The sequence below is a fragment of the Oryza glaberrima genome, chromosome 1, assembly GCF_000147395.1.
Source record: "Oryza glaberrima chromosome 1, OglaRS2, whole genome shotgun sequence".
NCBI classification, from domain to species: domain Eukaryota; kingdom Viridiplantae; phylum Streptophyta; class Magnoliopsida; order Poales; family Poaceae; genus Oryza; species Oryza glaberrima.
The window spans coordinates 29,679,817-29,928,556 of NC_068326.1; the positions used below are offsets into that span (position 1 = coordinate 29,679,817).

Consider the following 248,740-nt stretch of genomic DNA (forward strand, 5'->3'; position numbering starts at 1 on the left):
ATTGCAACAAAAACAACAAATTAAATTGAAAATAGTTATTTGTAACTATATTTGTTATTTTTGTTACAACTTGTAGAAGTTGAATTTAAACTTGCATATATGTGAAGTGATATATTTCATAAATTTGCATAAATTTTACAACAGGCATCCTATTCCTTGGGTTAATTTGATTTGGACCTCTTATTACTCTGATAAATTACCACATGCTATTCGCCCAAGAGGTTCCTTTTGGTGGAAGGATGTGTTGCAATTTGTGGATATTTTCAGAAGTATGTCAAGTTGTAAAGTGGGTGATGGGAAAACTTGTTTGTTCTGGAGTGATTTTTGGAATGGTAAAGTCAGGTCAGCTGTTTACCCTAGAATTCACTCTTTTGCACTCTCTCACAAGGACTCTGTAAACATAACTTCTACTAAAAGCATATCACAGCTTTTTGCTCTGCCTTTATCTGAACAAGCTTTTCAGGAATATGAATCCATGAGTGAAGCAGACCCCTTAACTTATTATCTGGTGATAAAGATGTTTGGGCTTATGTCTGGGGGAATGGACTGTTCTCTTCACAGAAAATTTATGCAATAAATTTCATGCATGTTCAAGCCCCTGGGTACTTAAGTTGGATTTGGAAAAGCAAATGTTCTATGAAAGTTAAGGTGTTTGCTTGGCTTCTCCTAATTGACAGATTAAACACTTATGATATGCTGCAGAGAAGGCGCTACCCTCTTGAAAATTCTAATCTAGCATGTGTCCTTTGTCCAGCTCAAGCAAGGGAAACATCTTTCCACCTTTTCTTTCAATGTCAATTCAGCTCAGATTGTTGGGCGCAGCTGGGAATTGTCTGGAACCTTTCTCTCAATTTTGATGATATGCTGCTGCAGGCAAAGATCTCATATAGATCCACTCATTTTGTTGAAAAAATTCTCTATGCTGCATGGAACATTTGGAAGCAACGAAATGCTTTCATTTTTCAAAATGTACCACCTTCGGTTGTTTCCTGGAAAGCTCTCTTTAAGATTGGTCTTTCCCTTTTAGACTTTAGATTAAAAGTTTTTGAGAGATAAGCCTTATCTCAGTGGATAAACCTTTTGTAAATATTTTGTATTCCTTCTTTTAATTTAATTTATTAACTGTGGAGGCTTCCCCTACAGTGTTTCCCTTAAAAAAAGGTGATATATTTCATATTAATCTATGTTGCCAAATTTTTTTATATTTTTTTATGACTATTTAGGTGGCATGCTCGAAACGAGGGAATATCCCCTGAGCGGTGAAATCACTTTCCCGAGATATTGCCACTGAACTAACTCATAAGTCCAGTCCCAGTATTTATATTGCCACAGCCCACAGGTAAGTCACAGTAACGTTCCGGCCCAAAAGAAACGGACCATATGAACAGGTTTTTTTTTTTTTTTTGAGAGAGAGACCATGAACTAGACTTGAGTTCAGCTTGCTGAGTGGCTGATTCAACGCCAGATCTCACTGCAACAATCAAGCTTAGTAAGAGTACTACTAGTCCATTAATCCGAATTAGTTGGATAATCCCGAGAAAAAGAAACACGGTTGGATAAACATCAAACTCAGAGCTGAGAGGCCTATGGATTATGGAGCTCCATGTACAAATTATTTTGGTGATGGCTACATGGATCTACTATTCAGTATGCCAACAGCCGACCAAAATATCTGAAAGCATCCTTAGGAGTCTCGAGATATTTACTCCCTCTCTCCAATAAAAAAAATCAAAGTATTTGGTGATGTCTGGATTCATATCTAGAATTTATTTTTTTTTATGAAACAGAATAAGTATGTTCCAACATCATCTATAGTACTCATGTTTCAAACAAAATTTCCATCAAATGAAACTGAGTGTATAAATGCAAAATTGATATTACTGTTGGACCTTTGATATGCCCGAGAAAATAACCAACTTTTAGGGATGAATCTGAACTCATCCCTAGAAGTTGCTCTTTTTTTTTTTTTACAGAGCGAGTACAGGCTAGCAAAAAAAAGTACAGGTCAAATTGCTACTGTTTTATGGAACTACAAATGTCTAAATTATACTGCACAGATTCTGCACTCAATGGATCACCAGCTAAAAAACAAGGTAAAAAAAAGATAATCTTAGTTGATTTTTTTTTTGCATTATTGAATAGTACTGCAAGTTCGTTTTCTGATCGGGGAAGAATATTACAAGTTACATACATCGCCATTAAGGTACATCAAGTTTTATTACCATCTTGGTTTATCTCAGATCACCAAATGCAAAGCAAGGTAGATATTATGGTTATTTGGTGACTCGGATTAAACAAACTATGCTGAAACAGTAAGAAGTAAGTATTCAGATATTACTTCAAGAAATTACTTCAAGTTCATATAGTACTTGTATGGGATAAAATAAGGCCATGTGCACATAAAGAGAACAGAAAGTAGAAAATGTCCGGTACAATATTTTAAATTCAGAAACAAATTCCAAGTGCTGATTTCAGATACAACCAATGATGTATTGATGTATATGCACAATCAAGAAGCCATATATGACACAAATAATGCAAGATATTATCCTTGCGACAGCCACAGGACAAGGTTGGAATGCAAATGCATTATGAAAAGATAACAAGGATTCAAACTTCACTTAAAAACTACAAACAAGACTTGCAACTGCACAAGTAATATATCGAGAAGCACGACAACATTATCAGCTACCACTCATTATCAGCTACCACTCATTATCACAGAATCCTACTAGTAACTACTGAAGCATCATCTTTGTACTATCTCTCCACACTGATCAACCCGTGGGAGCTACTACCTAATATTGACACAATAAAACCGTTTCATACAGGCTCATCACCGAGGATTGGCCATAGCTAACTGCACACATCTAAAACACAATCAAGCTGGCAATCACAAGAACACCAACCAGCACAAGCAATACCTTCAAGAACACATCAACATGCTGGCCCTGCGGTGCCTGGTGCGGGAAACCATGGCCCTGCCAGCCATGGAACGAATGTCCATACCCGTAAGGAAACCCAGCGGCAGGTCCATACGCCGCCGCCTGCGGGAACCCATGAACCTGGAAGCTCAGCAATGGGAAAAGCCCCCCAATGGCCGCCGAGAAAGTGTAGTTCCCCCAGCGACCGCCGGCCACAGGGGCGCCGGCGCCGCCCATGAACCACGGGTCGTGGTGCGGCAAATGGTCGTGGTGATGATCAGGCTGGGGAGCCGTCGCCGGCCGCTGCCCGGCCGGCCGGCTGGGGATCTGGACGCCGGCCACCGACCTGGAGCGGGGATCGGTGGAGGCCTTGCCGCGGCCGTAGAGGGGGACGAGCTTCTCCTCCTCGAGGCCGGCCTTGCAGACGGGGCACTCGCGGGAGTGCGCGTGGACGTGGAGCCACTCGTAGAGGCACGGCCAGCAGAAGAGGTGGCCGCAGAGGGTGACGACGGGGTCCTGGGCTAGCTCCAGGCAGATGTTGCACTCGAAGCTGCCCGAGTCCTTGGCGCCGCCGCCGCCATCGACGGCGGTCGCCGACGACTCACCGACGCGGTTCTCCATGAGTCCGAGGTCCGATCTACAAAACGCGGGAACGTACCAACCAACTCATGAGCTCAAGCCATGAGAATAGGCGCTCGATCGATCGTCCACTAGTATCCCCAAATTTAGGAAATCTCTTTTCTACGCACGCAGCAAAATCTACCATGCCAGACGATTTAATTAATTAATTCTCGGTTGCGTGAAACAACATCACTCTCTTTTTGTCTCTTCTACAAGCAATCCCGAACAGGTAGGATCGATTCGTTCAGAAAACACTCACCCGTAGATTGAGGAACAGCCACGCACCGTGTAAACGACGCGGATCTGGACCGGTCGATCAACAGCAAGCGACGACCGCGATCGAGCACAGCACAAGTCACCCTGTCGAAACGAGCCACTATTCACCCAAATCCACGCGGAGTACTCCGGAGATAGCGTCGACCAAGCGCCCGCGCGCGGTGCACTCGCCGGCCGGCGCGCGGCGAGCCGGGGAGCAGACGCTGGCAGCTACCGGCGGCGAATCGGAGGAGGAAGGGTTGGGGATCGTGGGGGAACTCGAGTGGTGGTGGTGGTGGTGGACGCCTCGGTCTTCGAGTGGAGCGAGCCTTCGAGTGAAACACACAAACGCGTGCGCGTGGCGTGGCGTGGATGCTGCGACTGCGACTGCGACGGTTGGGAAGCGGACGGCTACGAACCCGTCTCCGTTCTTCCTACTGCGAGGACGAAACAGACGGACGGACGGGCGTGGTCGTCCCGTCCCGCGTGGGAGCGTGTGAGCCCCTCGGCCCCTCGGGGCAATGGCAAGTGGCTTGATAAGTTGATAGCTGCCGTCCGATGTCCCGAAGCTTCGGCCAAAGAGCATTGATGAGATACGTGCCATTGCAGAAAAGGGAAGACGACTATGGCCGTGTTAGTTCCTTTTCAATTTTTTTAATTATACGGTTACATATTTGAATTATCAAACGTAGACTAATAATAAAATAAATTATAGATTCCGCCCGTAAACTGCGAGACGAATATATTAAGACTAATTAATTCGTTATTAGTAAATGTTTACTGTAGCACCATATTGTCAAATCATGGTATAATTAGGCTCAAAAGATTCGTCTCGCAATTTACATGCAAACTGTACAATTTCATGTTCGTTTCCACTACAAGAAGTGGATTAAATTTTGGATTTTCGTGGCACGTTTTTCAAACGGCTAAACGGTGTGTTTTGTGCAAAAACTTTTTATATGAAAGTTGTTCTAAAATATCAGATTAATTCATTTTTCAAGTTTATAACAATTAAAACTCAATTAATCACACGTTATTACCATCTCATTTTGCATGAAACACTTAATCTTCATCTTCATCTTCAGGAGATTCAAACACCACCTTAATGCTCTATGCATATGTGTAGACATTTGATGTGATGGAATTTTTGGAAGTTTGAATGGAACTAAACACAACCTATTTACGAGAAGAGTTTAGAAAGTATATGTTCCTTTCGATTTCATAATTCTGAATAGCCAACACTGTCCCTACTCCCTAAAGTTCTACTTCGGGCTCAGTTTAGTTATTGAGATTTCAAAAACAAGTCCTCCAAATTAATCATTTGGGTTAATATAGTCCTTAGACCCACAAAATATGCCTTATTAGCATGCCAAGTCATTCTCGAATGCAACTATATAAATGAAATGACCATTCTACCCTTATAAACCATATAGAAAGAAAGAAAAGAAAAAAATAGAGGAAAAAAGAAAACAACCAAAATGAACAAGCAACCTGTTAGTTCAAGTCAGTCTCCGCACATGCTCTTACGTACTACCAGAAATACCATTACAATAATCCGTAAGAATCATTTTTACTTTCGAAAAGAACATGCCAATCGAAATAAAGGAGGATCGAAGTTGTTGATTCCGTCCGTCATCGGTCCATGCCCGACTTGAGATAAAACTGGATGACAAATCAAGCTCGTATTTGAAGGCCTCATTATTTGGCTTATGCTTATTCTTATAAGCTAAATTTAAACTTTAGAACTTAATTTTGGATTCATTTTTTGGTTTTTTATTGTACTTTATTTTACCATAATAGTTTTTAGTCACTAAGAACGTATATATAAAATATTTGCAGACATATATTATTTTATTTAGTAATAAATGATTCGGATAAGCACATGAATAAAACGAAACAATGGGTTGTGATTATTTATCCACCGACATATATGTACAAATTAAATTGGCTTTACCGTTGCAACGCGCGTACATCTTTTCTAGTTATATTAGAAAATCAAGGTTAAATATATATTTTGTAGACTGTGTCATTGTCCAAAACATCAACAATTATATATGGAACCGGGCGGAATATGATTTTGTAAATCTACATGATTACGGACCCGTTTTAACATGCCGAAAGCAAATTAAGTGCGGGTACATAAAACAAAAGTTATTAGCATATAGGGAGTGAATTTTAAACTTTCGAGGGACGTCCGTCATTGATTGCAATGTCACTCAAATAGTTATGAAAAAAAGAAGATGTATTAACGTGTGATATATCACTCTATAAACATGCAACTTAAAATTCAACTTGTACATGTCGCAAAAAAATTGATTGTGAATATACGTTAACTAGCTATAATTTAATTTGTTTTTTTTGTTGTGATATGTAGAAGTTGAATGTTTGTGAAGTGATATATCACATATAATACATCTTCTCAATTTTTTTCATAAACTATTTGAGTGTATGCAAACAACGAGGGGTCATACGAGGACCCCTCGTATGAATAATTGAGTCTTAGTTATTTCAAACTTGAAAAATGAATTTATATGATACTTTAAAGCCACTTCTATATGTAAAGTTTTGTTATGAAATACATTCTTTAGCAGTTTGCAAAAATCGTAATCATGTTTAAACGGGTCTAAGTGTTGTAATATGGAGTTTAGAGGTTGTCCAGATTTATCGTCTTAGATTATCTAATTCTTTTTTAGATTGGTTTATTCTGAGTCGAGAGGAGTTGTTGCTAGCTTAACTGTGAAGACCGAGATTTAGGCCTTGTTGGGAGCTTGTGTCAGCCTAAAAGCTACTTCTGCTAGAAGCTGCCCCAAACAGTCCACAGCTTCTGAGAATCTGTAGTTACATATACTGAAAAATAAACTAAGAAGTCAGAAGCTGGAGAAGCCAGGTTTCAGAGCTTTTTCAGATTCTCAGAAGCTAGTTACCAAACAGAAGTTTCTTAAAATCATAAGCTCATCAGACCCTTAATGGAAATGTTCGGTTGATCTTCCAAGCGGGAAGTCCAGCACTCATTTTTCTGCTTCGTTCACGCGACGGTACGACGCCATTTGACAATTAGAAGGTGCAGTACATTGTCTTTGCCTTCTCTACATATGACCAGACAAAATGAAAAGAAACATACTTTCTAGATTGGCAAATATTCATGTAGTATATGTCACGTAATTAATCTCAGACTAGTCTAGGTACAACGACAGCAAGACAAACGGCGGCCAATGGCTCAGAGGCGCATGTCGCCGACAGTGACGCCAATTGATTCATTGCTTCGGGTGAGGCATCAGCGAGCGTACATCGATCGATAGTGAACTTAGTGATGACTAAACGCTACAAATCGCTGCACATATATATCAATCATGGACAAATGCAGATTAATTGTCACGGACAATGACGAGCACTTGAAAAAAACGGCTCATATATTGTACCATGTCAGCTGAAAAATATTCAAAATAACCGTGGGCGGTACGCAGCGGCGAGAAATGTCTACCATGCGCGAAGAAAAATGGAGCAGATAAGATAGCTACGTGCTGTTCATTTTACGGAAGCAAAATAGTTTACCTTTGGTTGAGTGATTCATATCCTGCATACTATATTCAAAATTAAATAACCGTTTGTCCGTTTTCACCATAAAATCGTTTGTTCCATATCCGTCGCTTCCAGAATTATGGTTGCATAGTGTTAGTGTATGGCTGTGTTTAGATATAAAGTTTGGATCCAAAGTTCAGTCCTTTTCCATCACATCAACATGTCATACACATACAACTTTTCAGTCACATCATCTCCAATTTCAACTAAAATCCAAACTTTACACTGAACTAAAAGATAGCCTATTACTAGTAGTCAGTAGAGTACAAAGCTTCACGTCAATTTTTTTGCTTTTTTTAAAAAACAAGTCATCTCCAAGTCGTCACGCCATCACCGCAATGATCGGCTAAGGTGGTGTTTGGATCTAGGGACTTAATTTTAGTCCATGTATTTAGACACTAATTTAGAGTATTAAATATAGACTACTTACAAAACTAATTATACAAATGAAAGCTAATTCACGAGACAATTTTTTAAGCCTAATTAATCTATAATTAGAGAATGTTTACTGTAGCATCACATAGGCTAATCATGGATTAATTAGACTCAATAGATTCGTCTCACGAATTAGTCTAAGATTATAGATGGTTTTTATTAATAGTCTAAGTTTAATATTTATAATTAGTGTCCAAACATCCGATGTGATAGTGACTTAAAAGTTTTAGTCCCACCTAAACATGGTATAAAGCTAGCATTTCGCGGAACGCGTCGTCTAAGGAAATCTATGACAGCCAATTGAATTCCTCGTAGTACATGTCCATGCTCATCTTATGCTCATGCATCACAGACAAGTGATAAATTGGCATTTTACTATTCGTACTTTGACCGATAATGACATACAGTAGTAAAATTGAGCAGCAAAGGTTAGTGTCCTTGTAACACTCTGCACCTGGTTTAGTGATATGTCTTCCAGATAACACCAGGAATATGAGTTAAGATAACAAAAACTCTGCCCTAGTCAGGAATATGATGATGTGGATATTGAGCGTAAGGCAGGGTCCATACCGAACATGCATAATTCTTCAAAAATTCACGGGAATTTCAATCGGTTTGTTGCTTACAGTATCACATATTGCAGAATTTGAATTAAGATTACTGAATTGTTAGTACAAGAGCATGCATGACGCCATTCCCCTGGACTCCTAGTTCCATTAGTACAAGGACTGGGCTTACGAGATACAGTAAGAAACTACAAGGACGGCGCTCACGACAAGCACTTGAATTAGTAGAATCCAAGAGCATGACACCGTTTCCCTTGTACCGTTAATACCGCTGCTTCAACTTGCTTCCTTTTTTCTTCCCTTCTAAAGTCAGCGAGTACTTTTCCGGTTGCAATGAACATGAACTTCTACATCACAATTCACAGCCTCCAAGCAGCTTCCAGCTAAGCAAGCAGCTACAGTAAACTTAAGTCGAAGGTGCTAGTGTCTAGTAGGCTACTTGCTGGCCGACTGTTATGCGGATAATAAATCGTATGATGTATCAGTATAAAAGGGTGAAAAGGGATATAGTCTATTGGTTATGGTGACCTGAATAACATCCTAATGTTTTGAGTTTAAATCTTCATATGAGTGAATTTTAGATTGATATATCCTAAAGTCTTTAGTTCAAATCTCCTTAGCAGTGAATTTCAGACTGAATTGTTTGCGGGACTAAGGCCGCATTTGTTTCTCTAGCTTGGGAACTCATTCCCTCCGGAAAAAAACGGAGCAGTCCATTAGCGCATAATTAATTAAATATGAGTTTTTTTTAAAAATGGGTCAATATGATTTTTAAGCAACTTTCATATATAATTTTTTTTTTAAAAAAACACCATTTAGCAGTTTGAAAAGCGTATGCGCGGAACACGAGGGAAATGGTTGGGAACAAAGAGCAACGAACATAGCCTAAGTTACCAATTTGAATGACCTCGTATATCTGATTGGATGCGGATGCCAGACAAAAATCCCCTTATCTAAAATAAATAAATAAATTTGTATAAAAAGTATTTATGGATACATTTTATATACATATGTTATTAGTGTCAGTGTCAGGGCTATGGATACCATATACTTAATAATAGTTGACTAAATCTCGGCAGGACCAACCACATACCATGTCCTATACGGAAACAACCTGCGGATATATGAGGACTTCTTGATAAGGAAAGACAACCTGAGTTCTACATGAAAACGACAAGGACTACTAGAATTGTATCCATATTGGTTTCCTTAGTTCTACTTGGATAAGAGGACACCTATGGGTATAAATACAAGGCCCCATAGGAAAAGAGGGGACGATCAACACCCGACACGATCAACACCCGAGACAATCAACACCCACCACAATCTATGGAACAATCGATCAAGACAGAAGCCACAACATACAAGCCAACACACGCTAAGACAAGACGCCAGATATCGACTTCAGAGATAGGCACGGCTAGTCCCCTACGGTGTTTCTAGGTACTGTCAGGAGAGACGAAAGTGCTATCTCTGATCTCGCCGGGCACGAACTTAAGGAGGAAGGCTACCCTGTTGTCGACTACGAGTCAGACCTTCAGACCGCCACGTCGACAACAGTTAGATACGCTACCCCAAATATTGTACTAGTGTGATTATGGTGAATAAGAGCAATACTGGCTTCGACCAACAGGATGTAAGGTTATTACCTGACAATTCAGGGGCCCAAACCTGTATAAAAATCCTCGTCTCCGTCTCTTTTATCTCAGTCTCACGTATATCTTAGTACCAACGATCCCTATACCATGCAAATACCGGAATCACGACATCAAACGTCGACAATTAGTGATTAGAAGATAATGCTGAAAACTAATAAGAGGGCTTAGAGAATGCACAAAATGGATGAATCAACCAGCAATGGGGTGTACCGTGTACCGTCAGAAACCGTGGTTGCCGCCTTGCCGGCCGCCATATCGCCTTGCATCCGCTTGCCACTTGCCAATTCGCATGGGTGGCCGTCTGTGTGTGAGGCGTCCACATGGTTGTTTCCTGGCTCCCTGCCTGAGCATGTTTAAATGATGGTCATGATCTGACCTGACACGTGGGCTAATCCACGTCATCCACGTGCGCGGAAGATCAAACTAAAAATTGACACTCCCTCCCTCCCTAAACCAATATTACAAGCACTTTCAAACTTTGACATGGTTTCTAATATACCATTTTCACCAAATTATTTCCAATAAAAAGAGTCTCATGTTATAATAGTTTGTTTAAAGATAAGACTATTAACACCATTTTCACGATATCAATATTTATGATCTTTTGTTGATCGTTAAAGTTAAAAAGTGTTTATATTTGTTTAACGGAGAGAGTAGAATATTCAATATATTGGTTACCAGATGGAACTTCACTTGTTGCCACGGAAATATAGGTTCATAGAAGAGAGAATTTAGAACATAGATTGATCATTTAAAAAACCTAAAAATTAGTTGTTGTGGCATCATGGGAAAAGAGAAATAGTAAAGATAATGTAGAACATAAATTAATTCTCGGAGTGCTAGAAACAATTAATATAATATAACTTAAGGAGAGAAGAGAGATGACAATGATTTGTAAAGAAGAAATCACTAAACCTTACGCATAGTGTTAAAATGTCATAAACTAACGAAATGCTTTAACTTAGGAATAATAAAATGAGTGAACAACACTTTAAACCACCATTTATTATCCAATTTTTATTTTGGACAACTAATCCTTTAACGTTTTTTTATCTTGAACTAGGAATTCTTATAATTTTCTCATTTTTATTTTGGATCACCCAAACTCTCTTTGCAAGTACATCAATAGTCTCAAGGAGACGGTACGGTCGGTACCCTCATGCGGATGTTCTCTTCTACTTCATCCCCCCTAAAAAAAGCCAATCTAGGAGAAGATGTGACCCCTCCTAATACAATCCTAATTCGTTGTGCTAGGAGTGGTCACATCCTCTTCTAGATTAGCTTTTTTTTTTTGACGGAGGAACCTGTACATGAGGAAAAGTTGGATACTTGGATTGGATATACTAGCCAGACAAAAATGAAAAAAAAATGTATAAAATGTGATCTAAAATAAACTTTGGGTAATAAAACGTGGCAAACCATCTCATGCCGAAAACTAAAAACAGACACTGTTAAATCTCTCGAGCATCATGCTATCACAACGGTGTATAATTTTAAGCATTCGTCAGTGATATATCACAGGATAGCGCATGTACTGTGCTTCAAAGCCGAGTTGCTTCAAGCTAACTTCTAGAGAGTTTTGACTTCAGTTTTATGAGTTCCAGTTTACGCTTTGTTCCTTTTTTTTTTCACTGTACAAATACATATCCATTTACATTCATCACCGTTACATCAAGATGAAAATAGAGAGAAATTTCAGATTCTATGGACGTTCAAATGCTGATTATACTCCAGCCAAAAATAATAATAAAAAAAAGCTGATTATACTCTCGCAAAAAAAAAAAAACTGATTATACACTGGCAGTAGCAGTACATGTATTATACACTTCGCTTAGCGCGCGAAGGCCTCGGTCCCCACCTTAATGGCGCCAAACCCGCCGGCGCGCGCCGCTAGGCCGTCTGCCGAGGCGCCCCGCCTCATCGGCGGCGTGGCCTTCAGCGTGGTGTCCGCGACGAACTCGCACGGCGCGTCCTCGGCGATGGTCCCCATCGCCGCGCCCTTCTTCCTCGGCGCCGGGACGGCGGCCGCCGCCGCCTCGAAGGGCCCCTTCTTCCCCGCCGGCGCCTCGCGATAATGCCCAACCTTCTTGGCTGCCCCCGCCGCCGGCTCGGCCGCGACGCGCCGCTGCCTCGACGCGGCGCGGACGAGGTCGTCGACGTCGCGGGAGCTCAGCCCCCGCAGGCGCATCGTCGCCGTCGCGGTCGCCGGCCTGCCGAACCCGCGGCCGACCGCGACGGCCTCCATCGCCGCCGGCACGCGGCCCGCGCACCCGGACATGCCGCGCACGTAGAGGTCGCAGGCCGAGTCGCACGCCCGCGACAGCGCCCGGAACGGCGCCCCCAGGCACCCGCCGCCGCCGCTCCCGCCCTTCTTCTTCATCTCTCTCCGCTCCGGCCGCTCCGCGCGCGCTGCGTCGAATTGGCTTCTCGCGCTGGCACGAGGAAGAGTGGCTCGCTGTCCTACTACTACTAGTAGTACTAGCTTTGATTGCTTTGGTCGGCTTCGGGATTTCGTCTACGAGGCTCGAGGCTTCCCGTTTTATAGAGCAATGTCAACGGGTGGCGGTGACGTCGGCGAGGAGACGAAGGCGGCATCTCGTTCCATCGCGTCTCCACCTGGTTGCAAAGTCTTGAATTGGCAATCTGCTCCGCTCATCGGTGGGGCCGATCGAGGCGGTTTTCAGGCGCGGGTTTAACTCATGGAAATGGTCAGGTTTCGCGTGTATTTTTGCTCGATTTCGTCCACGGTTTTGGGATAGGATCGATTGATCGAGATGGCAAGGTTGAGCAGAGCTGTGTCGGGAGAATTTAGGATATTCCTCGGTAAATTCAATAAATTTTAGTTGAATTTGACTGTTTCAAACTTAAATTCCTGAGAGAGAAATCCCCTAATCTTAAATTATTGAGAACAATTCGGAAATTTTACTTGGAGTCTACTTTCATCCCATAATGGAACCTTAAAATTTTATGGTTTTCGATTGGTTTTCGTCGAAAACGTAAAGATCGGTGAGCGGTGAGGTGCACCTTGTCTGAGTCAGTTCAAGTTAACAGTGTGTGTGGAAATGTGATTAAGTTATTACGTTCAGCTAAGCCGTCGCAGTTGCTTGTTTCAGCGCTGCAACTGCAAAGTGGAAAGGGTAAAAAGGAGTCATCAAATCTGTTGGAAGAAATGCGATGTTATTAGTTCTTTATGATGCTATATGCTAATCTTTCTTGCCCGTGAGAGAAGTTACCGTAAGCTGGCTGTTGATGTTGGAATTGCGAAGACCTAAGGCGAAAAATGGCAGAAAAACACACCGCCGTCACATCATGTTAAAAGCGAAGAAATGTTGAGCGCGTTAAGGAATGGACTAGGAGCAAGTGATGAAGTGAAACACTGATGAGAAGCTTTGCTTTACCAGGACATTTTCATTTTTGTGCGTTTCTGTAAAGCCATTTCGTTTCGATGACACAGAGAATTTTTCATTTTGAGACTTGAAGAAGAGTACCTGTCCTCGAGAATCCAGAGCTTGACATTTCGCACCAAGACAATCACTCAAAATGCGCGTGTTAAATTTTCCCAGAGATAAGAGACTGTTCAGTTCTCAGAAAGAAATAAAACGTCTGAACTCTTGTCCAAAGCCAAACCGTCTGCTCAATCTTATTTTTCCGGGCTGGCGAAAAGATGCCAACCGATTTTTATTAAGCAAAGCACTCCATCTTAAAATATAACAACTGATAGCTTTCATAATTTATTTAAAATATAACAACTTCTTCACAAATATTCTTTTCTCAACCAATTATAATCCTTCACCATTCAAAATTTTCCATTTACCTTCCCTTCTCCGCCAATCAATATTCTCATTAACTATATATAAATCTAAAACTTCTTATATTCTGATACAGATGTAATACATTACAAGAGATACAATGAGGAAGACCATATATAATGCATTAAAGGGGTTCAATGAGACAAATCCTCCACTCAGCCTGCCCAACGACACCCACTCTAGCTGCAACGATGTTCCTATCATCGCGCCCTTCTTTTTCGCGGTGCGTCTTAAGACGGTCACCTTGCAATAAATAACCTTCTTGGTTGTCCCTATAGTAAGCTTCGGTTCGGTCTTGATTTAGCACAGCGGACGAGGCTGTTGTCATCGAGAGGAGGTGAGGGAACAAGTTTCATAATATAGTCAAATGCCAGCTTTAAAAAATTGACGCATCATTTACATCCACTCTAATGGTCTACCCATATAATTATTTTATTAAATATATATCACACAATTAATACTTGACCCACCTCTCATACAAACGTAATATATTGAATTCCGTACTGCTCATTTTTGTTCTATCTTCTTTTCTCACTCCTCCACATGTATTTATACTCCTCCACATGTATTTATTTCTCACTCCTCCATATGTATTTATAGGTGTACTTGGTCTAAGAGAGAGTACAGAATAAGAAGCTAGTGCGCAGGCCAAGGAGGAGGTAGACAAGGCTAGTGGATGATTGATTCGTGCGATTAGATCAAACTCATTCCTTATTAGGGTGTGTTTAGGTCATACTAAAATTGTAATTAAATTTGATTAAAATTGAAACGATGTGATAAAAAAGTTAGAAGTTTTTGTGTGTAAGAAAGTTTTGATGTGATGGAAAAGTTGGAAGTTTGAAGAAAAAGTTGAGAACTAAACTAGACCTTAGGTTGTCACCGTGTTTAGTTGCAAACTTTTTTTTCAAACTTCCAACTTTTCCATCACATCAAAACTTTTCTACACACACGAACTTCCAACTTTTTCGTCACATCGTTCCAATTTCAACTAAACTTCCAGTTTTACTGTGAGTTCACACTAAAACTGGAAGTTTGGTTAAAATTGGAACGATGTGTTCAAAAAGTTGGAAGTTTATGTGTGTAGGAAAGTTTTGTTGTGATGAAAAAGTTGGAAGTTTGAAGAATTATTTTGGAACTAAACACGGCCATAATCCCGGTAGTTTTCGGCTTTTACATTTTTATTCTTTGAATTCCTACATGGGTTCATGATCATCTCGTTTTTCCTTTTTCAGCAGACCAAAACAGTTCAGTTTACACGGTCTAAATTCGGTCCCCTTTGGTAGGCTGTTTTTTAAAACAGCTTGTATAGTTGTATGTATATTTTGCCTTATCTTTTATAATTGTTTTAATTCGTGCCAAGTTTGTAAGTATAAAAGTTATATATACATAATTTTTTTTCACTGGCTAACAGTACGTGGACCATAATTCAAGGGGTAATTTTACCATTCTTGAAAAGTTACTAAAAGTTATTACACTTTCTACTGTGAAATTTGGTATCTCTAGATAAATACCTCAATGTAAAAAATTTATGTAAAATTTAGATATCTCAAGATATTTTTTAAGAACCATAAAATTTTCATAATTGAAAAGGAAACAGCCCGAAAAAGAAATGTAGGCGGGCCTACCACTACCAGTACACATTCGTGAGTATCGTCGATCCTGCGTTTTACAGAGAAAATAAACTATTTTGGACAACATTACAGACAGGAAAATTTACTGATAGTCCTAAAATTTCCAACAATACCTTGGACGTGTTAGGGGAACTTAAAATTCTAAAAAACAGTTGGTCAGTAGCCAGTTTCTGAGAATCTGAAAAAGTTGAATTTCACAGCTTCTGGCTTCTAATTCATTTTCTGGATTCTACAAGTACAATTTCTTAGAATCTAAATAACTGTACTTGTAGAATCCAGAAAACTAAACTGTTCGGAAGAGCTTCTGATTTTGGAAGAAGTTGCAGTAGCTAGAAGCTCCCCCAAACAGACCCTTAGGGTGTGTTTGAGAAGAAGAGGATTGAGGAGATTGGGAAGATACGCAAAACGAGGTAAGCCATTCGCACATGATTAATTGAGTATTAATTATTTTAAACTTCAAAAATAGATTAATATGATTTTTTAAAGCAACTTTCCTATAGAAATTTTTTTGCAAAAAACACACCGTTTAGTAGTTTGAGAAGCGTGCGCGCGGAAAACAAAACTATCTTTCTCTCTTTCTCCTGCTCTCGAACGCAGTCTAAGGCTACGTTCGTTTGGGTGATAAGGAGTGAGAATGCACATCGTTTTCCGCGCGCACGCTTCCCAAACTACTAAATGGTATGTTTTTTGCAAAAAATTTCTATATGAAAGTTGCTTTAAAAAATCATATTAATCCATTTTTAAAATTTAAAATAGTTAATACTCAATTAATCATGAGTTAATGGCTCACCTCGTTTAACATATCTTACCAATTTTCTCAATCCCCTTCTCCTCAAACACAACCTTACGGAGAAGTTGCAACTGAAGCTCCCACAAACATTTCGGCATGCTATTTCTGCTGCGCTGCTAACCCCGTTCGGTGGTGGGCCCCTTATGTCAGTCACCTTCCAATTCCCCTTGGGCACTTCCCCAGTGGCTGTTACGCTATTCATTTTTTTTCCTCTTCCCGGTCACAACTCCAATTTTGAACTCCACCGCCGCCATCGAGGTCGTCCGCGGTCCGCACCGAGCTCCGTGGATTCCTCCGCCGTCGCCGAGCCTATCTGAGCGCGCGATGGCCACGGATCCGAGAGGTCGGCGGCCGCGGCACCACGCGGCGGTGAACGAAGTGCTCTCGACGCTCGCCGCCGCCAACAGCACCCTCGCCGACGTGCAGCGCCGCCTCGACGCCGACTTCCGCGCCGCCTACCCGGATCACGTCAGTAAGCTAGCCCCTCCTCCTTGCTGGATTCTCCCCCACCCCCCCGCGCGGCGAGGCTGATGCGTTTCGCGGTCTCTCCGCGTGCTGCGTTTTTTTTTTTCAGGCGAATCCGGTGAAGCTGGTGGCGCGGCTGAAGCGGATCCAGGAAGAGGTAGCGGCGGTCAAGGGACTCTGCCGCGATCTGCTCACCCAGAAGCAGGTTACCCAAAACTTCGAATCGACCACCAAATGCGCGGGCTCCGCCCTTCTTTTTATTTTTTCCGCGACTGACGCCTATAGTGTTCGTTGCGTGCACAGGAGTTGATCGACGCAATGCGGACAAGCCTCGCGGTGCAGCGCAGCGCCGTGCAGCGGCTGCTCGCCTCCTCCGGGCTGCCCCCCATGTCCGAAGAGGACGCCGCCACCGACGCCAATCTCAACCAGGTGAATTCACCCCCACCGTCCCCTCCTCCAGTCATTCGTCAAGACAAATCTAACATAATTTTACCAACCTGTGTGCGCGCTTGCAGATCATCGATGAGTGGACGGCGCATGTTGGGCCAGACACAGGTCATCTTCTACCTTGCTCTGCTGTTCGTTGCAGCGATTGTTACTGATTCGTGATTGGAAACTGACCGCAACCGTTAGTTGCAAATGCTTTGTTACTGATTCGTGACTGGAATTTGACTGTAACGGGTCCCTTTTACAGGAGATGACAAGGATGAGGATACCAACCAAATCTTCTTCGCCGCTGTCGTTTAGAGCGAGTGAGAGCGGCCACAACCTAGAGCAGAATTCTATGCAAAGTCAGGAGGTCTCATGCTCTGCTGCTCATGTCATTGTTTTGTGTGTTTTGGCGAGAAGAGCTGCCCGTGCTGCAGCATGCGGTCTCAATTTGCAGATCCATTTCTACAATGAAGACCAGCGTACTGGAGCTGGCCGCGATGGAGATTCTACTTCACACATCTGTTGCTGTTGTGGAGAGAATTGATTAGAAAATCGTAGACTTTGATTGATTGCGGTGTGGTTAGCAGGAGAGTATAAAACTGAGAGCCTGTTAGCTCCTCTCTCGCTTTTCTTTTTGTGTGTGTTATTTTACTTTTCTCATACTCAACCTTTGTAGAATATGCTGTTGAATAGTACAAAGTGAGGGAGAAATTTTGCTTCGTATAAGCAGGTTGATGCAGATTGTGATATGCTTTTTTCCCTCTTTTTTGAGGAACAGTTGATGATGAGTTTGTCAACAAGGAATTGTGTTGTTGAGTGCACACGAAAACTGAGGATTTCTTGGTTTGGGAAAGTTATTCTGTGCTTGCAATCTCCTTTCAATTCTGGACAAGAACACTTGCTCTGAGCAAGAGCCCAGCAAAAAAAATCGCTGGGAACTTCCCTGAACAAAAGATACATCTCAGATAGTCATGTACTGGTTTTGAAAAACTATACTACAATTTCTCTCTTGCCATCATATAGAGCACAGATAGACAATAACCTAAGCTACTAATCTGCGCACTATAAACAGGTACCTGAACACAAACATCAATATGAAAATAAATACATAACCCAACATGTAATATAAATTAGGGGCAATTGCTTATTTGACCTTGTTTTGAACTGTAATTGCCGATTTGACCCTACTTTTTAAACTTTACTTATTTGACCCTCCTTTTCGAGTACGAAGCTTCCGTCTGACCCTATTTCGCTGACTCCGTTAGGGTTCAATTTAAAAAAAAAAAAAGAAAATGTTTTCAGAGTTCCTAATGGCAAAAATGCCCTCCAAAGCCAAACCCTATTCTGACTCTCTCTCTCTCTCACTCGTGCGTACCTATCTCTCACTTGCGAGCTGAGGGGGCGGCGGCGGCGGTGAGTACGCGTGCGGCGGGGGCTAGCTAAGGGAGCGGCGAGCTGAGGGGGCGGCGGCGGCGTCAAGCACAGCCCCGCCGGCGCCCGCTCGTTGTGGTGGAGGGCGGCGGTAGCGGCGCGTCCGGTCCGGGTCGGCGCCGATCTGTGGGGGGAGGCGGCGGCGGCGACGTGATGTACAGCGGCGGCGGCGACGTGATGTACAGCCATGCCGGCGCCCGCTCGTGGAGGTGGAGGCCAGCGGCGGCGGCGGTTTGATGGGGCGCGGGGCGGCGCCGATCTGAGGGGGCGAGGGCGGCGAGTTGTGGGGGCTGCGGCGGCGGCGGGTGCTACACGCGGCGACGGTGGGAGGGCGGCGGCGGCGGCGAGCTGTGGGGGCGGCGAGGTCGATGGCGTCGACGAGCCACCGCGCGCGGCCGGCGTCGTAGCGCGCCGAGCGGACCTCGCGGAGGAGGCGGGTGCGGGGGAGGTCTGGGAGGGAGCAGCCCGCCTCTCCGCCGTCGCTCGCCTCGCCCGCCTCGTTCGCCTCTTCGCCGCCGCCCGCCTCGCCCACCTCTCCACCGCTGCTCGCCTCGCCCGCCTCTCCGCCGCCGCCCGCTTGCCTCTCCGCCTCGTTCGCCACCGCCCGCCCCCGCTCACCGTCGACCGCACCGCCGTGCGCACCGTCTGCCACTGTCATGCCGACTGCCGAGAGAGTGAGGTCGATGGCGTCGATGCTGTCCAATTTTTTTTTAACAAAATCTATCATAATTGCCTCAAATTTGACAATTTTTAGTAAAATCTTTCAAAATGAATTAAATTTCTCAAATTTATGCCAAATCTGTCATAATTGGGGCACATTTTATTTAATTTATTTTCACAAAATTCTGTCAAATTTAAGTCAAATTTCACAAAATGATTCGAATCTGTCAAATTAATGCCAAATCTGTTACTTGAGCAAAAATTATTACAAATATTTCAACATTGTTGAATATATACAGTCAAACAAGCAAACAAAAGGGATATAACAGGGTCAAATAAGCAAGGGCAAAATGGACTATTTACCCCAAAATTAACACCGTCACCTCACCCAAACGGAATAAGGTCAGACCGGAGCTTCGTACTCGAAAAGGAGGGTCAAATAAGCAAAGTTCATAAAGTAGGGCCAATTCGGCAATTACAGTTCAAAACAAGGTCAAATAAGCAATTGCCCCTATAAATTAGCAAACGATAGCACATTCAAACATTCAGAGAAATTATGAATATGAGTTTCGTTCAATCTTTGAATTTGATATGGACAGAAAAACTTGATAATTACCCCTCATCTGTTATCTTTGTGCAATGGCACATGATATGTTTGCGTCAACCTTATGGGATGTAGAAGAGACTAAATATCAGACTATCTCCTTTCCTGCATCATCAGTGCCTCTCTACAAAAGGCTGTCAACAGAGCTCTCAAGCTGAACAACACAAAATTCAGAGGAAAATTTCTTACAGAATAAGTTCATTAAAAATTATCTTTGTTAAAACTAACCCTTGTAAAATCGACTGAGAATGTCCCATCAGAAAGCAAGACAAAAGCCCCTTTCTCATACATCAAGTTACAACAAATCTTTCTCGTTTTTGCTTCATCATAATTCATTCAAATAGTACATAAATGCTATGAGAACTGAGAAATATCCATGCACTCTTTTCATCAAAAATCGTAATTCAGTTCCCTAATAGGGAAAATAATGCTTTATTAGTACACTAAAATCATAATCTACTCCCATTTGTTCAAAGTTTGTTACATTTTAGGACGGAGATAGTACTTTACTTCATTCAAATAATAACACTAGTTCAATTCCCAAGTATAAATGGGTAAGACAGATAATACTTTGTCACACACACACACACACACACATATATATATATATATATATATATATATATATATATATATATATTTGCACACAATTTATATCAAAAATCAAATGGCCACAATTGCCCTGCTTCTGACAAATACAATAATACTAGGTTTCTTAGCAATTAAAGAATACTATTTTTCTTTAGCGTTTCTATAAAACTAAAAAAAAAAATACAAACGTCGTGAAGAAAGTACAAGTTTCAGAATTAAATTTTCGTATAATCAGTATTCAGTAGGCTCCAGTACATCAATCAGCCCCTTGTTACCACCACCATTTACATTAGATATTTAGAGACTGTGTAAGGGAGCGTTGCAGCATAGAATGCAGATCAGTACAACTGTAGAAGGCAACCACTCTGTCTACGAATGAGTTGAAATGCATGGAGCAGAAAAAGGGTTGGATCTTGGATGGGAATGGGATCAACAAGACCAAGCTAGTTTACAGCTCGCAGCATCCAGCTGAGGTACGATCCTTGTGTCCTGATAATACGACTCCTCGTGCCATCCCAGGACCTCCTCGTCGTCGTCAATGGCAAGAGGGCCGGAACGACGGGGATGTACGCGACTACGCGGCCGCAGACGCGCCCGGTGTGCGGCCGTGCGGCAAGCCGGCAAGTCGGTGGTGAGAGCAAGGTGTTGCATCGGCTGTGGCGGAGAGACAGCGGCCGGCGTCAAGAAGAGGCAAATGCACCTGTGAAGCTTCTGGCGCGGGAGAGCAGAGGAGGGGCGGCGGCGGTAGGAGAGTAGGAGAGACTAGAGAGGAGACTGCGGCGACCGGCCGGCCCGTGCTCTGATGGACCGTTCGGGCTAGATCCAACGGTAGAAATCGCTCCAGCCTCCAGTCCCACCACGGATGGTAACAGTTTTGCATAAAGCCCCCTTCTGATCTACGATCGCGCTACCACTGGAACACTGGAAGTGGACCTATTTGTTTTCATAAAACCCCCTATTTTGCCCTAAGTTGTGCATAACCCCCCCCCCCCCCCCCACCTGTTTTGGACCGCTACAGTATTTCGCTACCAATGAGTACAGTACAGAATTGGGCTATTTCAAAAAGATCCCTGGTAGTGATATTTTATGCGATGTGTATCCTTCCCGAGCACGCACACTCGCCGCCGCACCCCACTTCCCCAACACGCCGCCGCCGCCGCCGCCGCCGCCCGAGCTCGCCGCGATGTCATGGCTCGCGCGCTCAATCGCGGGTACCCTCTCTTCTTCCCACTCTGATGAAGATGGCGATGACCTCGAGGCGAGCAGCGGCGACGACCATAGGGACGAGCAGCCGGACACCCCGAGCGGCGGCGGCGGCGGAGTCAAGGGCGACTTGTCGGAGCTGACCGACTCCCTCACCCGCGGCCTCTGGGGCGTCGCTTCCTTCCTCGCTCCGCCGCCTGCGCCCGCCGCCGAAGCCGCGGAGACGGCTACGGGGGCGGTGGGGGAGGGGGAGGGGGAGGATGGGGCTCGGTCGCCGCGGATCGCCGGGATCCGGAGCGACCTGGCGGAGATCGGGGGCAGGGTGAGGAGCGGAATCTCGTTGCTCTCGAACGCCAACGCCGTGGCGGAGATCTCCAAGATCGCCTCGTCGCTCCTGCCGTTCGGGCCCGGAGAGGACGACGACGACGACGACGATGCCGAGGCTGTGGGCGTGACCGAGGAGGTGGTGGAGTTCGTGAGGCACATCTCGACCCATCCCGAGACGTGGCTCGACTTCCCCTTGTTTGTCAACGACCGGCACGCGGATGGTAAGAGGCAGTAGTATGAAACTTCTCTTCCTGGATCTCTTCAGCGTTTGTAGTGCTTTGGTTTGCTTGCATAGAATGCTGGATTGGTTATTTTGGTCTATTATACATTCATTTAGGAGACCATTGGTTCCAGTTGCTTCAGTGCTTAGGCTTCTTGCTCTGTTCGCTCTGATACTAAGATTGTGGGATCTTCTGTCATAATTTTAGCAGCTTGGCTCCAGTCATGTTTATTTACTAAGGTTTAATGTGGGAAGGGTAGTTACTTACAATTAAGAGTGGCACTCAATTCTTAAGATCATGTTATTTTGAAATTGAGTTCATTTGTTTACATGTATGAAGGTTTGCCAGGAAATTGTAATTCATGTTAATAGAAACTTTTATTACTTCATGTGGTTGCATTTGCTGATGTTAGTTAGACAGAGTAGGTACATGAACTGAGGTGGGTTAATCGTTTGTTTTACTCTAGTATCGCTAGGGCTGTAGTTCAAAATTTCACATTTGGATTGTATTAATTCAAAGGGATAATTAGTAAATAGAAAGTTCGTTTGCCAAAATGAAAAAAAGAGAGTAGGAATGGCTTGTAATTAAGGAAGGTTTAAAAGTATCGAACACAAACCTTAATGTCGCATTCCAGTAATCTTGCTTTTTGTAAAAATGTCTAATGAGACTTAGATCACTTGACATGTAAGAACTGTATGAAACCATCATTTCTGCTGATACATCAGTATTAACTATGCATTTATCAGAGGCTGTATGCTATAATCGACTTCACCGGAGACATTGAGAAACAATAAATTAAACGAGGGACAAACTATTACACAAACTTGTAACACACATACAACACTGCAATCTGATGAATCACCTAACCAACAAGGCAACATCAGAATAGGGGTTTTGTCACAAATTAATTCAACTGTCGAATCATCACTTTAACCTTTAGTGTTACTATTTCGGTCAAATAGCTCCAAGACTTGAATGCTCCCTACACTTTGTGGAAGTCTAGCTATATCCAAGGATTCAACGTCGCTAATGATGTGATTACATGTGCAAAATCTAATGGGATCAAAGTATATTTCATCCAACAAATTTATTATACATTAGCTTTTTTACATGGGTTTAATATATCAATTTCTAATGTTCTGTTATTTATAGCATGATCACTACTTGCCCCTGTCTCTCAGAAATGCTGACCATGGTTTCCTATTTTTATTTGCTTTTATACCTTTTGGTTCTAACTTGCCATAGTACTAGGTAACAACTGTGTTCTGGAAATTGGAATGGCTAGAACTCGTTAACCTGTTACATATGCATATGGCCATCTTCAATATGTAGGGAATTACTGTTAAATGGAGGCCATGCATGTATATTGTTCCATCATGTCAGTCATGCCTTACTTGTCGTGCCTGACTGGTTTCCTCAATTCCTTTGCTTACTGCAATGCTTCTTGCGTACAGATTTTGAACTGTCAGACACACAATATGGACATGCATTGGCTATAGAGCGTGTTGTTCCAAGCTTGTCATATCTTAGGACCGAGCTTTGCTCTACCAATATGAGTGAAGCATGCTTTTGGAAGATCTATTTTGTGCTTCTTCACTCAAAACTCAGCAAGCAAGATGCTGAACTTCTTTCAACGCCACAGGTATATTCCCTGCTCTTCAGCATATTCTGTCTTTATGGCAAACATTCTTAAGTAATTACGGATTATCATGTCAACTTGTTACAATGCATGCTTTCCTACACATAGCCCCATAACCTTTTTTTTTTAACAAACCATCTATGCATATATATTACCAAATGGTATATCTTGTTTCCAAGTTACAAACTATGATAAGTCAGGTGTGTAAGGAGAATGTAACTATGTATGAACTTAAGAATGTAAGCTACCGAAGCCCAAAAGTTGCATTAGATTGTGGCTGCCAGTGTGGGAGCATAAACATAGAGGATTACTTTTATGCTTGTGTAAGCGTACAATCAATATTTGGGCTCCACTTCTCATTATAGCATCAAAATTGGGCATTCTTCACTTCTCATTGTAGCATCAAGAATTTGTTGCAAGTTCCAACCGACAAAACAAAGCTAAACTACAGGCATATATTTAGTTAATTATCATGTTGAATATATCCAGTCTTGTCAATTCTTTTGGTGGAAACACTTGGCAGTGCTGAAAAATCATAGCCTTCCAAAGGGAAATATCAGTGACGTTGTAGAACTCTAAACCAGTATCCAGAACAGCAGGAGGATATGCTTGAGACCTTCGTATTTGTGATTTTGAACTGATTTTATATTATATGTTCGGAATTATGCATCTAAGCATGTAGATCTGCATTCCCAATTTAATTATGTATGCTATCAGCACATGTGAAGGCTGTGTAACGTTTGATTACTAATCATATAGTCCATGTATGCATGCCCCTATAGCTCACGTTGAGAACATGTAACAGATGTATAGATTGTCGATCATACTGTATATTTTGTTGTTAAATTACTATCAGTATATATGCAGTAGCAATTTTCTTGTAATTAGTACCCTATCTCGCACCCCCCCCCCCCCCCCCAAAAAATTTTTTTTTCCCAGGATTTGATTTTTTTTGTGGGATACAGGGAGTACATTGTAACAGAAAATCCTTATTGCATTGTTTTTACTCCACTAGAAGGTCCATTGCGCATACACTTTTGCTGCATTTCACCTTCTTTATCTTTTATTTCATTCAGATCCTAAAAGCAAGAGAAGTATTATTGCAAAGTTCACCGACAAAGAAAAGGCTGGGACCTGATGATGGTTCATCACAAAACTGGAATGTTGCATCTACCAAAGGTGACAACAGTGGAATGTCTGAAGCACCTTCATTGGAAGAAGCAACTTCTGTACCGATGAATGTGGTTGAGGCTGACAAGCATCCGATTTCAGTCGCTGAGGTGGAAATAATAGACAAGTCCGTGGTTGAAGAAGAGCTGGTGGTGAAAAATGAGACCAAGAGTATACCTTCTGACTCTGAGAAGGCTAATCTGCATATCACCTCGGACGATGATGATAAAGAGGTGGAGGACTGGCTGAAGGATGTGGCTCCTGTGTCCAGCAAAACAGGCAACGTCAATTCAGCAGGGCAGGAGGAAGACATATCCTTCAGTGATCTGGAGGATGAAGAGGATGATTGAGAGACGGCTAGCTTAAGCAGCGCAGCCAGTACTAGTTCCCTCGGTTCAATGTCGCAAACACAAGACAACGGCTAGCTTCATGAAGAACATCAACTGTTACTGAATGATCGAAACTCTGCAGCTACAGCAAAGGGAACCGTGTTGTTGCTGAGTGACGGATTCATCCTAATTGCATGTTGATGTAATGATGTATTTATGTTCGCTCTCTTTTTGTACATAGATATATACACTATGTCACCTGCGTGTGCACTGTATATCCACGATAGCGTGCAGCACTCATACTTGCTGGATTCTGAATGCAAGATATCCTCTCATTTGCTGTCAAATGTCTTAGAATATCTTATGACGCATTTAAGCTGGCACTACGCAAAACTCGACACACTTCCCCTCTTACTCTAGTGCTATACGAAATTCGAAGCTGACATACTTATCTACACGGTATTCCCTCGTCTCTAATGATAACATTCGTGATTTATATGTCGTCGTCATCAGCAGTTTCCAATGTCGACATACATCTGCACCCCCAAAACAGTCTCTGTACCGCTAACTCCAGCAGAGCGGACCATAAACCGCTCGACGCCTCGACGGAGCGGAGCGGAGGCGGACGACACCACGCCAACGGCTCACGTTTCTCGCTCTCGCTGCCTCGACATGCAATGCAAACGCGCGTGCCGCGCGGCTATCAACCGCCGAAACGCCTAACGCCGGCGCCGACCCTCCCCGTCCCCTCCCCTACCTGGCCCCTGCAGGGTGTGGTCCCCACTCCGCGCCTTGCTTCTGCTGCGGGCTCCACCTGTCAGCCATCCCCAGGCTGCTTCTGCTGCGGGCGTCGCGTGTGCTGCGTGACGACAAGCGCCATCTCTCCTCGCCTGATTACAAAAGCACACGCGCTCCGCGTTCGCGTTGCCTCGATCGCGCTTCCACCATTCGGCCGCATCAGTTTCTGGTCACCACGCTCTCGCTCGCTAGCTTCGTCGGAGAGACCGAGAGATCGATCATGGAGGCGGAGGCGGAGACGACGGTGGCCGTGACGACGGGCGGCGAGGGGAAGATCGTGAGGGGGAGGAAGCTGCTGAGCCACGGCAAGGTGTTCGTGGGAGGGGTGCCGCTGGGGACGAGCGAGTCCGAGCTCCGCGCCCACTTCTCGCGGTTCGGCACGGTGGCCTTCGTCGGCGCGCCCAAGAACAAGCAGACGGGCGCCGCGCGCGGCTTCGCGTTCGTGCAGTTCGTCAACCCCGACGACGCCGCCGCCGCCATCGCCGCGGGGCCCGACCGCAACGTCATCCGCGGCACCACGGTATACACACGCACACCCCAGGCCAGATCCGGTCCTGATCGATCTCATGCATCAATCACACACGCTATCTTCTCATCTCTTCGATCTCCGTCGGGTGATCTCACTCGATCTGTCCTTGATTTACATGTTCTCGTCCTCTTGCATCATGCATGCTTTGCTTCCGCGGCCCGGGTGCAAGTGAAAGAGCGTGGGATCATCGATTTTTTGCTTTGCTGCGACGAGGTTGGCTTCTTGCGTTGTTGCATGGTGGGCTTAGCTCGTAGCATCGTGTTGCTCGGCGGCGCGGTGGGTTAGTTTCTGTTCAGTACTCGTCGTCGACCTGTGACCAGTTGACCGCAGTATTAGTTAACTCTTAAGTCTTAACTAAGTGATGGTTAGAGCTTGATTAGAAATGGTATGCTTTTGGTGATATGTTAATTCTGTCTATATGCGTCCTTGGTATCATAAATTTACGTGTAGCTGGCGAATTACAGCTGACCTGTGTTTGAATCATAATTTAGATGTAATTATTATAGATTAGTGGTAAGAGTATGATTCGTTCTGCTCATATACAATTGATTGTATTTAAGGCATTGTAAAGTTATTTTTAGCTCTGACGAAAACTTTAGTTCTTACTGTTAATTTCTCTCTTTGTGACTTACTTTGCTAATGTGGTTCGTCGTCCACAGGAGTAAAAGGTGTCCCTTATTATTAGCTAACTGGGATTGTTTGATTTTCACGTGTTGTGCCCAAGTGTTACGAATGAATTACATTATACTTTTATATTAAACTAGCATGGTGGCCCACAGAAATTGCGCTGCGAGCATCCTTATATTTTCTCTTATATAATAGCATATATTTTTTCTTATTTTATTCTTAAAATATATTAAAATAATAACATAATTTTAATTTTGTACTAACTTTACCAAACTACCAATGTATAATATTTATATTGTATTGTATATACATGATAGTTATTAATTATTTAGTATCGGAGTTTGGTTATTTCTAAATTGTATTTCTATATGGAGTTTAGATTCATCTTCCAATATTCTTTATTTTTTAATTCTAAATTTCTATTACTTATAAAATTTATTCCTATATTTCTCATTTTAAAATTTAGAATTTCAGTTATTTCTAAATTATACTCATGTGTGGACTCTAAACTCCTCTTTCAATATTTCTTTTTTTAATTAGGAATTTTCTTTATTTGTAAATTGTATTTTTATATGAACTCTAGGCTTTTATCCCAATATTTCTTATTTTTCAATTATGAATTTTCATTATTTCTAATTGTATTTCTATGTGGACTCTAAACTCATCTTTCAATATTCTTTATTTTTTTATTTTTGATTTTCAGCTACTTCTAAATTATATTCCTATATGGACTTTGTACTGTTCTTCCAGTATATATTTTATAATTTCAAATCTTAGTTATTTGTAAATTGTATTTCTATATGGACTCTAAACTCTACTTTTAATTTTATTATTTTTATTTCAAATTTTAATTAATTCTAAATTCCTATATGGACTTTATACTCTTCTTCTAATATTCCTTACTTTCTTATTCCGAATTTCAATTATTTCTTTCTTGTAATCCTATATGAACTCTATACTCTTCGTCTAATATTCTTTATTTTTTCATTCCGAATTTCAGTTATTTCCAAATTGTATTTCCATATTGACTCTATACTCTTCTTTCAATATTCGTTTTTATTTTGAATTTCAATTATTACTAAATTTTATTTCTATATTGACTCTATACACCACAAATGGACCTTTAATTTGATATGTAGCTAGCCTGCTTGCGTGTAGTTGTAGTTTACGATCGATTTGCCACTCACACGGATTCACTTCATGTAGGACCATCAGGCCTCGCGCGCGCGCGTGTGGGTGCGCGCGGGTGTGTTTGTGTGTGTGACAATATATCTTTCATACTTACTAATTATATTCGAACACATGAGCTGTTCTCTAGTACATACAATGTTGATCAACTCTACTGGTTTTTTTCCCCAGATGGATGTCAAGTTAGCCCAACCAAAGCCATCAGCCGGCGGCCCACAACTCAGTCCAGTTGACCAGAAGAGGAAGATTTTCGTTGGCGGCTTGCCGGTGTCCGCCACCGAAAAGAAGCTCAAAGAATACTTCAACACATTCGGCGAGGTCAATCGGGCAATCGTGGTCACCGACCTTAACATGAAGATGCCCAGGGGGTTCGGCTTCATCCAGTTCGCATCGGAGGAGTCCACAGCGAGGGCGCTCAAGAAGGACAGACACTTCCTCTGTGGCCAGTGGGTGGAGGTGAGCCTTGCAATGCCCAAGCAGCAGAATGCAGCTTCTGGCACTAGCAAATTGTCAGTTCAGGCTCGCCCGTTTTATCCGACGACATCATCAAACTTCGCAACCGCCGCTAATTATCCTGACGTCGTTAATATTGTCCCTGTGGTGACACCTATGAACTGCGTCGTCAGCAATGCTTTTAACCTCATATCGGCTTTGAGGTACCCGGGATGATACTTAGTGATGGTGTGAGCAATTCTGTCGGCGCTAATTACTCCTACCAGAACCCCTACCTGGGAGGTGGTGGTGTTCAGCCTCAAGGCTCGGCGGTGTATCTTCAAGCAGCACATTATTATAGTGGTGTGATGATGTGAAGCTCAGAAGCTGTTCCAATCTATGCCTAATTATCAAGTCATAGTGTCACACAATATATGTGGTTTATTTACTTCATTTAATTTTCTTCAATCTTGCTTGTTCGTTTAAAGAACTCATGGTATTTAGTTTCAACTATTTGCTCCGGCGAAGTTCGATGTACTCACTTCCCTGAATTTTTCGATGTGTGTAATAGTGAGCTAGGTAGGGAAGAATTATGATTTCTTAACTAACTATCTAAATGGGTAGATATATATAATCTCTATACACAGACTTTCAAGTTAAGTTTTTAATAGTATTGGGTGTCAAGTGTTTTCCCAAGGTTTATGCACCTTTGTTTCTTAAACATCATGTCCAGCTCATTTTTGTAAGAACATAATTTTGAAAACATGCATATGCTTTTTATTTATGTCATTCTTAAGTACTCATTTTCAGATCTTTTACATATGCATATGTTTAGTATTCGGTACTTAAGAGTGATTTATGGTCCTTGATAGAGGTAAGATACATGTTCACTTCAGCAAACATAAAAAGTGGACATTTTATGTTGTCTATGGACTATATGCATGGTAATTGATTGTATTTATACAAGGTTTCTAAATAAGCAAGAACAATGCATGCATACCATAGTGAAATGCAGATCAACGTGTGTGCTAAATTAATAAGTCCAGATAGATTAACGTGTTCAATTAATATTCAGATTAGTACATATATATCTCCATTAATATTCCTGCTGTTGCTACATAAAAAAAATATAAATTGACTACATATGGATAAATATATTGTTCTAAAGCATTGTTCACAATTTTATTTTAACTTTTTTTATGTAATGGAAGTAATTAACTTCTCGCTACAGCAGATTAAACTATGTATATGTGCATGGATCACATTGCCATTCACAAGTTTTTACCAATTAAGATATATGTTATGCGCTACCAATGCCCATTTATCTACTAGTCAACTGTGTGTCATCACATTAAATTCCAGAGATTACTGTTATTGGTCAAAATTGACAAATATATATAGTCAAATGAGACGCTTTCGTGCCTTTTTAATTTATGATCACTCGTTAACATTTCGTTATAGTTGATTAACAAAAACAATGCGATTGACTATATTCTTTTGTTGAGCAGATAACAAAATTCTCTGATCGATGATTGTGGGAATGTGGGTTCACTCTTCAATTCTCTCTATTATTGATTGGCTGTGAAGACTGTTCTTCCAAGCGATTGATACGGTCATCTGGCTAGCTGTTTGAAGACTAGCTAAGTTGATCATATTGTTGAATGAAGCCAAAATATTTTCCCTTTTCGTTAATTACATCATCATCATCATCATTTATCTAGAATTCCTGATTATGTTGGCTACTCGTGCTTCATGCATGGTCTAGGATCATAAGAAACTTTTTTCTTTTTCTGAAGAAAAGAACCTGCTAATATGTTAATCTGGTGTTGTCTGGCGTGTATATGCAGCCGGATATATATACTTGTACATGCAGGAACTGTCAACATGGGTTAATCAGCGGTAACATTTGCATTTCTCATGACACATTTTGAAGCCTTTTCTTCTTGAGCTATCGTTATGGTTACCCAGGAGGCAGCCAGCTAGCAGGTATTGCTTCTGAAGAAATAATGATGATACATGATCCATATTGCATCTAATTACTAGTTATAACTACCATTGCTATATCCTGGTCCTGACGTATCTGCAGGTGACGAACTGACAATGCACCATCAGGCATCGATCAGATCGATGCTTGATGAACACCAGCAAGTTTAATTATATCGGTAGCTCCTTTAATTTGATTTAATTCTATGCACTATATCATCGGCGTGTATACTGTATAACCACGATAGCGTGCAACACTCATACGTACTACTGATTCTGAATGTAAGATATCTCCCCATTTGCTGTAAATGTCTTAGAATATCTTATGACGACTTAGAGCCGGCACAGCGCGAAACTCGACACACTCCCCCTCCACTCTAGAGCTACAAAATTTGAAGCTGATATACTCAATTATCCACAGTTCCACACGGTATTCCCTTCGTCGCCTCTATCGATAGTAACATTCATGATTTATATATCAGCAGCAGCAGCAACAGTTATAAATATTCAATGATACTAATATTCTTGATTTATATGTCGACATCTGCACCCCAAAACAGTCTCTATACCGCTAACTCCAGCAGAGTGTTGACGCTTTTTCGTGGCCAACACAAGATCACCTAACGATTTGCGGTGTAAACAATAGAGTCGTGAAAATCGATAGATCAAAATCGGCTAGTGAAACCGATTTCGAGATTAATTCACTTTCACGGAATCACACGACTAATTTACAAGCAAATTAGCAAAGATGATAAATATCGTATTTACGTGACAACGAACAACTAGTTTCCGAGCAAATTAATAAAGGATAACCTCCTCGCTTTCGTGGAGAAGCACGGCCGTTTTTCAGCGCAAAACGGCAAAGATTAACCAAATTTTAGGGTTGCCAGAACTCAGCCATGAAAACAAAATAGAAAATAACAAGAATGCAAAGAAGAGGAAAATAGTAGATTGAAATTGTTCGCTGTTCTCTTGCCGACGTCTGGGATGCAAATTTATAGGCGGCGCACACCGCATCAAAAGTCTCTCTTCATGGGCTCATCCTTCCTTCCTATCCAAATCGGCACTGCGCGCATGCAATCAGGCCGTTGATCTTGCATAATCTTCTCAACGCATCCATCTCCATTCACCGTTGTAGTCTCATCCGGATTTCCTAATCATTCGGCTGCACCTGCATGATCCGTATACATATATATCTCCAAATCATGTGAAATTCAACAGCCACCCAACAAACTACTCACATATTTAACCGGCTCTTAGGCTAAACATTCCATAAATAATGAAAGCTAAACTAAATAATTTGGCCTACCAAGATTAAATAAATAGAAGCCAAATTACACCACAAACACAGAGCTGACCATAAACCGCTCGACAGAGCGGAGCGGAGGCGGACGACTCCACACTTCCACACCACCACCCCACGAACGGCTCACGTTTCTCGCTCTCGCTGCCTTGACATGCAATGCAAACGCGCGGCTATCAACCGCCGAAACGCCTAACGCCGGCGCTGAGCCGCTGACCCTCCTCCCTCCCCTCCCCTAGCTACCTGGTCCTGAGGGTGTGGTCCCCACTCCGCGTCTTGCTTTCCCCGTGAGGCGGAGACGCCGGCCCCACCTGTCAGTCATCCTCAGGCGGCTTGCTTTGGCTGCGTGCGTCGCGTGTGCTGCGTGACGACCGCACCATATATATCTCTGCTCGCCTGATTACAAAAACACACGCTCCGCGCGCGTTCGCTGTTTTTCTCGATAGCGCTTCCACAATTCTAAATTTCTATATAGACTCTATACTCTTTTTCTAATATTCTTTACTTTTCTATTTCGAATTTCAATTATTTTTTACTTGTAATTCTATATGCACTCTATACTCTTCTTCTAATATTCTTTATTTTTTCATTCCGAATTTCAGTTATTTATAAATTGTATTTCTATATTGACTCTATATTCTTCTTTCAATATTATTTTTTTATTTGGAATTTTAGTTATTTCTAAATTGTATTTCTATGTTGACTCTATACACCACACATGGACCATTAATTTGATATGTAGCTATCATGCTTGCGTGTTGTTGTAGTTTACGATCGATTTGCCACTCAAACGGATTGACTTCATGTAGGACCATCAGTCCTCATGTGTGTGTGTGCGCGCGCGCGCGTGTATGTGTGTTTGTGTGTGTGCTTCTGTGTGTGTGACACAATATATATATTTTTCATACTTACTAATTATATTCGGACACATGAACTGTTCTCTAGTACATACAATGTTGATCAACTCTACTTTTTTTCCCCAGATGGATGTCAAGTTAGCCCAACAAAGGCCTTCAGCCGGCAGCCCACAACTCAGTCCAAGTGACCAGAAGAGGAAGATTTTCGTCGGCGGCTTGCCAGTGTCCGTCACCGAACATCAGCTCAAAGAATACTTCAGCAAATTCGGCGAGGTCAACCACGCAATCATGGTCACTGACCTTAACACGAAGATGCCCAGGGGGTTTGGCTTCATCCAGTTCGCGTCAGAGGAGTCTGCAGCGAGGGCGCTCAAGAAGGATAGGCACTTCCTTTGCGGCCAGTGGGTGGAGGTGAGCCTTGCAATGCCCAAGCAGCAGAATTCTGCTTCTGGCACTAGCAAATTGTCACTTCAGGCTCGCCCGTTTTATCCAGCGACATAATCAAACTTCACCATTGTCGCTAATTATCCCGATGTCATTAATATTGTCCCTGTGGTGACACCTATGAACTGCGTCGTCAGCAATACTTTTAACCCTCATATCGGCTTTGAGGCTCCCGGGATGATACTGAGTGTTGGTGGGAGCAATGATGTCAGTGCTAACTACTCCTACTAGAACCCCTACATGGGAGGTGGTGGCGTTCTGCCTCAAGGCTCGGCAATGTATCTTCAAGCAGCACATTATTATAGTGGTGCGATGATGTGAAGCTCAGAAGCTGTTCCAATCTATGCCTAACTATCAAGTCATAGTGTCACACAATGTATGTGGTTTAGTTTGCTTCATTTAATTTTCTTCAATCATGCTTCTTTGTTTAAAGAACTCACGGTATTTAGTTTCAACTATTTGCTCTGGTGAAGTTCGATGTACTCACTTCCCTGAATTTTTCGATGTGTGTAATCGTGAGGTAGGGAAGAATTATGATTTCTTAATTAACTATCTAAAACGCTAGATATATATAATCTCTATACAGAGACTTTCAAGTTAAGCTTTTAATAGTTTTGGGTGTCAAGTGTTTTCCCAAGGTCTATGCACCTTTATTTGCTAAACATCATGTCCAGCTCATTTTTTTATGAACATAATTTTGAAAACATGCATATGCTTTTTATTTATGTCATTCTTAAGTACTCATTTTCAGATCTTTTTCATATGCATATGTTTAGTATTCGGTACTTGAGTGATTTTATGATCCTTGAGAGGAATGAATAACTCCCTTTTTTTTCATGGAGGGATGTAAATCACTTCAGCAAACATAAAAGTGGACGTTTTATGTTGTCTATGGACTAAATGCATGGCAATTGATGTATTTATGCAAGGTTTCTAAAGTACCAAGAACAATGCATGCATACCATAGTGAAATGCAGATTAATGTGTGTGTTCTAAATTAATAAGTTCAGATAGATTAACGTGTTCAATTAATATTCAATTTGGTACAAATATATCTCTGGTCCCCATCGTTTCGCTTATTCATGGAATAAGAGAAACGGCATATTTGCAAATGAAAAATAAGTTGTGAATAAGACTTTTATATATGTGTTCTTAGCGATCTAAAAGCAAAGGCTGAAAAATAAACTTTGATTAAAAAAAACCCCAAAATCAACTTTAAATTTAAGATTGAAAATTCAAATTTTGGCTGATAAGCATAAGCATTAGCGAAAAGATGGGGCCGTCCATTAATATTTCTGTTGTTGCTACATAAAAACATAAATTGACTACATATTGATAAATATATTGTTCTTAAGCATTGTTCACAACTTTATTTTAACTTTTTTATGTAATGGAAGTAATTAACTTCTCGCTACAGCAAATTAAACTATGTATATGTGCATGGATCACATTGCCATTCATAAGTTTTTACCAATTAAGATATATATTATGCGCTACCAATGCCCATTTATCTACTAGTCAACTGTGTGTCATCACATTAAATTTCAGAAATTACTGTTATTGGTCAAAATTGACAAATATATATAGTCAAATGAGACGCTTTCGTGCCTTTTTAATTTATGATCACTCGTTAACATTTCGTTATAGTTGATTAACAAAAACAATGCGATTGACTATATTCTTTTGTTGAGCAGATAACAAAACTCCTGATCGATATTGTGGGAATGTGGGTTCGCTCTTCAATTCTCTCTATTATTGATTGGCTGTGAAGACTGTTTCCCAAGCGATTGATATGGTCATCTGGCTAGCTGTTTGAAGACTAGCTAGCTAAGTTGATCATACTGTTGAATGAAGCCAAAATATTTTCCCTTTTTTGTTAATTACATCATCATCATTTATCTAGAATTCCTGATTATGTTGGCTACTCGTACCTGCTGCATGCATGGTCTAGGATCATATAAACTTTTTTTCTTTTTCTGAACGTTGAGAAAAGAACCTGCTAATATGTTAATCTGGTGTTGTCTGGCGTGTATATATATGCAGCCGGATATATATACATGTATATGAAGGAACTGCCAACATGGGTTAATCGGTAACATTTGCATTTCTCATGACACATTTTGAAGCTTTTTCTTCTTGAGCTATCGTTATGGTTACCCAGGAGGCAGCCAGCTAGCAGGTATTGCTTCTGAAGAAATAATGATGATACATGATCCATATTGCATCTAACTAGTTATAACTACCATTGCTATCTTCTGGTCCTGACGTATCTGCAGGTAACGAACGAACTGACAATGCACCATCAGGCATCGATCAGATCACACCACAAGCCACCGTGGCTCAGACCTTGGGTCAACACGGCCCGACCCACGTGCATCCCTACCGCTGACCCTCTCCTCCCTCCCCTCCCCTAGCTACCTGGCCTGCAGGGTGTGGTCCCCACTCCGCGTCTTGCTTTCCCTGAGAGGCGGAGACGCCGGGCCCACCTGTCAGTCATCCTCAGGCGGCTTTGGGCTTTGGCTGCGTGCGTCGCGTGTGCTGCGTGACGACCGCACCATGTCTCTCCTCGCCTGATTACAAAAACACACGCTCCGCGCGCGTTCGCGTTGCCTCGATCGCGCTTCCACAATTCGGCCGCATCAGTTTCTGGTCATCACGCTCGCTCGCTCTCTCGCTCGCTAGCTTCGTCGGAGAGATCCCGAGAGATCATGGAGGCGGAGGCGGAGACGTCGACGGTGACCGTGACAACGGGCGGCGAGGGGGAGGAAGCTGCTGAGCCACGGCAAGGTGTTCGTGGGAGGGGTGCCGCTGGGGACAAGCGAGTCCGAGCTCCGCGCCCACTTCTCGCAGTTCGGCACGGTGGCCTTCGTCGGCGCGCCCAAGAACAAGCGCTTCGTGCATGCAGTTCGTGAACCCCGACGACGCCGCCGCCGCCATCGCCGCGGGACCCAACCGCAACGTCCGTCCTTCGCGGCACCACGGTATACACACACATACCCTGTTAGGAAACGATAGGCGAACAAATGATAAAAAACAATAGATCAATCATAAAAGACACGAGATTTAACGTGGAAAATCCTCCCAAAACAGGAGAGAAAAAACCACGGGTGCCAGCCAGCAAAATATCTTCACTATATCTGAGGTGAGTTTACATCGCCGCACGGCGGCTTATAAGAGGTATATATATAGTAGAACCCTAAAAGGGATGATGATCGGCAGAAGTTGTACTTTATTAAGTGCAAATGAATTTGGATCACAACTCAACATACCCCAGATCATCCGGTCCTCCCATCGATCACACGCTCTCGTCTCATCTCTTTTTCTCCGTCGGGTGATCGATCTCACTCGATGTGTCCTTGATTTACATGTTCTTGTCCTCTTGCATCATGCATGCTTTGCTTCCGCGGCCCGGGTGCAAGTGAAAGAGCGTGGGATCATCGATTTTTTGCTTTGCTGCGACGAGGTTGGCTTCTTGCTTTGTTGCATGGTGGGCTTAGCTCGTAGCATCGTGTTGCTCGCGGCGCGGTGGGTTGGTGATTCTGTTCAGTACTGTCGTCGTCGTTGCAATCCGTGACCAGGTGACCGCAGTATTAGTTAACTCTTAAGTCTTAACTAAGTGATGGTTAGAGCTTGATTAGAAATGGTATGCTTTTGGTGCTCTGTTAATTCTGTCTATATACGAGTCCTTGGTATCATAAATTTACGTGTAGCTGGCGAGTTGTAGCTGAGCTGTGTTTAATTGCATCATAATTTAGATGTAATGATTATAGATTAATGGTAAAAGTAAGATTCGTTCTGCTCATACAATTGATTAATATTTAAGGCATTGTAAGGTTTTTTAATATTCCGACGAAAACTTTAGTTCTTGCTGCTAATTTCTCTCTTTGTTTTTTTTAAAGAAGACAAAAGCTTTGCCTTGTATATATTAATAAAGTAGGAGAAAATTAGTGAGATATATACAGGGTTAGCCGAAAGAGAGCAAGAACCCGCAAAAAAGAAGAAAAAAAACAGGTATTAAGTGATATCTCCCAAAATTCCAAACTCCTGCAGGATTGAAGCCCCCTGCTTTGACCCATGCTCTTCCTTCCTCCTTGATCATTGCCAAAATTGAGGACAGCGCCGATGCATTGTTGCGGAATATTCTTGCGTTTCGTTCGCACCAGATTTTCCACGAGATTAAAATCACCAAGGTCCTGAGGGGCCTGCGCGGGGTGCTTGGGGACTCCGCTATGAGGGTCCAACATTGATCAACTGAGTGACAATTTTCCCAATTGTCCATCTGAAGGTCAGTCCTGGTCCATCTCTGAATTTCTGCCCATATCCTCTTTGTAAGTCTGCATTTGGCCAGGAGGTGTAATGCCGATTCGTCAACAGTGTAGCAAAGTGGGCAAATCTTTTGGTTTTGCCATCCTCTTTTTTTCAGCCTGTCTGTCGTCCATACTCTGTTTTGCGTGACCAGCCAATAGAAGAATTTGCACTTCGGCAGCGCCTAGGCCTTCTAGATTGACTGATAGAAGACGGATTTGGCAGCCCCAAAGAATTGAAGTCGATAGGCCGATTTGCCGAGTACTGCCCATTTGCTGTGAGGTTCCATCCAATGCTGCCGTGGCTCTCGCTAATTTCTCTCTTTGTGACTTATTTTGCTAATGTGGTTCGTCGTCAACAAGAGTACATGTAGCTAGCTGGGATTGTTTGATTTCACGTGTTGTGCCCAAGTGTTACGGATGAATTGCATTCTGTTTTAATTTTATATTAAATTATGGAAGATCATGCCATGATAGGGTTTCGGACTAAGGCTGGGTGCATATATAGAACACCTCCTAGTCTCCAACTTCTTGTGCTTGCTAGGGCCTAGGGCACTCAAGGTCAGACGTGTGAGGATGGCATTTTTGCATGTGTGCACCCAAATCTTCATTTTAGCGTGGGACTGAGCAAATTCAATATACATGTAGCTTAGGATATGTGTTCATATGTAGCTAGCCCGCAAATTCAATATATATCTCCAAAATTAAATAACACATTTTGCATGTGTACACCCAAACCCAAAGTTTTAATTTACACCACAAATGTACCTTTAATTGATACGTAGCTAGCCTGCTTGCGTGTAGTTGTAGTTTAGGATCGATTTGCCACTCACACAAATTTTACTTCATGTAGGACCATCAGGTCTCATATGCATGTGTGTGTGTGTGTGACACATTTGTGTGTCTCTCTGTGTGTGTGACATAATATATTTTTCATACTTACAAATTATATTTGGACACATGAGCTATATAGCTGTTCTCTAGTACATACAATGTTGATCAACTCTACTGATTTTTTCCCTAGATGAATGTCAAGTTAGCCCAACCAAAGCCATCAGCCGGTGGCCCACAACTCAGTCCAGGTGACCAGAAGAGGAAGATTTTTGTCGACAGCTTGTCGACATCCGTCACCGAATAGCAGCTCAAAGAATATTTCAGCAACTTCGGCGAGGTCAACCAGGCAATCGTGGTCACCGACCTTAACACGAAGATGCCCAGGTGGTTCGGCTTCATCTAGTTCGCGTCGGAGGAGTCCACAGCGAGGGCGCTCAAGAAGGACAGACACTTCCTCTGTGGCCAGTGGGTGGAGGTGAGCCTTGCAATGCCCAAGCAGCAAAATGCAGCTTCTGGCACTAGCAAATTGTCAGTTCAGGCTCGCCCATTTTATCCGGCGACATCATCAAACTTTACCGCCGCCCCAACCACGTCTCACGTTTAGCCCATTTAGCCTGATATAACTGTTTGAGAAGCTAACCACTAAATGTCTTACCCACTATTTAAAATATTGCACTCCACACCACCACCCCAACCACAGCTCACGTTTCTCGCTCTCGCCTCTCGTTGCATCTACATGCAATTCAAACACTCATGCGCCACGTGGCTATCAACCGCCGAAACGGCTAACGCCAGCGCTGACCCTCACATCCCCTCTGCCCTACCTGGCTCTGCAGGTTGTGGTCCCCACTAGCGTCTTGCTTTCCCCGAGAGGCAAAGACATTGGCCCCAAGCCCCCAACTGTAAGTCATCCTCAGGCTGCTTTGCCTGCGTGACGACCACACCATATCTCTCCTCGCCTTGTTACAAAAACACAAGCTCTGCGTTCACGTTGCCTCGCACTTACACAACTGGACTGCATCAGTTTCTGATCACCGTGTTCGCTCGATCATTTGCTTCATCCGAGAGATCATGGAGGCGGAGGCGGATACGACGGTGACCGTGACAATGGAGAAGCAGCAGCGGGAGGCGACGGACAGCGAGGGGGAGGAAGCTGGTGAGCCACAGGAAGGTGTTCGTGGGAGGGGTGCCGCTAGGGACAAGCGAGTCTGAGCTTCATGCCCACTTTTTGCAGTCCGGCGCAGTGGCCTTCGTCGACATGCCCAAGAACAAGTAGACGGGCGCCGTGCGTGGCTTCGCGTTTGTGCAGTTCGTGAACCCCGACGCCGCCATCGCCGCGGAGTCCGACCGCAACGTCCTCCGCTAGCACCACGGTATACACACACCCCAGATCTGGTCCTGTCATGCACACACATGCTCTCATCTTCTCTTCTCTTCTTCGTCGGGTGATCGATCTCACTCGATGTGTGTGTGTGTGTGTGTGTGTGTGTTGTGTGTGTGTGTTTGTGTGCGCGACACTTTTTCATACTTACTAATTATATTTGGACACATGAGCTGTTTTCTAGTACATACAATGTTGATCAACTCTATTGTTTTTTCTCCTAGATGGATGTCAAGTTAGCCCAACCAAATCCTCCCGCTGGCGGCCCACAACTCAGTCTAGGTGACCAGAAGAGGAAGACCTTCCTCGGCAGCTTGCCGACATCCGTCACCGAATAGCAGCTCAAAGAATACTTTAGCAAATTCAATGAGGTCGACCGTGCAATCTTGGTCACCGACCTTAACATGAAGATGCCTAGGTGGGTTCGGCTTCATCCAGTTCGCATCGGAGGAGTCCGCAGCGAGGGCGCTCAAGAAGGACAGGCACTTCCTCTATGGCCAGTGGGTGGAGGTGAGCCTTGCAATGCCCAAGCAGCAGAATGCAACTTCTGGCACTAGCAAATTGCTAGTTCAGGCTCACCCGTTTTATCCAGTGACATCATCAAACTTTACCGCCGCCGCTAATTACCCCAGCGTCGTTAATATTGTCCATGTGGTGACACCTATGAATTGTGTCGTTGGCAATACTTTTAACCCTCATATTGGCTTCGAGGTACCTGGGATGAAACTGAGTGATGGTGTGACCAATGTTGTCACTGCTAATTACTCCTACCAGTACCCCTACCATGGAGGTGGTGAGGTTCCGCCTCAAAACTCAGCGATGTATCTTCAAGCAGCACATTATTATAGTGGTGCGATGATGTGAAGCTATTCTAATCTGTGCCTAATTATCAAGTCACAGTGTCACAGAAAGGGTGTGTGTGGGGGGGGTGTCATTGAGATATATAAGTTGGCAAATCCTAGGAGCAAAATATATTTTTCATACTTAATAATTATAGTGGTGCGATGATGTGAAGCCATTCCAATCTATGCCTAATTATCAGGTCACAGTTCTGTCACACAAGGTATGTAGTTTAGTTAATTTCCTTCAATTAATTTTCTTCGATCTTGCTTGTTTGTTTAAAAGAACTCATGGTATTTAGTTTCAACTATTTGCTCTGGCAAAGTTCGATGTACTCACTTCCCTGAATTTTTGGGTGTGTGTAATAGTGAGGTAGGGAAGAATTATGATTTCTTAATTAACTATCTAAATGGCTAGATATATATAATCTCTATAGAGAGACTTTCAAGTTAAGTTTCTAATGGTTTTGGGTGTCAGGTGTTTTCCCAAGGTTTATGCACCTTTGTTTGTTAAACTTCATGCATGTCGATCCAGCTCATTTTTGTAAGAACATAATTTTGAAAACATGCATATGCTTTTTATTTATGTCATTCTTAAGTATTCATTTTCAGATCTACATATGCATATGTTTAGTATTCGGCACTTAAGAGTGATTATATGGTCCTTAAGAGGTACGAATAACTCCTTTTTTCTCAATAAGGGATGTAAATCACTTCAGCAAACATAAAAGTGGACATTTTATGTTGTCTATGGACATATGCATGGCAATTGATTGTATTTATGCAAGGTTTCTAAATAAACAAGAACAATGCATGCATACTATAGTGAAATGCAGATCAACGTATGTGCTAAATTAATAGGTCCAGATAGATTAACGTGTTCAATTAATATTCAGATTGGTACATATATATCTCCATTAATATTTCTGTTGTTTAAAATATAAAGGCAAAATTTGACTACATATTGATAAATATATTGTTCTTAAGCATTGTTCACAACTTTATTTTAACTCTTTTTATGTAATGGAAGTAATGAACTTCCACTCGTCGCTACAGCAAATTAAACTATGTATATGCATGGATCACCTTGCCATTCATAAGTTTTTACCAGTTAAGATACATATTATGCGCTACCAATGCCCATTTATCTACTAGTCAAGTGTATCATCACATTAAATTTCAGATATTACAGTTATTGCTCAAAATTGACAAATAGTCAAATGAGACACTTTCGTGTTTTTTTTATGATCACTTGTTAACATTTCGTTATACTTGATTAACAAAAACAATGCGATTGACTATATTCTTTTGTTGAACAGATAATGATTGTGGGAATGTGGCCGGGTTCGCTCTTCAGTTCTCTCTATTATTGACTGGCTGTGAAGACTGTTCTTCCAAGCGATCGATATGGGCATCTGGCTAGCTGTTTGAAGACTAGCCAAGTTGATCATACTGTTGACTGAAGCCAAAATATTTCCTCTTTTTGTTAATTACATCATTTATCTAGAATTCCTTATTATGTTGGCTACTCGTGCTGCATGGTCTAGGATCATAAGGAACTTTTTTCTTTTTCTGAACATTGAGAAAAGAACATGCTAATATATATGTTAATCTGGAGTTGTCTGGCGTGTATGCAGCTGGATATATAAATGTACATGCAAGAACTGTCAACATGGATTAATTAGCAATAACATTTGCATTTCTCATGACACATTTTGAAGCCTTTTCTTCTTGAGCTATTGTTATGGTTACCTAGGAGGCAGCCAGCTAGCAGGTATTGCTTCTAAAGAAATAATGATGATACATGATCCATATTTCATCTTATAACTAATTAGCTACCATTGCTATCTCCTGGTCCTGCAACGACCCATCTGCAGGTATAACTAATTGTCAATGCAGCTTGATGAACACCAGTAAGTTCAATCATATCGGTAGCTCCTTCAATTTGATTTAATTCACTGCAGCATCTTAATTCGTGGATATGATCGTATGATTGATCGATCAAGCCTTTCCTTTCATCTGTGCTAGCTAGAATTGTAGCTCTGACATGCATGCTTCATGTCATTTTCCCTCTTTATTTTGTGCTTCACAGACAGTTAACATGCATTGTTCGATCTGTCATCCGGTGGCGCGCATGTCTCGATCGGTGTTTGCTAGATGCCATGCACACGGGAGAACGGGGAGATCGATTGATCGATCGTGCATGTGCTCGGCTAAACCATCGACGAGCTTATCTGAATCCATCCGATCCATGTGAGCTCTGGCAAAAAAGCTAGTGTCAAATCTCACTTTGCATATGGCAAGGCTGCTTCGATCTCTAGGATCGCCGTTGTTTCATCAGCAGCAGTACGTTCGTTCCAGGCTATCGATAGGCTGTCAAGTGTCAACATGAATGGTTGCTATGTTCTGTTTGGAACGCAGCAATTTCACAACAAAAAGAAAAACAAATTAATTCGATGCAGTACGAATGATCAAAGCTTCATCACTCAGTAGTACTCCCTATGTGTACTGTCTAATCTGGTTATAGATTATTACGGAGGATATCTTAGGACGGAGAGAGTGCTTGTGTAAAAAATCATAGGAAGGATGAAACTAAATAGATGACGACGACGGCTGTTACTGTATAGCACGATTCTTCCAGCCACTTTTGATGGTTCCATGGTTTATATTCTTCAGTTTATCAGCCATAGCAAATTAAAACGCTATTTTTAGCATTGATCTTGATCATTTTATATTACTAGAAAAAATATCCGTGCGTTGCATCCTGAAATAAAAGTTACAATAAATATTAGAAGTTTGGGTTTAATTTTTATGATATATATCCCTTAAAAAATCATATTTTTACGTGGACATGGTAACTTGTTGAAAATAGTATATTCCTTGACTACCACCTTCAATATCAACACATAATTTCTGTGATAGATATCCCTCTTCCCAACTTCTACTCTCATTTTCCGCACACACGCTTCTCAAACTGCTAAACTTGTGCTTTTTTAAAAAAAATCTATATGAAAGTTTTAAAAAATCATATTAATCTATTTTTTAGCTAATATATAATTAATCTTGCCTTAATCCATGGCTTTGTTTTACGTGACAGTGAAGGGTTCACAAACCAACAAAACACAGCCTAAGATTTTATGGAAAAAAACCTTCTCGTAAAATAAAATGGTTCTAGTAGTATATCATATACTCCTATTGCCTATATGTTTTCACTCGCTCCTAGTTTTAACGTGTTAGAGTTGTTAACCACGACCATTTTCTGTTGAATTAAATCGAGAAAGGAAGAAAATGTTGCAAAGTTAATGAAATAGAGAATGTTGAATAAGGCAGCAATGTGGAAACTGGAAAAAAGGAGGTGCTTGTTTGACAACACACCAAACTATAGTCGGGGAGAGAGAGAGGTAAGTAAGGATAGGATTGAGGAACATATATAATCAAAAGCAGACCCTTACATGGAATGCAAATATGGTCATGTATGTTTCAGGTTGCAATCTAGTTCTAGAAATAGATCCTACGCTAACATGAATTGCGCATTCTGCGATATCATCCGGACCCTCAAATCCAATCCACTTATATAGAAAAGAAAACCACTACAGCTTTAACCTAATCACTTCAACAATGGCACCTGTAGGACTGGACCAGAAGCAAGAACAAAATCTGATTTATTCAACTTAAAAAATAAAAGCTTACCATGTATTTGTATGCCGGTTTTAAAATCTGCTCAACAATTACTACAAATAAATTATGGAAGGAAAATATGTTGGGGTGCTTGTATATGTGTATCTTGTTTCCAGTTTCCACATGTGATCAGCTTTAACGGAAAGAAAGTAGCGTTAGAATTGGAAACGATATGATGCAACGGAAAGGAAACAATAGGGAAAGGAAGCGGAGTTCGTCTGGCTCTCGCGTCTACCTGCGCATTGAGTTATAGGAAGATGGAAAGAACGAAAATAACGGATGAAGAAAACAATATGTGCGGTGAAAAATTGTAATGACGGACTAAAAAAGATGTGGCGAACTAAGAGATGCAGACTTTTAAATAGGTTAGATTAGATTTTTTTTCAGTGTTAACTTTGTAGACCACGTGTATTTATATAAATGTTAATTACTCCATCCATTTTAAGTTATTAGGCGTTTTGACTTTGTTCAAAGTCAAACTACTTTAAGTTTGATTAAGTTTATAGAAAAAAGTAGTAACATTTTTAACCAAGACAAATTTATTATGAAAATATATTCAATTATTGATTTGATGAAACTAATTTAGTATTATAAATTCTACTATATTTGTTAAACTTAAAATAGTTTGACTTTAACCAAAGTCAAAACGTCTCGTACCATGAAACGGAGGGAGTACTTTGTAATCAAATCTAGGCGAAACGATGACATCCAAGTACGAGAACGAGAGCGATGGTGCAAACAAAAACCAAGACAGACGTACGTACGGCACGCAGGCAGGCAGCAGAGCAACCAAGCAAGCAGATGAGACGTCCTTGTCCAGTTGTACTACTACTCTATCGGGACGATACGCAGTGGAGTACGACGCAGGCCAAGGGCATGAATGAATCCATGACGTGTGATTTCTCCCGGGGAAACAAACAGGGGTCCCTTGATTTGTGACAGATCAACTAAAGCGATACATGAGGCATGAGCTCGATCTCTCGAGCTGGATCACTTGGATCAACAAGTGAACTACGTTTGTGGTTAGTACCATATACTTATTCCGTCTCATGATAGTTGTTACTCTAAATTATTTAGCAAAAATGACTATAGTGCCCCCTATTAAATGGTATAGGGTTAGGAGTAGAATGAAAAAAAATTGAATTGGAGGTTATTGATGTGACAAGAGTTACTGTAAAGTGACAAACTTTTTGGGACAAAATTTGAATCCTAAAACGACAACTTTTTTAGTACGGAGGGAGTATCTCAAAGGATTTTCAGAAAAAAACAATTTTGAGGAATTTTTAAGGATTAGGGGTGAAATATCAGCAGGCAGATAAATCCCATTTCGGAATTATTGATTAATAGAGGTATAATAGCGTACTGCAAGTGGAAGACATGTAAATTAGCATTAGTATAATAACATGCTGCAAGTGGCCACAAACATATCTGCGTCAAGATGCAGGACAATAATCGTACACTAAATACCCTCTCTATTTGCATCCACATGGGACTGTTGCTAATGCAAGAGACAAATCCCCGGTACTTAAGCCTAGCTGTCCTTGCCAAGATAGCGACACAGCACATCTCAAACAGATCTTTCTCTGAAAATGTGAATGTATATTACAAAGGCTAGAACTAGAAGTACTGAAGTAGTATAACCCAGCCATACAGCTTTCATGTACAATTGTACATCATGATATTCCTCTCATGCATAATTCATACTACATAATTGCAATCTTGCATTCACAAAATACATGCATAGAGTGATCCATTGCTGGGTTTCTCATTACTATCTTTCATCAAAAGGTGTACTATTGAGTACCACAGTATGCATCCATAGTGATCGGCCAAAGTACATTTAAAATAACAGTATCTCCATTTGAAGGTAAACTGTCAAGTAAGTAGAAACAACCCATTCTAACCACTGAGAATTCTTACAAAAGAATTGAGACATCAAAGACCATCATTGCAGGCCGACTCCAAAAGCCATATATCTACACCCCCAACAATTCAGAGTCTCCGATGAATTGTAACCCCCCCTATCAATGGGACCAGAGCTTCTTGTCTTTGCATCAATATTGTATCGTTTTCCCTTTACCAGAACTTCTCTTTGATTGCATATCCCCCTCCAAAGAAAAAAAGAAACCGATTATACCACATGTATTCTATCACTCGACTTGCTCGCCGATCAAGTCGAGGCCGACAACCAAGAATGAGACCCCTTGGAACAGAAGGAAGTAGAAATGTATGCCTTGCACCGAGAGCAGGCTTCGAGCTGCTGCTGTTAATAGAAGGAAGGAGAGTGCCAGCTCCTTCTGGTATATCCTATTGTGTTTTTTCTTTTTCGAATCCTTTTTCGGATGGGACTCCTTCGCTAGGGAATCAAGGTTGGGTGCAGACCCAACTCTCTGTTGCTTAGGCTGCTTCTCAACAAGAGAAACGAGATCGCCCTCAGAAGAACGGCCCGATTTCTTGGTCACAACCCACTCGTAGGCGCTCCCGAGCTGGAACAAGCCAGAAATCATGGCATTGAATTTTGTCACTGACATGGTATTCTCAAACAGAAGGTAGGGAACAATAAATGGGAAGGATTTGGGTGCTGGGAGAATATTCAGCAAGGACATGGTTGCTGGAATGTAGCACACCACCCATGCAGGGAGCTCAGCTTCAGGGACAAACATTGTCATGGGAAGGATGATGCAGAAAAGTGTGAAGGAATAGAAGGGCAATATGAGTTTGCGAAGGAGAAAGAAAAGGAAGATGAGGTTGAACTTCTTCCATACTCCAATCTGCAGTTGAGGTAAGTAAAAATAGTTCTGATCAGTTTCAACGACTAAATATGTATAAAACATTGACAAATGCTGTTAGTGTAAAATTTTGAATTCCATCGTAGCTGTGTTTTGATAGAAGTGAAGTTATCTACAGCATCAACAATTTGCCGGTTAGCAATTTATTTGCAGAGTAATTCTATTTACGCCCAGTCTTTTTTTCCAGATGAAGCTCAGGTTAGCAATTTATTTGCAGAGTAATTCTATTTACACCCAGTCCTTTTTTCCAGATGAAGCTGTTTAGTCTGTGTTTGACGTCATGAAACATTTGACTAAATGAGCTGCAGGTCCATTTTACTAGTGAAGAAATCAGTCTATGAAACTTATGCTCTGTAACTAACTTGAAGCGAAACAAGGTTCATGTAACTATCAGTCTGATGTTGCTCTTGTAATGTACTGGTAGACAGTAAAACAATCCCTTGCAACTATGCATCCTGCAGATGTTTATTGGCAAAACAACTGATTGTGCTAGATTATCCTACTGAATGCAGCCAAAATCTTCTCAACAGAAAGAATAAGGGATGAACCTAACCATGTAGTGGCATGCTTTATATGATGTTGTCAAAAATAGCTTTTGGAGTATGCCTACGAGAGAAGGTCCATACCTTTGATTTGATGATGTCGACAAAACAGAGTCGAAACAACTGCATGGGACCAGAATGCCATCGATGTTGCTGCTTTCTGTATGCTTCATATGACTCTGGCAGCTCACACTGGCACTGAAAGGATAATTGTGTGCAACAATTTGAATTGTCATCACAAGTTTGAATACAACACAGAACGCACATAAAACACAAGGAAATGTATGCAGGTACCTCGACATCATTAATGTACAGAAACTTCCACCCCTTGAGATGTGCTCGGACAGCAATATCCATATCCTCCACTGTTGTCCTCTCCATCCATCCTCCAGAGTCCTCAAGTGCCTTAATTCTCCATACTCCTGCGGTTCCATTGAACCCAAAGAAATTGAGGAATACTCCATTAACCTGCTGTTCCACCTCAAAGTGGAAGCACAGATTAATGTTTTGCAGTCTAGTCAGCAAGTTCTCGTCTTTGTTTACAAAAGACCATCTTGCTTGAACCAATCCAACATCTTCATTGCCCTGGAGGTCCAACACACAATTAGTCAGTAAATATAATTTTCATTGCCTTGGACACATATAAGAATGTAACACAAGTCCACAACATCAGAAATATTTCAGCTATACCTTGAAATGGGGCACAGTTCGCTTCAGGAAGTCTGCTTGTGGTTGGAAATCAGCATCAAAGATAACAACAAACTCATAATCTTTAACATAACTGCAGTTCATGGCTGACTTGAGATTTCCAGCCTTGTAGCCATCACGGATCACCCGGTGTCGGTACAATATGCGGACACCCTCTCGCTGCCATTTCTCCACTTCCTCCTTAATAAGTGCAGAGGTGGCAGCATCATCAGAGTCATCCAGTACTTGTACTAAGAAGTTTGACCTTGGCCAATCCAGGTTGCAGACAGCACCAATGGATTGCTGGTACACCTGCAAAGATAGAAATTAAAAGGAATAAGCTAAATTTAATTGTAGTTCTAACATGGGTGTTCTTTTAGCCTTTTTTGAATGTCATGAACATAGAACACATCACAAAGGAAACAAAAGTAATGCTACTCCCGACTCCCGAGCTTAGATCAGTATAACATCTTATATCTATAATTGTTTTTCTAAATTATTCTTTATACATTTTGTTGACGAGAATTAAATGAATTTTGTAAAGATACAAAACTTTGAAACATAAAACAGTGCCTTTAAAGCCCCCATCCCCCCCCCCCCCCCCAAAAAAAAAAAAAAAAAAAAAAAACACTGAACATGTTCTTAACTTCTTATTCACATATTCAAATCCCCAAATTAAATCTACAACCCACCAAACGCTTCATATCAGGAATACCCATAGGCCAGAATGTAGATTATGTAGTGATCGTCTACTTTGAGTCGTGGACAAAAATCGAAACCGTTTCATCCCAGCATGTAACCATCACTCCAATCCCAATATTGAAGTATGCAAGTAGCAGCCAAATTTTGCCTCAGTGGCACTACGACCAAGATACCCCAATCTAAATCTGCCGAATTATTCCTATCCACTTGTTGAGTTCCCCCCCAATTGCAGTTCAAAGACCGAATCTTTCGGTCTCTGCAAACCACAGATGCGGCCATGGCACTCAACGCCCAATCCTAAAAATGCAACCTTGCGCAAATGCCGAAGCAACAAACAATTGGAATTAGTTATGTTTGTTCTCGCAGCTCACCTCCTTCTCGTTGCACATTGGAATCTGCACGAGGACCATGGGGAACTCGTCGGCGCCGGCCTCGACGTCGTCCGACCCTTTGCCGCCGCCGCCGCCGCCGCTAGCCTTGGGCACAGGCTTGATTCCCTTGAGCTTGATCCATAAGCAGCCGAGGCAGAGGATGAGGCGGTCGGCGCTCTGGATCAAGAAGAGGACGACGCAGGCGTTGGCGAGGAACTGGAGCCCCGGCGCGAGGTACTCGAGGCGGACGCGCAGCCAGGACGCGTACGCGGCGGCGAAGAGGCCCTCGACGGCGAGCAGGTCGGGGACGACGGCGTGCCAGCCCTGGGCGTGCGCCGCGACGTCGACGGCGAGGAGGAGCACGGACAGGAGGAGGAAGGCGCGGAGGAAGCCGTGGAACCTCGCGCGCAGCGCGGGGCTCTCCCCCGGCGGCGCCGCGGCGGCGTCGTCGGAGTCGGTCCGCCCCGCCGCCACCCGCCTCCGCGCGGCCGCCGCCACGGACAGCGCCGCGGACGCCGCGCCCGTCAGCTTCCCCGCCGCCCGGTGCGCCTTGAGCAGCAGCACCCACGTGATCTGCCGCGCGTTCTTCCCCCTCCCCGCCTTCCCCCCCGCCGCCGGCGACCCCGGCGCCGCCGCCCCCGCCTCCACCTCAGATATCGCCCACTCCGGGCTCTCCATCTTCACCACCACCGGCGTCCCGCTCCCTCCCCTCCCCTCCCCTCCCCACCACCTCGCCATTGCCGCCGCTTCTTCTCCTTCCGTCTCCCCCCACTACCTCACCTCCTCATCAAACACCCCCACACGCACGCGGCTGCGGCGGCGGCGGCGGCGAGCAGAAGAGGAAACAAACAGCTCACCACGTCGTCGCGATCCAATCCAATCCCAACTCTCCTCAGCTCCAGACAAGCCCGGTCTTTATACACTCCCCTATGATTACCACCACCTCACCCAAAAAAAAAAAATTAAAAAATTAAAATTCCAACCTTTCCTTTTCCTCCTCTCCTCCAGCTGGAGAGCAAGTACAGGACGACGGCCTTTACGCTGCTGCTCGAAGCTTAATTAACTAATCCGCCGGAGCATTCCAATTAAATTAAGCCAAGAACACAGTCCCTCTCTCGCTCTCGGGATCGGGGGCCAATTGGCGACTCGATATGCTTCGGCTTCTTGGCGGGTAACTACGACTACGGCTCCATTTAAGCAAGCTGATAAACGCGGCTTAATCAAAGATTCAAGGAGAGCAGGGAAGCAGGCAGCGAGTGCAACGGGACACGTGAGGTGCGGGCTAGCACGTCGGGGAGAGGCTGATTGATTCGTTGCGTGGAGCCGAGCCGGCCGGGCGCTGTCGGTGGCGACCGGATTGGTTGGGGTCCCCGCGGGGGTTGGTCTCGTTACTGCTCTGCCACCACGTTGCCCCGCCCCCTTGCTGCTGCTCACCACCATTGCTCATCCTACCACAGGCTACCACTTCATCATCAAGATTTTAGCACAGCTACTGCTACTCATTTGATTTACTAGTTTAGTACTGTAGTTTGTTTTCGTTGATCCAAATCAACTCTGTTTCTTTCAGCAATGCAAATCAGTGTTCAGTGAATGGATTGGATGATCACCGAATTTTACAGCGCATCATCGGTCATAATTGATGCAAGCAGAGTGATTCTAACAGATAGAGAGCAAAATTGCAGGCAAATTAAAGCCAGTGAACCAGTGACTTCTGAGAATGTTCTTCAGGTTTTGTTTTTTTCTGTTGCAAACCGGACAGTGGTTGATACTGTAGTATGTTCTCCCCTACATAACGATACTAACAAACGTTAAAAAAAATGTTGGAAACCAACTTGGGAAATCTGACGTGCCCACCACACACACTGCTCCAACCGTTTACTAGCCAGCACTTATACCGACACCAAAACACGTAGTAGGAGGCACAGTACAAGTGGATTATTACTCGCATCATCAGTGGTGCGTGCAGCAATGTGACGTTTTTAGAATGTGATTTCTTCCAGCTGCCATCTGTCTGAATCTATAGGGTTGTACTACTCAGTACATAAGCATTTTCTCTGTTCTAAAACGAAACGACCTAATATTATAAATCCGAATACAATATAGCAGTTTAGTATTGTATTAGAAACAACGTAGCACTACGAATCTAGACATAATATAGCAACGTACCATATTAGACACCCCATAATACTATGATATATGTCCAGATTCAAAGTACTACGTTGTGTTCTAGTATAATGAATATAGACACAATATAGCTAGCTAGTACTCGATTAGACATAATATGTCCAAATTCGTAGTAGGCTACATCTAATTCATTATTAAGTTGCTATATTTTAAAACGGATAGAATATGTTTCAAGGCCCCAGAAATAATTGGCATAATAATTAATGAGGTAGAGATAGAAGGTAACAAAATAAGGAAAGGAAATGCCAAACTTACATAAAAATATCATGAAATGAAATGCCAAGCTTTTGACAGGAAAGGCAAAATAATTAATAAATGTAGAAATATATGTAATGTAGAATAATTCAGGAAAGGAAATGCCAAGCTTTTGACAGGAAAGGCAAAAAAAATTAATAAATGTATAAATATATGTAATGTAGAATAACTCAGGAAAGGAAATGCCAAGCTTTTGATAGGAAAGGCAAAACAATTAATAAATGTAAAAATATATGTAAGGTAAAATTTTCAGAAAAGGAAATGCCTAACTTTTTACAGAAAGGCAAACAAAACAGGACAGAAAGCTGAAGCTGGTAAGACAACAGAAAACTCCCCAAATTAACTTTTCATAATATATATAGACAGAGATGGAAGTATAAAAAAAATTATGTGAGGTCTGGTCCGAGCAGAAGAGGAATAACAATCTGAAGAGATCCAGTCAGAAGAAAACAAGATCAAACAAAGGATCCGCCCCGTACTTGTTTTTCAGCGAAATTATTTGAGAGAGAAGAAGCACCGGAGGGGAGATTAGATCTAGCTATGCTGGCCAGTGGCCACTTGGGTTTGCTTGGAGATTGCATGATTATATATGATCAAAATGGTTAAGGAATTTATAGAAGATATATAGTGGGATCATGTTTGGTAGGATATATGTGCAAAAAACATCGCCTTTTTTAGTCAAACTTGGATTGCACATTGCTGGATTCATGTGGCACGGTTACTGAATGTTTGAGGCCTTCCATATATTGTATACTACAGCTTACAGACTGCATGTAGACTTCATATTCCCTATGCAAATTAAGCAGATAAGTTTTTTTTTTCACCTTTTTCAGAACAATCCATTGTCTGCTCCTTCAGAGCTGTTGCTAGACACCTGCAGTTACGTAGAAGTCAAAAGATTAATACTGTCCAAAAAAGAAATGTTTTCAATACAGAAAGCTATGCTCTTCTGGTTGCCAAAGTCATATTCTTATAGTATTATGTTTGTAGTATTATTTTTTTAAAAAAAAAAAACTGACCCTGCAAAACTCAAAATAACTTTCAAGAAACACATTCTGCTGTCTTGCTGAGAAGCAGTGGACACACATTCTATTCTTGCTATCAAACTCGTATGGCTGCATCATTCTCTCTCTCTCTCTCTTCTGAAGAAAGCATTGTCAGGACGGAACATCTGAAGAAAGGAGGAAGCAGAGACCACCCATGAAAGACAGAACACATGATCAGAACCCAAAGCCAATATAGAAACAAACCAAGATCAGATCTGAAACTGCTCAACTTGCCTCAGGTAGGGACAAGTTTCGTTTGCATGCCCCATTTACGACATCCATCCATGATAACTGATGAAAGAGAAAAAAAATAAGAAAAGAAAAGGGCAATTGGCAATGCCAATCGAATCTCTACGCAGGCTACAGAACCTGGCAAGCTTGCGCTGTTAGTTACTCCTTCCTAAGCTGCACTTGCTAATTACTGATACTAGTAAGCAATTTGCTTCTACTGAAGTGGTGTGATGGCCCCCCTCTCTTTTCAGTATTTCTGTTTGTTGATGCATCAAGTTGGCCGTTGTGACATGTACTGCACTGACATGGCTGAAATGGAATACGATGGCAAGAGGCAATTTCCTACCCCGCGTTGCATCTGAGTAACTGGGGCGAATGTTTGTTGTGTTTCTCATATGGAGTGCTATTAATAAAGATTCAGTAAATCCCCATTTACTACCATCATGTCACCATTGGGTCAGTAAATCCTGAGAAATAATGCTGATCGTACCATGCTACCGCATCATCGGTTGTACTAGAGTATATGCCCACGCGATTCACATGAAGATTAAAAATAACCTCATTGATTAACCCTTCTCATTTCTCAAGATATCCAGGTGTGGTCTCCCCTCTTCTTTAGCTATTTCTTCAGAGTTCAGAGTTCAGGTTGTAGGGTAGATCTTTTTTCCCCACTCTCTATCTATCACATGGTGATTAAAGATAACCTTGATTAACCCTTCTCATTTCTCAAGATATTAACTTCTTTGATGGCTTGGTTTGCTCACTTCACTGACAGATCCAGCGTTGAGCATCTCAGAGATGGCAAGAACACACGCATCGCATCGAATCACACAGGAGGGCAGCGTCGTCAGATTCAGATGTGCTCACGTTCAATGCTGCTGCCTGCTGTACCTTAGCTTGGATGCAGCGATGCAGGCAGCGAGGGTCCAGCCATTATTAACTCCTATTGCTACAATACTACTGGTAGTACCACGCACGAGTAGGAGAATCATAAGCTACTACGATGCTGCTTGTTATTTAATTTAATCCGTTCTTGTGCTGCCATTGCCGGGGAGGACGTAAGGAATCATTCCAATCTGCATCTCGATCGATCCATCACCCATGCCGCCTTGCTCTGATTGATTCCTCCTTTTCAATCCGTGCAATGCAATAGTAGCATTACTTACACGCTGCACAAGCATGAAAAGGCTGTAGTTTTTCGTGTGGAAATTTACCGGGAGTAGTTCAGTTCCTACGAAAATACTCTAAAATTCCTCCAAAAGGGAGTCTTAAATTTCAGGTTATCAGATCTCGATGGTTTTAGATGTGCCGTATAAGTAAGTCTGTCGCTGCCAACCTGATGATATATTACAGGCTGCCTGACAGCCGACATTGTCATTCAGTCTGTCAACCAGCAAAATAATTCGCTGCACAACCGGGCAACGGAAACTTCACTGCAATAGGAGTCCTAAATTAGTATACTAGCCACAGTGTGTTCATCCCAAGAATCGGGGAGTGTTGTTGCTGCGCCACGAATGACTAACAGCTGATTGTTTATGTGTTAATCGTGGCGATTTGTAAGTTGGTCGCAGACTTGCGTATCGTGATGAGAGGCGAGCATGGGAAAAAGGATGGAATTAACAAATCGATCGCATCGTTGTAACGGCAAACCCAGCAGGAGCTCCAGCATGATCAGCGTACGTGCTTTTGAGTTCAGGCGCACATCTTTATGTAAATAATTTGCATTAGGTCGCTCATCAATGTCATTCGTGCTAGTAGTATTTGTTTGAGTTTGACTAAACTTCAGGTTTTGTTTTAGACGCAGACGACCACTAATGATTTTCCGTCGTGGGGTGCACTAATAGAACGTCTGAACGTTTTCTGCGTGCTTAGACGAGTTCACATTGACCATCAATTTAGTACTAAAAAATTAGCAGAATATTTAGCAGGGTTTGTACTACTTAACTACTTATTGAAATAGAGTTTTATTTGCTATAAATCTTTCGTATTGATCTGTAAAGACAAAATAACATAGTTGTAACAGCGTCCTAATAAATACTTCCTAATCAATTTACCCAAAGTAGGTGGGAATGAAATGGGAAGCTTGGCAAAGGGTAATCAATTTCATGAACAATCATTTTCTGATATAATGAAACAGACATCCTCATTAATCCTCAGTTGAAACAGACATCCTGAAACATGGACCCGACACTGAGAAATTTGGCACGGCCTTACTTATAACATAACGGTATTTAAGCCAATAAGACGAATCAAATGAATATCAAACCATCTACGTTAACTTTGCTTCCACTTCGCACAACAGCAAGAGGTTACCAGGGCGCCCCCATCATTTTTTACACAACCACTTTACAAGTCGAAGAAGCAACAGAGGCAAGAAGATGGAAAACACAGTGGAGGATTCAGCTCAGCAGCGGCTTCCAAAACTGCCGCTGCTCACAATACCACATGCACACACAACTAGACACAAAGGCTTCCCCTTTCAATCCGAGAGGGGGGCAATGCCGAAAGCAATACAGCTAAAGTGATTATCTTTATAAGAGAGGTAACTGTCAGCCTACAGTTAGCTCTGTATTATCTATCAGAGGTGAAACTAATCTCCATCAAGTTATGAGGAAACGCCACAGCTTCTTCGCTGAAGATGTTTTCTCTTCCTCTTCCTCTTCATCTTCCTCGTCAGAGTCATTGTTGTCCTCAGGTCCATCTACATTAGATGTTTCAGTTGCAGACTGCAAATTGAAAACAGAATATAGTAAGTTCAATGGACCAAGGCACATACTAAAAGCATATGATGAGAATAGTGCAGCTGCAGCTGAAAGAGGAATTACCACTGTAGCCTCCACCGAAGGTTCCTCTTGGACAGAATCTGAATTATCCACTATTCCGTTCACGTAAGGCACATCAACAGATGAAGCTGGTTCTCCTGGTTTTGTAAGGTTCTCTGGCCCTTTATCGCCGTATTCATGTTCCTTGCAGGTGTTGGATAAACCAAGTGGGGCTTCATCATGTTCATTCTTGGAGCATTTCTCTTCTAGAGCTGACGGGCTGGCAATATCAGATTGTTAGTGAAGGGCATGAAGAAACATTAAATTAAAATAGTCACGCTGCTTTCAAAAGTTCAGATAGTAGTGTAAAAACAAATCATACCAGTTGGAAGTGATTTCCCCTCCATTAACTTTCTGAATAGTACTCCTTCTGTGCTTTCGTTTTGGCTCTAAAACTTCAGTTTGGTCACAAGAAACCAAATGATTAAGCCTCTTTTGACCAACTTTTGCAAAGTCCAAATTCACATCTTCAACATCCACAGAGTCTCCAACTTTCTTTGGCACACCATTCTGGACAAATTGATCATGGCTAGTGCTCTTCTCTGGAGACCGTTTGAATATCACCTGAGCACATTTTCGAACCCAAGAAATCGGTGTTGAGACTGGAGAAAGGTCTAGTTTCCTTCCAAAACGTTGCTTTGGTGAAGAATGGGAGTTATCATGATGATTGTCTTTCACATTTATTTCACTTCCAAGCTTTGACTTATCATGTTGTAACAAAGACAGTTGCTTATTTTCAGAATCAATTTTCAGTTCTTCCAACACATTAAGTTGTTGAATTTGCACTGTAATTGCTTCTCGGTCTGAATGTAATAGTTTTCTTTGCTCTTGCAGCTTCTCCCGTTGATTATTCAAGGCTTCAATAGTGCCTTTTATCTCAGACAACTCTTGCTCTCTCCTCTCACGTTCCAAAGTAGCTTCTTTTCTCTCATCCTCAAGTTTCTGCAATTCAACTGCAACATGTTCTAATTTTGTGTTGATCATCTCCTTCTGAGAATTGATGTGTTCGAGTTCCTTGGCCTTTTTCTGCTCAAACTCTTCCTCCCTTTCCCTCAAATAAGAATCTATTTCCATCTGCCTTGACTTAGCAGAATTTAGCAATTCCACCCTCTGGATATCAATGTCTCTCTTCAGATCTTGCCTTTCTTGTTGAATCTTACTCAGCCAACTTGCATGTTCTTGCTGCATCTTACTCATGAACTCTTTGTGTTCACGAGAGAGTGTTTCTGAATTACTTTTGAACTGAACACGGAGATTATCCTTCTCCTGTTTGATGATATCAGATTCATTCTTCAGATACTCAGTTATTGCTCTTCGTTCTTCAGCAATTCTGATCGCTTCCTTTTGTAGCTCCTCTTTCTTTTCATCAATCAGCTCCCATTCAATCTCAAACCTTTCCTTTTCGGCTTGCAGCCTATCTGCATCAGCCATGAGTTCCCTTTTTTGGGCTCTGAGGCTGTCAATTTCTTCTTTAAGTTTCATCTGCAGAGTAAGCAACTCATCTCTATCTGCTTGTGTTATTGCTAGATCTTGTTGGGCTTGAATTGCTTCCCGTTTCTCCTCTTCAAAGAAAGCCTTTTCCTTCTCCAAATCCGATTTAATCCTTTGTATTTCTTCCCTTTCTTTTTGAAGTTCATTGTGTATGGCTTCTCTGTGTAACAAGAGCTTTTCCTCCTCCTCTTTCAACTCATCTGATCTCCCTGCCAACGCCTTTTCCTTGCTTGCTAATTCAGCTAGCTGAAGGTCAAGATTCTGGGATCTTTGCACAACCACAGATTCCTGCTCACTGAGAGCACATTCTCTCTGATGCAGCGCATTTCTTGTCGCCTCCATTGCTGCATCAAAAGACATTTGTTTGTTTGCCATCTCAGATTCAAAATCATGTTTTCTCCTCTCCAAGGCTATAGCTTGTTCCTGATTCAACCTTTCAATCTCGGCCTGCAGCAGAAATTCAAGATGATTTACAAGAGGTTAAGTCACAACACACATTGTCAATAGTGAAATTGGAGAATCTTACCTGTTCTTTACTTGCGATTGTCTCTTGCAAAATTAGTAATTCACTCTCCCTTTTGTCAAGCAGGGATTCCTTCTGAATCAGAGCCTGCAAAAGAGATCAATTTTGTTAGACAGAACTTTCGCAATGATATATAGGTGGTAATAAAAGGAGAAAAATATACATACTTCCTCTCTTGAAGCTATTGCCTCCATTTTCAGCTCCAACTTATATTTTTCCTCTAACAAAACCTTCCGTTCAGCTTCAAGAATATTCTTTTCTTCTTCCACTCTTTTCTCTGAGTGAGTAACATAAGCTAATCTCTCAAGGATGTTCTCATCCCTCTGATTGAGTAGAGCTTGTTCCTTTAGTAATACTTCCTCCTTTTCATGCAAAATTTTCTTCATATCGTTCAACGATTTCCTCTGGAGGCTAATTTCCTTCTCTTTGGCCTCATTCCTGCATTAGCATGCCTGATTTAGGGAAAAGGAATAAAAGATGCCCACTAAACTATGCAAGAATATCTTACAAAGTACACAGTTGACTAAAAAAATTAAAAGCATTTTGACAGTGATTTACTGAACTGATTAAGCTATACTATATAAGAAAGACGATTTAATTGAAAAGGTGGAACATAGAACACTCACTCGAGCTCACAAGAAATTCGGTCTCTTCTAAGCTGATCTTCGCGATCATCGATGTCATGTAAACTTCTCAGTGCTGCATTATGAGTCCGTATGGACTCTGCCTCCAAAGATTTTGCTAGAAGAAGCTTCTCTTCTGCCTCATCAAATTTCTTGTGTGCAGCCTCCATCAATTGAAGAGCTTCAGCCAATTTCGATTCATATGAAACCTTTGTTTCAGCTGTTTCCCCACGCATATCATGCAATGCTTTTTCAAGCTACCAGAAAAAATTGAATAAGGGCCACATTATCATTATATATGAATTGGATAAAAAAATTAAATCTCAGAATGTCTCATGTACAGTGAATTTTTCTTTTGTTCTCATAGACATAAATAATAAATTTTGCTTCTGAGCTATTATTTGGGATAAAAACTTACATTAGCAACACACTCCTTTTGGATGCCTAAACTCTTTTTCAGGTTTTCTTCCTTCTTCCTTGCTTCAGCTAAAGCAGACTGCTGGGCTGCACGTTCACGCTTGTGCATAATCTCAGCAGATTCCGAAGCAGCTCTAAGTTGCTCATGCTTGGATGTTAACTCCTTCCGCTCCATCAAAACAAGACCAAGATTGTGTTGGTATTGATAAATCTACAACAAAACAAGCAAAGAATAAGATAAAGCAGATATTTTATTTACCATTCTTCTGCAGAGCAAAACGTGTAAATTTGCCTTTAGTTACAACATGTGCAATAGGTCCTAAACATGATAGCTTATGACAATGTAGGTATTTAACATTTGGGCATACATCCGATGGTGAATAGGAAAGAAGTAAATAATAGACTAACTGGTTTACTGATGTGCAGACTTTACTATTGATACAAATTGCATACAGATCAATGAATGGTTTCGGCAAATACCAATGTAATAATAGCCATGGCATCTTCCAACATTAATCGTATGCTACCGCAATGCATAAAGCAATCTACTATTTCAATCCAGACAAGCTAACCCAGAATACATCTGTATAGTTGCAACAGTAGAAACCCCAAAGCGAAAGAAATAGATAAATAAGTTGAATGTTAAAATGTAAAAAAAAATAAAAGAAGCAAACTTATACAATTACAGTTCAGCCACTAACTAATCCAAGCAAGCTAAACTAAATGACAAACATTCCAAGATAACGATTCTAAACACCAACGCAAAAAAAATAGCTTCTTGAATCATTAATAAACCCATCCAGCATGTCAGCTGTACCTAAGAAACAAAGAACTGAGCAACCACCAAAATCCCAAAATGATTTTTCTTCTTTCCCGATAACTCATAGCGCACCAAACTCGACATTAGTCACACAAGAACCCACGCATCGAATGATTCCAAGAGGAAGACTTCATCGACGTTCCGCCGATTCTTCTCGGCCATCAATCTTTCTCCTCTCCTAGGAGGAAACCCTCCACCAAGAACTAGCTACTGAGGGAGTCAAACCATCAAATCAAGAAATCCAAGAACCTTGCCATCCAGCACGCACAAGGAGGGGAGGAGGGGGGAGAGAGAGAGTGAGGTGGGTACCTCGGACTCGAGCCGCGAGATGTACGCAATGAGCGCCGCCTTGTCGCGGCGCTTGAGGGACTCCTCGTCGAAGCCGGCCTCCCGGAGCTTACTCCAGATCGCGTCGTCCCCCGCGGCTGCGCCACCACTTCCTCCTCCTCCTCCGCCTCCTCCTCCCACCCCACCTGCCGACCGCGGGCTCGCCATGGCTCCTGCCCGCCGGGAACCCTAGATCTCGACGGCGCGATGCGGCGGCGGCGGCGGCGACCACCCGTCGTCACGCGCCCCTCGCGCGCAGCAGTGCTTTCTTCCCGTGCGAGTAGTGGAGGTCTCCCTCCTCGCCTCCTCTCTCTCTCTCCCTTCTCTCGCACACCTCTCCTTTTCCCCTCGAGCTTTTTTTCTCTCTCTTCCTTTGGGCGGCTGCTCGTGTGTGCTGCGCGAGACGGAGGTTTTTTTATTATTATTATTTTTTACTCGGCTTGGGATTCGGTGGAGGGAGAAGGGTTTGGTTTGATGGGTGGACGAGGGACTGGGTGAGGTGTGGGACCGTGGAGTTCAGGGTGGACCGGGTTTATGGAGGTGGTGCTCTACCGTATTAGAGACTGATGATTATTGGCAAGATTCTTTCTTTCTTTGCTTTCGCTTTCCATTTGTACTCTAATTTTTAATTTGGAGATCGGGTTTGTTTTAGGCCGATTTGGCTGAGCTTCACCTTCAGCTCTACTCTACTTTTTATTAAGCTGAAACCAAACTAAACAATTTTAAATGCATCTGAAAAAAATAAAAGAATGGACTGAAGTGCTCTCACAGAATAAATTTAAAAGGTATAGCAAATGTTCGGTTTGTTCTACAACTTCACTCCAAACTTAGGTTTTGGAGTTAAATTTAGACATTGGAGTCCCATCAAACGTGTCGTTTATTTGAAACAGAGACTTTAGCTTGCCATACATATTGCTTAAAAAAAACATTTGAATGACTTTTTTCACAAACAACCTTGAAATGTCAACTATTTGGCCTGCTGAACTATACAGACCTTTTCCTCTTAAAACTATATAGATAAAATAGTATAGTAAAAAAACATATATGGAGTACTACTTTTGACAAAAAAAAATTAAGGGTGTGTTTAGTTGGGGAAAAGAAAATTTTTTGGTGTCACATCAGACATTTAACTGGATGTCGGAAGGGGTTTTCGGACACGAATGAAAAAACTAATTTCAGAACCCGCCGGGAAACCGCTAGACGAATCTTTTGAGCCTAATTAAGCCGTCATTAGCACATGTGGGTACTGTAGCACTTATGGCTAAGCACGGACTAATTAGGCTCAAAAGATTCGTCTCGCTATTTCCCCCATAACTGTGCAATTAGTTTTTCTTTTTATTTATATTTAATACTTTATACATGTGTCCAAAGATTCGATGTGATGTTTTTGGGAAAAACTTTTTGGTAACTAAACGGGCCCTAAGCAAGATGACAGCATGCTTTCCGTTGGCATAAGCCCGGGGCACACTGTAGGCTTGGTCCACGGAAGCATCCGAGGATTCGGAGATCTTTTCGGCAGTAAATAAAAAACAATTAACCAACCTCACCAGGTGTAACGAATACTAAGCATGACACGTAGGTCCAAATCCCTCGTGGCCCACACGTCAGTCTCCCCAGCTACTAATCGACACCGGCGGCCGGCGGCCTTTTGCGGCTGCCGCTGAAAAGCCGTAGCGACGCGACGAGCACCCCCGCACACGGAGACCATCGCCCATGACAGGTGGGGACAGGGGATTCGGGGGGCCCACATGGAAGCGGCACGGGAAAGGGGAGCGATCGTGACTCGTGAGGATCGGGGTTCAGTTGGGTGGGTTTCCGGCGTGGCGCCCAGCTCGTTTGAGCTGGTGATCGCGATGGCGGAAAAAGTGGATACGTTTGGATGAGGGGGATGAGGTCAGGTCTCTCAGCTCGGGAGTGGCGCCAGTGAGAACGCATCCGAGGTGGGTGGTGGGGTGGTCTGGTTTTTTATGTGGGCCCCACCAAACTTGTGCCTTGACTTTGACGGCCACAGTGATAGCCACAGCTGTGGAAACTGGGAAACGGAGGGGTTTACAGTCACACTTACCACTAATGAATTTTTTAGCTTCCCAGTCTGTTGGCAGCAACAGTCCATGAACAACTGGTGAAAGCTTCTGCTCCTACCTTACCAACGGTGTACTAGTACTACTACTACTGCGACATCATGGCCAGCTTGGAGAACTCCAGCCGTCCAGCGAGCGAGGCACCAGCACTGGGTACATTATTGGTTAGACACGGGAAATGCAGCTGCGAAAATCAGCGTCTGGTTGGGAGTTGCAGCGCACGGCCGATCATCGTCACGAATGGTGCAGAAGAGTCCATGGGATGGGAGCGGCGCGCTGGAGGAGCGCCCCTCTTCTTGCACCGTAGTAATCCGAGAGCCAGCCCGATATGATGCCCAGTTCTGATTCTCTCAGCCTAACAAGCCAATCCGGGTCGTCCTTGCTCGCGGGGCGCAGATCGATGTGATGAGCTCCTGCAAAGGCAAATCACAAAGCGGATTTACGATTCAATAACTCAAGATGATGCAAACCAGAGACTCAATGTGCTTGCTTACAAACTGCACCACATCAACGTGATTTAGTCAAGTACTTCTTCCGTTTCACAATGTAAGTCATTCTAGCATTTTTCACATTCATATTGATGTTAATGACTTACATTGTGAAACAGAGGGAGTAGTATACTCAAGTATATTATTGATTCCATTATATCCCAGTATCCCACACACTTGAGTCTAGTACAGATTAACACCACCATTGATGAATGGAAGTGTAGGAAAACAACATACCTAATGGAGCGATGATGGCCACAACACTCTCAGATATATTCTTCAGGACACTGTAATGTTCATTGTTCAGATAACGGCAAGATCATAACACGAAAATGGCTCGTGTAGGTGAGATCGTCATCAGAGGAAATAAAGCTCAAAAGGCAAGTGAAGTTTGTTTACCCTCCGCCACTCCAAGGATCCAGAAGCCCATTGAAGAATATGATATTACTACCAAATCTCTCCAGAACTAGACTAATATTCTGAACAAGAAAAAAAAAACAAGAAGTCATTAAACTCTCTCACATGTATATTTTGGCTGAAAAAAATATGAAGAATCAGTTGTATTGCAAGCAGAATAGTTTATGGAGTAGAACAGAATTTGAGCATTCCATAACATATCTAATAATAATACTTTTTTTTCTTAGTTAAGAAAGTTTCCTATCGATGACAAATCATCTAGCAGAGCAAGTCGTTAAAAACAAATGTATATGCTTTATGAAAACCTTGAGATTTTGATATTATAACTCACATGCCCACCAAACTCTGTAGTAATCCATTGAGGCCTTGGTTCAACACCAAAGCTGTTGATGCAATCCTTCTCATATGAAGTGTAGTTGAATTTATCTGCTGGAAACATACTATCTTCACTGTATGACATTGGCATAACCATCTCGGTACAAGCCTGTTTTAAGCAATAATGGCAGATACGTCATATCAGATAACTCAAGTACCTTAACATATACTCCCTCTGTCCCAAAATATAAATGTTTTTTTGCCCATTTAGAGGGAGTATCAAATATATCCAATGGATAGAAACAGCATAAAGTTTTAGTTGCAAGACCTGCCAGTCCCATCCATCCATTCCATGCGGATCATCATTTAGATCAAAGCAGTCAACAGTACCAGTGTAGTTGTAGTATACATTTACTCCTGCATATATGCGCTCCAGAATACTGGTTCCATCAGGTTGATTGTCAATTTTTGTACACAACTGAAAGAGAAACCAGATAACCTAGTAAGTAGGGAGTAGTGATGACATGCAGAAAATAGAACATGGTAAGCAGGTAAGGCTTCAGAATGTTGCAGCACACTAAATTATCATTCTGATATAGTGATACTCTAGATTATCTTCTTTGTTGGGTCTTGAGAACACAAACTAAATAATGGTTGATGAATGTTAGCAAATTAAATTTTATCACAAAAAGGAACTAACTTCCTTTATTGGATTGCCAGGCAAAGGCATCATAAAATCTGCTGGCATTGGGTAATCCACCATGGCCAGGTAACTGTACGCCGAGCTCAACCAATCTGAAAGTTCCCCAGTGTTTTTTATAGTCCTGCAAAACATTTTTTATACATATATGATTACCGATTAGTAAAGCTCAATGTAAAAAAGATGTAGTGAATAGAAAAATTACTCACTTGCATAGATGGAAAGTTTTGCTCAGTTTCAGCAGACCATCTTGCCCATTTCCTTGAGCATCCAGTGCTTTCCAAGAGTCCTTTATTGTTTGAAAGCAGCTTAAACTTTCCCTCTAAAACACAGTGAATAAGTGTCATCTGTCATGTCACTCACGTATATTGAGAATAATAAGGAAACAGGAAATGTTGCAAAATAAACACCTTGAAATCATTTGACACGAGATCGTAGAATATGGTAGAAGGGACAACGTCTTCAAATTGAAGGATTGGAGCTGATGACGCGAGAGCCCCAACAGCAATATGTGGGTATTTAAGTCTCATCCAAGCAGCGAGCACTGCAGCAATCATACATTCAATGGTGTCAGTACAGAAATACAGATTGAAGCTGGAGCCCAACAGACCACCAAGCCACATTCAAGAAGACCCTACGGAATACAGATTTTGCACAGGCAAGGCTATCCAGTTAAAGAGAAGCCTTACTTCCACCGTATGAGCCCCCGAAGAGCACGACAGGGCTGCCTTCTGATGACAAGTTCTTCTTGAGGTCAGTGAGCAGTACAGCATAATCAGCAAGCGCTTGCTCGGCTGTGAGATACGCCAAGGACTTGGGATTGTTGTAAGCTTTATCCTTGCTGCCGAATGGCATCGACTCCCCGTAGTACCGATGCTGCAGAGAACAAGTAACGGGATCGGATCTCGCACGATCAGCGCACACCCAAGGAAGAACACACTGACTGGTGCAAGGTGAGAGGATAAATTTGCCTCGGCGAAGACGACGAGAGCGGCGAAGCGCGTGGCGGCCTCCCACACGAGGCCCGAGTTGGCGGCGAACCAGGCGATGTCCCCCTCGTTGCCGCAGTAGAAGAAGATGGGCCCGCCGGCGCCAGCCCACCCGCCGCCGCGGCCGACCAGGTACCGCTGCTGGAAGAACCCATCCCCCTCCTCCCCCTCCTCCTCCAGGAAGCTGAAGTGGTCCAGCCGCTGCCGGAAGTAGCGCGTCTCGTAGTCGTACCCTCTCACCGCTTCCTCGGCCCCCACCACCCCACGCCGCGGCCGCGCGTGCGGCACCGGGAAGCGGGGCGGCGCCCTCGCCAGGGCCGACGCGGCGGCGGCGAGGATTAGGAGGAGGAGAGGGAGCGGACGCATGGCCGCTTTGCCGCCGGCGTGGTGGGGAGGAGCAGTGGACAGCGGTTAGCTCGTTCTCGTCGGAGGTGGCGGCGTGCGTGCCGGCGCGGACGGAAGGGGAGCTTTATGACGTGATCGTGACGTGGGGGCGGCTCACGCAGTCCACTTGTCCACTCACTAGATGGCGCGGGTGACACGTGATCTTTCAAGGTGGGCCCCGTTGATTTTGTGTATGGGCTCGTTGAGGCCGGCCCATCAAGAACTTGTTCCTGGACCGTGTCCGTCCTGGCCTCCTGTGCTCCGTGTACATATATGCCAACAATACGGGAAACGACCGGGTTTTTCCTGCAGAGATAGATAGATCGATCGATCGATCATGGCCAGAGAGGGAGGACGAGACGACGGTGATGACACCGGCGCCGCCTCTACCTCGCCCAACAGCGTCGCAAATCAGTCGTCGTCGTCGGAGCCGGAGCCGGTGCCTTTCCCGGTTCACCGCTTGGCGCGCTACTCCAAGTCGATCGACAAGGCGATCAGGGAGTCGGTCCTCATCAACCTGCTGTCCTGGAGCCTCGAGCAGCGGATGCTGTCGCCCGAGGCGGCGGCGCACGCCACCGCCGACGGGCTCGTGGGCGTGGTCCGGTGCCACGCCGTGGACTCCGGCGTCACCTTCTACGGGATGGAGGGGATCGGCAGGAGCTTCGAGGAGGAGCTCCTCAAGCCCTTCGACAGGCAGCTCATCGCCTTCCGCGGCGGCCTCCCCAGCAGGGGGGAGAAGGTGCCCGTCTCCGCGGGCGAGGCGGCGCGGATCCGCGCGCTCCACGCCGCGTTCGTGGAACGGGACGCGGAGCTGTGGACCCTGGCCCACGTCACCCTGGCCGAGGACCTCGCGGCGTCGCGCGGCGGGGACGCGTCGGCCGCCTCCATCTCGCGCATGGTGGAGCGCCTCCGCCAGGTGCGGCGCCTCTTCGAGGCGGTGCTCGTCCCGTTGAGATCGCTCAAGTCTATTTTCGATGACCTCGTCAGTAGTAGCAGATCACCACCAGCAGATGCTGACGTGCTGGGCGGCGCCACCTGTGACACGCCTGTTTCTAACGCAGGTTCTTGTGTGCCCAATGTCTGATGCGTCTGTTCATATGCCAAAGTTAAGCATATGAGGCTTTCAGTTGAACCTGAGCATGTAAGTTTGCTATTTAAAGCTAAACTTTAGTTATAGTTTTTGTCTTTGAGGTGAATTGGACCTCAAGTTTAGTTCTAATTTTCAATTCTAGGAAATTTTAGTTCTAATTTTCAGTTAAGCCAAGAGCTTTCGTAGCTCAGTTGGTTAGAGCACCCGTTTAGTAAGCGGGAGGTCTTGAGTTCGACTCTCAACGAAAGCAATTTGAGTTTGTTTTATGAGTAAATTTCATAAAACTACATATTTTGTGTTCTAAGTTGTAAAAAACCACGTACACTTTGACACTTGGCATTTAACTACATATATTTTGGTCGTGTAGTTTCACATAAAACTACATGTTTTGTGGTCTAAGTTGCAAAAAACCACATACACTTTGACACTTGGCATTTAATTACATATATTTTGGTCGTGTAGTTTCACAAAACCACACTATCGATGGATGGATTCACTCGCGAGATGATGTGGTTGTTTCACATAGGACGAGGACATGGCATCTTATTACCAGCCATCACATAAAATTAACAGGATGCCACGTCCACATCCTAGATGGAACAACCACGTCATCTCACGGATGAATCCATTAATCAATAGTATGGTTTTGTGAAACTAAACTACCAAAATATATGTACTTAAGTGCCAAGTGTCAAAATGTATGTGGTTTTCTGCAACTTGAACCATAAACCATGTAGTTTTGTGAAATTTACTAGTGTTTTATTTTATCTTTGTGGGCTTAGGTAGAATCTCAAGAAATAACTAATTTAAAGGATGAAAGTCACGCTATGTCACAAATGGTCCCATGGTCTAGCGGTTAGGACATTGGACTCTGAATCCAGTAACCCGAGTTCAAATCTCGGTGGGACCTTTTTTTTCTCGTAAATTTTTGCTTGCTGCTGTAGTCTTTGCGTGTGCCACCGAATTAAAGAAGTACGAATTCCAAAAATATCAAAACATGTTACGATATAAAACGGATGGAGCAGTAATTGTGTTCTTTTATGTTTGGAATTCCAAACTTACTGCATAAACATGAGCCCATTTCATAGAAGCGTTGTACTACTAACTAGGCTGCGTTCGGCAGACCAGGTTCCCAACTCTTCCTCCTCGTTTTCCACGTGCACGTTTTTCAAATTACTAAACGGTAATTTTTTTTGCAAAAATTTTCTATACAAAAGTTGCTTAAAAATCAAATTAATCCATTTTTATAAAAAAAATTAATAAATAATTAATTAAATCACACGCTAATCGCTGCTCCGTTTTGCGTGCCGGGGAGTGAGGGCTCCCAAACCTCACTCCCGAACGCAGCCTAAACTGTGAAAGGTGAAGCACTGAGTATTTGATGTCAAATCTCAATCATATAGAAATATAATTCTAATTATTTTAAAAAGGAAAAAAATCCATTTTAAGTCACTGAACTTTCATAAAATCTGCTCCTACTCTTCATATCAGACGATGTTCATACTACAATATTTCAAATCATTTACCTTACACCCCTCATCCATAACTAGAACTAGATTGTTTAAAGCTTACAGGGTGCTTATCTAGCATTATAGTAAAAAAAAAGTGTGAAGTGCACGGGCGGTACTTAAATTTGAACGGATGTGTCATCTATATCCTAAACTCTCGAAATGTAATTTTAGATCCCCGATCTTGTCATGTGTATGACATAGGTCCAAACATACTCCAACCCGTTCCTTAAGATGACATGGCATGCCACGGTGACTCCTACGTATCAATAGAACCCATACGTCAATCGCGTATAGAAAAATTAAGAACATATATTTTCTCCTCTCTTTTTCATTTTACTTTTTAAATTAAAAACATCATTTTCTCCTCTCTCTCTCTCTCTCTCTCATCCCTTTTAAATTTTTTTTTCTGTGTGAGTGACATGTGGATCCCAACGGCTCGTAGGAGTAACCGTGGCATGCCACGTCAGCACACGGAGCGGGTTGGAACCCGTTTAGATATATATGACACCCGAGACAAGTTAAGGGATCCAAAAAGCATTTTGAGAATTCAGGGATTTAGGTAACACACCCGCACAAGTTTAGAGACTTTCCGTGCACTTTACTAAAAAAATGGAAGTAAGATCCACATTGATTCTTTCCTTCCTTACCTTTCGTCCTCATCATTCTCTGCTTGGCAAATGTTTCATATAGCTTGATGCCCCCTCCCTGTATGATCTCAATAAGGGCACTCATAGTGCAAGCACCTATTATGAGGTACCACAAGGTGACACCTAGGGTGGAGAGCTTCAAAGACACTTTTTCCACAATACAAGCACCGCTAGTGGGACACACATATACTACTTTACCAAATCCCCAACTCCCTCAGTCATTACGCCTGCCTCCTCCTCCCTCACTCACCACGTCGGCTCTCCCTTGCTCCCTCCACCAGCGCCGGCTCCCCTCTTCCTCCGCCGGCGCTGGCTCTCCTCTCCTCCGGTCCAAGCCGAGCTCTTCCCTCCTCCCTCCCCTTCCCCACTCCCGCACCGGTGGCGAGCTCTACCACCGCCTCGGATCCAGCTCGCCGGGGCCGTCCCTGCTTCGAGCGGGGGAGGGCGACGACGACACCACGGATCCAACTCGCCGGGGGTCCTCATCTCCCGACCGATGGATGTGTATCTTGAGCGACGAGATTGATGCCACCCTCGACAGGGCTGTTAGATTTGGCCTGGCGCTAGGAGGAGAGGGCGGAGGTGGATCTCGGCGGCCGAGCGACGACGGTATCGTCGGGGCCGAGCGACGGCGACGTCGTCGGGGCCGAGCGACGACGACGGCCTCGGGGCGAGCGGCGGAGGCAGCGGCGCTCTTGAAGGTGCCGCGATTGCTGGTGGGGCTGGCGGCGGCGGCGAGGCCTTGCCGGCTCCCCTCTCACCTCACCTCTCCCGACGAGCGGCGGCAAAGACGGAGAAAGAGGAGGCGAGGTCACGCCGAATCGAAGCAATGACCTCCACAGTGCAAGATTCCTTCCCCCACACGCCCTCATTTCGGCGAGAAAACGTGTCTCCCACCTAGGGTCTCAGTGCTACGTACGCTAGAATCCAAGCTGGCGCGGTAGGAAACTCCTCCACGTACGAACATTGTGAAGGGCCTAAGCTGTCTCTATGTGGCTTGCCTTGCGCGAGCCTAGTCATCCAAGCACTTATTCTGCCATTGCCTTAACCTCATTTTTTATGGTCTCGCATGGAGATCACCTGTTGCACCTCTGTTCAACGGTCTAACCACTTGAAGCACGAGCTCAGACATCGCACGGGCCTTGCCTTCTATTGCTCCATGCAATGGGCGACCCTCACATGTGAGAGCTTGCTTGGTTGTCATCGCTCAACTAGTTCCACCCAAAGATGTACTTCCTCCGTTTCACAATGTAAGTTATTCTAGCATTTTCCGTATTCATATTGATGTTAATGAATCTAGATAAATATATATGTTTAGATTTATTAACATCAATATGAATGTAGGAAATGCTAGAATGACTTACATTGTGAAACGAAGGGAGTATCTCTCTATTGAAGTAACCATACTTCATGAAATCTTGACAAGGCAATTATTTACGTGAGTTTCACTGTGAGATGTAATTGCTTGTATGTGGAACAGGTGCGGAGACAAGCCTAGAACAGCTTAGGCTTGAGTTCTAGGATTGCCTCAATATTCATGTTTAAATCCCTTTTAAATCACCATTTAAGAAAACCAAATATCTTATCAGCTAAGTCCTACTTGAGCCATAGGCTTAGAAATTTTCTAACTTCGTCATAGTGTGGAACGACACATCATGGAGATTAGAGATACAATATTTGATTCAATTACTTTTTGTTACATACGCGTATGGCTGAATAAAAAAAATAGTATGAGAAAACGCAAGCAAGTTGATTTTGCAACACGATTATGCTGTCTTCTTTTCCCTATATTTACATTTTCATGTAGTGCCTTATTAATGTGTATCAAGTTATGTTGTTGGCTTGGCACGACTATTCTTGTCGTGGCCACACCTTCGTGAGCTCGTTGTTGGCTTGGCACGACTATCCTTATCGTGGCCACACCTTTGTGAGCTCTGTCTTTATTAGTTTCGATATATCGATTGATGGTTTGATGTTTGTTTAATTCTGTAAAGTTATCTAAATTATTGGAAAGTTTGGTTCGAAAAGTTTAGTGACGAGTTTTAAACTTTTATGATTTCTTTTGGACGTAAAAAAAGAATTTTCTGAATTCTAAGAAATCCTTCAAGCGGCCGGCTTATCGCTTTATCGGGTCGTTTTTTTGGCGGTTAAATTATCTGGGTCTGTTCGCAAACTGACGGAGAAGCCGCTGCTGCAACCGCCCGGGCCCCGCGTCCACGCAATCGTTTGCTCGCCCTTGATTGGTCCGATACACGTTTTCCCCTCGTTTACTCGAAACGAACCCACGTGGCCGCGCTCTAGAGAGTTCCACGTAGCTCTAGGTGGGGCCCACCGACACGGGGGCCCACGGGTCATCCTCTCAAGAAAAACTTTATTTGGATCAATAAAATGAATTTCCCTCTTTTTCAATCTCTCCGCTTCAGCCGCGTTGTTCTTCCTCCTCTCGCAGGAGAAAAATTCGCTGGTTGAATCGGAGGGAGGCAGCAATGGCCGCTCGAGCTCGGTGGCGAATCCTCGCGCTGCCGCTCGCTCTTCTCCTAGCGGTCGGGTCGTCGCCTGGCCTCGTGAGGCAGGCGTCGTCGTCGGCGGCGGCCAAGCCTCCCGTCCCCAAGGCCATCTCGGTGAGTTACACGAAGAAATTTCTCCTCTTCCAACGCTCGATTGGCCGATTCGTCCTTGTCGCGGAACGATTCTGATATGTTAATGTAACGATGCGCGCGTGTGGCGGATCGATCGGTGCAGGACCTGAGGGAGGCGATCGTGAAGGGGCTGGGGTTCCAGTCGGAGGAGCTCAAGGTGTCCGGGTTCGACGTGCGCGACGCGCTCGTGGGGCAGGCGGTGGCGTACGAGTTCGACATCGAGGTCGGGAGGAAGGTGGTGCCGGTGCGCCTGCTCGAGGACGTCAACCGATGGGACTTCGTCGACCTGCCCATCTTCCGGTCCCAGGCCGACGCCGACGACACGGCGCTCGCCGAGATCCGGCGTGGCAAGAGCGGGAAGCGAGCCTTCGACCCGACCCTGCCACCGTTCCAGCTCGCCGGGCCCATGGAGCTCTGGATCCAGGACGGCGACGACGTTAGGCTCGCCTTGCCGGTAAGAGAATTTTTTTTTTCTTCTCGTGCTTATGGTTAAAAGGATATTTTCATCGGAACAAGCATGGTGGCCCGCGGTGGCCCGCGCAGATTGCGCGGCTAGCATCATTATATTTTCTCTCATATAATAGTATATATGTTTTCTCATTATATTATTAAAATATATTACAATGACAACATAATTTTAAATTTTGCAATAACTTTACGAAACTACTAATGTGTAATAACTACTCTAGTCTCCTCTTCTAATATTCCTTATTTTTTAATTCCGAATTTCAGCTATTTCTAAATTGTATTTCTATATGGACTCTGCTTTTTCTTTTTATCCGATTAATATGAGAATTTCTAGGCCAGGAGAGCGAACGTGGAGGCCACTTTTTTTTTCCGAATTTTAGTTAGTTTTAAATTCCTATATGGACTCTATTCTCTACTTCTAATATTCCTTATTTTTTTAATTCTGAATTTCTATTATTTTCTTAATTGTATTTCTATATGGACTCTATACTCTACTTCTAATATTCATTATTTTTAATTCCGAATTTCTATTATTTCCTAATTGTACTTCTATACGGACTCTATACTCTACTTCTAATATTCCTTATTTTTAATTCCGAATTTCTATTATTTCCTAGTTATATTTCTATATGGACTCTATACTCTACTTCTTCTAATGTTCCTTATTTTTAATTCCAAATTTCAGTTATTTCCTAATCGTATTTCTGTATGGAATCTATACTCTACTTTTAATATTCTTTATTTTTAATTCCGAATTTCAGTTATTTCCTAATTGTATTTCTATATGGACTCTAGTCTCCTCTTCTAATATTCCTTATTTTTCAATTCCGAATTTCAACTATTTATAAATTGTATTTCTATATAGACTCTAGTCTCCTCTTCTAATATTCCTTATTTTTAATTCCAAATTTCAACTATTTCCAAATTGTATTTCTATATGGACTTTGCCTTTTCTTTTTCTCCGATTAATAAGAGAATTTCTAGAACATGAAAGCGAACGTGGATGCTCCTTTTTCTATTCCTTTAATTATATAATAGATGATTTTGTTGTTATTAAGTTGCATGCACCAACCAGTTCAACCCAAAAACTAATATTAGGGAAGATGGGCAATTCAGTTTATATTTCAAAGTATTGTTTGTGTTTAAAAACGATGAATTTTCCTTCAGCAATTTTTTTAAAAAAACATACAAAGTAGAATTAGGTATCAAAGCTAACAATACATCGTTCTACACCTCAAATGTGAAATGTGTCAACAGTTGGGAAAATAGAGATTGTAGAGCATAACTTCAGGTTTCTGATGTCATCTTGATAACAAGGCAAAGTTTCAGTTGCTGCTATAATTAAGCTACCTGACGTCTCATCTGATTGCAATTCAATTTAGTTCTATGAAATTATGGAAGTGAATTTTTGGATTACGTTGATAATTCGTCATCGTCATTTCGTCTGGCGTAATAGGCTCTGAAGTCTGAACTATTTGTGTGCTTGCAGACTTTGAATAACGAACACCAACTTTGTTCACGTATACAAAAGAATGATTTGAATTGAGCTTATGTGTTCATGTATTGTAAGATTTCATTCAGCAATGAATATGATGATTTTTGTCCTGGTGAGTTCAAGAGTCAGTGTTCTGCAAATCTGCGTTAGTATTCTTCTTCATTGTGGATTCTACACCAGAATGGTTTTTCATTACAACATTAGTAGCTTCTTCATTGCACGTTCTGCTCTGAAGTAATGTTGAGCAAATCTGTATGGAATATCCTACTCCTTTCACAGCAATGGAATGTCTCACATCTGGAGGTTCTGTGATTCCTAGTTAGCTGTAAATACTGTTTTGTGCTAGGCTTAAACTCTGAATATTTACAATATGTGTTTTTTTTAAGATTGGTCACCGGGGGGGGGGGGGGGGGAGCTTTTCCACCTGAATTTTGATTTAAAGAGAGATCGAGTACATTAAGTCAGGGTACATTTGAACGGAGGGGAGAAGATAGAATTTGTTTCCAGGATTCTACTACTATCCTGTCGGCACAGTTCAATCTTTCCACCCAGAGAGTAGCATCCTCTATGCACTTTGTTGCTAAACGATTTAGAGGAGGAGATTCTCCTCTGAAAACTACATCACCGCGATGATTCCAGAGCCCCCAGAGACAGGGCAGGAAGAAGACCTTGAAGTGTGTACAATATGTGTTGTTTTATAATTCCTATCTCTTTAGAAACTTGACATTATTTTGCAAGGCATAGTTATTTCTAATAGTTGCCTCATAAGTTGGTGGTATAGACTTTTACGCATTTGCCATAATGCTAACACCATCTGCGGCCTGGGTTTCATTTAAGATTGGTCATTTGGTTGCCATTGCTGTATTTAACCATGGGAAGGTTCATCTAACCATTATGTTACACACATGCCTAACATTGCTTTACTGGGTGAATTACTTTATCTACTATGTATTTTAAATACAAAATGCTAATACTGTTCTCTTACTATGTATTTTAAATACAATATGCTAATACTGTTTTCTTTACAGCATGATGTGGAAGCAGGGACGCTGAAGAAAGTAGTGCTATCAGATGGTGCCGTGGTAACAGTGAAGGGTGCCAAGGCTGTGAGCCTCCGGTTGCCACTTGAATTACCGCTCCCTCTCAACCGCACCACTTACAAGGGCCGGTTGTCAAGCTTGATATCCATTGCGCAAACGCTACGGGGCGCCGCCCGGTCGAACCAGAAGCCGCTGCTCTCCCTCCGCATCGAAGGTCCGACGTCGTTGTCCTCGACTCCTTCCATGTCTCCCAATGACAGGCTCAAGCTCAAACGGTTGGCCCCAGGCCAAGTGGAGCTCTCCTCGCGTGCAATCCCTGCTGTTACAGACGATGATGGTGATGGATCACACGCAGCTGGATTGTGGCCCCTTCTGTCACTGAATGGGTCAGATGGCAGCCTGCAGGGGTTTGAGGAGTTGCTGGCCTCGGTTCTTGGAAAGAAGGCAGGTGAGAAGGGGACGTTCAAGCTGTTGAAGGCGCGAGCTTCTGCCCAAACGTACGTCAAGATGGGGTTTGCGGTGGAGAAGAGGATTGCTGACGGAGAGGTGAACTGGTCCAACTTCCCGGAGTGGAAGACGAAGCCCAAGAAGTTGAGGGCGCACTACGAGGTTCTTGCTCGTGTGGAGGGTGGCCAGGCGATCCCTGAAAGGATCGCGCAGGTGCAGCCTTTTGAGGCCGACGAGGCCATGTCCGAGAGCGTGCTCACCGGGAATGTGTCGATGTCGAAGACGGAGGTGGTTCATCCGCCGCCGGTTTACTTCACTCTTTGAGAGCAGTTGAAGCTCCGGTTTTAAGTGAGCTGATCACGGTAGATGACAAGCGGCGAAAGTTTCTTGGCGGCGAGTATTATTAACTGCATTAGCATGAAAAATTGTTGTACGGGGTATGTTATACTGGCCAGCTTTGTAAATTACCAAACTGAATGAATAATGAATGAACGAACCATTACAGGAAAAGGATTCATCCATAGGCAATTGTATATCTTTTTGAAACCAAGAGTGCCAACTTTTCAGTTACTGCATCTTTTGTTTCATTTCAGTTAAACCGATGACGTCCTTGTCGCCGCTTTTGAAGTTCGCCGCCGGTGGCATATGTAGCGTATGCGGTGCGAATATTCTCCCAGGCTCCTGGAGGATTTGATTGGATAAGCCGCTCGTAAGGACACCGCACCTCCAATTGTTTTAGGCTGCTATTTGTTGGGCGGTGCACCGTGCACGCGAGTACGGCGTCGCATGGTCGCGGCCCTAGTCGCGCGCTCGCACGTGGGCACGTGGCTAGGCTTGGCTTCGCTTCTACTACGGCCTCCCCTCCTCACCGACAGGCATGGCCCACACGTCAGGCGTGGCCGCCCGTCTGAACCTGGTTTTCATGGGCCGCCCGCTCGCACGCAGCGTGCAGCCACCGCCATCTGGGCCTAGGTTTTCCGGGAGAGCGCAGCGGCGGCGCGGAAGCAACGAAGCGACCGCTTGCGGGAAGGGCCGGAGCCGAGCCGGCCGCGCCGCCTCGCCCGACGTCGTAGCAACCAAGCCACCCCCGCTCCACGACGAGGAGGAGGAGGAGGGAGGAAGGATGGTGAGGAGAGGGCGGAAGGGCAAGGACGCGGCGGCTGGCGCCGGCGGCACCGGTGGCAGAGGCGGCGGTGCTGGCAGAGGAGGCGGCAGAGGAGGAAGCGGCGGCGGGGGCGGGGGCGGGGGCGGGGGAGGGGGTGTTCGGGAGGCGACGCTGGTGCGCGTCTCGAAAGTGCTCGAGGACTTCCAAGCCTCCGACGCCCAGGGTTCGCTCTCATTCGTTTGCCCAATTTCTCCATTCCATTCAATGGTGTCTGGTGTGATCTGTCATCGCGGTGTTCGAGCGAGTTGGGGATAGTGGCACGAATACGATACTTTGGGAGCTTGGTTTTGGTGAATTTGAGGCGATGGTTTGGGCCATGCGCGCGGCCATGCCCATTTTGTGTTCTCTCTTCTCTGTTGCATTTTTTATTAGTCCTCCTAATGTATGATTGACTAACTTTACTGGCCTTCTAGTGTACTGATCACTAACGTCACCAATGTTTGTAGCTTCACAGTTGATTCTGAGTTTGGTAACAAGGGAAGAGGAATACCGTCTACTTTATGTTTGACCATTGTATCTCACAATATGTGACATGGTATTTGCATGATTGTCAGTTTGTCGCTAGATAAGTTGGTGTGTTGACTGACTAGAAAGTATTTCTTAGGTTTTACTACAATGGCATCTAACCTGACAATTGCACTTGAATTGATTTGCAACAGTAATCCTAGGTGGCCACTAGACTGTTGTGTAAATATGCATGAGAATCAACTCTTTGGGCTGATATTAGTGGGTGCAATTAAGCTCCTGCATAAACCCCAACGAGGAGTCTCAAGCAAAACACTATTAGGATTCTGTTAGTTCAAAGTAGCACCCTTTTATTAGTTCTCTTCTCATAACAACCCTCCTCCCTCCTCCCAACAACAATGAAAAGACCACCCGCACACATGCTTGCACACTCTGATGGTGGCAATGTTTTCTTGTATATCTTCTTTTCACATTTTTTGTGCATCCCTTGCAGAGCCATTGCTTGCTACTCCTTCCATCCCAAAATATATCTACCTTTCTAATTCAAATTTAAACTAGAAAGGTAGCTATATTCTGGGACGGAGGGAGTAGGTCATAGCATGTGCTGTGCTGTGGTGTTTTTTCTTCCCTTGCGTTGTTTGCCTCGACTGAGTTTTAGCACATTACTGCCCCATTATGGTCCTGCATGGTAGATGGCATGTTTAGGTTTCTTTTGGTATGTGGGGAACTTTTCCTGTTATTCTTGTGAAATTCCTGGATTCCAAACAGGCTCCTATATCAATTCCTCCACTACTTGTCTCTTTCTTTACTTTTTAATGAAACACACATGTTTTCTCTGTTATGCTGTCAGCTGAAAAAGTCACGTATCTACAAAATTTTACTTTGCAGTGTACAAATTTGAACCTGGCATATCGAAACAAGAGCGAGCGGCGATACATGAGATGTGTAGAAAAATGGGCATGATATCCAAAAGTTCTGGGTGAGTGATAGTCTAATTGACCTCTGGAATGATGCATTCCGTACACTGGTTCTAGTAAAGAGTAATAAGCATCTTTTAAACTTCATTCATCATAGCAACTGTTATCTTAGTAGGATTAAACTATGTGTATCTGATGTTTTCTGAAATCTATTAATTAACTATAGGAATGGGGAACGACGATGCCTATCTGTTTACAAAAGAAAACAGAACCAGGGCCTTGAAACAGAAGAAGGACCTAGCCATCTTGGATTTTCTGTGGAAGCGAGAAATGTTTTGCAAGATCTATTTATGCATTATCCCCCAGATGATGCTGAGCTAAATGGGCATACTGTCAGGAATTCTAGTGATAAGGCTGTAAAGATTCAGTGGAAGCCAGATGGTGCATTTTGTAGGCCAGCATTGCGCAAACAGGATATATTGAAGAAGGTGGAGATGCTTGCATCGAAAGTAAATAAATCCGAACAGTTGAGGAAGGTTGTATATTCTGGCAATCTGGCTTGATATGGTGTCCTTTTTGCCATTCAGTTTAGCCAATTCCTACTTTTATATATGTTATATTGGATAGTTTTATCTAATTGAACTTAGTGTTGTACATTTATACAGATTGTCCAAGATAGATCTAAACTTCCAATTTCCTCATACAAGGATGCAATTTCTTCGACTTTAGAGAATCACCAGGTATTGTTCTTTGTGTTTTTATGGAAATAAAGTTGCTTCACTCGAGCTTCATCCTGATGCATACATCAAAGGTGGTGCTGGTTGTCTGTTCTGTTGGTGGCGGGGCTAATAGCAAGACATTCTATATATTACCTTGTAATACTTCAAGACAAATCAAGAAATTACTATTATTTTCTTGTTTAGTAGTTTCAATTCTTGGTAGGCTTGACTGCTTTCCAATAATGGGTGGATGCCTCTTCAGGAAAATGCTTATCACTTTCCTGAACCTAGCTATTTATTTTGATCCATGCTTATCTTTGACATTTGCCAACTTCCAGAATGAACATTTCCTTTAACATGACCTGATAACAATTTGACCTTCATCCCTGTCAGGTGGTTCTTATTTCTGGAGAAACAGGATGTGGTAAAACAACACAGGTGCCAGTTCTTTTGACTTTTGTTTTGCACTGTTTTGACCATGAAACAACTATTGTATGTAATTAACTTCACTGTGACATTTCCTGCAATAAATTCAGATGTATCTTCTCATTCTGTTACTCTGTGTTGATTAATTGATCCAATCTATGCCTATTTTCTGCTATTTTGATATTTTACTTTGTGTTTGTTGTTATCGTGTTATATGTATTAAAACATCCTGATTTGTGAGAAATTTCACAAAATCGATAGTCAAATGTACTTCTTGTTTTAGTGCCCATGGAATGATGTGGACACCTTTCTTTTTCTTAAATTATGATTTCCTTGGAATGATATTCTGCTTATCTGGCTCACTCATCGTACCATTCTTTTTTTAGGTTCCTCAATATATCTTGGATCATATGTGGGGTAAGGGTGAATCATGTAAGATTGTATGCACTCAACCAAGGCGAATATCAGCTATCTCAGGTAATTCTGTCAAATGACTTCTCTTTCATTGCTATTGTTTTTGTTTAAGCAGCTGAGAGTCAAATGACTCATGTACACAGTTGCTGAGAGAATCTCTGCGGAAAGAGGAGAGTCTGTGGGTGACACAGTTGGGTATAAGGTATGCCAAATTTTAGAATTTTCTATTATGCATTTCTGGACTGAAATTGTACTTATTATTCATCTGTTTGAAAATGACACCCAAAAAATGTTATCTTTTTTTTTTGAAAAAGAATGTTTTTTTACGAAACTTTGCCCGTTAATTTATTGTGTAGTTTATCCGTACAGTGACATGTCTATGATAACACTAAAATACTTGTAGATATGAATTTGCCTTGGTTATTTTGTGCAAACAAACTTTGCATTGTTTGAGAATTTCTTGGTAGAAATTGACAAAGTTTACTCAAGAAACAGTATCAGTATCTTGTATTTTGAAACGAGTAAACACCAGTTTTGTTATTTCGCTTGACAAAGTTGAGAAAGTTTGTAATTTGGACTATGTTCTTAACTTCAATTTTCGTCCTTAATGTTCATATATTTGTCATCTATGACATGTTTGCACTTGTGCACATAATGTGGATATGTACCTCTGTCTTATTCCGCTGTTTATTTCAATTGCAGATACGCTTGGAGTCAAAAGGAGGGAAGAACTCATCAATCATGTTCTGCACAAATGGTGTTCTTTTGAGGCTATTGATAGGCAGGGTAACTAATATTTCAAAAGAACAAAATCAGAAACGCTCATTTGATGATGCAGTTACTGGGATAACACATATTATTGTGGTAATGTTTAATCTTAGAACTTTCAAATAGCTTGATTGCAAATTATTGTATTCTGAACTGCACATACTTTACACTTCTTATTTTGCACCAACACTGCATCCATGCTATTAGTACCAACAAGTAGTTAAATATGATGCTTTTTGTACAAGGGGGGAAGGAGATATTTAATCAACCACTGGGTTTGTATGACACTAGACTTGTTGCAGAAACTTAACTCTAATGCTCTAAGTAGATCTATGACAACCAGAAATTATTTTCCCGTCTAGTGTGAAATTATTTCTTTAATATTATAACTGTACTTGCATTTCTTTTGTAGTTTGATACAGCGTATTGCACAAAACATTTACCAACTGTTCCTTTGTAATTCTGAGAGGGCAGAGCATTTGGTGAGCATTAATTGCAAAATGGTTATGTCAGTGCTTACCTATTCAAATCTTGTTATTTGTTTAGTACTATCTTAGCACCCCTTAGCATTGTCCATTGAATATTGTTGTCATTGTTGAACTGGGGCAAGTCATGCATCAATTAGATGTAAGAGGTATTGTGCAACTTAGTTTATAACTCTATTGCAAAAATAACTGGAATGGAAATTTATGATTATTTGTTATTGAGCTTCTAATAGCATACTGTCTTTTGGTGAAATACAATGTTTTTTTTAATCTTGGAAAGCTTCATATATTATTGTGCTTCAGAACTGGAGCCTTATTTATACAAGGCACTTCCTTACTGAATTGATTTTCAATGGCATATACTGCCAGTATATATTTTATTGGTAATATGAGTTGGCACTCTCCTTTTCTCTTTAGGATGAAATCCATGAAAGGGACAGGTTTTCAGATTTCATGTTGGCTATTCTAAGGTATTATGCTAAAAGCTGTTTCGTCCACATGTTGCTTAGATTGTGTTTTTAGTGCTTTAACGATCTTTTGCCAAACAATTATGTAGAGATTTGCTGCCGTTGTATCCTCATCTGCGTTTGGTAAGAAGATTTTTCCTTCTAGTTTAAGGCTCTATAGTAATAACTATACACAATCATGCATCCTCTATCATGTATCCAAAAGATTAGGGTACGGCTTTACAAAATCCTCTACCAGATAACTGTGCAAAAGACAAAAGTTGGTCCACATCTTTTGTTAGTTTGTCTCTGTTGTTATTTTTGCACAGTACACATATGATCATGATTTTGCACAAATTTTGCAATTGCACTCGTGGCATGGTGCTTTACATCTATGAACATTTTGTTCCTTTTTCAAGTTCACAAGACAAAATAGGTTCATATACCCCAAGGAACACAGAATCCATATTTCCATTCCATATTTGAAGCACAGAATTTCTTCTGAGCGTATCCGCTTTCCGTTACATGAGTATTAACTAGTTTAATGAGCAGGTACTCATGAGTGCAACGATTGATGCTGAGCGGTTCTCAAATTATTTCAGTGGATGCCCATTTATTCAAGTCCCAGGGTTTACCCATCCTGTTAGTAACACACTAATTTACATTTTGTTAAGAAAGATATTGAAGTAATTGATGGCAACATTGGCTCTTTTTTCTCAGGTCAAAACTTTCTATTTGGAGGATGTGCTTTCTATTTTGCAATCTGTAGGCGATAATCATCTTGATCCTACAACAGATGATCTGAAACAGAGCAGTTTGTTAACAGATGATTACAAAAGCTCAATGGATGAAGCCATTAACCTAGCTTTGGATAATGATGAATTTGATCCTCTTCTTGAGCTTATTTCTGGTGAGCAGAACCAAGAAATTTTCAATTACCAGCACTCAGAAACTGGCGTGACACCTTTGATGGTTCTTGCTGGAAAAGGTCAGGTTGGGGACATTTGCATGCTTCTATCATTTGGGGTGGATTGTTCTACACGGGATCATGATGGAAAATCTGCATTAGATTGGGCAGAACAAGGGAATCAGCAAGAGGTTTGCGAAGTTATTAAGAAACATATGGAATGTGGTTCAGCAAAGTTAACTGAAGAGAATGAGCTGCTCAATAAATACTTGGCAACCATCAATCCTGAGCACATCGATACTGTGCTAATAGAACGGTTGCTCAGAAAAATTTGTGTTGATTCCAATGAAGGAGCTATCTTGGTGTTTCTTCCTGGGTGGGAAGATATAAATCAAACACGGGAAAGGTTGCTTGCTTCTCCCTTCTTTCAGGATTCGTCAAAGTTTCTTGTGTTGTCACTCCATTCCATGATCCCATCTTCGGAGCAGAAAAAAGTTTTCAAGCGTCCACCAGCAGGATCTCGTAAAATAATTCTCTCAACCAACATAGCAGAGACTGCTGTGACAATTGATGACGTCGTATTTGTCATAGATAGTGGGAGAATGAAAGAGAAAAGTTATGATCCATATAATAATGTCTCAACACTTCATTCTTCCTGGGTTTCAAAAGCTAATGCCAGACAACGTCAAGGGCGTGCGGGTCGTTGTCAGCCAGGAACGTGCTACCATCTCTACTCTAGATTTCGAGCAGCCTCATTACTGGAATACCAAATCCCTGAAATAAAGAGGATGCCTATTGAGGAACTATGTTTACAGGTATATTCCTAGCTAACCTTTGTAGGTTTGTTTCTCCAATAACTCTTGAAATCAATACTTCTGCAATATTATGGTTCGCTGCAATAAGAATGACATTTATTTACTGATAGCTGTTAAATGTTTCAATCTGTATTATGCAGGTCAAACTGCTTGATCCGAACTGCAGAATTGCAGACTTTTTAAGGAAAACTTTGGACCCTCCAGTTCCAGAAACTGTAAGAAATGCTATCACCGTACTTCAGGATCTTGGTGCTTTGACTCAAGATGAACAACTGACAGAGTTAGGGGAAAAGTTGGGCTCCCTTCCGGTCCATCCATCTACAAGCAAGATGCTCTTGTTTGGTATATTAATGAATTGCCTAGATCCGGCGTTGACATTGGCATGTGCAGCAGATTATAGAGATCCTTTCCTCCTTCCAATGGCTCCAGATGAGAGGAAAAGGGCTGCTGCAGCCAAAGTTGAGCTTGCTTCATTGTATGGTGGATACAGTGATCAGCTTGCAGTTGTAGCAGCAATGGACTGTTGGAGACGTGCCAAAGATAGGGGCCAAGAAGCTCAATTTTGTTCCAAGTATTTTGTGTCTTCTAACACCATGAATATGCTTTCAAACATGAGGAAACAGCTTCAGAATGAACTAGCCCAAAGAGGATTTGTTCCTGTAGATGCATCTGCATGCAGCTTAAATGCTAGAGATCCAGGTACTTTTCTAGAAAAAATTGAGTTCTGAAACATATTCTTTGTTCATGTGATTTCTTTTGTTTGTTTCCACTTTGCTTTGCTTAACTATAGTATATGCATGGTTGAGGGATACATGGTATTATGTAAGCAGCAAGTAAGTTGATTAGTTAAGTCCCTAGTATATAATATACTCAGTGAGAAGGGTGTTCCTTTTCAGGATAGCTAACTAGAGTTTTCCATGGTTAGTTACAAAGAAAAACCTTGTGTTTCTATGAATTAGTCTTGCAATATGTTCACGCCTATATTACTAGTTCCCATTTGGATATATTGTAGGGGATAGTCCATCCCCTGATTAGTTGTATTGTAGATTAGCAGTTCCTTAAGCCTATGCACAGCAGGGTTTATTAGTTGTATTGTGGATTAGCAGTTCCTTAAGCCTATACACAGCAGGGTTTACAACATACAAGGTCATAGTGCACAGAGTGTATATGAATAAGAGAACCAATCTAAAGTTAGTACAAGTAGCTACTAAGTTACATATATCACTCTAAAGTTAGTAGCTACTAAGTTACATATATCATTCACTGTATTGTAGAGTTTTCCATCCTTTCCCCGTTCAATCTTTTTAATTTTCTTCTTACTTCTAATTCACGAGCAAATCGTCCTTGCCTTTTCTTTGTAGTAAAATTATTTTTAGAGTATTTGCTGGATTCTATTTTTATTCTTAGTAAAATTATGTAGTAAAATCAGTTGTCACCCGAACTTCATCAATCTTCCTTAGTTCCTAACAAATTATGCTTTATTGCATCAAAGTTTTAATTGTTCTATTGTACTTTACTGACTTCTAAATTCTGTAGGTATCATTCGTGCTGTCCTTATGGCCGGTGCTTATCCAATGGTAGGGAGATTGCTTCCCCCTCGCAAAAATACTAGAAGAGCTGTCATTGAAACAGCAAGTGGTGCCAAAGTTCGACTGCATCCACATTCTTGCAACTTTAACTTGTCTTTCCGTAAGACTTCTGGGAACCCATTAGTGATATATGATGAGATCACTCGAGGCGATGGTGGAATGTACATAAAAAACTCTTCGGTTGTTGGGTCCTATCCTTTAATTATTCTTGCTACGGAAATGGTTGTTGCTCCACCTGAGGACGATGATAGTGATGAAGAGGATGGGGATTCTAGTGAGGATGAAACTGAGAAAGTCACTTTGGGACAACATAAAGAGATAATGTCTTCTCCTGATAACTCTGTTTCAGTTGTTATTGATCGATGGCTTCGGTTTGATGCTACAGCTCTTGATGTTGCTCAAATATACTGCCTTAGGGAGCGCCTAGCATCAGCTATTCTTTTCAAAGTAAGATTTTTATATCTTGCATCATCTAATTTAAGCTTGATTAATGCAATACAACTTGTTCCTTTTGTATTCTCTCTTTCATCCAATGTTTTCTAAGATGCCATGCATGGTTGCCAGCATATTAGCAAACTTTTGTTTTACATTTCAGTCTGCACACTCCCACTGTCCCACTCTGACCCCCGAGTTTTCCTTTAAATATATTGTGTTGATTTTTCTCCAGTGCAGAAATCTGGATAATAAGCATACATGAAAAATCTATAAGGCATGTAGATAGACTGCATTTCCTTCCGTTGTTCATTCTGAGTTGTCTCAATCAGATAATGGATCTGGATCAATAGATCATCATACTGCTTTCTGCATCATTCTTAGTACCTTTATAGTCCAATTATTTCTGAAAAAAAATGGAATTATTTTTCTCAGGTCAAACATCCACAGGATGTCCTCCCACCTGATCTTGGAGCAACTATGTATGCTATTGCGTGCATCCTATCATACGATGGCTTGCCTGCTATGATTACATCTGATGATGTTGCTACAAGTCAGGGTTCAAACCAAAGTTCAGCTGAATCAAGCAGATTCTCTCAGGGTCGTAGAGTCGGTTATATTCCACCTGGCGGTTTCCTCATGTCTTTGTTATCGGATAAACCTCTTAATGCGCCTCATTTTCAGAAGTCCTTTAATCATCCAGATGGAGCTTCAGGGCATATTCGGTCATCGAGGACCTCCGTCGGTAGATTTGATCAGTCTCGCCATCCTCAACGTAATAATTCTGGACCTGGGAGTTCAGCAGCACGGACTTTCAAAAGACAGCGCAACGGTGCACAGTGACTATGGACTAGCGGCCGCGTTTTGCAGATCCTTCGGCTATGCTGGAATATTGGATGAAAGGCTTTTGTGGCAGAAATAAAGGATTGCTGTCTTGGCCGGGAGTTAAATAGGACTTGCAGCCTTCCTGTGTTGAAGGGCCATACGATGGCAACGTGATGCCTTGAGCTGAAATCATAATCCAGAAACGCTGTTTTGCTGGTGACTTGCAGCCTTCCTTTGTTCGGTGCACGTTGCTATTCTGTTCAGCTCTGCTTCCCAACTTGAGCGTGCCTTGTAATCTGATGGCAAGGCGACGCCATGCCATGCCACAGTCCACTGGTGTCTAACCACCAAATTGTACTCGTTGGAAGAGTGACCCATACAGGCTCAATGGGAGTCTGAATTCTGATGTCCCACATACAGCCATACAGGAGTAGTAGGTTGGTAGTCTGAAACTTTTGTTTTGCTTTGATGATGTACGTGAAGAAGTGGTGTGTTTCCCTTCTTCGACCTATGGTTCTTTTATAGTACTGGAGTAGTACAGTAGTACTAGTAGTACATGCGCCTAAATTCTCCATGCCATGTGTAACCACAGTGATGTTATGCCGTGCGCCTAAATTTTCCCGTTCTGGTTTGAGATAGCAGTCGCACCCAACTATCAGGAGACGCTGCGGGCCTGTTGGGAAGCTGGATAAGCAGCTGAGCTCCTGATAATCTGGAAAAGTTGGGTTTCACAACTTCTGGTTTCTAGTTTCTAGGTTATTTTCTGGATTTTACAAATATAGCTTCTTAGAATCATTAAAAGCTAGACTATTTAGGGAGCTTCTGATTATGAGAGTAACTGCAGCAATTCCGAGAGAAACTGCAGCTAGAAGCTCCTCCAGGACCGGCCTCTCTTCTCTTCGTGAAGAAGAGAAATTGAGTGAAATATAATTGCTCTTGTACCAATGGGGCACTACTAGCACCCAAAAAATAATAACACTGTAGCAACCTTGTAGTACTCCGTAATGCACGTGTCTCTCAGGACCACCTGACCTGAGATTGAATGTCTAGCAGGTGCCAACATCCGCCCGTTTGGAACACGGATTTGCCACGCCCATCACGTTGCATAGCTGGCGGATGTCGACGTGTTTTAATGGCCCAATGGCAGGTTTAATACTCGTACGTGAAAAAAGGCTTTGCTCTTGTACGGGCATCGACCAGTGGGCAGTGGCGCCATCATGTTTTCGCCGTACTACCTCGTTCTCGACGACTCGTGCCATACTGTCATGCGAAACTATTTTGTGATATGATCATCGCAGTATACAGCATCTGACCAGTACTACTACTGACTAGACCAATAATTGCCTCCTATTGTCAGCAGATTATTGTTTTATGGAGGATATATTTGTAGAATATAATTGGAATGGTTCACAACTTCACATCTCCTGCCTCTCCAATGACATAGTACAAAGCCAGAATACGATATAGAGTGGATTGAGATCGGTGCCGTCGTAATTGCGACTACACCTTAGGACTGCATCCATTTTCAGCTATTTATTTTTGTGATCAACAATACAGATCAACTGCTACAGTACTCGTGCTATAGTACCTGAACAATATTTTATGTCGTGGTACTTTTGCTACAGCAACCGGCCTAATCCTTACCGTTGGATTTAGATCCAACGTAGCAGCTACAACTGCTTAATTTACAGTCCATACTACTACTACATTTGATCCGGATCCAAATAGAGTCATCCGAAGTGAAATAAAGGACTATTGCTACAATAGCAAAACGCAGACCCTTTAGCAATTATACTCCCTCCGTCTCAAAAAAAGACAAACTCTAGGCTTCCGTGTCTAACATTTGACCGTCCGTCTTATTTAAAAAAATTATGAAAAAAATTAAAAAGACAAGTCACGCAAAAAGTATTAATCATGTTTTATCATCTAACAACAATGAAAATACTAATTATAAAAAAATTTCATATAAGACGGACAGTCAAACGTTGGACACGGAAACCCAGAGTTTATCTTCTTTTTTTAGACGGAGGGAGTAATTTTGTAGATAAGAAGTGAAAAATAAAGGACTATTGCTACCTTTCGTTTAATGTTATCAATCATTTTAGCAAATTTCACATTAAACATGTAGATGTCTCTAATAACAAGGTTACCCTCATTAACTATATCCCAAATGTTTCCTAAAGTAGCAGTAGTTGCCTGCATTGACAAACAGAGTAGAGATGGAATGCCACCTCTAAAACTCATTTGAAATGTGAGAGTGAAGCATTTCGATACAAAATATGAATATTAGAATGACAAGTAATCTACAATAAGAGTAGTACTGATTTTAACAGAGTAGTACAATTGTGTATAATATCTTAGGACTCTTAAATTCGTTGTAATATAGAACTAATGCAACAAAATTAAATTTTATGGCAACCATTGCGATAAACATCGTGGTACTAATAGGCTATGCAATAAATTAGTAGTCCTTACGTTAATTAGGAGCAACCTAGGAGCCCTTAGGTTTATTAGGGACAATGAAGGGAACAAGCCCGGGTGCTCAAGTGAAAACGTCATAGACCAATAGATTACTTCCTTACATTGTGATTCAGGTTTCGATATAGCTCATTGCTGACATCGGCCGTGATAAATTTATGAGCATGCTGAGCTGGGATCATGGCGTTAGCAAAGTGATATTCACACCACGTATAGCCGAGTCAACAATCAATCAATCAAATAAAATAGTACAGTACATCGTGTTTCCGTTACTACGTTCTAAAATAGCTGCTGCTTTTTTTAATTGCAAAGAAGTTCTCTCTCTTTTGAGGACGCAAAGAAAGGTTGATGCTTTCGCCATTCGCAAGCGTAAGCATATTTTGCTAAAAATGCTCCGGTGGGGGAGAGCTGTCGATCCCATCTCAGGAGTGTTTTATATTAGTCCCCAAGTCTTAACGACTTTAAAGGTCGGGGAGTCCTGGTCAACTTTGCCATGACCGCATTAGTTTATTAACACCCCACGACTAAACTACGTATTCCTGCAATTTTCACAAGATCTAACCATCACCCGTAGTTACTACTTTCTCCGTCCTATATAATATATAATATAAGAGATTTTAAAATTTTACTTGCACTATTTGACCACTCGTCTTATTAAAAAATTTTAAAATTATTATTTATCTTTTCTTAACTTACTTTATTATTTAAAGTATTTTAAGTACAACTTCTCGTTTTTTATATTTACACAAATTTTTTAAATAGATAAGTAGTTAAACAATATAAACAAAAATTAAAAATCTCTTATTTTATGAAACGGGGGAGTAGTAGGCCGTAGCGTCTCCAAACTCTCATCAGGTATGGACACGATCGCGCGCAACGGCGGCGCACGGCGCCCGCACCCCCGTGCCTTTTAATTAACTCTCCTTTTGACCGTGCCAGGTTAACCTCACCTCGCGAAGCGAACAGGTCTACCACACCACACGACCACACGACACGATCGAGGCTCGCATGGATTTTCGCATTTTCGGTGCACAGAGTAGGGTAGGGGCGTGGAGAGGGGAGGTGAGCGGTGGTGAGCCACACGAGCAGGGCAGCGCAGAGGATCGCGGGGTGCATGATTGAGCGGAGGGGGGAAGGGGTGTGGTGGGGTCAGTAGTACGGGGGGTGAGCGGTCGGTGACGCGGGGTGAGTCCACGTCAGCGATGCCTACCTCCGCGCGCCTCACGTCACCCGCGCGACCTCACCCGTTCACGCGGGCCCCACCACCACCACCGCCCCCTCGCTGACGCCCTCGTTTCGTACGACTAGAAAGAATACTCCTCCGTCCCATAATATAAGGTATTTTAAGTTTTTTTACACTATTTGACCACTCGTCTTATTTAAATTTATTTTAAAATTATTATTTATTTTTTTACTTACTTTATTATCTAAAGCACTTTAAGCACAACTTTTTGTTTTTTATATTTACAAAACTTTTTAAATAAGACGAGTGGTCAAACAATACAAATAACAACTCAAAATCTCTTATATTATTATATTATGGGATAGAGGGAGTACAATACAGTACTCCTACGTACTAAAAAAACCCGGCCGATGCCATCTTTCCGCTAAAAAAACAGTCGCGCGCAGCGCAGCAGCAGCAGCTGCGGCCGGCCAGGCAACAAGATGCACCGAGTTGCCGAGCAAAAGAAAAATACCTTGGGGAGATCGCGGCGCATCGCGGTTGCGTCTCCGCGTCCCGCGACCACGGATTTTCCTTTTTGCTTGCGCCGTTTGCGTTGCACGCGGTGTGTGTGTTACGGCAACTTCTGTATCGTGTACCTACGGGACATATCGGCTCGGCATGCGCAAAGACGGGGAAGCCGACCGAGCGAGCTGGAGCCTGGGAGGAGGAGAGGAGGAGGTGGTGATTTCGACGGCCTATCCACAGTGTACACACACGCCTGCGGCCTCTGCCCTGCGCTGCCCCGCCACCTGTGCTTTGGAGACCTCCGTCCCATATTACTTGTCTTTTTAAGTTTTTGTTTGTCAATATTTGATCATTCGTCTTATTTAAAAAAATTTAAAATTATTATTTATTTTGTTTATCATTTGCTTTATTATCAAAAGTATTTTACATATGACTTATTATTTTATATATTTGCATTAATTTTTTAAATAAACGAATGGTTAAATAAAAAATCAAAAACGACCTATTATGAGACGGAGGGAGAAGTAGGTTAGGATAACGCTGGGGGTTTGCCTCTCTTGGCCAGGGCACGACGTGATGGCGTGAGCCTCTCACCGTACATGTCACGTCGCGATAACCATCTGTCCGGCCGCTTTCTATGAGGATAACCACAAGGAACAGTAAAACTAATCCTGACAATCCATGCTATTACACCGATTCTAAAATATAGTAATTTTAACTACAAATATGAAGGAGCATAATTCTTTTATTTTTTAAGCTGCTATATTTTAAAATTTTTACTTTTGTTCAAATTGATGGCTATAAATTATTATATTTTAGAATAGATGGAGTACCGTTATTTTCTTCGAGCACAAGATCAACATGACAACATTAACGTTTGGATTGAACTACTTTCTTATTCAACCTAAACACGCTACCAAATTGTTGAACGGTTATTTTTTCAAAAAAACTATTTATTCAAAAAATTCTTTTAAAATGATAACATTATTATTTAAATTTGTAATAGTTAATAGATAAGTAGTCGTTCAATAATGATTTATCTTACGGATAAGTATAAGCTAACCCCTCATTTAAACGCAACCTTGTTACCGCTCTTCTGGCAGGATAGACTCAAATCTAGACCAATAAATTTCTCACTTGTTTGGTCTAATAGAAATTAGGGAAGTCCCAACCCTCTATTTAGGATAGTGCCTATGGCATTAACTACATTGTCATGTAGGACTTTTAGCTTATGTGGTACCATATTAATTAAGAGAGAGAGTGAAGAGATGAAGAAACTGGGTCTCATGCAAAACACAGCTTCAACACGAGAACCTATACACTAGACACTATCAAGTTTTGCATTGGGAGATAATAGTGTCTTCATAATAGATGAAGAATAAATATGATTGGTAGAGAAGAGAGATGGTGTATTTATTAATGGCCCACTTTAACAAATCATGGGTTGTGAAGTGTAGTTTCTATTGTAATGTCTTATTGACATGGCACCATAGACACTGCTTATAGACACTATGAATTGGGACTGCCCTTATGCTATCATACTTATCACGAAGAAAATGATTTTACTGGTCTAAAAGTATGACCAAAAGTTACTATACCTTTTATTTTGGAGTAAAGTGTATTGGCAGTTCTTAATCTTGTAAGGTTGTGTCATATAGGTCTCTAAACTCTGAAAATGGTCTCAGAACTTGTCCAAATGTATCATCTAAGTCTCAAATTGACACATCCCCTTTAGATCCTACATGGCGCTGATGTGGTGTGCCACATGGACGTGACGTGTCCTTTTATTTTTTTTCCTTCTTTTATTTTTCTTTTTCTTTTCCGTTTTCTTCTCATTCTTCTTTTTTTCCTTTCTTCTGCTCGGGTCACAGAGAAAGGAGAATAAAGGGGAAAAAGAGAAGAAAAAAAGAAAAAGAAAAAAAAATAAATGTGTCCCATTTGTCAGTCAAAATAACACCACGTCATGTTCGTGTGGCATGCCACATCAACGCCACGTAGGATCCTGAAGGGGTTGTGGCGATTTGAGATCTAGATGACACACTATAACAAATTCTGTAACTTGAATATATATCTTGAGAGTTTAAGAACCTAGATGACACATCTTACAAGAACCGTCCGTACACTTTACTTTTTTTTTATTATAACGGATGTGGTAATTTGTTAGGGTCACCTCATGTTCGTGATCTTTCAACAAGATCGTGTTTAATTCGACGAAAATGACCGGTAATGCCGAGACAAGGTGGTGCAGGCTAGTAGCGGTGAATGCCTTAGATCTCTAGTCAGTTTTGTGGTGTTCGATCAATGGATCAGCCCAACATCATTAGCTCCCAGAAGTATGGTGGAACGCCACAGGAAAGGCGTGTGAAGAGAGGCGATGCCACGGCATAGCGGCGAGACGAGAGAGAGATAGAGAGAGAGAGAGAGAGAGAGAGAGATGTGGACGGCCGCAGTGCACGGCAAGGAAGGGTACAGACTCCCGGTGGGGTGACCGGGGGGTGAGGTGATGTGTATGGCAAAAAGAAATGAAGGAGATGTGTTGGATGCTGACTGATCTGAACAGTAGTGCTACTGGAAAAATTTAAGCTATTTTCGCTCAATAAAATATCTAATACTAGGTGCATAGGAATATCTGAACTTGCACATTTTGAGGGCTTTTTACAGCACGTTTAAATTACTTGATGCTATGAGTGTACAGCACATGAATGGAATTTTTGTAGACTCTCTATTGTACCACATACTCATAGAAAAGAGTCTAATACTGGTTGACAAATAACCCTACTATTGAATCTAGATTGACTAAAATCACAAGCACTAAATAGAAATAGACTTGTCGATTGTGTAGCGATGTATGTACTCTCTCCGCACCTAAAAGATTTGTTTCACAGAGACTATTTTCTAAGTAGATGTCCATTAGATCTTTAATAGTATTTTTTTTCGTTTTAACCTTCAAACCAGTTGTACTCCCTTCTCTTCCTCATCTTTGATTATCTTAAACAATATCAATATTCTTTTATGAATAGTGTGAGTTTAAAATAAAGTATAACTTTTCCTTTAAAAATTGCTAGTTTTTAAGTTTTTTACTTACAGTATATATTTTTTATTAAGGTACATATTTTACCTATGTTTTTTTAACATGTTTTTAAAACAGCTTAACGATGTGTTTCTTAAAAACATTTTATGTATAAAAATTGCTTTAAAATATAAACTAAAAATACTTTCAAGTTTATAATAATATAAACTCATATGTTAATAGTTTTTATATTTTACGTGTGTGCTGACATCATCTTCGTAGCCTCAAACACACTCTAATTTATATTTCACATGTATTTTACTCATACTATTTCCCAAAGGCACGAGAGAGGACGGCAACAACAAAAAGATCCTCGCCTCCCCACACCTGACCCTACCCATCAAAATCCTCCTAGACAACTCACTAAATTATATACCACCAGTATGAAAAAGAAACTAAAAAACCATTTTTAAAAGGTCCCAGATGAAGAATTCTTTTCCAACTCGATCCCAACAGAAGAAAAGGAAAAAGAAATGAATAGCACCGAGGAGAGGACAGACAGAACAAATCCATCGGTCTCCTCCTCCCTCCGATTTCCCCCCTTCGTCCTCGTCGTCTTCCTCCCATTTTTTTTTCCTCCTCCTCTCATCCCTCGCCGCGAGCCAAAGCCCCTGGTTTCCTCGCAACTGCCTCCCCGCGATTCCGTTTGACCCCCACTGTTCTTCTCCCCTAGCACCACCAGGTCGCCGTCGCTTCCAATTTCCAAATAATTCCCTCCACTCCGGCCGCTCGCGAGGAAAGAAAAGGATTTCTTTTTCTCTCTCTCTCTCTCTCCCTCTCTCCGAGATCCGTTTCCCAAACAGGCGGGGGGTCGAAAGTGTTTGGTACTTTGGTTTGGGGAGCTTGTTTGCCGACGCGGATCTGCGTGGAGACGAGCAGAGGGGGGAGCGCCGGAATTGGGTGGTTTGGCCCGGGAGGCGCCGGAAAGTGGGGGAGCCTTTGGATTCCCCGAACCCGCCATGGTGATCCGGCACGAGTAGTAGTGGTGGTGGTGGTATTAGTAGCAGTGAGATGCCGGCGCGTAGCGCGGTGGTGGTAGTAGCCATGGAGCCCTCGTCGTCCATCACCATCGCGTCGTCGTCCTCGTACCTCTCGAACGGGTCTAGCCCGTGCTCGGTCTCTCTTGCGCCGCCGGGGGCAGGGGCGGTGGCGGCGCAGGCGGCGCCGGTTGCCGCCGGGGAGGGCGGCGGCGGCGGCGGCGGCGGAGGAGGAGGAGGAGGAGGAGGAGGAGGGAGTAGTAGCGTGGAGGTGGTGAGCCTGAATCGGCTTAGCGCTAACCTCGAGCGGCTCCTCCTCGATTCCGACCTCGACTGCAGCGACGCCGACGTCGACGTGGCCGACGGTGGCCCGCCCGTGCCAGTCCACCGCTGCATCCTCGCCGCCCGCAGCACCTTCTTTTACAACCTCTTCGCGGCGCGCGGCCGCGGCGGCGATGGGGCTGCCGGCGGCGGCGGCGGCGGTGGTGGGGGAGGGGAGAGGACTGGGGGGAGGCCGCGGTACAAGATGGAGGAGCTCGTGCCGGGAGGCCGCGTGGGGCGCGACGCCTTCCTGTCGCTGCTGGGTTACCTGTACACGGGCAAGCTCCGGCCGGCGCCGGATGACGTGGTGTCTTGCGCCGACCCCATGTGCCCGCACGACTCGTGCCCGCCGGCGATCAGGTTCAACGTCGAGCAAATGTACGCGGCGTGGGCGTTCAAGATCACCGAGCTCATCTCGCTGTTCCAGGTGAGATACAAATGGATGCTCTTCTTGTGCTTGTTAGGATACCAAAAACGGTAGCTGCAGAACTAGAAACTGTTCTGTCACCGATTATATTTTTATGCAATCTGTATTTGATGGTGTAAACATATTTTCAACCAATTTTTGCATGCGAATAACTTCAAGCTGCACGATGTCTTGAGTCTGGATTCTGGAAGTCGTTCAAGCACATAGGCTGTGTTACATAAGCTTGATAGCTTGTAAACATTGCTCTCAAGTCCCCACTTCAGATCTTCTAACTAGATTGTGTTATACCTTTTTTAAGTTGAAAGAAACTTGCTAAATCTATATTGGGTTTGATTAGAGGAGCTAGGATGCAGTCCTGGTCCTGGTGATGTGTATCAGTGTGCTCCAGATTGGTTAGTGGACTAGTTAGCTTGGTTGTCTGAGCTTATATAGTTCAACGGTTTATGAATCCACTACATGTCCAATAACCCAAAGTCTTTTAGCTTATATTTTTATGACCTGTTGTTTAATCTGGGTTAATACGGTCTTCTTCTACCACAGCGACGGCTTCTTAACTTCGTCGATAAGACTCTAGTAGAAGATGTTCTTCCAATTCTGCAAGTTGCTTTTCATTCAGAGCTGACTCCAGTGCTTGAAAAATGTATTCGGAGAATTGCAAGATCAAATCTTGATAATGTATCGTTGGATAAGGAACTTCCTCCAGAAGTTGCTGTTCAGATAAAAGAGATTCGCCAAAAATCTCAGCCAAATGAGGGTGACACTGTCATTTCAGACCCTGTACATGAGAAAAGGGTCAGAAGAATCCACAGGGCACTGGATTCTGATGATGTTGAGCTTGTGAAGTTGCTTCTTAACGAGTCTGAGATCACCTTGGATGATGCCAATGCATTGCACTATGCTGCTGCTTACTGTGATTCGAAAGTTGTTTCGGAGTTGTTAGACTTGAGACTTGCCAACTTGAATTTGAAGAATTCGCGTGGATACACGGCACTCCATCTGGCTGCTATGAGGAGAGAGCCAGCTATTATCATGTGTCTCCTAAACAAAGGAGCAGCTGTATCACAATTGACTGCTGATGGCCAGAGTGCAATGAGTATCTGCCGGAGGTTAACAAGGTTGAAAGACTACAATACAAAGATGGAGCAAGGCCAAGAGTCAAACAAAGACAGGTTATGTATTGATATATTAGATAGGGAGATGATAAGGAAACCTATGGCAGTGGAAGATTCTGTCACCTCGCCTTTGTTGGCTGACGATCTTCACATGAAGCTTCTCTACCTTGAAAACAGAGGTGAAGTCTCTTTTCATGCTCGGTAGAATAGCACTTCGTGGTGCAGCTTGTTTCAGACCTTTCTCGAACAGAAACAGGATGGAGAAAAATTATACATTTATGCTACATAAACAAGTGATCCTAGCATTTACCACGTTTGCTTTCAAACATACTACATTCACCTGGAGAATCCATGCTGACACATTGCATTTTCTCTTGCAGTTGCATTTGCAAGATTATTTTTTCCTGCAGAAGCAAAGGTTGCAATGCAAATTGCACAAGCAGACACCACACCAGAATTTGGCATTGTTCCTGCAGCTAGCACTTCTGGAAAATTGAAGGAAGTCGATCTGAACGAGACACCAGTAACACAAAACAAAAGGCTCCGTTCAAGGGTGGATGCACTCATGAAAACAGGTCGGAACTGATGACACATTCTTTATATGCAAACTATTATAGCTTATGAGTAGATGTCACTGATTACCATCAGAAATTCTCACATGTTGCTAATACCTTCATCTTCGTACTTTAAATGTTTGAGTTGGTGGTGTTGATACCGTGGTAGTTCAAAATCCCCATTTCTTCCACCATCTCTCACTAAAAAAATCACCCCAGCACGCACGTTGCTAGTTCCCGGCTAAAATTTTAACTGCTAATGGAACATGGAAAATAATTATTTAGTTGTCAAATGTTATGTGAGGATGTTGTAGTCATGTTAAAAACATTCCTATCTCTTGTAAAACTGGCGTGATTTCCACATTTTGCATACTTTGAACCTAATGAGCACAAATAGTTGGGGTTTTTATTAACTCAAATGTTGATTGGTAATTTGTTTTACTCTCAGCACCCTTTCCTCAGAACTTGATCATTCTTATGATATTTTTTTTCTTCTGTTTTCAGTTGAGCTGGGACGTCGCTACTTCCCTAACTGCTCGCAGGTGCTCGACAAATTTCTGGAGGATGATTTGCCCGATAGTCCTGATGCACTCGACCTCCAAAATGGCACTTCTGATGAGCAAAATGTTAAAAGGATGCGGTTCTGCGAGTTAAAGGAGGATGTGCGCAAGGCATTCAGCAAAGACAGAGCTGATAATAGCATGTTTTCTATCTTGTCATCTTCATCGTCATCTTCGCCACCACCCAAGGTTGCAAAGAAATGACAGAAGTTTTGTAACAAATTTCCGCTCGTGATGTTACTGGGACAAGAGATATCGATCAATAGACCTGTATAGTCTTACAGTGGTATAACAATTAGATATCGAAGCTTCTTCGAATATTAGAAAGTGCTGTTCTGGGCTGCACTCAGCTGGTTTATGGGACCCATGCGGTGAAACTGGCAAAAGAAAACCAGCTGATTAGAGGCTCCAAAGCAATGTCTCTCGTGAATATGTTTGTAGCATTCTGTTTTGTTCAGGATGGCTGTAATGATAAAATCTTTTCAATAGATATATAGCTAATTGTCTCGTAAGCATACTGCCATTATTGAGATTGTAGAAGCTGCAAGTTTTGTAAGAAAAAGACGGCGTTGCTTATCGCCAACGCTATGTATCGGAGAACAAGTGTTTTTTTTGGCTGTGAGAGACAGGTAATGGATATGCAAAAATGAAAAATCTTGTGTAATTGCAGCTGTGCATATCAACTAATTATCTATATATCTACGGAATCTTGCACAAGGGCACCCAGATTTGACAGTGAAACACAAGATAAAATGGAATAGAAACAAAAATGAAACCAACACAGCAGTATCTACAATTCTGAAGCTGCAAACTACTGTAGACCATAACTTGTCACCCTTCGAACAGCTCTGCCAGCATCTCCTCCAGGTCAGCAGGAGTGTTGCTGTTTCCGCGGCTAACCAGTCTCTTCAGCTCAGGATGCTCCAACAAGTACTCGCGATAACCTGAAACAACTCTCTCGGTGATAGTTTTTCGCAGCCTTCCTCTAAGCTCAGGGCTTGGGACCTTCCACAGCTTCTGAGCCTTGTACGTCTCATGGAACGCCAACTCGAATTTCCTCAATGGCGAGGACTTGTTGCTCCAGGGAGAGAGGCCAGACTTCGACGATAGGCAGGACAGCACGGGCGCCCAAGAAGCGCTGAAATAGCCGTCGATGTAGCCGCCACTGGCAACGAATCCACCGTAGGTTGGAGAACGGCTCGAGCTGCTGCGCCACGAAATGCGAGTTGTTGAGCAGGAAAATGTACCTCAGGCCCGTGCCCTGGCACAGCTTGGATTTCCTCCTGATGAGACGCCTCAGGTAGCCGATGGCGTCGTACGTCGATCATGGCGTACAGGTATCCCCTGTACGTTCCCAGCGTACACGACGCAGTCCACCATGACGCGAGCGCTCGTGTGCACGTCGTCTCCGCTACCTCGCGCGATCTCCGTCGAGTCGTCGTCGGCGGCGGCCTCGACGAGCGCCTTGGTCTCCTCCATGGTGCTCGATATGGCGCCGTGCAGCTCGGTCGCCTTCCTGAACAGGGCGTTCGATCTCCATGGCGTCGAACGTGATGGCCTGGGTGGTTTGGTGGGTGATCAGCACGCGGCGGCACTGTGACCAGAGGAGAGACGAGGCGTCCATGGCGTGCCCGTACATGCTGACCAGGGCGTGTAGTTTCTCCGGCGGCGGAGCGTGGACAAGCTTGAGAGCGGCGAGGACGGCGTCGACGAAACCGACCATCTTGGCGACGCAAGCTTCCCCGAACCGCGCGAGCGACGGCGTCGGCTCGTTGTTAGCAAAAGGAACAGGTTTTGGGGCTAGTTTAATTTCTATTCTCCACTCAATCAACTATGGCTGGTTGAATACATATATATATATATATATATATATATATAGGCTAGTGGCTTACACCATAAGGTATAGGCCAGTGGCTTACATCCTAAGAAACTAGGAGTGACTTACATCCTAAGGAAAACTACTAGTGGTTTACATCCTAAGGCAGCCAACTATTATTCCAAAAATAGATGTTAAAAGCATATAGTAAAAACAAGACTTAATCTGTCATTCTCCCCCTAAGTCTTGTGTGGCGCCTTTTGGGGAATTTAAACCATTCCAATCCTGGCGCGAAACTCCTGGAACTTGACCCGCCCGAGGGACTTGGTGAGAAGATCGGCGAGCTGATCCTGGGTGTTAATGTAGCTGGCCTTGATGCTCCCCTCCTCCAAGCAGCTCCGAATGAAATGATACTTGATGCGGATGTGCTTGCTGCGCTCATGGAAGACGGGATTCTTTGCCAAGGCCAAAGCGGACTTGCTGTCCACCCTGAGCTCCACTGCTTCAGCGTTTCTGCCCAAGAGATCACCCAGCAGCCGAGCCAACCAAAGAGCTTGAGTTGAGGCGGTTGTGGTAGCGATGTACTCCGCCTCGCAACTGGACAGGGCCACCACTTGTTGCTTGACCGACTGCCAGCTGATCAGGCACTTGCCGAGGAAGAACAGCGTGCCACTAGTGCTCTTGCTCGTGTCGCTGTCGCCGGCGAGGTCGTTGTCGCTGTACCCGATGAAGTGCTGCGCACCGGGACACCTCGGGTAGTGCAAGCTGTAGTCGGTGGTGCCCTCGACGTAACGGAGGATCCTCTTGACAGCCTGCTGGTGCTCTGTCGTCGGTCGCTGCATGAACCGGCTAACATAGCCAACAGCAAATGCCAAGTCTGGCCGCATGTGGACGAGGTAGCGAAGGCTGCCCACAATACGCTGGTACTGCGTGGCATCGACCTCTTCAGCCGTGCTGTTGCGGCTCAGCTTCAACCTTTCCTCCATGGGAGTGTAGGCTGGGTTGCAGCCGGTGAGCCCGTCCAACTCGACGATGCGCTTGGCGTAGGCGGTTTGGCGAAGGGAGATGCCAGAGCTGTCCTGGTGGACCTCGATCCCCAGGTAGAAAGAGAGAAGGCCCAAATCGCTCATCTGGAAAGTCGCCTTCATCTCCCCCTTAAACGCCTCCACCTCAGCCTTCTTGGTGCCGGTGATCACCAAGTCGTCGACGTAGATGCCTACCAATAGGGCATTGCCGTCCTTGCCCCGCCGGTAGACAGCAGCTTCGTGAGAGCTCTGCTGGAACCCCATTTGCTTGAGAGTGGAGTCCAGCTTGGCGTTCCAAGCTCGGGGTGCCTGCCGCAAGCCGTAGAGGGCCTTGCGCAGGCGGAGAACCTTGTTCTCCTTGCTGGGGATGACGAATCCCGGCGGCTGGTGGACGTAGACCTCCTCCTTCAGGTCTCCGTTGAGGAAGGCGGACTTGACATCCATGTGGTGCACACGCCATCCTTCCTGGACTGCCAGCACGAGGAGGAGACGAACAGACTCCATTCGCGCAACGGGCGTGAAGGCGTCGTCAAAGTCGACTCCCTCCTGCTGAACGAAGCCGCGCGCCACTAGACGCGCCTTGTGCTTGATCACCGCCCCGGCCTCATCCTTCTTGAGCTTGTAGACCCACTTAAGGGTGATGGCGCGGTGGCCGGCAGGAAGATCTGCCAACACCCACGTCCGGTTCCGCTCGACCGCGTCCATCTCGTGCTGCATCGCAGTGCGCCATGCCACATCTCCATTCGCCTCTGTGAAGGAGCAGGGCTCACCGTCCTCATGCGCCAGGTGCAGCTCGGCCTCGAAGTCGCGCGTCTCTAGTCCAGGGACGGGCTGATCACCGAAGATGTTGTCCACGGTGCGGTAGCGCAGAGGCTCATCGTCGTGGTACGCATCAACACGATCCTCGTCGTTGGACAACGGAGTGGCGAACTCCACCAGTGGTGTGGGCGCCGGTGTAGTAGAGCGGGGCGTAGCCGGTGATGGAGGAGTTGCTGGTGGTGTAGGTGGTGGAGGACTCGCCGGAGCTGATGGCGAGCCGGGTGCCAAGGTGGACGAGCTCGGTGAAGATGAGCTGCTAGCTCCCCCGGCTCCCCCAAAGTGGACATAGTCGACGACGAAGTTTCTGAGAGTCGAAGTCGAGCCGTCGTCCACCGCCTTGTCCCAAGCCCAACCTCGCCCCTTCGTCGAATACGACGTCCCGAGAAATGCGGACGCGCTGCGTCGAAGGGTCGAGGATGCGGTAGGCCTTGACGCCCTCCGCATAGCCGATGAAGACTCCCGGCGAGCTCCGGTTGTTGAGCTTGCCGACGTGGTTGAGCTCCTTGGCGAAGGCGAGACAGCCAAAGACGCAGAGGTGGCTCACCACCGGCTTGCGCCCGTGCCAGGCCTCGTACGGCGTCTTGCCGTCAAGGGCCTTGGTGGGCGAGCGGTTGAGGAGATGGATGGCAGTCATCACCGCCTCCCCCCAGTAGATTGCCGGCGTCCCTCTTTGCTTGAGGAGGGCGCGGGCAGTGGCCACCACTGTCTGGTTGCGGCGCTCCACAACGCCGTTCTGCTGCGGGGTGTATGGCGCGGAGAAGTGGCGTTGGATCCCCTCGTCGGTGCAGTACGCCGTGAACTCAGCCGTCGTGAACTCGCCACCGTTGTCGGTGTGTAGCACCCGAAGCTTGCGGCCGCACTCCTTCTCCGCAGCAACTTGATGACGCTTGATGGCGTCTAGAGCCACTGCCTTGGAGTCGAGCAGGACCACCCACATGTAGCGGGACACGTCATCGACGAGCAGCAGGAAGAAGCGCCGGCCTCCAGGTATGGCCGGAGTCACGGGGCCACAGAGGTCGCCGTGCACAAGCTCCAGCTTCTCCTTGGCGCGGAAACTTGCTTGGAGGGGAAAGGGGAGTCGTCGCTGCTTGGTGAGGACGCAGTTGTCGCAAAACTGCTCCACGTGCTTGACTCGCGGCATGCCCTGCACCATCTCCTTGTTGCCGAGCTGCTTCAGGGCCTCAAAGTTGAGGTGCCCAAAGCGCTCGTGCCACCGCCATGCATCATCGTCATGGCGGGCTGCAAGGCACACGGGCTGCACCACCTGTACATGGAGAACATAGAGGCGGTTGGCACCCCTGTTCACCTTGACGAGAAGGCGACGATGTTGATCCCAAACCGGCAAGACCCCATCCTCTATCTCCACGCGCAAGTTGTTCTCATCCAGTTGTCCCAAACTGATGATGGAGTTCCTCAGCGCGGGGATGTAGTAGACACCGGTGAGCAGCCGGTGCTCGTCGGTCTTGGCGGTGAAGAGGATGGAGCCGACGCCCTTGATCTCCACGGCGGAGGCGTCCCCAAACTTGACAGAGCCTTGAACGCTGGAGTCAAGCTCGAAGAAGAATTCCCGCCGCCCGGTCATGTGGTGAGTGGCACCAGTGTCGAGGCACCACCCGTCGATCTTGTCGCCGCAGGATCCATTGTTGAGGAAGACGTGGGCCCGCGCTCGTCGAGGTGGAGGGGCGCGGTAGAGTCCGGTGCGGGAGTGAAGTGCGGCTCGATGCTTCCGTGTACGAAAAACAGAGCCACCTCGTCACCCTCCTGCGCTTGAGCGACGTGTGCTTGACCTCCGTGCTTCGCCTGCCGGCAGTCCTTGGCCCAGTGGCCTGTCTTCCCGCAGTTGTGGCAGGTGTCGTCGCGGCTGCCCTTGCGCTCGCCATCGGCGCCGCCGAGAGCGCCACTACGCGCCTTCTCCCACTTGCGTGGTCGACGCTTGCGGCTGCTCGACGATCCCGAAGCCGAAGAGCTTGTGGCCTCCCCCTTCTTACGCTCCTGTTGGCGGGCGAGCCATTTCTCCTTGGTGAAGAAAAGCTTGCCACCAATGGTGATCGGCTCTGAGGGAGGTAGCTGCTTGCGGTTGTCGACGGCCTTGAGGCGACCCGTCACCTCTTCGTTCGTGAGCTCGGTGAAGTCCAGCAGCGTCCCGATCGACAGAGCCAACTGCGTGTACTTCTCGGGGACGACGCGAAGGAGCTTCTCCACGGCTCTCTCCTCATCGATGGTGGTGTCGCCGAGCTGCGCCAACCGCTGCTGCAAGGAGTTGAGGCGGAGAACGAAGTCGTCGATGTCCTCACCCGGCTTGAAGGCCAGGTTCTCCCAATCCTAACGCAGCTTCTGAAGCGTGGACCTGCGGGCACGGTCGCTGCCAATGCGTACCGAAGCGATGGCGTCCTAGGCGTCCTTGGCGGTCCGCTTGCTCGCGATGGAGGACTGCATCTCCGTCGGAACAGCAGCAAGGAGCACCTCCAACGCCCGCCGATCTTCCCAGTAGTCGACGTCGCCGTACCGAACCGCGTCCCACATGTGGCGCGCCTGCAACTTCACCTTCATCACCATCGCCCACTCGGCGTAGTTAGTCTTGGTGAGCATGGGCCATGCGCTGCCAACATCCTTGACGACGGTCTGCACAACGGGAGGAGAGCCGGAGCGTCCACGGCGCCGGTCCGGGGAAGGGGAGGCACGCTGCTGCGAGGGCTGCGTGCACCAACGTCCCGTCCACCCTGTTCCTGGTCGAAGTCCAGTTGTGCCTCAATCGACGTTGCCTGCTCCCGGAGTCGCTGGGTCTCCAGAGCGCGGTCGATCCGAGGATCGCGCCATGGATCGCGCCGCTCCTCCTCACCGCGGTGGAGATCTGATCCTCCGCGATGGGGGCTGAAGTCGCAATCACGTCGGCCTGCGTGTCGATCCTGGTCCGCGTCGCGTCACACGCGGGCCACGTCTGTCAGCTCCAGGTCACGCCGCTCCTCCTCCTCCTCAGCTCGCAAAGTAGCAGCAGCAGCTGCAGCCTGCCTGGTCGCCTCCGTGGTGCGTGCTGCTTCAGCTTCTGCCGCCACGAGACGTGCCGCCCTCGTGGCTACCTGCAGCCACGCCTCTGCTTCCTCACGCGCCGCGCGCGCTTCCCGCGCAGCCGTTCGCGCCTCCTGCGCAACCCGCGCAACAGCAGTCGGAAAAGGAGATTAGATCAAGGTGGAGTCGAAGGCGGAGATTGATCCAAGAACAGAGCAAGAATCGGCTGAAGTCCAAATTGGCTACGATTAGGATCGGCTAGGTCTGAGTCGGACTAGGTGAGCCGATGCAGCCGATTCTGACCGTATAATTTGGTGTATGACATTGAGTTGAATTGAGGTGCTTCAAGATGATTGCCGCACATGGATAGAGTTCTGAGAAGGCAATTGTATCTATTAATTAGGATGTTTTATGTAACTTCCTTAGAGATATGTTTGGGCAAAAGTCTGCTGCAAAGACTTATGGTATCTTAGAGTTTGTTAGAGATAGCGGTCATGTCCGGTATGGACATATCTTGTAATTCTCAGGTATAAATAGACCCAGAGCCCTATGTAATTTTTAACACACACGTTTAATACAATTTCGGCGCATCGCCACCTTTTTTGCTTTAGTTTTGTTTCGACGAGTTCTTGCTTTCGGGTTGAGCTGCATCGGTTTCGATCTTCAACAAGAGGTAAAACTTGTTATGACGACTTGTGTTCTCGAGATTAGTGCTTCCATCATTATGACACTCTAATTTTGTCTATATAATTCGTCAAGTTATCATATATCTTACATAATCTTTGGCAATATCGTCATCTAACCTACAATCGGCTAACATCTGTTAATAGAAGGCAGCCGATTAGGTTAAATAGCGACGTTGTTCTAGATTATATAAGATATCTACCACTTTATGAAACACCCAACGGCTTGATTATCTAGATATTGTTCTTCTTTTCATACTTAATGCTGCATCAGTTGAGTTTGATCTATTAAGTCGTGCTTAGAATATCAATCTCTAGCCTGTCCTCTGGTTGCCGATTAGGGTAATATCGGAGTTTCAGCCAATCTTATCTGATTTAACCATATTCGATCTATATGCTTCAATGACATGTTAAATCCGCCCTTTATGTCAAGATCTTATTGCATTTACGTATATTAAGCTTTTGTTTGGTAAATTATATTTGTTTTGATATCTTTATATAAAGTAGTATCGAAGTATTAGCCGATACATGCTAGATCTATCTGATCGGCTATGCTATAAACATATATAATCATGTTATTAATATATATTTCGATCTAAGTGATTTATACTGTCTCGGCATGGTGACCGATCTATCCCAATCACTTGATTTAAGTATAAGAACTATATATCGTTAATATCTACAGCCGATCGAATAGATTTAGTTCCTTACTATCTATTTATAACCGCCGATCGATTCATATATGACATCGGCTCAAAGATAAATGATATGTCATCGGCACCTAGCTGATCGGCTATCATTTATAGATTTAACCACGAATTCTTTGTCTCTATTTCTTGTTGATTACAGGATCAAATCAACTGGCACGCTCATACATTCGAATGCGAGATTTGGACCTGCACTGGAGTTAAGCAGATCTCCCAGGCCTCGTATTTTCTATCAACACAGCTGCAGCCTGCCTGGCTGCCTCCGCGATGCGTGCTGCTTCAGCTTCTGTCGCCGCGAGACGTGCCGCCCTCGTGGCTGCCTGCAGCCACGCCTCCGCTTCCTCACGCGTCGTGCGCGCTTCCCGCGCAGCCGCTCGCGCCTCCTACGCAACCTGCACAATAGTAGTCGCATCGCCGTCGCCCTCAGCGTCGGCCGCCGACCGCCTGCTGCCTCGTCCGCTGGAAGTGCTTGAGGCATGGGACGAGAGAGAGGGGGAACGAATGGAGTGGAGAGACATTTTTGGATGGGGAGTCGATGGAAGTCAGATAAACCTTGCTCTGATACCAATTGTTAGCAAAAGGAACACAGGTTTTGGGGCTAGTTTAATTTCTATTCTCCACTCAATCAACTATGGCTGGTTGGATACATATATATAGGCCAGTGGCTTACACCATAAGGTATAGGCTAGTGGCTTACATCCTAAGAAACTAGAAGTAGCTTACATCCTAAGAAAAACTAGGAGTGGCTTATATCCTAAGAAAAACTACTAGTGGCTTATATCCTAAGACAGCTAACTATTATTCCAAAAATAGATGTTAAAAACATATAGTAAAAACAAGACTTAATCTGTCACTCTCTACCAGATCTTGCAGCGGCGACGATGACGAAGAGGAGGCGGCCGACTTCTCCAGCTGCCGTAACCCCTGCCCCTCGCGGATTCGGAGGACCCAGTCGACGTCGAGCTCGAAGAACCACCTCCCCCTCGAGGACCTCGACCGTCGCCGCGTCGTCGAACGCTTGGACCATGCGCTGGGCGTAGCCGTCGGCGACCATGCGACGCGCGACCTCCCTGAGCTCGTGCGCCGTGAGTGCCCTGAAGCCAGCGGCCGCGGCGGCGGAGACGCCGGAGGAGTGGCCGGAGCAGTCGGACGCGTAGGAGGTAGATGACCAGGTGGAGGCGGAATCGACGGACTGGAAGAGAGGCCCTCGGCCGCCGGAGACGACGGCGGCGACGCTCCGGATCGAGTCGCGGTAGGAGATGCACGGCAGGGTATTGGCGGCGGCGCTCAGGTCGGCGGCGGCGCTCTCTGGTACGGCAGCGAGGCGCAGCGCCATTCTATCGCTCGCGCGCAGTCGTTTGGGGCTTTGGGCTGCTCGATGAGTCTGCCTCGAGCAAGAGCCAAGAGACTCGAGTGAAGCGAGAGAATTTCACAGGTCAACGCCAAGTCAGCACCCGCGCGCGTTCGAACCGCGTGCTCGTGACAGTCGCAACTCACGATCTTTCCTTCGTAATTACCCAAAGTGTGGCAATGAATCTTCTTCTGTGCTTCTCGTATTTAGAGAAGTTTAATGGTACAACCAGCTACTAGCTCTAAATCACATATAATCAACTTAAAATATCTAATTCAGATAATAGTTATGTATAAATATATACTACTCCACTATTGTTTCTGCTTTAGAGGTTTCTGTAACTGTAAGAGGTACAGATACAACGGCATCAACCATACCATCTACGACAGATACAATGGCATCGACCGCATCATCTACGACAGCAATGTACCATCTACGACAGATACGGTGGCATCGACCGCACCATCTACTACAACAGTGACGACGGCATCTACCACTTAGAAGGCCAATTAAGGCGACGCTGGACTAGACAGAAATACGATATTTGAAGAACGGAAATGATGAGTGTTACCAGCTCCCTTGAAATGACGGGAATGAACCACAAATCTGGAGTTAGAATCGAGCTACAAAAACGATCATAGTGAGAGCAATACGAATTGCACATTCAAGTTGTATCTAGAATCATGGAGTTCTCTATATGTCTATGAGATGGCCACTATGGCAGTATCTCCAGTTGTTGAAAATTGAAACTATGAATCATTAGTGCACAGATAAAAGCATCCTCAGCCATAACTAGACGTGCATATATATATGTACAATGTAGAACCGTACAGGGACAAATTTTCGGCAATGTTGAGGAGATTTTTCCAACATTGCTTGCGCTGAGTTGCACTATAAAGCTTAACGTAGAAAATATATGTAGTTGTATGTGACTGTACGAAAGGATGGTTGTAGATGCGCCTATGAGCAATTCACCACTCTTCACTGCCTCTTGGCTAGCGTCTTCTTGAGACCTCTCAAGATTTTGACAAACCACACTGTGTTCATCACTAATAGTATTGTGGGCACAGCGAATATCAGAATGCAGCTAAAGGTGCGCATCTGCTTAACCTGTCAATAAACAAGAACAGTTTAGTTTCAGTGATTTTTGTCATGTAGACATGTACCCATATATCAAATCAGAAGGATATAGCACCTGATCAATGTGAAAGTATATGTGGTAAAACAAGTAGATGAACAAAATTATCCTTGCCACCTGTAGTAAGCAAATGGTGGTCCACATTTGAGATATATAAGAACTTCCTAAACAGCACCAGAGACAGCGTCTAACTGATTAGGCAACTATTATTGATTAAGCACGATTCCAAATCTCCCTCCCTCTCATACTTACGTACACACAACAAATAACAAGGTTGAATCTCGCTATATACAGATTCAATTATAATTCGTGCATGCATGTAGTACATCTAATAATAGTACATAACTATCCGATCACCTGCAGTCAATGCATGATTTTTAACTTCTAACCTCCAATTACAGTGTAGCAACTTTCACTTACCAGCCATGCAACAAACATTGTAACACCATTGACAAGATAGGCTTTCGATCTTTTCATTCCAACAGTATCAAGAAACCTTTGATGAAGAAGGTACATAACAGGTCAGATAGATTGAAGTAAAATAAGTATAAAGAAAAGGTGCATGATCTTTTTCATGAAGCATACCATCGGAGGTTGATTCCAGGTGTGGTTGTTTCAGAGATGAGAACCATGTATGTGTACAACTGTCCTTCTTCAGAATAAATAGCATAGACTAAAGAAATAATTGACAGCAAGTGGTGAAGAACCTGACAATGGTCAATCCAAGTGATGAATAATATGAACAGCAGAGCACACAGTAATTGAATAAACACTGAATAGCAGTAACCTAGAAAGTAAACAAATGGTGAAATAAAATAAATGGTAATGATCAACTATGCTCACTTACATACTCCATTCCGCCAAGGGAAGGATAAGCCCAGGATAACATAGCAAGGTCAGCGATGAAGTACCCCAGAGAAACCTAAACAGATTTAATTCAGCTAACATGTGGCAAAAGGAGAAAATGTATATATCAGCATAACCTATTATTCAATGCGGATAAACAGTGACATATGTTACCCCCAGTGTAAAATTGGAGAGGTTTGAACTCCGAACTGTTACTGGGCCATCCAGCTCATCAGAGAATAGGTTGGAGAAGAATACTAGGTAAACTGACATTAATGTGATGAACATTGCATGGACAGTGGACATGCCCCTAAAACAGTTAGAAGGTGGAAGTTAAAAGACAAATATAGCGTGAAATAGGACATAAATTCTACAAACACACTGCTTCACCTGTTGTTCCACTCAAGCTTTTGGATTTTCGTAAGAGAACCATAACCCTTGTAGTACAATGAACTGATTAAGTGTGTGATGTCATAGACCTGAGATACAAGTGATAAATTGTAGTCAAGACCAAGAAGAAATATTTCAAAAGAGGTGGTACATAGATATTAGTCATAGCAAGTCCCATGCAACTACTTAATGTTTACATAATACGTAAATAAACAAAACGGCACAGTTTATGATCATTTATGAATATTACATAGCATTGCAGCATACTTACTACTAACATGCTGTGGTCACTATTGACCAATGTTGTTTTTTTTAAAGGAAAAGCGGAAATATGTCAGGTCGAATTAACACAACTCTAGGTACTGAATAATTCAAGCAGCTAATAGGGCATTAAGCGTAAAGATATGCTAACCCACCCCCCACCCTCCCTCTGCTGTTTTGTTTCCATATAGGATGCTAAACCTGATCCATCATATTACAGCACAGATATAAATCTTATGATGGAAACTGTATTTTCTGTGAGGAGCTCACACTGAGGTTAGTTTGTGTTAGACTAACCATAAGATGATTGGTTCTATAAGGCATTATTGAGATCAAATTACTGTAGATTGAGTTGAATAATCTCTAAAAGATCCTAATAAGATTAAACGCTACAAAGTTATAATTCAAAGAAACAGTTAGACTTGTTTCATAATTTTAATTTGAAAATTTATTTAAATGTGCAAGCATACAGGCAAGTCAAAAGTCATAAATAATCTGAAAACAATCGCACATATATCTGCACTTACACAGCTTATCTCAATTACTTTTATCTATATGTCCATATCTCAAGATTGATGTGGCAAGTAGCCAAGTTACACTGAGAATATGGCTATATTAATTCGATCCCAGAAAAACCTGCTTATAATAATAGTCATCTCATATAAAGGGGCCCTACCTGCTCCACAGTCCTCGCTTATAACATAGAAAATATATATCAAACCTACACTGATTTTTCCATTCAGCTAAATATAACTATCAAAGTGACAATTCACATGTAGACTTATAGTAAACATCAACGGATAAGAGGGACAAATAATACCATTTTGCACATCAGGATCCCACCAAGCACAGCAGTGTATGAAACATAACAATCTGCAAGAAGGTAGTCCTTAACAAGTGATTCTGCTCTGTACTTGTAGGCCTTAGCAGCCACTACTGAAGTCGTGGACAGATCCATCATCTGATATACCTTGACTCCTGACCTGATGAAAAGGGATGAGTCAAGTAGGACATTGTAGATTCAGCCATGGAAATTAGAGAGTCAAGAACAATAAATGGCCAGTACTACAGAAAACTAAGAATAATTTAGAGACATCCAGCTACCCACATGCTCAGAAAAGCAACCAAGAGAGAGATCAAAAAAAGAAAAGCAACCAAGAGATGGGTAAATATAACATCCAACTGACCATTAAATGTATATTAGGAAACAATGAAAGCCCAAAAATATAATTTGGCAGATTATTAAACAAGTTACTAGATGTTTTAATTTGTACTTTGAAGCTAAATAAATTCTCGACCACTTTCATATTTAATGCTCAATAGTTGAAAAACAGCAGGTAGTACCATGTAGCAGATATTGAATGCAAACTACAATGTTGAAGGTTGTAAACACGCAACAGCACATTGCAGAAGGGGAATGAAGTAGTCCTATAGTTTGGTAGGTACTAGAGACATAATTTGAGACAAGCAGATAAGGCCGTGTTTAGTTCACCCCCAAATTCCCAACTTTCCATTACATCACATCACATCCAAAACTTTCCTACACACATAAACTCCAAACTTTTTTTCCAAACTACTAACTTTCCTCAAACTTTCAACTTTTTTCAGGAACTGAACACAGCCTAAGATATCCTTCATCGCGAGATGACTCTGAATCTGAAAAGTTTGGAGCTGATCATATGTTTGGTTATCGTTGCTATAATTCAGACAAAGTAACATGGGTCATAATGGAGCATAGATCCAATGCAGAACAACCCATGAAAAGCAACTGTACCTGCATGTGCATGAACTTTAATCCAAGAAACGAACTGTAAACACACCGTGTGGCACCAGGCGGTGTGGGTATGCATTTGACAATCAACTACTCATATGTGATTGCATATTCGATAAAGCATTCAACAAAACAAAACGAAAAAAAAAATAAACATGAGGAACATCTCCGACAACGGGAGACGCTCCGGCTTGCTGCAAAAGTTTTAGCCACACAAGAAAAAAATGTATACAAGGAATCAAGAACACCAATATATGTGTGCAATACGATCAAACATTCATCCAAGTCGTCAGCGCGGCAGGGGACGACGACCTAACGTGTCGCACGGGGGGCAGGTTCACGCATCAACGAAATCCTGAAGAAGCTGTATTCGCTTATTTCAACCTCCTATATCTACGAGAGGAAGAACGAATACCTTCAGTTCGATTCCGGCCGAGGTGGAGGTCGGCGGTGGAAGGATGCCTCCTGCATAGCCCCCCTCCGAACCTGACCTCTCGCTGGCCCTGCGCCGCTCGAGTAGGCCGCGCCAACCGAGGATGCTAGGTCGGGCTCGGCGACGCGCCTCTGGGCTTGCTCGCCGGCCGCGCGTGCGGGGTCGCGGACTCGCGGGGAGAGAAGGCCGGCCGCCCGTTCCTCCGGCTTACACGGGAAAGCGAGAGCGAAGATGAAGGTGCGTGTGAGAAGGAGAGAAAGAGATGGAGGGGGGTGATTTTGTCATTTTCCTCAGCTTTTTTTAAATCTTTTTTTTAAACATGTGTAATTAAAATTCCTAACCCTTGCGGTCCATTTTCAACCGAGAAATTTGATGGTTTGATTTTATTTTTTTCGTTGTCATTTTGCTTTAATTGATACTACCTCTGAGTACAACCATCCGAGTTGATGAAAATATACCAAAATGTCAAATAATCAAACCCCATTTTATAAAGTGTCAAATTATCAAATCTCTATTTCTAGCTAAGCCGTGGTAGATAGGAGCAATTTCAGTATCAAATCTGTGGTCTATCCAATTTTGGGAACTTTATCTGAGAATGCTCAATTTTCGTATGCCGTTTTGCTTGTTGATTTTGTTTTAGCAAGTCTTGATGACTGTTGATTTGTTGTGGCGCAGTTAATGATAATCTCATTTTTAGTGAGATTTCGACTTGGATGGTCTAGTAGAGGCGTAGAGCGCTCATTTGATCGTGACGCCTCTTGTGGCTTGACCCGCTCAAGCTCCCTCTACTCTCTAATCTCTAATTTAACGACTAAATGGCTGGTATTCAAGTCTATCGCGGTGTTTGTTTTTTTGTTCGATTTTTTAACATTTAGCATGCGACGCGACGTAAGTTCAATCAAATAGTAAAACAAAACCAATAAAAGCAATAACCTATCTGTAGCATTTCTTGGCATGATCAAACTGTTATTAGTCTCTGTACAGGCGAACACTGCTGTACCATCCGTTATCTGACGCTCATGATCCAACTGTAAAACAGCGTGCAGCGTCCAGATCAACAGCGCTACGAGACGAACCTACGACAGGCTACGGCTAAGCAAGCTCTGGAACGACATGAAGAGATCCTTGTTCTCTGAACCGAAGATCTCGTCAGCTTTCTGGAGTGTCTCCTGCAACACAGCAATAAGAAACGGTGTCAGAGATTAAAGAACTCATGTTCTGAAATCTGAACGGATTAACGGGCCGGTTGGGACTCAGTTGAAAACTGAGGCTTGGTGTCGCAAATGCCAACCTCTCTGGATTGCCTGTGAGCGTTTAGCTCCTTGATATTGGCAAGAAAAGCTGCGAATTGTTCATAGGAGAGACGATTCCTGGGGAGAAACACCAAAAAGAAATATGCATAATTCATGCTGTGCGTGCACTGTGCAGGTCAGGAACTCAGGATGAAATGAAGAAACATGTTTAATTGATACAGTCGATTTGAGAATGTTGGACTAGCTTTACCTTGCCTGACGAAAGAACTCCTTGCCATCTACTCTCGTCGTGCGCCCTGAAACAGAGTTCGAAACCAATTTTCAATGGTTTATTGCATACGGATTCAGTGTAAGGCAATTGATATCGCTGTCACTGGATTAGTGATGGATGCTGATGAACTTGGAAGTTGGAACAAGAGGGACCTGAGATCGAGTGGGCGCGAGGCGGCGAGTTGGCAGCAGAGGACATCTTGCTGGAGGGCAGCCATGGCTGCATCGCCATGTGGCCTTCTAACCGAGGCGAAGTGGCGCTGGCTGCCAGCTTAGGCGACACGGCGGTGGAGTATCTTCTCGGGGAAGTGGCAGCAGTTCTCGTCTTCGCCGCGGGATCAGACGTGAGCCGCGGAGAGATGTGGGTGACGGAGAGCTTCTGCTCGAACGGTCTCGCCACTGTTTTGTTTGGAGCAGGAACACGAGCAAGAAGAATCAGCTGCTCACATTACATTGCTCTCGAACTTGGAGGTACATGCTATATATTTTTTTTTCTGATCATACCTTCCTGGTTTACGCTTTCAATTTCGGTGGATCCATCAGCAAGAGAGGAGACAGGATGATGATGACGACTATGTGCCACTCCATCTTCAGAAATGTTGCAGAGGTGCATTCGTATGAACAGATGAACAGTGTGTATGTGTGTGCAATAGCAGTGCAGCTCTAGAGCAATAATATGAAACAACATTTTTCAAGAGAAAATACCTTTCCAAGAACTTGCTTTCGCTACCGATTGCTCGCAGGTTCTTATGTCCACTGTCTCCTGAATCTGTTCATGAGTTCATCGAGACCAAAAATGGATTATTTATTTACACTACCCATAATATATAATAAGTTCATGGGACAGAAAATTTGGTTAAGGAATGAAGAGAGAACTAAAGGGCCTCACCGGGGGATTATCATCACCCAATGACTGCATTAGATGCCTCTTGAAGGTTTCCAACTGAATCAAGATAACCATAAAAAGAAGAAATTCGTTATCTCAGTGTAAAGGAAATTTGTGCAAATGTGCAGCTGCAGCTCAGCAACTGTGTGATCATCTCAGGCTCTCAGCTCAGCTCTCACCTTGGCGAGATCCCTGGCCAGTTTCTTGGACGTGTGCGCGAGCGAGTCTCTCTCCTTGGCAAGCTTAGCCTTCACAAAAAACCACGCAAGAAGAATTAAGCAGAGCTCAGAGAAGAGATCGATGATCGAGCAACAGAAGAAATTACACCCCAAACTCTGCACACGATCGAGCCGAGCCGAGCTCAACGTACATTGTCGTCGAGGGCGGCGCGGAGGCGGGCGTCGGAGTCACGGAGCGCCTGCTCGAGCGACGCGGCCCTGTCGGCGAGCTCCGCGGCGAGGCGGTCCTTGTCGGCCAGCTTCTGGCGGAGCCGCGCGGCCTCCAGCTCGAGGCGCGACGCCCGGGCCGCCACGGCCACCGCCGTGATCTTGCGCGCCACCTCCAGCTGCTCGTACGGGTCCGGCGGCAGCGCGGCCGCGATGGCGTCGGGCAGCCCCGCCTCCGACACCGCCACCGCCGGCGCCGGCGCGGCCGCAGCGGGGGTGGGAGTCTGCGTCATCGATCTCGGCCTCGGGCCGGGCTACCGCGCGCGGCGGAGGCTGGTGGCGAGATCCGAAGCGGGGAGCAGAAGGCTCTCGGGGCTCGCACGGGGAAGGAAGGAAGGAATGTGGAAGGAAGGAATGTGGATTGTGGAGTGGAGTGGGCTTTGCTTTGCTGAGCATGTGGCATGCAGGTAGAATTCAGTTCCAAGCGGACAAGGATTTTCTACCCCTAAGTATCGTAGCAACTATTATTTGTATGCGACTCAAATAGTTATAGAAAAAATTGAAAAAATTTAGTAACATCATTTGGGATGATACAAGTCTATACACAAACATGCAGGACTAAATTTGATCTACAACTAGAGAAACAAAAATAATAAAATCAGACAGTGAATAGTACCCATACAGTACAGATAAAATTTGTTATTTTTGTTTCTTCATATATCGATCAAATTTAGACTTGCATGTTTGCATAGTGTCTTGTATTATCATGTACTATCTTATCAAATTTTATGAAATATTTATATAACTATTTAAATTGCATGCATACACCTAGGTGTACCTAGGTGTAAAAAATACTTTCTGAGTTCGAAGCTTCTTCCGATGCGTGAGGTGTTGGGAACGGGGCAGCTGCACGTGTGGTGAATGGATTCTGATCATCTTCTTGATTTTTTTTATGTAAATTTGATGTTCCTTTTATTATGGCAGAGTCATGAACTAGCACACAATATATCAGTCGTTTTGTGCATGTCATTTAAAAAGTTATCAAAAATTTAAATTTTTTTTTGTCAAGATAGATCAATGTATGACATATCTTTTTTAAACATGCGAGTTAAAATTCGACTTATACAATTCGAAACAAAAATAATAAATTTGACCGTGAATTATGCGTTCTATTCATAGTCAAATTTGTTATTTTTGTTTCTACTTGTATAAGTTGAATTTGAATTTTCATGTTTGTGAAGTGACATATCACATATTGATCTATCATACTAAATTCTTTAAAAAATTTTGATGACTTTTTATGTAACATGCATAATGAGAAGATATCTCCTTAAGAGATTATTTGAGTTTCACCAAATTGAGCGCTTTTTTTCAAGTGAAAGAACCAATTTGAGCTTTCAAGGGATCTCGAGAGTCAAGAGCATGAGTCCATTCACCCTAACTGACAAAGAATACCATGTCCGCCTTTGCCAGAGAACAATGCCCACCGTTTATTATCAGTTTAAGATTTCGGAGAACTAGTCATGCACCAAACTCAATATAAAATGTTGTTTTACCAGGTCGTAGGCTCAGGTACGCAATGACAATGTGGACGCAGTTCGCTTGTTTTGCCCTTTCGTCAACTCAGCTCAGCTCGACAGTCGGCAATACCACTGCCCAATCATTTTCACTCGCAGATAATAATCTCAACCTAAGCACTGTTCGATCCCCCGAAAATACTCTCCACGTTAAACACGCTCACCGGAAGTCAAAGACCAGCCGCTCTGCCCCCCGGGTCCCACGCCGCGGCGACTGACTCCATGTCGCGACTAATCACACGTCAGGGCCGAGCTCACTCACAGTCACAGGAAGTGTCAAAGTCCATGGTAGGAACGTGATTAAATTTCTCACCCTCACTTCGGTCAGTTGGTCACGGTGCGCGTAGGCGTCGTACGTGCTCGTTGCAAATCTTCAAGCTAAAGCTCTCCCCCTCGATCCCTTCCCTCCCTTTTCCTTGTCGCGGGAGCAATTCAACGAGAGAAATCGTATTACAGCTGGGTGAGCCAGTGAGACTCACTACCGGGTCGCCAGCCGCAGCGAGTTCACGCGGCTCGGGCGGCTGGTTAAATGGCTAGCGCCTCCTCTCAATTCTCATCACCGAAGCACACCTTGCCTGGCAGCATCACGAGAGCGGCGGCGGGGCATTCATCTGGGGTAGTAGCTGAGATGAAGGCCGGGTACGTGCCGGTGCTGGTCGGGAAGAGCGGCGGCGGCGGCGAGGCGGCGACGAGGTTTCTTGTGCCGGTGGGGCTACTGAACGACCCGTGCATGGAGGCGCTGCTGGAGCTCGCCGCCGACGAGATGGGGTACGGGCAGGAGGGCGTCCTCAGCATCCCCTGCGACGCCGACTTCTTCCGCAGGGTCGTCACGGCCATCCCGTCGGCCAACAAGGCGAACCTCATCTGTAGCCCAAACAGCCAAACTGACTGCTAGTGCCTATTCGATTATGAATTTACGATCATGGTTTCTGATTCCATTTCTGCCCGGTCATTTTGCTCTGTAAATATTTCTTCGTTACAGTGAAGTGGTACAGATTAAGATTATGTTTAATCTCGCAAACGACTATTTTTGTAATGTTTGTGACAGAAGTAGGGGAGAAAAAAGGTACATCAACCCTATCTGATCAAGATAAACCAAAACCGTATTGTTCCATTTGCTCCTCACCTGAAGCAACATCTGTAAAGACTGTACGGGCGTGCACGTAGTGGCGTAGCTATAATAAAATGAAGGGGATTCCACTCGCTTGCCACTCTGGTTTGAATTAAACTTAGCTTGATACGGGTGCCTAAGTTTAAATTGATGGGGTATATATATGGTAAAAATAGATAAACTATAGGTAATTTTTTTGAACCGGGTTTTTGGGCACCCCTAGCTATACTAGCTCCGCCCCCTGCGCGCGCGTCATCGTTCGAACAGACCTATCAAGTGCCACACATTTTCTCCAAATTCTAAGGTCTGCCGGTTATATTGTTGACAGATTGGACGCGAATATTAGGGAATGACCTAATATCAAATAATTAGAATTCTCCAGATTCTGAGGTCCGCAGGTTGCATTGCTGACAGATTGTAAACCGGACGCGAATATTAGGGAACGACCTAATATCAAATAATTAGAAGGGGTGAGGCTTCGAACCCAGGTTATCTAGCCCATCATCTTATGGAGCTAGCCGGAAGACCCCTGTGTGTTTCTCGACAGATTGTTAACCGGATTATTATTACCACGGATCATGCCTACTCCCTCCGCTTCAGGTTATAAGATTTTGACTATAGTCAAAGTCAAATTGCTTTAAGTTTGACAAAGTTTATAGAAAAAAGTGGTAACATTTTTAATCCAAGATAAGTTTATTATGAAAATATATTCAATTATTGATTTGATAGAACTAATTTAGTATTAGTACTATATTTGTATGTAAACTTAGTTAAACTTTAAATAGTTTAACTATAACCAAAGTCAAAACGTCTTGTAACCTGAAATAAATGGAGTACTTGATTATATAAAATAAACCAATTATTTTTTTAAAATACCATTAACAAATAGTTTAAGAACAAAATGTTATAAGGATGAAATACAGTAGAGTAAAGCATTTTGAGAAAATATATTTTTAAAGAGTGGAACAAATATCCACAATGATAATCTGGTGAATTAGCTAGAAAAGAATGGAGCCAAACAGTGTACGATGTTTCATCAACCAAACAACCCAAAGACCTTGCAGGTTCTTGTACATGTTGTAGGCTTGGAGGAAGACACGAAGATCTCATACAAATCAACATCCTATTTGGTGTTTGGTATAGCTGTGGAGTTTGTAAGTGAAATTATAGTGGTTTAAAAAATATATATATTACAATCGCATAAGAATAAAATGATTCAACAAAATGACAGTGTTATAAATATATATTTTCGAAGGTAGAAATATTCGGTTTTTTTAAGAAGGGTATAACTCAGGACGCACACTCACACCACACGCTAGGAATGAGATTGGAGACCATCAGATCTCAGTGCACGGGAAATGTACAGTCCCACTGAACACGCACGCGTGTGTACCCGAGACTCCCGAAGAAAGATGGGAAAATCCCGTCGAGGTGAGGTCCCGCGACCGGCCGTTCGCTCCACTGCGAACGTGCCAACCGGGCTACGCTCGATCCTCGTAGAAATATTCGGCTAGAAGAAATCTTTGGATGCGAAGATGCATGTGATGGCCTAAAATTTCGTATAGCTTCGAGCACGGCCTATACAAACTGCAAAGGGAAAGCTCCAACCAGTTGGGCCCGATGTCCACAACCTTCGGCCCACTACTATTTCTGTCCCTCATGCCCTCACGAATTTTTTTTATTTTTAGATTTTTTTAAATATTTACAGAAATAATCTATCAGCGAAAAAAATTACAAAAATAGACCCTGCCGCCCACCACTTGGGCGGCAAGCTGACGTGGCAAACGGGGGAGGGACGGGCGGTGACGGAGGGAGGGTTTTTTCAGGAAAACCCTTGCCGCCCTCTATTGGGGCGGCAAGGGGCCCCAATGCAAAAAAGCCAGCCGGTTGCCGCCCTCTGGCCGGGCGGCAGGCCTCGCTGCCTATAAAAGGCCTACCGCCCAGCCCCCAGCCCTTATTCCTCCCCCCCACAAATCCAGTAAAAAAAAGAAGAAAGGGGAGGAGAAAAGAAGAAGGGGCGAAGCCCTGCCGGATTCACACGCCGATTTTAGGTAATATTCATAGATCCTATATGTGACTATTGAGTTAAATACTGTGTATTTTTTAAAACTTTGTTTGAATAAATGCATTATATTTTTAGGGTTTTAATTGTACTAATCTAGAAGTGCATATCGTAGATATCGGTAACTACGTAGATCTGCTAGTTTGGAATCAGTACTTTATCGTTGCATTGGCATACACAAGAAGATATTACGTTGTAGGTGTTTATTGCATGAAATAATAATATGATCTAGTTATTTCGTTGATAGATATGTCGAACAAACAAATATTCCAAGTTTACCATGGCCCAGGAAACGTCCGTTACGGGCCAACTGGGGTAGATCTGTCAGAATTTATTATATCAGAAAGGGGAATTGATAGACCGGCTGAGAGGAGTGTACCTTCTATAAAAGGATGGTTAATGAGGGGCTTGAGAGTTGATCCACAGATAAGTGACATAACAATCAATGTTATAGTAAGTCGGGCAACTGAGGGTTTTTATTGGGAACTAATGCCAGTTCAAAACTCTCGAGTGTGGAGATGGTATGTGGAAAATGCATTGCAACGCGGGTGGCTTCTAGCTATGGTTCCGTTTGTTCACCCGAAGGATCCAGGTGTGCAGATGAACATGGATGATGGCGAGGGACCAAGTGCTGAAGTAAATGAGACTTCTGTGGAAGAGGTCAACGCACGAGAGGACGGGGACATAGTAGCTCCAGTGGGCATTCAACCAGGTGGAGTGGCCGACGAGGTGGAGACTGTCGGTGCCATTGTGGATGAAATGGAGAGGGAGGATTCTGACAATGAGCGTGTAGAGGAAGGTGATTCATCAGATGATGAGTCGGATATTAATCCAGCAGAATGGGCTAGTGAGGATTTTTCTGGTTTGGTTGTCTCTGAAGAGGATAGTGTGAGATGGGAGTACAAAGAAAATGAGGTTATTCAGGGAGCGATTTATACTAGAGCAGAAGATATGAAGGAGACGGTAAAACATTTTGCAGTGTCACTTCATAGAGAGTTTTGGGTTGCCAAGTCCAACCGGTCGCAATATGAAGTTCGGTGTGTTAAGGAAAAAGATGGTTGTCCCTGGAGAGTGCACGCTTATAAGGGAAAATGGAAGGATTATTGGACAGTGTCAGTCGTTACCAAGCATACATGTTTTCTACCTGGTGTTCAGAAATACCACAGGAACATTACATGTGCATTTGTTGCATCTGAGATGTATGCGCATGTCATCGATAATCTCACATATGAACCAAGGTCAATAATCCGACACATCGAAGAGACATACAAGTATACTATTAGCTATGCCAAGGCGTGGAGGGCCAAACAGAAAATAATAGAGATGAGATTTGGAACTTACGAAGCCTCGTATGACAATTTGCCACGCCTGCTTGGTGTTATCGAAGAAAGAAACCCTAGGAGCTCTTACGCAGTGAAGAAATTCCCCTCAACTGAACATCCTGGCAAGAGTGTGCTGCAAAGGGCGTTCTTAGCTCTACATGCATGCAAGATGGCATTCGTGAACTGTCATCCTGTTCTCTGCATTGATGGGACATTCTTGACTGGAAAGTATCGGGTCTAGATATTAACAGCAATAGAGGTAGATGGGAACAATCAGGTATTGCCCTTGGCATTTGCTTTTGTTGAAAGTGAGAATACCGACAGCTGGTACTGGTTCCTGAAATTGGTTAAAACAAAAGTTGTTGGTATGAGGCCAAATGTGTGCCTGATACATGACAGACACGCTGCCATTCTGCGAGCGATAGAAGAGTTGCAGTTTGGGAGTATGGAACGAGGATACCCTGGTGAGTGGGAAGATGTACAGAGTAGGTGGTGCATGCGTCATATGGGAGCTAATTTCTTCAAGCAATTCAAGAACAAGGAGCTCATGAACATGTTCAAGAGGCTATGCAATCAGAACCAGGAGAAAAAATTCAATGAGCTTTGGAAGAGATTAGATGAGTTGACAGCCAAATGCAGTGATCAGCATGCAGCGGCTCCATCGACCGCCGTTGCTGACCCTCCTCAAGCTCTTGGACCTCTCCCAACGGATAGTCCAACATTGGTTAGAAGAACTGGAGTGGAGATTCGGAAATTTTCTCAGTGGATTCTGCATGAACCAAAAGATAAATGGGCCAAGGCGTATGACACAGGTGGTGCTAGATATGGAATAATGACAACAAATTTGGCAGAAGTTTACAACTGGGTGATGCGCGGTATCCGTGGACTCCCACTAGTTGGCATAGTGGAGTTCATTTTACATGGGACATGCAGGTATTTTAGGGATCGGTTCCAGGCAGTTCTTCCCTCTATGCCGAACAACAGCATTTTATTCGGAACTTTCATGCAGAAAAAGCTAGAGGAGTTGCGTAAAAAGGCCATGAAACATCGAGCTCTAGTGCAAGGTACCCAACAACACAGGTTTGAGATACTATGTTAAGATAAGGCAGGCAGGGGTATCTACCGCAAGAGAGTGAAGCAGAAATGTGTTCTCAAAGCCGACGGCACATGTCATTGCTCTTGTGCAAAGCCGAAGCTGCTCCACAGGCCATGCACCCATGTCATTGCTGCCGCAACGGAGTGTGGCATACCAGATGCAGTATATGTGTCACAGTACTTCAGTAAGCAAGCAATATATCATACATGGAGTGGCGAGATTATGGGTTCGGCATAGCTGGGGAGTTCACAGAGACTAACGATGAAGTACTCAATATTCCTAACCCATCGAAGCTCCGAGGCAAGACTGGAAGGAGGAAGACTCGTCGCATCCGCAACGATATGGACGAGTCGGAGGCTGGCAGGGTGAAGCGTTGCAGCAAATGCGATGAACATGGGCACACCTACAAGCATTGTCCTAAAGACAAGGAGAAACCAAGTGCGGCGGAGACAGGACTATCAGGATAAGCAGCAGATGGAGCTCGCCCTACGGGTGAAGGCACTACCTCAACTCGACCACGTCCTAGGCGTCGTCGTGCCACGTCTGGCTACATGGTGTAGTTCTTGTGTTCTATGTTGGCATGTGGCTTTGTTTGTAATTTGTTTCGAACTTATCGATGTGTTTATGTTTCGTCGTGTAATGTCAGACTTCGGCATGTCATGTCTTTAGGTCTCGTGATGTAACGTCAGACTTAGGCACCTAATGTCTTTAGGTATGCTGATGTAATGTCGGACTTCGGCATGTTATGTTATGTTATGTTATGTTATGTTATATTATTGAACTCTACATATATGTTAAATTGCACGTCATCGTTATGTACCCTTAGTAACGTTTGCTATATTTAAATAGCATGTACTCTTGTTGTACATAATAATTCTTATGATTTTATTACTTTTTCATAATTTTACAAGTTATCTTTTGTTTTACATTACTACTTTTTGAATTGTTCTAACATGAAACACTATATTTTTCAGAGATGGCACGTTAGGATACACCTGAGTTGTTGGACCCGGCGATAGATCACCGACACCGGTCTCACCTTACTGTGGTGCAGGGGGCTCAGCTTGGGACATTCCGGGCACGGACGTGCGGTGAGCTACTTACGGTTCACGACTCCTTTGTCGAGAGGTACGAACAGTGTATTACTATAAATTAGTTGCGCTGTAATAATTTTTATAATGACATATTAATTTGTTCTTGTAGGTTGCGTGAGGCCGGCCTCCTACCAATGTGTCGGTTGGTGGAGGTTGCCGCCGGCCACGCGGACCCGGCCAGACGCTGGAATGTGGACCGGTCCCTCCTAGCAGCTTTGGTCGACCGATGGAGGCCAGAGACGCACACTTTTCACTTGCCGTGCGGTGAGGTAGCCCCTACCCTACAGGACGTATCGTACTTGTTGGGGCTACCGCTCGCGGGAGACGCTGTTGGGCCAGTGACCACGGGTGTGGACTGGAAGGACGATCTAACGGCACGTTTCGCACCAGTACAGCGCGCACCACATCTCCCGCTCCAGCCGTTGGCACACCACCGCAACACCGGACCTACGAAGAGGTGGCTGCTTCAGTTCACCGTGAGTGTTTTTGTACCGAGATGACAAGTGTACTACATATTTAGTCGTAAGGTAAGGTGCCTAACATTTTATCGAACGCTTGCAAGTCGAGCAGTACACCGGGACTTCGTCATAGGCAGCCGGCACGTCGAGTCAGGGTCCACCACTGGACCATGCTGGGACCTCGTCGGACCACTTGGTGGCTTCCGCCTTACTCTTCGACATCACTGACTTCGACTTCGCTTCAGGCTCGACAGAGGACGTTATCGGCCCCTCACAGCTGGGAGGCGTACCGCCGGTGCAGACGCAGGACCAGGCGCAGGCCACTCCACCGCCAGAAACTCGTGCTACCCGTGCTGTGCCACTGGATCGTTTCACCTACTCCTAGTACCACGTGTGAGCACAGGCCCGGAGGACCAAGCGTGGTCGCGGCGCGGGGCAGGGCCAGTAGAGCAGACTTCTCTTTGTTTATTTGCTTCACATGCTAGTACTGTATGCTTGTGTAATGAATATGTTGTTGTTATATGTGCACGACACCTTTCGGCGCATGCACGATACCTTTCGGCGCATGCACGACTACTTTCTGCCGCACCGATGCAGCCTCCTTTATTCGCGTACGATACGAGTATTTGCCCGCCATTTGCCGCATACGACCAATGTAACTTTCGGCGCCAATCAGGCGTACCCACCATGCCCCGCCACATTCACATGTCAGGGATATCACTCGATTTTTGGTGCCTATATAAGTCGCCTTAATGAGTGAGGCCTCACAATCTTTCAGAACTCAGTCACATTCAGTACTCTCTTCCCCACTTGCTTCATTACAAATCCTACCGGCTTTCGTCAATGTCTAGACGCCTGGGCGTTGAGGATCCGAACTAGCGTAGCGATCCTTGTGTATACCTACTACCACCTTGGTGCCAGCGTCCTCTCTGCCTATGCGGTGATCAATGCCAACTAATGGCTTCGAGGAATCCTGATATTCGAGGAAGGCGCTTTTTTAGGTGCCCTAACTATGACCGTGAGGTATTTTATTATCTGCATATGCTTATTCATTCCGTATGGGCAATCGTTTTATTCTTCGTAACACTACTCTATTCGGCAGACCCGCACCACGGCTTGCGCATACATCGAGTGGGTCGATACAGAAAATCCCGTTCTCAACCTAACCACTTGTTTACAAGAAGGTCGATGGTATTTCGCATCCGAAAGTACTGTGCAATACTTGCAGAGAAAAACGGCTTACGAACGACAATGTCGTGAACAACAATGCGACTGGCGGGTGCTAACTACGGCACTCCCTCCATGGGAAGCCCGTCCAAGATGCAAGTGTGGTGATCGTTGTCAAGTTCTTCGTTCCATAAAGCCTACAACATTGGGTCGAAGGTTCTTTGTTTGTCCAAATATTCTTGACGACGATTTCATGGTAAGAATATTTTGATTACATGAATCCTTATTTTCTCACAACATTTACTAACTTTGCTCGCTTCACATCTATTCTTTCCTCCTAGGAACCACCAAGGAGATGTCAATACAGAGAATGGATAGACACCAGAAGGGTTCTAACTCCACCTAGCCTTGTTGTGCAGCTTGAACTACCAAAGCAATACAGGGTTACTAAAGCGCGGTTTGAGAGAGGAGAGGGATCCTCACGTAGGGGTTAGCTTTTATCGGACAACTTGGCATATTGAAATTTCTACTGTCATGCTTCCTTGTCCAATTACTACATCGTCGTTGTGTTCAACTATTGCACTACCTCCCTCCTAGTTTGAATCTAATATCATCTATGTAACCGCAATGGAAATAGTTGTATCATGTTCAAATTGTACTATTATTTCTTCATGTTACATAATTCTCCTTGTTTAAGTACATATAATGTTTCTACGACCGAGACTGCGATAGGCCTATATCAATTCTCCGAGTACTAATACGTCAAATAAGTTACAAAATAATACCTTACTTAACATATGAAATTACGAAACAACCAACTTCAATACATTTTTATAACAATATTAACAAGTTTTACTAATAAATACTTCTTTAATTATTATTAACATAACATAGAAAAATCATTTGGCGGTACTTTTTGGATCTGGGTCCCTTGCCACCCTCTAGTGGGGCGGCAAGGGGCCCAAATGCAAAAAGTACGAGCCCCAAGCTCTTTATGGACTGCCAAAATTGCATTTAGCCCCTTGCCAAAATTACGGCAAGGGGCTAAATACAATTTTGGCCGACGGCGGTTGACGGCGCGGTCGACCCGCCGTCTGCCACGTCAGCTTGCGGCCCACCACTGGGGCGGCGGAGTCTTTTTTTTTTAATTTTTTTTGGCCGATAGATTATTTCTGTAAATATTTTTAAAAAAATCTAAAAATGAAAAAGATTCAGCCCCCCCCCCCCCCCCCCCCCCCCGGTGGCCACGTGCCGCGCACGAGCCAAAGCAGCTGCTCGCTTCCTCCCTCCTCTCACCCACCAGTCACCACCACCGCACCGCCTTCCCCCACTCCGGAAACTGGCAGGCGGAGCCCACCCCATCACACCGCACCACACAAACCCTAAACCCCTCCTCCCCTCCCCCTCCCCCTCCCCCTCCGAGATCTCGCCGCCATGGCGGCCGAGCCGTCGGAGCCCGACGCCTCGCAGGAGCCCGCGCCCGCTGCAGCCCCGGCCGCCGCCATAGGTGGCCCCAACCCGTGCTGCGCCAAGGTAACCCGGTCCCTCCTGCTCGAGCCCCTCGAATTCGTTGTAATCTCTCTACTGTTTCCTTTTTGGCGGGACGGCATCTGACGTGCGCATTTGGATTGCCTTTTCTTTTCCCCGCAGCTCTGGAGGAAGTACCAGAAGTCGGAGGCGAGCCGCGCGGCGCTGCGCGAGGGTTTGAAGCTCCTGCAGGGCGAGAATGACAAGCTGCTGAAGGAGCGCTCCGAGCTCAGCAGAGGTACCTAATCTCCCATCTAGAGAGTTCCCCTACCTGTTTCTACCACACTGCTTTTGTTGGTTTCTCCTGCATTTTGAAATCGTGATTCTAATTGGAACAAAAAAAAAATCACCTGGAGTGGTCTGCGACCAAATGGGCAGCGCAAATATTGAAACACAGTTTTGCATATTTAAGCCGGGATGAATTCAGCAGTATGAATATTTTGGCCACAGCATAATATGGTATGCTTATTCAGGATTGTAGATTTGCCTTATTAAAAAAAATACTTTTCTCTGAAGTATCTAATGCTCTGAATTCTAATTTAATAGCATGTTAGTAGCATGCTAGCAGGAATTTAACAGAAGGTGCCTAACGCAGAGAGGATGATCCTTTGAAAGTATGTTTATTTTCTCTGTAGCACTTCTTATGCATATTATCGTGACATTTCATGCATGACTAAAAGAACTTGAAGACTGCCGCAAGCCTGTCACTATTGAAGCATATGGAATTTTGGTCATGATTTTACATCTGCGTCTTGAAACTTCTGGTATGTTTATCATGCATTAATAAGTTTTCTTATCTCTACCTTGTTGATGAACAGTGTGCAATGAGGAGCGTCTCCGAGGTGATTCGGCAGAAGCAGCTAGGATCTCTGAGTCTGATGCCAGAGATATGCTAGAGAAAGAGATAATTGAATTGAAGGCACAGAACTCTGCTTTGCAACAATCACAAAGTGTTTGCAAAGATGGTAATGAACTTATACGCATCACTGAGTTGGAGGAAGAAATTAGAAGACTCAAACAGGTTTTAGTAGAAGAAAAGAAGAAGAGTAATTCCGAGAAGAAAAATGCCGAAGAAGAAAAGGGCAAGGTTTTAGAACTGCAAAGGTTACTGAATATGGAAACACACAAGTCTGAAGAGTATAAATGGCTTTCTGATACAGAGAGAAAAGCAGCCAATGGTCTGAGGGCATCGTGTGAAAAATTGAGGAGTGAAACAAGTGAAGCCAGAGAAAGGCTGGTTGCTCAGGTGAAGAAAACAGAGGAAGCAAATAAAAGGGCTGAAGAAGAGAAGCAGAAAGCTGCCAGAGAAAAGAAATGTGCCAACTCAGAGAAGTCGTTAGCGGAAAAGAACAAAAATCTGATTGAAACCGAGAGGAAAAAGTTGACAGAAGAGAAGAGTCGTGCTGAGCGTTTATTTGCAAAGTTAGAGGAGCAGAAGAAGTTGAATGAAGATTTACGAGTTAGAATTGAGGTTGAAAGAAAGAATGCAGTGGATCAGAAAAACCATATAGACCATCTATCCCAGAAGCTGGAAGAAGAGAAAGAACGAAGTGAAAATTTGCAGAGGAAGCTTGAAAAATTATGTGCAGTTAAAGATACAACTTCTTTTGGCAAACATGGACAGCAACGCATTGATGTGGTTACGGAAGGTGCAAATATAAGGCTTCTCAAAGAGAAACTTAAGCTGAAGAAACAACAATTAAAGCATGCGAAAAATGTGTCAAAGCTAGATAAAGCAAAAAATGCGCTGGTAAGAAGAGAGCTTCAGCGCCTTAAACAGGATTGGATCCAGCTGCTGAGCCGATTTAACATGCTTGACGAACATCTTGCTGCTGATGGTGTTGAAGGTATTCATGTCTTAACCGAGGTCTGTATCTGCTACTTATACTATCATCAACTGTACTTATGAAGGTAACTTTAGTAGGAACTAGAATGTGCTAGAAACTATCTTGGTCAATAATCTTAGCATATTAGTAGAGGCAAATCATTTATCTTAAGCCACCTGTGTATATCTTGCAAATCTGAATGCATCACAGAGTTTGTTTGGTTAGGATGCGCAGAAAAATGTAAAATTAAGAAATTCCTTTCTCAATCTTCATTTATTCGAAGTGGAGCGGCAAGAAGTGGGACTTTTTAGTGCTGAGAGTAAATGCATTACCCTCTGTCTACAAACTTCAGTCATTTAGACACTGCACAATCTACAAGTTTAATTTGCCATTCTATATTGACATTTTAACGCATTATATGTTTTCATTTTATGCTAGTGATTATGACATCGAGTCCATCAAGTATTATGTCATTTTCTTTTGTACCATTCACTAGTTTGGCAATTTAACAGTCATAGTGAAGTTTAGAAAATATAAAGCATTCGGCAGACACTTTTGTTAGACAAGAGGATTCACTGACTCACTCCTAACTCCTTACCATATGCTTCAGTTTAGTTACCCCAGGCAACTATCTAGCACAGTGCTGGGGTGGTCCATTGGTTTTCAAATATATTATAGCCTAAAAATAACAATATAATTATTTTCAGATCTGCAACTAAAAAAAAGAATGTCAATTTGAGATATTGACATGTTACACAATACATTTACTTTTTCTTTAAAAAAATCCCAGAAATGACGCACCCATGTCTACATAGATTCATCCACAGATGATGAGCATCAAACATACCATCATCATTACCAGCTCCTCTTAAGTAGTAGAGAATTGTGCACGAATTGATGTGTCCAGAACAATATTAAGTAATGTGTAAATCTAATTGCTATACTACACATGCTTTAGATGTGTTAATTTAGGCCTGTTATTCTACTATATATGCATCTTAATATTAATGTGTTTCAATGTTATCATCTTGGCAGTTGAAGCGACATCCGGAGATACATAACTTTGAACAAAATCTGCTTCCACATAATTCAGCCCCATATTTTGGGTTGCCGTCTGGAATAGTTCCTTTCAGTTCATCTGTACCAAGAGACTACACTTCATATCAGTTACCCAGAGAAAGCTGCACAAGACCAATCTCAGGTACTAGTTCTGAACTAGAGCCTCCTTTTGGTAGCTCTCTCAGAACGAAGTCAAAAAGTCCACACAGATCTTCATGTCCCACATCCATATCTGATAAAAAGTTAATGGACTCACAGGGTAAGGATAGGTTGTTAGTCCCTGCATCAACAGATATCAGAAGAAAACAAAGCTCAATGGTTCCCGAGTTAACCAGTAAAGATGGTAATGATACAAGGAAACCCAGTGATAGAGCTTTGCCTGTAGTTTCTGGTGATCCCTTTCAACAGAAGGCACTGCAATCATCCATGTTTGGTGCTACAGAAGTTACAGATAAAATGCCCAAAGGAGATAAGAAGAGAAAAAGGACCAAAATGTCTCTAAAGTCAACTGATTGTCTTTCATCTAAACATAAGCGGTTGCATCTGGAAATGAAGGCCCATGATTCCACTTCAAATGGCATTTTATGCAGTGATGATCGTTCTCGTGTGCAGCAAGGAAGCAGCATCATGCCCGTTGTGAATGAAGATGACGTGCAAACTCGTAGGAGGAAATGCTATGTTATTGCTGGTAAAACTCCTTTCTTGAGTGTTCCAGCTAAAGTTCCTTTTGCTGAAGCAGGAAATGCTTATGCAGTTAGCAAATTTCCTTCGCTACTCTCTTTTGAGGAAATGATCAAGGGGGACTGCTTGAAATTACTCGATTTGGACAATGATGCAGATGAGGAAAGATACAGAAGGGCAATGCAGAGAACTCTTTCACCAGATCTGCCCATAATTCTACCACAGGCAACTAAAGCGCCTACCCATGAAAAATCCCACCATTTGTCTGATATGATGCCCAATGCTTTTGAATATGAGAGAGATTGTCCTTCCTCTGGAGCCAATGCCACAGATTTGGAGATGAGGCCCAATATGTTGGGAGTCGAGGGGCCTGCAGTTCAGAAGTTGATTCAGAGCACTGGCAAGCTTGGACATAATAGAATAGATTGTCATGATAATGTTAAGCAACTGCGTGCAAATGATAATGATAAATCTAATTCAGTAGTCAATATTTCTTGTAGCACCAAGTTGGATAATGTGCCAACTAAGCGCTCTTTGAGCTGCATTTTGCATGAGGATCAGGCCCAAAATGTTGTAGCTTCTCCTACTGATGTGCCTAGCAATACTAGTAATAGCCATCCAAATTCTACTTTGGATTTACAGCATTCGCACAAGGAGGCATCTAATGAAAACAGCTCAAATCAGATACATAGCTCATCCATATCGGATTCTGGACAGCAGAATATTGTTGGTGGATGTAAAACAAAAGCAGCCGAGTCAACCGATTTGAACTTAAATAGTATTATTGGGCTTCGTCATGGAGACAAAAGATCTCCTATGTGTTTTGTTGGTCTTGTAAGCATGAAAAAAAGGAACATAATAAGAATGTTTCGATATTGGGAGACCCTGATTGCTGAAGCCAGAGAAACTTCTGAGGAAGCTTTTGTTGATACTCCATTATTTGAAAGAATATCATCTGAACCATTGCTACTTTTAGAGTAAGTTTGTTCCCATTTCATTTAACTCCTGTTCTCTATTAGCAGTTTCCAGCATTTTGTTCATATTAGCACTTGTGATCGTATCTAATTGTTTTTGTTTTGCAGGGAGAAGGTAGCACTCATCATCTCCTTACTGTTGTGGGATATTTGTAGAGTCATCACTGCAGATCCTGTTTTAGATGGAAATTTCGCTTCATCAGTTTTCGCCTTGACTGGTAAGACAACTGACGGACTTTTTCCCATATATTCATGGCTCATTTCTTGTCTCCTTTTTCTTTTACTAGAAAAAATGCCCGTGCGTTGCAACGGGTGAAGTCTATTTAAATCTTATTATTGTTATATGATTTAGTTAAGATGAAATTCACTGTGGGAGTTCGCTTGGATATATATATTTTTAGAAAATCATGAGCTGCAGTTAGGAGTCCGATCGGCTCAAGTTAGCATGCGAGTTATTTTTAAACAGATTTCTTATATGATTCCTTCTGTATTACCAAAAGTGAACGATCTTAAAAACTGACTCAAATACGGATATGTATTTCTAAAAGCAAACGAACTTAAAAACCGACTCATACACGGATGACGTACCAAAATACCGGCAAAAACATCTTCAATTTTTATAATAGTAGAGATTGGCTGACAAACGAATTCAGGTTTACACTTTTAAATTGTTCTATTGGGAAAAACTTATGCTGTAGCTGCTTCCTTTTGTTGTACAATTGATATTCCCCTACGATTGCAAGTAGAAAATTATGCAATCAAAACATGACAACAATCTTTAGTCCCAAGGAAGTTGGGATAGGCTAGAGAGTCTAGTGATGAAACTCAAATCGAGCCAGCTAACCAAAATAATGTCTATACCTCATGGTTATGGCATGCATGTTCATCAGTCATCATCGATGTTCACACACCCCTGGCCAAAGCCAAATCTGTGGATACATTCTATTCCTTCAAATCTCTTGAACTTGCTTTAGAAAAAGTTAGCTAGCCAAACACCAAAGCATCAGAAAATAGTTATACCAAACATAATTACCATAATATACAAGAGTGCCAAATGGACTTTGGAGGACCTTGCCATTTCTCATTTTAAACATCAAATCTACTTGTATGCTTCACTCATTTTACTGATAAGTTCTCAGTTGTGCAATCTTTGTTGAACTGGGATACTCATTTGTCAATCATATTCTTATATAGTTTTTTTAGGAATATATTCTTATATAGTTGCGCTCCTCATTTATAATTACAAGGCATTATCTTCCTTGCAGTGAAATCTTACATGGAAACAAGATGGGCGTTTCTGAAAAGCAATCAGCTGGATGTTCCTGTCTCTTTAATTGAGGATTTTCTTGTGAAAAGAGAAGTTGTGGTCTGTAATAAAACGGGGCATGTGATTTCTGACGTGGACAGATACAGTCTCTTGGATGATGAGACTGGTATACAAGTGTCTACTGAACCTGCCACCATAGATCAATTCATCTCTGCTTGCGCTTTGTTGGCTTCGATATGTGTTAAAGTGGAGAGAATGGACATTGTTTTAGAGGTTTCATACAAAGTTCTTCTGATGGGTAAAAGTAATCTTTCATGGACTCTGCTGGCTATTCATATCATTGGTTCCATGTGTGGTGACAAGTTTCTCTCAAAGAGTAGCAACTTTCTCATGACAACTATACGGTTGGTTGTCCTGCTTCTTGAGGCAAAAAACAATTCTTTGTGCCTTTTGTCATCATATGTTCAGTCAAACAGGCCAGCCGTTTTTCCAACTTGTGCACATTGCCTATTTGATGTGGTGGATTCAGTTTCAGTTGACGGTTTTATCTCTTTTCTGTTGGATGAGCTGCATTTGTGTTCTCAGCAATGGAACAGTTGTTCTAACACAAATAAAATAATTGCAAGATGCAGTCCACATTTGGGATCAAGTGGATTGGAGGTCAACTGTGGTGAACCTTGCTATATCTCCAAGCAAGTAAAACTTTCTGAGGATGGTCATAACCATACTGCAGGAAGGGACTTATGCTATTTTGCGGAGATAACTTCATTGTTGGAGTTGTTCGGGAATTACATGGTATGTGCATTTTTGTGATACTTATATTGGTTTAGCTTGCCTTGATATTTCTTTTCAAATTATCAAAATATGTTAGCCATATTGATCAGCAGGCATAATTTGATGTACACAAGACATTTTCAGGGTTTATATTTACAGTTATTAAGCCCTTAGTTTTAACTTTTAACAGATTTGAAATGTTGGAATAGAAAGTTAGCATAATTCTTGCCTCTGTTCTATTGTCAATCCAGAATCAGAAAAGAACTTAATATTGTTCCTTCTGGCCATGAAATTTTCTTATTTGACATTACTTACCTAAAATGTAGTCATGTTATTAACATTGTCTGCTATTCCCATTCAAGAATTTATTGTTCAATTTTAAGCATGCTCTATTCCAGTGTTGGCTGATTCTGTTGTGTTCATTTTCAGAGCTGCGAATGGACATACAATAATGTTGTTGTCCGCCTCCTGAAGATTTTGGAGTCATGCACATGTGAGGAGTATTCAGCTGCTCTCTTAATACTTCTCAGCCAACTTGGAAGGTTTGCCCGACTTGTCACACATTTCTTCAATATACTTTCAAGGAACAATTATTAATGTATTACATTTTTATATTGAAGCATTTCTTCCTTTCTCTTTTTTCATTGTTCTTCTGCTATGGTTTACCGCACAATTCTCCATTCTAGAATTCTCCAGGTGCCTATGTTATACCCTGTTTGGGTTGTTGTGTGCACAAGGATTTTTAATAGAAAAACATATTCTGAGAACTCACAAGAGCTAAGCTGGTAATTTGGTAGTTAGCATTACCAGTATTATTCCTGTCTATTGCGTCTCTTCTACCCGCTCTGTTCTCAATAATCTCTTTTACTAGCACAGGAGCGTGCGGTTCTAATGTGATGTTCTAATTTGATATATGTATCCTGTCCCCTAGTATAACTATTATACTTTCTATTGGTCAATTTGCTCCTAATACACATGATCTAAACTTTGTTGACAACTCATTTGTCTTTTATAGGTTCTTTGTTGACGATGTTGGTTATGAGCAAAGAGCAGTTAGTGACCTGAGGAATCACTTATCAGTGCTAATGAGAACAAAAGTTTCAAACTCAAGGAACATGCCTGTTCAGCTTTCTGCTATTGGGGCATTGCTTAGCCTCCTCCCATTGGCATTCGATAAAATAGTTGCACATTCTGGGCAATTACCAGATCTATATGTTTTGCAAGGAAGACAGATCTCTGAATGGTTTTGTCAGTTAAGCAAGGAGCATCAATCTATAGCTTGTTCGTTCTTTAGTTGACTTCATATATATTGGTGAATTCAGGCAGTCAGTTTTAACCACTGTGTTGGAGTTACCTCTTGATTTGGCCTTTTATGGACTGGCGAAGAAATTCCTAGTGGTTTTCTGGGTGTTCCTTGCTGGTATGATCCTGATATAACAAGACACACTTAAGATAACCCATATAGAGGAGAATGCTCATTCGCTTTGAATGCTCACCTGCTTTGAAGACTGGATTGTTCTGCAGACTAGATGTCCTGTTGCTGGAATGTTTCTGCAGAAGAGGCCAATGTTCTTGATTTGATGTGTGAAGATTCAAATGCAGAACCGTGAAATGCTGGAAAGAATTGTGTTCCTTGCACAACCATTTCAGCTGATATACAAGCAGAACTGGGCAGCTGGAAAGATCATGTTTACACAGCTGGATTTCAAATTGCTGAGTAACATCAGAGTGTGTCGAAGCAAGGAGTTCAAGTATTGTCAGTCATTCAGTTAACCGGACTTATTTGGTCTTCACGTGAACTAACATTGCCATGAGTGTCTGATATGCCCTGGTATTATAGTCGAGTATTCTTATTTGGTCTTCACGTGAACTAAGATTGCCACGAGTGTCTGATATGCCCTGGTATTATAGTTGAGTATTCTTTCAAGTAGCCCCAATCAAGTGAAACTTGGTTGTACCAAGATCAATGTGCTTGGTGAACCAAGAGCATGCATGCATGGCGTACTGTTTTTTGAGAAGTGTACACTGACTCGGGGGTTTACTTCACACCTGTGGACCTGTGGTCGCTGGGTTGGGCGAGGTTTTCTGTGCAAATGATTTTTGCAGGAAGGTGGTTCAAATTTTTGTGACATCACCTTCGTACGTTCTCATTTTGTTTCCGACTGTAGAGGTAGATTTACCAAAGAATCAAGAGAAGTGTTTGCCCAGTGCGCTGGGCGTGTAACTTGTCATGTAACTCACAATTTATAGGCTAAAAAAACTCCCAAGTTATGAAGGCAAGTGATTTTAACGGCAACATCTTTACAAATTTGAGTCTCAACAGCCCATATTACTATAACAACAATCCGTTGCTTTGTATTGTGGCCGGATCTCGATCAATGATTCATAAAACAATATATTTGCATCGATTTCTTTAGGATAAGATAATTTGAAGGTGCTCCCATCATTTCTCGAACTGTGTGATACTTTGATCGGTTCACCTACACTCCTACAGCCAAATGAGCGTCTTACTTTCCTTTTTCCTTTGGCGAGGAGATTTACAAAGTAGTAGTACAAAATACTCTATCGATGTGACGTTTTCTAGTACACATGTTTAGATTTATTGTAATAGAAAACGTTACATTCTGAGTTGTTTTTTAAGAACGGAGTAAGTATAAGCCATCCTTTTGTAGACAATACACAAAGGAACTTGTCAAGTTGAGTAATGAGCTTGTTTTTTTTTTAACTAAACCGGCAGGAGAACTGCCAATTATATTTCAATTAGGTAGGATGGTTGTTTTTTTTCTTTTTCTGTAACGAGCTTGTTTCAGTAGTGTCCTGCGAGAGACCTCGATCGCCGACGGCGGCGTCACTCCTTGGAAAGCTGTATAATTGCGTGGTTCGGGGCGAACCGCGACATTCAAGAGATCGACAGACTAGCCTAATGGGTTACATGACGCGAGGTTACTACTGCTACCGATATCACCGGTCATCCACGCATCCTACGACGACTCGTCCATGCCGGCCCACCCTGAACCGAACATACCGCGCAGGCCAGGGTGGCCCATGTCGTCGTGCCGCTCTCACCACCAACCTACCTACCCACCGAATCAGTCACCGTTGTTGCCGATCGAAAAACCGCCCAGAGGCCGAGCAGGAGTAGAGAAACACCGGTCAGCGACCGTCCCACCCCCGCCCACGTGCTCGCGCCCGAACGGTGTGGCGGCCGCGTACTACCCGTGGTGGGCACGGTGCGCGAGTTCCGTTTCGGCCAGTGCCCACGCGTGCAGCCTACTACGTGCCCACGCCCCCGGCGCCTCGCCTCCGCGCGCGGGCGGGGCCAGCGCGCACGCGTCCCCCCCTGTGAGATCGTCTTGCCGTCCGTCTCCCCCGCGCCGAGCTCGCACGCCTCACGTGCGCTGGCCAGGGGACGCGCCGCCCCGCGCGCACGGCGCGCGCTTCGCCGACGGCACGTCCCGCTCGATCCGATCCAGCACCTGGCTGGCTGGACGTCAAACACCAGCACGTCCCGCGGAGCAGCGCATGGCATGGGGGGGCCGCACGCCGTGCCGTGCGTGACGCGACGAGCGCTACTGCTACTACTACGCGGAGTACGTTAATTAGGCCGCCGCTAGCCTAACCGAAGAGGGCCGGTCTCCTTTTCCGCCGCGTTTGCTTATGTGTCAAGCGACACCTGGTGGGACGGTGGATTAGTATAATAGGCCGCGTGTGCCGTGCACCGCGGGAGATCCAACTAACCCCAACGATTATACCGACTATAATGAGCAGTTAGCACCGGTCTTTGGCCGGCTTTAGCCGCCCAATCACACATGTCCTACTCTGCTCCAGTTAATTCGCGTGTGATCACAGCCACTTCGCACGTAACCGTCAGGTTAGCTGGCCATCTAAGTAGCCCTGGTACAGGCGGTACTCCTGTGGAGTACTATCTTCTCGTCATAGAGAATTTTCTCGGTTGTGTCACCCGTGCGTTGACTCAGGTAATTTTTACTCTGAGTTCAATTCGACCGTCTTTTTCGTGCTTACTTTCACCGTTGATCCACCGGCTTCGTCCAGTTATTCCTAATCACAGCTGGACCATGAAACTGACATATAGACACCGAAAACGCGATGGCCTGACCGCCGGATCATCGTCGGTGGCTCGGTGCTACAGAGCAGAGCCACCGACGAGAGAGAGACGGGGTATCGTCTACTAACTGCCTGCCTGGCTGCCTGCCATCGAGCTCGTGCGGCACCGTGTTGTCCAAAATGAGAAGGAAACGCAACCATGAGAGCCGAGCCTTGTCGAAAACGACACGGCTGAACCGCCGGATATCGTACTAGTACGTCCTCTCGCCGCCGAGACAGCGGAGAGACAGGACCGACGAGGCGGGGGGGATGGAGTGTTGATCCAAAACGAGAAGGAACCGCAACCACCACCCGCGCGTGCGCTCGTCAGCCGCGTTCGTCTCGGCGTTTTTTTTGCCGGCCACGCCCGCGGATAAGCACGCGGGGAGATCAGATCACCCTGCAGCAGAAGCAGATCGTCCTGCACTGCACGCGGACGCGGTAGGGAGCTAGCGGCGTCGCTAGCGCAGCGCTACGTGTCCACCGGCTTTTGACTGTACGTGGAGCGGTGTCGTCGTTGGTGCGTGAGTAGTGACCCGTCCAAAAGCGAAAGCGGCGATTAAAAAAAAATCTTTGGAGAGTCGCACACAAAAATGGTGTCCTGCTTGTGTGTTTCTACGTTGACGTATCCGGGTTTAGAATTGATCTTCCGATCCGGTCGGTGTCAAGCCCGATAAGAATATGGTTACATCCGCTGATATTTTGTCTGAAGCTGGCACTGAATAATTGGTTGGTGTATGTATCGGGTAGCAAAAGATTTACAGAATTCTGCGTAAATCGTTGCGATACTTGTAGAAAAGGTATCGCGCCATTATTATTTTGGGGGAGATTTTTCGGGGGTTTAACTAAACTTTTTTTTTCTCTTGGAGTCAAATATTAATTAAATTTATGAAGAAGGGATTTCAGATTAGCACTTCAAAGGGAATTGTCACGTGTAGCACGATCCTTACTAGCTATCTTCTAATAGTACATTACATGTTGCTATAAATCTTAAGACAAACTAGCGAAAGTAGTAATCCTCTTGGCGTATTACAGTAAGGCCGAGTTTAGTTTCAAACTGTTTTTTCAAACTTTCAGCTTTTCCATCACATCCAAACTTTTCTACACACATAAATTTTTAACTTTTCCATTATACTGTTCCAATTTCAATTAAACTTCTAATTTTAACGTGAACTAAACACACTCTAAACATCATCTTCTCCGATGATTGATGTAACTTCAAGATTAACAGTACCATGCACTTTTACCATCACTTTGTAATCCTACTTGTGTAGCTAGAGAAAGGCAACATTAATAGTGTACTGCTAGAAGGCAACTGTTGACTCGTTAGTAGCTCAAGCTCACATCACACTCGCTTATTGATCCCACAGATTCCTGGCCAGCCCGAGGTTTCATGTAGGAGTATTCTACTAAAATCCAGAGCCTCTGATGATTAACCAAGCTCCTTGGAACATATTCCTCCCAACCATCTCCATGAAAAAGAATATTCCGCTCACCAATAACTCTATCATCTCCCATGGAAGCTGAAAAAGAAACGTAACAAAAAACAAAAGTGCTCTTGCAAAGTGCCGTCCAAAACGAAAGCACCAGGAGCGAATACTTCTATCCGCACATCTTAGCTTTGATCCTTTATTAAAAAAAGAAAATGCGTGCTCCTTTTGAAGGATCATGTTTGGTACCGGCTCTTCACTTGGCGACAGCTTCTTCTAGTTGTCGTTTTAGCTGGAAGCTTTTGAGGTTAACAAAAAGAAGACGAAGAAGAGAAGGCTAAACAATTGGAAGGCCAGTGGCATGTTTATTTTAAGTGGAAACGAAAAGGGGGGAAAAAAGCAGTGAACAAGTGAAATGGTCACTGTGCTTGGCTGCTTGCTCGACTGGTTTGCTGGTAGCGTATGATGTTTGGTGCGAGATGCTCACGACTACACAACGTCAAACCCACACGGGACCATGGAGCCCAGATCGGTTGCAAGTTGCGAAAGTGTACTGATGAAACAGTGAACGAAGCGCGCCAATTGCGTCCTCTGTGGAAAACGATGTTCTGCTCTGTTGTTGTAGCTGCATTTTGACACTATATACGCGGACGAATACATTGCATGAAATCATGCATTTGCTACAATTTTAACTACACATTTTATAAATCTGCAAAAATATCCTTTGGGCTTGGCCAATTTTTTTTAAGTATACGGACGTACATTTGAAGTATTAAACATAAACTAATAATAAAACAAATTATAGATTTCGCCTGTAAACTACGAGACGAAATTATTAAGCTTAATTAATCTATCATTAGCAAATATTTATTATAGCATCACATTGTCAAATTATGGCGCAATTTAGGCTCAACAGATTCGTCTCGCAATTTACATGCAAACTGTGCAGTTGGTATCAAACTGATATTGTATCTTCACCTCTTTTATTTATAAAATTCAGGTGAGAAAGCTCTCCACTAGTCAAAAAAAAATCTGCAACAATATTAAACAATTTTATTAATATACATATAATTTTAACTGATCTCTCAGTTTTAAAATAAATTAATTTCTGGGGACGAATGTGGACAAGCATATGTCCAAATTCATCTCTGAAAGTTAATTTTGCCAGGAACGGAGCATGTATTGTTCATCTCCGACACATAATTCTAAACTTATGCAAGTGATGTATGCTACCTGACAGGCCAGCCTAGACCTGTCACATAAATATTTTTTTAGTTTTTAATAAAATGATATGCTAAAATTTTAGCAGACATATAGCTTTAACAATAGCTATAGTTTCCTAAGATTTATTAATTCTATTGAAACGATACGATACATTATTTCTAAAACAGACTATACTAAAGATCGTTGAATTTTACACATGCTATCTACATGTGTTAAAATTTAAATGTATTAGAGGTTTATATGCTTGATGCTTCATGTTTTATCTATGTAAATATTTGAAACTTAGTTACAACAGATTACATACATATGGTCCTCCTCTCAAATTTCCTAGAGTACCTGAAACCTACCACCACTGGCAGTTAATAATTCCCCTATTGATCACAACCAATTGCTAACTGAGTGCCAAATCCACCCTAAACCATCATCATTGTGACAGATAATCATAGAAGAGAGAGAAACAAGGTAAGGATTAATTGTAACACCAGAACAAATTTTAAAATCATCAGGCCTAAAAAAGCAACATAGAAAGAGAGAAAGGAGATAAAAAGGCAAACACAAAGGAAATAAATATTGGTAGAGTAACAAACAAGCCAAGCTAAAGTCTTCTCCTCTCGTCCTTAAGACCCTTGTTTAGATGGGACTAAAACTTTTAAGTCACTATCACATCGGATGTTTAGACATTAATTATAAATATTAAACGTAGACTATTAATAAAACCCATTCATAATCTTGGACTAATTCGTGAGACGAATCTATTGAGCCTAATTAATCCATAATTAGCATATGTGATGCTACAGTAAACATTCTCTAATTATGGATTAATTAGACTTAAAAAATTTGTCTCGCGAATTAGCTTTCATTTACGTAATTAGTTTTGTAAGTAGTTTATATTTAATACTCTAAATTAGTGTCTAAATAAAGGGACAATTAAGTCCCTAGATCCAAACACCACTAACTCTTTAGCATCTCTCATCTACCACTTCTAATCCCCTCTATTTCCTCTCATCTTCCTCCTCTTACCTTGCCCTTGCTGGATTAATATTTGTGTGCCTTCCAAGGGAAACCCTAGTATTTTCTACTGCAAGTCTCCTGCTTTAAGAAAGAGAAAAAAAAAGACCAGTTTTTTTCTTTAATCTTATTCTTATTTTTTGGGATTCATAAATTCTCCTCTGGTTGCATATCCCAAATCATTTTTATTTAAGGCAGGAGAGAGAAAAGAGGGAAGAAGTAGTAAGCCGCAGTGAGGCCGAGCTATCCTTCCTCTCCTTTTCCTCCTCGCACACAGCTCTCTCAGATCCAAAGCCGTGGAGAAATCGCGCGAATCCCTCGCCTAGATGCGCGACGCCGCTTGCTGCTACAGCTGCCGCCGCCGCCGCTGCTGCTAGGGTTCTTGCGGAGATGCGGGGTGTCGAGTCGGGTGGCGGAGGCGGCGGCGCGTCTTCTTCCTCCCCCGCCGCCGCAGGTGAGGCTTCTCGCGGCTGAATTTGGCAATTCGGTAACCCACCTTCCGGTGGGTTTCACGCGCTGTTTGATCTGGTCTCCGCTCCGGCTTTTGCCGCTGAGCTGGTTGTTTCCAGTAGTTGCTGTTGTTTTGGTCTGATTTGGTGCAGAAGTCGGCGCCTTACTGTTAATCTGTTGCGTCTCTGATGCGAATCTTTGGGGGTATCGATGGAGAATTGTTCGAATTCGGGCTCTTTGAGTTCTCAACTAGAAAAAAAAAATGATGTTCTTTTGTTGGCCTGTTTGGCGTCTCGTGTGGTTCTTGCCGTTGTTGTCGGTTCTCGCTTGTAATTTGGTTAGAAGTTATGGTTTTTTTACGCCGATTAATATTAATCCGTGCCATCTGACGCTTCTCGATGCAGGTAATTTTGATGCTGGGCAGTACGCCTTCTTCGGGAAGGAGCCACTGGAGGGACTCGAGCTCAGTTGCTTGGAGGATGGCGGCGGTGATGGCAATGGCGGTGGATTCAGCGGGCCAGAAGATGGGCTGTACCGGCTCTCTTCTGTTGGAGAAGAGGTGCGGATCCCGGAACCTTCATTTGATCATGTCCACAGCTGCCATGCTTGTTGTGAACTATCGTCCTCTTGATATTGATTTGTGTTCTTGGTTCGGATGCCGTCATTTTATCTCCTTTTCCGATAGCACGTTTAGTGCTAGGAGGAATTAAGAATAAATCCTTGTGGGCCTATATGGTCTTATCAGTGGAGTTGAGGTTCACATCATTAGCGTTGGAGGGCGGGAAGTTTTATGCTCAACCATAGGCAGATCCTTTACCTTGATGCATGTTGAATGGTCATTGTTTTTATCAGTTGTTTGATAGCTAAAAGGTTCCATTGCAAGGGTGGAATTCCATGAGACGGGGATAGAAGACGAATCTTGCTGCTAAATGTATTAAGTTGAGAATTACAAGAACAAATGATGTTTTGTTTCGGATAAATGTTCAAGGTAGCCTTTTTGGCTGTTTTGTCACAACCCTATTATTGGCTTGTTTCAGTCCAGTCATAATTCTTTTTGGTAGCCTTTCAGGCTATAGCTGTATAGCTTGTGGCCACGGTATGATTTTTTGATTTGGTTAGTTTTCTGGCACACTTTTCCTAGTGTTACTTGGCCCAACGCTCACTTGCTCTGGAGCTAGAAGAGAACTATCTCTGCATTTTGAGATCAATAGCAGAATGGGACAAAAAACATATAACCTATTTTGATACAGAATGCTAGAGTTCACTGTTTCTACTGTTGGCTGTATGCCATTTCTTGAATGTTCAAGTTGCTTTTGCATTCTCCAATCTTCACTGCATTATTGATAGATCGTATTGACAGGGCTTACTATTGAGCATGCTTGAAATGTTATGAGGTAATTTGGATCTTCTATGGATCAAATGGTGGTTTTTATTATCAATATCATGTAATCCTAAGCTTGTGCTGGTTAACACAACTAGTTTTCAGCAATTGTAATGTATAACAACTTTATACTTATGCTGGTTGGATGAAACAACTTTAGGGGGGTTGAATTTAATTAGTTAATGTGCATTTCTAAATAGCCACTTGGAGTTTATTGTGATGGGCAAAAAATCGTCTAATATTTCATTACAATTGGCCAATATTACATTACAATTGCCATCAATATTTGGAACTGTATCATGTGGAAGGTAAGACTCTACAAGGAGTTAGGGATGTCTGCATGTTTGAACAGCCTTGCACCCCATACATGAATTTTACTTTTGTAGCGCTTTCCCTTTCTTCTTCTCATCATAAATTATGGATTTACTATCGTCTTTAGTGTTGTGGAGTTATTCTGATTCAATTTACTATGTTCTGCAGATTGATAATCTGAGTAACTTGTCAGAAATTGATGATCTTGCGAGCACTTTTGCAAAGGTTTGTTTCACAAACTCCAGTGTTATAAATTGATGTTTCATTATTAAAAAAAAAAGTGACTTCGCTTGGATGGATTCACTTTGCAGTAGCCGTTTAAGTATTAGATATGTTAAGGCCCTGTTATGCCTTACCAGTGTTGGCCAAGTGGTTACTCTGACTCTTCCATACTTCATTCTTGTATTGAGAAATAATTATATTTCCCCAGAAAATTGCACCCCCAGGCCACATGTCAACGATACATGCAGGTGCAAATCCTAAAGGTGCAATCTTTGTGGGGCATATAACTTATACCCCTCCCCCCAAAAGCTGAAATAATCTAAACATTAAGTGCCCATTTTATTCATTTGTAGTTCTGGCTATCTGATTATTTCCACTACAATTGGGCTGCCTGCTACCCCAAGCATGTACTGGATAAATGATACATATTAGTGGTCTTTAGGCTGAATGTAGCTTCTTCTTGCGTTAGCCTGTTTTGCATCTGTAAGTATTTTGCCCCATCTAAGGCCCATTTGCACATATAAGATCTAGGAGTAGGTACCAACTACCAAATCTGTAATGTCTGAAATTGTTTCGGAGTGATCAACTAGGCTGCTGCTCTTTTTCTAAGGATACGTTATATATCCCATCCCTTAGTCCCAAGAGGATTGGGATAATCACTAATGAGTAATGAGGCCTCAACTTTTATCTACACCTGACATATTGCTTGCATATGGATCCGTAATTGCATGATATTTTGTTTTAACCTTGGCTTCTGTTCTTGTTTCTTTTATGCGCTTGTTCTGCTGTTGCACATTGATTTATTTACATTTTTTTATCATCAGTTGAACCGAAGCATTAGTGGAACACGGAATCCTGGTGTTATTGGTGACAGAAGATCCATCTCAAGAGGAAGTAAGTCAGCATTATGTTCTGATGGAAAATGACTAATGATGTTTTGTTTTTAAAGATGTTGACTACAATATTGACAATATGCATGTCTTTTGTGCATGATTGTTCATTTTTAAAATATGTTGAAGTCAACCATTTTGCATTTCATTTCTAACTCATTCTTGGTATAATTTTGACTTGCTGTACACAGTTGTGGATTTGTTTATCATGTCAACAGTCTGTTGTAGAAAAGAAAAGAAAACATTATGAATTATAATTGTTTTCATTAAGAGAGTTCTATAGTGTAGCTTTTGTATGCAACATTGTTGAAAGCTCTATGTAATCTCATTTATGAAATGCTTCCATTCTGCATTACTACACATGTTTTCAAAATTTTAATGCCGTCAATGTCGGCTGGAAGAAAGGTTATCTTGTGTCTATTACACCTTTATTTGTTGAAAAGCAACCATGCTATTGAAACTCTATGGTGTAGTCAAAGTCAAATGAACACTGGAAGGCTGAACTTGTTACTGAACTATGCAAATGACCTTTTCAGGTTCTCTAACTGTTGATTGGGCTGAAGATGCTGAGTTTCCCAACTGGGTAGATCAAGACATATTAGAGGGTGAGGAACTTCAGGAAAGTAAAAGATGGTGGTCACAGTCACGTTCTCTTGGGCAGCAAGGGGATGCCAAACCATTGAGCCGAACATCTTCATATCCTCAACAACCATTGCAGCACCGCGCAAGTGAACCTATCGTTGCACCACAATCTCCTCCATTTACATCCTTTCCACCTCCAGGTGCTAGATCACCTTATACTGCTCAAGGCCTTACACGTCATGGGAGCATTCCATCAGTTGGTGCTGGTCTACAAATGGGTTCTCCAAGCATGTCACTTCCAAGTTCTTCATATCATATGGCTGGACTATCTCATGGACTACCATATGGAGGGAGCGTGTCCTTTGGTTCTCCAAATCTTCCTGGAAGCAATCCAATACAAAATGATTGGCCAAACCAAGCCAACCCGTATGCTGTGGATCAATTTAATCTACTTCCGAACATGTTACAGAAACAAATATCACTTCCAAATAGCCCAATGTCATCACTGCTATTTTCTCAACAGCAGCAGAGATTGGCACAAGTTCAAGTCCAGCCATCCCATCAGAATTACCTAAATTTACCACCTCACCTATTTTACCAACATCACTCCCCAGAGTTAACAGGAAGGTTTGATTCTATCAGCAATGTTCCTTCATTGAGAGACAAGAGGTCAAGGTCAGGAAGGGGAAAACACAGCACACGTTTTTCTCAACCATTGACTGATACTGGTAGTCAAAATGGTGATAGTGGTGGACTAAAATTCAGGTCTAAGTACATGTCATCTGAAGAGATCGAATCTATCTTAAGAATGCAGCATTCAGCAAGTCACAGCAGTGATCCTTATGTAGTTGATTATTACCATCAAGCTTGCATAGCAAAAAAGGGTGCCAGTTCCAGGCAAAAGGCCAATTTTGCCCCAACATCAATGAAAGACTTACCTTCCAAGTCCAGATCTAGCAGTGACCATCATGCATATCTTCAGGTTGATGCTCTAGGGAGGGTTTCTTTCTCTTCCATACGTAGGCCTCGGTCTCTTCTTGAAGTTGACCTTCCTTCATCTGGTGATGGTTCTCATGATCAGAAGTCTTCTCTGAGGCCCCTGGAGAAAGAACCAATGCTGGCAGCTAGAGTCACTGTTGAAGATGCCATCTGCCTACTTCTTGAGGTGGATGATATTGACCGTCTATTGCAGTCTAGCCAGGCACAAGATAACAGTTTCCAACTGAGGCGAAGACGGCAGGTCCTCCTTGAAGGTCTAGCTACATCACTTCAGCTTGTTGACCCTCTTGGTCCGAGCAAATCAAGCCATTCATCTGGATTGGCCCCTAAGGATGATCTTGTTTTTCTTCGGATTGTTTCTCTTCCTAAAGGACGCAAACTTTTGTCACGGTACCTTCGACTTCTTACCCCTGGAAGCGAGTTGACCCGTATAATATGCATGGCTATTTTTCGACATCTGAGGTACTTGTTTGGGGGTTTACCATCAGATTCTAGTGCAGCAGAAACAACAGTTGCTCTTGCAAAGACTGTTTCATCTTGTGTGCTCCATATGGAACTAGGTGCTCTTAGTGCTTGCCTTGCTGCTGTCGTATGTTCATCTGAGCAGCCACCTCTGCGTCCTCTTGCTAGCTCTGCTGGTGATGGGGCTTCTCTTATTATTAAATCAGTACTGGACCGAGCAACCGAGTTGCTGACTGACCACCATGCTGCAGCCAGCTATACAGTGTCAAACCGAACTCTCTGGCAGGCATCATTTGATGCTTTCTTTGGACTCCTGACAAAATACTGCCTCAGTAAGTATGAAAGTATTAAGCAGATGTTTGTCATGCAGTCACCATGCTCTGTAACTGGATCTGAAGTCTCGAAAGCAACCAGCAGGGAGATGCCAGTTGAGTTGCTACGTGCAAGCCTTCCTCATACAAACGATCAGCAACGCCAGCTGCTGCTTGATTTTGCTCAGCGAACAATGCCAGTGACCGGTATTAATCCCACTGGGGCAAATGGTGGGTACATCACCTCTGAGTCTGTTCCTGGTTGATATAGCTGAAGATGCCAAAGGGTCGATCGCAAATGCTTAAAAGGACTCGATGCACTTGTCTTGCAGATGTCAATTCATATATATCTGGAGACATGCATGCCCTTCATAAGATGTGAGCTTGGAAGAAAGTTCCATTTGCTCAGGGAAAACTAGCCTTCTTCAGATTGTGACTTTAGGTTTCAGATTAATCTCGTAGACCAACGATCTCCCCTTTCTGTGGGTCATTTATATAGCACCCACCTGATATGCATATGTACGTACACTGTTGTAACACTATGCTGTGATGAACTAGCCAACTCGTTGGGGGCAAAATTTAGTTTTTAACATTCATATTCCCCAGCGAAGAAGACGTCCAAGATTAGTGGGTTTAGCAGCAGTGGTTGTACAGGTACTAGGGCCTTCCTGTCTGTCGTTTTACTGGTGTGGAAGGTGCCTAGCGTCAAGTAAACACTAGTCTGGTCTTAATCTATTTTAGTTAGGACCAAAGTGTGTTGGAATAATGAAGTTCTGTTTATTAGGTTTCTTGGAAGGATACTTAAAATGTCATGGAGATGCCTGTATTTCCAGGTGCCTACTGACACTATATGGTGGGGTACTGGAAACTGGGGGTATATCTCTTAATTGTAAATCGTTACAGTTTGTTGTCATTTCATTTCTTCACTTGTTCAGGTTGGCACAAGATTTCGGCTTTTAGCCTTGTGCGAACATAAATGTTTGGTTTGTTCATTACTCTGCCTGCATTTTGTTTAAAGGGAACTCCGGTTGCACTATATACTTCCTGCCAGGATTGAGGCTGCATGCCTTTATTTGTAAATTTGTGTAGTAGTTATTACAGCCATATAAACTGGAGCATTTGAATGCTTTTGTCTTTTTGATGGTGTCAATATGCTGGTCTTGTACTTGCTGCTATTGGTTACAGCTAGCCTCAAGTAACGGTTTGATGTACACTATCTCAGTATGAAATTCCAACATCTGTGAGGGCCTCTTTTGGAAAGGAGGAATTTTCAGTATGAAATCTTCAGCAATTGTTAGGCCTTGAAATGGAGGAATTTTACAAGAACTAAACTAATTTATGTGAAATTCCTGCCTATTTTGACGTTTCAATATCAATATGACAACAAATCAAAACTCTGGTAGCAAACAACTGGCAGCGGGTGTCAAACTGGTTGAGCCGCACCCTTGGTATCATCGCCGGCTAATTCTATAATTCCTATTTTACCCCTAACCCATCCAACCATCCAGTGGATTTGCGGCCAGAGCAGAGGGGTAAAATAGGCAGAAACAAAATCTTTAAGTCTCGCTTCGAACCCATCGCCCCGCACGACGACGGCGGCGGGCGCCACGGCTACACGACTCCGCGCGGGTGCGAGCGGCGGCGCCGGATTCGTCGGCCATGATGCAGAGCTCGCTCGCGCGGCCGTTGCCGCGGCCCCCGATCCGGCCGGCCTGCGGGAACCCTGTCTGCCGGAGCCGGCCCGGCTCGGTCTCCGTGGCCCGGTGCCGCGCGGAGGCTGCGCCGCCGGCTCCGGCGCCGGCGGCGCGTAGGGCGGCGGGGCCGTACACCGGGAGGGACCCGGAGGTGAAGAAGCCGGCGTGGCTGCGGCAGCGTGCGGCGCAAGGGGAGAAGTACGCGCGGCTGCGGGAGTCGATCGGCGAGCTCAAGCTCAACACCGTCTGCGTCGAGGCCCAGTGCCCCAACATCGGCGAGGTACGCGATTCAGTCGTATCGTATGGGACTAGAGCAAGGTGATCCTCGCGAGCAATTTCTGCGAGAACAGCTAAATCCTTTGCTCCTGGGGCGCAGTGCTGGAACGGTGGGGGAGGGGCGGGCGGGGAAGGCGACGGCATCGCCACGGCGACCATCATGGTGCTCGGTGATACCTGTACGCGCGGCTGCCGTTTCTGTGCCGTGAAGACTAGCAACAAGCCTCCACCACCGGATCCCCTGGAGCCTCTGAACACGGCCTTGGCAGTTGCAAGCTGGGGGTATGGTAACTTTGCCTGTTCGCTCCATCTCCAGATTAGCCATTTATGCCTTCCGAATTGTCTGAGTTACTGATCGATGGAATGATAGTTGTAGGAAGGAACAGAGATAACAGTGCATTTTGTTAAGTCTGGAAGTAAAGAAAATCAATGCACATGCACTTGTTTGTGTGGCAAAATTAGTACAGATTGTCTGACAAATGTTGCTCTTTTCAGAGTGGACTATGTTGTACTGACCAGTGTTGACAGAGATGACTTGCCTGATGGTGGTAGCAGCCATTTTGCGCAGACAGTGAGAGCTTTAAAGGTTTACTACCTTATGCCTTGTGTTGACAGAAGTTGGGCATTTATTTGTAGAAGTTTCATGCTGAAGTTTTCTGAATTTCCTATTCAGGAGCTCAAACCTGGGATACTGGTGGAGTGCTTGACCTCAGATTTTCGAGGTGACCTGGAGGCTGTTTCAGCTTTGGCCAACTCTGGTCTGGATGTATTTGCGCACAACATCGAGACTGTGAGGAGCCTGCAAAGAATTGTTAGGGATCCTCGAGCAGGGTAATGTGATTCACTGATTTTACTGGCACACTATTATATCCTGCTTAGGACTATTTGTACATTTATAATTTAGAGAATCAATAACCAATTCACCCAAGGCATTACCCTAATGAAATTACTTCCTACTGGAAAGGAACATCTAAACTGTACCTAGTTCCAGATTTTCATTTACACTACAGGTACATGAAATCTACATAATCCAAACTTTGAATAATATCCACATGCACATGTTGCATGCGCTTTTCTGTTAAAAGTTAAAACTAATTCCATGTGGTTTACTCTATTCAATGGAGTACCATTCTATTCAGGTTATTGTTTTTTACAAGACTGATGTGCCCAGTCATGTCTTAAACTGACCTAAAAAGACAAATTAACACTGCGTTCGAGTATTCTGTCCCTGGCATCAATTTTACAGCTTGACTATATGATCATTCTCAGGCTATTGGTGTGTCTTAGTTTAAGTGATTCATCTTAAATTCGCCCCGAGTAAAAATGAATCTAATTATTATTGAGCTATGCATACTTTACAGTGTAATAGTGCTTATATATAGGTTGCAAATTGTTGTCTCTGAAGTGTAAACTATATTGTAGACTGTAACATTGCAAAATAAAAACAGCCATAGATATTTTCTATCTGATGACCTGCATATTCCTTGCTGTATTTATTGTATGAGACATAACAATAGTTTTGCAAATATCAAAGCTTTGCAATCTGTTTGATTGGTGAGTTGCGGTACTCTTATTTATTTCTGAACGTTTCTCGCATCATAATCTTGGGAGATGATTTATTTTGCCTGATCAACTACCTTTCCCTTAGAATCTGTTCGAAGGAAGTATAGTGGTAGGATATAGTTTATCCGGTTTATCCTCGATTTTGCGCATACACTATATTTCTAGTATCTCGTGGCAATGTGCAGTTAATAACTTGTACTATGCACAGTTCTTTTCCTCATATCCTCTGGCATTGTAAGAATTTTTCTTACCTCATTCTTACAGATATGATCAGAGCTTAGCTGTTCTGAAGCATGCAAAAAGTTGCAAAGAGGGTATGATAACTAAGTCCTCTATCATGCTTGGTCTTGGAGAGACTGACGAGGAGGTGAAACAAGCCATGATTGACTTAAGGGCCATTGGTGTTGATATCTTGACACTGGGCCAGTATTTGCAGGTTAGCCCAGTACCCACACTTTATCATTAGTCAAGAATAACTGGTCAGTCTTTGATGCAAACCATCTGCTTGATCTTACAGCCCACTGAAAGACATTTGACAGTAAGGGAGTATGTAACTCCTGAGAAGTTCCAATTTTGGAAGGAGTATGGAGAATCGGTGGGTTTCCGCTATGTTGCTAGTGGACCCCTGGTAAGTGCTACATCTAATTAGTGGGACTCTTCAGTTGTCACCCTTAAAATTGTAAATACAAATAGGAAATTGTAGTACTGTATAATTTGCTCTGACAAATATCAGTATGATGCATGAGTAAAGTTCTGGAAATTTAGTGAAGAACACAGCTACCAGTGCTATTATTATTTGTTGTACGATTCTGTAATCGACTAATATGTAGGAATGTTGGATAACCAAGTCAGTGTCTTACATGAGCTTATTCTCTATTTTGTGATTTTTTTTTTCAGGTTCGGTCTTCATATCGTGCAGGAGAGCTCTTTGTCCAAAATTTGGTCAGGAATAACAAACCTAAGCTACCTGCTTCATCTTAGGCAAGTAACCTTCGTACAAAGACCATCGGATTCTTTCTGTGCCTATATTTGTAGCAGCAGAACAAAAAGGAGGGCAACATAATCATTCTATTCTTCAGAAAGTCGATCCCTGCCTTTTTCTTTTGGATATGCATACACTGATATACACTTTCGATTTTTGCTGTAGTTACCCTCTTGAATAGAGAACTTGAGAGGGCAATTTTCATTGTTGTATCATTTCTTTTGATGCCATACACGGAAGCAATTGTAAGAATAGGTGTCAGAATGAAGCTATATATCCCCTTATCGTTGATTACGCGATGCTTTATTCATCATTTGGCAAAAGTAAAAGAGAGCAGAAAAACAAAGGAAAAAGGCTGGAGGAAACAAAAGATGCAAGTACTTTATTCCCATATCCATAGCTAGGATGATTTTGATTCATGACAAGCAGACAGTACGCATCTCATGATAAGCTCGCCAAGAAGTAAGAACCCAAGGTGGTAGAGAACATGAAATCATCTTTGCATTTCGCATTGCCGGCTATAGGCTACAAAGCACCTGGGTTCTGAAGCATGCGAGCACAGGAACCGTGATAGTCACTACTCACTGCACGGCATGCGACAAGCGTGCGAATAAGAAGAAAAATATATTCTTCCGTTTTGCCTCGGTGTCGTTCGGACATAGGGTGTATTTTGATAATGGGAAATGAGGGGTGGGATTGAGATTGGGAAATGAATGAATGGTTAGGATTAAATGGAAGGGGGAAAATGAATGGTTAGGATTTAAAGATGTCTTATGGTGGGTGGGAAATCATTTCCCTATCCCATTTGCCAAACATGGCCCTACATTTTTTTAAACGACTTATACCATTGAGAAGTTTCATATTAATATAGCTGTGGGAAAAAAAAAGATTACAATCCTGAAATATTATAACCGGGAAAACCCTGTTCTTGGTAAGTTGGTATATGTATTATCCATTCATCCCACATTTCCACATAGTGCAATTACTGGCTTACTGCAGTAACGGCACTACACTTCATTCCAGCAAACAGCTACAGAAGTGGGGAACAAAAGTGTAACACTGTAATTGTTGGTTAGCAATGTGCGGACTGCCAGGGTCATGCGTTTGTGGGCTTAGAGAAGTTTAATAGTATAGCCCACTACTAGCTCCAATTCATTTATAGTCAATATAATTAATTTATACAATAGTTACTTATTATGCTATTAATATATGGTCTCATCTGTTATACACACTGTGACTTGGAGTCCGTGCTGTAGCTAGCTATAAATTTGTAGCCCGCTACTTCTCTCTCTCATCTCTTATCTTATTAAAATATGTTTATATAACTGGCTAATAGTATGCTATTGTACCCTATAGCTGGACCAGTCGCCAGTGTGCATAAAAGGCTAAAACTCGAGTAGTACAAAGTGGTTAATGAAATGACCTGTGCAGGACATGAAGTTCTCATGAACGATGAATCCCATCTTGCCATCTTGCCAATGAATGCATTGACATTGCAAGTGTGTGTGTGTGTGTGAGAGAGAGAGAGAGAGAGAGAGAGAGATTGTGTATCTCAACTGGGCTAAATAAAGTCACAGCTGACAAGAGGCGGCTAGTTAGTCAATCGTACGAGAGTGCGATTTACAACGTGGCCGGCCACTACACGACCGTACGGTGAACGACGCCAAAAGTTGTTGCTGCTTCCTTTCCTTTCATATCCCCTCATATATATACAGTGTTACTAGTAAAAATCTTCACACTGCTTCAGCATCTTCGTGTACAGGTTCCCTATGATTCACGCTTGAAGCCGTGAACGATTCACATCTTGTCGTCTTCGTTTCACTCCTGTCTGGTATGGCCGTATGGTACGCCAGCCCACCCAACCGGTCCAATGACAGCGAGGATCTCCATCTAAAACCGATATATCACATCAGTAAAAAGCTCGTGACATTGGCATTAAAACGTTGCTCTTTTCCAGCCAGAGGTGAGAGGCCCAGAGAACATCTGAAGCCACCACCTACTATTGACCTACCTTCCCTTCTCACTTGCGACTTCACTGACTTGCCACTTCGCCAGCGCAGCAAAGAGGACGGACGGACGGACCACTGCGCTGCAGGGTGTGAGATCCATTTGTCCACCGTCCACGGAGAATTCAGCCAAACCGGCCCGTGATAATCGAGTGACAGGCGAGTCCGCGAGAGTGTACCGCATACCTAACCCCCATAGCCGGCGGAAACCCCGCCGGCCGCGTCTCCTGGAAAGCTGCAGCCCGGCGTCGCGTGGGGATGCGCGTGAGCCGAGGACGTAAAAAAAGGCCAAGATTTGCCAGCGTGCGTGCGCGCGCCCGCCCACCCACTTCCCGCTCCCGTCGGCTGCCCGCGCAGCACAGCCGAGCGGCGCGGCGGCGCAACGAGGATTTTGGCTCACGCACGCACGAATACCGTGTCACGTCACGTACAGGCACGCAGACTGGTACGTACTCTCGCCGATGGCCAACCGGTTGTACCGCTGTAGTACTGCGACGGAGACATGCCGTTGGTGGTGTCTTAATCCGGACCGTTTTGGTGGGTATAGACTAGTACTGTACTGTTATTAGCTGCTTTTTAAGCCTTTTAGCCGGTCCGTGTCAGTGTTATCCAACGGTTACCTCTCGCAACGTCTCCCACGCGGGCACGCACACCTGTCGCCACACATGCCCGCACTGTTCGACGGCCTCTACATTACAGCCGACGCAGACTAGGCGTTTGGTTTGGTTTGTGGCCTATATTGGCCTTACCAATATTTAGCAATTTCAATAGTATTTATTGTCTATTTAGTTTGGAGCCAAATTTTAGCATGACTAAGAAAATAGGCTATTTTAACAGTTAATTTAGGCTATTTTGGCTTCAATCCAAACACAATTTTACCTTTATCAAAATTAGCCATGCCAAAAGTTACCAAAATTTGACATTGATAAAAATTGGTAAGGTCAATTTAGACCACAAACCAAACCAGCCCTAGATTAGCAGCAGATACCACCACTAAAGTGGAATTGAGAGACATTCTCTCCCGTGATCGAATCACCAGCAGCATCCCCTAATTCCGAATCTTTAGCCGCGCCGAGGCCCCACCGCACCGCCCGGAACCGAGGAGAAAACAAGGCGGCGAACCTGCAAATTATAAGCGGTTGGATGCATGCGGCCGCGGCGTGAACCGGACTGACCGGATAATGCTCGCCCTGCAGCGAAGTGCAGCTTCGGCTTAGAAAAATCGTACTGCTAGTACGCATGCAGTAGTGTATAATCTGCATCCGAGTGAGTGCGTGCTATGATGAAGTAGGAACAGATTATACTACATACTACAGAAATTTGCAAAGTCGGTAGCCCGCGGATATGAAGGAATCTTGGCCGATGGGGCGATCATGTCGAGCGTGCAAGCCAGCTTTATTATGTTTGCATGCTCGTGTTGGTGCAGCTACGATGGTCTTTCCATTTTGTATGATAAACTTTGGCTTGAAAACTACCAAGTATATAATTAACTAATTAAAGTGGTGTTTATGATCTGTAAACATTGTTTCTCCGCCGGTGTACGTGCTCTCGAATAATTCATGCCATGAACAATTGCCGGACATGATTGGCCAAGCTTTAGCCCGCCGACTCACTATGCGCAATAATTCCAGCCCCTTTAACCCCTTTCCGTCCCTTTTCTCCTCGTCTGCTTCTGCACACAGCTTAGCTAGTAGCTAGCTGCCCTCTTCGTCAGAAACACCTCACATTTCGATCGATCGATCGATCGAGCCGGTCAGGATACGAGAATGGACCAGCTCGTAGCGCTGCACTACGCTTCTCTGCAGCCGAGTGGTGGTGGCCGGCCGGGCAAGCAGAAAGCAGAGGAGACAGCAGTAAAAAAAAAAAAAAAGGTGACCTTGGCGCCTACCGGCTACCATAGTTCAGTGCTACCATCATCTACCTCCCAATGGAGGCCATGAAATGAAGTGTTTGCACTTTTCAAGTTGTTAATTAGGACCACAGTAAAGATGCAGCAAGCTAGCTAGCAGCTGCTGCAATGCCATTGTCACCTACTCTAACAGTGTTGGTGAGTCGCTTTTCCCAGTTTTTTTTTTAAAAAAAAAAATCTGGTTGACTGGTTGCTGGGAGCCGAGAGCAATGCTGGCCCCAGGTGACCAGGAGTGCTTGCGTAGTTTGCTCATTGATCTACTACTACTCATCACGTGATCACGTACTCCAATTTCTTGTGGCCTGTGTTCTGTCGCCATCGGTTAGTATCTTTGGTTGCATGTTAACATGCCTCACACTCTCCCTCAGATCTCTTTCTTTAGGACAAAAAGAGAGAGAGAGAGAGAGATGGACAAAGGTTCTTGGATTGTCTCGTGGTAGTACATGATCAAAGTCATTTTGGTTTGGGGAGGCTCAAACTTCGTTTTTTTTTTCTGCTAATGCCTTTGCTATGTCTTATCCCCATTTTCAGAGGTGGATTAGCAACAGGGGTGGGACGGCCTTGAATTTAGGGTCTCTCGGTTTTGTGCTTTGGATCCATGAAACTTTTGGTGATGATTATTGGAGATGTGCACCATTGGAATAGATGATCAACGAAATCATGAGCTGCCGGCGACTACTGAAGCACACCACGGTTTTTATAATCGGTCATCGACAAAGTGCAGTCAAAGTGCACACCGAGCAGCATTATCAATTGGACATGCCTGGTATTGGGCTTCAAAGCTCAAAGTGCTGGGTTATAAAAGATAAACTGGGACCGGCGCTGAACGTGGCCAAGATCCTTTGCGGTTGGAGAATTCCAACTGGAAATTCAGGCTTTGCATGTTTCAGTTGAAACTCTTAAGAGTTTTGTGTTAAACATGTATATAAAAACGATTACAGTTTAAAATTTAAAGTTATATTAGATGTTCAAATAGAATTAGAGTCGCCAATATGGTCAATCAAGGGTCATGATATCTAAATACATTGTAATATGTTAAATCAAGAAGTGGTGTTCGTAATAAGTTTTCCGGTAATTCAGTTTTCAGCTTAAACCTTATTAGTAACAAATATTGTGTCTTGAGATCGTCATCAGTTTGGACTTTTCTATGATATTTTTTCTATTCAGCTTATTAAGGTCGGTGCCAGTTTTTATAACAGAGACAATATTAGATTAGTAGGTAGGAGTACATGTTAATAAGAGCATATTAAGGTCAGTTAGCTTTCCACCTCAGCTGCTGATAATTGAGTAGCACTAGACTAATAGAACATGTTAATAAGAGCTTGAATGGTAAGAACAGTGTTTCACATAGTGGAAAGACAAGATTCTGAAAAACCTGCAGTTAGAATCTGGAAAACAGTTTTTTCGGGTAGACAATGCAGCATTACGTTAAGATCAGTACTCCAGAGCGATTAAAAAACTGTTAGAAAATTCTAATGAGCCCAGAGAATTGACCGTTGGATGATGTGCACGGATGATGCGTCGCTCTGGGCCAACCCATTTAATAATCCATTGAAATCATGGGGTATGGATTTTTTTTCCGTTTGTGACATAGCAGTACAGCAGTACAAATCAATAAAAACGGAAGAGAAAAATCCATAGCGCCTAGCACTGTTCTACAGCCTGTTCACTCTAGCTGCAACAGTGCAAATGCAACGCTTGCACATACAATTCCGTTACAGCACGCCCGTTCTGACCAGGTGCATGAGTAAAACAATGGTCACGGACTTCATGATCATATACTGAATTAGTACTACTCCCTCCAACCTGATAATATTACTTAATATTTTGGATAGAAACATGATCTTCAAAGCCAATTTTGATCACTATTTTTTATTACAATACATATAGAAATATCAATAAGTATATGATTTTATCAAGCACTTTTTAAAATCTCATATGGTCACCATATTTATAAGACATATTTCAAAAGTTATTTATATAGTAAGACATTTAGAGTTTGATAATAACCTTGTTCAAAATGATACGAGTAAGTATTATTAGGCCGTGTTTAGTTTCAAAGTTTTTCTTCGAACTTTCAATTTTTCCATCACATTGAAACTTTTCTACACACACAAACTTTCAATTTTTCCATCACATCGTTCCAATTTTAACCAAATTTCTAATTTTAGCGTGAACTAGACACAACCCTTAGTCCAAAAAGGAGCAGTAGCAGCAGTTGTTGTTGACAGTAGTACTCCACTACTGATCTTGCAACGCGAGGTACACAGAAGCAGTACACCGGCAATTTCTGTTGTCTGAAACATCGGGATATTAGCATAGCACTGCACTGTGAACTCTGGTGTCATGTGCCGCAAGCAGCGATTCGATCAATCTCCGTTTTACCACAGGAAGGAGCGATCTTTTCCACCACCTTTCTTCATCGTACTCTGGCAGTAAAAATGGACTGTAAAATGGCTTCTTCCAAGAGAAGGCCGGAGTACCACACAGTTCACGAGGTAGTGGAAAACCGAGGCCTCGCCTCGTCTGCCTCACTCTCTCTGCAACGCTGAGCTGTGTGTTTTGCTCTTTAGCTGAGAGGAGAGACGCAGCAGCTGTGTCAATTCATGTTTGGACTCCATAAGTTTCACTTAAAGTTTTTAGCATTTTCAAACAGTATAGATTATTATTTAGACTTTTAGAATAACTAATAATTATTACTTCCTTCATTTATATTATAAGTTGTTCTTTTTCTAAAACAAACCTCTTTAGCAGTTTGATTTTATGAAAAAAAATATAACAACATTTATAACATTAAATTAATTCTATTACATCTAACATTACATATACTTTAATAGTTTCTTTGTTTTGTGTTATTTATAAACTTGATCAAACTTAAAAAAATAATTTTAAAAAAATCAAAACGACTTATAATACAAAACATAAGTAGTACTACATGATAAAAAAACAAATTAGAATTTAGCAGTTGCTTCCATCTCTGCTAATAAACAAATCTAATATAAAATACTATGACGATGGATCGTAATTTCGTATTACATGTTTATTTTTGACACGAACCGAAGTTTTAAAATCAAATCAAAGTAGGCATAAAAGGGGAGGACCGGAGGAGTGCGCTTTTCTGGCTTTCTGCCTCGCTCTTTATCGGGTGTGCTCGCTGCTCGTCTTTGTGCCGCAGCTCAGCCTCAGTGCAACCCACTCGCTCTCTCTCACTCTCGCCGCGGCTTAAAGCGCACACGGCACGGCGGGGGCGGCGGCCACTTCCACATCGCCATTAATGAGCCTGGAGCAAGCCCCGTAGGCCGTAGTAGTAGTGCTACTAGCTTCATCAGCTCCACCTCGCTCGGAAGAGATCGTCTCGTCGAGCGAGGCCCTTTTTGCTCCCCGAATGGATTCTTGCCGCAGCTAGTGTTTCTTGGCGATTCTTGCGGCGCTTTGGGAGCTGACCGGTGAAGAGCTCTCTTTGAGGCGATGGGTTGGGCGTGGCGGAGGGAGCAGTGGGCGGTTGCATGGCTGTCCGTGGCGGTTCTTGGGGCGGCGCTGGTGGGCGCCGCCGGCGCGTTCGAGGAGGGCACGGCGGTGTACATTGTGACCATGAAGCAGGCGCCGGTGTTCCACAAGCGCCTCGACCTGGAGAGGTTTGGGAGCAGCAGAGTCGCCGGCGGCGGCGGCGGCGGCGGGGGGGACACCCCGTCCACTAGCATCCTCATGAAGCCAAGGTTTTTGATGGTTTATTACTCCTCTATGATTTGGTTTTGCTCTATCTTTACAGTTTATGCGAAATATGTATGTACGATTCAGTTTGGGTGAGAATCTCTCCTTTTGGGGGAGGAGTTTTTGGGTGATTTTGATTGGTCTATAGTGAAATGTTAGAGATGCTACGTCATTATCTGCCGACAGCTCGGTTCATTGGTGTAGTTGCTGCTAATATTGGGAAGGCTAACCCACTATTGCAGTAGAAATGTTTGGTTTTTTTAACACACAAAAGATATGGAATTTAATACCAACATGAACAATGTGTGTGCGGCTGTGCTGCTAGCGTGCTATTGATGATTCTGTACTTTACTGTTTATCTGACAAGTTTTTAGCAAGTATTTTCCCTTGCTTGTCACAAATTAAGTTTTCGTTTTTTTGCTCACCAGTGTTGTAATGCAGGCATGGTCCAGCCCAACCTATGAATTATGGCTTGTACTTAGTTCGTCTTCAAAATTCACTCTTGAAGAGAACACTGAGAGGAGAGCGCTATATAAAGCTCTACAGCTACCGCTATCTGATTAATGGTTTTGCTGTTGTCATCACTCCTCAGCAGGTATCATTTTTTTCTTTGATTCCACCACTTTTGCACCTTTGTTCTGTAACGTCACATTACAAGTTTTTTTAAGTTGCATTTCAAAAAGAAGTTCTGAAATCTTCAGACTATTAGATGCTGCATCAATGTTCTCGAAAGAAAAGTCCATGGCAATATGAATTATGGCGTGTTGATATCTGCTAGGTTACATACACTGAACACTTATGATTTTGCTTCTACTGCTATCTCTCTCTAAAATTTGCTATGTTTTAGCATGTTAAAATGTTGTACCTTGTATACCCTTGGTTGTTTTATCATCGTTCTCAAGAACCTGTCAGGTTTATTGCATGATTGTTTAGATTTGGTCACTTCTCTAAATCTCAACTGATTTTTATAGCACTAAAAAATATCGAAGCTATTTGGATTGACAATAAGGTTTTAACTGGTTTTCCTTGCATTAAAATTTAAAAGGCAGAGAGGCTATCTATGACGAAAGAAGTGGCAAATGTAATGTTGGACTTCTCAGTTAGGACGGCAACAACTCATACCCCTGAATTCCTTGGTTTGCCACAAGGAGCATGGGTTCAAGAGGGTGGCCCACAATGTGCTGGTCAGGGTGTTGTTGTTGGCCTCATCGACACAGGAATCGATCCAACTCATCCCAGCTTCGCAGACGACTTGATAACTGACAGTTATCCTGTTCCTGCTCATTACTCTGGCATTTGCGAGGTTACAAATGATTTTCCATCTGGATCCTGCAACAGAAAACTTGTGGGAGCTAGGCATTTTGCAGCCTCTGCAATAACCAGGGGAGTGTTCAATGCCTCTCAAGATCATGCTTCACCTTCTGATAGTGATGGTCATGGGACGTAAGTACTATCTGCTGATTCACCCTTTAAAATTATTTGAAGGAACAAGAATACGAAGCCATTACCAATCTACTACTGGTTTTGTTACATTGTCCAATCACGCTTGCAAATTTTAAGTAAAATAGTAGCATTCTTGAGAATTCATAGTGCTACAGTAGAGTTTTCTTATTTTTCTTGTTTGACTATCCAGTTCTGCAGCTTCTGCCTAAATTATTCATAGATATTTCATTTACATTTTTCACTCCATATGTCATTGTGGCTCTTTTTTTTTGTCAGCATATCTGTTTTCTGATATATTTTTTTTGTACATCGTACAGCCATACAGCATCCATAGCAGCTGGTAATCATGGAATTCCTGTTGTTGTGGCTGGGCATCATTTTGGGAATGCAAGTGGAATGGCTCCTCGTGCACAGTAAGTCCATTACCTTTTTCTGCGGAGACATATAAGATCCACTTTATTCCCAAATGTTAATGACAAATTAATTTCCAGCATTGCTGTCTATAAAGCTCTGTACAAAAGCTTTGGAGGGTTTGCTGCTGATGTAGTAGCTGCAATAGATCAGGTAATGGTTTACCTGCAAGCTAACTATCTTCTTTTGATTTAGCACAAATTAATACCACATTTTAGAATGCTACAATGCATATGGGCACATTGTGACATTTTATTGATGACAAGTCATTCATCATATTGCAGGCAGCTGAAGATAATGTTGATATAATCAGCTTATCCATTACCCCAAATAGAAGGCCTCCTGGACTAGCCACCTTCTTTAATCCAATTGACATGGCTCTTCTTTCAGCTGTAAAAGCTGGCATATTTGTCGTGCAAGCTGCAGGAAATACAGGTCCTTCCCCCAAGAGCATGTCATCATACAGTCCATGGATTTTTACTGTAGGAGCATCTGCCCATGACAGGGAATACAACAACTATGTTGTACTTGGCAACAATCTGACCATTACAGGAGTTGGCCTTGCTCGTAAGTTCCTAGTAGTATTTTCCATTGTGCGCAACTGCACATGGCTGGTGTTGTTTGATTCTAACTTTGTGTTACTCCACAAATACAGCTGGAACAGATGGTGATTCCATGTTCACTCTAGTTGCTGCACCTCATGCACTGAAAAACAATGTAGCCAGTCCTACTGAAATGTCCCTAGGGGAGTGCCAAGATTCAAGCCACCTTGATGAAGATCTGATAAGGGGAAAGATACTGGTCTGCAGCTATTCCATACGATTTGTACTTGGCCTGTCGTCTGTGAAGCAAGCTTTAGATACTGCAAAGAATGTCAGTGCTGCAGGAGTTATATTCTATCTGGATCCATTTGTCATTGGATTCCAGCTGAATCCAACTCCAATGGATATGCCTGGACTTATAATACCATCATCTGATGACTCTAAGGTATGACAGCCAAAGCAAGAGTCTTGTTATTACTCATCCTTGCTGATATGAAGAAAATTAACAAATGTGATGCAACATTCTCAGGTATTTCTAAATTATTACAATGAGTCCCTTGTGAGAGATGAGACCTCAAACAAAATCGTCAGCTTTGGTGCAATTGCAAAAATACTAGGAGGCCAAAATCCAAATTATGGTATTTCTGCCCCAAAAGTAATGTTTTATTCTGCCAGGGGTCCTGATCCTGAGGACAACTCACTGGCCAATGCTGATATCCTGAAGCCAAATCTGATAGCACCTGGCAGTTCCATTTGGGGTGCTTGGAGTTCTCTTGGATTGGACTCTGCTGAATTTGCTGGTAACTTGACAATTTACCTACTTTCTAATCTTGTTTAGAACATAAGTTTTATTCTTTGAATCATCAGGCATATAAAATAGCAATAAAACAAAACAGTGGCATGCATTTTCTGTTTTTTTATCAGTTCTATTAGGTGCTAAAATACCTGTTAATGAGAGAGCTTATGTCTGAATTGAAGATTCAGCCTAATTTTTTCCCCTTCAATAGTACCATGAATCATTTGTAGATTACGGTTGGCATTGATTTGTGCCAACAGTTGTTCTGCATTTTTGTTAGTCCATTCCCTTTACCTCGCTGATAGAGTGATAGAGCAAAATTTTATGTAGAAGTAATCACAGAAAGCGCTACATGATTTCACTCTTTAATTGTGCATTTTAACACCTAAGTTTAGGTCATGCTCTAGACATAATGCTTTACAGAAAAGGTTGTATAAAAACTGTTCTAGTTATTGTGGAAGCCCTTAATAAGATGTTCGTTTAGCATTAGAATCCAACCTATAACATCTTCTATTAATAAATTTGCTTATATAATAATTTTTTTCTTACATAGATTAATTGAATAATTATGTTGTTTTTGACTTACTGTCTAGGTGAAAGTTTTGCAATAATTTCCGGTACAAGTATGGCTGCACCACACGTTGCTGGGCTTGCTGCTCTAGTCAAGCAGAAGTTCCCTTATTTTAGCCCTGCAGCTATAGGTTCTGCATTATCGACTACTACAAGTCTCAGTGACAGGGAGGGGAATCCAATCATGGCACAGAGAACATACGGCAATCCAAATTCAACTCAATCTCCAGCTACACCTTTTGACATGGGAAATGGATTTGTCAATGCTACTGCTGCTTTGGATCCTGGGCTCATATTTGATTCCAGTAAGTTCAACTGCCATTTCTTCTGTTTATTTTACTATTATCAGTACCTCTACCTTTGGTAGAGTTCACTGGGGCCTATGTTATACAAACTCCGTTCCAAAATATAAGCATTTTTTCTATGCATTTTTCAAAATGTATCTGATGCTTCTATCTGGAACGGAGGGAGTACCTGATAGTATGAATACAAACTAGCAAGTAGCAACAGCAATATAGCTTGAATGTCATACATGCAATGCAACATTTTTTCTCACTATAAAGTCAGACTGAAATTCTCAGTGTAGTTTAGTAATTATTCAATCCTGACAGCGGCATGACTTTACAGGTTACGACGATTTCTTCTCCTTTCTATGTGGCATAAACGGCTCTGCTCCAGTAGTGATGAATTACACCGGCAACAGCTGCAGCTCCTCCGCCATGACAGGGGCTGATCTGAACCTCCCCTCCATCACCATTGCAGTGCTCAACCAGTCAAGAACGATAACAAGAACTGTAACCAACGTGGCGAGCGACGAGCGCTACACGGTCAGTTACAGCGCCCCTTACGGGGTCGCCGTCTCCGCGTCGCCGGCCCAGTTCTTCATCCCCAGCGGGCAGAGGCAGCAGGTGACCTTCGTCGTCAACGCCACCATGAACGGCACCTCCGCGAGCTTCGGCAGCGTCGGCTTCTACGGCGACAAGGGCCACCGGGTGATGATCCCGTTCTCAGTTATCTCCAAGGTTGTGCACGGTTCATGATTTGACTGATGGAAGAACGCTGTAATATGGCAAAGGATCTGCCTGATCCGGCGTATGCAGCGGGGGTAACTTTGACTGCCTGGGGCTTAACCTGACCGGAGATTTTTTTGTTGATCTTGATGTACATTTTGATGCATGTCGGTGTAAGTAAGATCAAGATGAGTGAGTGGCTAATATCTGTAACTGTAAAGAGAATGGTGTACCGGACTCCGTCCTTTCACGAATGAGAAATCATGCTTTTTCTCAATTTTCTTGTCACCATGTTAAGTAGAAGAATGCACTTTGCATATGAGAATAATTAACTTCTTTTTGCCACTCATACCACTGGTGATAAATGATTTGCCCCTAGACTCACATATTATAGGTATATGAGAGCCCACGTATCATAAACACAAATCCTTAATTATCAAAAAAAAAAGTTAAATGTCACATACTCCCCCCGTCCCATAATATAAGGGATTTTGAGTTTTTACTTGTACTATTTGACCACTCGTCTTATTCAAAAAATTTGTGCAAATATAAAAAACGAAAAGTTGTGCTTAAAGTATTTTGGATAACAAAGTAAGTCAAAAAAAAAATCCAAATTTTTTTTGAATAAGACGAGTGGTCAAACAGTGTAAATAAAAACTTAAAATCTTTTATATTATGGGTGGAGGTAGTATGATATATGGCGCCTGCTAGCTCGCAAACTAGAACAGGAGGAATATATTATGTTAATGAATTATTGTACTCTCTCCGTTCCATAATATTTGCAATCTAGGATAAGATGAGACTATCCTATCTTATTTTAGGACTACGAATCTTAGGTTAAAACATTATGGTATGGAGGGAGTAATTGGTTTCAACAACGGGATGGTGGCGCAGTTGGCTAGCGCGTAGGTCTCATAGCTATTGAGTGATCCTGAGGTCGAGAGTTCGAGCCTCTCTCACCCCAAAAATCCGAGAGAGGATGAAAAAGTTCTCGTGACTACTTTGGGTCCGTCACACGTCTGCCCATAGCAGATGATAGAGCAAAACTGAGCTTGGTTCTTCATTTTTACAATATTATTTTAAAAAGTTCTCGTGACTACTTTGGGTCCGTCACACGTCTGCCCATAGCAGATGATAGAGCAAAACTGAGCTTGGTTCTTCATTTTTACAATATTATTTTAACAATGTATTTTGCCATGCCATGCATTTAGGATTCTCAAAACGTACTAGGAGTAGAAAAGGAAACATGATTAGTTCTTTTTCACAATTTAATTTTAACAATGTATTTTGGCCATGCCATGCATTTAGGATCCCATAGCAGATGATAGAGCAAAACTGAGCTTGATTTTTCTTTTTTACAATATTATTTTAACAATGTATTTTGCCATGCCATGCATTTAGGATTCTCAAAACGTACTAGGAGTAGAAATGGAAACATGATTAGTTCTTTTTCACAATTTTTTTTTAACAATGTATTTTGGCCATGCCATGCATTTAGGATTCTCAAAACGTACTAGGAGTAGAAAAGGAAACATGATTAGTTTTTTTTCCACAATTTTATTTTAACAATGTATTTTTGCCATGCCATGCATTTAGGATTCTCAAAACGTACGTACGAGTAGAAAAGGAAACATGATTAGAAAGTCCTAGGTCCTAAAACACGACCGTTCCCGACACGCAGCATGTATTACTATCTCCCCATGGTGCGGAGAGGTCTTTTTGTCTTTTTTGCAAATTGCAAACGCCTGGCGCTGGCCACGCAAGAACTCATTTACGCCCTCCGGTGCGTGCTCTCTTCGGCCTTCACTACCACCAGGAACATCCTGTTGAGCTCGTCGGCCGCCCTGTCGCCGCCAGCGAGTACCCGCGCGCAACGGCCGGTGCTCGCGTTGCATTGGGAGATTCGAGAAACGATTGCCCCAACGTTTCGCCCGTGCAGATGTAGTGCAGGCCCTCGCTCGCGTGGCAGCGGAGCACGAACCAAACCAGCGATGCAGCGAGTGGAGCACACGTTCGTATTAGCGCGCTGTTGGCCTACCATGATAATATGATTTTAGCGTGCTGGCCGCCACCTCGAACACAAGGGGGTGGTGGCGCAGTTGGCTAGCGCGTAGGTCTCATAGCTATTGAGTTATCCTGAGGTCGAGAGTTCGAGCCTCTCTCACCCCATATGAAACCCAAGTGATGATGAAAAGCTCTCGTGACTACTTACTTTGGGTCGTCACACATCTGCCCATTTCAGATTATAAAGCAAAACTGAGCTTGGTTTCCCTTTTTTTTCCACAAACTAAGCAACAATGATTTTTTGTTACCCCGATTGTAGTGCAGTTATTTGCACGTATATTTTTTTTTAAAAAAAATGGCAGGTGAGCTCCAGGGTAACAAAAAAACATCGAGACGGCACTTCATCGTCGTCCTCATGAGCGCATTCCTCCTGCTCTTTGTTGCAGGCGCTGACGATGCTCGGGGGCACATCCGCACATGCGCACAGCCATCGCCAGTTCGCCACCTACCCGTGTGCACACCACCACCATCGTCGTCGTTGAAGACTTGAAGAAGTCGATGTGTAAGCAATTGCACGCGTTATCAGTCCAAGCCGCCGACGAAGCTCGATGGCCTGCCAGCATGGCTGTGATCCATGTGAAGTTCGGGCGCCAGCAGCGGACCGGCGGACCCCCGCCATGGCCCATGGGGGAGCTCCATCACTCGGTAACAGTACGAGATCCAACTCGAGAAAGGTACAGACAGTAAACTGTGTTAATGCCGTGTGTTCCGTTGAGAAAGAGCCTCAGTCCTCAGGTACGGCAGAGTCTTGATCGGACGGTGTATCCCGCGTACTTCCTCCGTTGTATCCCGCTTACTCGCTCCGTTCAGACAACGAATCTAAACAGCTCTCTATCCAGATTTGTTGTACTAGAATCTCCTCTTAAGTTGTTTTTTTTAGTAAATTTCATCTTGAACCACTTATATTAACCAATGTGGCATAATGGGCTAGGGCTAAGTTTCTCTTTTCACTTAACGGTTAGCACCACCTAATTTTACCACCTTTTTCAGGTTGGACCAGGTTTACGGCATGGGAGGGATGCGTTTCGGCTTAATCCACGCGAGTAGCTGGTGTTTGCTCATGGTGGCAGTGGTGCGCAATACCAGTAGCGTGCGCGACACGTCGGGGTGGTCATCGGCGAGGGCGAGCATGTCGTCGTCCAGTGGACGCGGACTCTAGGGTAATCACGCTCGGCCCTGTCGCGCTCAAAACAATACTACGGCACATTTGATTACGTTGACAGGATATGAGACCACACCAGAACTATCCCATTCCGATCATGCATGTGAAAAAGAAAACAAAGGCCAACTATTCTATTTAGCATTAATCAAGATCCGATCTTCTCTTTTCTTGTGAAAATTTGACATGTTTCCGGTTACCAACCGAGGAACACAGATTAATTACTCTAGTTTTTTCGAAGAGCAGAAGAGGAATATTGATTATCCTCACAAAACCCAAATCTCATAGGAATTACTGAATACATTGCTTTGTTTCACTCTCCCAAGTCCAAGGGTCAAAACTTTCCTCCATGGATTGCTCCATGATCGAATAGCAGATGCATATACCTGTCTACCTTGTAAACCCAACAAGCATCCTATCAACGAGGCAGCCAACGACCCCAGTGATTCCATCCTCGGGAAGCCATCGATCGAGGTGGCATAGGCGTCCACCAGGCAGAGGCCCTTCGCCCCGGCCGGATGACGAGACTTGCTCCACCTTGGCGCCAGTGGTCGGTGGACCTAGACGGTGGCGTTTGTGTGTCGATTGTTGAGTTCACGCCGCTGCACAACAGCCGCGTGTGAACAAAGACTTTTTTGGGTTGGGAGGGAAGTACTCGTACCAGAGAAGGGAGGCGGAACTGTTGTCGAGGGAGCCCTCGCCGGAGCCCGTAGACGGGGATTGCCGGCTGCTAGTAAACGCACCTACTTGCGTGGCCGAAGCCCAGCCTAGTGGCCCAATCAGTAAACCTGGTCCAACTTGCAAAGGATGGTAAAAAATAGGTGGTATAAAGTGAAAAAAGTGACCCACCCCTAGCCCAATGTGCAACTGAGGTCAATATAAGTGACCCAAAATGAAATTTACTCCTTTTTTTGGATGGAGGAGTATGGCCGTATGCAAATTAAACAGTAACAGTAAATGCTGTATGGGACTTATCGCGGGGTCTATAGTGAGAAAAGGCCCTGCGCCACTAGCTTCTGGCCTTCTACTTGTCTACTTGATGTGGTCGGCAAAATTCTGATCAAACGACCCATAGATGTCCAATTCGATCCAAATAAGGAGGCCCAAGTAAGATAGTGCTGCTGCAGCAACTACAACGTCTAGTACTCGCTAGCAACGGTTGAGATGCATAACCGATAGCCGAACAGCTATGTTGTTCAATGCAATCCTAATAGCTGTAAAACAGACTACCGAATAGTCTCATCGCGCCGCCACTCATGGTAACGGAGAATTTAGCTCTTTACCACTTTTAGGTTCGTCACTTATCTAAATGCCCCTCTTAGATTTGCGCTTAGTAATTTACCACTAGAGAGAAGTGATTCCTTAACTATTTCCTACTTTTGCCTACGTGGAAAGCGACGTGGTCCCCACCCGTGAACCCCTCCCCTCTCCTTCTTCTCCACCTTCAGCCTTCGCACCCCCCTTCATCTTCGCCCTGAGCTGGCCCAGCTCAACTGCGAGTGCCGCCACCATCGTGGTCTCCTCTGGCGCCACGTCCCCGAGCCTCACGTCCTGCGCCACCGCTGTCCTGGTGATGAGCGTGAGCAGCAGCAGCAGCGCCGTCAGTGCGCGTGCGCCTCTCGGCCTGAGGAAGCAGCCGTGGCCCCATCGGCGTCATGGTCGTCGTCCTCCTCCTTGACGGCGTCCTCTGCCTCCTTCTCAGGAAGCTTGCGCAAGTGAAGCAGCTTTGACGGCGGCAAGAACCCGCGGCCGCCTCCGCCCACCCCGCCGCGGTGGTCGCCGGTTGCTGCCGCAAGAGGAGGTCGGCGTATAAGCAGCTATATGCGGCAAGGCGAGCCGAGGTGGAGGAGATACGGCGGCCGGAGGTAGAGAAGAAGGAGAGGGGAGGGGTTGACGGGTGGGGACCACGTCGCTTTCCACGTGGGCACGCCCCGATGGCTCGTTACGTAGACAAAAGAGGCAAATTGTTAAGAAATCACCTATCTCCAGTGGTAAATTACTAAATACAAATCAAAGAGGGGCATTTAGATAAGTAACAAATAGTTAAATACCCCGTGGTAACGGGCTAATCGCCGCCGAATCTCTCTTCTTCTCCTCCTTCCCTTTTTTTTCTTTAGTTATTTTCCTCCTTCTCCATTCCCGGCCATGTTCTTCAATTCCTGTCCGGCTCAGTACTTTGTGACACGGAAATCTGCTCTTGTAAAAGTTTAGGACTGTTTATCAGAATCTGGAGCTCTGGACACAAGGGGTGGTTGTGCAGTTGGCTAGCGCGTAGGTCTCATAGCTATTGAGTGATCCTGAGGTCTAGAGTTCGAGCCCCTCTCACCCCACAAACCTTGCCCTTGCGATGACGAAAAGCTCTTCGGTGGCAACTTGGGTCGCCACCATCGTCTGAACTCAGATGATCCGAGCGCACAATCCGAGCTTCGTTTTTTTTTTCTTTATTTTTTTTGAGTTTTTCTTTCCAGGTTTCTCGATCTAACAACCATCTGCCACCTGGCCATGATCAGTCGCGTCCGCGTCCGCGTCCGCCGCTCGCCGGTGGGCCCGTCTCCCGCACATGGGCACGATTCCCTTCCCCTCCCAACCGCGTCGCCGAAGGAAAGCAACAGAAAAATCCCGCGCAACCCGACCCCGAACAGGCTGCCACGACGGTGCGAGCTGTCCTCCATAACTCCAGCCATCTCCACGCTGTGCGCTCCCGTCCTCCCGCCCCCGTCCCCACCCGTCAGCCAAACCCATCCCACCACGAGGAGTGAACCAAAAACGCGAGCAACCGAGCAGAGCGAGGAGCTCGCTTGCTTTGCCGTTGCCGACGTCGCCCCCAATCTCCCGCATAACGCCGCGGCCGTAGTAGTCCCGAAACCTCCCTCCCCCACATTGCTTGTCTCCTCCACCTTGAACCCGAGTTTCTCACCCACATCCACCAGATCTGCGAGGAGGTAGGAAAGCTCGATGCCCGATCTGTGAAGCGGAAGCAGTTAGCTAGTTGTAGTTGAGAGCGGGGGTGGCCACAATGGGAAGCTCCAGATTCGTGCTCTTGCTCCTCCTCCTCCTCGCCGTGGCGGCTTGCGTCGCGCGGGGGCAAGGCGGCGGAAACTCGAGCAGCGCGGCGGCGCCGGCGCCGGCTGCGGGGGCGGGGCCGTTCGTGCCGCGGGACGACATCCTGCTCGACTGCGGCGCGACGGGGAAGGGGAACGACACGGACGGGCGGGTGTGGAGCGGGGACGCCGGGTCCAAGTACGCGCCGGCGAGCCTCGGCTCGGCGTCCGCCGCGGGGCAGGACCCCTCGGTGCCGCAGGTGCCCTACCTCACCGCGAGGGTCTCCGCGGCGCCCTTCACCTACTCCTTCCCGCTCGGCGCCGGCCGCAAGTTCCTCAGGCTCCACTTCTACCCGGCCAACTACTCCAGCCGCGACGCCGCCGACGCGCGCTTCTCCGTCTCCGTCCCCGCCGCCAACGTCACACTCCTCTCCAACTTCAGCGCCTACCAGACCGCCACCGCCCTCAACTTCGCCTACATCGTCCGCGAGTTCTCCGTCAACGTCACGACCCCGACGATGGAGCTCACCTTCACGCCGGAGAAGGGCCACCCCAACGCCTACGCGTTCGTCAACGGCATCGAGGTTGTCTCCTCCCCCGATCTCTTCGACATCTCCACCCCGAACCTGGTCACCGGGGATGGCAACAATCAGCCATTCCCGATCGACGCTGGCACTGCTCTGCAGACAATGTACCGACTTAATGTCGGCGGCCAGGCGATCTCCCCCTCCAAGGACACGGGAGGTTACCGTTCGTGGGACGATGACTCGCCATACGTTTTTGGTGCGGCGTTCGGGGTGTCCTACCCAAAAGATGACAATGTCACCATTGCCTACCCTAGCAATCTGCCGGAGTATGTGGCGCCGGTGGATGTCTATGCTACGGCAAGGTCGATGGGGCCGGACAAGAACGTGAACTTGGCATACAACCTCACTTGGATAATGCAGGTGGATGCTGGGTTCACATACCTTGTGAGGCTTCATTTCTGTGAGATACAATATCCAATCACTATGATCAATCAGCGGGTGTTCAACATTTACATCAACAACCAGACTGCTTTTCAGGGCGCCGATGTGATTGCGTGGACTAATAACAATGGGATCGGCAGTCCAGTGTATCAAGACTTTGTAGTGACAACAGTTGGTTCAGGGGCTATGGATTTGTGGGTAGCTCTCTATCCAGATGTCCAGGCTAAACCACAGTACTATGATGCTATCCTCAATGGACTGGAGGTGTTCAAGTTGCCGCTTAGTAATGGGAGCCTTGCTGGGCTCAACCCTGTTCCAACTGTTGAGCCATCGTTGGATGGTGGAGCAGTGAAGAAGTCAAGTGTTGGGCCTATTGTTGGTGGAGTGATTGGAGGTCTGGTGGTTCTTGCACTTGGATATTGCTGCTTTATGATCTGCAAGCGTCGGAGCAGAGTGGGGAAGGACACAGGCATGAGTGATGGGCATTCTGGATGGTTGCCACTTTCACTCTATGGCAACTCACACTCATCTGGCTCAGCCAAATCACATACTACTGGGAGCTATGCTTCATCGCTGCCATCCAACCTGTGCCGCCATTTCTCATTTGCGGAGATCAAGGCTGCAACAAACAACTTCGATGAATCCCTCCTCCTTGGTGTGGGTGGTTTCGGTAAAGTGTATCGTGGGGAGATTGATGGTGGAGTGACCAAGGTGGCTATCAAGCGTGGGAATCCACTGTCTGAGCAGGGTGTGCATGAGTTCCAAACTGAGATTGAGATGCTGTCGAAGCTCCGCCACCGTCATCTTGTGTCACTGATTGGTTACTGTGAGGAGAAGAATGAGATGATCCTGGTCTATGACTACATGGCTCATGGAACTCTTCGTGAGCACCTGTACAAGACCAAGAATGCACCACTTACATGGAGGCAGCGCTTGGAGATCTGCATTGGTGCTGCCCGTGGGCTTCACTACCTTCACACTGGTGCGAAGCACACAATCATCCACCGTGATGTGAAGACAACAAATATCCTCCTGGATGAGAAGTGGGTCGCGAAGGTTTCAGATTTTGGTCTGTCAAAGACTGGGCCATCGATGGATCACACACATGTGAGCACAGTTGTCAAGGGAAGTTTTGGCTACCTTGACCCTGAATACTTCCGCAGGCAGCAGCTCACTGAGAAATCTGATGTCTACTCCTTTGGTGTTGTGCTATTTGAGGTCCTCTGTGCTCGCCCTGCCTTGAACCCCACTCTTGCTAAGGAAGAAGTTAGCTTGGCAGAGTGGGCCCTGCACTGCCAGAAGAAGGGTATTCTTGATCAGATTGTTGATCCCCACCTGAAGGGAAAGATCGCTCCACAGTGCTTCAAGAAGTTTGCCGAGACTGCTGAGAAATGTGTTTCAGATGAAGGCATCGATCGTCCTTCAATGGGAGATGTGCTGTGGAACTTGGAATTTGCCCTTCAAATGCAGGAAAGTGCAGAGGATAGTGGAAGCATTGGTTGTGGGATGTCAGATGAGGGCACTCCCCTTGTGATGCCTGGAAAGAAGGATCCCAATGATCCATCGATCGAGTCAAGCACCACTACAACCACAACCACGTCCATAAGCATGGGCGACCAAAGTGTTGCTAGCATAGACTCCGACGGGCTTACTCCTAGCGCTGTCTTCTCACAGATCATGAACCCCAAGGGACGGTGAGCTAACAGTCTTTGCTTGTCACCTGCAGGCATTATTTATTCTTTAAACGTATTCGCATGAGTTTGTGACGTTGATTTTCTGTCAATTTATGGACCTGGAAGTCAGAGAGTTGTTCCATATTAGATATTTTTGTTTTGTGCTGTATATTGTCCATGCTGTGGTGACTTGGATACTTATTGGCTTTGTATTGTACTCTACCGCTGGTATTAACCACCAGTTGATCTCTATTACTGTATACGTAAGCTATGCGCAAGACCATCTTCATTTTCATTGCCTTTCTGATGTGTTTGGTCAGAGCCCAGCGTTAGTTAGCAGAGAGCCTGGTAGTATCACTTTTTTCCGAAAAAAATTCTCGTGTACAGGTATCATTGATTTGGTGTGCTATGTAGATGGTGTTTGTTGCATAAGCCATTTTCATGCATATACTGAAATACTGGACTATGATGTTTTTCTGATGTCATGTTGTTTTACAAGTATAAATCTAGTATAACACCAATCTTGAACTTTTATTCTATGTAGTACCGTTTTTTTTTATGCTGGTTTACTTCAAGCTGTATAGACGTTCAGGGTTATGGATTGTTGTCCACTCCGTGTTATCTTGATCTGGCGAACAATTTTTTCTTACTGATGCTTCTCTTCCGTTTGGTAGTTGATTAATTTTCTTTGCAACTGTGTTAATGAGAATTGAGAGGAACAAAGAATCAAACAATTATTCTCAGTATCCACCTACTTTTGAGCAAAAGGTTGAGCAAAAGGACTTCGGCTAAATGTTCACATCTGTCGGAAAAGAGAAAAACTCTGGTGTGATCTGTTTGGCTGTGGTGACAGCCATATCCAGCTAAATATCGTCACAATTCGCAACCGCTAAGCTTTGACACTTTGTACCAGTTTTTCTTTTTGTGTGGGAATGGGACGTCCTGAAAATTCATCGCCAACCTGTCGTACCATACGTGCTCTCCATGCATCCAGCTATATCTCATCCTGCAGGAAATTGTGCTTAGAAAAAGAATTGGGCGATGTCAGAAAAATAAATACACCGAATACCTTTTGGTCGTTTCTTCATCATTCGATTGTTTGCCAACCGCCAGAGCTTAGAGATTGCACTGGAAACACAAGGGAATATATCACGGTTTCTTGACAAACGAATATCACGGAGAGGGTTTACCTTTTCGTTTTAAAAGTAAGAACCGTATTTCATCAGTTTATGAAAAACCGACTGAAAATCAATAAAAAATGAAAATCAATAAAACCGATGACTTTTAGTAAACGTCGTACATAAACCGAGTAATACAGGTCGGCTTCCACAAACGGAATATCATTGGTTTTCATGCAAACCGATCGGTTTAGTGAACCTGATCACGGTTAGGACTTGAGAATTACTAGTGTATCCCTATCCTAGACTCCATTTCGTCTGTTCCACTTTCGTCCAGAACGAGCCGGTTTAGGCCATTTCTAACCCAATAATTAGGATGGTGTCTATAATATTAAATAAACTGCCACCTAGAATGAAAAATGATATAGCAAGTGAATAAATGAGGAAAGAGAAGGAAAAGGTCTTGCATGCAACATGGTTTCTACACAACATTCAAGACATCATGTGAGATAAGTAGCATTAAATTTAAGTATGGAATAGTAGTGTTTGCATTGGGAGAGTAGTGTCTAGTACTAGTTTCTTGATGATGTGGAGTGTATGGAAACTATGTCTAGTGTCTTGGGTTGTGACTGGTCTTAGAGGGCTTGATTAGCATATGCCGAATCCTGTCCCGGCCCATCACAGGTAAAGCCCATAAATTGGCCCATGCTAAACGAGGCATTTGGAGGAGCGTGGAGACCGGCAGCCTGAATTTGAAGTCCACCGGATAAACCCCGTGTTCCTCTTCGAAAACCTCTCCTTGTTATCCTGTCCCCTTCCGAAGACCAAACCGGCTACCTGAACTTCGGTGCGCGTCCATGGAGCTCAACCCATCCGCTTCCCTCCCCTAGCTCTCTCTCGTCCACCTCGGGTTCCAACCGCAGCATCGGAGGCGGAGCCATGGCGTCGTGCTCCCGCACTTGGCTCCTCCCAGGTGACCTCTCGCCCCTCATTTCCAACCGCCAATTCGCACGGCTTAAGCGAACTCACCTCCCTCCAATACTCCGCAGGCATGGCGCCGCAGGCCACCGCCCAGACTGTTCCTCGCCTCCTCCAGTCCTTGGTAACTCCTCCCCCATCGGAATGCCCGAGAAAATTGCTGAAATTTTACCGCGTTCCCGTGCTCCCAGTTGTCATGGGTGCTGGGTATTTTTTTATTTTGGTTTGTGTTTGGTGCGTGCGCAGAAGGTGTTTGCTGGATTGCCTCACCGGAGAAGGGTGCTGTTTTCTGGTGTGTCGAGCAGAACGCGAAGAGGCAGGATCAGGAGCGTCAAGGACGACTCGCTCCATTTTGATCCATCTAAGATCGAGGCGCCACCGTACTCCAGTTACTTCGACTCCACGTCGGGCCAGCTCGAGCCGGCGTCGGGTGCTCGGGCAAGCATACCTGGGCAGGAGTACTGGCCGGAGGGCACTGCATCCCGCGTACGCGCTGCCCGTGCACCTGCACCGGTCGGGGAATCAGCTGGGACACCGTCGTTTGGTAAGAAGCCCGGGAGTAGAAGGAAAGGGTACAAGGAGCAGGTAGCATCAGCGACGGCAGGGAGAGGCACGGAGACCAGTGGAGATGAGGGAGAGTCGGTTGTGGCCATTGAGGCCTCATCAGATGAGACACTGGAGGAGACAAAGGATTCATTGGATGAGTACGTCGTTTATGAGATGCCCAAGGAAGAAAATTTGAGTGAATATGAGATGGACAAGATGATGGGACGGCCACACCCGTTCGTTGATCCGCAGAAGGCAATGTCTGTAGGGGAACCAAAATCTAGTGAAGAGCTGTGGTGGAACTGGAGGAGGAAGTCTGAGGAAAATGAAATGTGGTCAAGATGGCAGAGGAGGCGTCCAGATGTTGACACGGTTAGTTCTTGATTGGTTTGAACTTAATAAATGACTTATAAGTCTTTTTTACTAAAGTTTTTCTGCCTATTGTCACTTGTTAACATAATCTAGTAGCGAATATGATGTACACAGTATGGTTCTTATTCTCCACTCCTCCTGCTGCATGTCCACACCACAATTTTGAGGGTTTCAATTGTTTGTATGCTAGTCTTTGTATACCCTATTTTGATAGCACAAGGCACAAACACTAAGGTAGTACTCCCTTTGTCCCAAAATATAAGAACCTAGTATTGGATGGGACGCAGGATACTATATACTTTGGTTGGACACGTCCCATTCGGTACTAGGTTCTTATATTTTTGGGACGGAGGGAGTACATGTAGTTTTGTGTGTGCCAAAATATCCAACCAAAGTATAGTGTTTGTAGTGCTAATATTTCCAGAAGCCACAAAATGTCGTCATGATCATCGTATGCATCTTCTAGTGTATAAAAGATGCAAGCAGAGTAGTGTACACAGTGATGAGCTGGTATTTTTATTCTGGGAGTTCAAAATGAGATGAAATACTTAACCATATATCTTGGGTTCAGACAGAATTAGGTTCTTCATTAGCCTAGACTGGTAACATTTATAAGGATCTTCTGGGGTCATCTCTATTCCACGAATCCTAAAAGCTGTGTGGCTCAGTTGAACGCCTATTCCCCCATACTAAATCCACCACCTGGTAGATACACGTGCACAGCTTGCAGATGTGGCATTTCCTATACATGGCTTATCAATTTAATCTATATTGTTGGTTGATGTTTTTAACCTTTTTCATTATTCAGATTAGTGTTTCTTCTAACTTACAGCTCTGTGTCTTGTCAGTTATAATTTAAATTGTAACACTCATTTCATTATTGTAGGTCTTTGCAAAAGCAATGGCAGAAACTGGGCAGATCAAAATATTTGGGGACCACCCTACCAGAACAGAAGCTGCTCTTGCCAAGGCAAGAAGACATTTATTCAAAGAGGAAAGGTTGGCTGAATACTAGAAATTATTTTCTCAAAATTTAGTGATTTTGCTTTTCGTGGGTCTTCACCATATGTGAAAACCGTGCTTTTAATTTTAATATCTTCACCATATGTGCAATGATACTCTTTAAGCTTATGTAGACTCTTTAACTGACCTTTGGTATCCCCTCTTTGATTTATAACAAATATTTGATGGATGTTATTATGTCTAGTTGCCTACCTGCTGGTTTGTACTTCAATGTTACTTGTTATGACATCAGAAAAAAATATTGACACAACGTCCTTTCAACATGATATTTTACAGTATTCTTAAGGTATATAGTTCTATCTTGCCTTCCGTCCATTCTTATATTGGATATACAATGAAAACACAGGTTAGAAGCAGAACAAAGGAGACTAGAAGAAATAGGGCCAATAGCATACTATTCGGAATGGGTTGAAGCGTATAAAAACAAAGACACTTCACGAGAAGCTGTACAGAAACACTTTGAGGAGACTGGCGAAGATGAGAATACTCAACTTATAACAATGTTTCAACACCAAACTGCTGGGGAATTCCGTATCATGATGGGCACTGATGTTCGTATACAACGAGATCCTTTGGCAATGAGGATGCGGGAAGACCAGATCAAACAGAGTATATCTTCTTTTCTCAATCCTGATCATTTTATATTATTGACATCTACACGCCGCTTTTGCTGAATTTATACATGGTCCATCCTACAATAGCTTCTTTCTTTAATCGTATTTATTCTGTTAAAATATATTGTATGATAAATCCTGGAAATTGAGCACATATTATGATCTTAACTTAGCACAGAAGTAGTGTTGGCATTTACCTGAGAATATATTTGGAACATCCAAACTACTTGTTAACTTCTATGGTTTGTTTTTGAAATAAATACGACAAACCAAACTTTGTTTCCTGTCCTGCTTATAGACTGGCATGATCCTGGAACGGAAGTCACTGGGTTTGAACACAACATGACATGTTTTCTCCAGTTTCACGTGGCACTGTTGTGACTGTTTGTATTTTTATGATATCTACATTGTTTCTGTATAAATGCACCTAAAATGGTCTATTAGAAATGTTTACAACTAGTATATTCAAACAAGTATTTCAGGTATACCCTGGTGCAGTTTACATGGGAATAATCTTTCCATATTAAAATATGCAGTTTGGGGTGGTGATCCTGTTTACCCAACCATTAACTACGTTCATGATCCTGACGAAGTAGCGGACTACAGGGGTCCAGAATTTCATGAGCCTACACCTGAAGTTGTACCTTACTTGATGGAGGTATGTCGTAGTGCTTCCACACAACTTATAGTATTTCACAATGTGCTGCCTAAAATTTACTGGATTCATGACGATGTATGGTTATTGATTTGGAAAGCCATGGCTGCATAAGTATATGTTACCTGTTGTTATTTATAACAGTACAATAGTATAGCACAGTACTAACAATGCCAGTCATGCGACAACTGGCGCTAAGCTGCTAATAGGACTGATGAAGCTCTAACATGATATATCGCCTTTCCCCTTTTAAGCATGGTATAATGATAACAAAGGAAGAGCTATATGCCCGTTTAAATGAAGAGATGGAAGACATCAATCAGGACATTACGGTATACGTTTAACTGTACCTCTGGTTTGGTATTAATTGAATGCTGAGCATAGGCATCACAAATACCTCTTTTACTTATCCTGTCTTACCTTCTTGACAGTATCTTCCTGAAGTCAGAGATCCCATGGCTACTGCTGTTGATATTGGGGAGCATTCTGTGAGTATCCATCCTAAATGCTTCTATTTTTTACCAAAACCTCTCAGTACAGGAGAAATAAAAAATATGTAAATTCTGTTTCTTTGGGTTCATAACTGCAAAGTAATGCTAGATTATATAAAAGCTTCTCCATACAAACTTACGCGCATTTCACTGTGATGTTCTCTACTTTTCAAATAGTACAACGAAGATAGTGATGACGATGAGGAGGATGCTGACAAAGTTGTTGCGCAGCCTGAGTCACTAGAGGTATAATACTGTACTGTTTGCTTAATGGAAATGCATGCAATCTGCGACTCTCAATGTAGCCTTGCGAATTTCTTCTTATTACTGGCAATGGCAACAGATCTTTCAGTTCATATACATGCTTATTGGAAGCTGAATGCCTCTCTTGCTGTACATGGAAATAGTTGATTTATTGATGAGATAGTTATCGATACTTGTCCTACTTGAAAGCTTGTCATTCCTTTGTATTATACTGCTTTACCAATAGGATGATGAAGATGATGGTGATGATGCTGAGGATGCTGAAGGGAAGGTCAGTCGTAATTGGAGTGTTCTAAAAACTACCGGACAGGCTGAAAATCCAAAGGTACCTTTTCATTATTATCAGTTCTGTTCTAATGGAAAAAGTTCAGCCTTTTGGCACTAATAAATGCTGAGCGAGTAGCATTCTTGCCAGTCCAGCAGTCCTATTCACTATCTTGCCTAATTATGTGCATATGGTTTAATTTTGTGTAAATTCATGGAAGTAGTTTGTAACTGTATCAACTCCCACTCCAAGCACGTAACGTACCCTGTTGTAATGGATACATTCGTCAGTGATCACAACTCAGTAACTCACGGATGACTGCTTATTTCTTTCCATTTTTCTAGGAAAAGTCGAAGAAAGATCAACTGTCGCTAAAAGAAGCTATTGCAGATTCTGAGAACTTGACTGATTTTCTTATGGACTTCGAAGAAGATGAGTAATATCTGGGCATTTACTTTACTATGCTGCACGTTACACATGGTAAGCAAAGTAAAGCATAGCAGACTACCATTTATTCTTAATTTTTCAGAGAATATTTAACCAAAAGCCAGAGCTTGTTCTCTGGAAACTTCTGATCATAAAGCATCTGATGGTTTTTATCTAGTCATTTGACTTTAGGTTTAGTTGCTACAGTGCATACAAATAGATACCACTTGCCAGTAGTATTTGATATTTGGATGGTACAGTCATTCTTACCAATACATGCATGTGTGCAATGATTAAATAGTGCCTTAAGCCTTCGTGTGATGCTTTCCTAGGCTCAAAGCTGCATCCTTTATCTGCCTGAGGGATTCGGAAAAATCATCCAAAAGCTCATGACAATCTGGAAATTGTGCCTCGTCCACGGCAAGATTTACCATCATGGTGTTAACGTAACTTTGAAAATTCACGGTTAAGGCCTGCACAAGCAAACCAAACATTTAGATGTAAACTACGTCTTGCTAATCGCATCTGTACCGAGATTCCATGACAAAGGGAAAAAAATACTTTCACCATCTACAACGCTGAAGGATTATTCATCACTATGCACTTGTTATCCTTGTTATAAAAGTGTCATACAAGGGCTTAATTACTTCTTTTTTCAACAGATCAAAGCAATTAGTTTCAGTCAGATTACCTTATTTTCGCGATGACTTAGTGATATCTGCTAGACAGCTACCAGGCCATATTTCATGGGAAATTTTTGGTTTTTTTTTTCATTAGCAGATTTTTTTTTTTCATACTGTTTTTGCCACTAAGCCAAGGATCATCTCACGTTCGTCATTCATTTGTTTTTTAGCCCTAGCGACAAAAGTGCGATACTCATAGCAAAAACAAGGTATCATCATTGCTTAGTGGCAAAAAAAACCCTTCCCTGTCATAGATTTGAGGATCTGACATACTAACAAGTTAATGCAATTATTTAATTCTATGGCAAATATGCATTTCAGGGAACTTACTTCTGGAGGTCCATAGCCGCTAGGGGCAATGAAGACAACTGGATGCCCACAAAACTCCACCTGTTCAACTGGGCCGATCATGTTGGAGAATGATATGGTAGTATGAGAGATCATACGATGGAAGATTGCGGCCGCTGCCTGTTTGATTCACAAGTTGCAATGATATTAGGAACAAAGAAATCCACAGGGGATGTTTTTTGGCGCATGGCTCAAAATTTGGCGCTGTAATGCTCTTTCTAGGAAACAAGGAAGTTAACCACTGCCAACAACTGAGACTGTACACAATTTCTAGTGAATATCACAATCTTGTACACCTACGATTGTATTTTCTTGATAACTAAATTAGCATGGTTAGACAGCAAATACTAAATCAGGTATTCAGTTATACTTGGAGTATCCTGAAATCTATTGTTTTGTGAACTAAACCAGTGCTTGTCAATAGAAACAAAGTGATTATCGCATTGCCTGCCAAGATAATAATATAAGGATCAAGTTGCTGATGAGGCGATAGTACAATAAAGGACAAATTTACCTTGAGCCCAAAAAGTTTGAGGATCACTTCTGCAGCTAAATGAGTGAATACCACTTCTAATGAGCTCTTCTTCCTATCAACAACCTTCTTTGCTTTCCGAACGTAGTCTAGTGGATCTTTGTGCACGCCTATGAAGAACGGGAGGATTATGAAACCAAGTGCATTTCCCCATTTCACTTCATCCTCTCTGCCAGAATTGATCATATCTACGTATGCCTGGCCATTGAAATGGGAAAGAAATCACAATAGATTTTACCAGTCCAAAATTGCTACCACTACAAGTATAGCAACAACAATGTTCGGTCCTGTGAGCTTAAATTGTCAATCTTGAATCCAAGTATAATTATTACATGCAGGCTTGTGGTTGGCCTCAAATTGACAAGGAGGATCGATCTCAAACGTATATCCTCGTCAGTGTCCTTGTCACCTGCAAAGGAGAGCATGCAGCGTGGGAGTAAAGAACTACTGTATCAGCCAGGCCGCAATTTAAGAGCTACTGTATCAGCCAGGCAGCAGCTGCTGGAGCATGATTTTATTGGACGCAATTGGTCACCTGACTTCCGGTAGTAATAGCGCGACAGTGCGGAGTACGTGATCCCAACCAGCACATCATTGACCGTCTGCGAGAGTGCAGGCAAACATAAAGAGAGGAAATAAATCACCCCAGAACTTTTGCTGAGTGTTCTGTCCTTTGCTACAGTCAATTTGCAAGCAGGTGAAGTATAGAAATGGAGGGAAAATGATAGACAGAAAAAAATTCGTGTTTAATGATTATGTATACTAATATTTTATCCATTTTAAAATAAAAAATCTGATAATCGATATGGCATAATCTAGGAATACGAATCTAAACAAATCTATTATAGAGACGGAGAGAGTAGGTCCTATGTAGAAGATATTATTACTCCTACAGACCTACAGATTATAAGACAGCAACACTAGACCAAACTAACGAAAAACCATTAGTCTTAAAAATTTTATACTCTCTTTTTTCTTTTTTCACTTGTTAGCAGGATACTTTGACTACATGACTTCTAAAAGAGTATATGTAAAAAAAATTGTATTATCAAAGCATTTTGCATGCTAAATATAACTATACTATTTACGTTCATAAAAACATCGTAATTTTATTTAAAAAGATACTGGTCAAAGATAATATCATACTAGTCAATATAGTGGAGTACTTCTAATCTTAGATCAAGGCTAGAAAGTGACCAAAAACGAAATTCCGTAAATCAATTCTAAAATTTTAATTTTAAAGTTTTCTGCAATTTATATGCCGCTATATACTCAAACAAACAGGCTCGCTAAGAACTAAAGAAAACATCGCTTACGCAGTTCATGGCGTTCTTGACGAGCTTGACGTCATCAAGGCTAAGCCCCCGGTGCACGATGCGCTTCTGCTGGAACTCCCCGTGCTTCACCCGCTTGAACAGCGTGTGCGGATCCTTGAGGAACATGGTCGTGGCGAAGAAGCTCGCGACGTCCACCACGGTGTGCCACGCCAGCGCGACGAACGACCAGAGCCACGCGGCGAACGCCAGCGCGCCCGCCGACGCCGGCGGCCTGGGCCGCGCGTAGATCGCGCCGGCGCGCGTCGGCAGCGGCGGCATGGCGGGCAGCCTCGCCGGGTCGGCGGCGCTGCGCGTGCACGCCATGAGGAGCGTGAGCAGCGACATGCCGTCCCCGAGGGAGTGGTGCACGCGGATCGCCGTGGTGGCCGCCGCCTCCGACGTCGGGAAGTCCAGCACGTGGAACTCCCACAGCGGCCGCGACTCGTCCATGGGCTTGGTGGACAGCGACGCCACGTAGTCCTCCACCGCCTTGTCCGGGTCGGCCGCCACCGCGTCCATGTCCAGCTCCGGGTAGATGATGTGGTCGTCCAGGTTCACCGTCGTCCGCACCCACCGCGGGTTGCCGCCGTCCTCATCCGTCACCTGCACACGCACACACACGTACGTACCGTTCGTCAGATCAGCCCAAGCACCAGTGGCGAGCTCCTGGGCGCGCCGCCCGCGGTACGGCAGGTGTACGGACCGACCTGGATGCTGCGGAAGCGTGGGTAGCGCGCGAGCTGGGCGGCGATGCCGGCGCGGGCGACGGGGTCGTTCACCGGCGTGGCGATGCCGATCACCACGACGATGAAGAAGTCCTCCACGAGCCGCGCGGAGGGGCTGACGGGCTCCGGCGGCGTCGCCGCCGCAGCCCCCTTGCTGCCGCCGCCGCCGCCGTCGCCGACCCGGAACCCATTGCCGCCGTTGCTGCTCGTCGTGCGGACGGTGAGTTGCCGCTTCCGAAGGGCGGTGGCTGCGCCTGCACCCGCGTCCATCTCGTGTGGGCCGCGGCTTAACTGCGTCGCGCTAGCTAGAGAAAGTGTAGTGTAGTGAGCTGGTTTTGCATGGGCAATGCGCGCGTCCACCGCCTAGCTAGACCGAGAAACCTGTTCCGATATATAGGCCAGAAATGAGACGAGCGTTGTGTTGGTGGTAGTGCAGGGTATTCATGTGGGGACTGGGCGCGCGTCATCCGTCCGTGACCAGGGCCGACGATTCAACCAGGGGAAAAAAAAACAGGGCTCCCGTGAGGAAGCGGCATCTTGTCTCCGCCGGAAATAGAGCTCTTTGTTGTTGTAGAGTAGAGATATACAGTATACATTGCGTGATCCAGTCTGTGTTTAGTTCACACCAAAATTGAAAGTTTGGTTGAAATTGGAACGATGTGACGGAAAAGTTGGAAGTTTGTGTGTGTAGAAAAGTTTTTGATGTGATTGAAAAGTTGGAAGGTTGAAAAAAAAATTTGTAACTAAACACCGGCCCAATTGATTTCTTTTATGCATCAAATTGTGAATATGTAATATTTAGTTGTTCGAATTATATGCTCTATAATGATAGACTATGGGCATATTCCGATTACCGCTAAAATATAAATATTTTTTAGAATTTGCCGATGTTAAAATTAGCAAGTTGACTATATTGCTAAAGTTTGATAGGATAAGCTAAATATATTGTTATCAAAATTCTTTACGTTATCAATGTTTGGTAACAAACTTCATGCATCCACATGTTTGTGTTTTTTTTTAAATGATATGGTTCAATGTCACAAATCTGAATAGGCTCTAGAACTTCATTGAAATAAGGATGGAAATATTTTTCTCGGCGAGAAATAAATTTTATTATCTTATTAAAGCAAAACCGTAGTTTCATCACCGATCGAACCGATGGACTGGTGACAGAGGGTTGACTAGGAGAACTGTGTCATGAGTCGTGACCGTACAGCCGCCAACTGCCAACGGAATGTGTTAATGCTACTAGCTTTCACGACAAATCGACGTGATTAATTATGCACGATGAGCTCGCCAGATGCGAGCTTGCGGGTCGGATTCCTAAATGTGATAGCGATCTTACATTCAGGCGATGGTGTCCAATGGCAGTTGGTCAAAACTTGCCTAGATGGTTCGAGATTTCTTATTAATGACGTGATATATACTCCTCGGTTTCATTTTAATTGAAGTTTTAGACAATGACACGGTTTACAAAATATATACACAATAAATAAATACATATTTGTTTTTATTATATTGCTTTGAAAGACAATCTATATGTTGTCCTAGTTTCTTTAAACTAAATATATTTAAAGTTATTGATGGTCAAATTTATAAAAGTTTGATCTTAATCTTGTTCAAAACGTTTTATTATAGAACCAGAGGGAGTATAGAAATAACTTGAATGATGTACCACTTTGGCGCTGGCAACAACATAAAGAAAGGGGTCCATGCCGTGTGCCAGGTATACTCGTATTTGTGAACGTACTAATGTTAATTAACGCGTACATCGTCCATATATGCTCAAGTCTCTCAGACTGATCTATACTGCTACCAATCACCTACATGATTTAATATGTACACAGTTCATGCCATGGCAAACGGAGATTTTATTATGTAGATCCGCAGGCGTGAGGCTTCTTGTGTTTCCTTAATTAATTGCTAGTGCATCTTTGGAGTGCAAATATCTGCCAGCTTCATTGTGGGACACGAAAAATCCATGAACGGCCCAACGATATATAATTAATTCGCAGGCAAACACCCGTGTGCCTGCGGTGTGATTGTGTTCCTTTCAACTAGAATCAACGACAATTCGTGTTACTACGCGCAAACGAAATACGGAGTTACTAGGTACTCCATCTGGTTATAAATATTGAATATTTTAATTTTAAATTCTAGCCATCTACAATTTCTCAATTACAGCTTTCAAAAATAGGGTATATGAAAATCGATAAATTTTGCTACAAGACATCAGAAATATGTATAATTTACTGATAGATATTGTAAAAACATGTCATGGCTAAAAGACATCCTAGAAAATTAGTGATTTGCTGAAAATGACACTTCTGACTCGATTGGAGAGAAAAGTTCTTCAAATAGACGACAATATATCCCCCTAGGGTCACTTGCTTCAAACATGGTGTTGGAGTAAAAATTTAGAATTTATGGAACTCTAAATCTGCCACTACCATAAATACATCACTAGAGCATATATCATATTTCATCTTCAATTCTTTCTCGGGTAAGATATCTACCAACAAATTACACAATTTAAAGTGTCCTATAGCAAAATTTATCATGAAAATTTGTCTTGAAAAATACTATTCTAATAGCATAAACCTATTATTAGTTTTTATAAATTTATTCTAGTTTAAAATTTATGATTAGAATTTTTAAAAACTTAATCAAATATTGTTCTGAATATTAAATATTTGTGACTAGCTAGAGTGAGTACAAGGAGTACAGTACAAGAGCAAATGTGTTTTACATAGTATACTATATGCTTGGCCTCCATGCATGCTTATGTCTCAACGTCCTAGAAGGAGGCCTCGGGATTTGTTGGAAATTTGTCTCCCGAAATCTGGAGCTCTCCAAAACCACTTGAGTTTTTTTAATTGAATTTCAAATGAAATTTATCAAAATTTATGAAATTCGTCATATCACTGGCCTAGCACTAGCATCTTGACCCTTCAATGAAAGTGTGAACCTTAACAGACTTACTCCCTCCGTCTCAAAAATACTCAACCTAGGAGAAGATGCGACCCTCCCAGTACAACGAATCTAGACAACTTCTCTGTCACATCATCTCCTAGGTTAAGTTTTTTTTTTTTGACAGAGGGAGTATAAAATAAGCCCAAAAAAAGAGTCAGGGGTTAAGAACTCTAGTGAAAAAGTTTGTGGAATAAATAGACTTTATTTCCTAAATTTTATTAAAAATACTATCCTAAAGTACTACTCCCTCCGGTTTCAGAACTGTTAGACATTTTGAGATTTACTTGGTCACCAAAGACTTATTAGCCCTTGCATGTATACATACATTCCCAGGGATGGCAATGCTTCGATCCCCACATGCACAAAATTCAATGGTGGACTCAATCCACTAGACTACATTAGAGCAAGGCTAATAAGAACAAGTTTAATAGTATAGCCAACTACTAGCTCCAATTCATTTATAGTCAATCTAATAGCTCATTCGAGTCCGTGCTACAGCTGACTATAAATCTGTAGTCCGCTGCTCTTATCTCTCCTTATTTATCTCCTTAAAATATGTTTGTTGCTGGCTTATAGCATGCTATTGCACCTGCTCTAATACAGCCGACCTGTTGGCTATAAGGTTTTTTGTGGTCTTCTCTCACCCACCCATATAATAGTTAGCTCTTTACAATTATAGGGCTCACTTGATTCTCTCATAGAGTTTATTGGTTCTTGTGTCCAAGTCGGTTGTAAGTTTACAGCCCACTTCTTCTCTTCTCAACATCAGCATTTAGTCGGCTTATAGCCTACTATTATACTTGCTCTTAGAATTTCAAGTATAATGTGCAAACTACCGTATTTAATATGGGCATAATAGAGAATAGGCACCCAAATAAATCCCTCCTTGTATATGAGATCATGTCTAAAACGTTAAGATTATTTTTGAAACTGGAGGGAGTACTTCTCACTCCAACTACTGTCAATTTAAATTTCTCCCCATCTTACTTCTCAACCACCCTCTCTCTTCTAAACACTGCTTTGTTTAACGAGGACGTATAGATCATTTACCTTCCTTCCCAATTTGTCTTATAAATGCTAGAATTGTTTAACGAGTCTGTTTCTTTGGGTTCATAACTGCAAAGTAATGTAGATTACATACAAGCTTCTCCATACAAACTTATGCGCATTTCACTGTGATGTTCTCTACTTTTCAAATAGTACAACGAAGATAGTGATGATGAGGAGGATGCTGACAAAGTTTTTGCGCAGCCTGAGTCACTAGAGGTATAATACTGTACTGTTTACTTGATGGAAATGCATGCAATCTGCGGTTCTCAAATTAGCCTTGCAAATTTCTTCTTATTACTGGCAGTGACAACAGATCTTTCAGTTCATATACACATGCTTATTGGAGGCTGAATGCCTCTCTTGCAGTACACATGGAAATAGTTGATTTATTGATGAGATAGTTATCGATACTTTTTTTTTATTAGAGAAGGGTATTTTTTACCCAGCCTCTACATCCAACGGATATATACGGCCATTGAAATAGGGAATTTAGCCCCGCAAACCCAATCTGAAATTCGCTCCATAGGAGATTTGAACTCAAGGGTATTTTGGCCATTGAAATAGGGAACTTAGCACTCAAAGGTATTTTTTTACCCGGCCTCTACATCCAACGGATATATACGGCCATTGAAATAGGGAACTTAGCCCCGCAAATAACCCAATTTGAAATTTGCTTCATAGGAGATTTGAACTCAGGACCTTGGGGTACTACTCAGGTCACTATAACCACTAGGCTATATGCCCTTTCGTAGTTATCAATACTTGTCCTACTTGAAAGCTTGTCATTCCTTTGTATTATACTGCTTTACCAATAGGATGATGAAGATGATGGGGATGATGCTGAGGATGCTGAAGGGAAGGTCAGTCGTAATTGGAGTGTTCTAAAGACTGCCGGACATTCTGAAAAGCCAAAGGTACCTTTTCATTATTATCAGTTGTGTTCTAATGGAAAAAAGTGCAGCCTTTTGGCACTAACAAATGCTGAGCGAGTAGCATTCTTGCCAGTCCTATTCATGAGTCTTGCCTAATCATGTGCATATGGTTTAGAAAATTCATGGAAGTGTCTAATGCATGCATAGAGTTTGTAACTGTATCAACTCCCACTCCAAGCACGTAACGTACCCTGTCGTAATGGATACATTCGTCAGTGATCACAACTCAGTAACTCACGGAAAACTCGAAGAAAGATCAACTGTCACTAAAAGAAGCTATTGCAGATTCTGAGAACTTGACTGATTTTCTTATGGACTTTGAAGAAGATGAGTAATATCTGGGCATTTACTTTACTATGCTACACGTACGTTACACATGGTAAGCAAAGTAAAGCATAGCAGACCACCATTTATTCTTATTTTTTCAGAGAATATTTAACCAAAAGCCAGAGCTTGCTCTCTGGAAACTTCTGATCATAAAACATCTGATGGTTTCATTTGACTTTAGGTTTAGTTGCTACAGTGCATACAAATAGATACCACTTACCAGTAGTATTGGATATTTGGATGGTACTCCCTCCGTACTCGTAAAGGAAGTCGTTTAGGACAGCGACACGGTCTATAAAACACAACTTTAACTTCTTGTTTCTATAAAAATATTTATTGAAAAGTGATATATGTGTGCTTTTATGAAAGTATTTTTCAAGATAATTTTATTCAAACTCAACAATTTGAAAGTTATGTATATCACTTTTCAAACTCAACGATTTGAGAGTTATTTATGATTTATATTTTCAAGGTTTACCTTAAATATTATCCTAAACGACTTCCTTTACGAGTCCGGAGGGGGTACAATCATTCTTACGAATACATGCATGTGTGCAATGATTAAGTAGTGCCTTAAGCCTTGGTGTGATGCTTTCCTAGGCTCAAAGCTGCATCCTTTATCTGCCTGAGGGATTCGGAAAAATCATCCAAAAGCTCATGACAATCTGGAAATTGTGCCTCGTCCACGGCAAGATTTACCATCATGGTGTTAACGTAACTTTGAAAATTCACGGTTAAGGCCTACACAAGCAAACCAAACAGTTAGATGTAAATTAGGTCTTGCTCATCACATCTGTACCCAGATTCCATGACAAAGTGAAAAAAATACTTTCACCATCTACAACGCTGAAGGATTATTCATCACTATGCACTTGTTATCCTTGTTATAAAAGTGTCATACAAGGGCTTAATTACTTCTTTTTTCAACGGATCAAAGCAATTAGTTTCAGTCAGATTACCTTATTTTCGCGATGACTTAATGATATATGGTAGACAGCTACCAGGCTATATTTCATGGGAATTTTTTGGGGTTTTTTTTTTCATACTGTTTTTGCCACTAAGCCAAGGATCATCGCATGTTCTGACGTTCGTCATTCATTTGTTTTTTAGCCCTAGTGACAAAAGTGAGATGCTCATAGCAAAAACAAGGTATCATCATTCCTTAGTGGCAAAAAAACCCTTCCCTGTCATAGATTTGAGGATCTGACATACTAACAAGTTAATGCAATTATTTAATTCTAGGGCAAATATACATTTCAGGGAACTTACTTCTGGAGGTCCATAGCCGCTAGGGGCAATGAAGACAACTGGATGCCCACAAAACTCCACCTGTTCAACTGGGCCGATCATGTTGGAGAATGATATGGTAGTATGAGAGATCATACGATGGAAGATAGCAGCTGCTGCCTGTTTGATTCACAAGTTGCAATGATATTAGGAACAAAGAAATCCACAGGGGATGTTTTTTTGGCGCATGACTCAAAATTTGGCGGTGTAATGCTCTTTCTAGGAAACAAGGAAGTTAGCCACTGCCAACAACTGGGACTGTACACAATTTCTAGTGAATACCACAATCTTGTACACCTACGAATTGTATTTTCTTGATAACTAAATTAGCATGGTTAGGCAGCAAATACTAAATCAGGTATTCAGTTATACTTGGAGTATCCTGAATTCTCGATTGTTTTTTGAATTAAACCAGTGCTTGTCAATAGAAACAAAGTGATTATCGCATTGCCTGCCAAGTTAATAATATAAGGATCAAGTTCTTGATGAGGCGATGGTACGATAAAGGACAAATTTACCTTGAGCCCAAAAAGTTTGAGGATCACTTCTGCAGCTAAATGAGTGAATACCACTTCTAACGAGCTCTTCTTCCTATCAACAACCTTCTTTGCTTTACGAACGTAGTCTAGTGGATCCTTGTGCATGCCTATGAAGAACGGGAGGATTATGAAACCAAGTGCGTTTCCCCATTTCACTTCATCCTCTCTGCCAGAATTGATCATATCTACGTATGCCTGTGGCCATAGAAATGGGAAAGAAATCATAATAGATTCTACCAGTCCAAAATTGCTACCACTACAAATATACTAGCAACAACAATGTTTGGTCCTGTGAGCTTAAATGGCCAATCTTGAGCCCAAGTGTAATTATTACATGCAGGCTTGTGGTTGGCCTCAAATTGACAAGGAGGATCGTTCTCAAACGTATATCCTCGTCAGTGTCCGTGTCACCTGCAAAGGAGAACAAGCAACGTGGTGCAAAGGAGAACAAGCAACGTGGGAGTAAAAAACTAGTACTACTGTATCAGCCAGGCCGCAATTTAAGGTGGTGTTTGATCTAGAGATTTAATTTTAGTCTCTATATTTAGATACTAATTTAGAGTATTAAATATAGACTACTTATAAAACTAATTACAAAAATGAAAGCTAATTCGCGAGACAAAATTTTTAAGCCTAATTAATCCATAATTAGATAATGTTTACTGTAGCATCATATAGGCTAATCATGGATTAATTAGGCTCAATAGATTCGTCTCGCGAATTAGTCCAAGATTATGAATGGGTTTTATTAATAGTCTACATTTAATATTTATAATTAGTGTCCAAACATCCAATGTGATAGGGACTTAAAATTTATCAGCCAAGCAGCAGCTGCTGTATCAGCCAAAATTGGTTACCTGACTTCCGGTAGTAATATCGTGATAGTGCAGAGTACGTGATCCCAACCAGCACATCATTGACTGTCTGCGAGAGTGAAGGCAAACATAAAGAGAATGAAATAAGGGACGCTAAAATTGAAAGTCTAATTGAAATTAGAATGATGTGATGAAAAAGTTAAAAGTTTATATGTAGGAAAGTTTTGATGTGATGAAAAAATTAGAAGTTTAAAGAATTATTTTGGAACTAAACACAACGTAAATCTCCCCAGAGCTTTTGCCGAGGGCTCTGTCCTTTGCTACAGTCAACTTGCAAACAGGTGAAGTATAGAAATGGAGGGAAAATGATAGACAGAAAAAAAAATTCGTGTTTAATGATATTTGTATACTAATATTTTATCCATTTTAAAATAAAAAATCTAATAAACAATACGACATACATATTCAAATAATACAAATATAAACAAATCTATTTCAGAGACGGAGAGAGCAGGTCCTGTGGAAGATATTTTTACTGCTAAAGACCTACGGAGTACAGTTTATAAGACAGCGACACTCGACCAAACTAACGAAAAAACATTAGTCTCAAATTTTTACATTCCCTTTGTTCTTTTTTCACTTGTTAGCAGGATACTTTGACCACATGACTTCTAAAAGAGTATATGTAAAAAGATTTGTATTACCAAAGCATTTTAGATGCTAAATATAACTATACTATTTACGTTCATCAAAACAACGTAATTTTCTTTAAAAAGATACTGGTCAAAGATAATATCATACTCCTAGTCAATATAGTGGAGTACCTAATCTTAGATCAAGGCTACACTACTAGAAAAATAGTTTTTACACAGGCGGCCAAAAAGGTTTTCGCAGGCGGGGGAGTCATCCGCAGCTATCCCATCGCCTGTGAAAATAGGTTATTTTCGCATGCGGGTCCATGGCCCGCCTGCGAAAATAAAGCGAGGGAACAAAAAAAAAAAATCCGGCGCTACCCGCCGGCGCCGGCATCCCCCTCCGGCTGATGGCTCTCCACCTCTGTCCGGTGCCGTTGCTCGAGGGCGAGGGGAGCGCCGCCTTTGCCACCGCTGCCGGCTGGCTCCCCTCTTCCGTCCAGATCTGGGAGGGGAGCGGCCGGTGCTGTCTGCGCCGCCGCCGCCGTCGGTGTCTGGGGGGAAGGAAGTTGGTGCCCAGAGCCGCCGCCGCTCCTCTTGGCAGCCGCCTCCTCCTCTCCTTGTGCGCGCCGACCAGGCCATCGGTTCCTCTGACGTCGTCGCGGCCTCCTTCCTCTCGTCGCCGCCAACCTCCCGCCACCGCCGCCGCCGCACGCGTGGCCACTGCCCTCACCCCGCCCTCCGGCCGCTGGCCACCGCCCTCCGCCGCCGCCTCCAATGGTAGACGCCGCGCGCCCTACGCCGCCGTCAACGCCGGGGAGAGGAGGAGAGGTGAGGGGTGGGGAGAGGTGCGGGAGAGAGCTGAGAGGTGAGGGAAAGAGGACATAGAAAAAATCTAGGGTATGTAGCCTCTATTTGTATTCGCTATGTATTTTCGCAGGCGGACCATATTTTTGCAGGCGGACCACTTATATGGTCCGCCTGTGAAAAGCGGGCAGTGGGTTTCACCTCGATTTGTATTTTTGTAGGCATCTATTTGGCTCCAATGGTCATACCCGTCTGGAAAAATAAAAGACCAATGTTGCTAAAAATTACTCCCTCCATTTCATAATATAAAGCACAATTACTTTTTTTTAAATGTTCCATAATATAACGTATGCATGCATGTAGGCAATTAACTATGGCCCCTTCTCCATTAAATTATTATTTTTTAAAATCATGCACTCTCATGTTCCCTAATTCTATTAGATTCATGCATTGTATTTATTAGGATGATCCAAACTACAAGATGATAATAATTATTTCTTGGTCTTTTAGTTAGGGATGGTTATGCCTTATATTTTGGAATGGATGGAATATTTTTCTAGTAGTGGTAGAAAGTGACCAAAAATGAAATTCTTAAATTTTAATTTTAAAGTTTTCTGCAATTTATATGCCGCTATACTCAAACAAACAGGCTCGCTAAGAACTAAAGAAAACATCGCTTACGCCGTTCATGGCGTTCTTGACGAGCTTGACGTCATCAAAGCTAAGCCCCCGGTGCACGATGCGCTTCCGCTGGAACTCCCCGTGCTTCACCCGCTTGAACAGCGTGTGCGGGTCCTTGAGGAACATGGTCGTGGCGAAGAAGCTCGCGACGTCCACCACGGTGTGCCACGCCAGCGCGACGAACGACCAGAGCCACGCAGCGAACGCCAGCGCGCCCGCCGACGCCGGCGGCCTGGGCCGCGCGTAGATCGCGCCGGTGCGCGTCGGCAGCGGCGGCATGGCAGGCAGCCTCGCCGGGTCGGCGGCGCTGCGGGTGCACGCCATGAGGAGCGTGAGCAGCGACATGCCGTCCCCGAGGGAGTGGTGCACGCGGATCGCCGTGGTGGCCGCCGCCTCCGACGTCGGGAAGTCCAGCACGTGGAACTCCCACAGCGGCCGCGACTCGTCCATGGGCTTGGTGGACAGCGACGCCACGTAGTCCTCCACCGCCTTGTCCGGGTCGGCCGCCACCGCGTCCATGTCCAGCTCCGGGTAGATGATGTGGTCGTCCACGTTCAGCGTCGTCCGCACCCACCGCGGGTTGCCGCCGTCCTCATCCGTCACCTGCACACGCGCGCGCACACACACTCGTGCCGTTCGTCAGCTCAAGCACCAGCGGCGAGCTCATGGGCGCGCCGCGCGCGGCAAGGCAGGTGCACGGACCGACCTGGATGCTGCGGAAGCGTGGGTAGCGCGCGAACTGGGCGGCGATGCCGGCGCGGGTGACGGGGTCGTTCACCGGCGTGGCAATGCCGATCACCACGACGATGAAGAAGTCCTCCAGGAGCCGCGCGGAGGGGCTGACGGGCTCCGGCGGCGTCGCCGCCGCCGCCCCCTTGCCGCCGCCGACCCGGAACCCATTGCCGCCGTTGCTGCTCGTCGTGCGGACGGTGAGTTGCCGCTTCCGCAGGACGGTGTCGGTGTCTGCACCCGCCGCGTTCATCTCGTGTGGGCCGCGGCTTAACTGCGTCGCCCGTCGCGCGCTAGCTAGCTAGAGAAAGTGTATAGTGTAGTGAGCTGAGCTGGTTTTGCATGGGCATGCGCGCGTCCACCGCCTAGCTAGACCGAAACACATGTTCCGATATATAGGCCAGAAATGAGACGAGTGGTGTGTTGGTGGTAGTGCAGGGTATTCATATGGGGGACTGGGCGTTATCGGTCCGTCTCATTTCTGGTGGTAGTGCAGGGTATTCATGTGGGTACTGGGTGTTGAAAATACTGGACCTGGCCGACGGTTCAACCAGGGGGAAAAAAAACAGGGCTCCCATGAGGAAGCGGCATCTTGTCTCCGCCGGAAATAGAGCTCTTTGTTATTGTAGAGTAGAAATATACAATATACATTGCGTGCTCCAATTGATTTCTTTTATGCATCAAATTGTGAATATGTAATATTTAGTTGTTTGAATTATAGGCTTTATAATGATAGACTATGGGCATATTCAGATTACTGCTAAAATATAAATATTTTTTAGAATTTGCCAATGTTAAAATTAGCAAGTCGACTATACACTGCTAAAGTTTGATAGGATAAGCTAAATATGTTGCACCAAAATTCTTTAGGCATTATTAATATTTGGCAACAAACATCATGCATCCACGTGTTTGTGATTTTTTTTTAAAAAAATGATATGGTTCAATGTCACAAATCTGAATAGGCTTTAGAACTTCATTAAAATAAAGATGGAAATATCTTTTTAGGCGAGAAATAAATTTTCGGAGTATTATCTGTAAGCAAAACCGTAGTTTGATCGCCGATCGAACCGACGGACTGGTGAACAGAGGGTTTGACTAGGAGTACTGTGTCATGAGTCGTGACCGTACAGCCGCCAACTGCCAACAGAATGTGTTAATGCTACTAGCTTTCACAGCAAATCGACGTGATTAATTATGCACGATGAGCTCGCCGGATGAGAGCTTGCGGGTCGGATTCCTAAATGTGATAGCGATCTTACGTACTCCCTCCGTACTACTCAAAGAAAGTCCTATAGCACAATTTTCAAGTCAAACCTTAAAAAATATAAATATAAATAACTCTTAAGTTGTTGAGTAAATAGATTTGTCTTGAAAAATACTTTCATAAAAATATACATATATTACTTTTTAATAAATATTTTTTATAGAAGCAAGAAGTCAAAGTTATATCTTTTTAATAAATATTTTTTTATAGAATCAAAAAATCAAAGTTATATTTTAAAAACCGTGTCACTGTTCTAAACGACTTTCTTTACGAGACCGAACCGGAGAGGAGTACAGGCTTGGCAGTTGGTAAAGCTTGCGTGGTTCAAGATTTCTTATTAATGACGTGATATAGAGATGACTTGAATGATGTACCACTGTGCCGTGTGCCATGAACGTACTAATGTTAATTAACGCGTACATCATCCAATGCTCGAGTCTCTCAGACTGATCTTATACTGCTACCAATCACCTACATGATTTAATATGTACACAGTTCATGCCATGTAGCTCCGCAGACGTGAGGCTTATTGTGTTTCCTTAATTAATTGCTAGTGCATCTTCGGAGTGCAAATAGACTTTTATTTCCTAAACTTTATTAAAAACTGGTATAGTGGCCCGCGTAGATTGCGCGGCTAGTATCGTTACATTCTTTTATACAATATATCATATATATTTTTATATTTTATTATTAAAATATACTAAAATTATAGCATAACTTTTAATTTTATACTAACTTGACCAAACTAAGGCTGTGTTCGCTACCTCCAGATCCCAACCGGAATAGTAACACACGGAAAACGGAACAGTCCATTAGCACGTGATTAATTAAGTATTAGCTATTTTTTTCAAAATGGATTAATTTGATTTTTTTTAAACAACTTTCGCATAGAAACTTTTTGCAAAACACACACCTTTTAGCAGTTTGAAAAGCGTGCGCGTGGAAAACGAGGAAGAGGGGTTAGGAAAGGAGACATCCGAACACACCCTAACTGATGTGTAATATTCATATTGTATTTTATATACGTGATATTTATTAATTATTTAATATTCTAATTTTAGTTAATTATAAATTGTATTCCTATATAAACTATAAACTCATATTCTAATATTTCTTATTTTTCAATTCCGAAGTCATGTTATTTACAAATTTTATTCCAATATGGACTCTAAACCGTTATTTCAATATTCCTTAGTTTAAAATCTCTAATTTCATTTATTTCTAAATTGTATTTCTATATAAACTCTAGACTCCTCTTTCAATTTTCTTATTTTTTAATTTTGAATTTTATTTATTTCCAAATCTATCTGTTATATTATTAAAACAGTTTTGAAAGGAGGCACCACGTTCGCTGTGGGGGCTAGAAATTTCCACATTAATCGGAGAAAAAGAAAAGGAGAGTCCAAGTAGAAATAAAAATTTAAAAATAGCTGAAATTCGGAATTAAAAATAAGAAATAGTAAAAGAAGAGTCCATATAAGAACCAAATATGAGATTAATCAAAATTTGAAATAAAAATAAAATAAAATCTAAAATTAGAAAAGAAAAGGAGAGTCCAAGTAGGAATACAATTTAAAAATAACTGAAATTCGGAATTAAAAATAAGGAATATTGAAAGAACAGTCCATATAAGAACCCAATACGAGATTAATTAAAATTCGGAATAAAAATAAAAATAAAATCCAAAAATAGCAAAAAATAAAAAATAGTTTAAGTATGAATACAATTTAAAATTAGCTGAAATTCGAAATTAAAAATAGGCAATATTGAAAGAAGAACTATATACCCAATATAAGATTAATTAAAATTCAGAATAAAAAAATAAAATATTATCCAAAATTAGAAAAATTAAAAGAGAGTTTAAGTAGGAATACAATTTTGAAATAACTGAAATTGACAATAAAAATTTGAAAAAAAAATAAAAATTTAAAAGAACAGAATACGGTATTAATTAAAATTTGGAAAAAAATAAATTCTGAAATTAGAAAAACAAAAACAAGATTTCAGTTGGGAATACAATTCATAAATACTCACTCTGTCCCATAATATAAGGGATTTTGAGTTTTTGTTTACACTGTTTGACCACTCGTCTTATTAAAAAATTTGGAATCATTATTTTTTTGAATTACTTTATTATCCAAAGTACTTTCAGCACAACTTTTTATTTTTTTATATTTGCACAATTTTTTTTGAATAAGACGAGTAGTCAAACAGTACAAGCACAATTTATGGGACGGAGGGAGTAACTAAAATTGGTTAAAAAGACTATTGAAAGAAAAGACCATCTAAAACACACGACGAAACCATCTAAAAGTAGGGTGGTGGCGGTTGATACGACATATAAAAACTGTTAATAAAACACCAAATAGAATCCTAATGACGATTAAAAGGAGGGACGACAGGCAAGCCGTGAAGCAACGGGCAAGGCCGTTTCCGGGTCTTCTAGAAAGTAAAAAAAATAAACCCCATTGATAATCATATTTGATTTTTAAAATCTCAATGACAATAAAAAGGAGAAGCAGCGGGCGGGGTGTAGAGGAGTATAGTTGCAGAGCCACCAACGTTTGGTGGGACGTCTAGAAAATAAAAAATGAATTCCAACAATAGTTATGTTCGATTATTAGAATCCCAATGACAAGAAAGAGTAGGCGACGGACGGGCCGTAGAGGAGCATAGTGGCATCGTTTGATGGGACTTCTAAAAAAATATAAAAAATGAAACTCAACAAGACAATAAACTCTAAAAACTACAAGGTCCAATTTTTAAATGTTCGGAACTTCTAAAAAGTAAAAGAAAAAACAATGATAATCATGTTCGATTTTAAAATCTCAATGACAATAAAGAAGGGAGGCAACGGGCGAGCCATAGAGGAGTATAATGGCAAAGCTGCTGACGGTTTGGCGGGACTTCTAGAAAGTAAAAATGAACCCAAAGGATAATTATGTTCGATTTTTAAAATCCCAATGACAATAAAGAGAAGAGACAGTGGATGGGCCATAGAGGAGTATAATGGCAACATTTGACTGGGCATCTAGAAATTATAAAAATGAAACCCAACGTGACAATAAATTCTAAAAACTATAAGATCCAATTTTTAAAGGTTACTAGGAAAATGAATAGAAACAGTGGTAGATTGAGCAAGCAAATAAAGAAGGAGATGACAGAAGTAAAGGGTAGCAACTGGTGTGACTGTTAAAAACTATATAATAGAAACACGGGGATGATAAGGTTTGGTCTTTCAAAGTCTTAAGACAACGAGATAGCTATTTAATAAATTTTAAGTGAAATCATAAAAAATATATATGATTTTGTTTAGGTGCTAGCCGCGCAATTGCGCGGGCCACCCAGCTAGTTGTATTCATATATGGACTTTAGACTCTTTTTCTAGTATTTCTTATTTTTTTTCAATTTTGAACTTTAGCTTCATCTAAGTTGTATTTCATATGGACTCTAGATTCTTTTTCTAATATTTTTTTATTTTTAAATTTCTAGTTTTAGTTTTTTCTAAGCTGTATTTCTATATGGACTCTAAATTATACTTTTAATTTTTCTTATTTTTAATTCCGAAATTCAATTAGATCTAAATTTTATATGTTTTTCTATATGGACTCTAAACTTATCTTTCAATATTCCTTTTTTTATTTTCGAATTTCGGTTATTTCTGAATTGTATTCATATATGGACTCTAGACTATTTTTTTTCAATATTCCTTAATTATTTCTAAGTTCTATATGGTCTCTCTAACCTCATCTTTTAATTTTTCTTATTTTTTGATTCCAAATTTTAGTTAGCTCTAAATTGTATTCGTATATGGACTCTAGTCTCTTCTTCCGATATTCCTTATTTTCTAATTCCGAATTTAAACTATTTTTAAATTGTATTTCTATATAGACTTTATTTTTCTTTTTCTCCGATTAATGTGAGAATTTCTAGGCCGTGAGAGTGAACGTGAAGGCTCATTTTTCTATTACTTTAATAAGTTAATAGATACTATCCTAAAGTACTGCTCCCTCCAGTTTCACAACTGTTGACATTTTGAGATTTACTTGGTCACCAAAGACTTACTTACCCTTGTATGTATACATTCCAAGGATGGCAATGCTTCGAACCCAACATGCACAAAATTCAATGGTGGACTCAATCCACTAGACTACATTAGAATTTTAAGTATAATGTGCAAACTACCGTATTTAATATGGCATAATAGAGAATAGGCACCCAAATAAATCAATCCTTGTATATGAGATCATATCTAAAACGCTAAGATTTTTGAAACTGGAGAGAGTACTTCTCACTTCAACTACTGCCAATTTAAATGTCTCTCCTCCTTACTACTTCTCAACCACCCTCTCTCTTCCAAACACTTGCTTGTTTAACGAGGACGTACTTCCTTCCCAAATTGTCTTATAAATTTTTTTTAGATAAGGGTATTTTTTACCCGGCCTCTACATCCAACCGATATATACGGCCATTGAAATAGGGAACTTAGCCCCGCAAACAACCCAATCTGAAATTCGCTCCATAGGAGATTTGAACTCAGGACCTTGGGGTACTACTCAGGTCACTATAACCACTAGGCTACATGCCCTTTCGTATTTGTCTTATAAATGCTAGAATTGTTTTTATAACAGAGGCAGAGCAAGTATCAACCAAAGATACTTCAGGGTGAGATATCAGTTTGAGTATATTTTAAGGGCATTAATTGGGATGAAACAAGGGCGCATTTAGGCTGTGTTTAGTTCACACCAGAATTGGAAGTTTGATTGAAATTGGAACGATGTGACGGAAAAGTTGAAAGTTTATGTGTGTAGAAAAGTTTTGATGTGATGGAAAAGTTGGAAGTTTGAAAAAAAAGTTTGGAACTAAACACGGTGTCAAATGACAGAATTATTCTGTGCATGTGAGAGATTAGACTATTATCGCACGTCGTTAAAAACATGGCAGAACCGCACAATAACCATACAAGAACCCTTTTTTTAGATAAAGAGAGTTTTATTGATCTTAAACAATTACATCAAGATGATACAATTTCTCTAAGACCACTCTCGGCCTCTGTATAGTTAGGATGCACACAGCCTATCAATATTATAAAAGAAAAAGAAAAAAAAAGCGACACAACTGCTACAACCATGCCGCAGCGACTTACAACCACAAGTAATCTTCATCTCTTATCTCCACCAAAACAACACTTAGACTATCAAACGGACTCCCTTTAAAACAACGCCTCCAATGAGGAAATGACGCGCGCACGCGTCATCATTGTAATGTTCCAATCAACTAAGATCAGACCATAGGTTTTCACCTAGGAAAATTCTGTGAACTCCAGACAATGTCTTCAATAAGGAAGAACATCCATTGCCAAGTACAACTAACTAAGGTCAGACTTAGGGATTTAACCCCAGAGTTAAAGAATTAGTAACAAATACCGCCTGAATGAAGCTCACTAGTATTGTTGCCCCCTTATTCCGAGACAGAACCTCCATACCCCAAACTTAACACAATCACAAAAGGCCACGAACATAATTACCTGCATTCTTCTATAGATATCCTTCGAAGATAATATCGCGAGAAGCCAAAAAGGCACACACCCAAAATCCATAGGCTATAGCTAAATACCCTATGAAGATAATGTCGTGAGAAGCCAAAAAGGCACACGCCCAAAATCCATTGGGTACATCTAAAGGATGAGATATAGATAAGCGATACCTTTAATCGAAGTCAAGCTGACGATGGTCTATGGTAGATCTGAACGCCCCTGCCTTATGATGAAGAAAACATCATCGCGAGAAGTAGCCACTAAAATGATGAGAAGAAAGTTGGCATCCGCCCCCTTCAATTGTAGCCTGCCGTATTACCTTATCGGTTCCAAAATAGATCCCTCCACCACCATCCACAACGAACAGCTAGAGGGTCATAGGAACGAAAGAATCTACGAATCAGGCAGCCGGGTTGTGGCGACGAGTGTACTCTTCACCTCGAAACCCCAGAACACCTTTAGCGATCTGGGAAGCAAGATGAAGAACCACAAAGAGAAGCGTTTGGGGAGACGAGGCTTGCCGTCGATGAGTCTTGGTGGAACCACGCGACGAGGTGAAGGTTGCCATGGAGTCTGAACCCCCACCGGCACCAAGCGCATGGTGAGGAGAGCTTGGCGATGTCCACCTCCACACTCGATCCTGAGCATGACGTGCCAGTCGCCCTGTTCCTGATGCCGCCACCGACAAATTCTTCCAGAATCGCTGCTCAGCGCATGCCTGCACGATGCCCCACCGCCGCCTTCACTGCGCCCCGCACGGCAGCGCGCTCGGGCGGCGGCGAGACGGCTTCACTCAGCCGGATCGCCGATCCACGCGCTAATCACGGATCGATCCGCTAATCACGGATCGGTGCACTCGCTTCTGAAACGGCTACCTGACATAATGACAGGCCCCGCTGTACCATACAAGTACAGTACAGCATAGAGTCAGTCAGACCGCCATCCTCCCTTGCGCCTAGTTGGGACGATTGTAATGAACGAGGATATCATTTGAGTTTTGACTTTACTGAAACCGGATAAGGCCTGTGAACATAATCATTGGGGCTAGCAATTTAGGTCTACGTTTCTGATTGACCGCCTGATCCCGGCGGTTTCACCGTCTTTGACAAATTTTGAAAAAAATTTCCTGTTTTCGAAATCCTTCCCGAAAATTGATTTCGAGCCATATAGGAGACCCTGTTTAGTTCTAAAGTTTTTTTTTTCTAAACTTCTAACTTTGCATCAAATCAAACCTTTTATACACGCATAACTTTTCAGTCACATCGTTTCAATTTCAATCAAACTTCCAAACTTCAGTCTGAACTAAACACAGCCGTAATACCAAAAGATCGTGAAAATCAATCAGTTTTTGTCGGTAAAGTAAACCCTCAGCTTTTCTTCGTCGTTTTGACGTTTTGACTAGGAGCTGTCAAGTCTTTTTTATTTTTTTTGAGAACTAGGAGCTGTCAGGTCTACTCCGTCCGTCCCAAAACAAGACAAACCATGGGTTTCCGTGTCCAACGTTTGACCGTCCATTTTATTTTAAAAAAATATGAAAAAAATTAAAAAGACAAGTCACGCATAAAGTATTAATCATGTTTTATCATCTAACAACAATGAAAATACTAATTATAAAAAAAATTCATATAAGACAAACAGTCAAACGTTGGATACGAAAACCTAGGGTTTGTTTTTTTTTTTAGACGGAGAGAGTACTCGGCAAGTCGGCAGTAGCCAGTAGTACGACTAGCAAGTCATGAGGGGGTGGTTAGATCAGGGGTCTAAAGTTTAAACGTGTCACATCGGCTATTATATAGGATATCGTATAGGGTGTTCGGGCACTAATAAAAAACTAATTACAGACTCCGCCAGTAAACCATGAAACAAATTTATTAAGTCTAATTAATCTGTCTGTTTACTGTAACATCACATTATCAAATCATGGAGCAATTAGGCTTAAAAGATTTGTTTCGCAAATTAGTCGCAATCTATGTAATTAGTTATTTTTTAGCCTATATTTAATACTTTATGCAGGTGTTCAAACATTTGATGTGACAGGGTGAAAAAGTTTAGGGTGAGATCTAAACAAGGCTAGTTAATAAATAAAAAAGAAAACTATAAAGCGACCATGAAGGGGGTGTAGGATCGTAAAAGTAAACAATTCTATGCACGTCAGCCATATCGGCATGTTCATTAGATCTGGCTGCGGCTGCAGCTTCTCTGCAGCAACAGTAGCTATTTACTGACAAAGCGAACATGGATATACATCGATAGAACAACTTGATATATGAGGATTAATTAATTTCATAGTGAAGAATGTTTTGGTGTCATAGGTGTTGATGGCCTTTGTCTATATTAGGGGGATGCTCTTTTTTTTTCCGAGAGGGGATGATCAAGTTAGAATGGAGAAAGTTTATCTTTTAGATTTGTTGACAATTTTTTAACAAATATGTGAAGCTGACTTGATGCTTGATAAAATCATCCTACTAAAAGAATAATTAGTGATGAATATGAGCATCCATGTTAATTCTAATACTTAAATCCAGTGAACATATTCCACCACAGGAAATCTAACCAACCAGTTAAATTACACATACTTTCTTATTTGAGCCAATTTCATCCGTAAAAATATTACAGTATATTTTTAGTGAGCTTATACGGAAAGATGGGAACAGTTGCGATTTTAATTCATTTACTAAAAAAATAAAATATACCGATGGTATTACAACTTAAAAAGGATGTAATTTAGTAGTTTATTCTTACAGGTTGTTCAACACGAATCTTACAAAACATATAGCGCATGGCCTGTACTCATTGCTAAGCTGGTAGATTGCCCTAACATTATACGCTCGTGAGCAACAGGGGCATGACAAATTTATGTGTCGAGACCAGCAATGAAAATGCAAATCAACTCCTATATTCTCAGTGTGTTGCTGCTGGTGTGTTTTTCAATCAACACATCTGCATAGTGGTTAGCACTAAAAAGAAGGTTCATCTTATATCAGATTTACTATCAATAGTGCTAGTAGTAATTATTGCACGTACCGTTGGTTTATTTGTAGCTTATGCGTGTATGACCGTGTTAGCGAAGTGATCAACGTGACGCATGTACATGGAACATGTTTTACGTTATTCGCATATTCGGAAAAGATCATTTACTTGTTTGAGTATTTTGCTAGACAAGTGACAAAAATATACCCTTTCCATTTCAAAATATTTAACGCCATTGACTTTTTTAAATATGTTTTACTGTTCGTCTTGTTTATTTTTTAAAATAAGTAAAATTATATATATACATAAAAATATATTTAACAATAAATCAAATGATATGGAAATAATTAATAGTTACTTAAATTTTTTGAATAAGACAAACGATTAAACATATTAAAAAAATCAACAGCGTTAAATATTTAATGACAGAGGGAGTAGTCACCTTGTAAAATTGTGATATAAAGTATTCTATAATTCTTTTTTTAAATAATGCAACAGAATTAATCTCTCAACTAATTTAGTCAAGAGATTAAGTGAAGAATATAATACGCAGCAGGATTATTTTGCCGTGTCAATCCGAAAAGCATAGTTTATCAATCTGCTTGGAGAAAACCATGCTTAATTTGGATCAAACCTACCGAGATGTTTTAGCCACGTTTACGAAGGATTGACGTGGCCCGCTCCTGGACAACCTTCCACGCTTCGCGGACATGGCGCTCCTCGGTGAGCGTGCTCCCGATGGCGCACCTGAGCATGTACACGCCGCCCACCATGGCGGAGCTCATGTACGGCCCCGAGCTCGCCGCGTTCACCTCCTCCAGGAGCCTCCTGTTGAGCTCGTTTGCCGCCTTCTCGCCTCCGACGCCGACGCCGACGCCGAGTCTCTCCGGCGGCGACCGGAGGCGGAAGCACACCAGCGCGAACCGCCTCGGCGCCACCACCTCGAACCTCGCGTCGCCCCTCACCATGGCCTCGAACGCCGCGGCCATGGCGACGTGGGAGCGGACGTGGGAGCGGAGGCCCTCCACGCCGTAGCAGCGGAGCACGAGCCACACCTTGAGCGCGCGGAACCGCCGCGTCAGCGTGGTGCCCCAGTCCTTGTAGTCGACGACGTCGTGGCCCTCCGCCGCCGCGTCCCTGAGGATGTACTCCTGCTCCGTGCCCAGCGCCGCCACCAGCGCCGACGGCGCCGCCACCCACACCGCGCAGCAGTCGTTGTTGGCGAGGAGCCACTTGTGGGCGTTCATGCTGAGCGAGTCGACGGCCTCGGCGCCGGCGATCACGTCGCGGAACTCCGGGCACACCAGCGCCGACCCCGCGTACGCCGCGTCCACGTGCACCCACATGCCGCCGTGGCGCGCCGCGACGGCGCAGAGCTCGCGGACGGGGTCCACGGCGGTCGTCTGGGTGGTGCCCACCGTGGCGCACAGGAACAAGGGGACCAGCCCGGCGTCGACGTCGGCCTGCATGGCGGCATGCAGCGCGGTCGGCGAGAGCGCGAACACGTCGTCGCGGCACGTCGGTATCTCGCGGCAGTGCTCCCGCGGTATCCCGGCGATGCGCGCGGCCTTGCGGAACGCGAAGTGGGTCTGATCGGAGCAGTAGACGACGAGGTCGCCGATCCTCCTCGCGCCGATCTCCGCCAGCTTCCGGTCCCTCGCGGCGACGAGCGCGCAGAGGATGGCCTCGCACGACGTGCCCAGGATCGTGCCGCCGCCTCCGCCGGCGAACAGAAGGCTCTCCGGCAGGTGCAGCGCCCTGCCGAGCCAGTCCACGACCACCATCTCGAGCTCGGTGGCGGCCGGCGAGGCCGCCCACGTGAAAGGCACGACGTTGATGCCGGCCGCGAGCGCCTCGCCGAGGGCGCCGACGGTGCTGCTCGACGCCGGGAAGTGCGCGAAGTGGCGAGGGCTCTGCCAGTGCGTCACGCCAGGCAGGATGAGGTCGCGGACATCCCGCAGCGCCGCCGCGAACGCCTCGGGCTCCGGGCGGGACGGCGCGTCGGCGGGGAGATGACGGCGCAGGAAGCCGGGAGTGACGCTTGGGTGGACGGGGTAGTCGCCCAGGCCGGCGTAGTAGTCGGCGATGAAGTCGACGACCTGGTGGCCGAGCCGCCGGAACTCGTCAGCGTCGAGCAGTAGCGCGGTATCTGACGCCGCCGGCGTCGACGTCGTCGTCTCCACCGCCGGGATGGCACCATTCCGTGGGGCACCGCCATTGATGGTGTGGCAGTGCGAGGGTGGTGCCATCTGCGGGAACGGGCGTCGGTACGTGGCGGAATAGGCGGTATTAGCTACCAAATTTATTGGGCTCGCTAGCTAATGCTCTGGTCAATAATGTTAGCAATAGCTACACCAGCGTCGATCTACCCGTATAACTGTATCTCTCTATCTATCTCTATACTTAATGAGCAATGTGTGCCACATTAATTGGGAAAAAAAAGTCAGATTATCGATTTAGGTCCTATTTTTTTTGCCCTCTCTCAAATAGCCTAAATAGCCAAAAAGATTTAAAAGATAAGCTATTTGAGAGCTATTTGGAAATAACCCACCTAAAAAAAATATCCCACCCAAGGAATGCTAATTTAAACTATTTTGGATGGGGCCCACTGAAAAAATATCTTTTCTCTCTATCTCTTTCCATGGGAAGGTACATTAAAAGCCAAATAGCTCTCAAAATAACCCTTGGATCCGAACAATGCTATTTTTTTTATGGTTATTTCCTTTGCTAAAAAATAGCCCTCAAAATAACTCGTGGCTAGTTCTCCAAACATGATCTTAGTTGGGTCACATACATTGTACTGCCATAAATGCACGTTAATTACTTCCTTCGTCCTAGAGTACCATAATAGAAGATGCGGTATCTATAACTTAGAACGGTATCTAAAATTCCTTTTTTAATTTTTTATTATATTTATACTTTGTAGCAATAAAATTATAACCATTCTTGGTAAAAAAAAGATCATAACCATGTGGAAATCAAATGCCAAGTATGCGATGCTATTTTTTTTTATCAAATGTGTCTCCAATTATAGCAATCAGCTGAAAAATATGTCAAAAAATTATAGCAAAACCGTTATAAAAAATGAGATTAAAAGAAGCTTAGGTATAAGTGTGACCTACTACTACCTCCGTCCAGGGTTCATAATTCCGATGAAAACCGATGAATTTGCGGAAAACCGAGGTTTTGACGTGGCTCAAAAGTAGAAGCCGTTTGGAATTTCGATGGGTTTCATCCAAATTAAAATTTAAATTGATAAAAAAGGAAAAAAAATCAAATCAATTCCTATAAATGATATGATATTCATAGAACCTATCTGGGTATAAATTTTCCAAAAAAATTAGTGTATTCCGTGTATTCTTGAACTTTACTGTAGAAAAGAGAATAATAACAATTTTTTTTAAAAAAGGAAAACACTTTCTTGGACCGAATTCCATGTATTAGGCCTACTTAGTACATAGCCCAGATAATGATGTATAATAGAGAGAGGATGTGGTCTTGCACCTGATTTCGCTCGGAATTTTGCCCAAGCCGACCGGTTTTCGTGAGCATATCGATAAACTCAGGGAATTTGTATTCAAATTTTGGTTTATGAAATTTGTTCGAAATCTACCAGCTTTTCACCGGATTTCGCGAAAAACGTCATACTACCAGAGCCCGGAACGGAATGTCATCTCGGAATCGTAAACCCTGCCTCTATCCCAACAAGTCACAAACAAAATAAATAATTATTCGATAACTTTTTTTTGAATAAGACGAATGATCAAAGGTTACAAACAAAAACTCAAGGCGGCAAGTATTTTGGGATGGAGGTAGTAACTAATAGTTCTCATTTTTTACTATTAATCATGAAAAATATAATGGCTCTAAACCGGCTAAAACATTGTCGACATTTTAGGTCTCGACTACGGTATTTGTATAGTATGAGGATCGTCGGTACCAAGGTATATGCGAGATTGAGGTAAAATAGACAGAGATAAGGATTTTATACAGGTTCGGGCCCCGTATGTGATAGGTAATAGCCCTACTCCGGTTGGCCGAAGCTGGTGTTGCTCTTTATTCATCTGAATCACACAAGTACAATATGTGAGATAACCTATCTATCCGCCGTCAACTTGGTGGTATGGATAACCAACATGTAGTCGACGACAGGGTAATCTTCCTCCTCGAGTATTAGCCCATCGTAATCAAAGATGGCGCTAGATCCCTCTTGTCGGCCTCCGCAGGCACCATAAGGGGTCTGTTTAGGTTTATCCCTGATGTTAATGTCTAGTGACGTGTGTTGGCTTGTGTATTGTGTGTCTATCTATTGTTGTGTACTCTCTCCCCCTAGGGGGTCTTGTATTTATACCCATAAATGTCTCTTTGTCCAAGTAGAACTAGGCAGATCAATATGGATACAATCTGAGTTGTCCTTATCATTTCCATATAGAACTCTACTTATCCTTCCTTATCCGGAACTCCTTATATATACGAGGTATGATTCTATATAGGACTTGGTATATGGTGGGCGCCGCCGTGTTTAGTTAACTACTATTAGATATGTGGTATCTATAACCGTCACAAACATGATGTTTGCTAATTCAAAATTTTGGGATAATTAAATGTTTGGGAAAAGTACTACTCCACTCTAAAGCTCAGACCCCAAAAGGAGAACAATAATTGGTAGTATTAATTAATTCTCGAGTTTTGAAATATAACTAAATCACGAAGCATATTAAGGTAGTTTTTCAAAAGATTATTCACCAGATTATTACTGCAGATATTACACTTGTTTGTTAGATTAACTTAAATATTTTGAGAAATAAACTTTATAAATAGCATAGAACAAGTGGCATAATAAGCATTAAGGTAGAAGAATGTTTTTTTTAGAAGTCATATGTTTAGAAACATGGAGTAAATAAATCTGGACAATAGTCCGGTCAAAAAGCTGGAAACAACGAGTCCAACACAAATACAACCAGAGACTTATTAGTTGCAAATTTTATAAATATTAATTAAAAATTATAATGGAGGGCGCAGTATAGTGATCTTTTTTTTCCAGAGAAGGGTATTTTTTTTACCCGGCCTCTATATCTAACTGGATATATGCAGCCATTTTAATTTAGTAACTTAGTCTATCAAATAGGGACCTTAGCCCTCAAATAACCCAATCTAAAATTCGCTCCTAGGAAGATTTGAAATCAGAACCTTGCGGTATAGTGATCTGTTTGGGGGAAGTTATTATCTCGTTAGTTTTTATGGTAGAACCCATTGGACAGGCTTGAGAGGTAGTGGTTTTATTTTGTGGAGGATATCATAACACCAAAATTTGCAAATTTGAAGTCTACGTGTAATTTTGTACTCTGTCACTGAAAAATATAAGGCATGCATGTATTTGAAAAGTTGGTAGTTTTAAATTTGAAAGTTCCTTAATATGATGTTAACTTAATAGTCATTGATTATTACAAAAGAAATTAACAACCAAAGTTTAAAGTTGGGACTATTTTACACACTAATATGTCTTATATTTCTCGTTGGAGAGTAATCATTAAATTTATAATTATTGATAAAATAAAATTGTGCCTAGCACTTCAAGAAAGTAGATATATATACAACTTTCAATAAAACTTAGATAAAAAGTGGAAGAAAATAACTGTACGAATGCACAGAGTACCTACCCGCCAGGTGATGGTAGTAGTAATTCAATAGAAGTGTTTGTTTTTCCGTACGTACACCCATTTAATATATGCAAAGTTCACGACAAAGATCTGAAACATTTTACTAGTAAGATAAATCAATATATATATGACATATCGATTTACAAATATGTAAATTCAAATTCAACTTATAGAAATAGATAATAAAAATAACAAATATCAACTGCCAATAGTATGCACTTTTTATAGTTGTATTTATTATTTTGCGGAGTAATATATTATATTTTTTAGTAATATATTATATATTAATTTATGTTATTACCTTTTTAAAAAATAATGACTTTTTGGGTGGCACATATAACCGAGTGTACGCTTTGTCGGCTGAAAAAAATAAGTTTCATTCATTGGTTATTTCCATATATGAGCATGCATTGTACCACCGCGACTGGTATGAGACATGATCAACTCTGAAAACCCATTTTTTTATACAGATGGAGTGCCACTAGAATCTGGACCATGCAACGATGCACAGGACCGGAAGCGGGTAGTGGTTATCTGCCTAGGCATCGAGCATGAATTATACTCTCTCCATCTAAATATTACTTTTTGGTTTTTTCTTTCAAAAGTTTAAGATCTATTTGTAATATTTATGAGCTAAATTAAATCAAAACCCAAGAAGTTATTTTAGTACTTATTGGTTTTTATCACATGGTAAATGAGTTAATTATATTTTAGTTTTGGTGACAAAAGAATAAATAGATTTTAGACATTTGGATGGAGTAATAAATAAATGTTCTCCTCCTAACTATACGATGAAAAGCGGTCCAGTGGAGTGGCATTGAGTTGCATGCGCAGAGAGCCAGATCAGGAGGTCAAGCTAGCTACTTCTTCTGTCTTATAATATAAGGAATTTGGGTGGAATTGACACATCATAATACAACGAATATGGACATCAAGCCTCTTTCAGTGGCCCGAAAGGTCTCGAGAAGAGTATGTAAAGTACTCCAATAAAATTACGGGTGCCATGCAGTGTCTCCAGCAGGTGCAAGTGCACAAGATAAAAGAGAGAAGCGAATAGGGTGGCACACGATCTTGCTAGAATAGCAATGAGTACTAGGTCTAATGCTGAGTGGAGGCTATGTGCCCCAGCACAAATCCTAGACTTATTAAACCAAGAATGCAACCCTTTATTCAGTCATTAATAAAGCTCTCTCTTAAATGTAAAAAAAAAAAAAGTAAAGTACTCCAATGGAATGCCCAGTCCCCGATCGAAATGTAGTTATCGCGTGGTTGTACCCGTGTCCCGCCGGCAGAGCACGAGCGACACCGGAACGAAACGAGAGGCAGCGCGTGTGAACAGTTGTTCGTACGTGCCGTCATGCGCAGGTCATACATGGCGTGATCACTTCAACGTTACTTTGGGAGGTTTTTGCTAATTAACCATCGTTCGGCGCCCAAAAAGGTTTTTACCAAAGATAATCGAATTTTACTGAGTTATACTGCGGCTACCTAGCTACGCCTCGTTCGGAGTAGAAGTAAAACGCATGGCCCGCAGGCCATAGCCAGGTTGGGCAAATTATCTATCGCCAGGTCAAGTGCCCAGGTCATCACTCCTCAGGTGGTGAACTGGTGCTCGATGCCTCGATCCAATGCCAGTACGGGTATACTGCTCAGTGCTTGCCTGTAGTTGAGCATGCAGCCGGCCGCTCTGCCAGGCTCATTCAATTGGGTCCGGCCGGCGTGTCGGCTGACAAGTCTGCAGCACTGTACATCTGGGCCAGCTTCAATTCGGTCAAGAGTTGCTGAACTAGATCCGTCCTGCGTTTCGGCCTTTAGGCCTGTCTTGCACAGACAGAAAACCCGTCCCGATGGCACAGGATTTATTTGGTTATCTCCGACTAGATGGCACAGAACGGCAACAACGATGTCAGATTAGTTTTCGCACGACCCGTTTCACGAGTGCTGGATCTGTTGCAAGAGTGAACGCTATAAATGTGCTATTGACGTACTAGAACTAGAAGAACTGCGTAGTAGCATACTCATACCATTACCAGTGACATTCTGGGTCACCCGGAGCTACCCCACTCATCATTTCATCAACAAATCCGTAAATCTTGATACGGCACTTGCTCGATTCAAGAAATCAGGAGTTCAGCGCACAAGGCACGTAGGTTTCTATACTGTAGTCACGCACTCCCTTTTATCCAATAAAAGAAAAAGTCAGTCGGGAAGTAACTTTGTAGTCTGATACACAAAAGGTTACAAGGTCACATGAGGCAGCACGGCTCAAACTTTTCTGGAAAGCAGAGCATGTTTTGTCCATAATTTGATACAGAGCTAACAGCACAGTGCGGGCAACTAAAAGCAAAAAATGACACTATTAAATCTAATAATCGATGGGGCCTCCTCGTAGAAGAGACAATCAACAGATGCGTTGTCTGCATGACCGGGCACTCCAACCTCATGTGTAGATGTATTTCATGGCATTTCTTCAGGGTGCTTTTGCTGCAGATAACACATTCCATTCCAACTCTATGCCAAACAGCCCAACATAAACAGGTGTATATACTTACAGATGCCTGATGTCCACCATGACTCCTAGATACGTCTCAATAGCATCCCATCATATCCTGGAAGTAATGGTGAAAATGAGTTCAGTAAAACATTCCAATGGAGCAAACTAACAATCACAAAATTTTGCACTAGCAGAATATAACAAGGCCTGTAAAAAATAATGTATCGTCTTCACCAAGAAACACCCCAGTCGTTCTATAATCTGGTAAAGGACACCCTGACACGCATAAGCATGAAATGCAGTAGGAAACGAAATTATCAATTGCAAACGTGCACCGGCAATATCTAGGAACAGATCCTTGCTTGATGTCAATAATGATGAAGAACCTTAGTCTGACTGGCATACTAACAAGATGAAGGCATTGCTAGCCATGTTCCAAATGAAGAATTTTAGAATAGTCATAATGAAGGACTTCAGAATATCGAGGCACAACAGATTAGGGTTCTGATTTTAGGATATCGACCCACAACATAGTTGGGTTCTGACTTCAAGTCACCAAGCACTATCTCGCTACCCCAATGAGAACACAACCTCCTAGCACTCACAAGTAATCCCCAGTTTAGTCCTACAAGGTAACAATTCAAAAATCTTCGAATACTTGGTAAAAGTGTCCTGCTCATGATATCAAGGAAAATGAAAGTAAAATGGCATATCAGAATATCTGTAGACCACATGAACAATCCTCCATATGATAACCCTCCTATATCTTGTTACTTTTTTTTCTTTTTGGCATCAACCATGCCAAGTTGCCAACAGGGTTACAGGGCAACGTCAAGCACATGGTGTTTACTGCAAATTAATTAGGACCAGCTCAGTACATAATCCAGGCAAGCCTGCCTTAACAGAAGTAAAGCTCTGTCCTATTGTGCTGTTCTAACATAAGTATGTACTAGACTACTTTACGAAAATGTTTTCCATCCTGGTCAATCCAAATTGCCTCATGTCTTATATCACAAACTACTGAAACTACTCTGTTCATAAACCAAATAGAGTCAAAACACCAGAAAACAATTAAACTTGACAAGTTAAATATAGGGAACCGGTCAGTTGGCCTCAATGCCTGAAAACAGAATAGGAGAATTCATAATTAGCTATTTTGTTGGCACATTTCATTTGTACAATATTAAATCCCCAATGTTGTTTCCGTTGATCAAGAATTCATGCATGTTGCAGTTACATCATCGAGGACTGGTTAGGCTATACCCATGGATCAACAAGCCACTACTCATGGTTATATCTATAAGACTTCATTGATTAAAACTAATTGGTTATAGTCATCATTGATCATGTATAATAGGACCTCACAATACTTTTCACATCAAAAACTGAATACTGGATATCTTTTTGCAAAATTTAGTGCCAACTAGAATATAGGTTTTCAAGAATTAGAGTATGATCCAAAGTAATTGGTCAGAATGAGCACAAAAAATTAATACAACATGTTGTTTGATCACAAAGGAATTTAACAGAATCACTTGTATAGCTTGTAAAACAGAATTATGATCCTTTATCTCTGAAACTAATCCAGAAACCCATAAATAGAGACATAAACTTAATATAATGACAACTGACTCTCACTTCAAAATTTTCTTTAGATAAATAAAGTAGCCAACTAGTCATGCATTAGATAAAACAGAGTAGTTTCTGGAATATTGCGCATCACCTATATGTTGGTAGCAATTCTATTCCATAATCACATCAAGTGGTTTAAGTGGTAATTTACCTCCCCAAAGTGTAGAGCTCTCTGAAGCTGCCTCTCTGATGGTCAGAATGAGTTCATTTCAAGACTATATGTCCGCCGCTTGAGAAGCACCTGTGCCGCTGTTCGATATGGCTCCTCAAAGGCATCTAAAATCCAGCTAGCACCTGTCGGGCCAGCAACCTCAATTCCTCCCCCTTCCCTTAGAACATCCTCGCTTGGTCTGATTGCTACCAGTGTAGCACCCTTAAGCAGTTGGCCCCCAGGAAGCTCAATATGCGGAGCATACCATAGCCGCATACTAAGTGCTGGCATGAGTGTGCGGTGCGAGTTCCCAGAAGCTGACACAGGCCGCACACGCAGCTCCTGCAGCTGCCTCTTGTCCATAGTGAGGACGCCCTGCCCATCAGCATCCGTCAGGTCCAAGCTCTCGAGTGTTGAGTGATCTGCGATGATTGGCTGCAGCAAGTAATGCCGTGCCGAAGCAGCGATGAGTGAGCTGATCGTCCAGACAACACGGAGCTTAAGCCCTCCATTCGTATAGAGTGACTCTGGGATGTTCCCTAATTCATCGGGCTCTCTGCTGGAATCGGGAGAGGCAGCCGAGCTGTCTGCAGCAGTTGGGGGCGGCGCGGCCGGTGGTGGGGGTGGCTTCGACGATACAGATGACGCGCCGAGTATGACACAGCTGCCGAGGGTGGAACCAAAGTCAGCCTTCCACTTGAGGAGCACGCCGTCCTCGATGCCGAGCTCGCCGGTGGGCAGCTCGATGTGGAGGCGGCGCAGCTCCTTGAAGGAGCGGAGGACCTCAGACGGCGAATGGTGGGAGACGTCCGCGGCGGCAGGAGCCGGTGCGGCGGGCGGGGCAGCGGAGCGACGGGAGACGGTCGCCGCGGCCGGGGAGAGGATCTGCCCGAGCGCCTGGATGGGCCTGACGATGCCGCCGAGCACCAGGCGCGCGAGATGCGCGAGCGCGCCGCGCCCCCGCGCGGCGGGAGGTCCCCCCTCCGCCGCCGCAGCGGCCTGCGCGGAGCCCGCCGACGAGGGGGGCGGGTCGTCGGATATGACGCAGTCGACGCGGACGAACACCGAGTCGACGAGGGGGACGAGCGCGTGGAACCGCCGCGAGACGAGCGCGCATCGCCCCAGCGCCTTCACGTCGCCGATGCGGCCGAACACGTCGAGGAGCACCTCGTCGGGCAGCCGCTCGAACTGGTCCCCCAACCCCTCCTCCTCCCCACCCTCGTGCCCTTCCATCCTAAACACCGGCAACAGCAGCGGCGGCGGCGGCAGCTCGCAGATCGGGATCCGGAGGCGTCGGCGCTGGGCTTGGGGGGGGCGTGGCGAGTGTGTGAGTCTGAGCCAGTCGCGAGAGAGCTGGAGAGAGGGGAATTTTTTCGGTGGAATCGAGCGAGGGTGAGGAGGAGTTAGCCACGCACGCACACCACACGCACGGCACACCACCGGCCCACCGCACGGCACGGCGGCTGAGCGTGAGGCGAGGTGGGGGTTTGGCTTTGGCTCGTGTGGTGTGGTGTGGTGGGCGTGGGCGACGTGTCCGCCTCACCCGCTGTGGGCTCACGGCCTTTTTCCCCCCCGGTGCGCGCGTACTACGGGAGCACGGCACACGGTGACACAGGGCACCGCGTCTCGTGGGACGATGCGAGGTTTCCACCGGGAGGAAAGATCTACTAGTGGCTACGTCACGTCGCCTTCGGCCGAAAATTCCGACGGCAACTGCTCCGTCCGTCCGACCCACCGCGACCAATTGGGGTTGGGTGTTGGATCCCACAGCGACCAATTGGGGTTGGGTGTTGGATCCGTAGCCGGTGTTCCGTCGTGGGCTGTGCGCGCTTCACATCGTCGACGTCGAGCCGCGCGAGGGGAGCAAGCAACGGGTGATCTCGCTTCTGTCGCTCGCTGTGTGTGTTGTTTTGTGGTGGCGTGCAAGGAAGTACAACTCGCGGCAAACCTGATAAAGCGATGGAGACCGGACTGGACGGGGTGTGGTCGGTAGATCCCCACGGAGCCGTCTGATCTCCACACCGACGGGGCGGATGTACCTCTCTATCTGTGAGAAAACAATTTGTCTGACGCATCTCATCCTCAGGTGCTTGGACTTTCTTCGCCTGGATTGGGGGAGGAGGGATTCTTACTCTTAACAGCGAAGACCTGATTAAATTAATCCATGTTGTTGTCGGAAGGAACCATCAGCTTAATCATCGGAAGCGACTAGTGGCCAGCTTGCGAGCATCTCCACAGTTGACGCTGCAGCTCATCGCTCGAGTCGACCTGGCAACGTGCTGCCGATCTCTGCATCCGTGCAAAGCCGATTCATGCGAGGGAACAGCCGTCAAAAATGCTTACCGCTGCGGGTACCGGATTAGGCATGATTTGGGCGCACGAGATGTGTAATCATGCGTAAATGTAATCGATGGAGGCTTCGGCGTCAAGCGACCTATAGTAAAATGGAGTGGATCTTCTTTCTTTTCCCTTGTTTTTTTTTCTTTTTTGGCTTCAGGGGTCAATCGTGTGCGTCAGCTCGAGTGTGATAGGAGCATGCGTCCAGAGAATGAATGAATGAGTGAATACTTGATTAGATTTGCCTTTGGCTGTGTTGTGTCATCTGTGTGACGCAACGCAATGGCGACCACGCCAGATAACTTCCCGGACTTATCACACACGTCTCTAGTACCCTACTACAGTATTTCTCAATTTTGCGAAAGAAAAAAGGTAGAATAGGTGCCAGCTTTAATTTTGCCAAACAAAAAGGTAGCACCTTCCAAGCCTCTAGCTTATTTCTCAATTTTGCCAACCAAAAAGGTAGAACAACTTCTCAATTTTGCCAAAGAAAAAGGTTGGCCAATTTCTCAATTTTGCCAATGAAAAAGGTAGAACAGGTGGTAGCTTCTTAGTTTGGCCACCGTGCTACGTGAGCAGCTATTGTGCCGGTCCTCATTTGTAATTGTACCTTGGGTTGGATCTCTCAGCCGGGAAGAACAAAATTGGCTCAGGTATTCTGCTGCTTCAGTGTGAAGTGAAATGGCACGTCAACATGACACACACCACCTCACTGGGGTCATGTATGTAACACAGGAAAACTGCTGCTTAGGCAATTCCCAAATTTTCCAGGCTTAACATACTCAAACGTGAATTGTGAAACCCAGAGCTGTGGCAGAATCTGAACATCTAGGCCCTACATGACAACTCAAAATGCCCAAATCGACATTGCTATAAGTAAAGAGCAAGAGAGTAGAATACAGCTTGGAATTGAGGTAAGAAATTTGCGGGGAAATAGCCTGAAAAAATAAACTGATTTTCAACAATATGATGTGTACAGGAGTAGGCAAATTTCCCCATAGCTTCATATTCATTCCAAGTATCAAAGCTCAAAGTGACCGAAGTAGCGGGCTTGCTTTTTCTTTATAAATTTGGATATTGTAGACACATCACCTTGAATAATTGTCTGGCCATCTTCCATATAAATAGCACCATCAGCATATCTGAGTTCTTCCAGTCGATGGGTCACCCACAATGCTGAAACCTCCCCACCAGCACCTACAGATTTCCTTACCGCCTTGATAACACCCATCTACAATTTGATGAAAGAAAGAGTAGAACGCTCATTTTAGTCACAGTGTCATTACCAGAGCGGAGTAATACATGCTACTAAAGAGTACATATTAGAAACAGAAAAATATGAATCGAGATTTCAACAAGGGGTAAAGTTGTGTTTAGCCATAGCTTTTGAGGTATGATGGCCACTCAACAAATGTGAATAAAGAAAAGAAAATTGCATTTGTAGAAGCAAAGCTACACAATTGTTTAGTTGTTTAAATAATAAATCGATCTGGGGTTTTTCAGTGATGTGGTTAATCATTGTTCTCCTCAGCATAATATTTAGTTACCTCGTGATCAATTACTACCTCTGTTTTTTAATATATGACGTTGTTGACTTTTTGACAAGCGTTTGATCATTAGTTTTATTGAAAATTTTTGTGCAAATATATAACAAATTAAGTCATTCTTAAAGAACATTTGACGATAAATCAAGTCATAATAAAATATAATTACATAATTTTTTGAATAAGATGAATGGTCAAACGTTTCTCAAAAAATCAACAACGTCATATATTAAAAAGTGGAGGGAGTATTTGAGTACAACTGATTAGAAACAAGAACATGCATTATATTTATACCTGGTCGTATTCATCCAAGAATGTGGTCAGCTCATCCAGTAGTAGTACTTTGGATGCTTCAGCTAAAGCACCAGCAATTGCAACTCTCTGCTTCTGCCCGCCACTCAGAGTTTGGATTGGCCTCTGTGTTGGATGAAGGATGTTTGTGAACCTTGTGCAGACAATAGATTATAATCCAAAAGGAGCATGTCAGCTGCCTACTTGAGAGTAGCTTAACATTCCCACAGCATCCAGTGATTGTGATACTCTTGACCTAACCTCATCTAACGAAAGGTTGAGCTTACCAAGACCAAATGCAACATCTGATTCCACTGTCGGCATCACAACCTGCATTCAAAGAACGCAACTTAATATGTACCAGAAAGCTTGATCTAATTTGACATGAATGTGTCATTAAGCAATCTTCCTCCAATGCATCAAGAGTCAAAACAATAACATTCTATAGTTGCTAGTAATATGATGCAAATACAGTCTAGCAATATCTTAATGAACATTTATATGTTCAAATTCCTTTAGTTCAGGGGAAACTCAGCAAACAGCACAACTGTATAGTTTTCAAAGGAACTAAAATATCAACACCTTATGTATCCAATTAGCTATAAAATTCTTAGTCCAAAGAGTGTCCAAAGAGTTTACTAAGTTCTGAGTTAGGAATTACTTTCACACCCAAGTTTGTGAATGAAGATTAATGAGGAACACGGAACTAGATTCATTAAGACAATCATGTAGCACAAAATTTCTTGCTTGGTGAAACTAAATCTATTATGGGCAACAGTTAAGAGTGAACTCATCAGATTACAGTACAATTTACGAATTAGTATGTCTATGTATGTCGTTTCTTTTCAAAGACTTATATAATGTTGTCGAACTTAGTAGGATAGTTAACTAAGCAGGATAGTTAACTAAGCTCTCAAATACTCCCTCCATCCCAATATAAGTGCAACCTAGTACAGATGTGACATATCCTAGTACAAATGTCTGTCCAGATTTGTAGTCGTGGGATATATCACATTTGTACTAGGTTGCACTTATATTGGGATGGAGGGAGTATGAGTATTACCTTAAAATACATAAAGCTGGATGAGTTATATTGGTCGGTGAAGTAAAGTCTAAATATTGCAGAAGTACTTACAAAGAAAAACTGGACCTTGGTACTTTAACCAATGAATAGTTATTCAACAGGGTTACTAAGACTATGGCCAACATGCTTATACAGTCCAAAACGAATATGCAAGCAAGGAACATTGGAACCGAGACACTTCAATTTGCTGCAGAGTATCAATAAATACTAGATAGAAAAGAACAAAGATTTTCATGAATTCCATTTTCTAACTAGCATAATACACGTTATGTGAATGCAATTTTAACATTGTTGTATTCCATTTGAGAACGGAGTGAAATTTCAGATAAACACTAAAGCAGAATATAAGTGACAACCTGGTGATCGGGATTTTGGAAGACATAGCTGCATGGCCTGTTAATATACACTGTACCAGAAGAAGGATTTAAAAATCCTGCCAAAACCTAGAGAAAACATTCGGTTAACATCCCATTAAGGAGCTGTACTAAGAAATTCAGACCAATTTTGATAGTCCGGTAGCCTAATTAGGCAAGTAAATATTGTACAGCATTATAATAAAATTTATAGAACTTCTCCTCTGTCTTTTTTATTTTCTCATCCAGTCATCCTATATCATTCTATTCTGGGTGAGCATGTCACAAAAAGTTGCTAATCTGATTGTGCCATCTGGTCCATTCATCCAAATAGTCAAATGTGCTTGATGCTCCACTCCTGAGATTCTATACAATGCTCACTTATTGGTTAGCCCAAGATACATACTAGTGGTTCTCGAATTAAAACATCCATCGGCTCCTGACGGTATACGAAAATTTCCTGGAGCAAGATATCAAAGAATGTGGTCCATGGGCACAATCTAATACTACAACTAAACTTTTGCCTACTCCATGAGCAAAAACGCTCAGGGCACGAACAAAATACACATGAAAAGCACAAGGACGACGCCCTCTTCAGTTCAGGGGGGTAAAGAAGATGAAGAACCTTGAGAAGGGTGGACTTGCCGCAGCCGTTGGGGCCGAGGAGCATCCAGAGCTGACCCGGAGGGACGCGGAGGGAGCAGTCCTTGAGCACCGGCAGCACCCGCCCCCGCCGAGTCGTCACCGACAACTCGACGCCCTGGCCCTCGATGGCCGGCGTGGGTAGGGACGACGCGAGGACACGGAGGCGGTGCCGAGGGCGGGATACGAGGGCGGCTCGGCCGGGGTCATGGGGGCAGCGGCAGATGGCGGAGGTGCCGCCGGCGAAGGCGTGCGCCATGTCTGCGAGAGAAGTGAGAGCGGTAGATGGAGGCTTGTGGCCTTGGGGGCCCGGTTCTCCAGAAGACCAGAAGGCTATAAGGCCAGATGCCCACAAGTCCATTGGTTGATGGGCTGATATGGGGCTTTGGGGGCAGAGAGTGCGGATACCATCCTGTGCTCCTACTATAGTTCGTGGAAACGGATTCTTTATATTTGTGCTTATATGTGGGCTCTACTTTGGTATGACCCATATGTCAGTAGCACAACTATAAATTGTACAAAGTTAGAGGAGTCTCTTCTCTAGTTTGTGTATTTGCGGTTCCTATTACAAGAAAAACACAGCCACAGAGGCCACGTGGTACATTTTCCATTCACAAAAAAGAAAGAGAATAAACCATCAAAAAAGAACGGGCTTTTTATTACCTGAAACAAATATGTGAAAGATTTCCAATCATGTAATCTCTCCGTCTCAAAATATAACAACTTTTAGCTCTTAGGATTTGTCCTAAAATATAACAACTTCTCTACCAACATTCTCTTCCCAACCAATCACAACCCTTCACCGTTCACTTTTTCCACATATCTTCACTACTCATCCAATCACAACTTTCCACCATTCACTTCTATCTACTTTCTTAATAACCGTAACTAACTCTATAACTTCTTATATTCTGGAACGGAGTATAAAAAGAATGTAAGATGTTACTCTCTCAATTCTAAACGTAGGACAATGGTTTTATTCATAGTACTATTATATATCTAATCTAATCTTAAATTACTATATATTTGGGACTGAGGGGGTATTACATTTTTATGGCTCTTATATCACCTAGTAAAACTAAAATGAGCGGATAACAATAAGGTGAGTATAGCTTAACTGGTTAGGTTTTTTTTAAAAAAATCTGTTTACCCTAGTTCAAGTTTTAAACCTGATATGAGTGTTCATATATATTTATGTCTAATTGAATTATCCTTTCAGTGTAGTGACTTTGTTTCGGAGGTGATTAACTAGAACCCGTGAGCACATTATTTTTCCTATAAAAAGGGACCAGAATAGTATCAGGTACATTTTTGCTAGAGCGATGTTCAAAATTTCCAACGTTTATGTTGAAAGTGCACGTTCGTCGAAAGTGCGAAATTGTCATTTGCAAACCGCAAAATTCTTCGACACGGTGCAAAGAAGTCCATATGGCTTACATAAGATTATGTGACGACGCCGTTTTGCAAGTATAGATCATATCGCACGCTTGCTTAAGTCAATGTACATCCTTCCATTTTGATGAAGAGAGACGATGCATTAACAGTTCCATATATAGTTCAGTTAGTTATCCCCTCAGCTGAGAAGCAAAGGTCAACTCTTTCCTAATTAAAAGATCTTCTCTCGATCGGTTCTCGCCATTCATCCCAGATCGGAGATTCCGTGGCTATCATCCCACTGTACCAGTGGCTGCTTATTAATCGGCAAGAGAGGCTCGCAGCGGCTCAATGCACCTGGTCCACCCAGCCTAGCCACAACCGGTCCAATCCAAACTCTCTAAACACAGGAGTAGCGGCGTGTACATGCGCCAACTGCCCACGCGGCCGCTGTCAAGTTGTTGGCCGCCAACTCTTCGCCTCGCTCCCGTGTGTAGTACGGTAAACGGTGTACTACCACTTGCCCTGACGTACGTACTACACGCGCGCCGGTGAGCCGGTCCAATATATACACGTCGTACTCCCGAGAGGCCGAGACGCGCCGGCAGAGAGCAAGCAGATCAATTGCCAAATATCTCGCTATCAGCTATGGACATGGGAGGGCACGACATGGGCGGCATGTCCCCGCCGGCGGCCGGGGCGGCGGCGCAGGGCGGCATGGGCGCCATGAAGTCGATGAGGTACACGCACATGACCTTCTTCTGGGGCAAGAACTCGGAGGTGCTCTTCACCATGTGGCCCGGCACGAGGGGGGGCATGTACGCGCTGGCGCTCATCTTCGTCTTCGCGCTGGCCGTCATCGTCGAGTTCCTCGGCAGCCGCAGGGCGGACGCCTGCCTCGCCGCACTGGCGCGGCGCGCCCCGGCGGCGGGCGGGCTCGCGCGCGCGGCCGTGCACACGGTGCGCGTCGGCGTGGCGTACCTGCTCATGCTCGCGCTCATGTCGTTCAACGGCGGGGTGTTCCTCGTGGCCGTCGCCGGTCACGCCGCGGGGTTCCTGGCGTTCCGCGCAGGCCTGTGCGGCGGCCCCGCGCAGGTGGAGGAGGACCGCAAGAACGACCCGGCCTGCTGCTAGTAGCCGCCTCGTCGACGTTGGTGTGTACTGTGAGCGATCGATTCGGTTCGGTGGACGTTGGTTTGATGCTTGCATGTGTTTGTGTAATTGTGTATATTGTTCGCGGTCGGTTGGATGAGTTGTTTGGCTGGTTTTCTTTCGTCAGTATCATTGTATGGCTCAAAAACGTGACATGAAAAAGGCTCTTGATGGTCCATCTCTCAAGTTGAAATCTGAAAAGTTCCGGTGCCGTGAAACTGTAATCGTGCAATCCGCTATCTATCACTTGTTTCATTGATGATTCACCCTGGCTGTAATTTCAATTCTAATAAATTGATTATGGTGCGCTTATGTAAATGTCCTTGTCTTTAAAAAGAAATGTAAATGTCCTTCAAACAATTCTTGTTTTGTTTTGCATCTGTATGTGCTAGTTGGCACAAAACTGTTCTGCATTGGTTTGTTTCTACCTTCCTCTTTTGTGTTGCTGACCCAAAATTGCTCCTCTGCATGCACCGGAGTTCATGTTGCTGAATTTCTCATGCCACTGTATTGTCCATTTTTTGCTGGTAAAAAGCACTGAACTACTGACTGGATTGGCAATTCCATGAATGATGATTAGCTCTACCGAAACAGTATGCTACCCTGAAAGTACTGTCTTACTGCCTCTATAAGTTTGCTTTGCTCCATCGATTTGACGCTCTATGGGTTATCCTTCACGTTCTCCCATCTTCTTTCCTGCTTCACCATGGGCCACCGCCAGTGGTAAATTCTCTGCGACGCAAAACAGAGCGCATATGCAGCAAACATTTCAAAAGGTTACCGGAAGATAGATTGGTACTCCATCCAAAAGACAGCACCCTTAGTGCTTTAAGTCTTTTTGATTGCTCCGCTCGCGTCACCACTTTTAGTAGTACAAGAACACACTTTACTTCCTATGTAGTACTACCATCTCCTTTTTCTCCTTTTGAAGATCTTCATGTTTCTATGGCTGCTGTTGAAAAGCACAGGTGTTCTTCCATGTTCTTCCACATGTGGAAGAACAAAAATCTCTCAAAGTTGAGCTGCTAAAAAAAAATCAAAATATATCAAATCGGACAATACTATTACATACTTGAGTCCAGTTGATTCTTAAGCTGCGTCAGAGATTGGCTGTCAACCTGCTGCTGTTTAATTTGTTACATTATCCACCGCTATATTTTAGAGATAATGCACTGCTAAACAACCCAAATAATGGTTTTTTATGCACCCAACTGAACAAAAGTTAATCAATTTCACCACATAATTGTACTACTAAATCGGGCTGAACACTTCGGCCGCACGTCATGCGTGACAACTCCTCAAATCGCCACCATCCCGTTTCGCGGAGGGGCAATTATAATTGGTCAGTTGTGTGTGGTTCAGACTTAAAATCTGGCCACTTGTAAATTCTACAATTTCGTCTTGACAGTGGAAGCCTCCGAAGGAAACCTTTTTCCGCCCATGCCATACGATGGATTTTCCTCGTTGACATTCTGCGCCCAACGCACAGCATGGCATGTCGTTCTCCATAAACGTACACACAAAAAAAAACACCAAATTGGCTTCAAGATAAGGTCGTGGAAGCGTGCTACGGGGGATGATTTGTCTGGTGGAATCTAAGGCCTCCATCAATGATCTGTTACCAGAATACCTGCCGTACATAGGATGATTAGAGCAGGTACAATAGCAGGCTATAAACCAGCTATAAACATATTTTAAAGAGATAAAAGAATAGAGAGAAGAGCAGCGGGCTACATATCTGTAGCCAGCTACAGCATAGGCTCCAAGATGTAATGTGTGTATAACAGGTGGGACCAAGTATTAATAATATAGTAAGCAACTATTGTATGAATTGGTTATTATATTGGCTATAGATAATTTGGAGCTAGTAGTGGGCTGCTATATTGACCTTGCTCTTATTCCTTCATTCAATTGATCCATCCATAAGACCATGATTATTATCCATCTCAAGAGGGAAAATGGCCAGTAAGCTGTAAGCCCAATCAAGTCCAAGCCCGATCATCTGTTGGGCCTAATTTGATCTCACTTTTTTTTTCATCTCTAATGGTCCTGTGACAATAGCCAGATTCTGCAACTCATGAAAACCTCGAATTGCGAGGTCCTCGATTTGCGCACCTGTTCAGTTATACTAATCCATACTCATAAAGAAAGTTATTTAGGACAATGTTTAAGTCAAACCTTGGAAATATAAATTATGAATAAAGTTGTTGAGTTTGAAAATATAAAAATTATATGTATAGATTTGTCTTGAAAAATACTTTCATAAAAGTATACATATATTACTTTTCAATAAATATTTTTATAGAAATAAAAAGTCAAAGTTGTGTTTTGGAGACCGTGTCACTGTCCTAAACGACTTTCTTTACGAACACGGAGAGAGTACTACGTACGTACATGTACTACACGCTCGCCGCCGCATATATCTATACTTGCACGGCGTGTGGATGACGGATCAAACCAAACACACCCGTGCACGCGGAGATCAGGAGCATCTGCAATGGCGGACATGGGAAGGCACGGCATGGCCATGGCCATGGCGCCTGCGGCGGCTGGCGGCGCGGGCAGGAGGAAGCGGTACATGCACATGACGTTTTACTGGGGCAAGAACTCGGAGATCCTCTTCACCGGGTGGCCGGGCGCCAGCGGCGGCATGTACGCGCTGGCGCTCGCCGCCGTCTTCGCTCTGGCCGTGCTCCTCGAGTTCCTCGGCTCCCCCCGTGTGCAGGAGTCCTCCTCCCTCGGCAGCAGGCGGCGGCGCGCGACGGCGGCGGCGGTGCACGCGGTGCGCGTCGGGCTGGCGTACCTGCTCATGCTCGCGCTCATGTCGTTCAACGTCGGCGTGCTCCTCGCGGCCGTCGCCGGGCACGCGGCGGGGTTCTTGGCGTTCAGGGCGGGCCTGTGCGGCGGCGGGTACAAGAAGGGAGAGCTCGCGCCTGCGGCGTGCTGCTAGATGTGGTTGCCATGGCGCAAGACAAAAGCGAATATATTTGTTTTCGAAAATTTAGATAAGGATTTTGAGTGCGGATCTGCTCTTGAATCTACGCTAAAATCTATATTTGTTATCCTCACAATGGAAAAGAAAATTCAATGTTAGGGTAGGGATGTACTCGATCACGTCGATCGTGAACTGATAGCCCCCGTTGTTGGATTCGGTGTTTGCATGTGTACCTTCGATCCTATTTGAAGAATCCATAACCCTAACTTTTAAACCCCCAAGCAGTGCTTCTTTCATATTTCCCATTATCTGCAGAATTAAACCACAGTGGTAGCCCAAGAGGCCGAGAGGCCCGAGAAGGCAAATAAGTGGAGGCCCGTAATAAGTCGAATTTCTGATATGTTGTCCCGACGAACTCATGACGACATGAAAGCTAACTACTGGAGTAATTAGTTGCATTGCTGCAAGGTACTTTGGTTAGCCAGGCCCACAATCTGAGTCACATATCACCTTCTTTTAGCTCTTTATTAATACTTTTCATGCATTTGTGTTTGTACTTTTCTTTATAATGAAATATATACCGGTCTTAGTTTCAAAGAAACTATAGCTAATTGTTAATTTGTTATAGAATTTGTAAGACGAATGACTTCGCTTGATAAAATCGTAGCTTAACTAAAAAAATTACTTATTAGAATACCACCTTAAAGACATAGGTTATCTCTATTTATAGATGGTAAGATCTGCATAACCATTGTTTTCCCAAACGGTTTACTCAAACCAGGAACATAATCTATGAAATCAATGATCGATTATTGTGTCGACTGAATACCTCTAAGAAGGTCACAACAACTACAATATTGCTATCGCTATTCTAAGCATCTAAAACTATATTTTTTTACTCGGACAGTTCACCCCAAGGCATTAAGGTAATGGAGAGGATGTTAGCAACATTGCCCATAGACATTGTCAATGTTGGTGCTCCCAATATTGACGGCCTTGGTCCCATATCTACGACGATCTGAACTCAACCTCCTCCCCTACGTTTAGTGGCATCATCAACTTTCCTAAGCACAATGACGGCGATGATGGTCGAACCTGAATTGGAGGGGCTAGTGATGACGTGCATGGGCAAATGTTGTCCAGATCCATATGGTGCCAGTGGCAAAGGAGACCTACAGTGGTAGAGATGATCACCTAGATGATGTTGGAAGCCTGACAGGCAACTCAGGCGCAAAGGAGTCGCAACCTCCCCCATCTCCTCCCTGCCTTCAACGCGCTAGACAAAAAGGGGTCGTGTTGCCTTCGGATCATCGATGGCCTTATATATATGTACATGTATTTGTATGAATTAGAACTTAAATTTTTTAAAACCGGTTTACAATTATCATTATGTTGAATGTTGATCCCTTTGTATTTTATATGTTTTAAACTTTTCGGTTTTCTCATAATTTTGGTTCGTCATGATAGGAACATGGCTTTTATATTTATTTTAAGCTGGTACCAAGCATATGCAAAACCGTTTGGGTCACCTAATACCAATCTCCAACGGTTTCGTTGATAAATGTTCATTTGGTACTGCCCAAAACCGGTATAATTCAGATAAGATTTTACCGAAAATTTGGATTTTGGTTTGATGACATTTAAACTTGGTTTGTTTATCGAGCGGTTCTTGAATCTCGATTTAAGTCGGGTACTCGCGATAACTGAGTAATTACAGCCTCAAGGCTCACAGGCTCACAGTCCTCACCGTACTAGCACTAGTAGATATAAGTTTCTCATCTATCTATTATCTATTATATACTAAAAGTCTATTAAACTTCCTACAAACGCTCTCAAGCCGCCACGTGGCACTACTACAAACGATCCTAGACTGTCATGTGGCAATGTCTAATCTTGCCGTCAATTTTCACTTAAATTGGTGGACTCAATAATTTAGACCATTAGATTAGATTAGATGTATTTTATTTAAAAAGAAACTAATACCTTACTGTTGGCAGGGAAAAAAACATAAATACTCCATAAGTACGTACGTACTATATAGAAAACAATAAAGCTTAACTTCTCTTCATCGGTTCGCTTGGAAAAGAGCGGCTTACTTACGAATCTACGATTCGTGAGGGAGGAAAAAAAACGTACCAGCGTATTTACGATAAAATAAATAAAGCCAAAAACCACGTGACACTGCTACAAACGTTCCTAGTCCGCCATGTGGCAATATCTAATCTCGCCGTCGATTTTCACTTAAATTGGTGGACCCGATAATTTAGACCATTAGATTAGATTAGATGTATTTTATTTAAAAAGAAACTAATAGCTTACTGTTGGCAGGGAAAAAACATAAATACTCCATGAGTATGTACGTACTATGTAGAAAACAATAAGGCTTAACTTCTCTTCATCGGTTCGCTTGGAAAAGAGCGGCTTACTTACGAATCTACGATTCGTGAGGGAGGAAAAAAAACGTACCAGCGTATTTACGATAAAAAAAATAAAGCCAAAAAATATACGTATATAGTACCATCGAAAAAATCAAAAATAGAATTTTCTACATATAAAAATAAAATATATTATTCCACAAATATGCATCAACTAGACCCGTCATAAAAAATATAAAATATCAAATCTAACCGTCGATTTTCACTTAAATTGGTGGCTCCTATACTGCCACATACCGCTCTAATAAATTTATAATTCTAAAATAAATTTAACAAATTTAACAGTCAGTTTTCTTTTAATCTAGTGGACCCATTATTTTTTACCATTTAATTTATAATAAAAATAGCCAAGCCAATTTATCTCAAAAGGCCCACATAACCCACATAGGTGCACATAACCCACATAGGTGCATGTAAGTACGTACGTACTTCATGCATGGCCCCACGTCCATCTTATCTCTTTTCTTTTCTTTTTCGCTCACAACAATAAAAACCAAATTAATTATTCCAACTCATAGATATTAACTCCAGCCTATATATATGCAAAAATATATGTAGGTACCAGTAATATATTATATTTTTTTTATATATTATAGATATTATTTAGTACGTTGGGCCACATCCCTCTTTTTCTTTTTTTCTTTTAGACTCACATGACATAAAACCCAAATTAATATTAGTAATTATATATAAAAGTCTATTAGACTTTCTACAAACGCTCCTAAACTGTCATGGGGCATCTTCAAACGCTCCTAAGCCATCACGTGGCACTTTAATAAATTAAAAAAAAAACTATAAATCCTGAGAAAAGAACATCTAACATCCACTTTCACTTAAATTGATAGGCTAATTATTTTAACCATCAGATTTAATCTCATATAAACAAAGAGATGGAAAGAAAGACCACGTACCTTCCCCACCTCTCTCCTCAGTCGTTACGTTCGCCCTCTTCCCACGTATGCCCCTCTCTCTCTCCCTCCCCTCTATGTATAATTCATTTTTCCTGTATTAGCTAACGGGGGGAAATTCGATTAAAAAAATTTTAACATTCGTAACACCTAAATCATATACCTAAAAAATAAACATCTAGCCTTAAATTTTTTTATTAAAATTAGTGGACAAAACACTTCAAGCCATTAGATTAGATTTAATTTTTCTCATCCTTAAAAAAAAAGACGTCCATCCTCCCCTCCGTTTTCTTTTAGGAAATCCTCTACGTTTTTTTTCCTTCCATTCTCTCTCTATGAAAGCTTTTGCAACAATAAATTTTAAATAAGCATACTTCTAAATACATATTATTTGCAACAGTAAATTTTAAATAATACTAACTTTTTAACTTTAAAATTATACGTTCAATTTTTGATCTATTTGTACCATTGTGTTATTTATGATTAAAATCACAATTAGAATTTAAGACACATGTTGACTATATTTTAACTTGTAAAATTATATTCATTTAAGTTTTGTTGAGACCCTTTACATGTTATTCAAACATATATGAACAATTATTAAAAGAAAGTGACATTATATATTATTTCATCATATATCACTTCACTGGCATGCATAACTAAAACAGATTTATGAACTTCAAAAAGTTCTAAAAATTCTGAATTATGAGAAAAACAAAATATAGATTATACCATAATTTGATGCATCACAAAACATGCATAACTAAATAAGATTTACTTAAAAAATAATCAGTCAGATCCTAGCTGTTTGTCCACCTATATACATTCCGAGCTTAAGATAGAAATGACCTATTATGTACCAAATTCTACTTGATAAGGAAATAGAAATTATATGGAAGTAAAGATAAAGCTAAATTTTCTTTCTGTATAACATGATAATATAACGGTAATGTTCAACTTCGGAACAAGCAAGCAAAAGCTGCATGTGTATTTGTCCTGTGTATCTATATATTATATATGAAAAATCCATTAAAATTCCTAGAAAACTCTCAAGCCACCACGTGAAACTCCTACCAATGCTCCTAAGCTGCCACGTGGCACTATAATAAATTAGATAAAACCTTACAAATTTTGAGAAAAAAGAAAAAAAAAATCCAACCCTCGATTTTCATTTAATTCGGTAGACCCACTATTTTTAAATCATTAGATTAGATTTATTTAAAATACATCTCATTCTCACATGTACAATACGTACTACTATCCACCGGATTGAGAAAAAAAAAATCTCCCGAGCATGTACATACTATGCATCGTCCACCCGTCCCTAATAAACTTATCAATAACTAATAAACTTATCAATAATGTTGAATTATTTCTTGAGAAACAAAGTGCGCTCACAACGCACGCACACTCACCCCTACAAACGCACACATGCACACTCTACCCCCTATGAGTACCTCTGAGAGATTGGACCGACATATTTTGAGAAGACAAAGTCACCATGAGTGCCTCGCTGTCGATGGGTACGTTGTCTACCACTGAAAGAATTTATCAAGTCTGGGATTTAAAGACGAGTGGGCAATTTCCACCACAAGGAACCTAACCAGTTAAGCTATGTTCAATTCAAAATAATGTTGGATATTAAAACAACCATGATTTTTAAGCTACACTTTTAGAATACTCCTATGCCTTTTAAACCAGTGAAACCACTATTTTTAATCATTAGATCTATCTTATATAAGAAAAACAAGCGCGTATTCATGGTACATCACATTTCAAAAATATTATTGTGCAATTGTATTCACGTTAGATTACGTAGAACCTCTTACCCGCTCTACATGAAATGTTTATAGATGGATTGTCTCTCAAACTATATCAAATATATTAGGCTATATAAAATTTAGTGGAGCTTTATGTCCCACCAAATTCATCCTCTAATAAACCATGATAATATATGTGCAATAAAAAAAATAAAAACACACTTCTTTTGCTTTACACTTACTTTTACTTTCGTTGAAATATTTTCAAAAGAAAATAAGTCTACCTTCTTTTTAAATGATGAAGAAGATTATAAATAACTAATATTACTTAAATATGATATAATATAAAACTAATAGGTTAAAAATTATAAAAGTAACTAATGCTAACAAAAACAATTTACGGAGAAATTGAGGTAGATGTTCTCCGGTTAATATATCGCTTTTAGTGTCTCAAACTTAGTGTACGATGCATGCCCATGCATTTGCGCGGGCTATTTTCCTAGTTATCTATAAAAAAAAAAGGTAGAGAAGTTTCTGGCAAGAATCCTAATGCTAAATCAAAAGGAGAGAAGAAATGAAACAAGCATGACACTACTAGTTTATAATTAGGTATACTGACGTAGTGACAGAGTAATTCTGATCAATGCGCATGCAGATCACATACACAATACCAGTTGCTTATGATCTATTATTTAGAAAAAAAAACATATCAACGGTTTACGTAATGCGAAGTCGAGAACACGTTTCTTCTGGACCACGACTTGGAGCCACTTTGTTCCTCAGGTAAACTCAGTGTCCACGTGAAAGTATTGACAAGTTGTCAAGCAGGAACAAAAGCTGCAGCGTACATACGAGAACAACGAACCATTTCCCCACTTTTCACTATCTCCAAGCGCATCAGTCCCGCCGGCCCTTTTCGATAAAGTTCAAGTCGTTTTCCATCGCATTTTGCACCCATGAATGCGTTAACCCAACGAAAATATGGCTCGTGGCCGTACGTGAGCGCATGACCTGCGTGCGCACGCATGTCACTGCCCGATCGATCAGTCACACACTCACACGGTCACACCGCGCGCGGCCCCGGGCCACCCGCGTTGCCATCGACCCCGCCGACCTGCCTGCGTGCGGTCTACCTCGAGGGCGCGACGCCACCCCATCCATCCGTCCGTCTCGCTTGCCACGACGCGACGCGACACAACGATCTACCGATGCTGCCGGTTGCCTCTCGCTCGGACGCGCGGGCGGAGCGGCGCGTTGGCCATATATACACCGCGATTGGCCGGGCGGGGGGGTCACCAACCCACCCATTCTCCTGTACACATGCGGTGCGCGGCAGCGACCGATTAAGCAGGAAAAGCGGGGTACCGCACGCGCGAGCGGCGCGACACAATAATTGAGCCGTGCCGTGGCGCGCGCTGGCGCTGGCGCCGCTGTGTCTGTCGCTGGTGTGATGTGAGCGGTGGGTGCTCGTGGCCTCGTGGGGTTTATCCGGGTCCGCGCGCTACAAAAGCTGTAGCGGAGATTGTGATGTAGTACGATCTACTTCAGTACTATCACAAAAACATTATCGCCATGTGTTAGCTCAAAAAAGGGAGATCAGACCGTATCATCTTGTCGAGAGCATATGTGGAAAGACAGAGTGTACATGCATAGAAGATGCGAAATCCGTGTTTTTTAAACGTGGGTAGACGATCGATTTGGTCAGTGCAGGGATTTCAGGCGAATAATGGAGTGTCCAAGCTGGTCGTGCATCGTATCGACTGACGTGAAAAAAAAGGGGTGCAGAAAAAAGAAATTCGCGTGCACATTTGCATGTGTGTATAAACTAATGAAAGTGTGTTCCATATGGTTAGTATATTTGCTGTATTTTAGTGTATTATAGGTTCATCAATCTGCTATAATGGTCGTTTTTTATGCCAAGATTCTCCGCAATGCGCTCCCATGCATGCCTTATTTCAGCGCTACAGTCGACAATGCTCTCTGCCATTGTTTTTCTTTTTGTTGGGACATGGTCATTGCTATTAAGGAGTAATAACGTATTTGTTCGTCGCAACGTGGCTCACGAAATTGAGACATCATACGTGCAGTCTGCATCGTGCATTTTTCCTACCGTGGGATCCATTTGGACCTGCTCGAGCAATCTCTGCCACGAAAAATATTCTCTGTCGGAAAAAATCCATGTCATCCTAAACTTTGAAGAGAAGTTTGTTTAGTATCTTAAACTGTAAAACTAGGTATATATGACCCTTTAAACCTTACAATATTAATAATATTGTTCATATAGCCAGACGGTATTATTTTGTTTTCTAAGTGTCATAGATGTTGTAAAATTTTTACTATATGACTTGCACATTGGACATATATGTTAACAATTTAAAGGGTTATTTAGATGGTGTATTGCATAATATGTAGGGTTGTCTAATTTGAAGGTTTGGGGTGATGGATAGACTTTCATTCGAGAAAAGCACAGGGCACGTGCGGAACTTTTCCTTCTTCATTCCACAACTTGCAGGCTGCAGCTCGCAAAGGGTGACTGGCTTCAGTTCACTGCCACACAATGTTTTCTACCATGTTGACTTCAACGGAAGCCTTATATTCTTGTGCTCTCAGCAAAGCTGTTGAGGTGGATCACCAAAGTGGCCGGTGAACACAAAGTCCAAGCTAGTATTGAAAATGAACTGTGCCCAGATTCCAGAATAGAAAAACGAAGCAGGGATGCATAATCTGATGAACAAGAAAGCTCGAAGAATCCATCAAACCCTCAATGAACATCCCGGTCGCGCACCATCGCTCCATTTTTTGCTTTGCCTCTGGGGCTGTGGAATCACAGGCATAGGTAGTTTTCAGAAATCAAGACATCTGTCTCCGTCGTCTCCTGCGCCGATATAACGATGATGCAACCCTCTGGGTAGAACGGCTCAAGCGATCTGATAGGATTGTCGCTATAGCTTGGAAATCCCGTCCTTTAAATTCCGATAATATGTAATGGCACGCCGCTTGCTGTGCCCGATCCTCTATGTATGAACCTTTAATTTGCTCACTTTCAATGGAAAATTTAGGTGGAGAATCTCTCTCCTCCGGTGATTACTCAAAAAAAAAAAAAAAGGCTTCAAGAATCCACACATTCATCTGCCATTCTGGCGATTGCTATGTATACAAACTAAAAACTTCGAAATAAGTTGCATAACACGTATTGCACAATGCCGTTTTCTCCGGAGCAAAGGCGTACACACCAACACGCACAAACAAAACAAAAGAGGAAAATTGCGATCAGCAAGAACGCAGCGCTATACACAAAAAGACCAAGAAGCGCACGGTTCGTTCCATCACCAAATCATGGCGCGGTTGGTTTCCTCTCCGGCGTTGCCGTCGGCCTCGTCGCCGGCGATCTGATCGAGCACGAGGACGATCGCCATGGCGAACGCCGCGTCGAACCCGGCGCCCACCCGCAGGACGAACACGTCCCTGCCCATGACCACCCGCGCCCCCTCGTCCACCTTCCTCCTGATCTCTGCCACCACCGCCGCCTCCCCGCCTGACTCGGCCTTGGGCGCCACCACGCGGCAGCACCGCCGCGGGAAGGAGCCATCGACGCGGAGGAGCTCGGCGGCAGCAGCGTGGGTAGACGAGAAGGAGGCGGGGAGCGGGGCGAGGAGCTCGACGACAGCGCCGGCCGCGGCGCCGCCGAGGATGGAGGAGCGGCGAGCAGAGAAGAGAGGCTTCTGGCCGTCGGCGCGGGCGCCGAGGTAGCCCTCCCAGCGTTGGTGCAGGGACGGGCGGCGGCGGCGCACGGTGATGAGCGCCTCTCCGGCGGGGCCGAGGAGCGCGAGCTCGCCGGCGTAGGCGGCTCCCCCTCCGTGGCCGCGGCCGTAGGTGTCGGCGCGGAAGGCGAGGCCGCCGGTGCGGTGGTCGTAGGCCGCGAAGCCGTCGCCGGGGGAGAAGTGGGAGGTCTTGCGCACCGTGAGCACCCGCTCCTCCGCGGAGCAGTACTCCTCGCCCACGATCGCCATTGCCGCTGCGCTAGCTAGCTGCTTGCTTGCTTGCTTGCGTTGCTCTGGCTCGCTCGCGTCGCGTGCTTGTCTGCGCGGCGAGGTTTGCAGGCTTAAGTAGAGAGATGGAGTGAGGAGCTCCTGTATCGCTTGATACTGTAAATTCGTATGGAAGCCACTTACGAAAGTAGTGTTTCACGTGAAAACGTGAAATATCCAATATATATTATATATATTAATTAGCCCTGATTACTTTCACTTCGAATGCTTTTCAACAGAAAAAAAAAAACCGGTGTTGTCTCATGCCCATGCATACGTGAATGACGTGTATGCATAATGCAGGCTAGTTTCTCCGTGCCAGCTGTTGGCTTGGCTTGAGCTTTGAGCGACGACTCGCTCGCGCGCTTGCCAAGATATCCAACTAGGCGTGGCCGTAGAGTATGGGACACAGAGCACGGAACGGAACAGCGGCGAGGTACGAGGTGCATGCCGTGCGTAGCGATGCGGTACAGTGTACGTATGTACGTGCGCCCTGCGGAGACCATACCCTTCCTCCACCGACTCGATCCCATACCGTCGAGTGCTCGCGACGAGGTCGATCGGCTGCCGCTGACTTTAGTTTTAGACGAACGGCAAGGTCGATCAATACGTTAACGGGTGCGCGGGGGTGCATGCATCAGCGTCATTGTGCGCGCGAGCTTAGAGATAGTATAGCCAACTACTTGCTCTAAACCATCTAGCTAATCTAATAGCCCATTCATACAATAGTTAGATATAAAAATATACTATACCATTAATACTCGGTCCCACATCTCATATACACATAATGTCTTGAAGTCCGTGTTGCAGCCGGCTATAAATCTGTAGCCCGCTTTCTTCTCTCTCTTCTCTTTTTTTCTCAATATGTGGTTATAGCTTACTATTGTACCTGCTCTTAGAGCAAGTTTAATAGTATAGCCCACCGCTAGCTCTAATTCATCTATAGCCTATCTAATAGCCAATTCATACAATAGTTGCTTACTATACTATTAACATATGATCCCACCTGTTATACACACATTGTGTCTTATAGTCCGTGTTGCAGCTAGCTACAGATCTGTAGCCTGCTGCTATTCTCTCTTATCTTTTATCTTATTAAAATATGTTTATAGCTGGCTAATGTTGTACCTACTCTAGCTCCACACCGAGTCAATTATCAACGACATGGACGTGATTTTATAGCTAGCCTGGCCTGGTAGAGGTAGGCTCGATCGGGTCGCCCGCAGCGGGAGTGAGTGTGAGTTGCATTGGGTATGGAGTACAGTACTGTACTCGTGCAGTGTGTGGTGGTGCGTATATTTAGGTGATCTAGTGGATGAAGAACGACCGAAATTGACGTGAGTTTTTGGCTTATGTGTATGGAAGATTGAACTTTTGCCCATCGAAAGATGTTGATAGGTGGAATCGATGATAAGACGATGATGCGTATGCTTTGAACAAACTCGATCGTTCTCCTTCGGTAGTAGTGTCGCGCTCGAATTTTATAAGAGTTCCCCAGCCAGTTTCCCATAGTACTCATAATTCTACTCTCCTACAAAAAGGAGGTACTAGAATTCAAGGCAAAAACTGATTACACTTCATAGTAATAATCCAATCCAATCCAATATCGATGAAAGCAGCATACTCCGTATATGACATGTGATGAATCTTCCAACGAAGATGTGTACTCCCTCTGTTTTACAATGTAAGTCATTCTAGCATTTCTCACATTCATATTGATGTTAATGAACTTCATTAACATCAATATGAATGTGAGAAATGCTAGAATGACTTACATTGTGAAACGGAGTAAGTATAAAAGTCGTCTCCTGCATGAATGTCTCCAGAAGTCTTCTGCATGGCCACCGGATACGTGTATCGTCGATCCAGATACACATTATGGTTCCCTGCTTCGGTGACACTGACGCGCCTATATCACGCCAAAGATCTCCGTTTTCACCCTCACGCGCGGTCCCACGTCCCAATCGGTGGCTGAATCAGCAATACCCGATCACGTCACGTCACGTCCTCATCACCGGCCGCCCGAGGCTTGGCTCCCTCCCAGCCCCATATCCCAGGGGTCCCCATGCCCCCCGCGCAAGCTCGGAAATATCGCGGCGAAAAGCCACCAAACTCTCGGATCCGTCCGTCCTCGCGCGGGCGTCTCTCTCCTTCGGGCAGGTTAGATTCGAGCTGACGCGAGCGCGATACATCCCCCGCACCGCACGCACGCACGCAGCTCCCCCGCACCGTACGCACGAACGCAGCACGCTCCCTCTTCGGCTACGCGCCACGTTCCCGCGCGAGCGGTGAGCGAGACGCTGCCACGAGGATACGGCTACGCGAAGCAGGCGTGGTGCGATACTGCGATCCCCTAGGGGGCCCGATGCCGTTCTAGTTGCCCGGACATTGGGGGGCAGTTAGGAATTTAGGGCCTACAACTACAAGTAAAACGAAGGAAAAATCTCGATTTCAATTGTCAAACGTGCCTGTGGCAGCTGATTACGTGGTGGCATGGAAAGCAACACATATTTGAACCTTTTCTCGAACTCATCTGCAACTCTGCAAGGCTGTTCCTGGTCACTGTAACCTCTTCTCATTGTTTCGTTCATCAAGACATCAACGTTCACCAGTGAGCAAATCCTAGTGACGGGCGGATCTACCAGAGTAGACTACAGCATGGCATATGTACGGGCCGAAGTTTTGGATTGTGTGGGCTGCCGGGCTGGGTCCAGAGGTCGAGGTAAGCCAGGAGATTGCCCTCTTTTATATGGCCCACGCTCCAAGAAATCCAGGCATCCAACCAAGCTTCAGCACGGCAGGTTACGGCTTACCAACCAATCGACCTCCATCTCCTGCCGTGGATTTTGTTGTTTCTGCCTGCAAAGACCCAGCATGATACGGTTCATTCCTTCTCTACACCACGAGTATCATCGGTGCAATTGGAAATAGTATCATCATCAGTGTAATTGGAAATGGAACCGAAAGGAGTCATATTCATCTGTAATCTTGTACAGTTCTCTATACCCCCAACTCCCCAAGTGATTGTGTTGTAATCATCTAATGATGGCCTTTCTATAAAAGTTGGGGATGTGCTCTCTTACAAAAATTACCAATAGTTTCCGGCTCCTTCAGGCTAATTTTGTAACCCTATAGCCATGATTATAGGAAGCATGCATAAATTGTTCAAGTGCATGGTTATACCGTAATGCACAACTAATGGTAGAGCATCCAATCACAGGAATATTGAAAACTCACGCTAGTAATCCTACACATCAAGCCCTCCAGTGACGATCTACTCCCCAGGGGCTTAGTTAAACTAAACAGAACGAAGAAACCCCCACTAATGCAATATCGTGTGCCGCATTTGCTTTATTGTAGCATAGCTCCAAATCTTCTGGGTTTTCTCAAACAGGCAAGAAACATTCCTAGTATCGCCTCCCCGATGTGATCTTCAGCAAGATGTTATTAACATCTGAAAAGTATAAAATTGGAGTCAGATCTTCACACCACATGATGCAACAGTAACGACTAAGTTTATTTTGAGACAACTATTTGTTTAACAGAAGTGCTACTTTTCTTTTGTGAAAATACAGATAAAATTCCATAACAGCCTAATATAGCATATGCTGTACAATCAACTGCAGCTTTCCCTATCGATAAGAAACTTGTACAAAGCAAAAAAACACACAAGATTCAACAGATAATGTGACGACCTTACTCAGACTTTGGCTCACTGATCAGTGTACCCACACTCTTGAACCAGCGTATGAGATTGCGGTGATCCTTCACATACAGCCAAGCTTGTAGGAAAGGGAAGAGTTTCTCATTTATACCACGGGCCTCGATGTAATGATGGAATGCATCACGCACATTCTCATCCAATTCTCTGTCAATCAAAGAGAAGATAATTATTCATGATCAGTAAAAAGCAGTACATCAACATCCAGGGCTAACATATGTGTTTGTACTGTATCGTCCAGGACAAGCACCATACACAGCGGACTTAGTCTTATCAACATGTAATAAACATCAAATGAATTATTGATACCCATCCATGAGAGAAACAAACGACCACAATCCAAATAGCTAAGCAAACTTTCAGTTATTGCAAGATAGTAAAAGGCTTTTAAAGATGTGCTTGGATCACTGGACTTATATTCGGGGTTTTAATATTACTTTTAGTACTTTTTGTGCATTGTGCACTGCACAACTGAGCCAAACTGTGAGGCATGTGCATACATATTTAAGGCACATGATATCAGTAACTTAACCAATTATGCAACATGTAAGATTCATATTACTGGGTAAATGTAGCCACTGTTACATAGATCAAAACATTTTTTGGTCATGGTACCTAAGCATCTATGACGTATCACTAGCCATTTGATAAGTGTTTTAAAAGGATTTGTTTTATTTAGCTCTCTCAACATATAAACATCTCTGTAAATTATGGTGATCATTATTTGTATGCATATATGGTAACCGGTGTAGTGACTGAGAAAATTGATTTAACTGATAGGAGAAACTAAATACCCATAGGAGTACAGAGTTTTGAGCATGCTAGTACATCTGAAATTTTACATGTTTCAAACTCAATTAGCACTAGTAAGGACAACGAAAATATTCTTCCTTTATACACATTAAACAATAGGTAATCCACAGCTTGAGATAAAATATTTACGAACACCACCTGAAAGGCTGAAAGACTACTGTTATACTTCATAGACCTTAAAAGTTAGTACACATCATAAACTCCCACACCTCAAGTGAAAGTATTACAGAACATAAAACACTGGGCACCTGAACTGCCACCATCCTTCATGATTAGGCTAACGCAACTATTTTTACAAAACTATGGTATGCAACAGCTAACAAAATATGCCCTAAAGCCCCATTCTAACCACTAAATTAGTATTAAGATCGCACCTGCTAGGCATTCACTCATTCTAGATCAATTGCTTTCTGATCAGGTTATACTAGCGCCACCAATCAGATTACCCAAAGCCCAAAAATTTACTAAAATGCTTGCTTACAAACTGAACCAAACAAGTAATTCACAGAATGAGAACGAATTTCGCTGATTTGGAAGAAAAACTCACTGGAAGATACGACCCTGGTACCCGTCACCGCCCTTCCCAGCCAAACCCGCCGTCCCAGACTCGGCAGTCTTCGGCCGGAGGCAGACGGAATGGATCCCCACGGCGTCGGGGTACAGCCCGCACAGGAACTGCAGCGACTTGCTGCTCCCTGGCCTGGAGATGTCGACGTGGAGGAAAAGCTGGCTAATCGACTCGCTCACCCCACCCCCGCCGCCGTCGTCGTCGTCCGAGTCGTAGTCGGCGCCGGGGGGCATGATGTTGGCGAGCCTGGCGACGGAGATTGAGATCTCCTCGCCGGCATCCCCGTACCCGCGGCGGAGCACGGGGCCGGATGCCTGGTCCAGGGCGCCCTTGACGATCGTGTAGGGCTTGGGCGGGCTGATCTTGGGCGGGGGCGTCATCTTGGAGACCTCGAGGAAGTGCTCCTTGAGGGAGCGGAGGATGATGGAGTTCACGGCGGAGGAGGAGGCGGCCGCGGCGGCGGCGGCGGCGGCGGCGGAGGAGTATGGTGAGGTGGAGAGGGCATGGCGAAAGAAGGTAGAGGCGGCGGCGCGGCGGAACATCGTGAGAAGGGAGGAGCCGAAGGGTTTAGGAGGAACGGGAAACGGTATGGAAGCTGAGGTTTTTAGGTTACCCGGGGTTTCAGATCAGTTTTTTTTTTTTTCCTCTTGAACCTACTCTCTCCGCGTCCAAAAAAAAATAAAACTCGCACAAGTATCTGGACATCCCCTTCTAGATTAATTTTTTCTTTAACGGAGGTAGTATGGTATAAACACCAGATGCAGAGACAAGCACTTACCTTAAAAACAGATATATACACATCATATCCTTACAAGCATCTTAAAAGACCACGGGAATATTTGAGATTAACAAAGTCACCGCGGACGGGTCTCTCACTGAAGCACACACGAAAGCATCCCCGAAAGATTGGGTCGGCATCGCTTGAGAGTTGAGATTGACGAAGTCACCACGGTCCCCTCGTTGAAATGTACATGCGCACACCTTAACCTTATGAGGTGCTCCGGAAAACTGGGTCGATATATTTTGAGGTCGACGAAGTTATCATAGGCCCCTTGCTAGAGCACACACGATCACCCTTAGAAGACTGGACCGATATATGTATTGATGAAGTCATCATAGATCAACATTATTGATGGGTACGTTACCTACCGCTAAAAGAATAATTAACTGTAAATATGATCACACATGTCAAGTATAGTAGTTAAACCCAGGTAAGTTAATCCCACCATAAGAAACTAACGAGTTAAGTTCGTATTTTATCATATCAGTTCATTTTAGTAACATCAATTGCAGTTGTTGCACGAAAATTAGTACTACTTTTGTCACGGTTAAAATTTGCAGGTTACACTACAATGAATTCGGAAAAATTTAACTAGAACAAATACTTCATATGAAAAATAGGTCAATTTCTTTAAAATTCCCATGAAATTTGTCCAAATCGAATAGGCTCTGAAATTTTATAGTGCGTTTCAGACGGTGAACTCACCACACACAACATGTCATTTGTTCTACATGGATTTATAGCCGACCGTATGCTTTCTAGAGTTAACAAATACTTCCTCCGTTTCATAATGTAAGACTTTCTAGCATTTCCCACATTTATATAGATGTTACTGATTCTAAACATATATACGTTTCTAGGTTCATTAACGTATATATGAATATGAGTAATGCTAGAAAGTCTTACAATATAAAACGGAGGGAGTACAATATAAAATGTTCGCCGATTTTATTTAGACGGTACGAACTAGTCAATGTCACACTAAAATAAGATTTTATGTGTAGCCATTGCCATTTACAAATTGTAATATCAGATAGAAACCCTTTGGTGTGTTCAGCAAATGGGTTATGACTTATGATTGGTGGGATTGAGAAGAAAAATAGATAAATGTTTAGGATTAAATGCGTTGTAAAGAATAGATGACTAAGATACAGTAATATTACCTTTAGAGTGTCGGATATTATTCCCCTCTCCTATTTACCAAACAATCCCTTTGAGTGTGGTTTTCAGTAACCCTACCCTTTTTGTTAAAGAAAAAAAAAAGAAAACTAAGGCTGTGTTTTTAACTGGATCCAAAGTTTAAATTTTGATTGAAATTAAAGATAAAGTGACTGAAAAGTTATGTGTGTATGACAGGTTGATGTGATGTAAAAGGACTTAAGTTTAGATCTAAATTTTAGATCTAAACACAGCCTTAAGTAGTAGGAGAAACGTGGTTGGTCACGATGTGCATACGCCTCCGGCCTTCCACATCCTTCCAGAAACGAGCCGGCCGGATTGCTCTCCAAGCCAAACACAGCCCAGAGAGGCGAGAGCCCCCACACCGCCAAACCCGACCCGGAAATCAACTGCACACGCTCCGATCCCCTCTCTCCAGATCGATTCGGACCCCATGGGTTGGCGTTGGCACGACGACGGCGATGACGGCGGCCGCGGCCTGGGCGACATCCCCGACCTCGCCGGCGGCGGCGGAGGCGGAGATGGGGAGCGCTGCGCCACGCGCCGGGTGGTGCAGTCTCGGTGCCACACGGAGGAGGTGGAGCCCGGCCGCTTCGTCCGCAAGTGCGAGAAGACCGAGCAGCTCCTCCGCGACTGCGTCGGCAGGTATATACATATACTCCATGGCCTCGCGCTTTTCCCTGATCTGTTCCTTCTTTTCCTGCGAGGATCCCCTCTTTGCATATTACTGTTCGTTGTTTTAGTGATGAATTGGTGATAACATGTCATGCGCAGTTGTGTTACTATAGTCCCGTGTATGATTGTGAGCTGTGTATAGCCGCCTCTCTGTGGACGATTTTCGTGAGTCTGTCCTCGCTGATTTGATACAAACACGAATTCATTAAGAATGGGGAATGTGCCGTGATGATCGAGACGTTTGAGTTCTGTGGTGAATAGTATGATCAAATGTGTGTAATAACTTGGGCTTTTGAATTTTGGTAGCTAATTAGATATGGAATTTCTATCCAGTTTTAGGTGCCCGTGCCATCGACATGGGTTAAAAGTTATTGTGGGCTATTTTGCGCTCAACTTGTTAATCAACAAATTTTGGACGGAGGCAGTACTTTGTAGGCATGGGGTAAATTTGTATGATACACTTGTTGCTTGAAGATGTTCGTGAACTCATGGGATTTCTAGACACGTACAACCAATTACATTACAGTGTTATTATATTCTAACGATATGTAAAGAGCAGCTGTGTTCGTGTTGTCTACACTAAAGATTCAACAACTAGTGGTCATCATCAAACCGATAGCATATCCTCATTTTGCAGGATTTTGAAAACTCACATCTCGTTAGCATCCTTCCTTTTATTTCTTCACATGCCTCATGTTAAACTTTTAAGTGCATGAAACCCAAATTTCTGTATTTCGTAGCTCCTTGTAACCAATGTACAACACTATGATTAGTATTCTGGATAGATTTTGTACTTCCCAAAGTATTTTGGTTGTTGACAAGCTATTACAATAATCTGATGGATAACCTACCATACATTATTTCTCCTAACCGATCACAATAATCTTCTTCTAGGCCCTCTGAACTGGTGGAATCAAAAACTGAAAATACTGAAGAAGACGTCACAGATGAAATGAAAAGCGGGTCACTATCTCTTGGTTTTCCGACCAATGAGCCCTTTGCATTTCCTGGACTTCGCAGTGACATAGAAGCTCTTGAGAAAGGCCTTTTCGGGAGCATTGGTAGCTTTCTGGATGATGCTGAGAGGATGACCAATGATTTCTTGAAGTCTTTTGGTGTCCCTTCCATCAATGAAAGGGAGTCGAGCCCATTTGATGGACAACCTACAGGCAGGCACATTGGTGGACAACCTGCAGGCAGGCACATTGAGGAAGGTACTGCAAAGGACACTAAACAGAACGACTACGCAGAATTCAGCAGCAAGATTACAGATGTGTAAGGATCTACAGTTAGCTGACGCACCTTTGGGAGCAGCTTGCCAATTTTGTCTTTTGAACATCTCCATGGTTGTAATTGGAAGGGGAAGGATCAGTTTGACTGTTTTATAAGCAGAGTCGTCTGAAGTCTGAAGTGTTGCGCTTATAAGAACAATTGTGTATATTACTGTTTTAGATAAGCCTGTTTGTGTTCCTCAACAATGAGATCAATTATGGATGGTTTTTTTCTCTGCTTAAGTTTGGTCATGGATAATGCAATGCATTGTTGTTTCTGCGTTCTGCTGCTCTTGGCTTCAACTGAAATATTTGGAAGCCAAAGGGGCAGAGACTCTGGCACCCTGATGCGCGATTGCCCATGCCCATCCTAGCTAATCCATTTGTGCGTTCTTTCAACGGAGACTGGGGAGATTGTGACTCGTTTTTCGCGCACACGTTTCCCAAACTACTAAACGGTGTGTATTTTATAAAAAAAATTTTATATGAAAGTTACTTTAAAAAATCATATTAGTCTATTTTTGAAATTTAAAATAATTAATACATAATTAATCATGCGCTAATGACATAGAAGTCTCTTCAGGATGGGCTGGGGCCTGGGGATAGGAAATTCTCCGATCCCCTGTTTTTCTCAACTTTACCTTCACGTGGTCTTGGAAGCAATCTTAGCATCCTATCCCAAGACAACTTTAGTTGTAGGATAAAATAAACAAAGTGTCCCTTATTTATAGAAAAATAATATTAATAGATGGATAAAGGGTATTAAAATATGGTGAGATAATCCCTTATTTCTCTATGGTATATGAGCTGCAGATGCTAGATGCCTGGTGAGGTATGTACGCTTTCTTATTATGAAACATGTATATCATCTCGATTTTTCGATGTTTCTATGCCAATAATTCGAAACAGAAGATTTCTCCTCCGTTCATTTGAAAGTCTGGTTTCAGACGTAAGCTACCAAAAGGATGAAATTTTTTTAGATAATACCAAAAGGATGAAATGCTTGGTAACTCGGGCTAGGCGCTTAGAGTAACCAGAACCTGCACACTACTTTATCCTACGCTTTCTATATAAGTACAACCACTAACTAGTGAGGATAAGACATCATCAAAATAAACCTAACCTGGGAATGTAGGGTAGGTTTGGTTTGCTACCTATCAAAGATTTGGTAGTACCAAATTTTTGGCAAATTTTGGTATTATCATTCTTTTTTTGGTATCCTTGGTTGGGTAAATATGTTTGGATTACTACCAATATGAAGTCAAAACTAGAAATTGAGCACGCCTATTGGCGCACTTGTTTTATACCCCATGAATTTGTTTTCGTGTTATTAAAAAATATTATGTTTGTTGAAAAAGCAACGTCCTCAAATTTTGACATCTTAAATTATTAAATTGTAAATATCATATTAATAGATTTTTGATGAAAACTCTTCTATATAGTTGTGTTTTAATTTTTATAGTCTAGAAAACAATGATAAAATATGTGTAATAGAGTGTTGATTTTTAAAATGATATTATTTTAAATACACAGGTAATATAAATTTTGCAAAGTTTTATAAGAATTAGTTAAATTTTATTGAAACTTGAGAAAAAAAAGTACATTCGAATAAAATTTCAATCAATTTTTAATTTAAAATTTAGGGGCAATTGTATTTTTGACCCTGTTTTGATGTCTAACTTTCAATTTGACCCTGTTATTTTAAGTTTGCTTATTTGACCCTCTTTTTAAAAAATGAAGATCAAACTTGACCCTATTCTGTGAAAGCAACTTAACGGTGTTAACTCATGACAAAAGTACCATTTATACCCTTGCTTGTTTGACCCTACTTTATTGAAAGTTTTTGTTTATTTATCCAGGTTTAACAAATTTTGACCTAGGTTTGATAAATTTAACATAGGTTTCACAAATTGTCTTAAATTTGATGAATTTTGACATATATTTGATAGCTTTTTGAAAATTTTGACTTAGATATGATATATTTTTTTACAAAATTGACATACACTTCACAGATTTGATAAAATTTTGACAACATAAATCTCAAACTATATATTCCAAGAAAAACACAAACGCCATGAGGCTAACCAGATGTGTCTCGAGTCCAAGCTGCTCAATCTACCGCAGCTGCTACGCGCCGCCGTGAGAACACTCACCGTGTTGCCGTTGCGGCCGCACCTGCGCGTCGTCGTGGCCGCACCTACGCGCTGCTGCAGCTCCCACATGCCGCTTTCGCTCCCTCCGTGCGCCGTCGCCGCTAAAGTTCCCACTACGTGCTGCCTCCGCCGCTGCTGCACTCGCGTGTAGCCGCCGCAGCTCCTGCGCACCATCGCCGTCGAACTCTTCTCCGCGCGTCGCCTCCGCAGCTCCTGCTGCCGCCGCCGCCGGTGAAGACCACTCCGCGCGCCGCCGCCACAGCCCCCACCGAGTGCCGCCTCCGCATCTCTGTCTCCACAGCTCCTGCCGGCTGCCGCCGCCGCCGCCGGAGTCCTCTCTGCGTGCCGCCACCGCAGCCCCCACCGAGCGCCGCCTTCGTAGCTCCTATCGCGCGCCGCCGCCACAGCCCCGCCGCGCAGCGCCTCTGTAGCCCCCACGCGCGCCGCCGAGAAGGCCCGGCCGGCTGGGGTGAAGTAGACTGGTGAGAAATTTGGGGATATAATTGATTTGGTAGTCAGGGGCATTTTAGTCAGTTCAGATTATAAAATAATTTTTTTCGGTGCCCTAAGTAAACCCTACCTGTACAGTGAAAATAGGGCCAAACGGCAGTTCCAATTTCTAAAAGTAGGGTTAAATAAGTAAAGTTGAAAAAGTACGGTCATATTAGTAGTTAGACTTCAAAACAGGGTCAAATGAGCAATTATTCTTAAAAAAAGTAGCAAATCACATTATTACGGAAATCCTTAAATTTCTGTTTTTTCTAACCACACTATTTAGGGTTTCTTTCTTTTTGTAAAATTATAGTTGAGTTTTCTATTAAATGATAAAATTGATCATTGATATTTTTTGTAAAGGTGTTCTAAAGGAGCTACCGTACTCATCATTTTTTCTAGTACCACATGAAAAGTTACAATCGTATAGATTTTGTGCCATAAACACTAACTCCCTCCGTCCCAGAATATAATAAGTTTTAGAGTTGGGCCCGGTTATTAAGAAAGTAGGTAGAAGTGATTGGTGGAGGGTTGTGATTGGATGAGTAATGGAGCTAGGTGGGAAAAGTGAATGGTGGAGGATTGTGATTTGTTGGGAAGAGAATGTCGGTTGAGAAGTTGTTATATTTTGAGACAAATCCTAAGGGCTAAAAGTTGTTATATTTTAGAACGGATGAAGTATTTACCATCACGCACACGGGAGGGTTACCTTTCATCTTCTTCAAAGGCCAGGTAATCTCTCAAATGGCCAGGCAATGTATTGAGTTTTCTAGAGATTTATTATAGGTATATGTGCACAGGAGACATACTTTCCAACACACATATACTGCACCTCTTTACCTTTAAATGAACACATGGCAGTTTTCTAAAGAAGCCTTTACTAAATACTAGCCAGTAAAGTCGTGCGTTCGCATGACTATACTAAATACTAGCCAGTAAAGTCGTGCGTTCGCATGACTATGCCTTCCCACCTATTAAATGCAATATATTGATTATAATATATTGTAAATAAGTTCTTAAAGAACATATTTTGTAGGAACTAGGAAGTTTATCTATTATAAACAACATTTGTGATCATAAATAATTAACATGCCTAGCATGTAAAATTTATCGTAAATATTAATATTAGCATATGTTCTCAACTTTGTATATTATTAGCATGTATTATATTTTAATTATTAGTCCAAGTAAGTTTTAAACATTTATATTAAAGCATTAATTTCTGAACATTCGAAGAACCGTGTTCTGTATTGTTGGAAGGGAACACACCACGCTTGAAAAAAGCATTAGTTTTTTTTTTCTAACATTCTTTTTCGAGCTTAACTCCAGATGCTCTCCCTTTTCTGATCAAATTCTGATCAAAGTAAAATGACTATGCTTTTATTATTCCCATGTTTTCTTCCGATCCTTCCATTGGAAGTGTCATGAATCTTCTCCTGCACTCTATATTTCTAACCAATCCTTTCCAAATCCAAAGGCACATCTTAAAAGCATACCTGGCTCAAATCAAAATGCGAATAAACATTTTACGTTCATTGTACGACGACGACGACGACGACGACGACGACGACGATTTAGTGTGCACGTGGCTCAATAGGAGGCTAGATATTTGGCCCTTAAATCGGTTATAGAGATTTAATATTACAGAGGAGAAAATTTAGATTAGTGCCAAATTTACTTGAGGCATTACCGATTTGTTTGCTACAATCCAAACACCTAACATTACTATTCAAGCTGCCAATAAATTGGTTGGACACATTTTGGTAGTAATCCAAAATAGCTAAATTCAATTGTCGCTATATAGTTCTGTATTTTCACCCATCTTTATGTGATGCTAGACAAGTCGGCGGCAACACCACACGAGTTATTGTCACCACATTCATTCTTACGGTTTTATATGAATTCCTGTAGTAAAGCATGAAGTATCATCGGTTTACTTTTATTCTGAAGTGAAAAAATTGCCCAAAAAAGATAGCAACCAAGCAACTCGACTTAGCGCGGTGGGGCACGCATTGCGCTTGCAACAAAACTTTGGCTGCTGCTATGTCTGGGATAATCAGTTCGCACAAATTGATGAATTCGAAAAGGAGGCCCCGTGAGCTGCTAGGATACTATGTTAGATCGTAGGAAAGAGATCCTATGAGATTTTTTCAGTTTAATTTAATAGTTGTATAAATTATATGTAGCTATTCTATAAGAAAACATGATAATAATAATAGAGTAAATTGTACCAGCGGTCCTTAAACTTGTAAGCAGGTTTCACCTTGATACACGAACCTGCAAAGCGTGCATCGAGATCCCTAAATGTAGTTTATTGTATCATCTCGGTCCAAAGTCTCGTTTGACCGTGGTTTTACCAGTGTTCACCTAGTCGCTAAACGTTAGTCGGACGGCCACCTACTGACTAGCGACTAGGCTGATTAGGCGGCGACTAGACGGATTAGGCGAATTAGACGTTTTTTTCTATTTCTTTCACGCAAAAATACTGATTCTAGATATTCGGTACTCGGTAAATATAGGCATTTAGGCAAATAGCATAAATCATAGTTAAGTTCAGAAATCATCAAGTCCATACAACGCACTGACACTGCACATGAAGCATTGGGTTTAGTACAAATCTATAGGGATAACACATCAGTATAGCCACTGTACATGCACATCATAATTCATAAATCATAACTTTATAGATTTGAGGGGCTGGAGCTAGGAGAGAGGAAGAAAAATTTATCTAGAACTGGAAGAACATAGAAGGTGAGGTGGTGGAGGGGAGCCTGATCCCCTGATGGCCTGATCTAGGGTTGGCGTAGGCTGCTTGAGTGGTTCCGTGCTTGACTGCTTCAATCGGTGTGTTTGCCACCTTCCATTGACAGCAAGGATGAAGGATGAGATGGAGAGCAGGAGCAGCAGAGGAGGGGGAAGAACGTGGAGCAGCAGAGGAGGAGAGGGAAGAACATAGCGGTGCGGTGGAAGATCGATGGGCACGGCGACGGAGCCGTCGCTCGTGGCGGTGTGAAAAAGGGGGTAGGCAGGGATTGCGCTCTCTCTCCAGGCTCTCAAATAAGGCAACCTAAATCCCCTTCTATACCGAGTCGGTCCCGCGTGGCACTTCTAAATTTTATCACGCCCAAATTTTGATTTCTATCGCCTAGTCGCCGCCTAGACGCACTGTCCCATTGTCTAATTGCGCTCAGGCACCGTACTGTCCAGGCCGTCCAGGCCGCCTAGGACCGTCTAGGCAGTAAATCGACTAATTCACTGCCTAGGGTGTAAACTGGACAAATTATCGCCGACTAGCGATTAATCACCGTCTAGACGGGCTAGGCTGCCATTTAGGCGAACATTGGGTTTTACCTACGTGGCATGCTACATGGATGGTGATGACATGGCGAAATTTTCCCTCCTTTTTTTACCTGCTCTGCCTTCACTATGCATGTCGAGTCGCCGGTCGGCTTTGCCCGTAGGCCAACGACGGATGGATTCGGCAAGACAACGGATTCTGCAGCGGCAGTGTTCGGCATGAGTGGATCCGGCGTCAGCCAGTCAACACGTTGCACGGACCAAGCCGAAGGCGCTAAGGCATGGGGGCTCGGTTCCAAATGGAGGTGCTCCTATCTCCTATCGTCCCCAGTGGATTTGTAGCCTCCGTCCCTCAAGGAGGGAGGATCCGACGCAGGTGACACAAGGAAATGACATATCCTATGTTGTTGTTCCGCTAACATGAAGGGATGACAGATATGGTAGCACCAGGGTCGGACGGGACCGACGTTGCTGTCAGCCACAAGCACTCCGATGTGAGGCTCCACATTGCTCTGCGTCGTGTCCCCATCTGTGCCATCCATGCCGCCACCTAAACCGAATCGGAGGGGAAGAGATCTTAGCCAAGCTGGAGCGGCAACGCTCGCAGAGGAGGGAGTAGAAGCAGCACCCCAAGAGGAAGTAACATGCTAGCAGCATCACCATGGTGCCCGCCAGTGCAAGCATCCGCCGACACCCATCTCTCCGGTCGCGAGCTCCTCCATTAGCTCAAGCCCGTCACTCCTCCCAGCTTAAATCATGTCGGATCAAGCCACAACCTATCCGAAGTCGTCATCCCCAGCGACCGCTCTACCGTTGGGCCAACCCCGTTGCTAGCGCCTCTACCTTCGGTGGTCGGTGTCGTCTCTCTCGCTGCCTCCCTCTCCCTTTGCTATTGTCGTCAATGCGGTCGTTGCTCATCATCACAGCCGCCGTTGGTACATCCAACGGTGAAGGAAGAAGAGAAGAAGAATGGGAGAATAAGAACAGGAAAAGGAAAATTTGTTCGTGTCATCGTTCATATAGGATGTCACGTAGGCAAGACCACAGTCAAACGAGACTCTGGACCAGAATTAATACAATAAACCAAGTTTATAGATCCATGGATTAGCCCTGCACAAAAATTGCAATGGTAACTCATGTATACTCTTATTTTGCAGTCGTCGCTAAAACCTATCTTATGCAGGCAAATGAAGCCCAACAACATTTAATTTAGGAATAACAGCACTTCATAATCAATTCG

At 43.3% G+C, this 248,740-nt stretch overlaps 31 protein-coding genes and 4 non-coding genes across 44 annotated transcripts; 21 read left to right on the forward strand and 14 right to left on the reverse strand.

Annotated features, from left to right (window-relative positions):
- Nucleotides 1-1,344: 1,344 nt before the first annotated feature.
- On the reverse strand, nucleotides 1,345-4,301 carry LOC127760673 (uncharacterized). 2 transcript variants are annotated; one of them, XM_052284963.1, is made up of 2 exons: nucleotides 3,831-4,301; nucleotides 1,345-3,561 (listed from the first exon to the last, which is right to left on the reverse strand). In XM_052284963.1, exon 2 carries the CDS (start codon nucleotides 3,543-3,545, stop codon nucleotides 2,871-2,873), a length of 675 nt encoding a protein of 224 aa, XP_052140923.1. In that variant the 5' UTR covers nucleotides 3,546-3,561; nucleotides 3,831-4,301; the 3' UTR covers nucleotides 1,345-2,870. The 2 variants fall into 2 exon arrangements, with proteins under 2 accessions (XP_052140923.1, XP_052140922.1); XM_052284962.1 differs by having other exon boundaries at nucleotides 3,805-4,299.
- Nucleotides 4,302-11,627: 7,326 nt separating this feature from the next.
- On the reverse strand, nucleotides 11,628-12,529 carry LOC127760331 (uncharacterized). Its single transcript, XM_052284572.1, has one exon. The coding sequence runs from the start codon at nucleotides 12,416-12,418 to the stop codon at nucleotides 11,870-11,872; it is 549 nt and encodes a 182-aa protein (XP_052140532.1). The 5' UTR covers nucleotides 12,419-12,529; the 3' UTR covers nucleotides 11,628-11,869.
- Nucleotides 12,530-16,480: 3,951 nt separating this feature from the next.
- Nucleotides 16,481-17,876, forward strand: LOC127785753 (uncharacterized). The gene is made up of 5 exons (XM_052313153.1): nucleotides 16,481-16,736; nucleotides 16,843-16,938; nucleotides 17,037-17,162; nucleotides 17,249-17,288; nucleotides 17,428-17,876. The coding sequence occupies exons 1-5, from the start codon at nucleotides 16,593-16,595 to the stop codon at nucleotides 17,478-17,480; spliced, it is 459 nt and encodes a 152-aa protein (XP_052169113.1). The 5' UTR covers nucleotides 16,481-16,592; the 3' UTR covers nucleotides 17,481-17,876.
- A 3,667-nt stretch (nucleotides 17,877-21,543) lies between these two features.
- On the forward strand, nucleotides 21,544-25,687 carry LOC127785743 (uncharacterized). The gene is made up of 3 exons (XM_052313146.1): nucleotides 21,544-22,202; nucleotides 23,657-23,844; nucleotides 24,918-25,687. Exons 1-3 carry the CDS (start codon nucleotides 21,635-21,637, stop codon nucleotides 25,359-25,361), a joined length of 1,200 nt encoding a protein of 399 aa, XP_052169106.1. The 5' UTR covers nucleotides 21,544-21,634; the 3' UTR covers nucleotides 25,362-25,687.
- A 671-nt stretch (nucleotides 25,688-26,358) lies between these two features.
- On the forward strand, nucleotides 26,359-29,151 carry LOC127754116 (uncharacterized). Its single transcript, XM_052279618.1, has 2 exons — nucleotides 26,359-26,658; nucleotides 28,654-29,151. Exons 1-2 carry the CDS (start codon nucleotides 26,359-26,361, stop codon nucleotides 29,149-29,151), a joined length of 798 nt encoding a protein of 265 aa, XP_052135578.1.
- Nucleotides 29,152-33,183: 4,032 nt separating this feature from the next.
- LOC127754201 (RNA-binding protein 1-like) lies at nucleotides 33,184-33,558 on the forward strand. The gene has a single exon (XM_052279719.1). The coding sequence runs from the start codon at nucleotides 33,184-33,186 to the stop codon at nucleotides 33,556-33,558; it is 375 nt and encodes a 124-aa protein (XP_052135679.1).
- A 12,424-nt stretch (nucleotides 33,559-45,982) lies between these two features.
- On the reverse strand, nucleotides 45,983-51,074 carry LOC127754393 (probable xyloglucan glycosyltransferase 1). Its single transcript, XM_052279902.1, has 5 exons — nucleotides 49,629-51,074; nucleotides 48,559-48,867; nucleotides 48,163-48,453; nucleotides 47,953-48,066; nucleotides 45,983-47,308 (listed from the first exon to the last, which is right to left on the reverse strand). Exons 1-5 carry the CDS (start codon nucleotides 50,364-50,366, stop codon nucleotides 46,688-46,690), a joined length of 2,073 nt encoding a protein of 690 aa, XP_052135862.1. The 5' UTR covers nucleotides 50,367-51,074; the 3' UTR covers nucleotides 45,983-46,687.
- A 4,524-nt stretch (nucleotides 51,075-55,598) lies between these two features.
- On the reverse strand, nucleotides 55,599-60,792 carry LOC127779068 (nuclear matrix constituent protein 1b). Its single transcript, XM_052305756.1, has 8 exons — nucleotides 60,350-60,792; nucleotides 59,222-59,431; nucleotides 58,807-59,060; nucleotides 58,348-58,618; nucleotides 58,184-58,267; nucleotides 56,489-58,104; nucleotides 56,170-56,386; nucleotides 55,599-56,070 (listed from the first exon to the last, which is right to left on the reverse strand). Exons 1-8 carry the CDS (start codon nucleotides 60,533-60,535, stop codon nucleotides 55,945-55,947), a joined length of 2,964 nt encoding a protein of 987 aa, XP_052161716.1. The 5' UTR covers nucleotides 60,536-60,792; the 3' UTR covers nucleotides 55,599-55,944.
- A 1,402-nt stretch (nucleotides 60,793-62,194) lies between these two features.
- On the reverse strand, nucleotides 62,195-65,835 carry LOC127760641 (uncharacterized). The gene is made up of 10 exons (XM_052284930.1): nucleotides 65,340-65,835; nucleotides 65,058-65,244; nucleotides 64,779-64,912; nucleotides 64,578-64,690; nucleotides 64,369-64,492; nucleotides 63,997-64,146; nucleotides 63,685-63,837; nucleotides 63,336-63,415; nucleotides 63,174-63,223; nucleotides 62,195-62,861 (listed from the first exon to the last, which is right to left on the reverse strand). The coding sequence occupies exons 1-10, from the start codon at nucleotides 65,721-65,723 to the stop codon at nucleotides 62,683-62,685; spliced, it is 1,554 nt and encodes a 517-aa protein (XP_052140890.1). The 5' UTR covers nucleotides 65,724-65,835; the 3' UTR covers nucleotides 62,195-62,682.
- A 1,172-nt stretch (nucleotides 65,836-67,007) lies between these two features.
- On the forward strand, nucleotides 67,008-67,081 carry TRNAT-AGU (transfer RNA threonine (anticodon AGU)). Its single transcript has one exon. It is a non-coding gene; the product is annotated as a tRNA-Thr (tRNA).
- A 588-nt stretch (nucleotides 67,082-67,669) lies between these two features.
- On the forward strand, nucleotides 67,670-67,741 carry TRNAQ-CUG (transfer RNA glutamine (anticodon CUG)). Its single transcript has one exon. It is a non-coding gene; the product is annotated as a tRNA-Gln (tRNA).
- A 3,645-nt stretch (nucleotides 67,742-71,386) lies between these two features.
- Nucleotides 71,387-75,613, forward strand: LOC127760487 (uncharacterized). Its single transcript, XM_052284756.1, has 3 exons — nucleotides 71,387-71,610; nucleotides 71,732-72,082; nucleotides 74,620-75,613. Exons 1-3 carry the CDS (start codon nucleotides 71,476-71,478, stop codon nucleotides 75,400-75,402), a joined length of 1,269 nt encoding a protein of 422 aa, XP_052140716.1. The 5' UTR covers nucleotides 71,387-71,475; the 3' UTR covers nucleotides 75,403-75,613.
- Nucleotides 75,614-75,940: 327 nt separating this feature from the next.
- Nucleotides 75,941-86,082, forward strand: LOC127773677 (DExH-box ATP-dependent RNA helicase DExH6-like). Of its 2 annotated transcripts, XM_052299823.1 has the most exons (16): nucleotides 75,941-76,406; nucleotides 77,597-77,687; nucleotides 77,852-78,161; nucleotides 78,291-78,365; nucleotides 78,738-78,782; nucleotides 79,157-79,247; nucleotides 79,328-79,386; nucleotides 79,887-80,048; nucleotides 80,855-80,907; nucleotides 80,994-81,027; nucleotides 81,436-81,525; nucleotides 81,604-81,793; nucleotides 81,872-82,605; nucleotides 82,746-83,304; nucleotides 84,142-84,641; nucleotides 85,062-86,082. In XM_052299823.1, exons 1-16 carry the CDS (start codon nucleotides 75,956-75,958, stop codon nucleotides 85,467-85,469), a joined length of 3,852 nt encoding a protein of 1,283 aa, XP_052155783.1. In that variant the 5' UTR covers nucleotides 75,941-75,955; the 3' UTR covers nucleotides 85,470-86,082. The 2 variants fall into 2 exon arrangements, with proteins under 2 accessions (XP_052155783.1, XP_052155777.1); XM_052299817.1 differs by having other exon boundaries at nucleotides 81,604-82,605.
- A 7,093-nt stretch (nucleotides 86,083-93,175) lies between these two features.
- LOC127781104 (BTB/POZ domain and ankyrin repeat-containing protein NPR2) lies at nucleotides 93,176-97,130 on the forward strand. Its single transcript, XM_052308013.1, has 4 exons — nucleotides 93,176-94,414; nucleotides 94,955-95,705; nucleotides 95,907-96,101; nucleotides 96,585-97,130. Exons 1-4 carry the CDS (start codon nucleotides 93,701-93,703, stop codon nucleotides 96,842-96,844), a joined length of 1,920 nt encoding a protein of 639 aa, XP_052163973.1. The 5' UTR covers nucleotides 93,176-93,700; the 3' UTR covers nucleotides 96,845-97,130.
- A 7,719-nt stretch (nucleotides 97,131-104,849) lies between these two features.
- Nucleotides 104,850-106,240, reverse strand: LOC127759592 (uncharacterized). The gene has a single exon (XM_052284000.1). It carries the CDS (start codon nucleotides 106,030-106,032, stop codon nucleotides 105,547-105,549), a length of 486 nt encoding a protein of 161 aa, XP_052139960.1. The 5' UTR covers nucleotides 106,033-106,240; the 3' UTR covers nucleotides 104,850-105,546.
- A 372-nt stretch (nucleotides 106,241-106,612) lies between these two features.
- On the reverse strand, nucleotides 106,613-111,139 carry LOC127764576 (uncharacterized). Of its 3 annotated transcripts, none has more exons than XM_052289576.1 (9): nucleotides 110,869-111,139; nucleotides 109,503-109,660; nucleotides 108,422-108,510; nucleotides 108,206-108,341; nucleotides 108,033-108,107; nucleotides 107,771-107,892; nucleotides 107,606-107,681; nucleotides 107,243-107,302; nucleotides 106,613-107,157 (listed from the first exon to the last, which is right to left on the reverse strand). In XM_052289576.1, the coding sequence occupies exons 2-9, from the start codon at nucleotides 109,641-109,643 to the stop codon at nucleotides 107,029-107,031; spliced, it is 828 nt and encodes a 275-aa protein (XP_052145536.1). In that variant the 5' UTR covers nucleotides 109,644-109,660; nucleotides 110,869-111,139; the 3' UTR covers nucleotides 106,613-107,028. The 3 variants fall into 3 exon arrangements, with proteins under 3 accessions (XP_052145536.1, XP_052145463.1, XP_052145607.1); XM_052289503.1 differs by having other exon boundaries at nucleotides 109,503-109,665; nucleotides 110,869-111,138; XM_052289647.1 differs by lacking the exon at nucleotides 107,243-107,302 and having other exon boundaries at nucleotides 109,503-109,665.
- A 588-nt stretch (nucleotides 111,140-111,727) lies between these two features.
- Nucleotides 111,728-114,088, reverse strand: LOC127756903 (uncharacterized protein At4g15545-like). Its single transcript, XM_052282289.1, has 9 exons — nucleotides 113,666-114,088; nucleotides 113,475-113,543; nucleotides 113,299-113,352; nucleotides 113,115-113,178; nucleotides 112,914-112,997; nucleotides 112,563-112,808; nucleotides 112,390-112,435; nucleotides 112,178-112,256; nucleotides 111,728-112,055 (listed from the first exon to the last, which is right to left on the reverse strand). Exons 1-9 carry the CDS (start codon nucleotides 113,972-113,974, stop codon nucleotides 111,963-111,965), a joined length of 1,044 nt encoding a protein of 347 aa, XP_052138249.1. The 5' UTR covers nucleotides 113,975-114,088; the 3' UTR covers nucleotides 111,728-111,962.
- A 1,530-nt stretch (nucleotides 114,089-115,618) lies between these two features.
- LOC127760195 (indole-3-acetic acid-induced protein ARG7-like) lies at nucleotides 115,619-116,263 on the forward strand. The gene has a single exon (XM_052284415.1). It carries the CDS (start codon nucleotides 115,788-115,790, stop codon nucleotides 116,151-116,153), a length of 366 nt encoding a protein of 121 aa, XP_052140375.1. The 5' UTR covers nucleotides 115,619-115,787; the 3' UTR covers nucleotides 116,154-116,263.
- An 8,708-nt stretch (nucleotides 116,264-124,971) lies between these two features.
- Nucleotides 124,972-133,974, forward strand: LOC127775326 (uncharacterized). Of its 3 annotated transcripts, XM_052301565.1 has the most exons (9): nucleotides 125,084-125,101; nucleotides 125,219-125,333; nucleotides 125,642-125,709; nucleotides 125,914-126,962; nucleotides 127,957-129,638; nucleotides 129,744-129,853; nucleotides 130,901-131,697; nucleotides 132,106-132,218; nucleotides 132,692-133,974. In XM_052301565.1, coding segments are annotated over exons 3-9 (4,035 nt in total). In that variant the 5' UTR covers nucleotides 125,084-125,101; nucleotides 125,219-125,333; nucleotides 125,642-125,708; the 3' UTR covers nucleotides 132,975-133,974. The 3 variants fall into 3 exon arrangements, with proteins under 3 accessions (XP_052157524.1, XP_052157525.1, XP_052157530.1); XM_052301564.1 differs by lacking the exon at nucleotides 125,642-125,709 and having other exon boundaries at nucleotides 124,972-125,101; XM_052301570.1 differs by lacking the exons at nucleotides 125,084-125,101; nucleotides 125,219-125,333 and adding an exon at nucleotides 125,342-125,554.
- Nucleotides 133,975-139,620: 5,646 nt separating this feature from the next.
- On the forward strand, nucleotides 139,621-146,043 carry LOC127774684 (protein PAT1 homolog 1-like). Its single transcript, XM_052300971.1, has 5 exons — nucleotides 139,621-139,896; nucleotides 140,297-140,451; nucleotides 141,754-141,810; nucleotides 142,632-142,701; nucleotides 143,234-146,043. Exons 1-5 carry the CDS (start codon nucleotides 139,833-139,835, stop codon nucleotides 145,315-145,317), a joined length of 2,430 nt encoding a protein of 809 aa, XP_052156931.1. The 5' UTR covers nucleotides 139,621-139,832; the 3' UTR covers nucleotides 145,318-146,043.
- Nucleotides 146,044-146,650: 607 nt separating this feature from the next.
- LOC127763862 (lipoyl synthase 1, chloroplastic) lies at nucleotides 146,651-150,282 on the forward strand. Its single transcript, XM_052288663.1, has 7 exons — nucleotides 146,651-147,025; nucleotides 147,122-147,303; nucleotides 147,517-147,607; nucleotides 147,695-147,852; nucleotides 148,849-149,020; nucleotides 149,102-149,212; nucleotides 149,482-150,282. Exons 1-7 carry the CDS (start codon nucleotides 146,711-146,713, stop codon nucleotides 149,563-149,565), a joined length of 1,113 nt encoding a protein of 370 aa, XP_052144623.1. The 5' UTR covers nucleotides 146,651-146,710; the 3' UTR covers nucleotides 149,566-150,282.
- A 6,316-nt stretch (nucleotides 150,283-156,598) lies between these two features.
- Nucleotides 156,599-162,368, forward strand: LOC127752964 (subtilisin-like protease SBT2.3). Its single transcript, XM_052278419.1, has 10 exons — nucleotides 156,599-157,197; nucleotides 157,634-157,787; nucleotides 158,238-158,635; nucleotides 158,953-159,048; nucleotides 159,127-159,199; nucleotides 159,331-159,613; nucleotides 159,702-160,033; nucleotides 160,118-160,388; nucleotides 160,978-161,259; nucleotides 161,582-162,368. The coding sequence occupies exons 1-10, from the start codon at nucleotides 156,950-156,952 to the stop codon at nucleotides 161,992-161,994; spliced, it is 2,550 nt and encodes an 849-aa protein (XP_052134379.1). The 5' UTR covers nucleotides 156,599-156,949; the 3' UTR covers nucleotides 161,995-162,368.
- Nucleotides 162,369-162,843: 475 nt separating this feature from the next.
- TRNAM-CAU (transfer RNA methionine (anticodon CAU)) lies at nucleotides 162,844-162,928 on the forward strand. Its single transcript is given in 2 exon segments — nucleotides 162,844-162,881; nucleotides 162,893-162,928. It is a non-coding gene; the product is annotated as a tRNA-Met (tRNA).
- Nucleotides 162,929-164,048: 1,120 nt separating this feature from the next.
- Nucleotides 164,049-164,133, forward strand: TRNAM-CAU (transfer RNA methionine (anticodon CAU)). The gene is given in 2 exon segments: nucleotides 164,049-164,086; nucleotides 164,098-164,133. It is a non-coding gene; the product is annotated as a tRNA-Met (tRNA).
- A 3,746-nt stretch (nucleotides 164,134-167,879) lies between these two features.
- On the forward strand, nucleotides 167,880-171,164 carry LOC127777182 (receptor-like protein kinase FERONIA). Its single transcript, XM_052303726.1, has one exon. It carries the CDS (start codon nucleotides 168,204-168,206, stop codon nucleotides 170,892-170,894), a length of 2,691 nt encoding a protein of 896 aa, XP_052159686.1. The 5' UTR covers nucleotides 167,880-168,203; the 3' UTR covers nucleotides 170,895-171,164.
- A 1,603-nt stretch (nucleotides 171,165-172,767) lies between these two features.
- On the forward strand, nucleotides 172,768-186,276 carry LOC127772929 (protein PLASTID TRANSCRIPTIONALLY ACTIVE 12, chloroplastic). Of its 2 annotated transcripts, XM_052298932.1 has the most exons (11): nucleotides 172,771-172,960; nucleotides 173,037-173,089; nucleotides 173,212-173,883; nucleotides 174,770-174,882; nucleotides 175,253-175,515; nucleotides 176,057-176,178; nucleotides 176,430-176,507; nucleotides 176,607-176,663; nucleotides 176,844-176,912; nucleotides 177,157-177,255; nucleotides 177,540-177,675. In XM_052298932.1, the coding sequence occupies exons 1-11, from the start codon at nucleotides 172,927-172,929 to the stop codon at nucleotides 177,633-177,635; spliced, it is 1,656 nt and encodes a 551-aa protein (XP_052154892.1). In that variant the 5' UTR covers nucleotides 172,771-172,926; the 3' UTR covers nucleotides 177,636-177,675. The 2 variants fall into 2 exon arrangements, with proteins under 2 accessions (XP_052154885.1, XP_052154892.1); XM_052298925.1 differs by lacking the exons at nucleotides 177,157-177,255; nucleotides 177,540-177,675 and adding an exon at nucleotides 186,064-186,276 and having other exon boundaries at nucleotides 172,768-172,960.
- Nucleotides 177,841-192,395, reverse strand: LOC127772942 (wax ester synthase/diacylglycerol acyltransferase 11-like). 3 transcript variants are annotated; one of them, XM_052298952.1, is made up of 7 exons: nucleotides 191,975-192,329; nucleotides 180,501-181,103; nucleotides 179,720-179,786; nucleotides 179,517-179,593; nucleotides 179,167-179,382; nucleotides 178,635-178,772; nucleotides 177,841-178,094 (listed from the first exon to the last, which is right to left on the reverse strand). In XM_052298952.1, the coding sequence occupies exons 1-7, from the start codon at nucleotides 192,248-192,250 to the stop codon at nucleotides 177,927-177,929; spliced, it is 1,545 nt and encodes a 514-aa protein (XP_052154912.1). In that variant the 5' UTR covers nucleotides 192,251-192,329; the 3' UTR covers nucleotides 177,841-177,926. The 3 variants fall into 3 exon arrangements, with proteins under 3 accessions (XP_052154912.1, XP_052154903.1, XP_052154918.1); XM_052298943.1 differs by lacking the exon at nucleotides 191,975-192,329 and adding an exon at nucleotides 181,208-181,747; XM_052298958.1 differs by lacking the exons at nucleotides 177,841-178,094; nucleotides 178,635-178,772; nucleotides 179,167-179,382; ... (1 more) ...; nucleotides 179,720-179,786; nucleotides 180,501-181,103 and adding exons at nucleotides 186,650-187,248; nucleotides 187,777-187,914; nucleotides 188,313-188,528; ... (1 more) ...; nucleotides 189,191-189,257; nucleotides 191,269-191,871 and having other exon boundaries at nucleotides 191,975-192,395.
- A 9,818-nt stretch (nucleotides 192,396-202,213) lies between these two features.
- LOC127757574 (tyrosine decarboxylase) lies at nucleotides 202,214-204,127 on the reverse strand. The gene has a single exon (XM_052283118.1). The coding sequence runs from the start codon at nucleotides 204,017-204,019 to the stop codon at nucleotides 202,418-202,420; it is 1,602 nt and encodes a 533-aa protein (XP_052139078.1). The 5' UTR covers nucleotides 204,020-204,127; the 3' UTR covers nucleotides 202,214-202,417.
- A 5,480-nt stretch (nucleotides 204,128-209,607) lies between these two features.
- Nucleotides 209,608-213,176, reverse strand: LOC127756894 (F-box protein At4g18380-like). The gene is made up of 2 exons (XM_052282281.1): nucleotides 211,708-213,176; nucleotides 209,608-210,039 (listed from the first exon to the last, which is right to left on the reverse strand). Exon 1 carries the CDS (start codon nucleotides 212,938-212,940, stop codon nucleotides 211,750-211,752), a length of 1,191 nt encoding a protein of 396 aa, XP_052138241.1. The 5' UTR covers nucleotides 212,941-213,176; the 3' UTR covers nucleotides 209,608-210,039; nucleotides 211,708-211,749.
- A 1,721-nt stretch (nucleotides 213,177-214,897) lies between these two features.
- Nucleotides 214,898-218,278, reverse strand: LOC127764515 (ABC transporter I family member 10). The gene is made up of 5 exons (XM_052289408.1): nucleotides 217,942-218,278; nucleotides 217,320-217,406; nucleotides 216,084-216,209; nucleotides 215,883-216,005; nucleotides 214,898-215,275 (listed from the first exon to the last, which is right to left on the reverse strand). Exons 1-5 carry the CDS (start codon nucleotides 218,215-218,217, stop codon nucleotides 215,066-215,068), a joined length of 822 nt encoding a protein of 273 aa, XP_052145368.1. The 5' UTR covers nucleotides 218,218-218,278; the 3' UTR covers nucleotides 214,898-215,065.
- A 1,432-nt stretch (nucleotides 218,279-219,710) lies between these two features.
- On the forward strand, nucleotides 219,711-220,802 carry LOC127768604 (copper transporter 1). The gene has a single exon (XM_052294220.1). The coding sequence runs from the start codon at nucleotides 219,981-219,983 to the stop codon at nucleotides 220,464-220,466; it is 486 nt and encodes a 161-aa protein (XP_052150180.1). The 5' UTR covers nucleotides 219,711-219,980; the 3' UTR covers nucleotides 220,467-220,802.
- Nucleotides 220,803-222,981: 2,179 nt separating this feature from the next.
- On the forward strand, nucleotides 222,982-223,434 carry LOC127760780 (copper transporter 3). Its single transcript, XM_052285077.1, has one exon. It carries the CDS (start codon nucleotides 222,982-222,984, stop codon nucleotides 223,432-223,434), a length of 453 nt encoding a protein of 150 aa, XP_052141037.1.
- A 7,617-nt stretch (nucleotides 223,435-231,051) lies between these two features.
- Nucleotides 231,052-232,646, reverse strand: LOC127770539 (protein LURP-one-related 5-like). The gene has a single exon (XM_052296299.1). The coding sequence runs from the start codon at nucleotides 232,530-232,532 to the stop codon at nucleotides 231,849-231,851; it is 684 nt and encodes a 227-aa protein (XP_052152259.1). The 5' UTR covers nucleotides 232,533-232,646; the 3' UTR covers nucleotides 231,052-231,848.
- A 2,820-nt stretch (nucleotides 232,647-235,466) lies between these two features.
- LOC127765408 (mitochondrial acidic protein mam33) lies at nucleotides 235,467-238,238 on the reverse strand. The gene is made up of 3 exons (XM_052290313.1): nucleotides 237,632-238,238; nucleotides 236,246-236,418; nucleotides 235,467-236,004 (listed from the first exon to the last, which is right to left on the reverse strand). Exons 1-2 carry the CDS (start codon nucleotides 238,192-238,194, stop codon nucleotides 236,247-236,249), a joined length of 735 nt encoding a protein of 244 aa, XP_052146273.1. The 5' UTR covers nucleotides 238,195-238,238; the 3' UTR covers nucleotides 235,467-236,004; nucleotide 236,246.
- A 1,653-nt stretch (nucleotides 238,239-239,891) lies between these two features.
- LOC127760629 (fra a 1-associated protein) lies at nucleotides 239,892-241,794 on the forward strand. The gene is made up of 2 exons (XM_052284916.1): nucleotides 239,892-240,257; nucleotides 241,182-241,794. The coding sequence occupies exons 1-2, from the start codon at nucleotides 240,046-240,048 to the stop codon at nucleotides 241,564-241,566; spliced, it is 597 nt and encodes a 198-aa protein (XP_052140876.1). The 5' UTR covers nucleotides 239,892-240,045; the 3' UTR covers nucleotides 241,567-241,794.
- Nucleotides 241,795-248,740: the final 6,946 nt, after the last annotated feature.

Coding starts and splice junctions, on each gene's coding strand:
- LOC127770539 (XM_052296299.1), bottom strand. CDS start 232,532: ATGGCGATCGTGGGCGAGGAGTACTGCTCCGCGGAGGAGCGGGTGCTC.
- LOC127768604 (XM_052294220.1), top strand. CDS start 219,981: ATGGACATGGGAGGGCACGACATGGGCGGCATGTCCCCGCCGGCGGCC.
- LOC127760487 (XM_052284756.1), top strand. CDS start 71,476: ATGGCCGCTCGAGCTCGGTGGCGAATCCTCGCGCTGCCGCTCGCTCTT. Junction 71,611..71,731: donor CCGTCCCCAAGGCCATCTCG/GTGAGTTACACG, acceptor CGATCGGTGCAG/GACCTGAGGGAGGCGATCGT. Junction 72,083..74,619: donor ACGTTAGGCTCGCCTTGCCG/GTAAGAGAATTT, acceptor TTTTCTTTACAG/CATGATGTGGAAGCAGGGAC.
- LOC127779068 (XM_052305756.1), bottom strand. CDS start 60,535: ATGGCGAGCCCGCGGTCGGCAGGTGGGGTGGGAGGAGGAGGCGGAGGA. Junction 58,268..58,347: donor CAATAGCTTCAAGAGAGGAA/GTATGTATATTT, acceptor TCTCTTTTGCAG/GCTCTGATTCAGAAGGAATC. Junction 58,105..58,183: donor CAATCGCAAGTAAAGAACAG/GTAAGATTCTCC, acceptor TTTCTGCTGCAG/GCCGAGATTGAAAGGTTGAA.
- LOC127785753 (XM_052313153.1), top strand. CDS start 16,593: ATGGCCACGGATCCGAGAGGTCGGCGGCCGCGGCACCACGCGGCGGTG. Junction 16,939..17,036: donor ATCTGCTCACCCAGAAGCAG/GTTACCCAAAAC, acceptor TTGCGTGCACAG/GAGTTGATCGACGCAATGCG. Junction 17,163..17,248: donor CCGACGCCAATCTCAACCAG/GTGAATTCACCC, acceptor GCGCGCTTGCAG/ATCATCGATGAGTGGACGGC.
- LOC127772942 (XM_052298943.1), bottom strand. CDS start 181,495: ATGGACGCGGGTGCAGGCGCAGCCACCGCCCTTCGGAAGCGGCAACTC. Junction 179,594..179,719: donor CTATTACTACCGGAAGTCAG/GTGACCAATTGC, acceptor TCTCCTTTGCAG/GTGACAAGGACACTGACGAG. Junction 178,773..179,166: donor TCAAACTTTTTGGGCTCAAG/GTAAATTTGTCC, acceptor TGAATCAAACAG/GCAGCGGCCGCAATCTTCCA.
- LOC127777182 (XM_052303726.1), top strand. CDS start 168,204: ATGGGAAGCTCCAGATTCGTGCTCTTGCTCCTCCTCCTCCTCGCCGTG.
- LOC127763862 (XM_052288663.1), top strand. CDS start 146,711: ATGATGCAGAGCTCGCTCGCGCGGCCGTTGCCGCGGCCCCCGATCCGG. Junction 147,026..147,121: donor AGTGCCCCAACATCGGCGAG/GTACGCGATTCA, acceptor CCTGGGGCGCAG/TGCTGGAACGGTGGGGGAGG. Junction 149,021..149,101: donor CACTGGGCCAGTATTTGCAG/GTTAGCCCAGTA, acceptor TTGATCTTACAG/CCCACTGAAAGACATTTGAC.
- LOC127785743 (XM_052313146.1), top strand. CDS start 21,635: ATGTCATGGCTCGCGCGCTCAATCGCGGGTACCCTCTCTTCTTCCCAC. Junction 22,203..23,656: donor CAACGACCGGCACGCGGATG/GTAAGAGGCAGT, acceptor TCTTGCGTACAG/ATTTTGAACTGTCAGACACA. Junction 23,845..24,917: donor AACTTCTTTCAACGCCACAG/GTATATTCCCTG, acceptor TATTTCATTCAG/ATCCTAAAAGCAAGAGAAGT.
- LOC127760641 (XM_052284930.1), bottom strand. CDS start 65,723: ATGCGTCCGCTCCCTCTCCTCCTCCTAATCCTCGCCGCCGCCGCGTCG. Junction 64,493..64,577: donor AAAACTTTCCATCTATGCAA/GTGAGTAATTTT, acceptor AATGTTTTGCAG/GACTATAAAAAACACTGGGG. Junction 63,416..63,684: donor CTACAGAGTTTGGTGGGCAT/GTGAGTTATAAT, acceptor TTTCTTGTTCAG/AATATTAGTCTAGTTCTGGA.
- LOC127774684 (XM_052300971.1), top strand. CDS start 139,833: ATGCGGGGTGTCGAGTCGGGTGGCGGAGGCGGCGGCGCGTCTTCTTCC. Junction 139,897..140,296: donor TTCCTCCCCCGCCGCCGCAG/GTGAGGCTTCTC, acceptor TTCTCGATGCAG/GTAATTTTGATGCTGGGCAG. Junction 140,452..141,753: donor TCTCTTCTGTTGGAGAAGAG/GTGCGGATCCCG, acceptor TATGTTCTGCAG/ATTGATAATCTGAGTAACTT.
- LOC127765408 (XM_052290313.1), bottom strand. CDS start 238,194: ATGTTCCGCCGCGCCGCCGCCTCTACCTTCTTTCGCCATGCCCTCTCC. Junction 236,419..237,631: donor TACCAGGGTCGTATCTTCCA/GTGAGTTTTTCT, acceptor TTTGATTGACAG/AGAATTGGATGAGAATGTGC.
- LOC127754116 (XM_052279618.1), top strand. CDS start 26,359: ATGGAGGCGGAGGCGGAGACGACGGTGGCCGTGACGACGGGCGGCGAG. Junction 26,659..28,653: donor ACGTCATCCGCGGCACCACG/GTATACACACGC, acceptor TTTTTTCCCCAG/ATGGATGTCAAGTTAGCCCA.
- LOC127764576 (XM_052289576.1), bottom strand. CDS start 109,643: ATGATGGATCTGTCCACGACTTCAGTAGTGGCTGCTAAGGCCTACAAG. Junction 108,342..108,421: donor AAGCTTGAGTGGAACAACAG/GTGAAGCAGTGT, acceptor TAACTGTTTTAG/GGGCATGTCCACTGTCCATG. Junction 107,158..107,242: donor TATACTTTCACATTGATCAG/GTGCTATATCCT, acceptor GTTTATTGACAG/GTTAAGCAGATGCGCACCTT.
- LOC127775326 (XM_052301564.1), top strand. CDS start 125,003: ATGGCGGCCGAGCCGTCGGAGCCCGACGCCTCGCAGGAGCCCGCGCCC. Junction 129,639..129,743: donor GAACCATTGCTACTTTTAGA/GTAAGTTTGTTC, acceptor TTTGTTTTGCAG/GGAGAAGGTAGCACTCATCA. Junction 132,219..132,691: donor CTTCTCAGCCAACTTGGAAG/GTTTGCCCGACT, acceptor TGTCTTTTATAG/GTTCTTTGTTGACGATGTTG.
- LOC127754201 (XM_052279719.1), top strand. CDS start 33,184: ATGGATGTCAAGTTAGCCCAACAAAGGCCTTCAGCCGGCAGCCCACAA.
- LOC127756903 (XM_052282289.1), bottom strand. CDS start 113,974: ATGACGCAGACTCCCACCCCCGCTGCGGCCGCGCCGGCGCCGGCGGTG. Junction 113,544..113,665: donor GCGCCGCCCTCGACGACAAT/GTACGTTGAGCT, acceptor TTTTTTGTGAAG/GCTAAGCTTGCCAAGGAGAG. Junction 112,809..112,913: donor TGAAAGCGTAAACCAGGAAG/GTATGATCAGAA, acceptor CAAACAAAACAG/TGGCGAGACCGTTCGAGCAG.
- LOC127760780 (XM_052285077.1), top strand. CDS start 222,982: ATGGCGGACATGGGAAGGCACGGCATGGCCATGGCCATGGCGCCTGCG.
- LOC127757574 (XM_052283118.1), bottom strand. CDS start 204,019: ATGGCACCACCCTCGCACTGCCACACCATCAATGGCGGTGCCCCACGG.
- LOC127781104 (XM_052308013.1), top strand. CDS start 93,701: ATGCCGGCGCGTAGCGCGGTGGTGGTAGTAGCCATGGAGCCCTCGTCG. Junction 95,706..95,906: donor TCTCTACCTTGAAAACAGAG/GTGAAGTCTCTT, acceptor TTTCTCTTGCAG/TTGCATTTGCAAGATTATTT. Junction 96,102..96,584: donor GGATGCACTCATGAAAACAG/GTCGGAACTGAT, acceptor TTCTGTTTTCAG/TTGAGCTGGGACGTCGCTAC.
- LOC127760331 (XM_052284572.1), bottom strand. CDS start 12,418: ATGAAGAAGAAGGGCGGGAGCGGCGGCGGCGGGTGCCTGGGGGCGCCG.
- LOC127772929 (XM_052298925.1), top strand. CDS start 172,927: ATGGCGTCGTGCTCCCGCACTTGGCTCCTCCCAG. Junction 172,961..173,036: donor CCGCACTTGGCTCCTCCCAG/GTGACCTCTCGC, acceptor AATACTCCGCAG/GCATGGCGCCGCAGGCCACC. Junction 176,664..176,843: donor TTGATATTGGGGAGCATTCT/GTGAGTATCCAT, acceptor CTTTTCAAATAG/TACAACGAAGATAGTGATGA.
- LOC127760629 (XM_052284916.1), top strand. CDS start 240,046: ATGGGTTGGCGTTGGCACGACGACGGCGATGACGGCGGCCGCGGCCTG. Junction 240,258..241,181: donor CTCCGCGACTGCGTCGGCAG/GTATATACATAT, acceptor ATCTTCTTCTAG/GCCCTCTGAACTGGTGGAAT.
- LOC127764515 (XM_052289408.1), bottom strand. CDS start 218,217: ATGGCGCACGCCTTCGCCGGCGGCACCTCCGCCATCTGCCGCTGCCCC. Junction 216,006..216,083: donor GAATGTTAAGCTACTCTCAA/GTAGGCAGCTGA, acceptor CATCCAACACAG/AGGCCAATCCAAACTCTGAG. Junction 215,276..215,882: donor TCTTGGATGAATACGACCAG/GTATAAATATAA, acceptor ATCAAATTGTAG/ATGGGTGTTATCAAGGCGGT.
- LOC127756894 (XM_052282281.1), bottom strand. CDS start 212,940: ATGGAAGGGCACGAGGGTGGGGAGGAGGAGGGGTTGGGGGACCAGTTC.
- LOC127773677 (XM_052299817.1), top strand. CDS start 75,956: ATGGCCCACACGTCAGGCGTGGCCGCCCGTCTGAACCTGGTTTTCATG. Junction 80,049..80,854: donor GGATAACACATATTATTGTG/GTAATGTTTAAT, acceptor TTTTCTCTTTAG/GATGAAATCCATGAAAGGGA. Junction 80,908..80,993: donor TTCATGTTGGCTATTCTAAG/GTATTATGCTAA, acceptor ACAATTATGTAG/AGATTTGCTGCCGTTGTATC.
- LOC127759592 (XM_052284000.1), bottom strand. CDS start 106,032: ATGGCGCTGCGCCTCGCTGCCGTACCAGAGAGCGCCGCCGCCGACCTG.
- LOC127752964 (XM_052278419.1), top strand. CDS start 156,950: ATGGGTTGGGCGTGGCGGAGGGAGCAGTGGGCGGTTGCATGGCTGTCC. Junction 158,636..158,952: donor GATAGTGATGGTCATGGGAC/GTAAGTACTATC, acceptor TACATCGTACAG/CCATACAGCATCCATAGCAG. Junction 159,049..159,126: donor GGAATGGCTCCTCGTGCACA/GTAAGTCCATTA, acceptor ATTAATTTCCAG/CATTGCTGTCTATAAAGCTC.
- LOC127760673 (XM_052284963.1), bottom strand. CDS start 3,545: ATGGAGAACCGCGTCGGTGAGTCGTCGGCGACCGCCGTCGATGGCGGC.
- LOC127760195 (XM_052284415.1), top strand. CDS start 115,788: ATGGCTAGCGCCTCCTCTCAATTCTCATCACCGAAGCACACCTTGCCT.
- LOC127754393 (XM_052279902.1), bottom strand. CDS start 50,366: ATGGCGAGGTGGTGGGGAGGGGAGGGGAGGGGAGGGAGCGGGACGCCG. Junction 48,868..49,628: donor CAATGTGCAACGAGAAGGAG/GTGAGCTGCGAG, acceptor CTATCTTTGCAG/GTGTACCAGCAATCCATTGG. Junction 48,454..48,558: donor GAACTGTGCCCCATTTCAAG/GTATAGCTGAAA, acceptor TTGGACCTCCAG/GGCAATGAAGATGTTGGATT.